This window comes from Eucyclogobius newberryi, unplaced genomic scaffold (genome assembly GCF_026437365.1).
Source record: "Eucyclogobius newberryi isolate DKJ021-1_F unplaced genomic scaffold, fEucNew1.0.hap1 SCAF_10, whole genome shotgun sequence".
NCBI classification, from domain to species: Eukaryota; Metazoa; Chordata; class Actinopteri; order Gobiiformes; family Gobiidae; genus Eucyclogobius; species Eucyclogobius newberryi.
Genome location: NW_027315724.1, coordinates 33,924,204 through 34,194,926, shown reverse-complemented (window position 1 = coordinate 34,194,926; position 270,723 = coordinate 33,924,204). Strand labels below are relative to the sequence as shown.

Sequence of the window (270,723 nt, the reverse complement as noted above, 5' to 3'; positions counted from 1 at the left end):
ACGACACACAACAGACAACAAGCCACTGACACCGACACACAACAGACAACAAGCCGCTGACACCGACACACAACAGACAACAAGCCACTGACACGACACACAACAGACAACAAGCCACTGACACCGACACACAACAGACAACAAGCCGCTGACACCGACACACAACAGACAACAAGCCGCTGACACGACACACAACAGACAACAAGCCGCTGACACGACACACAACAGACAACAAGCCGCTGACACCGACACACAACAGACAACAAGCCACTGACACGACACACAACAGACAACAAGCCGCTGACACCGACACACAACAGACAACAAGCCACTGACACCGACACACAACAGACAACAAGCCGCTGACACCGACACACAACAGACAACAAGCCACTGACACCGACACACAACAGACAACAAGCCACTGACACGACACACAGCAGACAACAAGCCACTGACACACAACTAGGTAGGTTAAGGTCCTATCTGGAAGACAGGAAGTACTTTGTTGAAATTGGTAACTGTGTCTCAGACCACATGCCCCTGACCTGTGGAGTGCCCTAAGGGTCAGTCCTGGGACCCCTTCTGTTCAACCTCTACGTGCTGCCGTTGGGTCAGTTGATACGCAGCGAAAATGTGTCCTATCACAATGATGCAGACGAGTCAGATCTACGTTTCACTGTCGCAGGTGAATATGGACCAGTGGATTCACTCTGTCACTGCATCCAACAGATCAGTTTGTGGATGCAAAACAACTTTCTCCAGCTGAACTCAGACAAGACTGAAATAATCGTTTTTGGCCCACAGAAACAAAGAGAAAGTGTCAGCGTCACCTCCAGAGTCTCGCTCTAAAACCTACAAACCAAGTTAGAAATCTGGGGGTAATAATGGACTCAGACTTGAACTTTAACAGCCACATCAAATCAATAACATCAGCAGCTTTTTACCATCTAAAAAACATTGCCAAAATCAAAAGTATGGTGTCTAAACTTGTGGATTTATCCATGCGTTTGTCTCCAGTAGATAAGACTACTGGTAGATTAGATTTTTGTGAATATCATACAAATTTGCTTTACTGACATTCATCCATCCATTTTCTACCGTTTGCTCCCTTTCGGGGGTCGCGGGTGACCTATCCCAGTGACTTCGGGCCTTAGGCGGGGTGCACCCTGGACAGTGGCCAACACATAGACATTACAGACAGTTCACGCTCACATTCATTCACTAGGGCCAATTTTAGAGTCACCAATTTTGCCTAACACATGCATGTCTTTGGACGGTGGGAGGAAGCCGGAGAACCCGGAGAGAACCCACGGTAACACGGGGAGACATGCAGACTCCACCCAGAGAGAGTTGTGATGTTGAACATCATGTGATGTTGGTCTGGTCCGGGAATCGAACCCACAATCTCCTTCTTGGGAGGCAAGAGCGCTAACCGCCTTTGCCACCGTGCACCCTGCTTTACTGACATTGCTTTGGAAAATTGCCCATCCAGAACTGATCCAGAATTAAACTAGGACCAGACAAGGACTGACCAAGTCCGAACCAAGACTAACCCAGAGTCAAAACAGGCCCAAAGCTGAATTAAACCAGGACTAAACCAGGACCAAAGCAGGTTTGAACAAATGCTTTTAAAAAATATTTGGAAGATGCTTCGATGGCCGGATTAAATCGCTTGGTGGGCCTGATTTAGCCCGCGGGCCTTACGTTGAATAGCTCTAGTTTAGTGTCTTCTCGAATGATAATGAAATAAAACATTCACAGCAGACCTCATCCCCTCTACAGGCTCCTCCCTCTTCTGGACCCTCCCTCTTCAGGCCCCTCCCTCTTCTGGACCCTCCCTCTTCAGGCCCCTCCCTCTTCAGGCCCCTCCCTCTACAGTGCGTCTGCCACTGATCTAATGTGCAGCAGCTATAACATAAAGGCGGGGCATGTTTCTGTCCGTCCACACTCGCATCCATCACACTGTGTAATGTTTTGTTATGTCCGCTCTGCATTAACTTTAAGCGTTCCCCTGGCAACGTACGAGGCCGCGTTTCCCACAGATTCCTTTACATACACATAATGTATACAATAATACATTCATTAAATACAACTTTTTGATACTAGTTATAGTCACGTGTCTCTGTTTTGAAGAATAAATGTATGTTTGTGTACAAGAGATAAAAAGTAAAGGTTGTTATGCACATTTATTGCTTTATGAATATTTTGTGGAACGGTTTGGGTTTTATGACCATGGAAAACCCTACATCGTTTTTAAAGTATCTCCTTTAGTTCATCAATGGTAACGTTTTTAGTAAATGTATTTAAACATTTATTTGGAAAGGAATGCATGAAATAATGTTTTGTTGTTGTTGTTGTTTTATGTTCCAAAATTTTCAAATTTAAAAAAATAATTAAATTAATACAAAATAATAACAATAATGACATAATAAATTAAGAATTAAAAGAAAATCTGGTATAGTGAACAACATAGATAGACCTTTTTTTTTGTAATAAACTACTATTGGTCTAAAACAGCTCAGTAACAGACATGTCCATTGACTTCCTGTTCAAAATGGCAGATCTGATAAGCTCCGCCTCTTCATAGTGATGAGCCCCGCCTCTTCGCTGTGACATTTTCATCGCAAAACAAGCAACGGATTACTGTCATTTACACATTTTCATGTTTGAAAAGTGGCTACGTGACGTTTTAGAACCCGACATGTATCACAGCTGAGGGCAGGGGATGTGGGCGGGGATAGGGGGTAGGTGAAAATAGGAATTTTCCCAGCACTTGAACCTCAGTTGCAGAAGGAATCACAATTAAACTCTGAGTAAACTAATGATGAGGAACTGCCTTTGGTTTAAAAGCTCATTAAAGTTGATTTTGTGCAATATGTTACACACCGTTAAAACCACTCCCTGGAAATAATACTACGCGGCTTGTACTACAACTGTTGCATCTTTAAATGTGAAAAAGTTGAATTGAATAACATTTGAAAAAATATTCTCATTTCCACAGCTGGACCTCGTCAAATCCGCACGTCCACAAACGTTCACGGGCCGTTTGCGTCGTACGAAGTGTTTCCACAGCTTCTCGTCGACTTAAACACTCAAAGCGTTGCGTATATAGTGTATATAGAGTGTATAGAGTGTATATAGTGTATAGAGTGTATATAGTGTATATAGTGTATATAGTGTATAGAGTGTATAGCGTGTATAGCGTGTATATAGTGTATATAGTGTATAGCGTGTATAGAGTGTATAGAGTGTATAGCGTGTATAGAGTGTATAGAGTGTATAGAGTGTATAGAGTGTATAGAGTGTATATAGTGTATAGCGTGTATAGAGTGTATAGAGTGTATAGAGTGTATAGAGTGTATAGAGTGTATAGAGTGTATAGAGTGTATAGCGTGTATATAGTGTATATAGTGTATAGCGTGTATAGAGTGTATATAGTGTATAGCGTGTATAGAGTGTATAGAGTGTATAGAGTGTATAGAGTGTATAGAGTGTATAGAGTGTATAGAGTGTATAGCGTGTATAGAGTGTATAGAGTGTATAGAGTGTATAGAGTGTATAGAGTGTATAGAGTGTATGGAGTGTATAGAGTGTATATAGAGTGTAAATAGTGTATATAGTGTATATAGAGTGTATAGAGTGTATAGAGTATATAGAGTGTATATAGTGTATATAGTGTATATAGTGTATAGAGTTTATAGAGTGTATAGTGTGTATAGAGTTTATAGAGTGTATAGAGTGTATATAGTGTATATAGTGTATAGAGTTTATAGAGTGTATAGAGTGTATATAGTGTATAGAGTGTATAGAGTTTATAGAGTGTATAGAGTGTATAGAGTGTATATAGTGTATAGAGTGTATAGAGTTTATAGAGTGTATAGAGTGTATAGAGTGTATATAGTGTATAGAGTTTATAGAGTGTATAGAGTGTATATAGTGTATAGAGTGTATAGAGTTTATAGAGTGTATAGAGTGTATAGAGTGTATAGAGTGTATAGAGTGTATATAGTGTATAGAGTTTATAGAGTGTATAGAGTGTATAGAGTGTATATAGTGTATAGTGTATAGCGTGTATAGAGTGTTTAGAATGTATAGAGTTTATAGTTATAGGCACAGACCTTGCAGCTGTGGCAGTAGTTTTCCCCGTTCATCCCCGGAGACAGGATGATCTCTCCGGTCGGGATGAGCTGAATCCTGAGCTCCATCATCATGTCGCCCTCGCTCCTCTGCTTCCTCTGCTTCTTCTGCTTCTTCTGCTTCTTCTTCTTCTTCTTCTTCTTCTTCTTCTTCTTCTTCTTCTTCTTCTTCTGCTTCTTCTGCTTCTTCTTCTGCTGCAGCTGCTGCTCCCGTTTGTCAGAAAATCCTCCCTTTAGTGGTTTTTGAAGCGGCTCCAAGTCCTAAAGTGAGAGAGCCGGTTCAGTCATTAGAAGAATCTCATTGAAATGTTCGATGTCATCTCTATAACAAAGGCCAAACTGTGGAGTGGGTTTAGTCCAGGTTTAGTACTAGTTAAAGCCTGGTTTAGCTCGGTCTTAGTCCTGGTTTAGCTCTGTCTTAGTCCTGGTTTAAGCCTGTTTTAGTTCAGGTTTTGTCATAGTTTGGCCGTATTAGAACATCTGTGTGTAAAACACTGCTGATTCTTGATTTCTGCTTTAGACTTGTTTTAGTCATCATTAGTTCTATTTTAGACCTGACTTAGTCTAATATCAGATCTACTTGGTTTAGTCCTGTATTAGTCATGTGTCATTCCTGACCTTGTTTAGTTCTCTCTTAGTCCTGTTAAAGTCTCAGCAGTGCTTGAAACGCCACGAATTAACTTACATGAAATATGAAAATTGAGACTAAAACAGCGACAACAATCAAATAACAAAGTGTGAACGCAACTTTAAACCTGGTTTATTTCTACTTCTAGTTTAGTTCTGATATTTCCATAGCTTGGACCTGGTTTAGTCCCAATGTAGACTTGGTTTAGTTCTGGTTTAGTCCCAGTGTAGACTTGGTTTAGTCCTGGTTTAGTCCCAGTGTAGACTTGGTTTAGTCCTGGTTTAGTCCCAGTGTAGACTTGGTTTAGTCCTGGTTTAGTCCCAGTGTAGACTTGGTTTAATCCTGGTTTAGTCCCAGATTTAGTCACAACAGGTTAGTCTCAATATCGATATGATGAATGTTTTTAGAGCAGATTTAACTGGTTTAATCTTATATTTGTCCTTTGATTTTTACCTTCTTTAGTTCTCTGTCCTTCTTTAGTTCATTCTTTAGTTCTCTGTCCTTCTTTAGTTCATGCTTTAGTTCTCTGTCCTTCTTTAGTTCATGCTTTAGTTCTCTGTCCTTCTTTAGTTCATGCTTTAGTTCATTCTTTAGTTCTCGATCTTAGAACTATTGGCTCTCCAGGAACTAACTTTGATGAAAAGTTTGGAAAACGTACGAAGCCTCTTACCTGAAGATGCAGAGGGGACGACGCGCCGGTCCCGCAGACGTGACTGGGCTCCCGCTGGTGTGTGGCTCTGGGACTGTCACCTGGAGCTGCCGGAGCTCCGGGGCCAGAGGATGTGAAATGGCACCGGGCGAGGAGGATGTGGAGCCGCAGATGTCACATGTAGAGGATATGTCTTTGTTCGGAGGGCGGGGCCAGAGCTTATGTGTTTTTAAATACTCCAGGAATGTTCCGGCCGGAGCCGCGTTATCTCGGGCCACGAAAGGTTTTCTTATCGTTTGGCTGTTTGGGAAACCGTTCTGGGACGTGCTCAGCCGTCTGTGCGATCGACGAATCAATCACAGCCTTCGTGTCGTCGTGACGTCAGGTTTAAGCACGAGTATCACCAATTCTGCTCAATGACAATAAACCTGTTCTTTAGTCCTGAACTGAGCCCGTTTTAGTCCTGACTTTGGTTTGATCCGGTTCCAGTCGTTTAGTCCTGATCTCATCCAGGTTTTATCCTCAGTTCTGACGCTTGCTTATGTCGTGGCATTGATTTAGTTTCTGTCGCTGAATATACCTCGCAAAAAACGTGTGTTCTTACTGTGAGCAGGCTTGCCTCTCCACAGATCTCACCTGTAACTTGGCCCTGACATCGACAGGTTCAAGTTCAGACTGTGGAATGTTTCAGGCAGCAACATTCAGCGTCTTATTTTTGCATCATTCTGGCCACACTTTGCCTCTGTTCTTCTGTCTGTCGTCGTCGTCGTCGTCGTCCTCCTCCTCCTCCTCGTCCTCCTCGTCCTCCTCGTCCTCCCCCTCCTCCTCCTCCTCCTCCTCCTCCTCGTCCTCCTCGTCCTCCCCCTCCTCCTCCTCCTCGTCGTCCTCCTCGTCGTCCTCCTCCTCCTCCTCGTCCTCCTCCTCCTCTTCCTCCTCCTCCTCGTCCTCCTCGTCGTCCTCCTCCTCCTCGTCGTCGTCCTCCTCCTCCTCCTCGTCCTCCTCCTCCTCGTCCTCCTCCTCCTCGTCCTCCTCCTCCTCGTCCTCCTCCTCCTCGTCCTCCTCGTCGTCCTCCTCCTCCTCCTCCTCGTCCTCCTCCTCCTCCTCGTCCTCCTCGTCCTCCTCCTCCTCGTCGTCCTCCTCGTCGTCCTCCTCCTCCTCGTCGTCCTCCTTGTCGTCCTCCTCCTCCTCGTCGTCGTCGTCGTCCTCCTCCTCGTCCACCTCGTCGTCGTCTTCCCCGTCGTCGTCGTCCTCCTCCTCCTCGTCCTCCTCCTCCTCGTCGTCCTCGTCCTCCTCGCCGTCGTCTTCCTCGTCGTCCTCCTCCTCCTCCTCGTTCTCCTCGTCCTCTTCCACCTCCTCGTCCTCCTCGTCCTCCTCCTCCTCCGGACGCTCCCGCTGTGTCCTCCTCCCGGACCTTTGTGGGACTGGCCCACACGGAGAGGCACTGGCACGACGCACTGCCCCAAAAACAACACAAACAAACAAACACGGGCCTTGTGCCGCGGCGGAGGCTCTTCCTGTCCCGGCGCTCGGACACACATCAGGGACACATCAGGGACACATCAGGGACACAAGGGACACATCAGGGACACATCAGGGACACAAGGGACACATGGGACACATCAGGGACACATCAGGGACACAAGGGACACAAAGGGACACAAGGGACACAAGGGACACATCAGGGACACATCAGGGACACAAGGGACACATCAGGGACACAAAGGGACACAAAGGGAAGACATATGGACCAGATCTGCCTTTGGTTTATTTATGTCCACGACTGACACTGAGAGCAGACTGTGGTGCTGCTTTTACTTCATATTTTTGATGTCATTGATTAATTTTCACATTGTTTAATCATAAGTAGTGGCTATAAACAGTTTATCGGGTTGAATGACCAGCTGTTTTTGGATGATCTGTCAAACTGATGCTCACAGTCACAGGACGCATGCGTTTTCACTCCAAATAAACAGATACATAAATAAGTTTAAGATAAGATAAGATAAGATATTCCTTTATTGTCCCACATGGGGAAATTTCATTGGTGCAACGCAGGTAGATACAGAAGAACATACATGAATAAATACAAAAAACATAAAAAATAAATAGAAAAACAAGACAGAACACCTTTTATTTTAGGTACAGTTACACAGTCGGACTTTAGATGACAATTTTATTTTATTTTTACAAAAAAGCAATAGCAATAACAGCAACATCACGCAATAATGTCACATTCATGTGCAATTATGTCATATTCATGTGCAATAATGTCATATTCATGTGCAATAATGTCATATTCATGTGCAATAATGTCATATTCATGTGCAATTATGTCATATTCATGTGCAATAATGTCATATTCATGTGCAATAATGTCATATTCATGTACAATAATGTCATATTCATGTGCAATAATGTCAAATTCATGTGCAATAATGTCATATTCATGTGCAACACTGTCATATTCATGTGTAATACTGTCATATTCATGTGCAATAATGTCATATTCATGTGCAATAATGTCATATTTATGTGCAATAATGTCATATTCATGTGCAATAATGTCATATTCATGTGCAATAATGTCATATTTATGTGCAATAATGTCAAATTCATGTGCAATAATGTCATATTCATGTGCAATAATGTCATATTCATGTGCAATAATGTCATATTCATGTGCAATAATGTCAAATTCATGTGCAATAATGTCATATTCATGTGCAATAATGTCATATTCATGTGCAATAATGTCACATTCATGTGCAATAATGTCATATTCATGTGCAATAATGTCACATTCATGTGCAATACTGTCATATTCATGTGCAATAATGTCATATTCATGTGCAATACTGTCATATTCATGTGCAATAATGTCATATTCATGTGCAATAATGTCAAATTCATGTGCAATAATGTCATATTCATGTGCAATAATGTCACATTCATGTGCAATAATGTCATATTCATGTGCAATACTGTCATATTCATGTGCAATAATGTCATATTCATGTGCAATACTGTCATATTCATGTGCAATAATGTCATATTCATGTGCAACACTGTCATATTCATGTGTAATACTGTCATATTCATGTGCAATAATGTCATATTCATGTGCAATAATGTCATATTCATGTGCAATAATGTCACATTCATGTGCAATAATGTCAAATTCATGTGCAATAATGTCATATTCATGTGCAATAATGTCAAATTCATGTGCAATACTGTCATATCCATGTGTAATACTGTCATATTCATGTGCAATAATGTCATATTCATGTGCAATAATGTCATATTCATGTGCAATACTGTCATATTCATGTGCAATAATGTCATATTCATGTGCAATAATGTCACATTCATGTGCAATACTGTCATATTCATGTGCAATACTGTCATATTCATGTGCATATAACTGCTGTAAATTAGTTTACTTTTGCCACTATTATTATTATTTTTGTCTTATGTTATTTTTATTTTACTTTTATTTTTCTCTCTCTAGAGTTTCGTTTATAAGAGTCTTATTAAGAGTGTTTTTTTAAAAGCTTCCTATAAGTGATCTGTTCTTTTACTTCTGTATCTACTTGCGTGCAACACCGAAATTTCCCCATTGTGTGGACAAATAAAGGTTATATTATCTTATCTCCATGGAGACAAGCAGGTGACAGAGCCTCCACCAGAAAAGTGACATAGTGCACTAGACATAGTACTTTAACTTCTCCCGCCTCATTTTCTGTTGCTGTAGATCACGGGGGTCAAACGGTGGGACACGTGTGTTCTTTAGGTTATGAAAGCATTTGCTGAAAAAAGTACCAATTTGAGACATTTGGGGCAATCGAGCAGGACGTCCGAGGACCACCACGAACTGACCAGTCCGAGGACCACCACAAACTGACCAGTCCTGACCAGTCCGAGGACCACCACGAACTGACCAGTCCGAGGACCACCACAAACCAGTCCGAGGACCACCACAAACTGACCAGTCCGAGGACCACCACAAACTGACCAGTCCGAGGACCACCACGAACTGACCACTGACCAGTCCGAGGACCACCACAAACTGACCAGTCCTGACCAGTCCGAGGACCACCACGAACTGACCAGTCCGAGGACCACCACAAACTGACCACTGACCAGTCCGAGGACCACCACAAACTGACCAGTCCGAGGACCACCACAAACTGACCAGTCCTGACCAGTCCGAGGACCACCACGAACTGACCAGTCCGAGGACCACCACAAACTGACCACTGACCAGTCCGAGGACCACCACAAACTGACCAGTCCGAGGACCACCACAAACTGACCAGTCCTGACCAGTCCGAGGACCACCACGAACTGACCAGTCCGAGGACCACCACGAACTGACCACTGACCAGTCCGAGGACCACCACAAACTGACCAGTCCTGACCAGTCCGAGGACCACCACGAACTGACCAGTCCGAGGACCACCACGAACTGACCACTGACCAGTCCGAGGACCACCACAAACTGACCCGTGGACCGCGTTCGATGTCGATTCTCTTCTCATATCTAATCCTCAGATGTTTGTCCCTCTTGGCTCGTCTCTGTCCATTGTATCGCCAGCGCAAGAGGTCAAAGGTCACGGGCTCGGTGATAAACACTCTCCATCACGTCCAGAGCTTCCTGAGCGTCCCGGACACGCCCCGAACACAACTCATTCTGTCACTCTGGCTCCGTCTCCGCGGTAACGTTTACGCCTGACTCAAAACCCAAGTAACTCCAGGGGATTTTCGTATGTTTTTCTCCCGATGGTATTTTCAAGAGCCCCAGACGTTCTCACGATCCACATGAACGTGTGATAAAGCAGAAGCGTGACTGATGACCTCCTCACACGCCGGGGCCCGGTTTATGTCACACATTTGTTGCAACATTAATTTGACTCAATCGTCTCAAATTAAGATGAAGCAGATGTGATTTTAATGTGCGAGTCGTCGAAATGAAGTGCGTTGGTTTGGACTGGAGAGTGTATTTTGCTGTTCAAACTGTGCCACGCCTTCTTCTCTGGTCGTTTCGCGTTCTGTAAGTCAAATATAACGTTTACGCAAGGGAGTTAAAGGACAGCGGTTGCCAGCAGAGGGCGCAAGAAAGCACGTTCAAACAATAGAGTCAGTTACAGTTAAGGCGGGTGGAATTGCCAAAAATAGAACTTAACTAGGAATACAGTTACTTCAAATTATTATTACTCAAGTAGGACAAGATGATTCTGAAAATGACTCGGGTAAAAGTAGAAATATTTGGGGAAACTACTGTCTTAGTTCATGTAATTGAAAGGACAAAATATATATAAAACAATGCACTAAATGATGATGGATGACACAAAAACATTGAAAAAAATCATCATATTTGAAGGAGCAAGAAACACAAATGTTCAAATCGTTTAATGTCGTCAACATATAAAGTTTCTGTCACTTACTCACAAACCTTAAGAGTAAGAGTACTGTCACTTCAAATACTAGTAGAAGTAAAAGTATGCTGCAAGAGAAGCACAGTTTCTTCAAACAGTTGCTCAAATGAAGTGCGACCTTCTTCTGTTTTTCTGCAATGCTCTGACATGATCTGAGCCAGACTCGTGAAGACTCATTTGAAGCAAAACTTAACCGCCTTATTTCATCACAAATGTTCTGAGAGGCAAACAAATCCAAATATAGACACGATTCCTCAAAGATGAACACATAAAAACACAACATTTGACGAGGAAACCGCACTATAACGACCTAAAACTCTCCAAACGGTCATAATTTGGCCTGATATGACTTTCTTTTCTTTTGTTTATTGGCTCGGGATAACAGTTTACTCACTGCCACATCGTCTTGTCTTATTGAAGGAGCGTGGCCGGCTGCGGAGGGGAAACCAGGGCGACACACACCCTTCGACCTCTGACCTTTGGCCCGAGGCATCAACAGGAAACTGCAGCTCTCCACGACCTCGGGCTCTAGCTGATCCGCACTCGCATCCAGTCCATATATATCGACAAGCGGCAGCGCGTGCGCGGAACCGACCGGTAACTGACGACCGCACCAGTGTTTTTGAGCTCGTCTGGCCTGGAGGGAGCCTTTTGTTTGGACTGAATGGCATTTCGTACATTTAAAGTGTAAACCTGAGTGAAGTCTGGCTCAGCGTTTTGTTTGGTTTGACTGTGAAGCAACTGTTTAATCCCGACCTCTGCGAACCGCCAAAGCGAGAGCGAAAACAGCCTTGTCATTCTCTCTGTTTCTGAAGCTTAAAGTTCCTATGACAGGTTTTTACGATTTTCAAATTTGGACTTAATGTGGTGTATTTGTACCTGTTATATACATATCAATCATAGTTTTACACCAATCGAGCAGGTATTTATGGAGAAAAGCAAATTTGAATGTATTGTATTGCCAAGATATTCTGGAACAATCCGCAGTCGTTCTCCTGAAACGAGTATTTTCCCGAGTATAAGTCGCACCAGCCAAAAAATGCATAATAGAGAAGAAAAAAACATATTTAAGTCACATTGGAGTATCAAATGCAGTTGCAAGTGTGAAAATAACAAATAATATCACATATAAGTCGCTCCGTAGTGTAAGTATATAGGTATAAATATAAGTATAAGTCGCACTCCGGCCAAAACTATGAAAAAAGGTGCGACTTCTAGTCTGGAAAATACAGTATTCTGGGTCAGTGTGGGGAGCGTGGAGTTAGTGAACGACATGGCAGCTGTGGAGTGTTCTAACCAGGATGAGACCTGAGTCATGGAGTGTGTGAGTGTGAGGTTATTGCAAAAAGAGAGGAAATCATTCACGTAAAGAGAGAATAGTAGAGGTCCTAAAGCGGATCCTTGGGGAAGCCCGGTGGACAGTGTGAGGTGGTTAAAAGCTCCTGACAGATGATCGATGTGCCCTTTAGCGTTCGAATGTAAAACAAAGCGTGAATGTGATGTAAATATTCCACCCTGTACATCTATAAGTTTCAATTCACAATCTAAAACAAAATATCGTTTGGATGATACAGCAGCGATATCATCCAGATATCTCTCATCTGCATTATGTCGACTCAACTTTCGGGAAACCTTCATCTGTGCTCTGAGTGTGTGGCATGTATCGGGATTAAAATAAGAAATCGTAAGAAAATCGCACACTGTATATTTTGCACACTTCTCCGGCTGTCAGGCAGGGGGCGGTGCGATGAAAGCCGCACGCTCTTCTCAGCCGGGACGTCCTGTAACCGGACTCCGGCGCAGCTTGGAGCGGCCCGGGCCCGAAGTCAATCTCACAAGTGCCGTCTCAAAATAACCGCGTCTATTTCCGTCCGCTGTCTCCGCACTCCAGGAGGAAGTGCATGATGTTTCGTTTGACGTTTGTTCCCCGCTCTTTCTGCGCCGCTCCGAGCCCGTGTCCCGTTTCCCCCGGAAGAGCTGGACGTCCATCAGGCTGAGCGAGACCCCACTGACCCCTGTGCGGCACACTGTGGAAAGCTTTGCACTGCCGTCTCTTTGTGCAATAATGAGCGGTTCTGATCGTGTAAGACAAGCTGCCGCCCTCTTGTGGTGTCGGAACAAACAGACACTTTTATATATTATTTTTAAAGGGTTTTAAAATGATCTGTAATAGACTGAAATATCGGAATCCATCCCCGGAGGAGTTGGAGGAAGTGTCTGGTTAGAGGAAAGTCTGGGAGTCCCTGCTCAGACTGCTGCCACCACGACCCGGCACCCGATAAAGATGGATGGATGGAGACTAAAATATATAACGTGAAGAGGAGGGAGGACATTCGGCAAATTGTCAGAGCTGGGAATATGTAGTGACAATGCAACATGCTGCCACTAGATGGAGTCACGAGCTATGAATTCAAATCTAAGCGGTCAACCCTGACCCGCTGGAGGATTAGCTTAAGGTGAATATTTTGGTCATGGTCTGAAACTAGAAGAACATGCAAACTCTGCATAGAAAGGCCAATGATGGGATCATTCTGGGGATTGAAACAGGGACCTTGTTGCGGTGAGGTGAGAGCTTACCACTGCACCACAGTGCGGTCAAAAACATCAAAGCAAAAGACAAACACATAAATATACTATGCTATACTACAACTAGACTAGTTTTCTTGTTTCTATTATTATTATGATTACTTTATATGTTGTATATTTATATTAAAAGTATTTTGCCAAATTATATGTTATGTATTATGTTTTTTTGACTGGAAACACTCACATTATGGGCCTTAGTAGCCTCTGTCGTGACTTTAAACTGGGGAAAATAAATGTCAAATTGACTTGGAAGTGGGCGGGACTGTTGAGCTCCATTGAAGCTGGGACCTTGTTGCTGTGAGGTGCGTGAGCTTATATCGTGCTGGAGGTGAACGACGTGCCAAACCCCACAATGATCACAATTCAAATGTCACCTCACGTCACAAAGCTCCATTCACACACGGCGTCCGACCCGGGAATTTACCTGCATTTTGCCAGAACTGGGTCACGTGTGAACAAAGCCAGATCTGATTTCCCTGCTTTTCCATCGGCCAATTCCCCGAGTCTGGACTGAGGGAATTGACCTGGATTATTTTAGTTTGTTTATGCGTGAAAAAAGCCAGCAAATTGCCAGAGTTAGAGTGTGAACGGAGCAAATCCGGCAATGTTCTGGGACTGAGGTTCACGTGGGGGTCAGTGAACTGCACACGCGACGCACTTTGGGACGTTGGGGTTTTTGTAAATGTGTTACAGAAATAAAGTTGACACATTTATCAGACTCTGGACCAGGTGGGACCACTTTTGTTTGTTTTGTTTGTTTAATGTCATGATGTCCTTTCTATACATGTTCCGTGCTATTTGTTTTGTTTTTATTCATATATTTACTTTTTCGTCTACCACTCTCCGGTGATGAAAATGATTACAAATATTAAAAATAAATAGATATGAATTAATAAGAAAAGAAACAAACAAAAAATATAAATAAATATGAATTGATAATAAAAGAAAATAAAAAAATAATGTGAAAAAATAATAATAAAATAAATGCAAGTTGACATTGACATCGCTGAGCTTTCCGCCATTTTGTAACCCGCAATTTTCCTGTGTCAACTTGTGATTGGTTATTTATGAAATTTCCCCATGTGGGACAATAAAGGATTATCTTATCTTTTCTTATTTCCAATCAAAAGTGTGGGTGGGTAAGTTTGATTATGAGTTTTTCTTCTTCTTTGGTGTTTTATGGCGGTTGGTATCAAAGTGTTACATTACCGCCACATACTGCAGTTGTACATCTCAGACTTTAGACTTCTGTAGTAGTAACAAATGTGTTTTACGCTACAAAAATAAAGACAAAAAGAGAGAGAAGGAGAGAGCATTATCACTTTTTCATTACTTGTCTTAACCGTGACAAATCGTCTTCCCCACTTTCTTCGTTGTCGATGATATTAAAGATGGTTCCGGGAATCACAACAGTGTTTCATGTGTTTTTGTGTTACTGGGGAAACGGCCTGCACAGACGCGCGTGAACAGGTTTCTCTACTTTCACCTGAGTCTAAATTTAGCCGCAGTTATTAATATCACCGGTGTACTGTAACGGTGGAGTGGGTTTGGTCCGGGGAACACGGGACGATCTCGCTCAGTGGTCGTGGTAACTGTGTCCGTGGCATTAACCAACCGGAATTGGAATCGCCGGCTCGAATGTGTCGTATAAATCGAGCGGTTTGCGAATGAATGAAACGAACGAACGAGCAGAGACTTGATCCGGGTTCAACTTTTCAGTCCCAGAGCGTCAGACCGGAGCAGAAACGCACTCGTCGTCCAAGAAACACGTCTTTACACGAAGCGACGCAACAGTTTATCACACTTAAAACGACATAAGTGGTTTCTGTTTGACCAAAACTGTGATGGATTCAGTCGACTGGATTAGCATTGGCATGTTAGTGGACTTAATATCAAACTTATTACAGACTAAATCTCAACGTAGACAGAACAAATGTCTTTTGCTAAACTAAAACTGGCATAAATCTACTTCAATTTCATTCAAATCATGCAGTGAACTTGTTGCAGATCAGTACAAGAAAAAAGTGCAAACTAAAACTGACATGAATGAGTTTTTACCCATGTATTTGGTCATTTATTGTATGTTAAATGAAAGATTAACACTTTATAATAATCACACTTATTCCTGCATTAGTGAAGCATGAATAAAGCCTTAAATCACAGTGAACTAAGAGTTTATCAAGCTCTAACTCTAATGTCTAACCTCAATCTTAGGCCGAAACTATTTGTTCGTTGTGAAGGTGAAGTTAATATAAAGGTTATTATAAAGTGGTAGAAATTAAAGTCTGAAAGCAAAAACGCGTCAAACAAAGAATGCTTTTGATCAGCTTAAATAATACATTAAATCTATTTCAAGTCAACATTTAATATTCATTTATATCATAGTTGTTTCGTATCATTGTTTGTACTTAAAAGAGACAATGAACTAAAGCTGTTTTCCAGTGAGATCATGTATTATAAGTTAAAGATGCACTATGTCACTTTTCTTAGCTGCTTGTCTCCATGGATACTGGTATTAATAAACACATCCATCTCCACGGAGCAAAAAAGGCACATTTAAGTGAATAAGTGAAAGAGAAGGTACATGTAATGCTCTACAGTGGAGCAATAACGCACCAGAAAAGCTCCACAGTGCATCTTTAACATCGCCTCTTACTTTCACATCATCATTCGGCCGCATATAATTTAGAGAATAAACATTGTACGTACAAAATATAAACTTTCCCTTTTGCCGCGCGACTTGAGAAACGCTCAACAGTCGGATAGCGCAGCCTAAACAGTCGCCATGGCCGCGTGCAGCTGCTATAAACGTCTATAAATAGCAGATATAAATGTATGATAAAGCTCCGGGCCGGTTCATTGCATGTGAAACATCTGCTGCAGCGGAACAGGCTCCTGCACGCCGCACCGTGTCCATCACCTTTAATAATGTGGTTTTAGAGCGTTATTAAAGAGGGTTTGTCCATTTAACTGCATTTAAAAACGTGTTTGCACTTCATTCCTTCTGCTGGGCATAAACTAACAAATTAATTATCAATATTGACAGCGTCTTGACGTCACGTGGCAAAGAAGATTACAGTTACACCTTTGTTTTCAGTGGTAAAGTTAAGGCACTGTATCATCTGTAACCTCCAGGTTGTTGCGATTGGGGGATAAAACCAGACACGGACCAGGATTATGTTAGTGTGATTAAATAACTCATCTAGATAATCATTTGTGTCACTAACACCTCTTAACATGGTAAAAGCCGGGACGATAGATCATCCAAATTCTAATCCCTCCTAAATATGAATGTAATCCTACAAAGGCTGCGCCAACTGGGTGTTGAGGGCTCTGCACTTGACTGGCTCACATCCTACCTCACCAACAGGCAAGAGTTCATTTCCCTCTCCGGTCACTCATCCACCCTCTCCCCAGTAACGCAGGGGTCCCCCAGGGCTCAGTCCTCGGCCCCCTCCTCTTCATCTGCTACATCTTGCCCCTTGGTCACATCCTCCGCCAACTCAACCTGGACTTTCACTGCTACGCTGACGACACCCAGATATACCTCACCACCAAATCCACCCAAAACCCTCCCCTCAGCCACATTGAAACCTGCATCTCTACAATAAAATCATGGCTCACTCTCAACTTCCTCAAACTGAACAGTGACAAAACAGAGCTCCTCCTCATTGGCACCAAATCCACTCTCAATAAAACTGGTCCCTTTTCACTCAGCATCGACACCTCGACCATCACCCCCTCTACCCTGGTACGCAATCTCGGTGTCATCATGGACCCCACCCTCTCCTTCACTCCCCATGTCAGCCACATTGTCAAGACCTCATACTTCCACCTCCGCCGCATCGCCAAAATCCGACACTGCCTCACCCTCCCCGCTGCTGAATCCCTCATCCATGCCTTCATCTCCTCCCGCCTCGACTACTGCAACTCACTCCTCACTGGCATCTCCTCCCATTCCCTCCACAGACTCCAAATGGTCCAAAACTCCGCTGCCCGCCTCCTCACCCACACCCGCCTCCTCACCCACACCCGGTCCCGTGATCACATCACTCCCGTTCTCCGCTCTCTCCACTGGCTCCCCATCAAGCAGCGCATAAACTTTAAAATACTCCTCCTCACCTTCAAAGCTCTTCACCACCTTGCCCCCCCCTACCTGTCTGACCTCCTCATCCCCCACCGCCCCTCCCGAGCTCTCCGATCCTCCTCCTCTCTCACCCTGACTGCACCAACATCCCGACTCAAAAGTTTTGGCGACAGAGCATTCTCCCGAACAGCACCCCGACTCTGGAACTCCCTCCCCCAACCTGTCCGCCACTCTCCCTCACTCACAACATTCAAATCCCGCCTAAAAACATACCTCTTCACCCAAGCCTATGACCTCCCCTACCCCTAGCCTCCTCTACCCCATTGCCTACTCTTCTACCCCCTGTTACATCCCCATCTTTTTCTCTCTACTTCTTCTGTCTTGTTCATTTTATCTGTATATTAATGTGTTCTGTACGTGTTGTCCCCCCGTCTGTAAAAACCCCCCCCCTTTTTTATATATGTTCAGCGTCTTTGGGTCACTGAAAAGCGCTATATAAATAAAAGTTATTATTATTAATGTTTTGGCTTTAATTTCATTTAATCATTCACTTTATATTGGAAACATTTATTGACATACAGCTAGTTGCTACATGCATTTAATTCTGTTTTAATGTGCATTTATTTGGCCTTTATAATTATCCTATTTGCTGCTAATTAGACATTTACCAGCATGTTCCTGTTCAAACTCTTTTCAAACTCTCTGTTCAAATTGTGCTCAGTAGTATGTTTAGCATGCTTAAACTTAAACACTACATTTATTGTACTAGCCCTTAACAACCGTATTAACAAAAACACTTAATGGAATAACAATTCATATAGAAATTAATAGGAAAGTGTTAGTAATGATCTAATAAAGCAGCTAAATAATAATGCAAAAATAAACACATTCAAAGCTAAAAACACAATCTTCTCCATTTCAAAATAAAACAAAAATGTTCTTGATGTGGTGTAAGTATTCCTACTATTCTATACTTATACAACCAAGAGTAAGAAGTGAAGACAAGCAGGCCGAGCGTAATGTTTAATTTAGATCGTTTAATGTTAATTCCATGCTGTGTTTCAGTAAGAATAATACAGATTCCCTGTCTGTGGCTCCAGTCAGATATCCAGTAGTACAAATCAGCTCCGAGTTACACATAATGAAGCAAAAAAAACAAAAACAACAGAAAGATCCTCCTCCCCAAATCGAGGAGGAAGAAGGGGCTGGAACGCGGGGCACAAGCAGCTGAAAATGTTTAGCGCTCGATCGTTTCAAACGGGCTTTTCGTACGTAGCACTGGACGACGGACGCGCTGCACGAGGCTTTCCGAACGTGGCCAAATATCCACCATGACGCTGTGTTTACTCGCCCGTTTCCATTCGTCACCGCCACGTGGAGACGACTACGCACTCGCAAACATTCTGGGGAAACGGACACGGAGCGAGATGCGACTTACTGTTCCACGTCGCGTTCGAACAGACGACGCAGACACGGTTTGGAAATGTATACGTTTTACCGCTTCAGAATCTCAACATGGTCCAACAGAACATTTAAAACGTGGCGAGTGGATATATTTAAGACGAGCAGAATGTGAAATTAGCTTGTAAAATGTGTTTGCACTCGAGCTAAATTATGATTTTAAGACTTTTCTAGCATTACGACGTTCCAAATCGCGTTTTTTTTTAACTTGAATTCTCCTTTTAAATTTGCCTCGCGGTTTGTTTGTCTTCCGTAGTTGCTCAGAGTTTGAAATGCCACGACAAAACCGCTTCACGACGTTGCCACGGCGCAAAACGTGGCCTGAAAACGAGGCCAGGAGGCGGACAGTGCTACACACGAGCGCCGCGGGAGGAACAAGATCGGAGCGTTTTTTTTTTCCTTTTCATTTTTTAAACTGGAGCGGACACTGACGGATCTGACAAAACCGGGGGCTGCGGGGGGTCGAGACTTCTCCCAAATGTTTCCTCTCCAAAGTAAAAACGTCCACCTCCTAAAAAAGATTCATCGTTACAGTATTTCAGCACAGTTACAGTCCAAAGACAACTACAAAACAACAGGTTCACTATAGTGTAAGAGTAAAGCGCGCCTTTGCCCCACGTGGATATCCCAAATTTTGCCAAAAAACTTCGGAGGAAAAAAAAAAAAAACTATGTTAAAACAAGAAGGGCACTCTTTTTTTCTCGTTTTTTCAAAATTGCGTCTCCCAAAAAAAAAACCAAAAAAAAAAAACAACGGCCCGTAAAAAGGTCAAATGATTTTGCGCTAAAAACAGAGGTAAAACAGCTCCGATACCTATCTCAGTAATAAAAGTTAATAATTTCTGTAATTACATTAAGAAATAAATTCTCAATACATCCAGCAACAGATAAAAATATTGAAAGAAAACGGAAAAATGAAACAAAAATACAACAGTGAAAACAAAGATAAGGTTTTTGCTTGAGAAGCGCGTGTCCGGGACGCGCCGCGCCGGACTCTCGTCTGAAGGATTATCTTTGCTCGCATTGTATTTCTGCTCTAGATTAAGTGGTGTTTTGCTGAACCGTGTAAGGGCTGAGATATAAAAATAAAAAAAGAAGAATAGAGGAGAAAGAGAGAGAGGAGAGGCCCTGGAGCAGCAGAGGGGACAGGAGTGTGGGCGGTGCAGGGCGGACCATCACTGGGCTTCATCCTCCACGTCTTGCAGTGGCTCTTTGTTTTGTTCTTCAGCTGCAAACGGGACAAACAAAAAGCACGTTAGTCTGGGTCAAACGCTGGTCCTGAGCCAGGTCCAGCCTTTGACCCCTGAACGCGGGTCAAACGCTGGTCCTGAGCCAGGTCCAGCGTTTGACCCCTGAGCGCGGGTCAAATGAAAAAGGCAGATTTTGTATTCTTTATCATATCATTTATCACCATATCCAACTTTATTTGCACAGCACGATTGGGAGACCAGAGTTTACAAAGTGCTGCAGATAATAACAAAATAAAATACATTTAAAAAAGTAAAATAAATAATTTAACTCTTAAAGTCAGTAAATAAAACCAATGGAACTAAGCCGTTAAAGAAAAAAAGAGAAAAGCAAAAGTTGGATGAACAAAATCACATAAAACAGTGCAATAAAAATAAATAAAACCCTTTACTGTATCCTAAATAAGCCTGTTTTTAAGCTGGTTTTGTCCATTTTAACATTTTATTTTGAAATTCTGACAAAGGCCAAAATAAAATAAAAATAATAATAATAATAATAATAAGTGTGTTTCCTGTAACATTGAAAAAAAAAAGAACAATCCAGGTCGGTAGGTTGGATTTTTTTCAAATATTTTAAACTCCTAGCAAAGGTTTTGCAAACAGTTTTCTTTACATTTCTTCACATTGAAGTGGCCTTATTGGTGCAGATATTGAACACAAATGTGAAATGTGTAACACGTGTATTTCTAACTAAACACATTTGTTCCGGTTTTGAATTCCCAGGATCTATTAAAGCCAAATAAAATATTTGCGGGTCAACATATCTGGAAGTATTTGTCCAGTAACAACAGACAAAGCTCTGATGTTACTCGCACTCGGTCTAGATATTTCACGTTTTACAATATTCTGAGGACAATTCTTTCGAACATAGAAATGACATAAGGTTACGTTTCACCTTTGTCTCAGTTTTTGGACTTTAGAAGTGTTTTAAAGCTTTTCTTGCCCTTGGTTTCTCTGTTGTCGTGCGTGAGCTGCTGTGTGCAAGTCATTTCCCTCGTGGATGAATCAAGTTTGTCAATATTGATCGTGTGGACTTTGTATTGCCCAAGCTGTGACCTTTTACTTTTTGGTAGAAGGTTTGACCTGTAGAATCCATGACTCAATGGAGATAAACACACATTTCCACTGTTTTTTATTGGAAAAGAGAGGTTTATGCTTTAGGCCGGGCTGCGTGATTAATCACCTTTATAATTGTGATTTTAACAATATGTCTAATCAATTACGCTAATAATAATCTTATTTTCACTCACATTTAAGTGCAGTTAAGTGTGAGTTTGGATGTTCTTCATGTCATGCATTTGCTTCAATCTGAACGTGTTTGAATGTGGACGATTGAGCCGGTCTTTGTGCGCGTTTACAGCCGGTTTAGACCTGGTTTAGTCCTGACGCAGACACTCTTTGGACCTGGTTTAGTTCCGGTTTAGTCTGGAGTTAAACTAAACGCACAGCTCATGTTTGTCATGTTTGTCAGTGACTCGGATGTGTGCAGAACACGTCCCGCACACGTCTGGTCGGCTTGTTTGGCATCACCTTTGACCCCGAGAGGAGCAGGTTTGGTGGGTTTTGTTTCGCGCTGACAGCAGAGAATCTTGGAACAACAGAATTGTTGCCGGGCAGAAGAAAAATTGGTTTCTACGGTTACACGAGGACATAACGACGGCAGGAGAGAGATAATTAATGGATTATTTCAGACTGATGAATAGTTAGGGCCGCTGCCAAGGCAATTAATACTTTCAAATTGAATATTACATTGTTTGAATGATGAAAAGTCCTCAAAATGTTGCACAAAACAGAACATTTAGGGTCGAGACATGGCCTACAATATTTAGTGCAATTTATTTAATGATATGAAAGAGAAAACAAAGCGATGACCATATAATAAATGTACAATGCTGAATAATTGAGAACATTATCGTATCCTTTTGAAGTTCTTGTGCTAAGTCTGTCCCAAGTCTTTCCGACAAAATGTTCAAAATCGGACCAGTTTATAGTAAATACATAACTGTGATTGATATTGTTATTTATATCTCGACTTAAAAACATTTAAACTCTCTTATAACATAATGATTGGCAGAAAACCCTCCAGTCGTTTCTAATAACGAGTTAGTTTAATCCTTGGATCTTATGTCTTAGTGACCGTCTTCACAGTCAACTGTCAGAACACGTGCGTCTGCAGCAGTAAACAGTGAGCACGTCGTGAGGGTGTTGTCCATAGCAACAGTGACAAGGTCCAACAGCGAAACACCAAGAGCCAGGCAAACGAGTGAGTGAGAGGCAAACGAGTGAGTGAGAGGCAAACGAGTGAGTGAGAGGCAAACGAGTGAGTGAGAGGCAAACGAGTGAGTGAGAGGCAAACGAGTGAGTGGCAACCATTCAATGTTAAACCACACAGATTAGTGAGTCAGAGAGGAAGGGAGCGGGAGAGAGGGGTAGGAGGGAGAGAGAGAGAGAAAGACTGAAGGGGAGGGGGATGAGAGATAGGGGAGAGAGAGAAGGGAGAGATAGAGAGAAGGGGGGAGAGAGAGAAGGGGAGGGAGAGAGAGAAGGGGGGAGGAGAGAGAGAAGGGGGGAGGAGAGAGAGAAGGGGGGAGGAGAGAGAGAAGGGGAGGGAGAGAGAGAAGGGGGGAGGAGAGAGAGAAGGGGAGGGAGAGAGAGAAGGGGGGAGGAGAGAGAGAAGGGGGGAGGAGAGAGAGAAGGGGGGAGGAGAGAGAGAAGGGGAGGCAGAGAGAGAAGGGGGGAGGAGAGAGAGAAGGGGAGGGAGAGAGAGAAGGGGGGAGGAGAGAGAGAAGGGGGGAGGAGAGAGAGAAGGGGGAGGAGAGAGAGAGAAGGGGGGAGGAGAGAGAGAAGGGGGGAGGAGAGAGAGAAGGGGAGGGAGAGAGAGAAGGGGGGAGGAGAGAGAGAAGGGGGGAGGAGAGAGAGAAGGGGGAGGAGAGAGAGAGAAGGGGGGAGGAGAGAGAGAAGGGGGGAGGAGAGAGAGAAGGGGGGAGGAGAGAGAGAAGGGGAGGGAGAGAGAGAAGGGGGGAGGAGAGAGAGAAGGGGGGAGGAGAGAGAGAAGGGGGGAGGAGAGAGAGAAGGGGGGAGGAGAGAGAGAAGGGGGGAGGAGAGAGAGAGAAGGGGGGAGGAGAGAGAGAAGGGGGGAGGAGAGAGAGAAGGGGAGGGAGAGAGAGAAGGGGGGAGGAGAGAGAGAAGGGGGGAGGAGAGAGAGAAGGGGGGAGGAGAGAGAGAAGGGGGGAGGAGAGAGAGAGAAGGGGGGAGGAGAGAGAGAAGGGGGGAGGAGAGAGAGAAGGGGAGGGAGAGAGAGAAGGGGGGAGGAGAGAGAGAAGGGGAGGGAGAGAGAGAAGGGGGGAGGAGAGAGAGAAGGGGGGAGGAGAGAGAGAAGGGGGAGGAGAGAGAGACAGAGCGTTCCACACGTCACACTGAGGCCTGGGACTTACAAAGTCCAGTTAACATGGGGGAAAATAGAGTCAGCAGTGATCCTTTAGGACTCTGGAGCAGAAAGGACAGAAATGAGCAGAGATGAGTCGATAATGGAGAGGAAAACCACAGGGCTGAGGCATCAGTCTGACCAATCACAGCGCACAAAGAGCCCGAGCTGAGGCATCAGTCTGACCAATCACAGCGCACAAAGAGCCCGAGCTGAGTCACTTTCACCAGGACAAACTACACCGTCACAGAAACAGTGAATCCAGGGGTTTCAGAGTGACAGAACGGTGAAAATACATCTTCTGAACGATCAAAAGTCCTCAAATATCACCCATTAACAAGAAGCTGAACCCTGCGTGAGGTGTTCACTAGTACTTCTGTGTTTGAGATCTAGGGCGGGGCGATGAGTCAACATCACATACTTAACATAAAACATGTGTTGATAATATTCTGTCGTTTGTGACGTCTCTGAAGAGAGGGACGAGATCCTAATCATTGTGAGAGCCACGCCCACCTTTAGTTGCTTCAAGTGAAGTGTGACAGGTTTGTAAAAAACAATTTTCTAATGTGAAAATGCTGAAAAATCTGTAAAAAATGTCAGGAAGTGACATCACACTAGGGACACTCATTCCAGTCAAAGTTTATGCAAAATTTACACAAAATAAATATTAAAATAGTTTTTGACGCTCTAAACATGAATTCAACTAAATAAAGTCGCTCTCATATATTTGTAGATGTCAAAAAATTAGAATAATTGCTGGGTAATTTAGCCAGGAAGTGAGACAAAAATACACCTAAAAAAAGTGCTATTCTGCGATAACATTTCTGAGCTAAAGTCATGATATATTTAGCCCGTCACTTGTACAGCTGCTTTGATCTCCATTAGAAGGTTTAGTGTTTAACTCCTTTGTTCTAAAATACTCAAATGTGTCGACATAAGCCCAGCTGTGGAAAGCAGAGGAAGCAGTGGTTAGTCTCGTAGTGTTCGATCTAAAACGACACTCCGGTGTAGAAATGTCAACGATGCAGTGAGTGGGCGGTTCGGGCGTATTACCAAGGGAAAAAGGGCAGAAACGGGGCACAAAAACACCACACACAGGACGGAGAGGTTGAGCGGGAGGCGGGGCTTACCCTCTCCCTGCATGTCTGAAGTCCATAGTGTCAGGTTGTCGCGTAACAACTGCATGATGAGCGTGGAGTCCTTGTAGCTTTCTTCACTCAGTGTGTCCAGTTCTGCGATGGCGTCGTCGAATGCCGCTTTGGCCAACCTGCGCAGACGCCAGCGGGAGTCAAATGGAGGCTTAACGTGTGCATCGGCGCGTTCGTCTGGAAGGAAACGCGCGGCAAACCCGACAGAAAACCGAATCGATTCAAACCGTATGATGCTTCGAGACTAAAACGAAGAGACGCTACACAGACGCATGATTAAAGCTGCGTGCTAACAAAGCTAGCGTGCCTTAGAGTCCGCCGTTTCCTGTCCGGGCTTGAGTGGCTTTAGGATTTTAAAAATGTGGACTACGCAGGGAGCAGTGCCGTGTTTATTTACTGCGGTAGCAATCGCTGGTCATCCATATAAACTGATACCAAGACAAGAATTAACATTAAAACTACAAATATGATCCTTTTTGAATGGTTTGTAACGCTTTTTGGGTTAATTTTAATGTCTTTGTTTTTGCTATCGAAAAAAAATTCAAAAAGAGACTGATAAATAACTATTGTATACAAAAGGGATGCACTGATAATGACATTCATCTTAATGCCATTCATAATAAGTTATAATTGCAAATCTAAGAGAGTGGATACGCTCAATAATAGAAGATTCCGACAGAAACAAGACATTTTAAGACAATTATACTTGAAATGTAATCACTAAATGTAGAAATAAATGCTTTTAAAGGCCTTTTACGCTATCAAATGTTACACCGTTTCCCCCTCAGCATCGTGGCACTGATCATCAAGCGCGCGGTCCCGTGACAACACCGGGGAGGGCGTCGCCGCGCACACTGGCCGGGGGGGGCGTGTCGCGTACCTGCAGGCGCGGTCGGGCGAGTTGAGGATCTCGTAGTAGAAGACGGAGAAGTTGAGCGCGAGGCCGAGGCGGATGGGGTGCGTGGAGGGCAGCTCCTTCATGGCCAGGTCCGAGGCGTCTTTGTACGCCACCAGGCTGCTCTCGGCCGCCTCCTTCCGCTCGTTGCCCGTGGCGAACTCCGCCAAGTACCTGAAGTAGTCGCCTTTCCTGCAACGGAATCGCACTCGTTACGGCGCGGGGTTTCGTCACAATCAAAACTGGGTAAATATGTCCAAGACGAGCTGTGTGCTTGGCCTGTCATATATATATATCCACTCATTGTTCAATAAATAACAGTTGGAACAATATTTTTGGGGGGCTAGAGATCCCAAGTAATGACAAGTGCCTTACGCGTTTAATTTGACCGTGTATTTGTTTCCGCTCATGTTTTTCAACAATATTGGGCATTTAGGAAGTCGTTTACGGGGATTCTGTGGCTTTTCCATATTATTGCAGGTTGCATTGTTTGATAGGAGGTCGCTGAATGTTAACGTGATAATTAAAAAGGTCAAAGAAATTACATCAGAGAAACTATCAGTGATCAGCCACAACAGCAGAACAAATACTGGATAGTATCGACAGTAGTGATGATCGTGTAAAAAATATGCATAAAATGAAGTAAAAGACAACATTGAACATGTAAACTTTGTCCTATGCGTAAGCGGCAGTGTAAACTCCAACATTACGCACAGTTTACACACATTATGACCGAATGAGGCTCACATTTTGCAGTAGAAGACCTTGGATTCTCCACGCTCAGCGGCTGGGAGTAAGTGGTTGTCCAGAGCAGCCAAAATGTCATTACAGATCTCTTTAAGCTCGTTTTCAACCTGTAATGAACAAAAAGAATCAACTCAAGTCCGTAAACTGTTAGATACACCGTGGGAAAACTATGTTGAGAAAACGTCATGAATGTTGGAACTGCAAGGTCACAATGAACGATAATAAACCGGCGCGATTATTACATGTGTCATAAAACAAAGATGCAATTTGAATCGGGGCAGTGCAATTCATCAAACTTTAAATCAAGATACAAACGTTTCTGAATCGTCAATGAACAGTTTGGGTCTTTTTAATCCCGAAGTTTGGACAGATTTTGTGTTAAATAATTAAAACGATTCTGGAAATATGACGCATCCATGTCACTTAGACTTTTAGGCCTTTTCAGTATATTTAATGCTCTTGGGTGAGTACAAAATCGACACCGTGAGCTCAACTACGTAAATCTGATCTCAAACTGCAATACTAAACAGTTGGGATAGGTAAATCATTTTTGAGAACGGCAGGGACGGACGGGGAGAGCGCGGCGTCGTTATTTGTGGCCTTTGAGGTGTTCGAGAACTGTCCCGAGTCTCACGAACGAGCGGAAACGACTCACGGGAGCTCTGAACATACAGTCGCTTCAACAAGGACTCAAGACGTCTTTTTTATTACAGGGTTCTCTCGATAACAAGCCGATACTGAAACATGTTCATTTATACCAGGGGTGTCGACTAAAGACATCATCCGCCCATTGATTAATCAACTAAAATGGGCGTGGCGCTGGTAAAAAGCTTCAGAATCTTGTAATAAACTGGCTCAACTGTCCAGTCATTCCCAAAACTCCACCCGACTCACTCCACGCCTTCTCCTTACTGCTGTGGCCCATATAAATCCTTACCATCCCAAAGAATTTGTCAACTCAGACGCCATCGACCGAGAGAGACCACAGCGCCGAAATGTGACCATTGTTCTAAAGTCTCTGCAAACATTTTGGTGTAAAACAGAGCCTCATCAGGATTCCCCGCCAAAACAAAAGGCGTAGGGTGCCAAAACCACTGATTTACTCCGCTGACCTTCAAGGGTCTTGTGAAAAACATTTGGACACAACTGATTTATGCTTTAATTAAACGTGAATCCAAAAGACGATACGCGCATACAATGATTTAGAAGGAGATCCGTCCAAAATGTGCCATAACAGGTCTAGAAATGTCTTTGTAGAGGCTCAAGTATCACACAAACTCAAATATTGCTTAATACCCTTTGATTGAAAAATAACACTGCACGTTTGTTTTATTTGAACACACGACACGCTCTATATTCAATACAACACATTTCTGAGCCACCTTGAGCTTTGGATCTACTCGTTTACCATTTGCCTGTACTCCTTGATCATCTTCATCTTGCCTTCCGCGGCCTTGATGTCCTCTCGCTGCTCGATGCTGCTGATTATCCTCCAGGACGCTCTCCGCGCCCCGATCACGTTCTTGTAGGCCACGGACAGCAGGTTCCTCTCCTCCACCGTGAGCTCCACCTTCATGCCCGCCACCTTCTTCATGGACTCCACCATCTCTGCGCACAACACACAGGGCACAACGCTCGCCGGTTAAACGCGCACAAAAATGTAAATCCTCCCCTGGATGGATTAGAAATATCATGTAATCTCAAACAGCCTTTCTGGTTGTATAACTACACATACAAGTGGAATGGAACCATATATTTTGGGGCTGAATACTTCTCGTGTGCTTTTTCTTTGCAATAGTGGGACATTTTTGTTCCGTTATGTAGTACAATGAGATTTAATCTGTAGAGGGTTGAATAAACAACATCTAAGGTTTATTATCCCTTCATAATTACTTATTCTTTATTTTCTTTAAGGCTATTGTACATTTAAAAATATTTATTGCATGGGATTTTCCACCTTTGGGATTATTGTGTCCGTGGCATAAAGCAGTTTCATAATAATTGTCTATTGAGATATTTTTCTATAACAAAAAATGTAAAATAACAATTTTAGAGCTGCCATGACCAATTCATTATTAAAACTAGACTTTTATAACTATAACATGGGAGAGTACAGACTAACACAGAGTATGTGCAGGGAAAAGATGCAATTGCATCATTAAATCAAAATGGCACCAGATCGATTGTAAAATGCAAAAAAAACAAAACCTTTTGCTTTTATCTTGTCAAACAAGCAATAGAAATAAATTTTCCAACTGGCTGAAAAACCTAAATAAAAAACTATAAAAATCACTTCCTGCGTTATAATGAAGAAATATCATGGGATTTACAACAACTACATGTAAATCAGAAATGAATTAATAATAATAAAAAACTTCCTTTCTCACTAATTGGTCCAAATCAAATTTCTTAAAATGTGGTAAACCAAGTGTTTATTGTCCTGCAAAGAGTGAATTCGCCTTGACACAGTAACCTAGGACAATCCTTTAAACGTGAAGACCTAATGAGCCTAATCAGACTAGTAACCAAGTCAGGAGAAGGCAATTGTACATATTAGATTGTTCAAGGAGGCTGAAATAAACTGAGACTAAACTTTGACTTCACCCAGAAGAACCACCTCTGAAGTAAACCAGAGCCAAAACAAGTCTGGACTAAACAGGGCTCAAACCAGGACAAGTGTGAACGCACCCTCATGGGGCCCTCAAATATCAAACATCAACATCATATTAGAAGGACTTTGGTGTAGAAATCAGACACTAACAGTTACAACGAAAAGGTAAAAACTATCACCAAATAAAGGCCAGGCCCCAACCTAGAGGCCAGGCCCCAACCTAGAGGCCAGGCCCCAACCTAGAGGCCAGGCCCCAACCTAGAGCCCAGACCCCAACCAAGAGGCCAGGCCCCAACCTAGAGCCCAGGCCCCAAGACCAAACCTAGAGCCTAGGCCCCAGGACTCAACCTAGAGCCCAGGACCCAACCTAGAGCCCAGGGCCCAGGACCCAACCTAGAGCCCAGGACCCAGGACCCAACCTAGAGCCCAGGCCCCAACCTAGAGCCCAGGCCACAGGACCCAACCTAGAGCCCAGGCCACAGGACCCAACCTAGAGCCCAGGCCCCAACCTAGAGCCCAGGACTGCATTCCTGTCAGGTTACTACTGAGCCACTAAAGCCGCAAATCACTCAGTAACTAAATAAACTCGGTACAAATCCCGTGAATGACTCATAGACCATTCACATTACGTTACTGGGCAACGTTTGAGCAGCGGCGACGGCTAAAAACAGCCTCTTCTCAAACCTGCGAATGGCACAACAGCCGCGGAGACGGGAGCGGACCACAGGAAGAGGCCAATCGATCCCGGGCCGAGAACATCCCACCGGACGACAGCTGACCGCCCCCGAAAGACTCACTTTTATCCCGGTGTGGCCCGTCGTGTTTGGGTTAGACGTGGGGTTTAGGGCACGTGACACAATGCGAATCTGTGACATGTTGACTATTGAAACAACTGTAAACGCATTTGAATAACTGTCAACTGAACTGTAGACTCTAAAACATGCAAAGAGACGCCTAGAACGAAGACAGCAACATTATTAGACCAAAAGTAAAAACAACCCTTTATTCTTTAATACTCTCCATGTAGAATCAGTCACTCCATATCAACCTTTATTTGGTTAAAAATTTACTTTTAGAAAAAATAATTTCTGAGGAGTTAATAGAGGGGCTTCAACCATTAATAGGGATTAATTCAATACTAAAATATTCATAATCATATTTGACAATCGTTATCTGCACTATACAGAATGGAAAAGACAGACATGATTAAATCAAAATGTTAAAAAAAAAGGCAACACACAAAAACACTTTATTCGTAACTAGTATCTCACTGGTGGTCTACAATCAGCATTTTAACCTGTATTTTGTTGATAATACATTTTAAAATCTCAATTTTCAACACATAATCGGACAAAAATTAGTCGACAACTAAATTAACCGTGAGCTGCAACTCTACACCAAATTGTCATGGTAAAAATAATGCTTTAGATCTTATTTAGATCATTAAAATCCTGGTTTAGATCTACAGCAGCCCTGGTTTAGACAGGATTTATTATAGATCCCGATCATACCATGTTTAGTCCCAACGTATCCGCTAAATCTACTTAATAACGACCATAATTTACTTTAATGTACCACTCCTAGTTTCCAATTACATGTTTAAAATCACGCATAAAAAAACTAATACTGAGCTGGTCCTCTTCGGCCTCTCCGGTGAGAACAGCCATGCCCACTGCTAACGCTAGCTTAGCACGAACCCGAAGCTAACGACGGCACCCTACCGACGATTAACCGTGAAATATTGACAACGACTATAACAATAACGCGTCAAAAAGCAGCGGGAGTGCGTCTCCAGAGGCGCGTGGACGTGTTTGTGCGACACAACCGAGCCAGTCCGTTAAAAATGGTGAGCCAGAAGCGCACACGGGGGGACCGGACTGACGGAAAGATCACGCTCCGACGATCCGCCATTTTGTGTTAGCACTCTCGCTAAACCCGACCGCCGTCCGCCGCTTTCTCTCAACGCTCCCTCGCCCCAGCCCCGACTCACACCCCGGGGACACGGTAAAGCATCTACGCCGCGACCGATCCTCAGTCACGTCAACGAGCACCGGGCCCGGGAGAAGCGCGGCGGCGGCTAACGGCGTCGCTCCCGGGGCCGTTAGCATGCGTGAGGTAACGGAGGAGGAGGAAAAAGAAAAAAAAAAGATCGCAGCGGTGAAACATGTCCCGCTTTGAACGCGCATCAAACGCACAAAAAGCACGGACTCTTACCGTCGTATCGCTCCGCCTGCTCCGCCAGCTTGGCCTGGAAAATGTAATCCTCCCGCTCCGTCATTGTCGTTGCGATGGGAAAGACGCAGAGGGCTATCTAGAGTGAGATGAAGTGTGAGCGGGGCGAGTGAGAGAGAGCTCCGTGGATCGCAGAGTGTGAGGTTCCGCCCCGCCACCGGCACAGCTCGGGAAAAGATGGCGGCCATCCGGGTCCCTCTGGCCCCGCCGGCTCCGGGCGGCGAGGGGGCAACGAGCCGGGGCGCGTGCCGACACGATCGTCCCCGCAATGACGCGCGGGCGATGGTGCGGGACGCGGCGGGACGCGGGTAATTGAAGATCGGAGATGATAAACGCGGCCATTCGTGGCGGTGGTCGGTTAAAGACGTGCCATGTGCGATCGATTAATCGACTAAAATGGGGCGTGGCGTGGCAATAGCTTTCGATTTGATATTTAAAACTACAACGTGACTAGAGGAGAACTATTAAACAGAATGCTCCAGCTAACTACGTCCATGCGTTCTCCTTCCTGCTGTTAAAGCCTAATAATCTTATAATAAAAGGCAGATACAAGGCCTGAAGCGTCCTCTACCTGGGGGTTGGGGCCCAAATGTGGCTCCAAGCTATTTTAAAGGGATGGCATTTTATGGTTATTGCTTCTATACAGTATTTTATAACCATTCCTGCTCTAAAACACCTTTATTGACCCATAAATAATCACGACTTTGGCTTCTCAGATGGAAGAAAGGCATTTGGGTCATCAACATATCAACAGGTGAACTATGTGGGAGAAAAAGGTTTGGAATCAGACGTCACTAGACAAGGACTAACATATTTTTTAATGCAAATCTAACTTTTCATACAATCCATGTGGTATGTAGACGAAGGACAAGGGCCTAAAGGGATGTGCAGGACAATCAAAAGAGGGACAGGTGGTCAGCCAGCCTGTTCACCATTTGATCCATTTATCAGCATTAAATGAAACAGAGATGACATATTCATGACTTATGAAAGCAACGTGGCGGCTAAACTGTTTTGTTCTGTCCAGAGCCATGCAGTATCAAGTACTTTCCCACTAATGGCATTCTTACAGAAGGCTTAACCCATCAACGCCAGGGTTTCACGTTTAAGCCGTATGAAAGGCATACATTTACCAGGTTCTGCTTTTTAACAGCCATTTGCATAAGCACATTTATATATTACAAATATTGCTACCAGCAGCTTCATTTCAGCAAAAACAATGCTCAGTTTTGGAGTCGATAACGTGACACCCAGTAAAATATTTAATAAATGCACACCAGTTATTTTACTTGGATTTACTTTATTTACTAGTATTTTAACACCTTACATGCTACAGGAAATAAAAAAAGTAATTCAAATGTCTTGAAAGAATATAGTGTTATAATAAAATGGCACATTTTGAATATCAACACAATTTTCCACTGACATTTTGCCACACCATTTCTCAATGAAGGATGACATCATGCAGGGCAATGAAATACTTCCTGGAGATTCTGTTCGCAACACGGTCACAAGTTTTTTTAAGCACTTGCAATGTGACACAGCTCGATTTAGACGTACAACAGTAGCAGTAAACCCAAATCTTTTATTATAAGTCTAAACAGTTTTTGAAGATAATACTTTGAAAAGACAAAGAACGTCGATTTCGTAGCTCATGATTTTTGTGAAAGCAGGAATTTACTCAAAAGCTGAAATTGTAAACACTTATCGTCTTAGTCAGTAAGTGCAGCATGATTAAATCTCTTTTTACAGACGCAGATAGCATTTGTGCACGGGATCACTTTGTCTATGACGCCATCTAGTGGCCGTAGATTGGGAACAGTCTTTTATGCGTTCAAAATTGATTTCTACTTCAAGGTCAAATTCAGCCCATTTTTGGAAATTTTAAAAACTACACAACATTTTGCACAAGGTGATGATTGTCAGGAGTAAACAAATAAAAGTAATCAAAAATGGTAAAACATAACGTTTGCCATCTTCTGGGGGTTTGTGACAGAACTAGCAGAAATAAAGACAATTTTGAAACGATCAGGACTTTAAATAAAAACAGGCAAAGGAAAAACAAATGCTGATACAAAAGGGGGAAAAAAAGATTAAAAAGGTTAAAACGTGGATAGCACAATATTCCCCACAGTCTTGAAGACACTTGAACCATGATGAAGCCACTAAGTTTTTCACAAATGTTAAGCACTATAATGAAAAGACAGCACTATCTAAAGCGGTGGTCAGGCTACATTCACTCTGTGCAACTTCACTCCATCAGGCGCAGAACTGTGGCCACAGCAAACCCTATTCTGCCACTTGATACATTTGCTACGCCTCTACATGGTTCATCCCGTGATGTGGTCATCAATTCTTTAGGGGTGGACCGTTGTGCGAGTGTTTTCCTCCACTTTACAATCGTTCCTTCTTCCTAGCGCACACGCAGCGGTAAAAACTGTACACGGTTTCTGCACCCCCCCAACGCCAACCGAAACGAAAACGCTACGAGGATAACGGAACCTTTTAGCATGTAATGATCATCAATACGTCGTTTCATAACAATATGTTCATTTTTTTCTTCTTACAAAAGACTATTTGGTGATCAGAAGTGACGGGCGGGGGCGGGAGGGTGTGCGGCGGGTAAGGCAGGTGTAGTCCGTCGATTTATTATTAGTGTTGCGTTTTCGCGACAGTTGGGAGACTTGTCCGCTCGATGCCGGTCGACTTTTCATCCGTTTTTAAAGTTTCGTGAAGGTCGAGGGTCAGAGCGCGACGGCGGAAAGCTCCATCGTCCGCTCCTCATCCGTTTGTGTCCGGAGACGCGAGCGTAAAAGATCACTTGGTGCTTCATGGGTGAGGATGCGTTCTTAGTCATTTGTAGTAGTACGATGCTGCATTCGTGTTCAATAAGGGAAACGTGCAACTTCAGAGTCCAATTTGACACTCTGACAATTTCGACGATAATAAAAACGGCTATTCTTTTTTACAGATTTTAATGTCATTTTTAACCCAAAATAATGATAAGTTTCGTTCTTAAAATGGTCTTAAAATAACAAGCCCTTTCTAAAACCGTCCAAGGTTAATTTGTGCCTTGTTTGTGATTTTTTTTCAGTATCCATCCTTGTTCAAATTGCTATCTAGTTATAATATCGATACTTTTGACAAAACCAAACGCATTTATAAAACAGAAGGCACCAAATAATGCAATTCTTGCTTAGGATTTCACACATTATCATTGGGAAACTAGTAAAATAAAGCTTCAAGGCCAATCTTTTAGGAAAATGGCTTAACAATAACAGAATGCCCTGGCGAAACGCTGTAATATCCAGTAATAATTTCCAGGAAAACTAATTACAAGGCTTATATTTGGCTTCTGTGCAGTTCTTAAAAAGACTCGTCTTCACGACCGCGAAATCCTCGTCCCAAGACCTCGGGAAAAGTCCGCCCTGCACGTTTATTATCGAACAAAAACGCAGCGTGTAGTGGTAGCGACGGGGGAAAAGGACACGGAACGTACTGCCACCTACAGGTCGGAAGGCGCGGCGGCGTCAAGTCTCTCCGGGATCAGGACCCGAAGACGCGGCGTCCGACGAACACGCATCCGGCAACGAGATATAGTTCCTCCGCGAGTTCTCCGTCGGGTGCGGCCGCATCGTCGCCGTGTGCATACAATGACGAGCGGTTCCAGACTCTGTCCGTGGGGGTCTTTGTAGTTCTCTGTGGTAGATGTTACTGTTAAAATGGAGGGGTGGGGGGGCGGTGTGGCGGAGGAGGGGGTTTTTTACGAGGAGGAGCAGGTCGAATACTAGTGTCCCGTTTGCGGACGCCCTCAGCTCAGCTCGTCGTCCGGGTTGTGCTGGTCCAGGAGTTTGACGTGCGTGAAGGGAAAGTGGCCGCGCTTGCCTTTGCACTCGCCCTCCCACTGGCCGTTCACGTTGATTTTGGTCACCTTCACCATGTCGCCGACCTGCGGGGGGGAAAGGGAGGGAGAGTTAGAGCGGCAATTAATATACAGGACTATGCCGTGGCTGTGGTCGAGGCGCAAGAAAAAGCTCCCAAATATATGAATGACTCAGATTTGACTGTGTATTTGTACTTTACAACACCGGATAGAAAGCTGCTAGTTTACTGTGTATTTCTCTGTAAAAAGTCAGATTGAACTCCCAAATAAGTAAAATATCTCACAACATGTCTTCTCCTTTCTGCTCTTCATGTGATACTTAAAAATCCCCAAGAAATAATTAGTTGACTAATAAAACGTTTGTCGACAAAGACAACATTGACCAATTAATCGACTTGATTAAAGCGCTACAGCCCTCGAATATGCCTTGCTAAAATGTTATATATATATATTTTGTCCATCCATCCATATTCTGCCGCTTTATCCGGGGCCGGGTCGCGGGGGCAGCAGTCTGAGCAGGGACTCCCAGACTTCCCTCTCCCCAGACACTTCCTCTAACTCCTCCGGGGGGATCCCGAGGCGTTGCCAGGCCAGCCGAGAGACATAGTCTCTCCAGCGTGTCCTGGGTCTTCCCGGGGCCTCTTCCCGGTGGGACATGCCTGAAACACCTCCCGAGGGAGGCGCCCAGGATGAATCCGGAACAGATGCCCGAGCCACCTCAGCTGGCTCCTCTCGACGTGGAGGAGCAGCGGCTCTACTCCGAGCTCCCCCCGTGTGGCCGAGCTCCTCACCTTATCTCTAAGGGAGCGCCCAGCCACACGGCAGAGGAAACTCATTTCGACCGCTTGTATCCGCGATCTTGTTCTTTCGGTCACTACCCAAAGCTCATGACCATAGGTGAGGTCAGAACGTAGACCGACCGGTAAATCGAGAGCTTTGCCTTTCGGCTCAGCTCCCTCTTCACCACAACGGTCCGATGCAGCGACTGCATCACTGCAGCCGCTGCACCGATCCGCCTGTCGATCTCACGCTCCATCCTTCCCTCACTCGTGAACAAGACCCCGAGATACTTGAACTCCTCCACTTGGGGCAAGGACTCCCCACACACCTGGAGAGGGCAAGCCACCTTTTTCCGGTCGAGAACCATGACCTCGGATTTGGAGGTGCTGATTCTCATCCCAGCCGCTTCACACTCGGCTGCAAACCGTCCCAGTGCATGTTGCAGGTCCGGGTTTGATGGAGCCATCAGGACAACATCGTCTGCAAACAGCAGAGATGGAATCCTGTGGTCCCCAAACCGGACACCCTCCGACCCCTGACTGCATTGTCATTAAATAAAAAATATTATCAGATGTAGTGGTCACGTTCCTAATTCAGCCGTCTTTTACTCCCGTTTTAGTGTCATTTGTTGGGCTGTAGGCGTCCGGTCGATTATTTCTATTGGCATTAGAAAGGATTTATAAAGGGCCACAGAAGAAAATAGTTTTATGAAGATTATTCTACCTTTTTTTACATAGGAATAAACCATTTACGGTTACTCTTCTGTACAAATAGTTTTGTTCGAGCTTGCCTCTTGTCCTTTGGGAGACATGGTTTGTCGAGCTTTTGAAGTGTCCTTTTTAGTCAATCAAAAACCCTTTTTTTTCTACAGTTGACAATACAACAAGTTACAACTGTCACAATTGTTTTTCTATGTATATTATTTTGAATTTACATGCTTTCCCCACATTGGGCTGGAGGAGGAAACTGATTACCATGGTAACGATCAGAAGCTTTGGCCATCCAACTGAAACGAGCCAAAACGTGTCTTACCATCTTTCAAATCAATCAATTTAGATAATTAAATAGATGATATTGACATTGACGTTTTGGAAATATAGAGCATCAGAATATCATGTGTATCGGCTATAATTAAACTAAATAAAACATCTTCAAACAATGGTATAAAAGGATATTTTAGCCCTTTTCTGATCAACTTTATGGTCCATTCATATTTAGTGCTGATACTTTACAAACAAAAACAGATTCAAATTCTTGTCAAAATTGCCAACTACTAATTACCCAGAAATACTACTTTATACCCCTGTTTTAAAGATGACTACATAAGTTTGTCACATGGTTTATCTTTATTAAATGATACTCAATAATCACATTTTGCATTTCTTTAGAAAAAAAAACATCCCGATAATATCAATAGTTCAATAGATTGCCCGATGTCGAGATCAATTAATTAATAGAAAGTAACCTGGAATTCAACCAGAACAGACACAGGAAACAGCCTTTTCTACAGTAAATAAGACCACACTAATAACAGATTTGTGTAAACAGTTTCATATCGGGATGTCAAGATTATTCCATTAATCGATAACTGATTATTCAGGTCACAATATAAGTAAGACCCAAAAAAATAAGACTCGTGGCAATTTCAGAAGCAAAATTAAGTATTTTTAGTCCCAATCTATTGTCCAAAAACAGACCTAAATGTAAATAACCTTTTTATCTGGTGTTTTAATTTAACTTAATTTGGTCTTTCAGAAAGTTCAATGCCGTAAAGCCGGTCACAAACTAGAGAAAAAGTAACATAATGTAAATGAAAAAATGTTAGGATTTCACTGCGTAGTCAGAATAATGGCAACAGTAAAGCGTGACATTGTGACATGATAGTCCCATACGGTCTCCCTCCTGTATGTCCCGCTGCACACAATCCAAAGTGCTTATCGTAATACAAAGGTGCAGATAATCCGACTTCTCCTTGAGCCATTGTGTGGACGCTAGATTAGTGTGCGGACGTGGAGAGAAAGGGAGTGGCCGGAGTGAACCAGAACAAACAGATCCAAAGTTCAGGTGCGCAGCCAAAGGACCGGCGGCGAGTGACAAAGGTGAAAACGCCTCGGGTCCGTGCAATAAAAGGAGTGTTTCGCATACATTTCTATTCAACCTTTTATACGCTCGTCGTTGTTGTCCGCTACCTCTAAACGCGCTTAAAAAGGACACTTTTTGACATCACGTACAAGGGTCAAATTACTGTCCAAGCTGACTGTGGAAACAGGGTGAATACTGTGGTTTTGTGTACATTTTGCTTGTGCACATTGCAGTTTTGGAGGCAAATGCATATACAAAATATGTAAAACAGAAATATTGTTAAGCCAAACATATCACTTTATTTTCCGGACTATAAGTCACACCTTTTTACATAGTTCATAGAGCTCTAGGCTGTCAGCGACGCAGAAGAAGAATCTGCACTTCCTCTTCCTCTGGAGTTTGTGGAGTTGTTTAGAAGTGACACAGAGGAAGAAGAATTCAATGGATTTTAGAGCTGGGTTTTGATTCAAATTTCAAGAATCGATTCGATTCCGATTTTTACGTTTCAAAATTGTTTTTTTCCGATTTTCTCAGATTCCATCCGATTTCGATTAGATCCGGGGGTTAATGTTATTAAAAATGAAAATATATTTCAACCGTTTCCTTCACTTCATGACTGTGTAGAGAAGCAACATATTCAAACTAGTATTATATCAATATTAAACAGCAAATCTTACAAGTATTGGTAGTTACTGATGGAAGACTGATGAAGAGGTTAAGGGTCAATCTACCTTCAAGAAAGATAATTCAGGACAATAAATGGAGGACATCATTTTTTTTTTTTTTTTATTTAAAAACAAAATAAAAATCGATCTTTGGACGTACGAATCGATAATCGGTCATTAATATGCGAATCGATTAAAAATCGGAAAATCGATTTTTTCAACCCAGCTCTAATGGATTTAGTGATTTGGGGTAAAACCTGATGCTTTGGTAAACTTGTTAGCATGTTCTCAGACACTTACCACAGTTCTGTCTGTGCCTCATGTAGCTGAAGGTGTTAGCATTAGCATACGTCATGTAGCTGAAGGTGTTAGGTGTTAGCGTTAGCATACGTCATGTAGCTGAAGGTGTTAGCGTTAGCATACGTCATGTAGCTGAAGGTGTTAGCGTTAGCATACGTCATGTAGCTGAAGGTGTTAGCGTTAGCATACGTCATGTAGCTGAAGGTGTTAGCGTTAGCATACGTCATGTAGCTGAAGGTGTTAGCGTTAGCATACCTCATGTAGCTGAAGGTGTTAGCGTTAGCATACCTCATGTAGCTGAAGGTGTTAGCGTTAGCATACCTCATGTAGCTGAAGGTGTTAGCGTTAGCATACCTCATGTAGCTGAAGGTGTTAGCGTTAGCATACGTCATGTAGCTGAAGGTGTTAGCGTTAGCATACCTCATGTAGCTGAAGGTGTTAGCGTTAGCATACGTCATGTAGCTGAAGGTGTTAGCGTTAGCATACGTCATGTAGCTGAAGGTGTTAGCGTTAGCATACGTCATGTAGCTGAAGGTGTTAGCGTTAGCATACCTCATGTAGCTGAAGGTGTTAGCGTTAGCATACCTCATGTAGCTGAAGGTGTTAGCGTTAGCATACCTCATGTAGCTGAAGGTGTTAGCGTTAGCATACGTACACCTATTCACCATGTTCTCTCATCTGTTATTTTTAAGTGCATTTCAAGATGAAATGTTTGCTCTTGGTCTTGGATTTTACCAGATACATTTCCCCAAATATGAGACTTATACTCCAGTGCGACTTGTATACGTTTTCTTCTTCTCTAATATACATTTTTTGGCTGGTGCGTCTTAAAGTCCGGAAAGTACGGCAGTCGACTTAAATTCTCAAATCGGTAAAGTCCGGGTGGAAAAATCACAGTGAAGAGAAACCTTTCTGACGAAGAAGATTTTATTACCCCTTTAAAGACATTTAAAAAACAGGATAATGCACATGAATCGTGATCAAATTTAACTTCGGATCCGACTCCAAGAAAATGTATGATGATATTTTAAGCATGATATAATTCTGTATAAAATAAATAGAATATCTTTAGATGTCTTTATGGGGCTTGAACTGGGTCATAATGTGTGGATTTAGAGTCCGAGGAACTCGATCGTCTCCTGTTCACCAGGGAGGACGTTACGTGGAGGCAATCCGGCCAAACTAAGTATTAAAATACAATCTGCATTATCTGTATTCTAAAGGGATGCTGCGTTTTTCATTACTTCTCTAAAACTGCTTTTGTTTGGGTCAAAATAAAGTGGATGCCAAAATATGACATGCAATATAAATGTGTAAATGTCAGGTTTTTTTTTTAAATTACAGACGATAACAAAATCAGAAATCATCAGAAATATGCTAAAACGTGACTTCAAAATGTCATTGTTGAGGGGAAAAGTATCAAACAAACACAAATGAACTGTAAAACTGACAATTAACAGTGCAGTGCAGCAATGTGTCTTTGTACTAGAGCTGTGCAATTAAGAACATTTGAGATTCAGTCATTTCACTGTCAGCGTCTCCTCTGACAGTGGTTTGGGGCGTCCAGAGACATTTCACCATTTTTATGTTGAATGGTAATTTTTAAAAAGTGTTTATATTCATGAAATGAATACCAAACGCTATTTTTATTAGTTTCTAGTAAGACGAAATGCAATAAAACTCACCATTGATCATTTTGGAGAATAAAATCATGACTTTTTTGGTCCCATTGCCCAGCCCTGCTTTAAACCCTGAAAGATTACACTGCAAGTTTATTTTAGTTAATTTTTGATCAATTTGCACTTTTTTTAAATTTATTTTTTTAGATTAATTATATACAGAGTGATTAGTCTAATTTAGCATATGGTTAAATATCACTCCCAACACCGTTTACAGCTCCTGGCAATACTAGAAAATCAAATAAGTGAGAATATTCTATAACGTTGCCTTATTGCAAATAGAAGCAACATGTTTGAGCAGATCTATGACACGTAAGATCTGATTTAGATAAAGTGAGGTTTGTTCCGAGAAGTGGCATAGATCATGCAGGTCGACTGTCACAGTTTGAAGCGCTGCACCACTCGCGGCACCAAGCAGCTTCAAACTAATCATGTTCCATATTCCACGGGCTAAACGTTCACTTGGAATTGCTTTTTTTTCCTGGCAGAGCGATGCTTCAGTGAGAGAATCTTTGCATTTTTAATCTTTTCTGCAAAATGCGTCGCCGCAAACTTTACATTGAATTTAAACAGTTGAATTTAAGGGCTTGATATGGAATGGAATGTATGGAAAGAGGTGAATAGAGAAAAATGCATGGAAAATGTAGACTGCAAAATTCAGTGACAAACATGTTTTTTTCAAGGGTAAAAATGCAGAATTATAACTTTGCCACGTTTGAAATTCAAAATATGATTAAACAAATTATCTACAATCACTCTTAAACAAGCAGATATTATCATTTATGAAGAGCAACATAAATTCATGTCACAGCACGAACTTTAGCTGATCAAATGACAATAATCTTTTACATCTTTGCGCAACTGACCTCAAAAGAAGATTATACAACTTAAAAGGAAACACTAAAAAGAATGACGGCTCATGAGTATTAAAATACAATCAAATCAATAAAATACAAACAAAAAAATACAAAAATCAATCATTACTTCCAAATAATCTTCCTCAACTACAATTACAAGTAATATGTGACAATGAATCTGTTACATTACATTTATCAGCTCTGAAACAACCGATGCGATCAATTAAAACAAATCAATTATTGAAGTAATTTTAAGTTATCAAATCATCACATGATCATTTTGTTTATTCTTTTGATTGATTGTTCAGAACGGCCCATAAAGACATTTTTTACCAGATGAAGCTGAATTTAAGCAGTTTGAGGACATCCTGCTGGAGCGTATTTACAGTTAAAGGAGTGAACATTAACTTGAGACATTTCCCGTGTCATTTTCATGTAAATATTGCTCAGGCCGAGTCAGCAACCACTGGGACAAAACGTATCTAATGTCACCAGTTTTTAAATTTGACTAATACGAATGTATGAGACCACCTTTATTTAGTTAATAGAGGGTCAAAAAAGTAGTTTCTTTGTGTAAATTATGTATAAACGTTGGATTTAATGAGTGTCCTTGGTGTGATGTCACTTCCTGTCATTTTCCACAGATTTTACACCTTTTCTCCACAAATGGCCACTCGATTGCTGTAAAACTATCATTTACATTTACAACAGGTATAAATACACCAAATAATGTCAAAATGATGAAAACCAGTCATATGCCCTTTAACGCTTCTCTAAATCCTTCTGTTTCTTAGCTACATTTTAGCAGTAAATCTTTATTAACAAATGCATGAAATCTCCACATCCCAGTTGGCTCGGAGCGGAACGCTGAGCTCGTCTGCAGCGAGAAGGGTCGCGACTCGGGCGTTATGTAACACGTACAGGTCGACAGGACAAGAGTGAGGCCCACACGCTCCAGCTGACTTTCTACGGGCAGGAGGAGACACTGAGCGGACACTGAGGAGACACGGAGCGGACACTGAGGAGACACGGAGCGGACACTGAGGAGACACGGAGCGCACACTGAGGAGACACGGAGCGGACACTGAGGAGACACGGAGCGGACACTGAGGAGACACGGAGCGCACACTGAGGAGACACGGAGCGGACACTGAGGAGACACGGAGCGGACACTGAGGAGACACGGAGCGGACACTGAGGAGACACGGAGCGCACACTGAGGAGACACGGAGCGGACACTGAGGAGACACGGAGCGGACACTGAGGAGACACGGAGCGGACACTGAGGAGACACGGAGCGCACACTGAGGAGACACGGAGCGGACACTGAGGAGACACGGAGCGGACACTGAGGAGACACGGAGCGGACACTGAGGAGACACGGAGCGCACACTGAGGAGACACGGAGCGCACACTGAGGAGACACGGAGCGGACACTGAGGAGACACGGAGCGGACACTGAGGAGACACGGAGCGGACACTGAGGAGACTGAGGAGACACGGAGCGGACACTGAGGAGACACGGAGCGGACACTGAGGAGACACGGAGCGGACACTGAGGAGACACGGAGCGGACACTGAGGAGACACGGAGCGGACACTGAGGAGACACGGAGCGGACACTGAGGAGACACGGAGCGGACACTGAGGAGACACGGAGCGGACACTGAGGAGACTGAGGAGACACGGAGCGGACACTGAGGAGACTGAGGAGCGGACACTGAAGAGACACGGAGCGGACACTGAGGAGACACGGAGCGGACACTGAGGAGACACGGAGCGGACACTGAGGAGACACGGAGCGGACACTGAGGAGACACGGAGCGGACACTGAGGAGACACGGAGCGGACACTGAGGAGACACGGAGCGGACACTGAGGAGACACGGAGCGGACACTGAGGAGACTGAGGAGACACGGAGCGGACACTGAGGAGACTGAGGAGCGGACACTGAAGAGACACGGAGCGGACACTGAGGAGACACGGAGCGGACACTGAGGAGACACGGAGCGCACACTGAGGAGACACGGAGCGGACACTGAGGAGACACGGAGCGGACACTGAGGAGACTGAGGAGACACGGAGCGGACACTGAGGAGACACGGAGCGCACACTGAGGAGACACGGAGCGGACACTGAGGAGACACGGAGCGGACACTGAGGAGACACGGAGCGGACACTGAGGAGACACGGAGCGGACACTGAGGAGACACGGAGCGGACACTGAGGAGACACGGAGCGGACACTGAGGAGACTGAGGAGACACGGAGCGGACACTGAGGAGACACGGAGCGGACACTGAGGAGACACGGAGCGGACACTGAGGAGACACGGAGCGGACACTGAGGAGACACGGAGCGGACACTGAGGAGACTGAGGAGACACGGAGCGGACACTGAGGAGACACGGAGCGGACACTGAGGAGACACGGAGCGGACACTGAGGAGACACGGAGCGGACACTGAGGAGACACGGAGCGGACACTGAGGAGACACGGAGCGGACACTGAGGAGACACTGAGGGGACACTGAGCGGACACGGAGGAGACACTGAGCGGACACTGAGCGGACACGGAGGAGACACTGAGCGGACACGGAGGAGACACAGAGGACACTGAGAGGACACGGAGAGGACACTGAGAGAACACACAGGACAGGGAGCGGACACTGAGGACACACAGAGGACACAGAGCGGACACTGAGGACACACAGAGGACACTGAGCGGACACTGAGCGGACACTGAGCGGACACTGAGAGGACACTGAGAGGACACTGAGAGGACACTGAGAGGACACTGAGGACACAGAGGACACAGAGGACACTGAGAGGACATTGAGGACACGGAGGAGACACAGAGGACACACAGAGGACACACAGAGGACAAGGAGCGGACACTGAGAGGACACACAGAGGACACGGAGCGGACACACAGAGGACACACAGAGGACACGGAGAGGACAAGGAGCGGACACTGAGAGGACACTGAGAGGACACACAGAGGACACGGAGCGGACACACAGAGGACACACAGAGGACACGGAGAGGACACTGAGCGGACACTGAGCGGACACTGAGCGGACACACAGAGGACACTGAGAGGACACAGAGGACACTGAGAGGACACAGAGGACACACAGAGGACATGGAGCGGACACTGAGCGGACACAGAGGACACACAGAGGACATGGAGCGGACACTGAGCGGACACTGAGCGGACACACAGAGGACACTGAGAGGACACAGAGGACACTGAGAGGACACAGAGGACACACAGAGGACATGGAGCGGACACTGAGCGGACACAGAGGACACACAGAGGACATGGAGCGGACACTGAGCGGACACAGAGCTTATAGGGAGCTTATGTAAGGGCTGGAGACGTGTCAGAAGGGCAAAAAAGCAATAAGACCCGAACACCAGTCAAATCTCCTGGTACGGCATTATTATTATAACATGAACGACGAGGCAGCAGAACAATATTTATCTCAATATTGCGCAGGGGCTTTTCGCTCCGACCTCCACCAATCGCATCCACGAGTATAAAAGGAGACATGCTTAAGTCGTTTAAAGTGCATATGACACATTTTTCTAATTGGGACTTGGGACAGTCCATGTGGTGATTATTTATCATAGTTTGTACAGCGATCGAGTGGCCGTTTGTATAGAATGTTTTCTCTTTTAAATAAAACGCTAAAGAGGAGGTAGAGCCGAGTTCCAAAACAGAATCTCTGTGATGTCATCAATAAGCGACAAAAAAAACAATTTACACTTAACTTTTACTGACCGTTTAAACAATCATTTAACAAAACAAAAGTGTCATCAGGTATTAATCTAATCTGATGTAGTTTAAATGGATTTTAATCCTTATTTACATTATGGTTGCTAGGTAACTGACAGGAATAACCTCTACTTATGTCCATCTGCTGCTCATGTCTAACCAGGAAGTAACATGATTAACTTCACCAAAAATGATTGACGCGTAGTAAAAATCTTAAGTATTGTGTTTCTGTAAAATATATACAGTCCAACCTGTCATGGGCTGAGCCAATCCACAGCAGAACGTGTCATTCTATCCTAAAGCTGCAATACAACTCTGTAGAACTAGAAGTCGTATAAAGCAACTGAACAGATTTGAGTTGGAGCAATAATCAAAATGCAAAAGCTGCTACTTTTTATTGAACAGAATTATAATTATTTTTTTAATAGAAAAATTCTAATACCTGGAGTTTTAATGTCTATAAACATACAAAATTGGGCGGCCAAACTAATAACAGTGCACTGGGAAAGTCAAGATATAACATTTTGGTGTCAAGATCAGTAAAATATTTTATTTGTCCAACATGACGTTTCCAAATGACAAAATTAAGTTAAGGCAACAAAAACTGCCAGATAAAAAATAACTACATTTGGGTTTATTTTGTTGGACTCCATCTTGATTTAGAAAGACTTAATTTTGTTTCTAAAATGGTCACGATTATTATTTATTCGTTCTCAGGAGTCTATAACTGACTGAATAATCATGATGATCAATTAACCCTATCATCACCGCCATTTTGAAGACAACTCCGCCGTTAGATGGTCATGAAAAACAACGCATAACATGAAAATGAAAAGAGTCGATACTTCAAGACAGAAGTTATGAGTCATGAGCCCCTCAAAGCTTTCAAGAGCACGGACTTTGTGTCTCATCCTAAAATATAACATCTGGAGAGTTGGAAATTAGGCTCTTAAAACCGTCTGCAAGTAACGTAAAGCTGACGTCTTATTAGCACAGCCACGCAACAATACGTAAACTAGCATTAGCTGGGTGCTAACGACCTGAAACAAACCGCTCAGCCTCAGTCTGGAGTGATCTCTGTAAGTCCACTGGTCCCTCATGACCACAGTCACACATTTCTGGACAAACAGGGTCTTTGGAGACGTTACAGAAGATCTTTTGAGACTTTTTGTTGGCACATCCCACAGTGACCATGCGACATTCGTCCTCCAGATGGCAGCAACGTCGTGAATAGCGCACTACTACGTTGAACTGCATGTTTTCATAAGTAGCAGATACTCTCTTATACGGATGAAGCCGCAGCACGACTGAAGTTGTCGGCGGATAAAGATCTGACACGGGCCGAGATAAAGCAGACGTTCATTACCAGCAGCAGCTCCGGAGCCTGTGCCACACACAATGGACTCGCCTCCGAGACCTGTGGCGGTCAGAATGAGCGATCGCAGGTAAACCCTACGGACCTGCGCGTTAGTCGTGTGTCGAGAGCGGCGCAGACCGGAGCGGAGCCGTTACTCGGACGACGGAAAGTCTCGCCGTCGCACTCGAACAAATACAAGAATTCCTTCCGGCGCCCGTCATCTTTCTTTTCACACAAAACTCACAATCAGGTCATACTGCCGATAGCTTATTGCTAGGAAAACATTGCATTTTTCCCCCCATACACAATTTTTTGAGATGTGTGTGTTTAATGTGTTAAAACATGCTTTTAAGCTTATTTGTTGGAGGTTTAATTATCAGATAAATGTGAAACGTCTGTGAAATAATCCTAAAAGTGGATAAATATACCTTTAGTTTAGATTGTTTTTCTAGCATTTTTGAGTCTAAATGATGTACTTGATATTAAAAAACAACGTTAGCAATATCATCTAAATCTAAATATTACCCACCTCCAAGTGTCTATATCAGTATCGGTGTCGGTCAGTATCAGTGTCAGTGTCGGTCAGTATCAGTGTCAGTCAGTATCAGTGTCAGTGTCGGTCACTAAACGTGTCAGTGTCGGTCACTAAACGTGTCAGTGTCGGTCAGTATACGTGTCAGTGTCGGTCAGTATACGTGTCAGTGTCGGTCAGTATACGTGTCAGTGTCTGTGTCGGTCAGTATCAGTGTCAGTGTCGGTCAGTATCAGTGTCAGTGTCGGTCACTAAACGTGTCAGTGTCGGTCAGTATACGTGTCAGTGTCGGTCAGTATACGTGTCAGTGTCGGTCAGTATACGTGTCAGTGTCTGTGTCGGTCAGTATACGTGTCAGTGTCGGTCAGTATCAGTGTCAGTGTCTGTGTCGGTCAGTATCAGTGTCAGTGTCGGTCAGTATCAGTGTCTGTGTCGGTCAGTATCCGTGTCGGTCAGTGTCAGTGTCGGTCAGTATCAGTGTCAGTGTCGGTCAGTATCCGTGTCGGTCAGTGTCAGTCAGTATCAGTGTCAGTCAGTATCAGTGTCAGTCAGTGTCAGTCAGTATCAGTGTCAGTCAGTATCAGTGTCTGTGTCGGTCAGTATCAGTGTCAGTGTCGGTCAGTATCAGTGTCAGTGTCGGTCAGTATCCGTGTCAGTATCCGTGTCGGTCAGTATCAGTGTCTGTCAGTGTCTGTGTCGGTCAGTATCAGTGTCTGTGTCGGTAAGTATCAGTGTCTGTGTCGGTCAGTAAACGTGTCAGTGTCGGTCAGTAAACGTGTCAGTGTCGGTCAGTAAACGTGTCAGTGTCGGTCAGTATACGTGTCAGTGTCGGTCAGTATACGTGTCAGTGTCGGTCAGTATACGTGTCAGTGTCTGTGTCGGTCAGTATCAGTGTCAGTGTCGGTCAGTATCCGTGTCTGTGTCGGTCAGTATCAGTGTCTGTGTCGGTCAGTATCCGTGTCGGTCAGTATACGTGTCAGTGTCGGTCAGTATCAGTGTCAGTCAGTATCCGTGTCTGTGTCGGTCAGTATAAGTGTCTGTGTCGGTCAGTATCCGTGTCGGTCAGTATCAGTGTCAGTGTCGGTCAGTATCCGTGTCGGTCAGTATCAGTGTCAGTCAGTATCAGTGTCAGTCAGTATCAGTGTCAGTCAGTATCAGTGTCAGTCAGTATCAGTGTCAGTCAGTATCAGTGTCTGTGTCGGTCAGTATCAGTGTCGGTCAGTATCAGTGTCGGTCAGTATACGTGTCAGTATCCGTGTCGGTCAGTATCCGTGTCTGTCAGTGTCTGTGTCGGTCAGTGTCTGTGTCGGTCAGTGTCTGTGTCGGTCAGTGTCTGTGTCTGTGTCGGTCAGTAAACGTGTCAGTGTCGGTCAGTAAACGTGTCAGTGTCGGTCAGTAAACGTGTCAGTGTCGGTCAGTATACGTGTCAGTGTCGGTCAGTATACGTGTCAGTGTCGGTCAGTATACGTGTCAGTGTCGGTCAGTATCCGTGTCTGTGTCGGTCAGTATCAGTGTCTGTGTCGGTCAGTATCCGTGTCGGTCAGTATCAGTGTCAGTGTCGGTCAGTATCCGTGTCGGTCAGTGTCAGTGTCAGTCAGTATCAGTGTCAGTCAGTATCAGTGTCAGTCAGTGTCAGTCAGTATCAGTGTCAGTCAGTATCAGTGTCGGTCAGTATCAGTGTCAGTCAGTATCAGTGTCAGTCAGTATCAGTGTCAGTCAGTATCAGTGTCTGTGTCGGTCAGTATCAGTGTCAGTGTCGGTCAGTATCAGTGTCGGTCAGTATACGTGTCAGTATCCGTGTCGGTCAGTATCAGTGTCTGTCAGTGTCTGTGTCGGTCAGTATCAGTGTCTGTGTCGGTAAGTATCAGTGTCTGTGTCGGTCAGTAAACGTGTCAGTGTCGGTCAGTAAACGTGTCAGTGTCGGTCAGTAAACGTGTCAGTGTCGGTCAGTATACGTGTCAGTGTCGGTCAGTATACGTGTCAGTGTCTGTGTCGGTCAGTATCCGTGTCTGTGTCGGTCAGTATCAGTGTCTGTGTCGGTCAGTATCAGTGTCTGTGTCGGTCAGTATCCGTGTCGGTCAGTGTCAGTGTCGGTCAGTATCAGTGTCAGTGTCGGTCAGTATCCGTGTCGGTCAGTGTCAGTCAGTATCAGTGTCAGTCAGTATCAGTGTCAGTCAGTGTCAGTCAGTATCAGTGTCAGTCAGTATCAGTGTCAGTGTCGGTCAGTATCAGTGTCAGTGTCGGTCAGTATACGTGTCAGTATCCGTGTCGGTCAGTATCAGTGTCTGTCAGTGTCTGTGTCGGTCAGTATCAGTGTCTGTGTCGGTCAGTATCAGTGTCTGTCAGTAAACGTGTCAGTGTCGGTCAGTAAACGTGTCAGTGTCGGTCAGTATACGTGTCAGTGTCGGTCAGTATACGTGTCAGTGTCGGTCAGTATACGTGTCAGTGTCGGTCAGTATACGTGTCAGTATCCGTGTCGGTCAGTATCAGTGTCAGTCAGTGTCAGTGTCGGTCAGTATCCGTGTCGGTGTCGGTCAGTATACGTGTCAGTGTCGGTCAGTATACGTGTCAGTGTCGGTCAGTATACGTGTCAGTATCCGTGTCGGTCAGTATCAGTGTCAGTCAGTGTCAGTGTCGGTCAGTATCCGTGTCGGTGTCGGTCAGTATACGTGTCAGTGTCGGTCAGTATACGTGTCAGTGTCGGTCAGTATACGTGTCAGTATCCGTGTCGGTCAGTATCAGTGTCAGTCAGTGTCAGTGTCGGTCAGTATCCGTGTCGGTCAGTGTCAGTCTGGTCCGCTGTCCCGCACGCGCAGCACGACTCCCGGCTTCACAGAGACCAGAGGAAATGGTCCCGTTCCAAAACACAAACTATTTCCTTCCCCCATGGCCCCGCTGGCCCCGCTCTCCCCGCTGGCCCCGCTCTCCCCGCTGGCCCCGCTCTCCCCGCTGGCCCCGCTCTCCCCGCTGGCCCCGCTCTCCCCGCTGGCCCCGCTCTCCCCGCTGGCCCCGCTCTCCCCGCTGGCCCCGCTCTCCCCCATGGCCCCGCTCTCCCCCATGGCCCCGCTCTCCCCCATGGCCCCGCTCTCCCCCATGGCCCCGCTCTCCCCCATGGCCCCGCTCTCCCCCATGGCCCCGCTCTCCCCCATGGCCCCGCTCTTCCCCGCTCGCCCCCATGGCCCCGCTCGCCCCCATGGCCCCGCTCGCCCCCATGGCCCCGCTCGCCCCCATGGCCCCGCTCGCCCCCATGGCCCCGCTCGCCCCCATGGCCCCGCTCGCCCCCATGGCCCCGCTCGCCCCCATGGCCCCGCTCTGTGGGAGCCACTCTGACTTCCGGCCCGTTTAAAGGCCACTGGACCAGGGAGGAGCAGCTTATGGCACTGCTTATCTTCACAGACTTTAATCTTCCTGGAGAAAATTGAGTTTCTTGAAGTTTTGGCACTCGCCCCGTCACAATAATTGCTGCATCTACTTATCCTTCAATAAATGGTTGACGGAGCAATATATTTATCAACATTTACATTTCTTTGTTGTACAGTAAGATTTTAGCTGTAGAAAGTCGAATAACCAACGACTAAAGTGGTTCATCTGGTATTTATGTGGAGCAGCTCATGTTTTTAATCTTATTGTACATTTAGAAAAGGGTTTTACTGGGATTATCCTGCTTTAGGGTCAGTTCCACAAAGTAGATTCAATACTATCGTGATATTTTATGTAGAAATATATTGTACATCAAAATTTGACTAGAGGCGTTGCTTTAAAAAATATATAAACAGCTTTTACATATTCTTCCATATTCGTAAAGCTACTTCATCTATTTGAAGTAGCTTTACCGTCTTAAAAAAGCAATACATTGTGATTTTTTTTCTGGTTGTTGAAATGCAAATGAGGAAAAACAAAACACTTGTTACATTAAACTAGGGCTGCAACAGGTAATACTACTAATAGAGTATAGAAATAGTTGTCAATAGTCGGTAACTGGTCAATACACGACTCCAAAAAATGATGTGAGAGAAGTGTTTTTATTACTAAAAATGGCGGAAATGTGGAAATTGTGTGACAAAAACACTCTTCTGTTCAGGTTAAACCTCATTCACTGGCCTTTCACGTTCAAAACAACCAATCGCTTGATGATCATAATTTATCACTTGACTACGAAAATAATAGTTAGTTGCAGCCCAAGGTGAAAACAGCGTAATTTCTGCTAAAAACATCAATACAGTTTTACGTTTGCCGGCCCTGTGTCAGTAGAAGTGAACCACCTGAAACTAAAGCCTTTTCTGGCTGTTTGAGACGTCTGAAACTAAACCACATTCAGGCTGTTTGCGACGCCTGAAACTAAAGCATTTTTAGGCTATTTGAAACACCTGAAACTAAACCATCTTATGGCTGTTTGCCACGCCTGAAACTAAAGCATCTTTAGGCTATTTGCAACGCCTGAAACTAAACCATCTTCTGGCTGTTTGCCACGCCTGAAACAAAAGCATCTTTAGGCTATTTGCCACGCCTGAAACTAAAGCACCTTCAGGCTGTTTGCGACGCCTGAAACTAAAGCACCTTCAGGCTGTTTGCGACATAGTTTCAACCCGCTTCAACACCAGAGCAGAACGGCCTCATCTCGTACCTCCAGTGCCAGGGCGGTCTTGTCGTAGGCGTTGGGGACCCTCTTCTGGATGGCGCGGGCGTACACTGGACCGTTCTGGAGGTTCGGCAGCGGCGTGGGCTGGGCGTACTGACTGGGGTCCCCGAGTAGCGGCGGTCCGGGCTGCGCCACCGACCCGTCCGAGTTCCCCGTCATTCCGCCGCCGCCTCCCTGTGGCCCGCCCGCCGCCCCGCCCCCCATCATGGACGTTGGGGACGCCGGCCGGTACTTTTCCACGTACGGGACGGGGATCATGCCGGCCCGACCCTCCGAGTTCTGCGCATTCCACCACTGCTCCTCGGGCTTTTCCAGGACGCGCAGGATGTCGCCCTTTCGGAACGGCAGGTCCTCCTCGTCGTTCCCGGGAAAGTCAAAGAGCGCGCGGACGTACTCTTCCTCCAGGCGGGGCGGGGGGCCTCCAGGGCCGATGCTGATGAAAGAGGTGTGTTTGGATTTGTTGATGGGCTCTATCAAAGTAGTGGTGTCCAGGTAGTGGATTTTATAGAATTCTAGCAAAGCGGGCAGAGCTTCAAACTCCTGGTCTCCGATGCGAAAGCGAGGAAGGCCCAAACCTGAGGACGCAAAAGGAAAGAAATTAACAATGCATCAGTTCAGAAGCAGAGTTTCCATGAATACAGTGGTTCCCAAAGTGGGGGGAGGCAAGATGATTTAATAAGAATAATAAAAAGTTGAAAAAAAAATACATATATTATAATAAAGAATGAAATAATAATCATCATCATCCATTTTTTTTAATATAGCACTTTAAGACATTTCACAAAATAGTAATACAAAAACAACACTAAGCAACACTTAAAAACTGTAAATCATTATGTAATTATAATATGAATGATGACAATGTATTACAATGTCTACTTTTAAATGATTTTCTAGATGGTGTGCATTGGTGACATCGGGTCAGATAACATAATAAACTACTAGAATATAAACACCTATTTGTAAAAAGATTTACAACTTGAAATTATTAGAAGTCCATTTAATTTTACTGTGGGGGCCCCAAGTTGGTTGTGTGATTATATTAAGGGTCCTGGCATTAATAAGGAGGGACTATGATGACCGCCACATTTTCAAAACAAGCTGAAATATAAAATTACATCACAAATCGTTCACAAAGTCAATTATAAGCCGCTTTTATAACAAAAACAGCGGCATTATTAATACAAAATGTAAAGAAAAAAGAACAATTTCTGAATTTCATCAATAATAGTATTCAAATATTCTCCATCTAGACGCCTACAGCATATTTCCATCTTTATTTGGTTAAAAATGTAAGAAGAAATCTCAATTACAATTAAAGCCGCAAGCGGCATCCAACGGCCCTCGCGGGCCGCCGGCCTTCCGACTCTGCTCTCTGCATTTTACAGAGATGGCGCTAACTTAATTGTCTAAGAACTAAGACAGTGACACATTGGACATGTACAATGCTGTGCTTAACCAGTGCAAATGAACACAAATGTCGGTCAAATGTGCAGCTCCAGCGCACAGAGACCGTGACACTTGGAATATAAATATGGATAACTTTTGATGCTCCGCTTGTGTAGATTATTTTCCCAAAATATGAGCTTGATCGAGCTATTGCCCACAGAGGAGTTCATTAAAGTGTGAAGCATAAATGTGAACATTTCAAGGATTTGGCGTTTTTCCCATTTGTGACATATATTTGCGGCTCTACCGCACAGAGACCCTAGTACTTAAAATCAAAATATGGATAACTTTTGATGCCCCACTTGTGTAGATGATTCTCCCCAAATATGAACTTGATCGGGTATTCACCCTAGGAGGAGTTTGTTAAAGTGTGAAGTGTAAAAATGTGGTCATTTTAGAGATTTTGCGGTTTCCCCATAGTGATAACATGGGATGTTTCTGTCATCGCTACGGCTACGCTTTACCAAATATGACTTTGGCTCCCATACTTTTTATTTGGGGATGGCAAATGAGAATTGTGTGCAAAATGTCATGTCATTTGGAAAAACTCTTGTTTATAGGCCACTCTGAAGGCCAAATAGTCCAAATTCTGCGAAAAGTTTGCGGCTCAGCTGCACAGAGACCGTAAATGTTATCGATAAAATTTGAATAACTTTTGATGCCCCACTTGTATAGAGGAGGTACACTGATTTTGAGATCGGTGGGCCAAACGCACTAGGAGGAGTTCGTTAAAGTGTGAAGCGTAAATGTGAACATTTCAAAGATTTGGCGTTTTCCCATTTGTGACAGTATATTTGCAGCTCCACGGCACAGAGACCGTACCACTTAAAATCAAAATATGACTAACTTTTGATGCCCCGTTTGTGTATATGATTTTCCCCAAATATGAGCTTGATCGGGCAATTGCCCTAGGAGGAATTTGTTAAAGTGTGAAGCGTAAAAATGTGGTCATTTTAGAGATTTCGCTGTTTTCCCATTTCTGACATATATTTGCGGGTCCGCCACACAAAGACTGTAGTACTTAGAATCAAAATATGGATACGTTTTGATGCCCCGCTTGTGTAGATGATTTTCCCCAAATATGAACTTGATCGGACAATCGCCCTAGGAGGAGTTCGTTAAAGTGTGAAGCGTAAAAATGTGGTGATTTGAGCGATTCTACGATTTTCCCATAAGGATAACATGGGATGTTTCTGTCATCGCTACGGTTACGCCGTACAAAATATGACTTTGGCTCTCATACTTTTATGATCAGGATGGCAAATTAGAATTTTGTTCAAAATATCATGTCATTTGGAAAAACTCTATTGTTTATAGGCCACTCTGAAAGCCAAATAGTCAGAATTCTGGGAAACGTTTGCGGCTCCGTCGCACAGAGACCGTAAAAGTTATCCTTAAAATTTGGATAACTTTAGATGCCCCACTTGTCTAGAGGACGTACACCGATTTTGAAGTCGGTGGGCAAAACGCACTAGGAGGAGTTCGTTAAAGTGTGAAACATAAAAATGTGGATATTTGAGACATTTTGCGGTTTTCCCATAGGGATAACATGGGAGGTTTCTGTCATCGCTACGACTATGCCGTAAAAATTAAGGCATTTGTCTGATAAGCTTTTTTGATCGGGACGGCAAAATAGAATTTTGGGTAAAGTTTAGAACATTTTGGTAAAACAAATTTTTGACCTTCAATGTTAATTTAAAGGTCACTCTGTAGGGGGCGCTATCGCGCCCATTTCAATTTTGTCATCCTAAACTGGTCCAAACTAGAAAGTTTAACAACTGATTCAAATTTGGTCCTAATCGGACTGGTTTTGATCAAATGGGAGCAATTTTTAGATCTGCAATATCCCAAAATAAGTTGTCCAACTTTGCGGCTGCGCCGCACACAGACCGTAAAAGGTATCTCAAAAAATTTGATAACTTTAGATGCCCCACTTGTCCAGAGGACGTACGCCGATTTTGAAGTCGGTGGGCAAAACGCCCTAGGAGGAGTTCGTCAAAGTTTCACGTGAACAAAATGGCTAACACAGCGTGTTTTCATTTTCAAAGGAAGATGGCGGCCATAGGGTAAGTCTGGGGGCGTGGCCACAATAATATTTTTTTTTTGTCCTCACGAGAGGAATGCGTGTCCCGAATTTCGTAGCTTTACGCCAAAGTTGACCTTGGGGCGTCTCCCATAGGCGCAATGTATCTTGACTTTTGTCGGTGGCGCTGTCGCGCCATTTAAAAAAAAAAAAAAAAAATGGCCCAGAAAAAAATCAAATTTTTCGCCGATTCTGAATTTTGGGCAAAGTTTGGTGAGTTTTTGAGCATGTTCAGGGGGTCAAATTAGAGCTCAAAAAGCAGAAGAACAAGAAAAATAATAAAAATAATAATATTTTTAGCAAAAACAATATAGCCGTTTCCACTATAACAACAAATTATACATCGTTTGAAAGCTCTAAGCCTTCCCCATGCCGCCATGGGGTGGAATCATCATTACGAGCGCTTACGCGCTCGTCACTCCCTATTCCGTCGGGATGCCCCGCCCACTCCCCATAGACTTCCATTGATTTGAGCAGATACAAGCATGGCCCATGCCTGCGGCATAGATTCTCGCGTACGGGACGATGCCAGGAGGGTTTTTGGAGGAATGCAGCGCTTCGCGCTGCTGTTGTCAACAATTAGTGAATGGACTACGCCCATTCACTAATTGTTGACTATTTCTGTCATAGCAGGAGTAAGTATGCATGATCCATGCCTTCGGCATGGGCTAGTTCACTGTACTTGCCAGAGGCGCCCGCATGTTTGGTCAGACAGTTGCAACGCTGCCTTCGGCAGCGTTGCGGGAGCAATAGGCCCTCCGCCCTGCTGGGGCTCGGGCCTAATTACGACAACCTCAACATTTTGACTAATTAAAAACAAAAAAACAGCAACTTGTCTACTACAAAAGTAATCATTAGTTGTGGCGTTAATAATGTCATAAAAGCAAATGTAGGGTTAAAAGAAGTGGCAGTAAATCAAATCTTTACTCCTACAAATGGTAATAAAACATTCAAATAAGTGCTGCCTGTGCCACAACAGTTCAAGCAGAAGATTTATCCCCAAAAAAAGTTTGAAACCAAAACCCCGGTAGTTTCCTTTATGACACATAAAGTCATTATTTTTTTTCCACAAGTCAATGTTTGATAAATGAGAAAGAAGGAAGTGCATCCGTAAAACAAATATTGCTGGCGTCGCGGGGTTTCTCAAACAGATGTGGGCGCAGGAGATTTGCTCAAATTTAAATCCCACCCGTGCACTTTAGAGAGACAAGAGCGATATAAACTAAATAAAAATGGTTTGTGCCAGCTTAAACCGGCTTAAAACCAAAGGGCAAGTGGAAGATTGAGAATACTTTGGATTTTTGCTTCTAAAATCATCACATTTCCTATAATTGAACTACAAAAATGACTATTTAGTTTGAAAATTGCTACTTTTCGACATATTGAATTTAAAAACAACTAAAAATGTCCCGATTATAATTTTTTGGAGTCTTTCCGAATATATTGCGAGCTACATAATCACAATTATTGATTAACCGGATAATCTCGACATCATAAGACTGATTTTCTGTGACACATTTTCAACAGGAAGTTCTTAACCTTTGTCTCAATAAACTAAACTAAACAGTCAATGTGGTGCAAAAGAAAACGTAGTCAAATGTGAAGCATAATAAATAAATAAAATTCAATTACAATCTTTGAACTTTGGGATTTGTTGATTGACTTTGCGGTTTCCAGGTATTATAAGAACTCTCTTAAGATTGTTCTAAATGTGGTTGAATGTTTAAAATTGAAATAATCTTCTACAGAACATGTTCAAAATCAGAGCCAGTGAAGTGAACATTTATAAAAGTAAAATAATAAAACAGACATTTTGTTACGTTGTAAAGATTAATAACTCAAATGATGTAGAATTTAACAACACTTCTGTCCAATTAGATATAATGGTTCTAACCACAAACTAAGCACTAAACTGAATTCATACTGTAGCACACTTGATTTCTCACACATTTTCATTATAAAGAATAAATTCATCTCACTAAACGTTCCAAAACTTAACTAGAAAAGAACATGTTTAACAAATAAAGTTTTGTTTGTCAAATGAAACGTTCTAACTAAATCCTCCTTAATTTGAAAAGTAGAAAATCCTCATCTTTCAACAATTACACTTCTGTTGAATGAATGAAATGTCTTTTACACAAGTCAAACTATAAACTAATTAGCCACTTAAAGCAGACGCTGCAGGTGAATAGGAACAAATCAGAGTGAAACTTCTGCCGCTTACTCGCACATAAAGTGACAAAACAAACTACTATTACATGTTTTTCATCACGTCACGTTTTCATGCCAAAATAAGGCATTTTATGTGTAAAAACTGGACATTTAAATCAGAAAAAAATGACAGATCCAAGTTTAAATTGCTTCAAAAATGTCAAAATTTTGCCAGATCTTTAAGACTTGAAACTTTAATAAATCAGCCAGATCAACAAATACTTCTGTACATTCCATGTCCAGCACAAGAATACACAGTTTAGTCTTGATTTATCTGTGGATTCGAGTGGATTCAATGAAAGAAAACAAACACGTGGGAGCAGATCGCACAATAACGTTGCTTCTACGCAAAAACAAAACGACTTTACTCTAAAACAAAACAAAACCCTGAACTAACCCTCCACGTGTGAAGCGAACGAAGTGTTGCACAAGCGGCAGAGTAACGTGCAGAGTAACGTGCAGAGTAACGTGCACAGACGCAGCTCGACCAGACGCGTTCACGCTGCAACATCTGAAGCGAAACGCATCATTTTTACCTCCACAAACCCCCCCTGGAACGTGCACGGCTCTCCCACCTCCTGCTCCCCGTGGCCTGCTCCCCGTGGCCTGCTCCGCGCTCCACACACCGGGGGCAGCGGGACGGTTACACCGCTTCTACTGCGCATCGCGTTTGGTGCAAGTCATGCAGGATCGCGCGCCCCGCTCCCCGGCCCTGGCTGCTCCTGCCGCCGCTGCACGGACCCCGGACCCCCCCCCCCAAACACACACACACACACACACACCCGCGACGTGCATCCTCACCGGAGCCGGACTGTCGGTTGTTGCTGATGCTGTTTATGATGTAATGCGACACTTTGGAGTTCTCGGACACGGACAGCACGTAGTCCCCGGGGCTGGTGATCGAGTCCCGGACGAGGAACACGCCGTGCCGCTGACCCTGGAGCAGCGACACCGCCTCCTGCCTGCTCAGGCGACCCCAGAACCAGCTCCCGCGGTCCTCCGCGTCGAAATTGCCCGCCATGATCGCCGCTGCGCACGCCGAGGCTGCACCGGGGCCTTTCCCTCCCGTTATCCACGAGCTAGAGCCTCCAACTCATGCACAAACTTTAGCGCCCGGGAGCACGTTCAGGAGGCGGGCGGCATCCGCGGCTCTCGCTCTCGCCGCGCGGATCCCGAATCTGGGCGAAACGTGGGCAACGCGCGCGGCAATTGGAGCGGATCGGGCTCCACTTTGTGCGCGGGGGGAAGCGGGTCTGGCGCGCTTCGGACGCGTGGAGCAGGGAGAAAATCCAGCTACAAACCAGCGGCCGATGACAACTAACTTCAAAAACTGAAATGGCGGATACGGGAAAACAAAAAAAAATAGATCCCATTCGCCGGAAGTGACGTAGCAGGATTTGGCCCACAGAGATCCTATATGTAGAAGAGATCCCGCCTCGTTGTAGCTAGTCGGTGCTTTAGCGAGGATGTGGAGCTATATAAAGTGCTTTTTTTTAAAATCAGAATGTCAAGAGGCAACATAATGCAGACCATAATACATTTTCATACATACATTCAATACAAAAACAAACTATTGTGAGAAAACATTTCGAGAAATATACACACAATCGCATATTGAACCAGGCTCTGATCTTTTAAATTATGTACACAAAAAAAACTAGATTTTTCATATTTTGTGATATTCTGCGGTTAATCCCGGTCTCTGAAATCCCAATATGTTCAATTCCACTGTTGCATCCAGTTTCCTCTAGTGTAACATGTTGTATGTATGTATTTATTTATTTTATATTGCTTAATCTGTTAAAATCTGCACAAACACTGGCAAATTAAGGGAAGATAAGGGGAAATAATGAAAACTTTTTGTAAGGTCTTTTCGCGACGTTTCATCCTCAGAGAGTCGAAAGTCCTGACGCCATTGGTTCAGAGGCGGACACGTGACTTATCCTAACGGTTGTGTGGCCGTTACTTCTTCCACCTGGAAAAGTTGTGTTCGAAATCTCCCCCAAACAAGATCTCTAGTGTCTTTCCCAAAAGCGCAAATAAACATGCAAATAATATAACTTTAAAAAGTTAGAAATGGAAATAAATAATACAAAAAATACTAGAGAGAGTAACATATAGGCATACGTACACTGTAATAAAATAAATATAACAAATAATAATGAAAATAATAATAATAATAAATATCCGACGAAAAAATTCGTATTTTAAAAGTCGGCCTCAATAAGTCGGTTGAAAAGGCTATGAATAATTACGTTATAAATTAATTGTATATATAAATGTACTAGGTATTCAAACTTTGGCCACTAGATGTCAGCAAAGGACCTCTGGAGTCTTATTAAAAGCAGCTCTGGGTTATTTGAGAAAGAAAAAGCCTATTTTGTTTTATATATTCTATGATCTGTAATTAGAAGCTGGTTCTACTTAAAACATCCCATAACATTGTTGATTTCTATACCTTCTGGTTCCTGCATCAGTGAATCACCCATGAATAAAATGAAATATACAAAATAAATGTATGTGTTTACGTGTATACTTCCACTGCACACAGTTTTTAGTGTACTGGTGATGTAATAATCCAACAGTCTGTACTGTGCAGAGAAAAGCTGTGAGCCACACATTGATCTTCTACAATAATAGTCAAATGGCCACACAAGGAGATCAGATGAGCTTTCCATGTCCGACTCAGATCCTTCTATGGTTAAATGTCTGTGTGCTGCTGTCAGAAAAGAATGAACAGCCTGAACCTGAAGGAATGTTTTCATAATGTTGCCGCCGCAGCTGTGGCTTTGTCCACTGGTCCTCAATCTTTTTCCGTCACGACAACAATCGTTTGCTTTCACGGCCCTGAAACACAAAGGAACACCCTACACACAAACTGTTGGAAGTTTCCGGACAATGACTAAAATGCATAGGCTGTTTCATTTTGTAGGTCAACATGGAACATATTTTAAAGTGGACTGAGCACATCTTTTCAGGTCAACAAAAGAACTGCAGCATTTTGTCCCTCTGAGGACTGAATATTAGGGATGGGCGATGTGTCTATTATTGGCATCTGTGATATCGGATGTCAAGATTTAGTGTTCAGTCGTTAATTGATCATTTGGGTCACAATATAATCGTATAACATAAGAATCGAGACGCAATTTAAGACGCAAAATCAAGTCTTGTTTACTTCAATCTACAGTCCACCTCATGTAAACAATTTTTTTACCTGTCTATTTTTGTAATATTAACTTTATTGTGTTTTTCATTCAACTGGTCTCAAACTTGAGGAATAGTAGCGTGTTAGACTTTTAAAAATTCCACAGTTCTCAGTAATCGTGAATGATTGTTAAAAGAGAACTTAGTAACATTTTACCTTATTAAACGTCTTTTTAAGTCCCTGTGATGGTTTAAAATGTATTTTTGGGGCATTTGCAAACCATCGACCCGAAGACAACTCTCCTGAGAAACCTTTGCTCTTTTTTGTTATAATTTAGCAGCGTTAAATGTTTTTGAGAGATTATACTGTCTTATTTTAATAAAGAAAGAAAGAAAAATGGGGGGGAAAGCTTTTGCGTCCGTTCTCTGACAGTGTATTTTCACGAGAAAGCTGCAGGGGGAGCTCTAGCGTCAAAGTTACTACATTGCATTGTTTTTTTCCTCCTCACATTAATCGTAACACAAAAACAAATATTGAATACCTGCACTGACTGGAATAAACATATATACAATCCATATCAGAATAGATTATATTTTAAATCCATAAAATCTGCAAAGTTTTTGGAAATATCTGCATCATTGTAATTTACTTCCAGAAAAAAGCAAAGACACCGTCATTTGTGTTCATAATATACTTTATTGGTCGGTTTTATGCCATAACAACATTGTACATAATTTGTTGCCATACATACAAACCATTCATTAAAAGGGTCTTTACTTAGGCCTATATAGGTGAATCGGGCACAAAAATCAAATTAAAAAACTGTATGGAGACCAGTGAACTTCTGATTCAGATCGTGTTGAAAAATTTAGACGTTAAAAGCGATTTAACTCACAAATATGAATTGCATTTCAGCTCTCAGTGTTGTTTAACCTCAGATTGCCTATTAAAGCATCGACTCACACGTAGCCTACATTTTGCTTTGAATAATATGAACAAGTAGGAGATCAGTTGCCTTCTTTTATAAGCTATTTAGTCCAAATCAATAGTGCATTTCCACATTGCGTCATAATGTTTTGCTGTTATTTGTGATCTGAAAACTCTCCTGAGGAAACTGGTGTGACATTGTGACGTAAAAAATCCAACACAAAACCCCACAAAACCGGCGAACGGCACATTCAAACACGCCATTTAAAGCCGCAATTTGTCAGTTTCGCCGCTGTCAAAACCTGTTTGCAGATTAAAGACGCAACTCTGCTCGAAAAAACTGAAAAAATGCTCCCTTTCATCACCCATCAACACGGCTTATTTCAAAATATTACACAAAGAGAGGGTCCGCACACGACGAAGCACAGCAAATATTTCAAAAACATCTCAGTACATAAACGGTGTGAGAAATAAACACAATAAATAAAACACTCAAGGCAACACGTGCAACGAAAACCTATAATATCATAAAAATACAATAGTCTTTACATGATTTAAAGTGTTATCGGGGAATCGTGACACTGGGTCGTCGGCTTATAAGAGGAATCCTTAAAGGGAAGTTATTTCTTTGTAGTTAGCTGCATGTGCAAAGCGAAAGTATTCACGAGAAGTAATTAACATTGCTCAGTGCACTGTGTTGTTTTTAGGTTCATACGGAGCAAACAAGGGCGCGGGCTGTTGTGTGATTAAGCACATTTAAGGGGGTTTTGCGCAGAATAAATGGCTTTTAAAAACAGAGCATCAACGACAACAGCAGCAGCGTTACACAGTCAGTTCATAAACTATTATAAACAGGTTTTCTCAGCTGGTTAAAGGTGCGCCGTGTAACGTGCCACCTGCTCGGAGATGTTTTTTGCTTTGCTCGGGCTCGTCCGCGACAAGCAGGTGAAGTCACGGGTCAGCTCTGTGAAGAGGAGACCCCCGCTCACAGTGAGAATGCACGTTTTCGTCCGTGTATCTTTGACCACTGAAGCGATGGATACGATCAACTTCGAGTCAACTTTCCATTCCGAGCAGTAGCGTCTAAACACGGACAAGCAGGTGGCGGACTCACCCACCGGAAGAGTGGGTGAGCACCTTTAAAGGACACGCATTATGCACTATTTGCACTATTGTTGGCCTTTAAAATTGCTTCAGCATCTCACGTTTTAGAACTTTAAATACTGTATGTATTGAAAACCGAATATTATTTATATCAGGATTGGCTCCATCTATTGGCAGCAGAGGGAATTACCGTGAGGAAATAAAAAAGCTAGCTTGCCTCCACATGCACTCAGACGGAGGAGAGATGAATGAATCAAGCATGCTCGAAGCTAAATACATCTCCAGGTATGTTTCGTGGTAAAACGACGTCATAACATGGTCAAAAGCACAACAAGTAAATTTTACGTAATATGTGTCCTTTAGAGACGCGTATTTGCCATATATTGTTGTCGTGTCCCTGGGCAAGACACGGCACATGTTGACGTATGATCGTGTGAGCGAGTTATTGGTGAATGTGAACCACCAGTTGGGAAACACTGTCACGTACCAGCAGTTTTATTAAAGTTTTTGTTTGTTAGACAAGCTTAAAACCATCTATTCTAAAGCGCAGAGAGTGGAAGGAGCCGTTATTTCATGTCAATTGCAGGCTACATTAAGGATATTAGTAATTCAAACTCCACTCACACTAAAAGCACTGGTGGCAGCAAAAGTGCCATTATATTTATTGGCTTGAACTCGTATGAATCACAGAGGAAATGCCTGCCTACTTCCTGTCAGCTGACTTGCTCTCAGCCAATCAAGTGTCACTTCCACAAGTAAAATATAGAGATTGGAATAACGTCGTCGCACAGAATTTTCAATCAGCCTAATGTTAAAACCAACGATTTTCGAAGACTTGACTAAATTGACTCAGCGTCTTTGGGTCACTGAAAAGCGCTATATAAATAAAAGTTATTATTATTATTATTATTATTATTAAATGTATTTGCCAGAAGTGATCCAGCAGTTTTTCCACAGCTCTTTTGTTTTTGCATTTTTTCGTACCATTTTGCACATTCTTGCTATGACGTTTGACCCAGAGCTATATAACCTCCTCCGTTCTGCCACCCTGAGCATCTTCCACGACATCCTCCATATAATCGCTCATTAAATTAATGTGGATTTTGCGAGGATGTACAACGCTAAAGATCTTCCAAATATGTCTAGATCTCTTTCCATCTAATATATATAAAACATATATATAGTTTAATTATCTGCGTATAAAAACTGTACAGCTCAAAATACAATCGAATCATTAAAGGTTCGTGAGCAATGCCGAGGTTGGACGTGAAATGCAACGCCTCAAGCGGAAACGCACCAAGTATTTCGCCTCACAGTCCAACATTTGCGCTTCGGTTTGTACGATGCCTTTGAAGGGTTAATAGGAAACAAAACAAAGACGGATCTCAACACCTTTGGATCGGTTTGTACTGTATAATCGCGTAGCCTTCATCGCCGTTTCATGCATTTCTAGTCTGAAGCTGAGTGTTTCCGAATGGCACGGATCCATTGCAGCTGAAGCACTTTAAAGCGCGTCATCAGCAGCGTACCCAGAGCTCATCCAAATGCTCAATATCTTCACTTCCTCTAGCCAATATCTTCACTTCCTCTCACCAGTTTTCCAGCATGCACCAGGGCTTTCTTTATTGATTCGCCTGGACGTGATTTCCCAGTGCAGCCGTTTTGCATTCGCGGAGGACCAGGTTTTTTTTCGTAGCTGCAGTAAATCTGTTTACGAGAAGACTTCCACGTGCAGCCCGAGCAGGACACGTGCGTTTGTTTCCTGTGAGACAACTGCGAATTGTCCTGGCAACTGGGAACGGCCGTTGTGTATCCACAGCAAAGATGTGCTCTACATGTCAGACTACTGGGCATGACGCGTTCTGTTGCCATCAAGCGTTGCCATTTTGAAATATGAATTGAATCAAACTGTTCTAAGGCTATAGGTAGAAGTTAAAGGTGAACTACGCAGCTTTTCTGGCGGAGGGGTCTGAATGTTCTACAGCAGTGGTTTCCCCCATTTTACCCGTGGAGTCGTTGGCGACCCTAACACCCTTCTTCTACCCGAGAAGCTACTGTCTTATAGGGAAAAAAACGTATGTGAAGATGTAAAGAATATAAAACATCTTTCCTTAAAATCCACATTCTAGTTTGGGCCTCTTTTCTAAGAACCCGTGGGGACCTCGTCAGAATCTTTGGTCTTGACCCCAGGTTGGGAATGACTGTTCTAAAATAGGGCGTTAAAGTTATCTCTAAAAATCAATTGCAAGCATGAATTCTGCTGTGAGCTCCTTGACTCATCACAGCTCTGACCTGTTACTTGGTCTTGTGGTGTCATAGCCTTGTCTCCATGTACATAGACACATTTAATGTGACAATATGGAACATTCTAGGCAAAGCAAGAGGCGGACCCTCTACCAAAACAGTTACATAGTGCACCTTTAAAGTAGACTTGTATTAAGTATATTTGTTTGACCATTCTTTGTCCAGTGTTGCTACTCGGACCACCTGCAGCAGCAGTGAGCGGTCCATTACAACTGATGAGCAGATTTTAAGCGTGTTAAAGTGAGATCTCGACACTATAAATGATCTGATTCAACATTTAGAGATTTGACTGATATTTAATATGAAAACACTACACAATCACTGCAGACATATTGCCTCCTGCCCTCCTGTCTAGAATATGGCTGCGTTTACACTTCCACACAACAAGACCAGGACTAAACTGGAACTAAAACGGACTAAACCAGGTCTAGACCGGGACTAGGAAAAGACAGAAAAACCAGGTCGAACATCACAATTAAACTAGGCGAATGTGAACAAATAAGATGGTTACTTCTACTGAGATAGTGAGGTAATTTCAACCGACTTAGCTTCTTGTCCCCTACACCGCGTATGCACCATCTTGTCCCCGTCCAGTCTCGTTGTCGTGACGAGGACAGGGCACTGGCAGCTATCAATCCCTCCCGTCCATTCTCCAGCTCCTCCTCTTCCCTCTCGCTTCCTCACCCTCATCCCTCTTTCTCTCCGGGCTCACTTCTCTACCATTATCCACGGGCGTGTTACTCTTTAAAAATAACCCAGCATGGTGACCCAGTAGCACACGGCAACGGCGGCGCGAGCGTGACCTGGATTACAAAGCGAAAAACACACGCTAAATATTTAATGCTATCGACTGCACTTTGCCTCATAAGGTTATCGATCCTCTGTACACAAATATACCTTGTTCCTCTCAGGCCTGTTTAACGCAAAGGCCGTTTTCACATGTACATCTGCTTATTTCTTATGTATCCGCTCATTTACATGGACGCTTTGGCTTGATTTTGTCTCTGAATCCATCTGGCGATTGACTTGTATGCATGTGGGAGGGTTTGTGTTTGGCAATGCGGTTAAAAGCACTGATTCTCCGTCACCAGCGCGTGTTGCAGGCACATTAACACAGTGGCAAGAACCTGGATTAAATTAGCATCGCCCCTGCTGTGTGTGGTTTAAAGGGACCATAGGTAGCGACATGACGGTGGTTATCATCACATTTGGGAATTACTCAACGTTGAGTAATGTTTTGATGCAATTGTACCTTTCTGAGGAGGTTCCAGACACAAAAGCTTTCACAATGTTACATCATTTTGTGATTTTGTGCATGTTTTGGCCTTCAATTTACATTCATTTTAAATTATAAATCAGATGAAGAATGAATTCTTCTTGAGTTGTAGTTTCCCCCAAATCCTTTTATGGTCTTAATTACAGTATTTTCCAGGACCCTTTTCATCGTTTTTTTTTAACTCCAGAGCGACTTATGTGATATTATTCCTTATTTTCACACTTGCAACAAGAGGGCGCTCTAGGCTCTGCACTTCCTCTACCTCTGGAGTTTGTGGAGTTGTTTAGAAGTGACACAGAGGAAGAAGAATTCTATGGATTTAGTGATTTGGGGTAAAACTGATGCTTTGCTAAACTTGTTAGCATGTTCTTTATGCTATAGTTATCTGAATAACTGTTCATATGTTACGTTAACATACCAGACATTTACCACAGTTCTGTCTGTGCCTCATGTAGCTGAAGGTGTTAGCGTTAGCATACGTCATGTAGCTGAAGGTGTTAGCGTTAGCATACATACACCTATTCACCATGTTCTCTCATCTGTTAATATTTTAAATTGCATTTCAAGATGAAATGTCTGTTCTTGGTCTTGGATTTTATCAAATACATTTTCCCAAAAAAAGCGACATATAAATGTTTTTTTCTTCTCTGTTATGCATTTTTTGGCTGGTGCGATACAGTAATAAGTAATTTCATGATCCACTACTTTGCACTTTGACCTGAGTAATTTATTTAGCAGTACGGTAGCTATTTTTGAACAAAACAGCACACTTAAGTACACTTTTTTTGTTACCCACCCCTAGTGATCTTGAAACAGTCTTACATTTCTGCCATAGTCACAAACGAAGTGACGATGTACAGTCACCTGTTTTTCAGAAAATAGATTCACGACCCGATTAAAAAACAATAAAAACCTCTTCTCTAATTGGAGCTGCAGCGGCTTCTCTGTCGGATTCCTTTTTGTTTTGTTTGTGGACCACTGCAGACAGAGAACAATAGCTGCAGTTTTGTCCAGCTTACCAACTCTATCAAATCCTTACACTCGCCTGATTTTTCCTACTTCAAACATTTCAATTTCCAGGACCAAATGTTTACTTCCTCCTTACTTTTTCCTGGCGGCGGTAAATATATTTGTGTGTTTTTAAGGCTGATATGCTAAAATCCCTTGTTGCTACCGTCTATTTCCGAATTGGCTTTACAAACTACATATAGTCCCTTTAATCCTTTGTAACGCAGTAATTCCGTGTTATTTCTCTCGAACGGCAGTTGTGATTGGCAGATGTCCGCTTTTCCCCTCGATCGCCCGCGAGGGACTGTCCGGCGGCTTGTTTTGTTGGAGCCTTTTTAGGACATTTTCCCGGGACAGGATGCGAACCTGAGCCAAACCGAACGCCCGCAAATCCTCAGGTCAAATGCTCCGACTGGTCCGTAGTGTCGTCCAAGTCCTCCATCTCCACTTTCATGGGCTCCGCTGCTCCGATCGAGTGCTGCGACTGGCTGGAGCAAGACATGTGGGACGAGCGGCTGTGCGTATCGTCCTCGTCGTCCATCTCCGCCTTCTTGGCCTTGTCGTCTCTCCTGGGACTCCCCTGAGCTTGCCTCCTCCTCGGGCGCGCCAGTTTCCTGTGCTCCTCGACGGTCCACATGCTGTCCTCGTCCTCGTCCCTGCCTTGCGTCTCCCGGTCGAAGTCCAGCAGCTCCTCCATCATCTCCTCGATCTCCGTCTCGCCGTCCATTTCGGCGTCCACCTCGGATCGCAACTCGCCCATGCTCTCGGTGCGGTCGGCCTCGTCCTCCTCGCCCAGGCCGCGCAGTCGCTCCGGCGGGTCGCTGGCCTGGCTCTCCCCGAACTCCAGGATGGTGGGCAGGTTGCCTTGTTTGGGGCAGCGCTTCCTGAGGCTCACCAAAAACGATTGAGGCAGCGAGAAGATGTCCACGTTGTTGCCCAAGTCGATCCACGTCACGCTCGGGAAGCTGCTCGGGTCCTGGGGGGGAACGGAGCAACACGCGTTAGTTACAAACGTTACCAAAACATAATCTTTACCTAGATACTAATTTACACAGAGTGGCCCACATAATGTTGGATCAAGTATCAAAAAGGTGCAAAAAGAATTATAAGATATACTATATACTACTATCTACTATTAATGAAAATAAACACTGAAATATGCTACAATCTAAGACAGAACAACATATTCTGTACCGCACACATCCTGAATTACCTTGAGTGCGTCGGTGAGTTCCTTGAGAATGGTCCGCGTGAGCCTGTTCCCGTTCAGGGTCAGAGTCTCCAGTCGGGGCAGAGCGGCGAGCGTGGGCAGGAGCAGCAGGAAGGCCTCGTCCGTGAGCTCCGCGAAGCCCAGCTCCAGACTCACCACAGACGGGGCGTGGCGCTGGAGGTGAGCACACAGGCGCTCCATGTCCCGCGCCGCGAGGGGGATCCCAGACAGGTCCAACGTGCCACTGGAGGGAGGCGAGGACAAGACGGCCTTCAGGCTGGCGACAAGGGAGAGAGAGAGGGGGCAGACATAAGGCACAGTTATGCAGATTATCAGAAATGTGCTAAAATGTGCCTGTAAATGTCTTGGTTGAGGTCCAAGTATTGCACAAAAATTAATGAATGGACAGTCAAATTAACAATCTAATAAATTGGGAGCTTTTTATTATTATTTAAATGATATTTTGGAATGAAATCACCTGAAAAAGTAACAATATTAAGGTGAAATGTGCTAAAAGGTGCCTGTATTGCACAAAAATGAATGAATGGACAGTCAAATTAACAACAACAATAAAGAAATATCACTGCTATTTTAAATTTATTTTTAATCTAATAAATTAGGAGCTTTTTATTTTTTTATTATACTGGGGAATGAAACCACTAATCTTGAACACCTTGAAGTGCCTTAAATTCATAAAATGGCACAAGATTATCCGATGTCATCTCTGTTTTGTTTCATAAATATGGAGCAACGTTTCTTTTCTCCCAGTTCTGCGTTGATACGACATAACCGTAAAATAAACATATCCTGATATTGCAATCGACAAACACCTGATCTGGCAAACACGTTCAATAATCAGGCAAAAAGAATATAATTCACAGGGTGTTGGTTCCGTATCCATCTCCTGTAATGATTTCAAAGTTGTTATTAAGATGATACACTTTTTGTATGTAAAAGCTTCTTATGTCATGTTTATGTTATGTTATACTTGTTGTCCCGCGCTCTACACTCACACAGTTGTATTGAGCGTGACATTTAAATTGATAATTGACCAAATAAATAGCAAACAATTGAACAGCAGAGGAACCCGAGTGCCACCTGAAGGGGCTCGCGTACTAATGCGCTTTGAAAATACTGCAGTTTCTAGATTCAAAATAACAAAGTCGAAGGAAATCGTGATAATCTGAATATTAGTTCGGACCTCTTCGCAAACACAGCTACTTCCTGAAACCTTTTGGGTAAGTCACACGTTGTTGAATCATATAACAAAATGGCTTTATTGTCTAGTGAGGCAGAAATGTAGCAAAAACGTAAAAACAGCACCACTTGGAAAAAAAGCCCAAAAAACAGCACGTACATAATAAAAAATGATAATTTCTGTGGTTCATGTGTTTCAACTCATGTAGAATGTCCTCAGCACAGGGAGAAGATTCAACATCAGCAATAGACAAAGTCACGTTCGGATATTCAGGCTCAACATCTCCGTCGTCGGCCTCTGTTTTCCCTTTGCCCCTAAAATCCAATAAAGTAGCAAAGCTTGAATCCAAGTCAATGCTGAACAAGACCCTGCTGCTCCTGATCATTAAGAAGCTCAGAAACACTTCCCCAGCAGAGGTGGGCAATCAATAAGTACTGCAGAAACACACACAAACGCACACAAACGCACACAAACACACACACAGTTACTACTCGCTAACTTGTTATGAGGTGGTTACTTCTTGTGGGGATGCAATACACATTTAGTAAAGCTAGTCAATTTAGCCCTAATTACAAATCCATCCTGATATATTCTAATGCATTACACCAACTAGACACCGTAAAAAAAAAAACAATATAAATTAAAGTTCAGCAGCAGGATGTAGGCTAACGCTCCACATTATCCACCATCTTTTCTTACCATTTTGTCCATATCGTCTGACTCGTTCCCTTTAGATCACACTCTGTCTCTGTAGCAATGTATTATTCTGATTGACAAAATGTTCAAGTGTATGAATAACCAGGAGGGGAAATGGAGAGCAGTGCCGCAATTCTAGATCAGACGTGAAGAGTATCCATGTTTTATTTGAGTTTTTAAATAGAGCAAAGGATGAATGAAAATGACTCAAACATGCACTCACTCACTCTAAATACAACTTCCCGAGAGGTAAATGAGAAGAGAAAACCATTATAAAAGCTATCAAACGTCCATTTGCATGTGTCCGTGAAGCATAATCAGCCAAAAACTGTATTTATTGCACTGAAAATGTAACATCCTGACGCAGACCTGAGCCATTTGAGGTTGTACTTTGCATGTGCATATTTACTGGTGCAATAGACTGTCGTTACTACGCGGTACGTCCTGGGGAGGTGTGCGTGGATGTGACGAAGAGGCTGTGACGACGCTGTAATACTCCACAGTACGTCGTGACACTCGAAGAACTCACAGAGGCAAAGAGGGGAAAGCAACTGTTCAGTCAGCACTCGAAATCCAATTACCCAAGCCAATAAGGGCACGTGTCAAGGGTCTGGTCCTGAGGTCGAAAGTGTTCATGGTCGGCAACATTTCTATAAACGGAAATTGAAATTAAACGTTTGCAAATGACTGAGCAATGCCCTCCTTGCTTGTTATTTATTTGTGCTCAGAGAAAGACCTTCAATCATGTGACCGTTTTAATCGCACGTGGATAGATACGTGATATACAATACAAATTATGTCAAATATGGGTCAAAACTGGGTCGAAACTGCGCACGTGTGAAGCTTTCCGTTACAGGCAACAATTCAAAGACGTACAAAAAGATATAATGCGTTTTATTTTTAGCGTCGTCAATCGCTACGGCAACGGCCCTAACGGTTCGTCGTCATGCGGAGCCATATGAACACAACCTGCTGCTATTTTCGTGCAGCTGTAACTCTGTATTCTGTTATGACTCACGCGGTCGCCTCAGGACAAACTGCTCCTCTGTTTGGGCAAGACGTACCGGACCGACGCACCGAAACAACCCCATTAACGTGACTCCGACCACCGCCGCGCGTCTCCTTTTCCGCTAACGGCGTCCCGCGGATCTTAACCGATGCCCGATGATTGCAAGTGTGCTCATGGTCATTAGGTTTTCCCCTTGTTGCATCCATGGAAACTCAAACCGTCCCCGATGTCAAATGTACTCGTGTGTCTCGCGATTTTGGGCACGATTCGCAAACAACATGAGTTTTAAGAATGACTTGTGATGACAACTGGATGAGACAAAAACAAAACCTCTGCTGTTGTTTTAATGTCTTGTTTTATTTGAAGGATTCTTTGGGCTCGTAGGGTTTATTAGACAGGACTGGTACAGTGTGAAACGGAGACGGAGATTGGGGAAGGACACTGCAGTAAACTGTAGAGAGCCGGAGACAAACTCAAACACATGTGCTATCCACTCTGCCACCGAGCAGCACACACTTCTACTGCAAGAGCGAACAGTAACTATTGGATGTTTTGTACAAAATAAGAGTTCCAACGGCCCAAATGTGTTGAGACACAGTCGACATGGAAGGGAACGTCCACTAACAGCAGGTTCAAATTCCTCCAAAAGGAAAGAAAGCGTTCATTTGAATGCACTGTTCAACTAATAAAAGAGCAAATGCAGATTTTAGTTGATGTACGCAAAGACATGGAAGAGGCCCAACTCTGGCTGATGAGTCCACACTTTGAGTAACCAACAAATGCCATTTACAAGGCTATACATTTTCTTTTTTTTTTTACTCTTTGAGCATGTTAAATATGAGCCCTGAAATCTGTTTACCTTTCTGGCTTGAGCCTTTGAGGCCCAACAAACCTCTGTTAAGACTCAGTTTTGACTCGACTTGTAGTAATATAGTTCAAAACCCTGGTGTAGACTTGGTTTGGTCCAGTGTTAGTCCTCTTTTAGTCAAGTCTGGGTGTCGTCCCGGGTTTAGTCCCAGTTTAGTCCCAATGCAAGTGTTTCCCATTTAATGACTCCCACTCCAGACCACGGCCCCCACAAACACGCTTTGCCGACTCCATCCCGTGCAACAATCCACCAACAAACATGCGTGTAATGATGTTATGCCTATTCATTTTCTCGAGGTACAAGATAAAATGTCAGATCTCTTTCAGGATTGGCCCGGCGACGGTGAAAGCCCAGTAGGGTTGTCAAGTCGCTCGCTCATAAGCGCAGCAGGGACGAGACCAAAATTAATTCCTCTAAACAAAGAAAACGGTTTAAGGCAAACAGCAGCTAATGAGCCGCGAAACCACATGCCTCTAAAGTGGTGCCGGAGTGAGTCAGACCCTTGAGGATCGAGCAGCGCATCATTATATCTGTAGCTCTGAGTCTTGGCCCCCCTCGGAACGCAACGTCTTCAATTTTATCTCTCCAGTTCAGGCTCGAAATGCAAGCAATTCAGAACCAACATCATCTTTTGGTAAACACATCAACAAGGTCACATTTCCCCATCTATTTGGCACATTAACACACACGAATAACATAGAATCGTAGATCAAGAAATGTAATGAGGACAGAATGAGCTGCGATCGAGCGACCTCTAATCACTAAGTCACCGTTTCACAATATTTAAAGGTGCATTATGTAACTTCTCCACCTCAGCCTGATTCCTTGTGCTACCGTTGCCCTTATGTCTTTGTCATTGCTTTGTCTGTCTCATCTATCTTGCATTTCTGAAATTACAGATACTTTTGTTGCTCATTAACATGTATCGCCACTCGCCTCTCCACGGATCTGACCTGGCATAATGGCGTCACCTGCTTGCTAGCTAACTACGCTTCTGATGGACTTAACAAAGCACCAACGAAGATTTTTTTGCTTTATTAAGGCGTGTTCAGGTGTAGCTATTACAAAGTGGCGACAATATTACGGGCAAATTCACAACATCGCCAAGGAGACAAGCGGGTGGCTGAAAAGTTACACAGTGCGCCTTTAAAATTGGCTTACAGTCAGTTTTTGGGCAAGGCAAGGACTGCTCCATGAATCGCTGTTATTAGTCATCTGCTAAGTCTGAATGATACTAACGGAAATGCTCCATCACCACATCGCACGTGTCTTTTCCATTTTGTTTCCATTGTCTTCGTATATTCGTATAGATTATTGGAAGAGAAAGTGCTTGATCACTTAACACGCGAGACGCCCTTAACCCTCCATCTCTCCAGCTGCATACCCACTGAGCTAAAAAGCCTCCGATTCCCAGCATCCTTCACACAGACCGTTACCAGAGCCTACGCGTCCAGCTCCTCAAAAGTCTTTCCCAGGCTGTAGCTCGTTTCTAATCCCTGGAGAGTCACAAGCTCTTTCGAAGCAATAAACAACAGACGAGCGAGCGATGGAGGGGGGGTATTGTTAAAATGCTGATTTGTGTTGTAATATATCAAGGTTAAGCGTGATTGCGGAGCGTTTGGGTTTTACGCATGATCAATCCATGTAAAGCGATCGAGACACATCGCTTCACGTTGATGGAAGCGTCGCAGCGGAACGAGGGGGAGAAATCAAACTTCGGTTAGATCCAGCTGATGGAAAAGCACAGACATCGCCCCCCCCTGTCCACAAATGCGGGAGTACGACGTGACTTTAGAGTCTGAAAGCCAGCAATGTATGGCCCGGGGAGAGGAGAGAGAAAGAGCTCGTGACAGGCCTGGCTTCGGCCCAGAGTCCCACGCTGGAGGGACAGGAGGTCACCGAGCCTCTCTTCCCCCCGACGGGACACAGCGCTGGGACCGACAGAGGCTTCTAAGGCTTCAAATTTCACTTACATATCACCGTCATGTTGCTCGCTCTCCTACAGCGCATTTATTGTGCTCACACTCACCGCAGAGAAGCCCCGGGTGAATTAAATTAAGATAGTAGTTGGTTGGTTCGGTTGATAAATACCGTATTTTCCAGAGTATAAGTCGCACCAGCCAAAAAATGCATAATAGAGATGGAAAAAACATGTATAAGTCGCACTGGAGTGTAAGTTGCATTTTTGGGGGAAATTTATTTGATAAAATCCAAGACCAAGAACAGACATTTAATCTTGAAATGCAATTTACAATAATAACAGATGAGAGAACATGGTGAATAGGTGTATGTATGCTAACGCTAACACCTTCAGCTACATGACGTATGCTAACGCTAACACCTTCAGCTACATGAGGCACAGACAGAACTGTGGTAAGTGTCTGGTATGTTAACGTAACATATGAACAGTTATTCAGATAACTATAGTATAAAGAACATGCTAACAAGTTTAGCAAAGCATCAGTTTTACCCCAAATCACTAAATCCATTGAATTCTTCTTCCTCTGTGTCACTTCTAAACAACTCCACAAACTCCAGAGGAAGAGGAAGTGCAGATTCTTCTTCTGCGTCGCTTAGAGCCTAGAGCGCCCTCTTGTGGTTGTCAGTGTGAAAATGACAAATAATATCACATATAAGTCGCTCTGGAGTATAAGTCGCACCCCAGCCAAAACTATAAAAAAAAAGTTGCAATTTAAAATCCGAAAATACGGCAGTAGAAACATTTTTCTTGACATTTGTTTGGAAATATTTGTAGAAAAAGTAGCAATGGACATTTACCATGCTTTTCGACGACTCCAGTCTCGCTTCAAAAGTCTAATAACACCTCAGCGTCGTTTATCTGACGCACTCAATTGTGACATTCGTATCAAAGCATATAGAGGAATTAGAAATGTCGCGATAAGTGAGTCCGGCATGATCGTAGGTCCAAGAAGCCGATCCGAGCCGAGAATGTCTTGCTCGTACAATGCGCTTTCCATTTGGAGTGCAAACGCGTCTCTGTGTAAGAATAAATAGCCTCTGAACGTGGATGATTAAGACACCTCTGATTTGCACAAGTGAATCTGCATGTTGATGAACCTCTAATTATCACGGCTGCGGTCGGTGATGTCACGCTGCGAGGCTGACAACTGAATACAGAGAAGCTTTTTCAATGGAAGGTTTACTTGAAAATGGCAAAATAAGCAGTGAAATCTACACTAGAGGCTTCAGAGGCCTCGGACACTGGCACTGGTCCAGTCTGTCAATGTCTGTCCTGGGCTAAAACCAAACATCTTTATTGAGGCGAAAACGCTGATCCAATTGAGCGACAAAAACCTTCTATATCGGCATGTTTAAGAATAGATTTTTGAGTTGCAACACATTCTTTTGATTGAAAATATACCACAGCACAGCACCTAAAACATAGAAATACCGGTAATGTAAATAACCAATTCTGTTTGATTTGACTTATAATATTACTCCAAACTATGACAAAAATGAGGAAATGGACAAAGAAAAATTCTATTATTAAAAAATGATTGATTCACACACTAAAAATATATATACAAATGTGTCACATTCTTCAGATTATTGTCTGAATGCGTGGTCGGCGCAGGTGGAAAAAGTCTCGACAATTCCTCAAACTTGGCAATGTTTAGCTTTTTTTTGCTTCGGTACAGAAATATGTTCAGCCCGCTCCAAAAACGATGAATCATTTGATTAAATCCATGCGTGAAGCCGATCTGGGGCATTTTTTCAAGGCGCACCAGTGTTCCCTTCGATACTGGTGGAAATTTATGACATAAATCAAACTGTACTCTTATGACGTTATCTAACATACATACTTCCCTTCACTGTTAAACATACTTAAAACACCCTTGTCGCCACTGGAGCGACAAGAGCTATGTGTCCTGCCCAACAACGCACTGATAACATGCATTTTCCATAACGAACTTTCTGTAAACATCTGGTGAACGCGGCTGGAAGAAAAACATCTTCAAACCAAACGCAGAAAACGTTCAGTCTGCCACTCACAGTGACTACATTTTATTCAGAGGAAATGAGACGTATCAGTACACTTCACATTTCACCAGTCACTGTTCAGGCTGTGGAGGCATCGGGGAAAGTGCAGACCTCAGGCGAGACACTGGCCCCATCTCGCAATCACAAATCAACCAAAGTTGCAAGGATTTTCTATAAAGCAGCACTGCATAACTTGGAGGTATGAAGTATGGCTGGCCTGGGAACGCCTCAGTCTCCCCCCGGGGTAGCTGGAGGAAGTGTCTGGGGTGAGGGGAGTCTGGGAGTCCCTGCTTAGACTGCTGCCCCCGTGACCCGGCCCCGGATAAGCGGAGGAAGATGGATGGATGGACTTGTAAAGATTATCCATGGAGATATACGTTTAATGGCATTGTACAGCCAAGGGAGCAACATTTCCATAGAAACAAGCAGGAGTCAGTCCGTTTTTCTATGTTTGTCAGTGCAATAAACACTTACAAGATGCTTTTTCCACTAGAAAGTTGCAATGGGAATTTAAAATAGATTATGTTTAATTAAAAGTGCATTATGTTGGGCTGGATATTCCCAATAGTCGATACAGAGTCGTATTAACATTTACTCGATGTATGTTTTTTTATTATGTAGAATAACGAAATGCTTTGGAATTTAATGTTCACAATGGCCTTAATATCAGAACATCAAGAAATTCAGTTCAAAAGACTTAATGCAGATGGTAAAGTGTAAAACTGCAATGTATAATGAATGTATGTTGTTTAAAAGTATCACATCTCATCACGTTTCCATATTTCAACACTTTTTCATCGCCACCCGCTCGTCTCCATGGAGATAAACCCTGAAGTCTACTGTTTTTTTCTGCCGCACTTGTCTCTTCCTCTGGATCCTTTATCGCTCAGCAAGCAGCAGCTCGATTCCGCGCGGCGCCCGAATCTCTTCAAATGTGAGAAAACGCCTCCCCTTGCGCCCCGCCCCCTGCGCCTCAGAGGTGCAGCCACGTGTTACCGTCTCACTGATCTATGCGCCGATACTTCTGCTCCCGAACGCCGCCGTCTCGTCGCCGGCAGAACAACAACATCGGCGGCGAAGTTTCAGGCCAAGTGTCAAGTCCGTTGTGTGTGTGTGTTTTTCATACGAGGGATATTCCGGATATTCCTTTTCAAAACAGTATGTAACGTTTGTTTGACCTGTTAATAAGTCTAATATTTAGACCACTGGATTTACTATTTAATTATTAACTTTAAGGTGCTCTAAGTGTCTTTTTTTTTTGGAAGGTCCGCCATCTGCTTTTATTGTTGTGTATGTTACTGTTTTGGCTAGAAATATCCACAGCAACATATTCAATTTATCTAAGCCCACGCAGGAAGTTGGCCTAGAAAGTCCAGAGTTCAGATGGGCGTGATTGACAAGTGTGATTGACAAGCCAATCAGATACAAGCAATCAAAACAAACATGGCCGCTTGAGGAGGAAAACGAAGTCACACGGAACTGAAAAATACAGCCAATTTCTGCAGAATCATTGAGCAAAGCACAAACTCTGGTCATCAGAGGTTAAAGAAGTTTGATTTTGTTCTAAATGATGGTGCCTGACGAGCTCCTTTGTCACTTAAGCGTCACGGCAATGAACGAATCCGATTGCACCTTTAAATCCACTTTGTCATTTGTGTTTATTGAATATGGAAAATAAAACCGTATGTGTCAAAAGTACCGTATTTTCCGGACTCGGCAATAAATCGCATTTTTGGGGATTTAAAAAAACAATAAAAAAATCCAAGATCAAGAACAGACATTTGATCTATAAAATAATAACAGATTAGAGAACATCACTAAATCCATTGAATTCTTCTTCCTCTGTGTCACTTCTAAACAACTCCACGAGGAAGAGGAAGTGCAGATTCTTCTTCTGCGTCGCTTAGAGCCTAGAGCGCCCTCTTGTGGTTGTCAGGGTGAAAATAACTAATAATATCACATATAAGTCGCTCCGGAGTATAAATCGCTAAAGTTGCAGTCGGCTAAACTATAAAAAAAGACTTATAGTCCGGAAACTACGGTACGCTCCAAAAGTATCCATCCGTTGTTTCCACTGCTGAAGTTTCATGTCCCGGATGCATAGTTTTAAAGCCAAGTGGGATGTAAGTGTTGGAAGACGTTGCAGCGCTTATTCTGAGATGTTCCTGCTTTCAATTTCAAACATATTCCGTATATTTTTATTAAAAGCTAAGGCGGGAGCATGCTGCGTCTGGCTGTGGAGCATTATGTTTGCTTTGATGATGACGGCCAGGACTTATTCCCGAGGCAGTCTCCACTTAATGATGCGAAGACGAGGAACAATAAATGCAGTTTTTTAATGTGGCTGGCATCTTTCCACTACCCGCACTACAGACTTGCCTTTGGGGAGCGTTTAAAAGACGAGTGATGCTGCCAAGGAGACCGTGAATCCAAAACAAAAAAAAAGTATCAAAAATGCACTAAACTGAAGAAAATTAAAGGGGAAAACAAAGCATAATTAATAACAAGTTTACAAAGCACACAGTGTTGACAAAGCATTCAAAAAAGACAGCTTAATATAAGATAAGATAAGATAATCCTGTATTGTCCCACATGGGGAAATTTGATTGTTGCAACGCAGGTAGATACAGAGGTAGATACAGAAGAAAAGAACAGATCACTTATAGGAAGTCTGAAAAACACTCTCAGTAGAAGATCTCTTATAAAATCTTAGGATGTCCGCCGGGATAACGTGACGATCTCCGGGTAAGACGACGGTTTCATGAGTTCCTCCTTTGTGTAAACGCGGTACGGCGGCGGCGGCCGGGGGGGCTCGGAGCCGAGGCACATTGCGACGACACAACGAAAACACTCAATAATCCAGCCGAACAAAGTCAGAACAAGTTGAATTAAAGCGATTCCAGTGCGTGTCCCGATCGTTCATGAAGTTCCTCTTTTATATAAACCGCGACATACTGTACGTCAGCGGCGGCCGGAGGGCGCGGGGGGGCCGGGGGCTAGCTCGGAGCTAGCGCACATCACGACAACACGACGAAAACACTCAATAATCCAGCCGAACAAAGTCAAAACAAGTTGAATTAAAGCGATTCCAGTGTGTGTCCCGATCGTAAAAGTAAAGCAGAAAAAATATTTACAAAATACAGAAGATAAAGCACAATAAAAAAGTGTGGAAAAAGAGCGGCGCGTTTACACCGGGCTGCCAGCTGGACCGGCGCCTTTGTGACGTATAATATAGGCGTTACTTTTAAATGACATATGTGAATGTGAGAAATGTTAATATAAGAATATGTTGTTCCACCTTTGTCTGAACAATATATATGACAAAAAAACACTGATTTAAGTCAATGTTTCTTCCGTAGTTTATTGTTAGTAGATGCAGATTAAAGAGTATCTTGAAGGGAGACACATTCAGCGCTTAACCACATATGTTATAATTGTATATTTGTATATATTTAGTGATTCATGCATGTTTCTTCTGCAATCAAGACAGCATTGCTCCGAAAGTTCCTGTTTCCCCCTTCCCCCCACTGCTCTGCTCTTACATCACACTTCACTGAAACGCAGAGACACTTATGTCATTCAGAAGTGTCGTGAAGCCGTTTTGGCACAATCAGAAGTCAGTTCATTCTGGATTTTAGATCAATGTTGTGATTGGAATGTAGAGAATATAAATGAATGATCCAGTGGTAGCAGACTTCATATATGTTCTGTCCTTTAGAGCTCTACAAACATGGTCGTATGTAGCTCTTGTGCTTGGGGCCTATTTTTACAAAAACACGGGAAAAAATGACTCCCATTAAACCTGAACAATTGTCTGAAGCCTTTGTGAAGCTGATACTCTGTAGTTTAGGACTCTGATGTCTGTTTTACTCTAATTATAAGTAGAAACAAGCTCTGCACAGAGAAAATCAGATTTTGAATTGTGCCAAGATTTTCTTTGTTAAATGTACGAATGCGTAAAGCTGGTTTCTGGAGGCACCGGCCGATTGACACTACAGTGAGCTTTTGTATAAGATAAGATAAGATATGCCTTTATTTGTCCACACATGGGGAAATTTGTGCGGGTTTTTGACTATTTTCTTTTAAAAACTGACGGTAATTTCACTAAAAAGCAAAAATGTCCAGTCAGAATCCATTTAAAAATCCTAATAATTTTGTATCTTATTTTAGGCACGGGTAAATTGTTTTATTTGTGTGTTTGGAGAACAGACTGACACTGGTGGAATAAATAAATAAAAAGTCCAAGCATAAGGGGTTGAATTGTTTCATTAGTTTAAAAGTTCATACTCCAATAATCTCTTATAAAGAATGAGACTATGAAGAAATACAAGTTTGAGAAGATTAAATCAACATTTTTCTTCTTATTTTAAACCTAAAGTGAACAGGAACCATGTATTGTTCGCCCAAACACAGCCTTATGAAGTCTCTCAAAGCCTCAACAGTAAAAATAATGCTTTACCACAACAACTATCGACCACGTGACGTCAGAACATGCCCCACTATAGTAAATCCTCTGTCCAAATGCACACGTCTGTTCGGTGTTTGCCGGGGTCAGTGCTCCTTTGGGAATAAACATGAGCTACAGGGACACTGGGGCTGTTGTGGGGACGTCTTATTTGATTTAAAATGTATTCCATGCTCTGTCAGCGCATTGAGACGCACTGCGCTGCTGTGTGCCGTCCTATAGCACCCAAAAGGTTACATTTGAATTCCTTTACAACGGCGCTTCTGTCAACGCAAAGGCCGATTCGTGTCCCATCTGTGTTTCCTGTTCTTTTGTACACGTGGGAGAGAGAATAATCAAAGTTGTCTGTATCCTTTTCACGCATCGACGGCAACTGTGTCGTTAACTGAATCCATAAATCTTTACTTTGGTCTTCTTTCCTCCCGTTTCCTGCCGTTTTGACCTCAGCATCCTTCGATCTATATACGGTACCGACTATCCACCAGCAGCAGGCGCAATGTTCAATAAATGTCTTGCTGTTGTAGCCGATATCTGTGTCAATGTTTCAAATCAATGGCGAGTCCCACAGCATGTTACACAAATGAACTTTTACCGTCAGAGGGTGTAAATGTACAGTTATTGCTTTCGCTTCGTTGGAAACATCCCCCGATGGCCCGTCCCTGACCCTTTCACACTCCAGTACGAGACTAAACCAGGTCCTGGCAAAGATAAATGAGGCTGAAGTCAAGACACAACCAAAACTAAGACAAAAGCAGCATGAAAATGGGTCTTCTTAGCCATTAAAACAATAACTAAACAACAAACAAATTAACAAGGCAATGCAAATTGTTCTTGACACCAAAGTTCCACTCAATTTTGGAATAATGTACTGGGGCCTCAAACCCCTGCCATGGACACAGTGGATGGATACTTTTGGAACATACTGCTGACCGCTGGGAAGAAGCTGGCGCTCACGAAAAATGGATGACTCGAACCGCTCCCAAACGATTAAGGACTTTTTTTCTGATGCCACTCTGTGTTTTCAAGCTTGTTCTTTGTGTTTTGTTGTGTTTTTTCTGTTGTTGCTCTTTTTTGTTGCCCTATGTTCTAATAAAAAATAAAACAGCAAATAATAAAACTATAACTATATAATAAACAAACAATCCGATTTTGAACCAGAATTGGTTTGAATTTACGTCACATTTAATCCCAACCAGAGCAGAACAAGGGAAAACAAGCGGTGATATAAATAATTATGAGCAATCAAGTATCTGTAATTTACTTAAGTATTATTATTTTTTTACAGGATACTTTTACTACATTTGAGAGATGGCAGCTGTACTTTCTACTCCTACTGCATGTTTGAACCAGATACAAACAATACAATAATAATAATAATAATAATAACTTTTATTTATATAGCGCTTTTCAGTGACCCAAAGACGCTGAACATAATAAAAAAGGGGGGGGGGGTATTTACAGACAGGGGGGGACAACACGTACAGAACACATTAATATACAGATAAAATGAACAAGACAGAAGAAGTAGAGAGAAAAAGATGGGGATGTAACAGGGGGTAGAAGTGTAGGCAATGGGGTAGAGGAGGCTAGGGGTAGGGGAGGTCATAGGCTTGGGTGAAGAGGTATGTTTTTAGGCGGGATTTGAATGTTGTGAGTGAGGGAGAGTGGCGGACAGGTTGGGGGAGGGAGTTCCAGAGTCGGGGTGCTGTTCGGGAGAATTCTCTGTCGCCAAAACTTTTGAGTCGGGATGTTGGTGCAGTCAGGGTGAGAGAGGAGGAGGATCGGAGAGCTCGGGAGGGGCGGTGGGGGATGAGGAGGTCAGACAGGTAGGGGGGGGCAAGGTGGTGAAGAGCTTTGAAGGTGAGGAGGAGTATTTTAAAGTTTATGCGCTGCTTGATGGGGAGCCAGTGGAGAGAGCGGAGAACGGGAGTGATGTGATCACGGGACCGGGTGTGGGTGAGGAGGCGGGTGAGGAGGCGGGCAGCGGCGTTTTGGACCATTTGGAGTCTGTGGAGGGAATGGGAGGAGATGCCAGTGAGGAGGGAGTTGCAGTAGTCGAGGCGGGAGGAGATGAAGGCATGGATGAGGGATTCAGCAGCGGGGAGGGTGAGGCAGTGTCGGATTTTGGCGATGCGGCGGAGGTGGAAGTATGAGGTCTTGACAATGTGGCTGACATGGGGAGTGAAGGAGAGGGTGGGGTCCATGATGACACCGAGATTGCGTACCAGGGTAGAGGGGGTGATGGTCGAGGTGTCGATGCTGAGTGAGAAGGGACCAGTTTTATTGAGAGTGGATTTGGTGCCAATGAGGAGGAGCTCTGTTTTGTCACTGTTCAGTTTGAGGAAGTTGAGAGTGATATAATATACATAATAATACATTAACAATAATACATTCATGATACAATCATAATAATACACATAATACTACTACTACGATAAACTAGATGAATACTTTTCATAGGTTTGAGGGGTGTTTTTCAGCAGGTTCATGGTCACAGCTTTGAACAAACAAAAATATAAACATAAAATTCACCGGAAACTTCTAGAACATGTATTTGAATTGCCAGTGTTGACCAAAGATAAGCATAATTCCTAATCAATTTTAATAATCACATTTAACACTTTACTGATCTCAAAATCTGTGTGAATTAATTCTACTCCTCATTTTTAAACGGGTTCTTTTCTTGTATGTGCTACTTTCACTGATTCTTCCATCGCACCCGTAAACCATCACATCCTTTACAACCGTGTGTTATTGCGTAGTAAAAGACGACACATTGAACGATTATGGGGAAACCTGAACGCACAAAAACATATCTGGGTTTTCTTTTTGCCGACAGAGGATTGATTTGACGCTCTGCTCTGAAAAGGTCTGACACTTCCGTTCTCTCGACTCAGAGATAAAGGAGTCGGTCCAAAGACGACGACAAAGAAGGCGACGTTTCAGCACCGCGGGCACAAAATGACACTCGCGATGGCGGAAAGTGTGAAGCCAAATACTAAAAAGCAGAGCACTTTTTGACATTTTGTAATTGCTTTATTGATTTTCTTTTTCTAGTCATACATCTAAATGTGAAAGAGCTGTGAAATGAATCAAGATTTAATCAAAATAAGATACGATCATTACTTATCGTCAATGATCCGCTTGAGGTTTTTTAAGTTTTCCATTTTTTCAACAAGAACAATTTAAAACAAGATGAATTATTACAAGGGAAAATATAATACATGTATTTTTGCCGTTTTCCAGAGCTAATATTTGATCTGGGTTGTTTGAGACTTAAAACAATTAAATAAAACACTAAAACTGTTTAGTCAATTTGAACTAGATTAATGAATATCCTCAAATATTAGTTTTATTGGACAAGGTATAACATCATCATTTAAGAGTACATTTGGTGCTACTTATAATAACTACACCTTGAGTTGACTTAACAAAGCATGATTGAGACTAGAGTGTTAATTGTGTAGTTAATAATCCTGAATCATTCTTAATAAACTGTTTGATTCATGCTGAACTAAGGCAGGAATAAGTGTAGGCAATACTGAATCAACCATGTGCAGTACTTGTAAATAAGACTGTTCTATTTTGTTTTTTATACGGTTTACTTACCTGCTGATAGTATTACCTAGTCTTGTGCTAGGAATTTTCACTTTATCTTATTTTTATTTTATTCTATTATCATTATTTTATTATTATTATCTGATTTTTATCTTTATTCTGTATTTTTATTCTGTATTTTTATTTTATTTTATTCCCCCCTCCATTCCCTATTAAGATAGGAGAGGAGTTTTGTTAATAAGAGTTTTTTTGGTTTGAGTGTGTTTTTGAAACTTCCTATAATCTGTCCTTTCCTCCTGTTCTACTGCAGTGTAACAACGAAATTTCCCCTTGTGTGGATATTAAAGGTTTATCTTATCTTGTCTTATCTTTTGTGAATTAATGTTAGAGCACAATACGCCTGCGGCTAAACGGCTGACACCGCTCACATACTTCAGACGTGTCCGCTCACTCAGCTGACCACAGACCCACACGGTCACTGCAGCGGGCGCACGAGGCGGCCGCTGTGTGCTCCACTGTGTTTGAGGGTTTCCTGTGGGCGAGTCTCCTCATCCTTTCAACTAAGACTATGTTAGTTTGGCCTTGAATTGCTCCCTATTGCGTTCATTCAGCTACAAGTGTCTTTAAATTGGCTGAAAATAGCCTGAAGAACATTCTCGCATTCTCAGGATCGCCTCAATGGAGAGAGTCAATGTCGGGAAGAATGGAGTTAAGATAAGATAATCCTTTAATGTCCACACATGGGGAAACTTCATTGTTGCAACACAGTAGATACAGAAGGAAAGGACAGATTATAGGAAGTTTCAAATTGTGAATGTCATGCATTTTTTGTTTTTGTGGCATTCAGTACCAGTCCAAGTTCTAACTGATTTTATTGCTATTTGTCTGCTATAATATAAGGCAATTTACAGTAAAAGTATTCAGGATACAGTACTCTGATTGGACCATGTAACTATGTATTCTATAACTCAACCTGCTGCTGTCAGACTCTACAACAAACACTGCTAACCCTGAACATGTGCAATATTGAATTAACCATGTGCAATACCGTCATATTCATGTGCAATTGCTGTCATACTCACAAGCAAATAAGGCCATATTCATGTGCATATAACTGACGTAAATAAGAGTGTTTTATGTTGTGTTTTTATTATTATTTACACTCTTAATAGAAGAACTCTTGAACAAAACAAAAAAACTCTTATTAACAAAACTCCTTTCCTATCTTAATAGGGAATGGAGGGGGAAAAAATAAAATAGATAAATGAAATAAAAAGATAAAGATAAAAATAAGATAATAAAATAAAGTAAAGTAAAAATAGCTAGCATAAGACTAAATACTACTAATAGTAAGTAAGTAAACAAAATAAAACTCTTATTTACATCAGTTGTATGCACATGAATATGGCCTTAATTGCTTGTGAGTATGACAGTAATTGCACATGAATATGACGGTATTGCACATGGTTTAATCAGTATTGCACATTAATATGACGGTATTGCACATGGTTTAATCAGTATTGCACATGAATATGTTAGTATTGCACATGGTTAAATCAGTATTGCACATTAATATGACAGTATTGCACATGGTTTAATCAGTATTGCACATCAATATGACAGTATTGCACATGGTTAATTCAGTATTGCACATTAATATGACAGTATTGCACATGGTTAATTCAGTATTGCACATGAATATGACAGTATTGCACATGGTTAAATCAGTATTGCACATTAATATGACAGTATTGCACATGGTTAATTCAGTATTGCACATTAATATGACAGTATTGCACATGGTTAATTCAGTATTGCACATGAATATGACAGTATTGCACATGGTTAAATCAGTATTGCGCATTAATATGACGGTATTGCACATGGTTTAATCAGTATTGCACATTAATATGACGGTATTGCACATGGTTTAATCAGTATTGCACATGAATATGTTAGTATTGCACATGGTTAAATCAGTATTGCACATTAATATGACAGTATTGCACATGGTTTAATCAGTATTGCACATGAATATGACAGTATTGCACATGGTTAATTCAGTATTGCACATTAATATGACAGTATTGCACATGGTTAATTCAGTATTGCACATGAATATGACGGTATTGCACATGGTTAAATCAGTATTGTAAGTAAGTAAGTAAGTAAGTAAATTTTATTTATATAGCACCTTTCACAGACAGAGGTCACAAAGTGCTTCACAAAACACAGAATAAAACAATAAAAACACAAAAAACTTACAGTGAACAATACAACAATATACAGTAAAATCAGTCTGTAAAACAAGTGCACTTAAAAGGCTTGACTAAATAAAAAGGTTTTAAGCTGACCCTTAAAAGCAGTAACTGAGTCCAGTGGCCGTAGGGAGAACATGAATATGACGGTATTGCACATGGTTAAATCAGTATTGCACATGTTCAAGGCTAGCAGTGTTTGTTGTAGAGTCTGACAGCAGCAGGTTGAGTTATAGAATACTTACGGGTACTTCACATGTATTTTGTGTCGTACTCTGTTACATGGTCCAATCAGAGTACTGTATCCTGAATACTTTTTCTGTAAATTGCCTTATATTATAGCAGACAAATAGCAATACAATCAATTAGAACTTGGACTGGTACTGAATGCCACAAAAACAAAAAAAAGCATCACAATCGCTAATGCCTCGATCCCTCATCACTGGCTCCTTTGCTCCCTTTTGATTGGCCCTCTCTTCCTTCACGTCGCTTCACTCATTGGCACGTTTAGAAGTTGTTACGCGATCTGCTTCCCTCGTTCTTACATTCAAACGTTAACAGAGTGCCAGCTATAGCCTTCGACCACTTCCTTTCGTTGGTTCCCAGAGTCCGGACTGAGATGGGGAAGAACGTCTTTAAGTCTTTTCAGTTCCGCGCCCAAAACGACGGGCATCAGCTGCAAAATGAGCTGTGTTCAAGAGCTTCTACAAATGTACATTTTCTTTTTTCTGTCCATGAATTAATGTAAATGTGAATTAATTTAAAATGCATGATCCCTGTAAATTGCAACCTCATTCTAGAAAAAAATATGACATCATTTTTAAACCTGGTTAATTAAATAATGGTCAAATAAAGACAAAAACTGAGGATTCTGTGCATTATTATGGTATACATACATTATACATTTGTTAGTCACTGATTTGAGAAGGAAAATCCATGCAGTTTGAACTGTTTTCTGAATAAAATGAAAGCGTAATAGGTGCACAACATTTGTATCCTGAATATGTATATTTGGTACACGTCTTTAGTTACTTGAAACTAAACTGAAGATAGATTTACTAGTTTAAACCGTGGAACAAGCAATAACATCTTTACGGAGACGAGTAACCTCCAGGGCAATGTATTGAAATGGCTCACGTCCTGGTTTCTTTATGTCAACACTGATCCATTTAGTTATGCATATTATAGAAGCAGCTTCTGTTTCCAATGAATAAACACAACTCAATCGGTTCAGCTGTCTTTATACCAGCATTTACTTATTTATATTTTTGAACGGCCTTTAGTTTGATTTATTTAAATTTAAAGATTCAAACTACCGTATTTTCTGGACTTTAAGTTGCACCTTTTTAAGGCCCCGTTTTGGCTGATTTATACTCCAGTGCGACTTATATATGTTTTTTCTTCTCTGTTATGTATTTTTTGGCTGGTGCCACTTATTCTCATCAGTTCATTATTTAGTGAATGAACCTTTAGATTCTTTAAAGGGCCTGTTCCTGGGACATAATCTACAGGACAGAAAAACGAGAACAAACCTTGGCCGACCAAAGACACGCTCTGCCAATCGATAAGTATGAAGTATGAAGTATCTCTATGCATCTGGTAAGACGGCTTACTTCATGTTTTCCCCTTTTGTTGCCGTACAACAAAAACCACGGCACACAGCCCAAATAATGTGAGCATTTTACAGAGCATTTTGCCGGTTGCATTTTGTCCAATTGAGCGTGCGATTCCCCAATTTGAGTCATCACAACCACATCTATTACACCACACGACCTTTAGCTTAATATGAGCTTTACGAAAACACAACATAACTGATAATAACAAAATTGGCGCAGAGAAACGTCGACAACTGATTTGAGTGTCATTTATTTGTGTCTATTTATTAATGGTTGATTTTTACATATAGAAAAGTTAATCAAATAAATGACACCTGTTTTAAAGGGAGTAGAAAGAAGTCAAACGTGGAACGAACCTGACGACGGGTTTAATAATAATAATGTAATAAAGGTTATACTTGTCACAATCTTGTCGTATTAATCGACACGTAACGACACAAAGTACAGCAGGGTTGATTTGTCGCATTCTCCACACGTTTTGTTTTCGTTTCAATTGAAAAATGAATGAAATGTCTTGAATTCTATTTAACTGAAATCACAGGCAAACTCCGGCTACAACTGACAGATGTGGTGAATCATTTCTGGCCATCCTCCACCAAGTGACTCACATCGGGGAACGACGGTTTCGCATCGCTGCAATTATTAATCATCGGGAAAGCAAGCGCGCCAGACAATCCAGACGGGCGTTTCAGAGCGTCAGACAGAGTCAGCGAAGACACGTCCCCGTCTTGTGGTTCGAAATCCGGCAATGGCGCTTTCCATTTCACCTCTGGCCACGAGACTAAAGAGCAGGGGTCCCCGAAACCAACAGGGCCGCGCGCGCCGTCCAAACGCCAAGGACAGACGCCATCAATTTAGACGCTGGTATTTTTAGCCCGGAGATGACCCATGGCTGGTGTTCCCTGCCGCTGAGGCAAGGGCAAAGCCAATAAGTCTGTTGTCGTGAGTGGACGGGAGACGGAGGGGGAGAGAGACAACAGAGCGAGTGAGAGTGAGGGGTCTCCATGGAGAGGAGAGCGCGAGGGCCGCTCACGACCTCATCGTTTCAGTGCCAAACGAAAGGAAACACAAGATGGTTAGAGAGTCCAAGTACTAATACTACGATACTGCAATTTGCTGTTTTACCGCTACTGATACTATAAAGCATGACGGCATAAAGCATGACAAACTCACTCATTATGTATCTAGTCACGCGGCTGATGACGCGCAAAGACACTAACTATTTTTCGAAGGCGCTTTTCGAAACAACAGTACAAAGAGCTGGACCGTGCGACACAAATATGTGGTTAATACTGCATTCAGCTTTCACTCAGACATAATACTGCTGCTTTGCTTTGGCATAACTGCTCCTTGTTAGCTGTTAGATTAAACTCCGGTACTTGAGGTCCCTGAGGTCCCTGAGGTTCTTGAGGTTCTTGCACCTTGAGCTGTAAGAACAAGTACAAAGCTTTTGGTCTTTTAATCTGAAGTTCTTCTGCTGAACGACTCTATGCCCCGCCCCTCAAAAGTCTGGCGGTAATGCAACACTCGGATGCCAACCGCCATAGGGCAACAACAACAACAACAACAACCTTGCTCAACACCCGGTCTGGAGAGACGGGAGATGGCGGAGGAGAGTGGATCGGGGATGGAAGACGTTCTGGACGGCGTGGAGGAGCAGCCTTTTCTGCCTGCACGTGCCCGGAAACGTAAAAAGTCCCTTAGCTCGTCCGAGGGTTCTGGGAATGAGCAGCAGGATGAGGCTGAAGCTATTGATGTCCGGGGTGAGAGCAGAGACTGTAAGGTGATCATAAAGCTTAGCCTAACTGTAGCTGTGGGAGTGATCAAGAGTGCGAGTGTCCGTAGAGATGGCTCGCTGCTGGTCGTGTGCAAGGACGCGGCTCAGCAACGGAAGGCGATTGGAACTAAACGTCTGGGTGGAAAGGACATTCTTGTGTCTAATGCTGAAAGAAACACGGTCAGAGGAGTTATCGTAGGTGTCCCTACGGCGACGTCTGTGGATGAAGTTAAGGAGAATTTGACGGGAGTTACGGTGGTGGACGCTAGGCGTTTGAAGGTGACCCGGTTTGGGGTAAGATGTGACAGCTTGTCGGTAATGGTAACACTTGAAGGGAGGTGCCTGCCTAGTAAGGTGTTCATTGGGTACATGTGCTATAGCGTCAGGCCATATGTTCCGCCGCCCCTGCGTTGCTTTAAGTGCCAGCGCTTTGGGCATATTGCAGCGGTCTGTAGAGGGAGGCAAAGGTGTGGTAAATGTGCAGGAGATCATGAGTATGGGAAGTGTGACGTGGGTGCAAAACTGAAGTGCTGTAACTGTGGGGAAGAACATAGCTCTGCCTACGGGGGATGCAGGTTTAGCAAAAGAGCTGCTGAGGTGCAGAAAATAAAGGTCTCTCAAGGTATATCCTATGCAGATGCAGTCAAGAAAGTTTCAAGTGACGAGTTTAGAGTAAATACAGAGAGAGGAGCCAGCGCTGCTCCCAGCCAGGGTGAAATGAGAGGCCAGCGTGGCTCCCAAGAAGTGTGAAGGTTTCAAGAGTGGAGGTCCCAAGTGTGCAGGTTCCAGAATTATTGAGAATACCCTGGTTGTGGATAGAGAGGATTTTGTACTCTTTATGGTGGATGTTGTAAACTGTGCTGCTCAGACTCAAAGCAGAACTGAAAGGATCAGGATCATTGCTAAAGCTGCAGGGAGATTCCTTGGAACAAAGGAGCTTGATTGGGCAGATATAGAAAACAGGCTAAAGGCGCTAAATGGGAGTCGGAGTGATGGGGGTCTGCTTGTGGGGAGTCAGAGTGATCAGAGTGACGAGATGGGGGTGGTCTCCTGTCCTCGCCCAGTCTCGTAGAAGCACGGCTACCAAGCGGCGACATCAATGGACATATTAAAGCCTATAGAATGAAGCCTAAAGAATAAAGCTGTACGGTGAAAGCACCGAACGTCAAAGAAGGAGAGGAAGATGAAGAAGAGTCTCCCTGGAATAAAGCCGGTTGGTCTCTGAAACGGCTCAGCACCCGGTCTGGAGAGACGGGAGATGGCGGAGGAGAGTGGATCGGGGATGGAGGACGTTCTGGACGGCGTGGAGGAGCAGCCTTTTCTGCCTGCACGTGCCCGGAAACGTGGAGGGTCCCTTGGCTCGTCCGAGGGTTCTGGGAATGAGCAGCAGGATGAGGCTGAAGCTATTGATGTCCGGGGTGAGAGCGGAGACTGTGGGGTGATCATAAAGCTTGCACAGGATGGTGCATCCTTTAAGGAGTGGAATTCAGTGGCATTGTCGGGGAGCCTGGCTGTAGCTGTGGGAGTGATCAAGAGTGCGAGTGTCCTTGGAGATGGCTCGCTGCTGGTCGTGTGCAAGGACGCGGCTCAGCAACGGAAGGCGATTGGAACTGAACGTCTGGGTGGAAGGGACATTCTTGTGTCTGGTGCTGAAAGAAGCACGGTCGGGGGAGTTATCGTGGGTGTCCCTACGGCGACGTCTGTGGATGAAGTTAAGGAGAATTTGACGGGGGTTGCGGTGGTGGACGCTGGGCGTTTGAAGGTGACCCGGTTTGGGGTACGATGTGACAGCTTGTCGGTAATGGTGGCACTTGAAGGGAGGTGCCTGCCTAGTGGGGTGTTCATTGGGTGCATGTGCTATAGCGTCGGGCCATATGTTCCGCCGCCCCTGCGTTGCTTTGGGTGCCAGCGCTTTGGGCATATTGCAGCGGTCTGTAGAGGGAGGCAAGGGTGTGGTAAATGTGCAGGAGATCATGAGTATGGGAAGTGTGACGTGGGTGCAAAACTGAAGTGCTGTAACTGTGGGGAAGAACATAGCTCTGCCTACGGGGGATGCAGGTTTAGCAAAAGAGCTGCTGAGGTGCAGAAAATAAAGGTCTCTCAAGGTATATCCTATGCAGATGCAGTCAAGAAAGTTTCAAGTAACGAGTTTAGAGTAAATACAGAGAGAGGAGCCAGCGCTGCTCCCAGCCAGGGCGAAATGAGAGAGGCCAGCGTGGCTCCCAAGAAGTGTGAAGGTTTCAAGAGTGGAGGTCCCAAGTGTGCAGGTTCCAGAATTAATGAGAATACCCTGGTTGTGGATAGAGAGGATTTTGTACTCTTTATGGTGGATGTTGTAAACTGTGCTGCTCAGACTCAAAGCAGAACTGAAAGGATCAGGATCATTGCTAAAGCTGCAGGGAGATTCCTTGGAACAAAGGAGCTTGATTGGGCAGATATAGAAAACAGGCTAAAGGCGCTAAATGGGAGTCGGAGTGATGGGGGTCTGCTTGTGGGGAGTCAGAGTGATCAGAGTGACGAGATGGGGGTGGGGGTGGTCTCCTGTCCTCGCCCAGTCTCGTAGACGCACGGCTACCAAGCGGCGACATCAGTGGACATATTAAAGCCTATAGAATGAAGCCTAAAGAATAAAGCTGTATGGTGGAAGCACCGAACGTCAAAGAAGGAGAGGAAGATGAAGAAGAGTCTCCCTGGAATAAAGCCGGTTGGTCTCTGAAACAACAACAACTATTTTAGTCACAAAGACATATCATGACCTCATGGGCTCTGTAACACCAAAGCAATGGAAGGAGTACTTTTACGGACTACGACAGAGTCTGAGGACTACGACAAAGTCTGAGGAATAAAGTCTGGCGGTAATGCAACACTTGGATGCCAACCGCCATAAAACAACAACAACAACAACAACAACAACAACAACAACAACAACAACAACTATTCTAGTCACAAAGACATATCATGACCTCATGGGCTTTGTAACACCAAAGCAATGGAAGGAGTACTTTTACGGACTACGGACTACGACAGAGTCTGAGGACTACGACAAAGTCTGAGGAATAGAGTCTGAGGACTACGACAAAGTCTGAGGAATAAAGTCTGGCGGTAATGCAACAATTGGATGCCAACCGCCATAAAACAACAACAACAACAACAACAACAACAACAATAAAGTCTGGCGGTAATGCAACACTTGGATGCCAACCGCCATAAAACAACAACAACAACAACAACAACTATTCTAGTCACAAAAACACATCATGACCTCATGGGCTTTGTGACGCCAAAGCAATGGGAGGAGTACTTTTACGGCCATAAAAAACAACAACGACAACAGTTTGGATATTACGGCAACATAGAGGAACGCCTCGGTCCGTATGACGGGGAAGAAGAAGAGGAAGCGTGACCTGGTCGGTGACGATATGAACAGCGGGGAGGACTCCCCTGGAGCCACTGATCCTGTGCAGCGTAGGGCGTCTTCTTGCTCGTCTATGGAGGGCTCTCTCAGTGAGGAGCAGGGCGGGGGGGTTGCAGATGTCGGGGATGTGAGTTCAGAGTGTAAGGTGTTCATAAAGCTCGCGCAGGGTAATGCGTCCTTTAAGGGGTGGGATCCGATGGCGTTGACAAGGAGCCTGACTGTAGCTGTGGGAGTGGTCAAGCATGCGAGTGTCCTTAGGGATGGCTCGCTGCTGGTCGTGTGCAAGGACGTGGCTCAGCAAAGGAAGGCGATTGAAGCTAAGTGTCTGGGGGGAAGGACATTCTTGTGTCTGATGCTGTAAGAGGCACGGTCAGGGGAGTTATAGTAGGCGTCCCTACGACGACATCTGTGGATGACATAAAGGAGAATTTGACTGGAGCTAAGGTGGTGGATGCTAGGCGGTTGAAGATGACCCGGGATGGGGTAAGGTGTGACAGCCTGTCGATAATGATTAGATTTGAAGGTGGGATCCTGCCTCGTGTGGTGTGCGTTGGGTACATGCGCTATGGCGTACGCCCATATGTTCTGCCGCCCCTGCGTTGCTTCAAGTGCCAGCGCTTTGGGCATATTGCAGCGGTCTGTAGAGGGAAGCAGAAGTGTGGTAAATGTGCAGGAGACCACGAGTATGGGAAGTGTGACGACGGAGCAAAACTCAAGTGCTGTAACTGTGGGGGAGAGCATAGCTCTGCCTACGGGGGATGCGTGTTCAGCAAGAGGGCTGCTGAGGTGCAAAAAGTTAGAGCCTCTCAAGGCATATCCTACGCGGATGCGGTCAAGAAGGTGTCTGGTAGTCAGGTGACGGTGGATGCAGTGGGGGCTGCCAGTGCTGCTGGTGTCCTAGGCGACAGGGGAGGGGGCAGCGTTGCCCGCGGCCAGGGGGAGGTCCCCACTGGGATGCCTGTGAGTGTGGCTTCCACGGGCAGAGGCCCTGTGGGTGCGGAGGATGTACTGGTTGTGAAGAGGAAAGATTTCTTCCTCTTTATAGTGGAAGTGATTAACTGTACTGGGCAAACCAAGAAGAGATCCGAAAAGACTAAGATCATCGCTAAGGCTGCAAGGAAGTACTTTGGAGCTGGGGGCCCCGAGTGGACGGAGATAGAGGATGCGCTGCGGGAGGGCGCCCTGCCCCATTCTGGCAGTGGGAGTGGGGGGGCTCCCGATGCGCCGTCAGGTTCCGGGGGCTCATAATGGCGGTGGTTGTCTTGCAATGGAATGCGCGTAGTCTTCGTGCTAATGGCCAGGAATTTAAGCATTTTGTCTCTACCTTGTTGAACAAGCCTCACGTTATGTGCGTGCAGGAGACTTGGTTACGACCTAGGTGGGGTTTTGGGATACAAGGGTATGTGTGTGTTAGGAATGATAGGGAGCAGGGTAGAGGCGGAGGTGTGGTTGTGTTTGTCCGAGATGACCTAAATTACGTTGTTGTCAGTGTGTGTAAAGCGCCGGAGGCCCTGGCGGTGAGGGTCTGGCTGGGTGGTGAAGCTGTTACTGTGGTTAACCTTTATAATCCGTGTGGTGAGTTAACGTTAGAGTCCTTACATAGTATCGGTAAGGATGTTCGGGGAAAGGCCGTGTGGTGTGGGGATTTTAATGCGCATATCGCTTTGTGGGGCGGTAGTGGTACCGATAGGTATGGGCAGGTGGTAGAGGGTTTTATCAATCAAAGGGAGTTGGTTTGTCTGAATGATGGGGGTGGGACCCGCTATGATATGGGGACCGGTGCGGAAAGTGCAATGGAGGTGGGGGGTGTTGGAGACTGAGCCGAGGATGAGGAGCAAGAGGATGTTCTAACGCGCTTGGACTTCATGGGCCTAGAAACGCCAAAGTGATGGAAGAAGGACTTCTAAAGGATAAAACGACAAAGACGTCCCATGACCTCATGGGCTTTGTAAAACAACAAAGACGTCCCATGATCTCATGGGCTTTGTACTTCCAAAGCACCGAACGTCAAAGAGGGCGAGGAAGGTGAAGAAGAGTCTCCCTGGAATAAAGCCGGTTGGTCTCTGACACAACAACTATTCTAGTCACAAAAACACATCATGACCTCATGGGCTTTGTAACGCCAAAGCAATGGGAGGAGTACTTTTACGGACTACGACAGAGTCTGAGGACTACGAAACGTCTGAGGAATAAAGTCTGGCGGTAATGCAACACTCGGATGCCAACCGCCATAAAACAACAACAACAACAACAACAACAACAACTACGACAAAGTCTGAGGACTACGACAAAGTCTGAGGAATAAAGTCTGGCGGTAATGCAACACTTGGATGCCAACCGCCATAAAACAACAACAACAACAACAACAACAACATGAACGCAAAGAGCTGTTGCTATGGAGAACTGTCATACGTCCATCCATCCGTGGACAAACTAAATCATGTTCTTACAGCTACAGGTGCTTATCATGAAATATGAATCAGCCATAACAATGAGTTCTTTTGTTTCGATTTACTTCCAGTTCATCGCTTTCTTCTTCTTTGGTCGTCGGGGGGGTTTGCGTCATCCATTGCGTCATCCATTTCGTCATCCATTTCTTTGTCATGACCTTTTGTTACCGCCGCCACAAGCACAATCCAAAGGTATCCATCCACTGTGTCCACGGCAGGAGATTTCAGGCCCAAGTACATAGATCCAAAATGGAGTGGAATGTGAAAAACCGTCTGCAGAGCGTCCTTAACTTCAGTCCAAAACTTCTGAACAACAGGATATTCCCAGAAGATCGTGATTTGACGTGGTTTGCCTCCTTATTGTCACCAACAGTTTGTACCTCCCTGTGAATAATGGGCACTTTGACAAAAGTCTCTCAGGGTCCGGTTCAAATGTATCTACGGAAACAACACAACACTTTTATTTACGGAAACAACACTTATCTACGGAAACAACACTTTTATCTATGGAAATAACACTTTCATCTACAGAAACAACACTTTCATCTACGGAAACAACACTTTCATCTACGGAAACAACACTTTTATCTACGGAAACAACACTTTTATCTACAAAAACAACACTTTCATCTACAAAAACAACACTTTCATCTACAAAAACAACACTTTTATCTACGGAAACAACACTTTCATCTACGGAAACAACACTTTAATCTGCAGAAACAACACTTTTATCTACAGAAACAACACTTTTATCTACGGAAACAACACTTATCTACGGAAACAACACTTTTATCTACGGAAACAACACTTTTATCTACGGAAACAACACTTTTATCTACAGAAACAACACTTTGATCTACGGAAACAACACTTTTATTTACGGAAACAACACTTTTATCTGCAGAAACAACACTTTTATCTACAGAAACAACACTTTTATTTACGGAAACAACACTTTTATCTGCAGAAACAACACTTTTATCTACGGAAACAACACTTTTATCTACAGAAACAACACTTTTATCTACGGAAACAACACTTTTATCTACAAAAACAACACTTTCATCTACAAAAACAACACTTTTATCTATGGAAACAACACTTTCATCTACGGAAACAACACTTTTATCTACGGAAACAACACTTTTATCTACAAAAACAACACTTTCATCTACAAAAACAACACTTTTATCTACGGAAACAACACTTTCATCTACGGAAACAACACTTTAATCTGCAGAAACAACATTTTTATCTACAGAGCCAAAACACTTTTATCTACGGAAACAACACTTTTATCTACGGAAACAACACTTTCATCTACGGAAACAACACTTTTATCTACGGAAACAACACTTTTATCTACGGAAACAACAATTTCATCTACAGAAACAACACTTTTAACTACAAAAACAACACTTATCTACAGAAACAACAATTTCATCTACGGAAACAACACTTTTATCTACAGAAACAACACTTTTATCTACAGAAACAACACTTTTATCTACGGAAACAACACTTTCATCTACGGAAACAACACTTTTATCTTCAGAAACAACACTTTTATCTACAGAAACAACACTTTTATCTACAGAAACAACACTTTTATCTACAGAAACAACACTTTCATCTACAGAAACAACACTTTTATCTACAGAAACAACACTTTTATCTGCAGAAACAACACTTTTATCTACAGAAACAACACATTTATCTACAGAAACAACACATTTATCTACAGAAACAACACATTTATCTGCAGAAACAACACTTTTATCTACAGAAACAACACTTTTATCTTCAGAAACAACGCTTTTATCTACAGAAACAACACTTTTATCTACAGAAACAACACTTTTATCTACGGAAACAATACTTTCATCTTCAGAAACAACACTTTTATCTACGGAAACACTTTCATCTACAGAAACAACACTTTTATCTACAGAAACAACACTTTTATCTTCAGAAACAACACTTTCATCTACAGAAACAACACTTTTATCTACAGAAACAACACTTTTATCTACGGAAACAACACTTTCATCTACAAAAACAACACTTTTATCCACGGAAACAAAAGTAAACGTAACATAAAGCAATGCAAGCGAACAATTTAACCTTTCTCAGACACGCTAAACGCCAACCTCCGTCCGTACGTTCATTTCTCGCGACACGACATTAACTTGCCGCTTGGCACATCCCGTTCATCTGCAAATACGTCTGTAAGTTGTGAGTGATCGGTGTGGCCAAAGACATTTCATTTCACCTGGAAGTGGAGGACGCGCCGGCGCTTTGAGACAGGAGATTGAATTGCTCCGTGGCGGTATCTATTTCAGTTTGCATAATGAACAGACGCTCTTTAACCTGTCTGCCCTTTACATAATAACTACACATCACACAAACAGCAAATATCATACTTTACGCGTCAATAACCCGTTTTTAATTGAAGGTATAGCGGCAAAGTAATAAAACTGTGGTTCAATAAGGTCTGAAATTCGAGTTGATACAAAGAGGAAAGAGGTTGTGAATGAATAAACGCTAATTGGTCTTAAAGCTGCAGAGCCATGTCCGTGATCGTGTCATTAAATAATAATGAAAGCAGTGTTCAAACGCAATATTGTACAGTTAAAAGTGTAACCTTGAGTCCAATGACACTCTGGAAAGGCTCGTAAATATTCAACTGTAAATTTGTCTACACATTAAGCCTATTTTTATTCTTATTTTGTATCTTATAGCTTATTGTTATTTTTATCCCATTGTATATTTAAATTGTTTCCCTTTTGACTTATTCATTGTTCATTGTTTTATGTCAGACAAGTTCCTATGTTTGTGAATTTTGCTCATTGACAATGGCAATAAACCTTTTCTGATTCTAATGTTTTATTGATTTATTTGTATTCTTTCAAATATTTTTTATCCCAAAGGCTTTATTATACAGAATACAGAGTGAAATGGGGATGAGACTGGGGAAGGGCATGCAGCAAAATGTCTGAGCCAGATTCAAACTCATGACATGGAGCGAACTGCTTAATTCACCCGGTCAAAAAGATGTTTGGACGACGGACAAATGGAAGCCACGAGCCGGCGGTGGTGCAACAGCCTGAACCACTGCACGGCTGCTGAAGCAGGCGGTGTTTACTCTGCAGTGAAGCAGCTTCAGATCTCACTGTGACAGAGACAGAACTCTCTGTTAGATCTGCAGCAGAAACCAAGAACTGATGGCGGAATCCAAAGCCTGGACTCGCTGCGCAAAATGTGAAATCGAATCCTGATTTCATTCTCGTGACAGGCTGTTATTCTGGTCAAATCACTGTATCGGGATTCACACATTTCTTATGAATGTAAAGACACTTTTCACACCAAAGCTCCTAATGAACCTGGAGAGTGGCTGAGTGGTGACGTCATTTCCGGTGAGTGTGTCGCGTTTTCAGAGCTGTTCGTTCTTAGAGCCTTTTACCGATTAATCCACGAATTATACACACTATTTACGCATCATATACACGAAAGTGAACGTTTGATTTCTCCGCAAACAATCCGGAGCCTCAAGCCGCTCGCTTTTCAGTATTTCGTGGATTAAAAAGCCCTCCTCACTCTCTAGCTCCAGCCTGAACTAGCCTAGCGTAGCCTAGCCGCTAGCGTCATGGCTGGATCTACCTTTACCTGTTTGAGCTGTCATATGTCGAGTCAGAACCCTGGCTCCTTCTCTGATGATAGGTGCGTGAAGTGCAGTGTAGTGGTAGTTTTGGAGGCCAGGGTTACGGAGTTAGAGGCGCGGATCCGCTGTTTAGAGGAGCTTAAGTCCAGTTATAGTTCGGTTTTAGCGCGAGGGCTACCGGACCGCGCTGCAGGGCGTAGCATTAGCATTAGCAGTAGCAGTAAGGCCGAGCTCAGCCCCTCAGCGTCTCCCGTGCAGCCGGGACTAGACCAGGAACAGAATAGGGACCATTTTGTGACAGTTCGGAGGGGACAAGGCGCTAAACGCCGAACCTCAGAGCGCCGTGAGCTTCACGTCTATAATAGGTTTTCTCCCCTCAGCGATCACACGCCCGCTGAACACACGAGAGAAACTCTTGTAATCGGGAGTTCTATTGTTAGAGACGTGAAGCTGCCAGCTGCTAGCGTTAGGTGTTACCCGGGGGCCAGAATGGGTGACATCGAAGGAAACCTTAGGATCTTAAAGCGGAGCAGGACCCGTTTCCGGCGAGTCGTGATTCACGCAGGCGGTAACGACGCCCGGCGGAGACAATCAGAGGTGCTCAAAGTTCAAGTAGCCGCGGTGTGTGACCTAGCGAAGTCGATGTCAGACACTGTAATATTTTCTGGTCCCCTGCCCAATCGGATCAATGCTGAATTGTACAGCCGTCTCTCAGCATTCAACAACTGGTTATCCAGATGGTGCCCTCAAAACAACGTTGTCTTTATTGATAACTGGAGTGCGTTTTGGGGAAAGCCCGGGCTCATACGCAGGGATGGCATCCATCCGACTTCGGAGGGTACATCCCTATTAGTTCGGAATTTGACCGATAGTCTTAGTCGTGTTAAGTGACCATCTAGGGATGAGCCCCAGGTGCAGAGCAGCAGTTCAAGACGCTCCTCTGTCGCTGAACTCTCGCCCGTTCTGTTACATGTGAAGTGTTCAGATTCAAGACAGATAGAGACTGTGTGTGTCCCTCGTGTCCCTCGTGCCCCTCGTACAAATAATGCCAAAAAGTCACATCTCAGAAAAAATATTTCAGGCGTCAGACCAATTAACTTAAGGAAAATAACAATCACAAATGACACAAATACACAAATGAATAAACACGTAAAATGTGGACTGCTAAACATTAGAGCAATTTCCTCCAAATCGCTCTTAGTTAATGAATTAATTAGTGACTATAACATAGATCTTCTAGCTCTAACTGAAACGTGGCTTCAACAAGACGACTACGTCAGACTAAATGAGTCCACCCCACCCACCCATGTTAACTTTCAGACTGCCAGGAGCACAGGCCGAGGTGGTGGTGTGGCAGTGATCTCACACTCAAGCCTACTCATGAGCCCTAAAACTAACAATACATTTCACTCATTTGAAAGCCTTATGCTGTCGATCACATGTCCAAATATGAAAAACCAAAAAGGAGTTTTGTTCATAGTTATCTACCGACCCCCTGGTCCCTACTCAGAGTTTTTAACAGAGTTTTCTGACTTTATATCAAACTTAGTGTTAGCCTGGGATAAAATAGTTATAGTTGGAGACTTTAATATCCACGTGAACATGAGTGATGACGCTCTCAGTAATGCCTTCAGCGCCTTGTTAGACAGCATTGGTTTCACTCAGAATGTAAATAAACCGACTCACACTCACAAGAACACTCTGGATCTTGTCCTAACGTATGGAACAGAGATTAGTGTCCTCATTGTCCTCCCTCAAAACCCTATATTGTCAGATCATTTCCTAATTACCTTTCAGTTTATTCTTAAAGATCATCCAGTCCCACAAAATAAAGTTATAATGAAAAGGACAATATCTGAAAAATCTATCTCAAAATTCAAAGAAATAATAGAGCCAATATTCAGTGACATGTCATGTGATCATGTCATGTGATCCTGCTGAGAACAGCTTTAGTCCCAGTTTAAGTGATCAATGTGTCGACTTGACCACGAATTCTCTGAAGTCTGCTCTTGACGTTGTCGCGCCGTTAAAACAGAAGGTCATTAGGCCAAAGCGCGCCTCCCCATGGTACAACCAAGAACTGCGTTCACATAAACAAAGAGTTAGAAAGTTAGAGGGATTATTTCGTCGCTCTCACACCGAAGAATCCCTAAAAGCATGGAAAAGTTGCCTGCTGTCCTATAAGCAGGCTCTGCGTAAGGCCCAAACCAGATATTATTCAAATCTAATAGAAGTCAACAAAAGTAACACTAAATTCCTTTTCAGCACTGTAGCTAGGCTAACAAACTGTCACAGTGCAGTAGAGCCCTCAATCCCAGCTACACTTAGCTCTGATGATTTCCTCCTATTTTTTAATAATAAAATAAAAACAATCAGAGATAAATTAGATGAAATTACCCCCGCTATTAGCCCTGAACTAGCCCAAGCTAACGTCCCATATAAATCCACCTGTAAACTTAGAAAGGTTCACAGCTGTTGATCAAGCAGAGATAACTTCAGCCATTATGTCCTCTAAAAGCTCAACTTGTGTCCTAGACCCCATTCCAAGCTCCTCAAAGACATTCTCCCCCTAATTATAGACCCTATTCTTAATATAATAAATACTTCACTCCAAAGTGGCTATGTTCCACAGTCCTTCAAACATGCAGTCATTAAACCTCTTCTGAAAAAGCCTAATCTAGATCCCGACCTATTGGTAAACTACAGACCTATTTCAAATCTTCCCTTCGTCTCTAAAATCCTTGAAAAAGTTGTAGTAAAACAGCTTTGTCGCCACCTGCAGGACAATAACTTATTTGAAGTTTTCCAGTCAGGGTTCAGAGCCCACCACAGCACTGAAACTGCACTAGTTAAAGTCACAAATGATTTGTTATTAGCCGCTGACGATGGACTGGTCTCAATCCTGGTTCTGTTGGACCTGAGCGCAGCGTTTGACACCATTGACCACAACATTCTACTGCAGAGGTTAGAATGTGATGTAGGTGTTGGAGGAACAGCCCTCAGCTGGTTTAAATCCTATCTATCTGATAGGTTCCAATTTGTTAATGTAAACCAGAACTCCTCACCTTGCTCTAAAGTAATTTACGGTGTGCCACAGGGTTCGGTACTCGGTCCAATTCTGTTTACTCTTTATATGCTGCCATTAGGCAACATTATCAGAAAGCATGACATTAACTTCCACTGCTATGCAGACGACACTCAGCTGTATTTATCAATGAAACCTGATCAGAGCGATCAAGTAGACAGACTTAGTACTTGTGTGAAGGAGATAAAAACCTGGATGACACTAAACTACCTGCTTCTTAACCCTGAAAAAAACGAGGTCATTGTGCTTGGCCCTAAGCATCTACGAGACGCTCTATCTGAGCAGATAGTCACACTGGACAATGTCAGTGTAGCCTCCAGTTCTACTGTAAGAAACCTTGGAGTCTTATTTGACCAGGAGCTCTCATTTAAAGCTCATATAAATCAAGCTTGTAAAACAGCCTATTTCCATTTGCGCAACAAGAGCCAAAATCAGAAGAATCCTGCCTAAAAGTGATGCCGAAAAACTTATCCATGCATTTGTAACGACTAGATTAGACTACTGTAACTCCCTGCTTGCAGCGTGTCCTAAAAGCTCCATAAAAAGCTTTCAACTGGTTCAAAATGCAGCAGCAAGATTACTAACAGGAACTAAAAGAAGAGAGCACATTACACCGGTGCTGGAGTCTCTTCACTGGCTCCCCGTCGAGTCTAGAATCAAATTCAAAATTCTACTCTTGACCTACAAAGCCATAAATGACATGGCCCCATCCTACCTCAAAGATGCTATAGAACCATATCATCCAAACAGAGCTCTTCGCTCTCAGAATGCCGGCCTTCTGGTGGTGCCAAGAGTCTCTAAAAGTACAGTAGGAGGTAGAGCGTTTAGCTACCAAGCCCCTGTGTTATGGAATCAGCTCCCGACCCATGTTAAATACGCTGACACAGTCTCTTCATTTAAGTCCAGGCTTAAAACGTTCCTCTTCGAAATCGCTTATGGTCAGACTAGTTAGGAACAGAAACATAAACCCACAGCTTTAGCTACGCTGCCCTAGGAGTAACTATGCTGGGGGAAGTATGACAGCTTGAGCACTATCCTCTTCTTCTTCTGACTACTTATGCTATCAAACAATATTTATTTTTTGATTCCACTTGCAAACTGTTCACCGCCTTCTTTTCTTTCTCTCACTCCTGAGGACCTGTGGACCCAGATGCCCCTCCCCTGATGAAGTGGTCCCTGCCCTGTGTGGACGGTCCCTCATCTGCCTGAAGAGTGGGTCCAGTTCGCCTCAGTCGGTCCCTCATCTGCCTGAGGAGTGCGTCCAGCTCGCCCCCGATGGTCCCTCATCTGCCTGAAGAGTGGGTCCAGCTCCAGTCTCCCTCGTGTCCGTCTGTGAGAGTCGGATCTCTCCTTCACTGGAACTCCTCCAGGTTTCTACGCTTTTTTCCCAAAGAGGTTTTTTTTGTAGTTTTTCCTGGCCGAGAAGGAGAGTCTAAGGACAGAGGACCCTGGGACATCGTCCCTCGCCACCACAGACATTGTCTGACTCCATCGCCACCACAGACATTGTTGATTCATTTCTCCCTGTGGCCCTCAGAGGCAACTGTTGTTGTGATTTTGGGCCTTACAAAAATAAATTGATTTGATTTGATTTGATTTGATTTGAATGAAGAGTCTGACAAACGACTTTTCAACTGTAATGAAGTGTGTATATCACCCATGGACACATATAACTGTTGAAGGATGAATACACATATTCATTCTGGTTATCACTATTATTTCTTACATTAACAGTACAATACAAAAAGCCAAAATGTTTATAAGATGTTTCACAACAAAGGTTTTGTTATCAAAGTTCTACCACTACAAGATGGTGCTGAAGTCTTGACTTTGCTGTAAACTACACTAAAAAGGCTGTTGTAACGTTCACACTCTCACTTTGTGTCACTACTTTTAGATCACTTCAAGACTATACAAAAAGTGCTCTTCTTTTCCCTCTTTTCCCTCTTTTCCCTGTACGCGTCAAATAAAGATCTCAATCTCTTTCCCTCCTTTGCTCTGCTGTGCCATCCATTCAGTGAAAAGTACAGCTCATAACGGCACAATTACACATACCATCAATGAGAACTGTCAGCCACTTTAAATCACGACCGGCTTGAACAAAAGTGCCACTTCTTCCTGACGTTGAGAAACCAAAGAGCGTTGGACGGACTTTTGACAGTGATTTAGCAGCAAATGTGCCAGTCTGGTGCATAATGTCGTGCACGATCCATCATGGCAGCCTTTTTAAAGCATTGTGATTGTGTTTTGGACTTCTTGTACCCGGCAATCAAGTGCAGAGAAAGAGAAACGAGGAGCGGCTGTTCAAACTGAGAGATGTCTGGGGAAATCTCCATCTAAAATAACATAGATTTCGTTTCATCCCCATGAGAATTATAGGGTTTTATCTGCGTTTTGGGTCGTTTTGAGATATTTAGGTTGATAGTTTGCAGCGCAATAGAACGAGGGAGCATTTCTGACCCATCTAAACCTTAACAATTGCAGCAAACCACACAAACCTTTTGAGAAAGTGCACAGTATTCAAGCACAAGACTATAAGGGGGCGGTTTGTATTATGCAGAGTGAGAAACGTTAGATCAGATCATTATTTAGATGAGTTTTGTTGTAGTTTGATTGTCGTAAAGACTCTAAAACACACACGAAAAGACCTTTTGTAACATGATTAAATCCAAATGTCAAAAAAAGAATACAGCAGTTTCTGATTTTTGATTAAAAGCACTTTATTCATGAATATTCGCTCTCTTGAAGCCGTCAGTCACAATATTTCACCCGTTATTTGGTTAAAAGTATGTTGAAAATGTCCTTCTAATTAGACTTTTCTTTCCTTATTTAAAGGCGCACGCTGTCACTTTTCTGTCCCATTAATCCGACCTGTCTCCATGGAAAAGACAAGCAGATCTGGTCTCACGAGGCTGAGTTACAGATCAGGTTTGTGGAGAGGCGGCGGCGCTCACATTGATAAAGCAGGGATTTTCTGAGCAGTAGATACAAGTGCGAGATAGATGTGTGTACTGCCATACTGTGTAACATCCCAGGCTGTGGGGGAACAAGTAGTCAATTCTGTTACTTAAGTAAAAGTACAGATACAGTAGCAAAAAGTAAAAGTACTCCCTTAATTAAATGCATTAAGAGTAAAATGTAATTCAGACATATTTTGAGAACTGTTAAATGTCAAATTGTAATTTTGTCTCTACATTTCAATCCTTTTGTACGATTAAACACAGATACTTAGAATTGTACTTAATTGCAGTGTTTTTACTTTTGTATATTTGTTTCCACGACTGATCCCAAGAAAAGCAATCACAAAGCGTCTCCTCCTCCTGAAAAGTTACACAGTGCATCTTTAGCGTTCTCTGCCAAAACTCGATTTGAACCGATTTATTTCCTTACAACCACAACAAAATAAGTGTATTACTGTATAAAAACGGGCATTTAATCATCAAGTAAGTACAAAAACGCTTTAAAAGTTCAAATATTATGAGAAAATCCAGGCTAAAAACGACCAGTAAAGTCGAATCACACAAACTTATAACCACCGACCGAACCGACACGACACATTTCTGATGTTTCAGTATTGATACGCTCCTAGTTTAGGTTTCAGGTAGTACTTTGGCCTCGGACTGTGTGTAGTATCTCAAACCGCTGACACAAAACAGAAGCAGAGGAGGAGTCAAAGTTCCTCCAACGCCGTCAGTTTTCTACCATCTGCTCTCACCAGGGGGCGATGTGCAGCACGCCCGGTGAGGACAATAAGACAGAAATATCTTTGTGTAACGTGTCCTCCAAATGTTTTGCAAACAAGACGTTCCGTAGACAAAGCTTTGGAAATGTATCAAAAGAAAGAATCTATTCCCTACACGAAAGGAACAATCAATAATCAATGTCTGGAGAGCGCGACTAGTCCGTTAAATATGCTGGATAAAGGATTGATCAAACAGAAAAAGTACCAAATTAGACTGGTTAATAGTTTGTCAAGCCAAAGATAGAGGGACAAATTAAACCATGAAATTAGAATAAAACCAGACTAAAACAGCGAATTAACTCTGGAATTAGAATGTAATCTGAAGAGAATTTTGACTAAATGTGAATTAATTTGCCGTTTTCCACAGACCTTAACCTGCTGCTTAAAGGTGGTATGGACGATTTTTTTCAGCAAATTTTTTATCATATTTCCTCGTGGCGTGGATAAATCATTTGTCCTGCCACGTATCAATCATAAAACGCACCTATCGCTCACCTGCAGCAGCGTCAGGCTCGTCCCCACGTTTCCGCGTGCCTAAGCGCATGGATCTATCATAATATAGTTCCCTCAGTGTACGGGGCAAAATGAAGACGGAGAAAGACAGTTCGAGCTGACGCAGAAGTGGACAGAAATCTACGGGAGATGAGAGATGCGATGAGATCTGTTGCGCTAATAAACAAACGCACGTGTGTGTTGTATCGGTCCGCACGGGGGAGTGGCATGTGCACTTCCGCCTGCGTTCTCAAATCGCCGAAAAATCGTCCATACCGCCTTTAAGACATTTGCATTCAGTATTGTCAAATTCAACTTCACTTCAACATTTTATTTGACTTAATTTGCTTGAAAAATACCTTCAGGCTTATTTCCTGTCTTCTATCTCTGAAAAGTCTTTGTCCAGAGAGGTAATTGGGTCAGTTGTTACTTTTCACGACACATTCAACAACAAAACCAGTCAATAAATATGCCTCTTGCTGCATTGATAGATCTCGTAACTGGCCACAACGTCTTTGCATTCCTGTTATTCTTATGTTTTTGTATCTCTTAAAGCCTCGGCCTTGAGCAGCCGGCCTCTCACACTCTAATGGACCGCGCAGAAACCCACACCAGGCTTATTTGAACCCTGAAGCGCAATGCAAATGAGCTTGTTAGCACCCGGCTGGAGGCGTGAAAAATGTTGCGTCTTCATCTCAGTGCGGCGGGTGCTGAGCGGGTTTGGACAGGGTGAAAAATGTGGATTAAATGGAAGGAGACTGAGGGTGGATCGGACGGAGACAGAGCCCTGAGGAAGAGCAAGAGGATTCATGGGCGATATAGATATAGAAATAATGAAGGCTGCACAATGTGGCGTTATTAAGTGTGATGTCACTTCCGGGTCCAAGCGGAGCAACAAAACACCTGAGTTTGTTTTGTTTTTGCCACTTTGCTCCGTTTCTGTGGGATTAGAATACATAAAGTGAAGGTGAGTTGTTGTTTTGTCTGCAGTAACAAAGGCCTGGACAGAGAAGTGTTGTAGATATAAGTGCTATTGTATGAATAATGTTTCACTGTCGCAGGTGAATATGGACCAGTGGATTCACTCTGTCACTGCATCCAACAGATCAGTTTGTGGATGCAAAACGACTTTCTCCAGCTGAACTCAGACAAGACTGAAATCATCGTTTTTGTCCCACAGAAACAAAGAGAAAGTGTCAGCGTCACCTCCAGAGTCTCGCTCTAAAACCTACAAACCAAGTTAGAAATCTGTGGGTAATAATGGACTCAGACTTGAACTTTAACAGCCACATCAAATCAATAACATCAGCAGCTTTTTACCATCTAGAAAAAACAAAACATTGCCAAAATCAAAAACATAGTGTCTAAACCAGACTTGGAGAGACTTATCCATGCGTTTGTCTCCAGTAGATTAGACTGTAACGGCCGCTCACTGGTCTCTCCAAACCAGCTGTAAAACAGCTGCAGTTCATCCAGAACGCTGCTGCTCGGGTCCTGACCAGAACCAGGAAGTACCATCACATTAGTCCTGACTAGAACCAGGAAGTACCATCACATTAGTCCTGACTAGAACCAGGAAGTACCATCACATTAGTCCTGACTAGAACCAGGAAGTACCATCACATTAGTCCTGACTAGAACCAGGAAGTACCATCACATTAGTCCTGACTAGAACCAGGAAGTACCATCACATTAGTCCTGTTCTCAGGTCTCTGCACTGCCCCCTGTGGCTCAGAGAAGAGACTTTAAAGCAGCTCTGCTTGTGTACAAGTCTCTCCATGGCCTAGCACCAAAGTACATCTCAGACATGTTAGTGCCATATGAACCATCTCCGTCCGGCCTCCTGCTAGTGCCCAGAGTTGGGACTAAACATGGACCGGCCTCCTGCTGGTGCCAGAGTCAGGACTAAACATGGACCGACCTCCTGCTGGTGCCAGAGTCAGGACTAAACATGGACCGGCCTCCTGCTGGTGCCAGAGTCAGGACTAAACATGGACCGGCCTCCTGCTGGTGCCAGAGTCAGGACTAAACATGGACCGGCCTCCTGCTGGTGCCAGAGTCAGGACTAAACATGGAGCGGCCTCCTGCTGGTGCCAGAGTCAGGACTAAACATGGACCGGCCTCCTGCTGGTGCCAGAGTCAGGACTAAACATGGACCGGCCTCCTGCTGGTGCCAGAGTCAGGACTAAACATGGACCGGCCTCCTGCTGGTGCCAGAGTCAGGACTAAACATGGACCGACCCCCTCTAGAAAGGCTCCATTGTGCGCCTCTGAACAGTGTGATCTTTACCAGGCTTGTGGCTTCCTCTTGAGCAGCCCTTGCCTCCTCCACTGAGAGTGCGGGCTCAGGTGGTACGTGAGCTGACGACACACCTTCTCCATGGCTCCCAGAGAGTCGCCCTCCTGAAAACACACCAACAACACCAGTGAGACAAGTCTGACTGTGACCTGCGGCGCTGATGGAGGGTCCCCGTCTAGAGATCGACTACACAAAGCGACGATAACTTATATTTATCACAGGTACAATACCATCAAATGAAGACTAAATTGAAAACCACAAAAACCTGCTATGGCTCCCTGACTTCACCTTTTGGGAGTTTTTTAGGTTTATCATTTATAATATTAGAGTTAAACAATCATTATTATTATGCCTTGGAGATTTTTAAGATAATATTTAACCAGTTTCAACTCAAATATTCATTCTTTTTTGGCCCGTAGGCTTTATCAGACGGGACAGGGGGACGGAAGAGGGAAGGACATTCAGGAGATCTATCAAGACAACCACTAACCCTTGTCTTGATAAGTCATATTTACAAATGAAAAGTTATTTATGTTTATGTGATCTAGTATTGATATCGACTGTCTTGCTCGCGGCTCAAGCTGTCAACAGTGACTTCTGTAGTGGATCGCTCAGGAAAGAGAAGTCAAGCACAAAATTCCACCCAGAGAACTTTCTTTATGCGATAAAGCAAGTCTATATGTGGAAATATGACGGTTAAGAATGACTAATAGCACACCTACATAAAGGACACATTCAGGTCTCCCACTGCTTCACTGTCGTTCGAGCTGACGAACAGAGGTCAGTTTGGGGTTAAACACAATCTGAAGGAACAGGAAATACAAACGGCGGAGTACACTTGCGATTGAGGCAGCGGCGTTTACATGGAGCTGATTTCTGTCTTCGCTCGCAGCTCGTGGACTCGCGCTCAAGTGTTTTTATTTAAAAGATTAAAGCGGGTTCTGTGTAACTGCGTGCGCTGCTTTTGGAGGGAATATCCAAGCGACAGTACGATCCACAAGTGCTGAATAATAACAACTTGTCATATTAATCCCGTGGTTTAAATCGCCTACGACCTCCACTTTTGGGCGTTTTTTAAGTTTGATTAATTTATAATGTTATTACCTATAGCAAAAACTCCTCTAAAGTACACATTATATACATGAAATCCCCGTTATTTTGTTAAAATAATGTGCAAAAGTGCCAGAAAAGATGTATTTCTTGCGTTTGAATGAAATGTTGGAATGGATTTCTGTGCGAATGTGACGTGTGAGCAATATTTGACTCTACTTCCTGCAAGGCTAATCATAAACATCGTCTTAAACGTTTCAAAACTATAACTTATATTTAAAACAGGGGCAATCCCATCAAATTAAGTCCAAAAACCTGCTGCGTGCACTTTAACGCAAAGATTTGAGACGTTTATAATTACAAAATCCAGTGTTGAATTCACTCGGCGGCGTTTGCTGCCCTGGGGCGACTGGACAGAGACGTGGCTTCTATTCTACTGAAACAGCCTCTCCGACCGACACAATCACTCACACACGAGATGAGGTGTCGTATCCAAGGAGACGCAGACAGTTGGATTACTCTTTTATCTGCTGTAGAGGGAAACGGAAGAGGTTTACTCCAAATATGTCGCGTTATTTTAGCGTTTTTTAAAAAGCAGATTTCTCATTCGCGTAAAGTAAAAAAATAAAATACTCATGAAAATAATGTTGGGATTTGATCGCAGAGGCTTGAAAAGTGTGATCTTCCTTAGATTAGATTTGCATTTCATGTTTTTAGAGAAGGATTCTTTTCAAAGACTCTTCCAGAAGCGCCAACATTTGATATAAACTAATACAATATATTTTAGAAAACAACGTTTGTGGGTGTATTTTGTTGTTTGCAGAGAAAATCATGTCGCTAATAGATGCAAAAGAAATAATGGAGCGTGCTAATTGTGTCCATTTAAACAAGTTTTACATTACATTTTCATTTGACAAACGCTGCCAATCAAAAAGATTTGCCTGATATGCAACGAGTCATTTGCAAATGAACATGGCACTTCCCTGTTTTGGCAAATGTTTTCTGTAACGACCAGTAAATAAAATACAGATACATGTGCAAAAAGTAAAAGTAAAAATATCACACATAAGACCTGTTTGAAAATCGAATTTAAGAATGAAAGTATCTTGAGAACTGTTTTACGTGTTTAATGTTGTGATTTTGGTAAGAATTGTGCAGATATTTGGCCCACAAAGGTCTTTTTTAAATACATTTCTAAGTTGTTGTAGTAGATTGAATGTGTTTTAATTAAATGTTTGTTGTCATGCAGAACTCAAAACCTTTAGGCAGAATGTCACCATCAACATCCTAAAACATAACTCTAAAGCACCGTCTACTTTTCACTCCAGTCCAGTTCAAAAATGTAGTGAAGTGAAAGTAAAAAGAATGTAAAAACTACTTAAAGGCACAGTAAGTATGTTTCTGGAGTTGCAAAGTCACCTGCATAATTCCATGGAAACCACACTTCATGCAGATGGATACGTTTTATTTGTGCAATACTTTTGACTGTAGAATACTGTAGATAAAGAAACAACTTTTCTATGGAAACAAGCAGTACAGTACTTTTACTTTTGCACTGGTACAGTCACCGTTGTGTGTTAATACGTACTTCAAATTTTCAGACCAGTGGAGCAAACAATTACTCCTGACACCTTCTGTTAATGTTTGATTAAAATAAATAAAATAAAATAAATAAATAAATAAAATAAATAAAATAAATAAAATAAATAAAATAAATAAAATAAATAAAATAAATAAAATAAATAAAATAAATAAAATAAATAAAATAAATAAAATAAATTGAACTAAATACAATAAATACAATAAATACAATAAATTAAATGAAATTAAATCAAATCAAATTAAATTGAATTGAATTGAATTGAATTGAATTAAATTAAATCAAATTCACAAAACATTATATGAGAAGATGCATTTTATTTGTGGAACACTTTTGACTGTGGAACATTAGAGATGAAGAAGCAACTTTTCCATTGAAACAAGCAGTACATTACTTTTACTTTTGCACTGGTACAATCACCGTTCGACATGAAATCCGTTGTTGCTCGGAAACTCGCGTCTCCCTTGAGAACAAGCAAACGAAGACAAGTGTGTTAATAAATACTGCAGACTTTCAGACCAGTGGAGCACACAATTACTCCCGACACCTTCTATTAACGTCAGCGGCTGATATGACAAACAAGCGGCGGCCGTGGGGACTCCAGGGTTTCACGGTGCACGGGCTGACTGTAATCACGGCTCGCTCTGAACCCCGCTCGCTCGAGTCTAATTCCGTCCTTTCGAAGCGACACAGATGCGTTTGTGAACTGCGACCCGGGCCCACCGAGCCCACCGGGCCCACCGAGCCCACCGAGCCCCACCCGCGCGGTTTAGTCCGTGATGCGCTGATTGGCTTCCGCTGATATGGAAATCGCCGGCCTGTGGCACCGCGTGACGTCAAACTCGGGCAAATCGCAGCTGGAGGTTGAACCGACCCTAGTCATTTCATTTAATTGTTTTTGGGTTCATTTTACCACGTGGAGACAAATGAGCAGGCAGTAGCTACAGATATGACTATCCACGATCAGAGGAGAGGACGGGAAACTCCAAATAGAAGTATATAGGAAACCTACACACATGGACCAGTATCTGCTCTTTGGCTCCAACCACCCACTACAGCACAAGCTGGGGGTGATCAGAACCTTACAACACAGAGCTCAAGGTGTGCCCACCAGCTCAGAGGGCAAGAAGAAAGAGGAAAAACATGTCCGAAATGCCCTCTCAGCCTGTGGTTACCCCGCTTGGGCTCTCAACAGAGTGAAGAGAACCAAGAAGCAGGACAAAAGGGAAACTGAACAGAGAAGGAAGGGTGTCTCTATCCCTTATGTCTCTGGCCTGTCGGAAAAATTGCAGAGAATTTTTAGACAACACGAAGTCCCTGTTTATTTTAAACCAGGAAACACTTTAAGACAAAAACTGGTTCACCCAAAGGACAAGTTGCCGACTCAAAAACAGAGCAATGTAGTTTATTCGATCCAATGCAGTGAAGAAAGTTGTAAAGAACGTTACATAGGTGAGACGAAACAGCCTCTACACAAGAGGCTCTATCAGCACAGAAGAAATACTAGTTCAGGACCTCAGAGCGCCGTGCATCTCCATCTTGAAGCCTCTAATCACTCGTTTGAAGACGGTGAGGTGAAGGTTTTAAGCAGGGAGAAAAGATGGTTTGAAAGAGGAGTCAAGGAAGCTATTTTTGTTAAAAAAGAAACACCTTCTTTAAACAGAAATGGAGGGCTTAGGTTTCATCTTCCTGTTATTTATAATGGGATTCTGAACCCCTGGAAAGGTAAAGGACATTCAGATGCTAATCAGGTACTCAGGGTGGTCGAGCCAGGGTCTCACAAAGACAAAGAGGTTTCTAATAGCCCATTAAGATTCTGAATAGGCTAGCTCGGTAGATACAAGGGGGGAGTTTCTGTTGAAACAAACAACTCTTTCTACTTCAGGAAGGCTCCTCCCAATGGGCGGGTCTTACCACAGAACAGTATTAATATCGGAGTTCTCGATCTAAATTCTTTTATTGACAATGACTCTTGGATGAGAGTCGAAACGTCTATTTTTTCAAACTGAGTCCAGATGACTACAACTGAAGCTTTTTCTAATATGACTATGAGCTACAAGGCGGGAGATGTGTGGAAAAAACAGAGAATATTACAGTTGTTTTGGAGATTTGCGTCTATAGTTAAAACACAAAGAGACAGGAACATTGAGCGTAATCGCCGAAACAAGCATACTATGTCATATTTCTGCAACTTTTACTGTTCATTTGATGGTTTATTCACATTTTGTGCAATATTTGAGCCTAAAAACCAAAGTATTTCAGACACGTTTTAGCACTTTCCTGATCCACAGTTGAAATATCGTTAAAATATCGTTATCGAGAGAAGCACATAAACATTCTTAATAGGTAGAATTTAAAATAGATGGCTAAGATGTCTCCACACTAAAAATATGTTGAGCGATAAATGTATAGCAAATGTGTTAAATGCATGGTATGTATGACACGCTGTTGCCTACGCTTCTTGCATAATTATCAACATATTAAAGTAATTAAACTGTTCAAAAATGACTGCTAAAGATGAAATAGAGGTAATGAGGGACAATTTTCTGCAGAAGGAGCAACTGTGTGAGAAATATGTGGAAAATCTATATTGCGTTTTATCTTTAGTTGTGCTGTGATGAGCAGTAAGACATTGAATATTTAGCAATGAACAAAACAAGGTACATTTACTTCAGAATAATGTGTCAGAATTGATTTAGAAAAAAATATATTTCTGGCAATAACTAATAGTTGTAATGCTGTAGTAAATTTAACAAAATAACTTCTCACTCTTGGGAAATAAAAACATGATATGAGAAGAATTTTTGTCACATTTATTTCTTGGAATTCACAAGTTCGTTAAAAAAGACAAAGTCATATTCCTCAACTAAGTACAAAAAAGTGGTCCAAGAAAATACTCAAGTGTGAGTAAAAAAGTACTTGGGGAAAGTACTACTCAAGTAAGAGTAAGTGTCTGGACGTAACATGTGATTTATGTGTAATAAAAGCTTATGTATAATAAAAGCTTATGTATAATAAAAGCTTATGTATAATAAAAGCTTATGTATAATAAAAGCTTGTAGATTTACGTTTACTCAAGAAAAGTACTTTTACAATGTCAAACACAAAATACTCCAAGTATGCTACATGTAAAGTACAATTTCTTCAGAACATTACTCAAGTAAATGTAACTTAAATGTAACTGAGCACTGCGCACGTCTGGGAGTGACAATACTGGACAATAACCAGTATTTGAAGAAAAACAACAATTATATTACAGCTTAATTTGTACATTTTTAAGGATTTTTTGGGCTTTATTGAACAGGACATTATCGTGTGAAGTGGGGAGACGGGCAAATTGTTGAAGCTGGGAATATTTTGTAACATTTTTGCACACATATAAAAGTAGATAAAACTAGATAAAAAGGGGTAAAAAGGAAGATGCTAACAACCCAAAAGGGCTCCACCTATGAGTAAAAACACACGTTTGTTTACTGAGATTCAATGAAATACCAAAGACCTCCTTAAACCTTTCTTGAATTACTTCTTGATATGCTGTCAGGGGCCACAGTTTACAGCCTCTAAATCGCAGCCAAAAAAGTAAAATATGACATGTTCAGGGAAGATTTTTCTACCTAAACTAATCATACAGCCGGCATAAATATACACAAGGCTGAGCAAAATAATATGTCTGTTTGCCGTAACCCGACCGACCCGCTATGAAACTAGCCGACTGAAAAATAAATATCAGGATTTAGCTGAAAAAACGTCAAAATCTTTTATTTTTCAATTATTTCGCCGATTCACCGACCGGTCTGTCCTGAACCACCGTGTCAAATATTTTTATCACGCTTGTTAACTTGACTTTCATCTCAAAGAACTGATAACGCACCGAGTAACACATGTGCGTCATCATTTTCAGTCCTCCACATGCGTCTGTTACAAAACAGAACGCGCATAAAAGTCGTCATTTTGCCTTAAACAAGTTGGTTTATCCTTATCGGCGCCAGTGACATGTCCAGAGTAATGCCAGGCTCTGTCAGGGTGTGAAATTTGACTTACGCAAATTCATTCGGCATGGCGGCGCCGTGTCCCCCGCATGTTCCCCCCGCTCGCCTTAGCTACTAAAATAAAGGATAGCGGCGTATAAAAGGTCGATTGAAATATCTTAAAATTGTGAGATTTAGTCTCCCGATCGGGTTGAGAGAGACGTTTTCCTTAATTGACTGTTGAAGCCTGACCCCTGGTGGTCACTCCGACTCAAAAAATGACAAAATTTTGAATCTTTTTTTTTGCCTTCAAAGTGAAAAAAATAAGAATTTGCCTACCGACCGAGCCAGATGAAAAATGTTGACTCGGGTTACAGCAAACAGACAATTTATTTGGGGTAGCCTAATCGATAAATACATTAGCAGAAGATGTCAGTGGCTTACGTACGAGTGCTTTCCCACATCATATTTCACATTTGAGCCTAAATTGTGCCGTTTCTCCAACACAAACTAGCACTAGCACACGGCAGTACTCGACTTTACCCGTGGCTGATCTACGACTCCATGTCCTAATCGCGATCGCCGATATGGTGAATGTCTCTCTCATCGTTGCAAAACACGATCGAGTTCACCGCTCCATCCGCGCTCTGCTGCCCCCGGTGGCACTCGTGTCATTAAAATGCGACAGACGGGCTTTTCGCCCGTCAATATTCAAGCTTTTACCAAACGGCGTCACAACCCGGGAGAAGAGGGCACATGACAGGAGACGCAATTTACAAGCAGACGGCACGTGAAAGTGGGAAAAGAATAAAGCCGCGGGGCAAAACTGACACGAAGCATGTTGTCTGCTGCCAAAAGGGTTTTCTGAAGTGAAGGTGGTAATCGTTTCCGTAGTGACGTGACGGAGATGTTCTTGTAAATGTGCTGTTTGTGACAATGTTTCGACCTGGTTTGTCGTGTTGTTTATTGGCAGTGGCACAGTGGGTTAAGTGTTCTGCACAGTTTATTTCAATCCAATTCAAACAGCAATTTGAAACAGCTCGATTTTCAAATTATGAAGACTGCTTCTTTTTTTTTTTAATATTTAATGGAATGTCCTCTGCCTTTTAGACCTTGCAGAGGACACTCTATTGTCTAAATAATTGCAGACTTTGATAGTTTGTTTGGATTGCAGTATTTTGAGCTGCCTGAGTCTTCTCTAGAATGTTAACAGAGTTGTTTGTACTGTGTTCTCTAAGCAAAATACTACTTTTTACAAATCCAGTGACAGGGGTGACAGTGGCGCCGTTGGTCGGTGGATCGACTCCCGCTCCCAGCAGTGTTTGCATGCACTTGGTGTAAAGCGCTTTTGGAGACTTTAGACTCTGTATAAACGACCTACTATTGCAGTTAAGATGTGTACCACTAGAAATAGCATTTACCCTTGAACTAGTAGATCTCCTACATTTCAAATCCGGGCATGATAGTATTAATCATTAGGGAGTGTCTACAGAGGAACTGCCATGTTATTTTGTGCCGCGGCTCCTGAAACTGCTGGGCCATTTGACCTCGCCGGGGTTAGGGTCAGGGTTAAGATTAGGGTTAGGATCAGGATCAGGGTTAGGGTTAGGGTTAGGGTTAGGGTTAAGGTTAGGGTTAGGATCAAGGTTAGGGTTAGGGTTAGCCATGAGGCTATAGGGTTAGGGTTTGGGTCAGGGTTAGGGTTAGGGTTAAGGTTAGGGTTAGGGTTAGGATCAGGGTTAGGGTTAGGGTTAGCCATGAGGCTATAGGGTTAGGGTTTGGGTCAGGGTTAGGGTTAGGGTTAGGGTTAGGGTTAAGGTTAGGGTTAGGGTTAGGATCAGGGTTAGGGTTAGGGTTAGCCATGAGGCTATAGGGTTAGGGTTAGGGTTAACCATGAGGCTATAGGGTTAGGGTTAGGGTTAGCTATGAGGCTATAGGGTTAGGGTTTGGGTCAGGGTTAGGGTTAAGGTTAGGGTTAGGATCAGGGTTAGGGTTAGGGTTAGCCATGAGGCTATAGGGTTAGGGTTTGGGTCAGGGTTAGGGTTAGGGTTAAGGTTAGGGTTAGGGTTAGGATCAGGGTTAGGGTTAGCCATGAGGCTATAGGGTTAGGGTTTGGGTCAGGGTTAGGGTTAGGGTTAAGGTTAGGGTTAGGGTTAGGATCAGGGTTAGGGTTAGCCATGAGGCTATAGGGTTAGGGTTAGGGTTAACCATGAGGCTATAGGGTTAGGGTTAGGGTTAGCTATGAGGCTATAGGGTTAGGGTTAGCCATGAGGCTATATGGCAGTGCCACGGCCTAATCATTATTCCAGTCTAACAATGTTCTTGTTGTGAGCTCATGCTGGTACATGAGTATGCCCGGGGGGGGGGGGGCGCAGAATTAATATCTTTTAATTTTCAAATCCATTCCCGTGTTTGTGCTACCTCATCTCCAGCAGCTCATAGAAGCCTCTTGGCCAGGACAATGTTGCAAAAGACATTTTAAATCTCAATGAGTTTTTGCAAAAGAGTAATTGTAGTAATAGTAGCCACTGTTTCTGTTCCACTATTTGAGCAAGATACCAACTTTAACTATATATTTGCTTTGTGATTGCATTTAACATGAACTGTCCTGTCAAAAGTGTCTTCCCAAGGACACACAGCATGCAAGTCCCTAAACTGTTTCTATTTCTGAACTAATACTTGCATTTGTGACTTACTATGTCCGTTTTCCAGATGGATGAACTGAATCCATGTGGGAAAGAGAAAAATCAATCAATGCAACTTTAACATGATTCTATGCAGCTTTACTCATCCATATCCTAGTAACCCCAGCTGTTTCCATACAGACAATTCATGAGGAAAATAAAACACAACTATGTCCTTGCTGAAAATATGTGCTTAGAAATTCGCTCTCGCTCTATTTTTCTCCCCAGTGATATTTCTTTCAGTCGTCGGCCTTGAATCGTGTTATTTGTGTCCACAGTTGTGCAGTAGTGTACATGAGGTTGGATCTCAGTCGATCAATCAGAGGAATATAATTGTGTGGAGCCAGCAGGTCTGTGGAAGACGCCATCAACCTGGCACTCCACTTCATCCTGCAGCATCTGGACTCCGTGGGAACCAATGCCAGGATCCTGTTTGTGGACTTCAGCTCTGCATTCAGCACCATCCTCCTGCTCTGCTCCAGGACAAGCTCTCCCAGCTCATCGTGCCTGACTCCACCTGCAGGGGGAGCACTGACTCCCCCACGGATCGGAGGCAGTGTGTGCGGCTGGGAAAGAATGTCTTTGGCACAGGAGCTCCACAGGGCTGTGTACTTTCTCCCCAGCTCTTCTCCCTGTACACAAACTGCTGCATCTCGAGCAAAGACTCCGTAAAACTGATCAAGTTTGCGGAGGACACCACCCTCATCGGGCTCATCTCGGACGGGGATGAGTCTGTCTACGGGAGGGAGGTGGACCGGCTGGTGTCCTGGTGCAGGACTTTAAGTGGGAGTGATGAAGCATTTCCAAAAGCCTCAAAAATGTATGAACGCGTCATAATAACATGATACGAGTGTAAAATCAATGGTTATTTGGCATTATAGTTCATGTCGGTGTAATCCCTCATTCGTCCAGGCGTGTTCCATAGTAGAAAAAGCTTCAGTTGTAGTCATCTGGACTCAGTTTGAAAAAATAGACGTTTCGACTCTCATCCAAGAGTCATTGTCAATAAAAGAATTTAGATCGAGAACTCCGATATTAATACTGTTCTGTGGTAAGACCCACCCATTGGGCGGAGCCTTCCTGAAGTAGAAAGAGTTGTTTGTTTCAACAGAAACTCCCCCCTTGTATCTACCGAGCTAGCCTATTCAGAATATTAATGGGCTATTAGAAACCTCTTTGTCTTTGTGAGACCCTGGCTCAATCACCCTGAGTACCTGATTAGCATCCGAATGTCCTTGTCCTGGTCCTCTACCTTTCCAGGGGTTCAGTAACCCATTATAAATAACAGGAAGATTAAACCTTAGACCTCCATTTCTGTTTAAAGAAGGTCTTTCTTTTTTAACAAAAATAGCTTCCTTGACTCCTCTTTCAAACCATCTTTTCTCCCTGCTTAAAACCTTCACCTCACCGTCTTCAAACGAGTGATTAGAGGCTTCAAGATGGAGATGCACGGCGCTCTGTGGTCCTGAACTTGTATTTCTTCTGTGCTGATAAAGCCTCTTGTGTAGAGGCTGTTTTGTCTCACCTATGTACCGTTCTTTACAGCTTTCTTCACTGCATTGGATTGAATAAACTACATTGCTCTGTTTTTGAGTCGGCAACTTGTCCTTAGGGTGAACCAGTTTTTGTCTTAAAGTGTTTCCTGGTTTAAAATAAACAGGGACTTCGTGTTGTCTAAAAATTCTCTGCAGTTTTTCCGACAGGCCAGACACATAAGGGATAGAAACACCCTTCCTTCTCTGTTCAGTTTCCCTTTTGTCCTGCTTTTTGGTTCTCTTCTCTCTGTTGAGGGCCCAAGCGGGGTAACCACAGGCTGAGAGGGCATTACGGACATGTTTTTCCTCTTTCTTCTTGCCCTCTGAGCTAGTGGGCACACCTTGAGCTCTGTGTTGTAAGGTTCTGATCACACCCAGCTTGTGCTGTAGTGGGTGGTTGGAATCAAAGAGCAGATACTGGTCTGTGTGTGTAGGTTTCCTATATACTTCTATTTGGAGTTTCCCGTCCTCTCCTCTGATCGTGGAACACATGTAAACTGTTGGACATCTGTCTGAACACCACTTACTTTCAATTCCGGGGACAATTTTACAGACAGATTCATGGCTGTGCCATGGGCTCGCCCGTCTCTCCCATAGTGGCCAACCTGTACATGGAGCACTTTGAGAAGAAGGCACTGGCCTCTTTCTCAGGCATAGCCCCAAAACTGTGGCTCCGCTATGTCGATGATACTTTTGTAACAATCAAGGAACAAGAGCTGGAAACCTTCTCTGATCACATCAATGCTGTGGACCCACATATCAGGTTTACAAGAGAAGACGCTAAGGAGAATCGCTTGGCCTTTCTTGATTGTTCCACGATCAGAGGAGAGGACGGGAAACTCCAAATAGAAGTATATAGGAAACCTACACACACAGACCAGTATCTGCTCTTTGGTTCCAACCACCCACTACAGCACAAGCTGGGTGTGATCAGAACCTTACAACACAGAGCTCAAGGTGTGCCCACCAGCTCAGAGGGCAAGAAGAAAGAGGAAAAACATGTCCGAAATGCCCTCTCAGCCTGTGGTTCCCCCGCTTGGGCCCTCAACAGAGAGAAGAGAACCAAAAAGCAGGACAAAAGGGAAACTGAACAGAGAAGGAAGGGTGTTTCTATCCCTTATGTCTCTGGCCTGTCGGAAAAACTGCAGAGAATTTTTAGACAACACGAAGTCCCTGTTTATTTTAAACCAGGAAACACTTTAAGACAAAAACTGGTTCACCCTAAGGACAAGTTGCCGACTCAAAAACAGAGCAATGTAGTTTATTCGATCCAATGCAGTGAAGAAAGTTGTAAAGAACGGTACATAGGTGAGACTAAACAGCCTCTACACAAGAGGCTTTATCAGCACAGAAGAAATACAAGTTCAGGACCTCAGAGCGCCGTGCATCTCCATCTTGAAGCCTCTAATCACTCGTTTGAAGACGGTGAGGTGAAGGTTTTAAGCAGGAGAAAAGATGGTTTGAAAGAGGAGTCAAGGAAGCTATTTTTGTTAAAAAAGAAAGACCTTCTTTAAACAGAAATGGAGGGCTTAGGTTTAATCTTCCTGTTATTTATAATGGGTTACTGAACCCCTGGAAAGGTAAAGGACATTCAGATGCTAATCAGGTACTCAGGGTGGTTGAGCCAGGGTCTCACAAAGACAAAGAGGATTCTAATAGCCCATTAAGATTCTGAATAGGCTAGCTCGGTAGATACAAGGGGGGAGTTTCTGTTGAAACAAACAACTCTTTCTACTTCAGGAAGGCTCCTCCCAATGGGCGGGTCTTACCACAGAACAGTATTAATATCGGAGTTCTCGATCTAAATTCTTTTATTGACAATGACTCTTGGATGAGAGTCGAAACGTCTATTTTTTCAAACTGAGTCCAGATGACTACAACTGAAGCTTTTTCTACCATTATAGTTCATGCTAAAACTTTAGAAAAAAGGCCTCTATGGTTATTATTTTGTTTATTAATGTGTATTTTACTTTTAAATTTACTACCTATCTAACAGAGAACATGCAATGCTGTAAAAGCAAGTCTTGATATATATATATATATATTACAGTTTGAAAACTTTTGTAAGATGCCACTTGGGGCCACAACAAGGGAAAAGTTATAGACTGTGTGAGGAGGACATGGACAGAGCAGGTGCGGCGGGTGAACTCACGGTCACAATACAAATTGTAGCAGAGGAACAGGGTCATTGAGTTCACATCGTGGGGCTGCAGCCGGGGTGGTGAGGTCAGTTACAGAGGTGGAACTTAACAAGGGGAAAACCAGAATAACAATGAAGCTACCATTGGGATGACCTACCAGTACATGTGCCCATATGGAAGGAGTTGAAGGTCATCTTACGCGTGTCGGGAACCAATATTCATGAACCAAGGGGGGATATAATGCTGTATAACTGTCGGAGCAGCGGCTTCTCCTGCAGAAACTGTCCGGGTCTTATTGTGTTCTGTCGTCTTGTGTGGCTCATCAATAAAGACTCTATTTTGCCTTAAAACTTCTCAAGTCTGGAGTTCAGTTATTCTCCACAAGAGTTTGATTCAATAGGAGCCCACCATCTGCTCCCTCATTAAGAAGGCCCAGCAGAGGATGTACTTCCTGCAGCAGCTGAGGAAAGCCAACCTGACAGTGCAGATGATGGTGCAGTTCTACACGGCCATCATTGAGTCCATCCTCACCTCCTCCATCACCTCCTCCATCCCCATGTGGTACGCTGGAGCCACAGCCAGGGACAAACAGAGACTACAGCGCATTGTGCCTCTGCTGAGAAGGTGATCGGCTGCAGACTTCCATCTCTGCAGGACCTGTACGTCTCCAGGGCTCTGGGACGAGCAGGTCGGATCACAGCCGACCCTTCTCACCCTGGACATGGACTATTTGAGCCACTCCCCTCAGGCAGGAGGCCACTCCCCTCAGGCAGGAGGCCACTCCCCAACCGGATCAGAACCTCTCACCACAAGAACAGTTTCTTTCTCTGCCGTTGGACTCATGAACATTAAACACCTGCCACTTCAACAATTATTCAACCAATACTATTCATTCACTGTTCACTTTCTGCACTATTTCCGACCATCTGTAAATGTTTGTGAAAATATCTGCGCACATACCGACTAGACCAAGATTATTTAAAATCATTTTTCACCTTATTTTATTTGTAAATACTTAATTTGTGCAATTTATGCAATTCATGCATGCCATATAAGTTCCTACGTTTGCGAAATGTGTTCAGTGACACTGGCAATAAACCTTTTCTGATCTGCTTCTGAATGGAGCGGTCGATAAGAGCAGCAGAAGAAGCAGAGTGTGACTTCACCCAGGCCCAACACTCCCTCGCTCCTATTTCAGCTCCACTTTGAGATTTATACGCTGCGATTTTACAAAATGTCCAGTGATTTTGAGCTGTGAAAAAATGTTTGAGGTGAAATATTTACTGCTTTATTTGTGAGAAAATCCGTTCTATTGTGGCTGGTGCAACCTGTCAAGATCTGTTTTGGTCAGAAGTACTAGAAACCCACATAATATCTCACAAAAATGGCTGGAAATGTCAGAAACAATTTTACCAAATTTAAATAACATTTTCCTCTAGATTTCAATTCAGACATGAGAGGAGAATGCTCATTATTTTGACAACAGCACAGGAGACAAAGCTGATAAAGTATAATGGGTTGGCTAGTCACATACTAGAGGAATTGATGTTGAGAATAAAAGAACATTAAAGACTTCACTGTTTATTGGACATGTGTCAATAGCTGTTATAATCATAAAATGGTGATGTTTCTTTGCATAGATTTCTGTGACAAAACAGGGAGGAAACTGATGTCATTTTGTTTGTAAACCCACATTCATTCTTTGGATGCCTTTCTCCCAGCATTTTTCACACTTGGAGCGGACAAATAAAGACTTGTTTGTTTGCCACCAGTTCTATCTACAGTTTCCATATTGTTCAAACCGTTTTTCAAATCCAGCCCAGCCTCTATACGTTTCCGTCACACTTTCAGTCTCACTTGTTTTATTGCTTCTTGTTAAATTATTGACACGGGCTCTCGTTTGTAGATCTCCACGTCTCTGGAGAGGATCCTCTGACCTCTCCTCACTCTCTCCTTATACTTTATCTCTTTCCCGCCCTCACACACCGACCTCCGGCGATCGCTGATAGAGTGAGTCTATGTCGTCCAAACACAACCATTACTTTGCTCCAATTTGTCAGAGTAGAGGCCTTTAAGCTCCCGTAAATGACTCCTAAGCGTTTCCTCCGTTCGCCAGATGAATTGGTGCGATAATTAAATCTAATTTTTCTTGTGTCAGAGATTAGAGCCATTGGGCACGGCCAAAACAACAGAGAGACAATAGAATGGATGAACTTAAAGTATGCAAAGAATCCCGTCAACTCAAGTAAAAGACAATGAATATATATAATTAATGGGGATAGCAATGAGTACTATTAATACTACTATTACAGAGTTATTACAATAAAATTGGGTCCTGACTAGAACCAGGAAGTACCATCACATTAGTCCTGACTAGAACCAGGAAGTACCATCACATTAGTCCTGTTCTCAGGTCTCTGCACTGCCCCCTGTGGCTCAGAGAAGAGACTTTAAAGCAGCTCTGCTTGTGTACAAGTCTCTCCATGGCCTAGCACCAAAGTACATCTCGGACATGTTAGTGCCATATGAACCATCTCAGACTCTGAGGACCTCAGGGACCGGCCTCCTGCTGGTGCCAGAGTCAGGACGTAACATGGGCCGGCCTCCTGCTGGTGCCAGAGTCAGGACGTAACATGGGCCGGCCTCCTGCAGGTGCCAGAGTCAGGACTAAACATGGACCGGCCTCCTGCTGGTGCCAGAGTCAGGACTAAACATGGGCCGGCCTCCTGCTGGTGCCAGAGTCAGGACTAAACATGGACCGGCCTCCTGCTGGTGCCAGAGTCAGGACGTAACATGGGCCGGCCTCCTGCTGGTGCCAGAGTCAGGACTAAACATGGACCGGCCTCCTGCTGGTGCCAGAGTCAGGACTAAACATGGACTGGCCTCCTGCTGGTGCCAGAGTCAGGACTAAACATGGACCGGCCTCCTGCTGGTGCCAGAGTCAGGACTAAACATGGACCGGCCTCCTGCTGGTGCCAGAGTCAGGACTAAACATGGACCGGCCTCCTGCTGGTGCCAGAGTCAGGACTAAACATGGACCGGCCTCCTGCTGGTGCCAGAGTCAGGACTAAACATGGACCGGCCTCCTGCTGGTGCCAGAGTCAGGTGTGTTATGTTTTATGCAGCTAAATTCTAGAATAGTCTTCCTGAAGATGCGAGACAGGCCTCTACTTTCAGACTGGGCACATTTATATGTAAAAATCACATAACAAGAATAATCACAAAACTCAACAATTAGATCAAATTTTTGGAGTGTGTTCACATGTGAACAATCAAACAAACAATCAAACAAACAAACATGAAGTCTCGATCTCAATGGGTTCTTACCTCTTTAAATAAAGGTTAATAAATAAATAAACTTCTATGTGGTCATAAATATTGGGCTATCTTATTATACAGTAGGGCTGGGTATCATGGCCAATTTCATAAATCGATTCGATTTCGATTCATAACGTCCTGAATCGATTAATCACGATTCGATTCGATTCAATTCAATTCAATTCAATTTTATTCAATCTGCTCTTAAATAATGAAAATGGCTCAATTGTGTTACAAAATACAAATGTACTTTATTTTTTCACCATAAACAGGTTTTGAGTGCAAACTTGTAAATTGGACAGTTTAAACTTCAGCTGTAACAAAACTGTCTCAAGTCTCAAAAGTACAATTTTGAAATATAAAGTAGTTTTTAGAGCTGTTTGTGAGGCTCAGTTCAGTGTGACCTGCATCAGCTGCTGCATCTTTACTGCACCAACCATTATTTGCAGCGTTGTCCGTCACGACTGCTGGCTCTTTGCTGGTCAGACTCCTGTGTGGGCCCCCACTCCTGTGTGGCCCCCGTCAACATATTAGCTATATTATTAGCGGTGTGGCTCGTCAGGTCACTGTCAGGTACGACTGCGTTGACCGTGATGTCCAGGTGTCACGTGTTATGCCGACTCTCTCTGCAGATTCGGCATTGTCGTTCGGCATTGTCGTTCTTAGCAGTTCTTTAAGTATCTTTCTGTGCGCACAGGGAAGAAATGTTTAGTCGCTGATGATTCAGACAAGTTTGCAGCCGAGACCCCCTCCTCGTGTTTATCAGACTTCCTTCCATCTGCGGAGCATCTTGACACTGCCCTCCATGAAAGACGAGCGCCTTGTTAGACAAGTGAGGGTAAAAAACATGCCCAAAAAGCCCATTTTAATCCAAGGAACACATTCAACACAGAGCAACACAATCTGGAGGCTTGGTCCAAATTAAAGTAATCAGAGACCAGATCATGAGCCAAGATCTTGTCCAGGAGCAAGAGAAGGACTAATCACATTTTCTAACGGTTGATGAGGGAAAACTGAAATAGAGTGTACGGCTGAAACTAGTTAACGCTCGCTACTGCTGGACATTGGTCAACCAATTTGAACCAGTCTCACTCTCCTCCCTCACAGACTTAGTTACACAAATGAGAGCTACAAACTGTCCTTTGGACACTTTCCCCACACAGTTGCTTAAAGGTTGAATGGACGATTTTTTTGGCCCAAATCTGAGTCTTATTTCCTCGTGGCGTGGACGACCGATTAGTCCTGCCACGTATCAATCATAAAACGCACCTACCGCTCTCCTGCAGCCGCGTGTGGCTCGTCCCACGTTTCTATCATAATATAGTTCCCTCAGTGTACGGGACAAAATGAAGACGGAGAAAGACAGTTCGAGCTGACTCATAAGAAGACGGAAATCTACGGGAGACGAGAGATGCGATGCGATCCGTCGCGCTGATAAACAAACGCACGTGTGTGTTGTATCAGTCGCACGGGGGAGTGGCATGTGCACGGGGGAGTGGCATGTGCACGGGAGTGGCATGTGCACGGGGGAGTGGCATGTGTACGGGAGTGGCATGTGCACGGGGGAGTGGCATGTGCACGGGGGAGTGGCATGTGCACGGGGGAGTGGCATGTGCACGGGGGAGTGGCATGTGCACGGTGGCATGTGCACGGGGGAGTGGCATGAGCACGGGGGAGTGGCATGTGCACGGGGGTGTGGCATGTGCACGGGGGTGTGGCATGTGCACGGGGGAGTGGCATGTGCACGGGGGTGTGGCATGTGCACGGGGGTGTGGCATGTGCACGGGGGAGTGGCATGTGCACGGGGGAGTGGCATGTGCACGGGGGTGTGGCATGTGCACGGGGGTGTGGCATGTGCACGGGGGTGTGGCATGTGCACGGGGGAGTGGCATGTGCACGGGGGAGTGGCATGTGCACGGGGGAGTGGCATGTGCACGGGGGTGTGGCATGTGCACGGGGGTGTGGCATGTGCACGGGGGAGTGGCATGTGCACGGGGGAGTGGCATGTGCACGGGGGAGTGGCAATCCGCCGGAGTTCTCAAATCACAGAAAAATCGTCCATTGTGCCTTTAAGGAAGTGTTCACCACAGTAGGTCCCTCACTTATGGTTTTATTAACACTTGTCTCAGCTCAGGATGTGTCCCTGATCCTCTGAAACATGCTGTAGTGAGAGCCCTTCACTCGATACTAATGTCACGTCAAATTTTAGACCTGTTTCTAAAGTGTTTCTAAACTATTTTACAAAAATTCCAGTCCGGGTTCAACTTGTCTTCCATGATGAAACTGACCGTACAGAATCTCAGGGTTGTTTTTGATAAACATTTTAAAATGGAAAAACAAATTGACAGTGTGGTTAGAATAAGTTTTTATCAATTACGTCTTTTAGCTAAAGTAAAGACTTTTTTAAATCGCACCGACCTTGAAAAGGCTTTTATCAGCTCAAGAATAGACAATTGCAACGCACTTTACGTCGGAGTCTCCCAGTCGCCCTCAGCCGCCTTCAGCTCGTACAGAACGCTTTCTAACCAACACACGCCACAGCAACACATCACCCCACTTCTTTTTGCTCTCCATTGGCTTCCTGTTTCTTTTAGAATTGATTTAAAAAAAATATATATATATTAGAGCTTTAAAAACAATAAATTGAAGCTGTAAATGGCCTGGCACCTGCTTATCCGGCCGATCTTCTGTCTGCTCGTAACCCCAGCAGGGCTCTAAGATGAAAGAGAGCCAGACTCAAACACTGGGGGGAGTGAACTTTCTCTGTCGCTGGTCCCAGACTCTGGAACAAACATCATCACAGAGTTTAACCTTTTTAAATCCAGGCTAAAAACATATTTATTCAGACTGACTTTTAACACTTTATTTTGTACAGTTTGTTTTCTATTTATAGTTTGATGTTTTGTATTGCCTTAATTTTATTGTGAAGCACTTTGGTCACTTTGAGTGTTGTAAAGGGCTCTATAAATAAAGGTTGATTGATTGATTGATTCATTGCAAATAATCCGTCCAGCTTTGACTTGTAAACTCACACTGGAACACTTTCACGTCCTTGAATTCCTTCTTGGAAACTCAAGCGACGTTTCAGAACCACGAGTTTATCCGAGTTAGACCATCCAACATGGCTGCTCCCTGCGTTTGAATAAAGTTCAACACCCGGCAGGTGAAATATGGATAGTTCTTGGTTTATTTTACCTTTAGTTTCTCCCTACTGTCTGTGAACCTGCTCCTGTGCTGCCGTTGAGCCTCTGCAGTTTTAAATGATCTGTATGCTAATGTTGCTAACGTAAGCTAACGTCAGCTAATGTCAGCTAACTTCAACAAAAGCAACCATTCACGCTCAGGCAATGCTTTATGAACTGTTGATGTAATAACACTGTCCAGGTTGACACAATAATTATATCGGATCCGTATTTTGCCTGGTCGGAGCACTTTCCTGGTTTTAATGACTTGTTTTGAGTCGTTTCTCCAAGGTGCACGTTCTGACCTCCGAGGACAAATGGAACATAAAGGCCGCATAAACAGACTTAAAAACCATGACGTGCTGAGAGAAGACGGAGAAGGACATGAAAATGTAATGATATATCAACCAAAAAACAATTTTGTCTGTAAATATGTCTCTCGAGCTGCATCATCTGAACTGCATCTGGGCCAAAATGTGTAAAAATCTGATATTTATGGGCATTTTGCATTTAAACAACAAGACAAAAGAATAATCATTGAACTAATCAATTAGGAAAATACTTTTATTTTGGGAAGGGCACATGGAAGGAGTCAGTGTCAATTTAGGCTGTTCCTTGCATTATTGGAGCCTAAATCGCTTTGAGTTCTACAACTTCATTTCTAATTCAACTCGTGCTACAGTGTTTTGTTTTTTTTGCGTTATTCCCTCGGCAGATTTCCTCATTTATTCTATGCTGCCAAGTTTTGTTAATAAGCTTTATGGCACGTCCACAGCACAAAGCATAGCGCACAAAGCCGGCTCCGCACTAGACCCACAGGCGGCTGTACATAATAGAATACAAAAAGGCACTCACGATGCATCCAATTATACCACAAGCATTCAGACTCTCTGCCGTGTATATTCAAAGTATTGTCTAGCCATTATTATGGGCTCTGCTGAACTGAAGCGCCATGTGTCAGAGTCTACCCCCAAGGCCACCACCTGGACCTCTGCTAGTTCAAATGCAAGTGCATGTTTTGACTCGCAGCTAATAAGAAGGTCATTTATGCAGAAAAGGGGTTTATTGCTGTCGTTTAAGCTTCTCCACGCATTCAATTATTATAATAAAACGTTTGCTAATTGATTGAAGGTGCACTATGTGACTTTCCTAATAGATTTGTGGGTGTGAGATTACATCGAAAAGACAATAAAGTTGATCACATCCATGAAGATAATGTTTGGATTGAAATGTTCCACTGTATGACATTAAAAAATATATATTATATCCCCGGGACTGTGTCCCCAGGACTGTGTCCCCGAGACTGTGTCCCCGGGACTGTGTCCCCGGGACTATTGTGATAGTCTGCATCACCTGGCGTATAGATCAGCTCTGATGCATGCGTCCTCTTTAGACTCATATGTAACTGGATTAAACTCGATCCAGGAACCACTGCTTGTATTGAATGACTCATGGTAAAGGTTCAATCGCACACTGTCTCATGCATTTGATCTGATTCGGACCTGATGCACTTTTAATCCGTCTGAGGAGGCCAGTCTCCAGCTCGGATCTATGTTTTGTGGATCGACGTTGATGGATGTCTCTCAGTGTTATCGACCAGCATGGCATCATTTGAGGCTTCACAGTGAAGATAAATCACTAAACATACAAGTGTCCAGGCTTAGTCAGATGCCATTGCTCAGGAATAAATGCTCTGTTCAGACATCCAGACAGAAAAGTGTTTTCATTTTATCACAATACTATTTCCAACTAAATCGTAATAATAAGAAAAAGCCTTGATATGAATTTCAATGTCCCAATGAAACATTCTCTTTTGTACTTGATTTAATATTATCATGTGGTCGTCTACTCGATCAAAAGCCTTTTAAAGCTGTTCAAATTTATACATAAAAGATCATTTAGGCATGCCAGTGAAAGCATATGAACACATATTATTGTTATTAATCATTCCTTTCACCTGAAAATATCTTCACAGTGATGGAGGCTCAGGAGAGCTTTCAGCTTAAGGGATGAATGAGGAGCAGATTAGTGAAGAGCTGCAGAAAAACACCATGAAATGTGGGGAAATCAGAAATACAGCTCTCTGCAAACAGACCCATAACTAAAATATATAATATAATACGGAGAAACACCTAGAGATCATCACTAAGAACACACAGTGACGGGAAAAACGGATTTGACCAGAGACAGCGGGAAAAAACGTCTAAAATGTTAAAGACTCTGACATTGTGCACCTCAAAAGGATGTTCAGAATCAAACTCGTCCACGTGCAAAGTGTGACAATGTCGACAAAACGAGAAGAATCTGTTTTTGACCCAAAAATTACAGCGTATCATGAAGTTTGCTAAAAAAATATACAGAGGCTGCTAATCATATGAATCAAAGTTAGTACGTGTTGCTTATTGTATGTTGCTTTTGTTGAGTTCTCATATTTGAAATGTTAATTATAAGTGTTGAGCTCCACTATTTTCACAAATGTGTCATTTTGTTTTCTCCTTAAATGTAAAATAAAATAAAATAAAAAAATCTGATGAAAGTACAAATGGAAACTGAAAAAAATGGATATCGTAGTATTTATTTTAATATCATTTACTTGCTCAATCCAATGGTGTGTCCAAATGTTATGATATTTTCCAAAATTCAATATGACAGAATTTAACATACGTCTGCTGTGCTCACACACTTATAAAAGGCTCTAAACACTTTAATTAGCCCTAAAACAACCGGGGCACCAAACCTGCTCACTAACATAGAAGTACAATTCATACAGTTCCCTGAAACTCAAATTACTAACGAGAAAAGTGAAGTTTATCATATTAAATCATCTAATCATAGCCCTTTTAATTCACGTGTCCATGACGGCTGCTTCCTCTCTGCATTATTCATGTGGTGTCAGCCTCTCGCACAAACACAAGGGCACAACGACTTTGGGGTCAGACGATACGAGGGAAAAGAAACTGTGGCAGCGCTTACTTTCGCATTACATTTGACTCAAAGCGTGTTCCTGTAAACGAGCTGGAAAAAGAGCCGTCTGCTCCGCTCGGCTGTTTTCTGATGATGGACGAGAGCATTTTTAAGCCGTTCTAAAGCCGTGCACAGGAATACACAAATACACATGTGAATACTAACGATGTGAATACTAACGATGTGAATACTAACGATGTGCCAAGGGGTCTGTGAAAGCTCCGAACAAGTTTACAAGATTAACAACTCCAGATGCCGAAGAAAATGTACCCGAGAGCATAATAACAATACAAATAATGCATAATATGTAACATTTAACAATTATTCATGACCAAACATTAACAAAAGACTTAATTTTCTCTCATTCCATCCTATATTACTATTTATGTGACTTCAGCTTTATGAAAACTTACTAAATTATTTAAGTTATAATAATGAGCCGCATAAAAAAAAGTACTTGAATTATACATTCCATTTAAATGATGTATTTATGGTGTATTTATTATATTGTTACATGAAGTAAGCCTATTTTTATTTCATTCATTTTTCAAATTCTATCTTTTTTATCCTATAGCAGATTTAAATTGTCTTTCTTTTTGACTTATATAGGTCGTTTTATCATTGTTCATTGTTTTAGCCCCGAATCACCAAATCAAGTTCCTATGTGAGTGAATTCTGTTCATTAGCAATGGCATTAACCTTTTCTGACTCTGAATAAACACAATTATTGACTAAACATGTTTTTCACTTGCATCCATCTAAGACTGTAAACACTTGTGCCGTTTGATTGACACGAGCTTGAATCATACTGTCTGTTCAGCCCGACAGGATGCGGTGACATTTGAAAGGCCTTTTGAGTGGCAGAGTGTGAAAGCGCCGTACCGTTTTGGGGCAGTGAACGTAGCGGGCCAAGCTGATGATCAGGTCGTGTGTGATGGGGTCCACCAGGTTCCTGAAGCTGGCGTATCGGTACAAAACATCGTCCAGAGAAGTCGACTCCATCCCCAGGTCCTGCGCAGAAACACACGATAAAGGTCGATGTGTACCCATATCGCAGTGACTTTGGGCCGTAGGCGGGGCACGCTCTGGGCAGGGGCCAGCTCGTGACGCAGGGTCAACGCAGGGACGTAGACACAGGCAAACATTCACCCAGAGAGCTCATGTGATAAGATAAGATGATCCTTTATTGCCCACACATGGGGAAATTTTATTGTTGCAACACAGTAGATACAGAAGGAAAGGACAGATTATAGGAAGTAAAAAACTCTTATTAACAAAACTCCTTTCCTATCTTAATAGGGAATGGAGGGGGGAAATAAAATAAAATAGATAAATGAAATAAAAAGATAAAGATAACAATTAAAATAAGATAATAATAAAATAATAATAATAAAAAAATAAAGTAAAAATAGCTAGCATAAGACTAAATAATACTAATAGTAAGTAAGTAAACAAAATAAAACACTCTTATTTACGTCAGTTGCATGCACATGAATATGGCCTTAATTGCTTCTGAGTACGACATGAATATGACGATATTGCACATGGTTAATTCAGTATTGCACATGAATATGACGATATTGCACATGGTTAATTCAGTATTGCACATGGATATGACAGTATTGCACATGGTTAATTCAGTAATGCACATGAATATGACGATATTGCACATGGTTAATTCAGTATTGCACATGAATATGACGGTATTGCACATGGTTAATTCAGTATTGCACATGGATATGCCGATATTGCACATGGTTAATTCAGTATTGCACATGACTATGACGATATTGCACATGGTTAATTCAGTATTACAAATGAATATGACGATATTGCACATGGTTAATTCAGTATTGCACGTGTTCGGGGCTAGCAGTGTTTGTTAGACTGGTACAATTCTGGTGATGCTGGTCTATTGTCTATATATATATATATATAAGCATAATCCATCGCTGCTGGAATGCCTCAAGCTTTGTGTTTTCAAGCTCTCAATGACTCATCTTATGTAGCCTCTGGTTGATCCATTCAAGTGCACGGAACATTTGGTGCGGAACAGCTCTCATTTATCAATTCTAACAGATGATAATACACAGTTATCAAAAACAATATTGCTTTAATATCGTAAAATGTCGTTGTGATTGGCTGTAACTCCTCTGAGAGTCCCTCGTCTTCCAGAACAATTTCCAGGTCATAGTTGTATTACAGAGCTCACCTGCTGCGCTATAAGGTTATAAGTTATAGGTTATATCCATTACCTGGAATTGCATTCGTGTAATATCAATTTGGCTTAAGCCAGGTTATACTGTCTGGAGAAAACCGCCTCTGCTCCGGACGAACGCTTCTTTATCTGTCGCCCTTCGAGAAAACTGCTGTTGTGATTTCAGGCGTTATTAAAAAAAAAGGAATTAAATTGAAAATATACTCCAGAGGTCATCAACAATTTGTCACCATCTGGGTCAAATTTAATACAAATCTCACAGGGCTTTTTATAATCAAAAAGCAAATACAAAGTTATGTGTTGTCTTGTTTTAAGATTGAATATAAAATGCATTCTTATAATACACTGAGGAGGATATGAAACGTTTCTTATTGTTGCACAACATTTAACTCTTTTCACACCAAATGTTTTTTTTATAGTCAACTAATTCATGTTTTGTCAAAAATATCAAACAATCAATGAGCAACACTCAAAGTGACCAAAGTGGTTCACAATAAAAATCCAGGCAATATAAAAGCAAAAAACGATGTAAAAACAAACAAATAAATGTGTTTTGGAGTGTTGGATTTAAGAAGTTTAAAGTCTGTGATGGAGCATGTCGGGGGACAGTTTGTTCCAGAGTCTGGGCCCAGAGACGGCTCGATCCCCCAGTGTTTGAGCTCCGGGGACTTTAGAGCCCAGCTTGGGTTTGGAGCAGACAGAAGCTCGGCCAGATAAGGAGGTGCCAGGCCATTTAGAGCTTTTAAAACCAAAAGTCAAATGTTTAAATCGACTCTAAAAGTAACAGGAAGCCAATGAAGTGCAAAAGGAACCGGGGTGATGTGTTGACGTCTGGGTGTGTTGTTAGAAAAGCGCCGCAGCGTTCTGTACGAGCTGAAAGGCGGCTGAGGGCGACTGGGAGACATAAAGTGCAATGGACTACAAGCGATCCAAATTTGACAGAACAGAATCAACAAATACAATTTACTGTAATTTTCCCTAACCACCTAAAATATGTCGATCATTCGGGCTGAAAAACAAAATATATGGTTAAAAAAGTGTTGTTAAAATGGCCGCAGGAGACGACAAATGCCACTGTTCTGGAGACAGACCTGGACGAGCTCACAAAGAAGCACTTCAAGAAGCCGATCAATGCTACAGTTAAAGTCGAAGGACAAACATGCCTGGCCCAAGCTAAAAAAGAAGCACTTAAACCTCTTGAATACACCTTAACACGCTGATAAATGCTGCAAGTCTCAGGAAAAACATGCCTGGCCCGAGCTCAGGAGCAGTCAAGGCCACGGACTCCCCTGGCACCACGACAGCTCACGGTTTGTGGACTTCAGCCAATTGGATTAAGACCAATCCATTAATCTCATACGGCCGCGTCCTGCAGAGTCCTCCAGGAAGCGACGTAGCAAGAGAGCATCAGGTACAGCTGCGAATCACAAAGGGTTGAATAGAGAAGAAGGTTGTATTGACAATCTCTGGTTTAGAAATGAGCAGGAGGTCAGGGTTCTATGGAGGGATTCGCTGCTTAACCGTCAGATTGCACGTTTGTTGACCTGGTTTTGGTTCAGAACTAGTCGGCACACATAAAGGACATTTTTTAGTTGTTTTTTTCTTCCTTTTGTTGCTTCAGAAAGACGTGATTGTTGCTTCAGTTGTTGAAAAGAGTTTGGCATTTGAAGATTGCGTTCAAAACAGTCAAATCTCCCATAGAGTTACAGCATATTCAAGGGTTTCAACGTCATGTTTATAGGTATTTGACGACTTTTTCTTACTCAAAAGTATATATTTTAGTCTGAAATGTTGATTGAAACAAGTATAGAGTCGGTATAGAGTGAGAGGACAGTTTAATTAACCTTTTCACTTGTGCCGTTTGGCTGTTTACGAGCTCTTCTTAATCATTTCGAAAGCTTTTTCCAGTGCCACGCCGATTCTAACGTTTTGTGTAATAAGCGTACGTATGGATATGTATTTTAGTCAGGGCAAGAATAGCTTCAGTCAACTACAACCTTACTCAAGATTACACAGTGAACCATTAAAACAAGGTGTAAACTATGGTCCAAAGCAGAGCGAGACTTCTCAATGCGAATGAACAAGCAGCAAAACATTATTAAACAGAGCAAAAAGCAAACGCAATGCAGAAGTTTAGTTTTAAAAATAGATTCTAGCCAATAATATAAGAGTACAAATAGCAGTAAAGATGATAATGTTCCAAAGAAGGAAGAATGTAACACATAATGTAACAATTAACCCAGTGGATGACCCAGTTCTTTGGTCTAATATCTCTGTCCATGTACACTTAATGGAAATGGCTCTCATTGTAGTTTAGTTTATTTATGCTTTATATAACCTCCATAGAGCAGAAGACTGCGGCTATTTGGAGGTATTTTATCCGTCTAGAAATATCTAAATCAATGACTTTCTCTGAATTATAATCGTTATTGCTCGTTATTGCTGATTAGATGTTAAAGAAGCAATCATAAATCACCTTTTCTCTAAAACCCGTAACAAGGTAAAAAATGTAGGAGTAATTATGGACTCAGACATGAATTTCAACCGCTACATCAATTCAATAACATCAGTAGCTTTCCTCCATCTAGTCCATCCATATAGTCCTTGTTTAGTCCTGCTTTAGTCCTGGTTTAGTCCTGGTTTAGTCCAGGTTTAGTCCAGGTTTAGTCCAGGTTTAGTCCTGGTATAGTCCTGGTATAGTCCCGGTTTAGTCCCGGTGATGATGTAATGTGTGACTTCTACATCCGGTTGTGAGTCTGGATTTAACAAATGATTGTAATCGATTCTGTTCTCGACTAATTAATTCCTCTGAGTTATAGTATTCCTCCTGTTGCGAAAGGTCACCCGTTTCCCCCGTTGCCATGGTTTTACCGGGTATATTAATACAGCACATTCATGTTTGCACAGCTTTAATATTCCATGAATGAGCAGTGTTTAATTTCATGATTTCACACCTCCATCTCGCACATGCCACAGCTTCACGCTTCAGCATCTGGTTCTTCCACGTCGCTTCAAACACTTGGTGCTGCGCAATTAAAACTATTTTAATCAAGATCCAGATGCAGATATTTCTCATTTTTTATGATAATCTTTCAACTTTTTTTTTTCACAGCCAATCTGTCAGTAAAAGTACACGGTTTGGAGCAGAGTTTAGACTTTTGAGGAGGTGATTTGACTGTTTCCTTGTGTTAAATGGCATTGATTAAAAGTCTTTAGTGTGTATGTAAAATAAATGAATACTGAAAGGCATTTTTATCTGTTTTAATAAGACGACGAAAAAAAGTCAAATCGAAAATGGAGAAAAAAAAGCATGGCAATTGTTTTGATCATGTGTAAAACCTATATAATATAAATAATCTGCTGAAGGAGAAGAAGAGAGCCTTCAGGTCAGGGAACAAGGAGGGGCTGAGGACTGTGCAGAAGGAGCTGAGGAGGAAGATCAGGCAGGCTGAGGCCGGCTACAAGAGGAGGATGGAGGAGCAGCTGCAGAAAAAGAACATTCAGGGAGTGTGGAGGAGCCTGAAAACCATCTCGGGCATCAAAATCCCCCCTGCCCAGACAGAGGGGGAGTGATTTAAATGCTCACTTCTTGAGGTTTGATCGGTCACCCGCTGCATGCTCCCTCTTCCACAGCTGGACAATGCCCTGCATCTGTTCCTCTTCGCTTATCTGCCCCGGACCATCAGCTCCCCACTTCGCCTGGACTCACCCATCCCCCCAGCACACGGTCCCCCTGCCAACCACTGACTGTCACAGCAGCACAGGTGAGGAGTGAGCTGAAGGGGATTAAAGTGAGGAAGGCAGCAGGACCTGACGGCATCAGCCCCAGGCTCCTTAAGTCCTGCGCAGATGAACTGTGTGGAGTTATGGAGCATGTCTTCAACATGAGCCTGAAGCTGAGGGTGGTACCACAGGTCTGGAAGACCTCCTGTCTGGTACCTGTGCCTAAGACACCGCGCCCCAAAGACCTCAACAGCTTCAGGCCAGTGGCTCTCACGTCCCACCTGATGAAGACACTGGAGCGGCTAGTCCTGGACCACCTCCGCTCCACCGTGAGCTCAGCCATGGACCCGCTGCAGTTTGCATATTGGCCTGGCATCGGAGTGGAGGACGCCGTCATCTCCCTGCTGCACCGCTCTCTCTCTCACCTGGAAAAGCCTGCAGCTCTGTGAGGATTCTGTTCTTCGATCTTTCCAGCGCCTTCAACACCATCCAGCCGCTGCTCCTGAGGGACAAGCTGGAGACGGCTGGTGTGGAGTATGACCTGGCAGAGCGGATCCTGGACTACCTCACAGACCGACCCCAGTTTGTGAGAGCCCGGAACTGTGTGTCTGACACTCGGACCTGCAGTGTGGGGGCGCCCCAGAGCACTGTCCTCACGCCCTTTCTCTTCACCCTTTACACTGCAGACTTCAGACACGACACGGACAGCTGTGTCCTGCAGAAGTTCTCTGACGACTCTGCCATCATCGGACTCATCACGGACGACGATGACGCGGAGTACAGGGGACTGGCGCAGGACTTTGTGTACTGGTGTCAGCGGAACCACCTCCACATCAACGCGGGGAAGACCAAGGAGATGGTGGTGGATTTCCGCAGACGCCACCCCACTGCCCCCTCACCAGTGAACATCCAGGGACGGGACATTGAGAGAGTGGACTCATACAAGTACCTGGGTGTTCATCTGAACCACAAACTGGACTGGACTCATAACACAGACGCACTGTACAGGAAGAGCCAGAGTCGGCTCTACCTCCTGAGGAGACTCAGGTCTTTTGGAGTGACAGGGCCACTCCTGAAGACCTTCTACGACTCTGTGGTGGCATCAGCTCCTGTAGGTGTGGCCTGCTGGAGCAGCAGCATCACAGAGAGGGAGAGGAGGAAGCTGGACAGAAGTCCAGCTCCGTCCTGGGCTGTGCTCTGGACTCGGTGCACGAGGTGGGGGATAGGAGAGTCCTGGCTAGATTCACATCTATGCTGGACCATGAGTGTCGCCCCCTGCAGGACACTCTCTCTGCTCTGGAGAGCAGCTTCAGTGAGAGACTGATCCACCCTCGCTGTGTGAAGGAAAGGTTCCGTAGGTCTTTCCTTCCTGCTGCTGTCAGACTTTATAACAAAAACTGTTAGTACTGAACACTCGCAATACTGACCTAACCTAATACTGATGTGCAATTCTGTCATATGTGCAATTACTGTGAAACTCATGTGCAACCTATGTGCTGTCGTGACACATATTCATGTGCAATTACTGTCGCGATCACATGCAATGGTATTTATTTATTTATTTATTTGTCTATGGGAGTTTTTATTTATTTATAGGAGATCTTCTACTGAAAGTGTTTTTCAGACTTCCTATAAGTGATCTGTTCTTCTGTATCTACCTCTGTATCTACCTGCGTTGCACCAATGAAATTTCCCCATGTGGGACAATAAAGGAATATCTTATTCACCATGTGCTCTCTGTTATTATTTTAAATTGCATTTCAGGATGAAATGTCTGTTCTTGGTCTTGTTTTTTATTAAATAAAATGCAACTTATATTCCAGTGCAACTTATATATGTTTTTTTCTTCTCTATTATGCCTTTTTTGGCTGGTGTGACCTATACTCCGGTGCAAATTATAGTCCGAAAAATACTGTTAAATAATTGTTTTGTGCTTCAAAATGTATTTCGCTGTATAAATAAATAAAATGCAATGAAAAAATTAAAACAAAAAGCGTTGTTTTTAAATGATTGTGGCATCGGCGAGCCTCCTCCTTCGCACTGAAATTCAAGTTTGAAGATTGAGTATGCAACTCGCTGTTAAATCACCCTTACCCTTTTCTGTTGAATGCACAGATTAATAACCATTTGACAACTAAAAACGACCTCCAGTCGCATCCCTAACTGAGAGCAATGGACCCTTACAATCAGCTTTTGTGATTATTCAACCGTATAATTCCATTTTAGGACAAAAATACAGGACGACACGATGTAAAACGGAACACTGCACATCCACAGACCCTTTAGATTAAACCCAAGCTACATCTCGTGTGTTGGTAAAATGAAGCAGAGAGACGGGGAAGCAGACAGACAGGTATGACTCACCGAGGGCTCGGCGTGGCCCTTTGTCTGCGGCGGGAGCGGCGATAACGACGCTTTCAATGAACCTCTTTAATCAGCCGCCGTGATACAGACATACTCAGATGTGTGGTCGATTAATCTGACCGGCAGTGCTATTATTTGTCAACTAATTATGATTTTAATGGGATTATGAACGGGTTTGTATGGACCACGGCGGGAAGGTGAAGGCATGAATGGACTTAGACAAATATGCAATTGACTTTTCAGGTTTTGTTAGCCGTTATGGGTAGATTTTTTAAAATACATTGTACTTTTATTGTACTGTTTGATAGTGTTTTGCTTACTTTGCCCACTGCGAGTGGCAAAAGCTTTAACATTAAATGAATTGAATCTTCAGATATGATTTTGTTTGTCTAACTTTACCAGAAATTGGATTTAGTTCATCAGTCAGTGTTTTGTATCTTACAGTTAAATCAGCGTCAAATTATAATTTCCGACCCGAAACTTGCTTTTTCCCGAGTGATTTCTTGGAGCACGACTTTGATGATAATGAATGTTGCGTGAGTGTGAAAAGCAGAGCCAAAAATTGTACTTAGCTTCTGCTTCTCCTTTAGATGTTTTCTCTGCTCAATGCCAATGATCTGACCCTTCTCAAACACACTGACATCTGTTCCATGACCACGGGATTCGTCTTCCCACACGGTTGTTGCAGAAATGAGTTGGGTTTATCCAGTAGGAGGCTCGTACCTACTGTATTTGCTTAGTTGTATCCAGGTGGCGACTTTAGGTTTTTATTACTCAAGTAGAAGTACACAGTAATGGTCCAACAAATACTCAAGTAAGAGTAAAACAGTATTTGGAGGAACTACAACTCGAGTAAGAGTTATTGAAAGAGTAATTGGAAGGACAAAACCTTAATAAACGCATAAAATCCATGTTCTTTTAAAAAGGCTAGACCACATAAACCGTACTGTTATACTGACAAATTAAATACTACACAGGTAGGAGTAAAAGTACACAGTCCGAAAAGTACAATTGGCACCAAACTGACGTACAAATGAAGAGCATAACTTGCAATATAATTTGATTTGTTAAATTCTCTGGACAAATGAAACTGCTTTAATGCCTGAGATATCTAGAATGACACAAAAACAATGAGCAAAGAACGTTTATTTTATCATTTCAAGTAAAAAAAACCAAAGCTTTCAAAATACAAAATAGCACTAAAGAAAGAGGTGGTCTCAGAGTGGAATATACATGACCAGAGGAAATGAAAATGCATGATCCTTTCCCTCGGAACACACAAACCGCACACGGATATAAACAGCGTGTCCTCTCTGCTCATTATCAAGTGCCCACGCTAATTAGACCCGGCCCACATAAAAGAGCCGCTCCGGAAGCCGAGTCCAGCGGAAGATCTGAGGCGAGTCCAGGTCGTGTTTGTGTTTAGTCCTGGTTTACTCCTGGTTTAGTCCTGGTTTAGTCCTGGTTTAGTCCTGGTTTAGTCCTGACGCAGAATCCGGTTCAAGCACACAGCCGGTCGAATCCTGGAGGAGTTTGTGTCTAGTCCAGGTCCGGCTTAGGTCGAGCCCAAGTCCAGTCCAGGTCCAGTCCAGGTCCAGTCCAAGTCCAGGTCCAGCCCAGGTCCAGCCCAAGTCCAGTCCAGGTCCAGCCCAGGTCCAGCCCAAGTCCAGGTCCACTCCAGGTCCAGTCCAGGTCCAGCCCAGGTCCAGCTCAGGTCCAAGTCCAGGTCCAGTCCAGGTCCAGTCCAGTCCAGGTCCACTCCAGGTCCAGTCCAGGTCCAGCCCAAGTCCAGTCCAGGTCCAGCCCAGGTCCAGCTCAGGTCCAAGTCCAGGTCCAGTCCAGATCCAGTCCAGGTCCAGTCCAGGTCCAGGTCCAGCCCAGGTCCAGTCCAGGTCCAGCCCAGGTCCAGTCCAGGTCCAGCTCAGGTCCAAGTCCAGCACAGGTCCAATGCATTATATATAGAGTCCTGGAACTGATTAAGTCCAGGTCTAGTCCAGGTCTAGTCCAGGTCTAGTCCAGGTCTAGTCCAGGTCTAGTCCAGGTCTAGTCCAGGTCTAGTCCAGGTCTAGTCCAGGTCTAGTTGAGAGGAAATGGTAGCGGTCTCAGAGGATTCAACATTGACCTTTAATAAAGATCATGTGTCTGTGATTCTGGGCTTTTATCATGGATTTCAATTAAAGCATCAGTGAAAATGCACCAGGCCTAAAGCTTAAGCGCCGCTCGCCTCATTTCAAAACACATGTGAAGAAATAATGAAAACAGCTCACTACACTCGGTGAAATACATTTATCTTCTATTTAAATTCATGTTATATTCCCACAATAGTCAGTTCAGTAGTTGGTACTCAGACTGGCAAAAAGTTAATTGCAAAGAAAGCAATTAACAAATCAAGTGTTATTTTGTGTATAAAAAGCTAGTGCATGTTCGGAAAAGCATTGATTTATTTTATTAGTTCATATGTTCTTTTCTATTTAAAAGGTTTTGGAGCGTAAACCGTGTACCTGGTTGTTATTATCATGTTGTGCTCTTTGGCCAACTGTTAAAGATTTAAGACTTAAAGTGGTTTATAAATGAAGTTAGTGTGGTAAGTATGTTTAACGCTATGTCAAAGTGCCCATTCACACAGAGATACAAACTGTTGGAAAAATGGTGTCAATAAGGAGGCAAACCACTATCACGTCTTCTGGGAATGTCAGAAGTTTTGGCCTGAACTTAAGGACGCTCTGCAGACGGGTTTTGTCATTGCCGTTCCACTCCATTTTGGATCTATGTACTCGGGCCTGAAATCTCCTGCCGTGGTCACAGTGGATGGATACTTTTGGAATGTGCTTTTGGACTCGTCTGGACTTTTATCTTACATTGAATTTGCCGTGAAATTTGTATCTGTTGAGGTTTGTTTGATGTCTACTTTTTTTTTGCTCTCTGGTCGTGCTGTGTTCTGTTATGTTCTTTGACCTATGTTTATTCTTCTTTACAAATGAGAATATATATATATGTACATATATATATATATATATATATATATATATATATATAAAGTATGGTATGCACCTCTAAACTGTGCTGTGTTACAACGATAAGATAAGATAACCTTTATTTGTCCAGAACACAGAATAGGTACAGAAGTATAATAAATCTCTTATAAAAAACCTCTTATACTCTTAATAAAAAATAACACTCTTATTTACAGCTGTTCCATGGACAGAAAATATTGCACCAGGATGATTGGCCTTATCTTACAGTATTGCACATGATTATGACAGTATTGCACATGATTGTGACAGTATTGCACATGATTATGACAGTATTGCACATGATTGTGACAGTATTGCACATGAGTGTGACAGTATTGCACATGAGTGTGACAGTATTGCACATGAGTGTGACAGTATTGCACATGAGTGTGAAGCACGATTCTGACACATTTTCAGGGCTAACAGATCAGCGCTAACGTTATTGACATTATTTACATTACCCTGTTCATCTGCATGTTTTAAGTGCTTTTCCCCAACACCACAAACACTCCCGGACGCGGGAGTAGAACCGCCAACCCGGGTGAACATCTTCACCGACTGAGCCACACATTTATTAACAATTTAGCGCGAGACAGCACTTTGTGGCGATAGCAACCAGAATAGCATGTGCTTCAGGTCTATAACGTGCAGACACTCCACTCGATGGTGTCTCATCGGGAGCCCCGCTCTCTTTACCGTAATGGGCTTCATGGATTTAGAAAATAAGAAAAAAGGTTAAACGCAGAGAGCGGCGCCGTATGAAAAGAGTCTGATTGGGCTCGTGATTGAGCCGATCGCAGGCACAGGATTGATGCTGCAGCCGGCTCCGACTCACGAGCGGTGGAAGCGTCGTTACACTAGAGGGATATGCAGACGTACGGGTTCATTTGTACTTTCATTATTGCAGTAGTAAAGGACAAGCTGGAGTAGCGACACGTATTGTTGACCACGGCAGATGAAAAATTGTCCGTGTTTCACTTTTTCCTCTGCTTAAATGAAATTATAGTACAGTAGAAAAGGGTAGGGTGGTCAAAAGTATCAAAAGTCAGATACTAATTGATACTAAAACTAGCATAAAGTAGTATAAATATTTTTAAAAGTCACGTACACAGGACAAAATCTGACATTTTGTGGAAAGTTTTAAAATGTTCTTGAGCTTTATCAGAACTAGTGTAAAACCGCGACGCTTAATAGAGAAATTTCTACTATTTTGTGCTGAAAATGTCAGTATTTTGTCTAAAAAAAGAGCATTTTGAGAGAATTTGAAGAGTATAGAAAATCGTGCATATTCTTAAGTATTGAAATCAAGTATCGTGACAACACAAATGTGAGGAGCGCGAGTTAGTTTAGCGTAAGAGGAGGATCGTTAGATTAGAGAGTTAGTTCGAGTTTTATCCAGCGGGCCCTCGAACATTTTATTCATTTATTCCTTTTAGTCCCCCTTCTGATAAAAGGAAAAGATCCAGCTGCTCGGCATGTTGAGCTCAAAAAGAAAGATGTAACGCTCACATGAACCATTCTGGGATGAATCAAAGTCAGGGAAGAATACATAAATTACCATAAAATTCAAACAATGTAATAATCCTTTTTTATGGACTTTGGTTGGACTTTTTAAAACTTTATTACAAGTGCCTGAGTCTTATGTTTAGAGGAATTAGCTTCAGTTTGTAAAGAGGAATTGTCAAACCACAACAAAGACCCAAACTAGTGTCACTGAGACCGTCCTCAAAACACAGTCTTTACTCACTCAGAATGTAATTGTCCTGTTTCCAGCTCGTTTCCACTTCTATGGCAAAACCAGAGTCTCAGCTTCACAAAGAGTCCCTCCTTTTATCCAGGAGCAGCTTCAGCTTGAGAACTAAACCTGAACTAGAAGAGAACTAAACCTGAACTAGAAGAGAACTAAACCTGGACTAGAAGAGAACTAAACCTGGACTAGAACAGAACTAAACCTGGACTAGAACAGAACTAAACCTGGACTAGAACAGAACTAAACCTGGACTAGAAGAGAACTAAACCTGAACTAGAACAGAACTAAACCTGGACTAGAAGAGAACTAAACCTGGACTAGAAGAGAACTAAACCTGAACTAGAAGAGAACTAAACCTGGACTAGAAGAGAACTAAACCTGGACTAGAACAGAACTAAACCTGAACTAGAACAGAACTAAACCTGGACTAGAACAGAACTAAACCTGGACTAGAACAGAACTAAACCTGGACTAGAAGAGAACTAAAACTGGGCTAGAAGAGAACTAAACCTGGACTAGAACAGAACTAAACCTGGACTAGAAGAGAACTAAACCTGGACTAGAACAGAACTAAACCTGGACTAGAACAGAACTAATCCTGGACTAGAACAGAACTAAACCTGGACTAGAACAGAACTAAACCTGGACTAGAAGAGAACTAAACCTGGACTAGAACAGAACTAAACCTGGACTAGAACAGAACTAAACCTGGACTAGAACAGAACTAAACCTGGACTAGAACAGAACTAAACCTGGACTAGAACAGAACCAAACCTGGACTAGAACAGAACTAAACCTGGACTAGAAGAGAACTAAACCTGGACTAGAACAGAACCAAAACTGGACTAGAAAAGAACTAAACCTGGACTAGAAGAGAACTAAACCTGGACTAGAAGAGAACTAAACCTGGACTAGAACAGAACTAAACCTGGACTAGAAGAGAACTAAACCTGGACTAGAACAGAACTAAACCTGGACTAGAACAGAACTAAACCTGGACTAGAACAGAACTAAACCTGGACTAGAACAGAACTAAACCTGGACTAGAAGAAAACTAAACCTGGACTAGAAGAGAACTAAACCTGGACTAGAAGAGAACTAAACCTGGACTAGAACAGAACTAAACCTGGACTAGAACAGAACTAAACCTGGACTAGAACAGAACTAAACCTGGACTAGAAGAGAACTAAACCTGAACTAGAAGAGAACTAAACCTGAACTAGAAGAGAACTAAACCTGGACTAGAAGAGAACTAAACCTGGACTAGAACAGAACTAAACCTGGACTAGAACAGAACTAAACCTGGACTAGAACAGAACTAAACCTGGACTAGAAGAGAACTAAACCTGAACTAGAACAGAACTAAACCTGGACTAGAAGAGAACTAAACCTGGACTAGAAGAGAACTAAACCTGAACTAGAAGAGAACTAAACCTGGACTAGAAGAGAACTAAACCTGGACTAGAACAGAACTAAACCTGAACTAGAACAGAACTAAACCTGGACTAGAACAGAACTAAACCTGGACTAGAACAGAACTAAACCTGGACTAGAAGAGAACTAAAACTGGGCTAGAAGAGAACTAAACCTGGACTAGAACAGAACTAAACCTGGACTAGAAGAGAACTAAACCTGGACTAGAACAGAACTAAACCTGGACTAGAACAGAACTAAACCTGGACTAGAACAGAACTAAACCTGGACTAGAACAGAACTAAACCTGGACTAGAAGAGAACTAAACCTGGACTAGAACAGAACTAAACCTGGACTAGAACAGAACTAAACCTGGACTAGAACAGAACTAAACCTGGACTAGAACAGAACTAAACCTGGACTAGAACAGAACCAAACCTGGACTAGAACAGAACTAAACCTGGACTAGAAGAGAACTAAACCTGGACTAGAACAGAACCAAAACTGGACTAGAAAAGAACTAAACCTGGACTAGAAGAGAACTAAACCTGGACTAGAAGAGAACTAAACCTGGACTAGAACAGAACTAAACCTGGACTAGAAGAGAACTAAACCTGGACTAGAACAGAACTAAACCTGGACTAGAACAGAACTAAACCTGGACTAGAACAGAACTAAACCTGGACTAGAACAGAACTAAACCTGGACTAGAAGAAAACTAAACCTGGACTAGAAGAGAACTAAACCTGGACTAGAAGAGAACTAAACCTGGACTAGAACAGAACTAAACCTGGACTAGAACAGAACTAAACCTGGACTAGAACAGAACTAAACCTGGACTAGAAGAGAACTAAACCTGGACTAGAAGAGAACTAAACCTGGACTAGAACAGAACTAAACCTGGACTAGAACAGAACTAAACCTGGACTAGAAGAGAACTAAACCTGAACTAGAACAGAACTAAACCTGGACTAGAAGAGAACTAAACCTGGACTAGAACAGAACTAAACCTGGACTAGAAGAGAACTAAACCTGAACTAGAACAGAACTAAACCTGAACTAGAAGAGAACTAAACCTGGACTAGAACAGAACTAAACCTGGACTAGAACAGAACTAAACCTGGACTAGAAGAGAACTAAACCTGGACTAGAACAGAACTAAACCTGGACTAGAAGAGAACTAAACCTGGACTAGAACAGAACTAAACCTGGACTAGAACAGAACTAAACCTGGACTAGAAGAGAACTAAACCTGGACTAGAAGAGAACTAAACCTGGACTAGAAGAGAACTAAACCTGGACTAGAACAGAACTAAACCTGGACTAGAAGAGAACTAAACCTGGACTAGAACAGAACTAAACCTGGACTAGAACAGAACTAAACCTGGACTAGAACAGAACTAAACCTGGACTAGAACAGAACTAAACCTGGACTAGAAGATAACTAAACCTGGACTAGAAGAGAACTAAACCTGGACTAGAAGAGAACTAAACCTGGACTAGAAGAGAACTAAACCTGGACTAGAACAGAACTAAACCTGGACTAGAACAGAACTAAACCTGGACTAGAACAGAACTAAACCTGGACTAGAAGAGAACTAAACCTGAACTAGAACAGAACTAAACCTGGACTAGAAGAGAACTAAACCTGGACTAGAACAGAACTAAACCTGGACTAGAAGAGAACTAAACCTGAACTAGAACAGAACTAAACCTGAACTAGAAGAGAACTAAACCTGGACTAGAACAGAACTAAACCTGGACTAGAACAGAACTAAACCTGGACTAGAAGAGAACTAAACCTGGACTAGAACAGAACTAAACCTGGACTAGAAGAGAACTAAACCTGGACTAGAACAGAACTAAACCTGGACTAGAACAGAACTAAACCTGGACTAGAAGAGAACTAAACCTGGACTAGAAGAGAACTAAACCTGGACTAGAAGAGAACTAAACCTGGACTAGAACAGAACTAAACCTGGACTAGAAGAGAACTAAACCTGGACTAGAACAGAACTAAACCTGGACTAGAACAGAACTAAACCTGGACTAGAACAGAACTAAACCTGGACTAGAACAGAACTAAACCTGGACTAGAAGATAACTAAACCTGGACTAGAACAGAACTAAACCTGGACTAGAAGAGAACTAAACCTGGACTAGAAGAGAACTAAACCTGGACTAGAAGAGAACTAAACCTGGACTAGAACAGAACTAAACCTGGACTAGAAGATAACTAAACCTGGACTAGAACAGAACTAAACCTGGACTAGAAGAGAACTAAACCTGGACTAGAAGAGAACTAAACCTGGACTAGAAGAGAACTAAACCTGGACTAGAAGAGGACTAGAAGAGAACTAAACCTGGACTAGAAGAGAACTAAACCTGGACTAGAACAGAACTAAACCTGGACTAGAACAGAACTAAACCTGGACTAGAAGAGAACTAAACCTGGACTAGAAGAGGACTAGAAGAGAACTAAACCTGGACTAGAAGAGAACTAAACCTGGACTAGAACAGAACTAAACCTGGACTAGAACAGAACTAAACCTGGACTAGAAGAGAACTAAACCTGAACTAGAACAGAACTAAACCTGGACTAGAAGAGAACTAAACCTGGACTAGAACAGAACTAAACCTGGACTGGAACAGAACTAAACCTGGACTAGAACAGAACTAAACCTGGACTAGAAGAGAACTAAACCTGGACTAGAACAGAACTAAACCTGGACTAGAACAGAACTAAACCTGAACTAGAACAGAACTAAACCTGGACTAGAACAGAACTAAACCTGGACTAGAACAGAACTAAACCTGGACTAGAAGAGAACTAAACCTGGACTAGAAGAGAACTAAACCTGGACTAGAACAGAACTAAACCTGGACTAGAACAGAACTAAACCTGGACTAGAACAGAACTAAACCTGGACTAGAACAGAACTAAACCTGGACTAGAAGAGAACTAAACCTGGACTAGAACAGAACTAAACCTGGACTAGAACAGAACTAAACCTGAACTAGAACAGAACTAAACCTGGACTAGAACAGAACTAAACCTGGACTAGAACAGAACTAAACCTGGACTAGAAGAGAACTAAACCTGGACTAGAAGAGAACTAAACCTGGACTAGAACAGAACTAAACCTGGACTAGAAGAGAACTAAACCTGGACTAGAACAGAACTAAACCTGGACTAGAAGAGAACTAAACCTGGACTAGAACAGAACTAAACCTGGACTAGAACAGAACTAAACCTGGACTAGAACAGAACTAAACCTGGACTAGAACAGAACTAACGAGCGAATGGATCGAGTGTAATTGGACGACATAATTCATATTTGGACGTCCGTCTTTGTGACAGAAAAACCAAATTGAACATAATTGTGCCGAGTTAACAGCCTCTAACTTCAGTCACTTATTTCACTGACACATCTAATTACTACATTCTGTCTTTTGGTGGAAACAGCTTTTTCCTCCTGCGTCGACGTGTTTCCAAACGGGTGATTGACACGAGCTGTTAAGGTACAGATCCATTGATGATAACAAAGCGATGTAATCCCTCGACCTCGACCCACTTTCATCTAAAAGCCACAAAACACTCACGAGAGGCAATTGTTAAAAAAGACAATCAGATTAGGCCTTTTAGAGTTAATATTATTGTGAGTCACTTCATGATTTGATGATTATTAACTATTGCCACCACAAAAAACAGAAAACAACAGTGGAATTCTACTTTTATTCATATTGTCACAGCTAAAGTACCGTATTTTCCTCACTATAAGGCGCACTTAAAAGCCTTCAACGTCCTCAAAAACCGTCCGTGCGCTTAATAATCCGGTGCGTTTGACATATGGATTATTTCTGGTCGTGTTTACTGACCTTGAAGTGATTTTGTGTGGTACACGGTGAATAAAGAAGACACAAGAGACTCAGATGAACGTCTAGAAGCATGTTTAAGGTACTCCGGAAGTCCCAGAAGTCCCAACAACATGCATGCAAAGCATTCTGGGAACAGTAGTCTACCGCTACACACGGCGTTCGCATAATCCATAATAGACCATTTATTGATGGTGCGCTTTATAATCCCGTGCGCCTTTTCGTGCACAAAATACGGTAATGGTAATTCAACAGTCGGCCACATAAAAGAGCACTTTACATTTAGGTTTACTTTTTGGGAGCTTAAAAGCAAATGAGGTACTTTTGCTTCCAATTATACTGTTTTTTGCTCTCGTGCATATTGTGACCTGTTTAATCACGATTATTATTTAGCTTAGGACCTTTTTGTCCTGAAACGCCAGACTATAATGAGCCATAATTCAAGCTCATTTACTACAGTGTTTTGTCCTAAAAAAAAGGAAAATGCACAATTCAACTTCTTATTAATTGTAGCTAAAAATGTGACAGTTGACAGACAATTAATTACTTTTTGTTTTTTTTAATCTACACAATAAAAATGCTGGTACTTTGTGGTCATTTACTTACACATTTACATACATACTACATACATTACACGGACAATGGACTTTTCTAAGGCAACGACAGCATCAACAGGAGAAACGAATGAACATCAAATGCATCGGTGTATGTTTAATTCAACAGCATTGCTCATTTCTTTTTTTACAATACAGCTTTGTCTTGTCAAATAATGATATAATGCAAATGATGTGTCTCTCTCTCCTCTGTAATTGCCTCCATCTGATTCCCGCCATTTTCTGTCCACTCTGTCCCAGAACAATCGCACGGTCATGAAGACGTGCAGCTAATGTATAATTCATAACACAAACATGCAGTATAATGTCTACTCTTTTGTTTCTTCGTGTTCTGAGAGAGTCGTCCAGTAACTACCTGAAGGATGGGAAAGATTCAAGGTTAATTTGACCTTTTCAAACTTTTCTACCGACGACAAACGAAGACAAACAACAGGAAAACAATTGTTCATGTGAAACTTCTTCTGTATTTTTACTTTTACAAATGAAAGGATAAAAATGCAGAACACATTTTTCATTATGGAACGTTTTCCGGTAAAAATAAGGCATTTTAAGTGTAAAAAAATCGCCAAAACTGTAAATTTAAACATGGAAATGTGGGAACTTGACAGCGCCAGGTTTAAATGATTCGCCTCGTGTTAGATAGAATAGTACATATGAGGTACAAGGCTGTGTCCAGGTTGTGTAGACATTTATTTTTTACTTACTTTAAAATGAAAAATCAAGTTTAGAAATGAAATGAGAAAATCCTTCTGTGAATTCCATCAAAAGTACAAATAAGTTTGCTGCTGGGACACAGACAGTATTCACAGGCTGCATGAATAACAAATATAAAGTTTATTCTAAGGTTGATTGGATTTGTACATTTTTTAGACACTTGGTGAGATTTATGCAAAACAATTGGCAAATAGGAGAGTTTAACGTTACACAGTGTAGCTTTAAAACAACCAGCACTGAAAGTGTCTCTAAAGAAAAAGTCTGTGGCATCAGAGACAGTGATGGGACTTTGAAAATGTATTTAGTTCATTTAAATAAATAAAAAAGAACATGTATTTAATTACAGAATGCAGCGTATTGTATTCTGAATATACTTTCACACCGTGTTGCGTTATTTCGTAGAGTAAAAACACAACACAAGATTAAAACAGACTAGAGCTGGGTTGAAAAAAATCGATTTTCAGATTTTTAATCGATTCGCATATTAATGACCGATTATCGATTCGTACGTCCAAAGATCGATTTTTTTTTTTTTTATTAAAAAAAAATATGCTCAACGTTTACATTTTATACTTCCAGTTTCAGTACTGGCAGTGTGTGAGCAGTTTTAAAATAAAAATGCTTTTGGTAGCAACTGCTTTTGGGTGAATTATTTTCAAGCATAATAATAATGCACTGGTTAGTGTCCCAGTAGAATCCACTGTTGCAGATGTCGTCACCTCAATGATGTCCTCCATTTATTGTCCTGAATTATCTTTCTTGAAGGTAGATTGACCCTTAACCTCTTCATCAGTCTTCCATCAGTAACTACCAATACTTGTAAGATTTGCTGTTTAATATTGATATAATACTAGTTTGAATATGTTGCTTCTCTACACAGTCATGAAGTGAAGGAAACGGTTCAAATACATTTTTCATTTTTAATAACATTAACCCCCGGATCGAATCGAAATCAGATCGAATCGGAAATCAGATCGAAATCGGAGCGAATCGGAAATCAGATCGAAATCGGAGCGAATCGGATTGAATCTGAGAAAATCGGAAAAAAAATATTTTGAAAGGTAAAAATCGGAATCGAATCGAATCTTGAAATTTGAATCGAAACCCAGCTCTAAAACAGACACATACTCGCACTTTAACAACTGCGTTTTCCATTTTCTCACTGATTCCGCGACGTTTGAAGCTTAAATCGTCTCCTCAAACACTGATGTATTCCTCTTTTTTACAGTGACTGTACCGGAATACAGCTACTCTAAATACGTAAGCAAACATATTCCGTTACTTCCCAACTCTGGTGCTCAGAGCCAAGTAACAGAACTCTTCATTGATTCGTTTGAAGGCGGCGGAACAGGTTTTTTTGGTCTCTAATCCTAAACGCAGCAGTGAGAAATCCTCCGGAGGTCAGACAAGCATGACCTGCGGCACAGTGTCATCCAATCAGAGCTAAGCCGAGCAAACGCACACACGGGAGGATTGTAACTTTAGGTGACATGGAAAAAGAAGAGGATTACAGTGAAAAGGTGACGCTCTTTCATGTTCTAAAATCATTCCCTATTTTGTCACAATCTTGTCCACGAAATAAAATGGCCTTTTATCCCATTATGTCATCTGAATATATTCGTGTTCCTCTTCCAGTACTGTACGCTGGAAGGAGATGCTAGGAAATTGCCATCGCTGCTTATATAACGGTGTATTTTCTTCCTTTAATCTCAACTATTAACACTTTGAAGCTACATCTTTCCCGTAGCGAAAGGCCTTGAATGCGTGGTAATCCTCAGCACCGCCGCACAGAGGTGTCCTTCAGGCAGAAACTGGTTTTCTATTTATTCTAGGATTAAAAATGCAGACTGTACAGTATGATAAGCGTGACGAAAGAAAGCAGCCTGGGGAACTCTCCAGAGCCATAACACAATGAACAGAGATGTGTGTTTGTGTGTGTGCGGAGCTGCTGACTCACAGGACGAGCTCCGGCGTCAGTGTGTACAGAGCATGGATGTATGGTACAGAGGGATTATTCTATATCAGGCATGTCCAAACTAGGGCCCGGGGGCCAAATGCGGCCCTCAGACCAATTTTTGTTGGCCCTCCAGCTTCCTGCTATGTTGGCCCAAACAACAAAAACTAGTACTTTTTGCTGTGACAGTGAGAAAATTCAGGCATATTGATGTTATACCAACCTAATATTAATGTTCCAGGTCTAATTAAAGGCGTGGAGACTCATTGCAATTACGTAAAATGCAGAATTTCGAATGATTCACTTTGTCATTCCACAAATTCGACATTGTCAAGTTGTTTGTGGCCCTCTGCCCCGTTTAAGTTTCAAAATGCGGCCCTTGGTGAAAAAAGTTTGGACACCCCTGTTCTATATGAAGGAAAGTGGTTTCTGCTTTCACCGGGAGTACATCCAGTATACGTGCTAATACTGGTACTACTGCGCTACGTGCTACGTGTTCAAAGTAGTTGTTTTTGAGCTACATTTTCAAATCCCAGGGTGCAGAACCACTTTGAAACGCTTCTGTTCCACAGTTTATGGAGTGAAACTATGGAACAAATTTAAAAAACAAACACAAGCATTTTATTATTTGCAAGATACAGAGAAGAGGAACAAAAGAGCCACTAAGAAGAAGAAGAAGTCTTTAATCATCTTTATTAGGCCCGAGCCCCAGCAGGGCGGAGGGCCTATTGCTCCTGCAATGCTGCCTAAGGCACCGTTGCAACTGTCTGACCAAACATGCGGGCTGCGCCCGCATGTTTGGTACCCCATCGCCCCTGGCAAGTACAGTGAACTAGCCCATGCCGAAGGCATGGATCATGCATACTTACTCCTGCTATGACAGAAATAGTCATAGCAGGAGCGCAAAGCTCCAAAAACCCTCCTGGCACCGTCCTGAACGCGAGAGTCCATGCCGCAGGCATGGGCCATGCTTGTATCTGCTCAAATCAATGGAAGTCTATGGGGAGTGGGCGGGGCATCCCGACGGAATAGGGAGTGACGAGCGCGTAAGCGCTCGTAATGATGATTCCTCCCCATGGCGGCATCGGGAAGGCTTAGAGCTTTCAAACGATGTATAATTTGTTGTTATAGTGGAAACGGCTATATTGTTTTTGCTAAAAATATTATTATTTTTATTATTCTTCTTTCTTCTGCTCTTTGAGCTCTAATTTGACCCCCTGAACATGCTCAAAAACTCACCAAACTTTGCCCAAAATTCAGAATCGGCGAAAAATTTGATTTTTTCTGGGCCATTTTCTTTTTCCTTCTCTGTTCAGGAAGGGTGTCTCTATCCCTTATGTGTCTGGCCTCTCGGAAAAACTGCAGAGAATTTTTAGACAACACGAAGTCCCTGTTTATTTTAAACCAGGAAACACTTTAAGACAAAAACTGGTCCACCCTAAGGACAAGTTGCCGACTCAAAAACAGAGCAATGTAGTTTATTCGATCCAATGCAGTGAAGAAAGTTGTAAAGAACGTTACATAGGTGAGACGAAACAGCCTCTACACAAGAGGCTCTATCAGCACAGAAGAAATACAAGTTCAGGACCACAGAGTGCCGTGCATCTCCACCTTGAAGCCTCTAATCACTCGTTTGAAGACGGTGATGTGAAGGTTTTAAGCAGGGAGAAAAGATGGTTTGAAAGAGGAGTCAAGGAAGCTATTTTTGTTAAAAAAGAAAGACCTTCTTTAAACAGAAATGGAGGGCTTAGGTTTAATCTTCCTGTTATTTATAATGGGTTACTGAACCCCTGGAAAGGTAGAGGACATTCAGATGCTAATCAGGTACTCAGGGTGGTTGAGCCAGGGTCTCACAAAGACAAAGAGGTTTCTAATAGCCCATTAAGATTCTGAATAGGCTAGCTCGGTAGATACAAGGGGGGAGTTTCTGTTGAAACAAACAACTCTTTCTACTTCAGGAAGGCTCCTCCCAATGGGCGGGTCTTACCACAGAACAGTATTAATATCGGAGTTCTCGACCTAAATTCTGTTATTGACAATGACTCTTGGATGAGAGTCGAAACGTCTATTTTTTCAAACTGAGTCCAGATGACTACAACTGAAGCTTTTTCTACTATGGAACACGCCTGGACGAATGAGGGATTACACCGACATATTTCCAAATCCTTGAAATGTTCACATTTACGCTTCACACTTCAACAAACTCCTAGTGCGTTTGGCCCACCGATCTCAAAATCGGTGTACGTCCTCTAGACAAGTGGGGCATCTAAAGTTATTCAAATTTTATGGATAACATTTACGGTCTCTGTGCAGCTGAGCCGCAAACTTTTCGCAGAATTTGGACTATTTGGCCTTCAGAGTGGCCTATAAACAAGAGTTTTTCCAAATTACATGACATTTTGCACACAATTCTCATTTGCCATCCCCAAATTAAAAGTATGGGAGCCAAAGTCATATTTGGTAAAGCGTAGCCGTAGCGATGACAGAAACATCCCATGTTATCCCTATGGGGAAACCGTAAAATCTCTAAAATGACCACATTTTTACACTTCACACTTTAACAAACTCCTCCTAGGGCGATCACCCGATCAAGTTCATATTTGGGGAAAATAATCTACACAAGCGGAGCATCAAAAGTTATCCATATTTTTATTCCAAGTGTCACGGTCTCTGTGCGCTGGAGCTGCACATTTGACCGACATTTGTGTTCATCAATGTGTCGCTGTCTTAGTTCTTAGACAATTGCGTTAGCGCCATCTCTGTAAAATGCAGAGAGCAGAGTCGGAAGGCCGGCGGCCCGCGAGGGCCGTTGGATGCCGCTTGCGGCTTTAATATTATTATTGTATTTTCTACAGTTCTCTTTGAATTGTCTGACAAAAAATAATATTAATCGAGGCATTTACTGTACTATTCTCCACACTATTGATAATGGGATTCACTCCTGGTTTAATGGGCTTATTCAATAATCAATAATTAAATAAATAAATACATTATTATACCTGATGAATTGTGTGACGCAGATGTATGTTGGGCGTATTTACTTGAGGCAAGATTCAAAATGTTGCTCCCTTTCCAACAAATGGAATGTGTATAATGTATTTTAAAACATTTTGTATGTTCAAAATAAATATTATCAAATTAAAAGTATATACACTATTACGTAGAAGTAAAAAATATATAACATTGAATAATAACATTGAACATTGAGTCAAGTGGAGCCAGTCCAAAGTCTGAGGAAAATTAATTACTATTATTATTACTGTCATTATTACGTCATTATTATTATTATAATCACCATTATTATCATTATTAGGCCCGAGCGCCACAAGCTGGCGAGAGGCCTATTAATCTCGTAAGGCCGTGCGAAGCACAGCTGCAAAAGTGCGCACGTAGTGCGCACGAAATCGAGCGCGAAGCGCTCGCCCACTTCAAAACACTCACTAACGCACTCCTTCACTCACGCACGCCCCGTGCATACTAATTAGTAGTAGGAAAATGGAACTTTACCGTTGTAAACGGGCGAAGCCCGTGCAAAAGTACGCACTAAACGAGCACTTTAAATTGGGATGACGACCCCATATAAAGCACTCATTTGCGCTAAGTAGCTCACGAATACGTTCCCCATCTCTTGCATGTTCCGTGCATATAAGCATGTAACGCAAAAATTGAACATTATTACTGTATAGAGGGCCAAAAACACAAAGTGGGCGGAGCCCACTCAAAATTAACGAAAGTACCCGTCAGTGACCAGGGACCCACACCATGAGGTAGGAAAGCGCGAGCGCTTTCCGAAAATGTATAGTTCATGATATTTGAAAAATGGGAAACATTGTTTTCGCATCGGAATATTATTCTTTCTGTCTTCTTCTTCTTCTTCTTCTTCTCGGGACCAACCCCCCTATTTTTCACCCAGTGAACATTGACGAAAAGTCACAAAAATTAGCACACCTCTAAAAATCGTGCCTCTCTACATTCTGGCTATTTCCTTTTTCTAAAATTAAAAAAATTGGCGCGTCAGCGCCCCCAAATGTACCAAAAATGCATTGAGAGATGGGAAATGACCCCAAAAAAATCTGATCGTAGAATCATGAAATTTGGCGTAGAGGTAGATGGTGACAAGAGAAGTAAAAAATATTATTACGGCAACGCCGTCCGCCCAACCAAATGTCGGCCATATTGCTTCAAAAATGGCTAAACATGACTTCGGAGTTTTTCCAAACGTCGTACTTTTACGAACTCCTCCCAGGGCGGTGGCCCTAAAAAGCTGAAATTTGGTGAAAATGCTACTGAGGAGTGGGACATGAAAAGTTATCCAAATTACATTGATACCTCTCACGGTCTCTGTGCGGCGAAGCCGCAAACTGTAGCAAGAATTTCAGAAATCTCCCAAATTTAACATTTCTGCCGTTTGCGCAGATAAAGTCCGAATTGCGTCAAATTAGAATCAGTTGTTAAACTCTTTGCCCTAAACCTACTTGAAGTGAAATAAATTAATTTGGAGCCACAGCGCCCCCTACAGATTTTATATGGAGGTTAAATATTTAGTTTTGCGAAATTATATGAAATTTGACACACAACTCAATTTTGGCCCCATCAAAAAAGTCAATGAGAGCCATGTCATAATTGTTATGCTTTGCCGTAACGATGACCGAAACCTTCCATGTTATTCCAATGGGGAAATCGCCAGAACATGTTTACACTTTAGACTTTCACGAATTCCTCTTACACTCCCGCACATTTTGCCAAGAATTCAAAATAAAATTGCATTTTGATGGTAAAACAAAGGGGAGAAGATGTGACAGCGTCACAGATTCAGCAGTAGATGTAATAAAAGGACAATTGGACCCTCCTCTTGCGGCGTGGCGGTGGCGTGGCGAGGGCCGATCATTGCCGCTTGCGGCTATATTTATTATTATCATTATTAGTATTAGTATTATTAGCTCCACTGACGCACATTGGAGTTGTCAGTATTTCTTTACATAAATATGACTAAATTTGAACTTTCTTGAATATATTTAGTTATTAGGACAAGAAAAAATAATAATAACAATATTACACTGTCTAAAAATTATATTCTATTGTATTAAAAGGACCGTTTTAAGTATCATTGTATCAAAATCGAGTTTATTATTGTAACAACACTACCACATTTTCGACTATTATTCACAAATATATTATATAAAATCATACATTTGCAAGGAACGTCTTACAAAAGATTTCTATAACAAATAATTTCATTCCAGAAAACACGTTACCCTTTGTGGCTAGGTGTTTTTTATTTTTATTTTTATTTAGTTAATTTGATAGTATTTCTGTTTCTGTAATGTCTTTGTGATTTGAATGCATTTGTCCTGCCGTGTGAAGCACTTTGAACAGCCTTGAGTATGAAATGTGCTCCACAAATAAACTCATTTCATTCCAGTTCTTTGTTGACGACACTATATTAAGCGTCCATGTGAAGTAAAACTACACTGAACAGAAGCAGCACCTTTTCCCCGGCGAGCCCTGTCGATCCTTTAAATATCCACACATTCAGCTTGTGGCATTTCCCTCATTGTCCTGCTTCTCTCTCGCTCTTTCTCTTTCCCTTCTTTCCATTTACCGCCGGCAGCTGCAGCCGGGGCCGAGCCAAACTCCCAATGTCCCGGACGAGCCACAGAGCCAAACCCCCAATGCCCCGGACGAGCCACAGAGCCAAACCCCCAATGTCCCGGACGAGCCACAGAGCCAAACCCCCAATGCCCCGGACGACCCACAGAGCCAAACCCCCGATGTCCCGGACGAGCCACAGAGCCAAACCCCCAATGTCCCGGACGAGCCACAGAGCCAAACCCCCAATGCCCCGGACGAGCCACAGAGCCAAACCCCCAATGCCCCGGACGAGCCACAGAGCCAAACCCCCAATGTCCCGGACGAGCCACAGAGCCAAACCCCCGATGTCCCGGACGACCCACAGAGCCAAACCCCCAATGCCCCGGACGAGCCACAGAGCCAAACCCCCAATGCCCCGGACGAGCCACAGAGCCAAACCCTCAATATCCCGGACGAGCCAGAGAGCCAAACCCCCAATGCCCCGGACGAGCCACAGAGCCAAACCCTCAATATCCCGGACGAGCCAGAGAGCCAAACCCCCAATGCCCCGGACGAGCCACAGAGCCAAACCCCCAATATCCCGGACGAGCCAGAGAGCCAAACCCCCAATGCCCCGGACGAGCCACAGAGCCAAACCCCCAATGCCCAGGGCGAGCCACAGTCCACAGTCCCAAGAGTCAATGCAACAGTTTAAAGAGCGATGGCGCCGCGATTTTGGAGGAAATACAAAAAGAGAGTGCACAGGTTTAAAAAGTGTGATTGTGTTCAGCGTGCGCCGTGTGAATAACTCCAGCAGCATTCACGTTTGAGAAGAGACAGATAAATGACACTCAGAACATCTTTGTAGAAGTCTAAATAAGAGTTACGACAAGATGTTCCAATAAAAAGATATGACATGAGGAAATCATAAAAACTGAGTGTCTGTATCACACCCTTAGAATGTATATTGTTCTGAACAAAAGGTACTGAATAAGACACCTTCAGTTTTTATTAAATGTATTTATTTTGCTTTGCGGAGTGGACAGATAAGTACACACAATCTACACATACATTTCTACTATATTACTACAACTATTACTTCTGCTGCAGCTATTTCAACACATTTTCAGGCAAATATAAAAAGTCTAATTGTTCAAATTAAAAATGCCTATTACAACTAATACTGTTTCTACTATTACCACTCGTCGATATACGTTATACTATAGCACATGTTTAAGGTACACTTTATTGTCACACTACCTACATTCCCCGGTACCTATGTTCCCCGGTACCTATGTTCCCCGGTACCTAGGTTCCCCGGTACCTATGTTCCCCGGTGCCTATGTTCCCCGGTACCTATGTTCCCCGGTACCTATGTTCCCCGGTACCTATGTTCCCCGGTACCTAGGTTCCCCGGTACCTATGTTCCCCGGTGCCTATGTTCCCCGGTACCTATGTTCCCCGGTACCTAGGTTCCCCGGTACCTAGGTTCCCCGGTACCTATGTTCCCCGGTGCCTATGTTCCCCGGGACCTATGTTCCCCGGGACCTATGTTCCCCGGTACCTATGTTCCCCGGTACCTATGTTCCCCGGGACCTATGTTCCCCGGTGCCTAGGTTCCCTGGGACCTATATTCCCCAGTACCTATGTTCCCCAGTACCTATGTTCCCCAGTACCTATGTTCCCCAGTACCTATGTTCCCTAGTACCTATGTTCCCCAGTACCTATGTTCCCCAGTACCTATGTTCCCCAGTACCTATGTTCCCCGGGACCTATGTTCCCCGGGACCTATGTTCCCCAGTACCTATGTTCCCCAGTACCTACACTAGACCGCACAGGAGTTTATGGAAACACAACTACTTATACAGAAGAGTAGGTGTATTTGAATGAGATGTTAGAGATGTACAAGTCAGATTCAATTCACGCTTCACTCCAAACACTTCTGTAACTCACTCCATGTTTCCTTCTTGCTGTTGTCCCAGTTCAATCTAAATTAAATAATTTAGCAAAATGACCCCATTCATCGACCAAAGGATTACAGCCTTCATAGAAACAATGCCATACAGAAGGTGAGCAAATACTCGACTCCTTTAAAAGCCAGTGTTGCCTGCGATGGATTTGGCACTTTCTGAACACACGTCGTGAAGAAGACGTGATTGATCCGTTTGCATTGGCGTCTCAAAGTGGCCTTGACGTGAGCAGAGGAAACGTGAGACATTTCAGACCTGTTTACTGCAATAATTATAACCTTGACAGTCATAAAGACTTGAGTTAATAATGAAATAGTCAATGATCATCTTTTAATGGTTCAGTATGAGAAGACTTCACGATTAATGTTTGATGATTTTTTAATTTGTCTTAATATATCCACTGAGTAAACTCATTCTCAATCAGAATAAAAGTGAATCGGACACTGAGATCAATCAAAATGAGGGAGATTCCAAAGCAGAAGAAGAAGAAGAAGAAGAAGAAGAAGAAGAAGAAGAAGAAGAGCAGCGCAAGAAGAAGAAGAAGAAGAAGAGCGCAAGAAGAAGAAGAAGAGCGCAAGAAGAAGAAGAAGAAGAAGAGCACAAGAAGAAGAAGAAGAAGAAGAAGAAGAAGAAGAAGAAGAAGAAGAAGAAGAGCACAAGAAGAAGAAGAAGAGCACAAGAAGAAGAAGATGAAGAAGAAGAAGAAGAAGAGCACAAGAAGAAGAAGAGCGCAAGAAGAAGAAGAAGAAGAAGAAGAGCACAAGAAGAAGATGAAGAAGAAGAAGAAGAAGAAGAGCGCAAGAAGAAAAAGAAGAAGAAGAGCGCAAGAAGAAGAAGAAGAGCGCAAGAAGAAGAAGAGCGCAAGAAGAAGAAGAAGAGCGCAAGAAGAAGAGCACAAGAAGAAGAAGAAGAAGAAGAGCACAAGAAGAAGAAGAGCACAAGAAGAAGAAGAAGAAGAAGAAGAAGAAGAAGAAGGGCACAAGAAGAAGAAGGAGTAGAAGAAGGAGAAGAAGAAGAAGAAGAGCGCAAGAAGAAGAAGAAGAAGAAGAAGAGCGCAAGAAGAAGAAGAGCAGCACAAGAAGAAGAAGAAGAAGAAGAAGAAGAAGAGCACAAGAAGAAGAGGAGCCCAAGAAGAAGAAGAAGAAGAAGAAGAAGAAGAAGAAGGGCACAAGAAGAAGAAGGAGTAGAAGAAGGAGAAGAAGAAGAAGAAGAAGCAAACAGCATCTTCATAAGTCGTAAGACAGAAGTCACTCCAAAAACTTAGTAACTGTGCTTTCTTCTTTCTGCATTTGTGCATTCCAATGTACACAATCCTGCTAAAAATAAGAATCAGTCGCCCACTCACTAAGACACTGAGGCGCCAACAACCGATTAATCGACTAAACCGACAACGAGCCTGTAGATCACATTCGATGTCTTGCGCACCGAGTCATCTAACGGTTTTTCCATATGCAACAGACGAGGGCTGAACGAAACGCTTCGCACGCAGAACGTCCCCAAACCCCTTCAGCACGGTCACTTCCACCGTGTTCCGCCCCTGACGAGGTCCGAAACCGCTTCAGCACGGTCACTTCCACCGTGTTCCACCTGACGGGGTCCGAAACCCCTTCAGCACGGTCACTTCCACCGTGTTCCACCTGACGGGGTCCGAAACCGCTTCAGCACGGTCACTTCCACCGTGTTCCGCCTCTGACAAGGTCCGAAACCCCTTCAGCACGGTCACTTCCACCGTGTTCCACCTGACGGGGTCCGAAACCCCTTCAGCACGGTCACTTCCACCGTGTTCCGCTCCTGATGAGGTTCGAAACCCCTTCAGCACGGTCACTTCCACCGTGTTCCGCTCCTGACAAGGTCCGAAACCCCTTCAGCACGGTCGCTTCCACCGTGTTCCGCTCCTGACAAGGTCCGAAACCCCTTCAGCACGGTCACTTCCACCGTGTTCCACCTGACGGGGTCCGAAACCCCTTCAGCACGGTCACTTCCACCGTGTTCCGCTCCTGACAAGGTCCGAAACCCCTTTAGCACGGTCACTTCCACCGTGTTCCGCTCCTGATGAGGTTCGAAACCCCTTCAGCACGGTCACTTCCACCGTGTTCCGCTCCTGACAAGGTCCGAAACCCCTTCAGCACGGTCGCTTCCACCGTGTTCCGCTCCTGACAAGGTCCGAAACCCCTTCAGCACGGTCACTTCCACCGTGTTCCGCCTCTGACGAGGTCCGAAACCCCTTCAGCACGGTCACTTCCACCGTGTTCCGCTCCTGACAAGGTCCGAAACCCCTTCAGCACGGTCACTTCCACCGTGTTCCGCCTCTGACGAGGTCCGAAACCCCTTCAGCACGGTCACTTCCACCGTGTTCCGCCTCTGACGAGGTCCGAAACCCCTTCAGCACGGTCACTTCCACCGTGTTCCGCCTCTGACGAGGTCCGAAACCCCTTCAGCACGGTCACTTCCACCGTGTTCCGCCTCTGACGAGGTCCGAAACCCCTTCAGCACGGTCACTTCCACCGTGTTCCGCCTCTGACGAGGTCCGAAACCCCTTCAGCACGGTCACTTCCACCGTGTTCCGCCTCTGACGAGGTCCGAAACCCCTTCAGCACGGTCACTTCCACCGTGTTCCGCTCCTGACAAGGTCCGAAACCCCTTCAGCACGGTCGCTTCCACCGTGTTCCGCCTCTGACGAGGTCCGAAACCCCTTCAGCACGGTCACTTCCACCGTGTTCCGCACCTGACGAGGTCGCGGGCAGAACATTACGCTTTTCCGGGACATAATCGGCGGCCGTGGCTGGACACTAAGAACGACGCAGGGCCAATTTCCAACGCAATCACGGAACATACACCGCGTTATAAATGAAAGCCACGGTATTTTCAGCGTGTCTGCGTCGAGAGCTGATAGTGACAAACGAGGTAGTGAAGTATGGATATAATGTATGTGATGTACGTGGATCTAAGGGAGGCAAATGTACAATACCCTTTTCCCGTTTCCCAGTACTTTGGTCTTCTATTATCCTGTCTGTTCCCTCAGCATCCTTCTACCCACAAACGCACTTTCCCTCCTCTGTTCACGTCCAAACCGTCTTGATCTGCTCTCGATCTGGATTCAAACGCCGTCGCTCTGGTTTTACCACGTCTAAACCTTTAGTCGAACGTCCACCTCGAGCGTTTTACTGTCAGCACATCTCTGAGTCACCGCTAAACCCCGAAAACGAGAGGCTTCACAGTTTTACAGTGAACTTGAGCAGTAAACAATGGTAAATATCTGGGCCTTAAAATAATGTATTAATGCTGTCAATATGTTTAGCTCAAAGATAGCAGCAGCAGCAAGGGGAGAAAGCAGAACAAAGACTGCGATTTGGCTCGATTTACTGTAAATGTGCATTTGCAACTGGTCAAGAGTCCAGAACCTCCTGTTTCCATGGATATGTTAGAGCTTTGCCTATCGCCACAGTCCAAATGACAGGTTAGTCCTTGTCGGTGGGATATATATACACAACAACATGTATAATATCGCAATCGTTGTCTTAGAGGTGTGCAAAATTAAAATAAATTGAAACTTGAACTTCGACCAAGACATTTACCGAGACATTTTAGCACATTCCCGACGCACTGTGAAAATATCGTCCGAATTAAGTTGTAATAACCGTTGCGAACACGATGATAAACTCGCAGTATTGAGTAATCGACCTTGTATGATGTAATGAAACCGTGGTAAAGAGCGCACCGAGCAGCCGGGCCATTACCTGTCGCAGCGTCTTGAGCATCTCCGTGGCCTCGTCATGTTTTCCCTGCTTGGCCAAGAGCATCATCTCCTGGATCATCCCGATGCGCCGCTGGTACGGAGGCGGCGGGCTCCCAGTTCGGTTCAGCCGGTCGCCCGACTTTAGCATCAGCGAGGCCAGAATGTCGCTCCCGCGCTCCTTGGTGGGGGTCCTTTTCCAGCTGTGTTGAGGACTGGGCCCCGCTGAATCTTGTCCTTTGGTCTGCTTGGCCCCCATAGCGCCCTCTTACTGTGAGCTGTGATAACGAGAGGCCCCGACGCAGCGAGCGGCGTCTATAAATGTTTCAGGTGCTTTGGTCATGACAAAGTCGGCGGGCGGCAAATCATCACACCAGCTTTTGGGAAATGTCTGGTTTCAAACACCACAGTCCGAGTCTCTTACAGCAAAAGGACATGACAGTGGAGGGTGGGAAGGGTCCACAGCGAGGGTCTCCTGGAAAAGAGCAAAGCCAGACAAAAGATTCAGATGGTTAAAGTATCTACAACTAGTCACGAAATCCGAATCCCTCGTGATTATGGCCTCAAGGTAAAAGAATTGTAGCTATTTTCCCTTTCAAAGTGCCTTTCCGGGACTTCAAAGCATAAAAGTGCTAAAATGGTGCAAAGGATCATGGTCAATGACAATTAACAATCGATATCTCAATATTTTGGTTATTGGTGCAGCCTTGACCACAGCTGATTCACATTTCAAAATATGTATTGTCATTTTTTCCCCCTTCTTCCAGACGTTATATTGAAAAAAATGCACAAAGTTTAATTTCGATCATGTCTGAATTTCAGTTCTTTATTGTGACTTTTCCGTTCATACGTTCCAGTGACCTTGACTGGCCAGCTAAAACGACAAGCTTTCACCACAAAAAGACGTGTAGCATCAAAACAAACATGGCGGAGTACGAGGGACGGGGGAAAAACATGGAAAATGGAAGGAAAAAAACACAACAGCAGCAGCAGCGGACTGAAAGACGTCTCAATCTCATACAGAGGATGTCAGTCTGGAACGTGAAATGCCCCGTGATCTGTGAAGAGAGCACCAGGCTTATAAAACACGTCCATATGTCTTTGCTTTTGCTTCAGTCGAGATAAGAGAGGTGAGAAAGGCCCTACAGTCTGCAGAGTAGACGCGACGAGTGATGTTTACGCCGGTATCCATGGCGAGGTGCACTTGTGTGTCCGGCGACGAACTGGAGGAACATTTTGCTGTGATAGTTTAGGCTTTAATCGACTGCCGTTTAAAGTGCGGCGCTTTGTTGCCCAAACGGGCGGCGGGTTGCTATCACAACTAATTACACCCACTCAAAACAATATGATGAGCTCTGATGAGCGGCTTTATCCAGTAACAAGCAGGGTGATGGTTCTCTGTTCCAAATGAAGACAAAACCAGGACTAGACTGGGCTTAAACCAGGACTAGACTGGGCTTAAACCAGGACTAGACTGGGCTTAAACCAGGACTAGACTGGGCTTAAACCTGGACTAGACTGGGCTTAAACCAGGACTAGACTGGGCTTAAACCAGGACTAGACTGGGCTTAAACCTGGACTAGACTGGGCTTAAACCAGGACTAGACTGGGCTTAAACCAGGACTAGACTGGGCTTAAACCAGGACTAGACTGGGCTTAAACCAGGACTAGACTGGGCATAAACCAGGACTAGACTGGGCATAAACCAGGACTAGACTGGGCTTAAACCTGGACTAGACTGGGCTTAAACCAGGACTAGACTGGGCTTAAACCAGGACTAGACTGGGCATAAACCAGGACTAGACTGGGCTTAAACCAGGACTAGACTGGGCTTAAACCAGGACTAGACTGGGCATAAACCAGGACTAGACTGGGCTTAAACCAGGACTAGACTGGGCTTAAACCAGGACTAGACTGGGCATAAACCAGGACTAGACTGGGCATAAACCAGGACTAGACTGGTCTTAAACCAGTACAAGAGTGAACGCAGCCCAAGTGTGGACTGGGAGGTTCTTTAGCTTGTTTCCTTAAAGTGCCTATGACAGGTTTTTATAATTTTCTAATTTTGACTTTATTTGTTGTATTTGTACCTGTTGTACATATAGATTATGATTTTACACCAATCAAGCAAGTATTTGTGGAGAAAAGTTGAAACATTTTGAGAAAATTACAGGAAGTGACATCACATTAGGTACATACATTCCAGACAACGTTTATGCCTAAATTACACATAATAAAACTACTGTTTTGACATTCTAAACATGATTCTCCACAATAAAGTTGCTCTCATTTATTTCAATTTGTCAAATAAAAACAATTGTCACGTTAGATAAGTTTTTTGTTTGCTTTATCTGCTGGGTAATTTCTTAGTGTGATGTCATCAGTTTCAAGCGATTCTGGAATATTTATTTTTTATAATTTTTAGCTAAATTTGAAATATACAAAACTTAACCGCATTTTGGTTCAATAAGTCGCTCGACCGTCAGAGGCACTTTAAGGTTTACCATTACGTGTTCTGGGACCGCTCCGTCTCTCAAAAATACGTATGTAATAATAATAATTGTAATTATAATAATAATTATCATAATAATTTAAATAAAAATAATAATTTCTAAAATTACTATAATAATAATAAATAAAATACATTTTTAAAAAGGGCTAGGCAGGATCATTGAGAACTCAGCATAAGTAAAACATAAGATTAGCAGGGAAGCAGTTTGGTAGCGTCAACTTTGTGTCGTTTGTATGTTACCTCTTCTATGTGTTCACTTGTGTTATGTGTGAATAAACTGAATAAAAAAGTAAAAAACTGCTATGCCAAATGTCAAGAAAAGTTTGAGCTAAATACAGGGCCGTGGGCAAAGATGAGGGGCAGCACTTCATCCTAAAATGAGGCTCACAAAGCAACTCCAACACACAAGAGTCAATCCAAACACAAAAGTTGATTTTTACATAACACGTCTCTAAGAAACTGAGGAATACTCAATACAGATTCTGATCATTCTGCCATTTTCAAGCACAAACAACAGCACTCTCCATTTGTTACCACGTGGTCCTCTGACAAAGCTCAAGATCGTTCTAAAACTGTTCAGGAAAGGTCAAATATTTAGTTATTTTCCATCGACACACGCGCCAATGAGTATTAAGTATCGATTGCAACCCGATTTCCAATACTTTTGACAACCCAAGTACCTTTAATAAAAGTCTCTTGAATAGAAGTTTGAGATGAGGTCAACAAAAAACAAACATCCCATAACCTTCTATCTGAATTACACACTTTACAATCCCTTCACCCGTGATTTACATAGTTTAATGGCAATAACTCCTCACCTTATGTCCTCATCTGGCCCCGGACGCTGCACACAACTCTCCTCATCTTCTTTGTTTACTCGGTGATGGGGCAGGTGCTCTGTGTGGGCGGAGCTACGGCGCGCACGAGCGCAGGTGCCGAGCGTGTCCCGTTCCGAACTGCGCCTCCGACACCGAAGTGCGCCACGACCACCACGAAGCGGGACGCGCCGACTCTCCCCGCGGCTCCTGTCGCTCAAGTGGGGGACAGGTCCGTGGACGGCGCCCGCGGCAGCATGGCCCCCGCGGCGGAGACCGGGGACGTTGTCCTCGGCCCAAAATGGCCCTCCTATCCCGCAGCGGCCGCCCTATCCCGCAGCGGCCGCCCTATCCCGCAGCGGCCGCCCTCCTATCCCGCGCGCAACTTCTGAATCTTCGCGTCCCCTCAAATCAGCCGCCTCTCCGCGTTCATCCGCAGCGTAATCCGCGCGCGTGGAAAGCGACGTGTTGTTGAGGACGCGGTGTGGGTTTGCGGCAGGGCATGGCAATGTTTACGTCTCCAGTGTAGAGGGAAAGCAGCTGCTGCTGCTGCTGCTGCTGCTGCTGCTGCTGCTGCTGCTGCTGCTGCTGCTGCTGCTGCTGCTGCTGCTGCTGCTGCTGCTGCTGCTGCTGCTGCTGCTGCTGCTGCTGCTGCTGCTGCTGCTGCTGCTGCTGCTGCTGCTGCTGCTGCTTCATGCAAAAGGCATCATCAGGTCGTGTGAATCCAGAGATCAGGACGTTCCTCCACGGCGCGTCATCGCGTTTCAGGCGCGTAAAACGTGCCAAAAAACAGGTCCGAGAGCAGATGCGCGGCGGCGGCGGCGGCGGAGGAGAGAGTGTCCTGGAGACTGGAGCTGCTGAGATGAGACTGAAGCTGCTGCTGATGCTGTGTGAATGAGAGAGAGGGAGAGAGAGGGAGGGAGGGAGAGAGAGGAAGAGAGGGAGGGAGGGAGAGAGAGGAAGAGAGGGAGCGAGAGAGGGAGGAGCAGGCAAGAGGGAGGAAAGCAACTTTACACAGAGAACATGTACTTGAGTATTAAAGGAGCTTGAGCATAATAATGCTGTGGTGGAAGAAGTATTATCACAGTATTATGCAACTTTTTAGCCACAAATTAAACTAAAAAAGGGTTTAAAATCACTTTTTGAAAAAAAAAAAAACATTTTGGATGGTTTGACAGCACTAAAATGTATTTCAAAGTGTTCTGTGAGTAAATTTGCATCTTCACATCTCCTCCTCTTTGTTTCCATGGAAATGTTTCTTTAGCTTTAATATTCCACAGTATTTGCCATTTGCATGGAGAATGTTCAGAAGTGTGGTTTTTATTCTTCATTTCCATGGAACTTCCAGAAAGTTACAAACACAAGCATAAAAATGTTAATAAAATGATGGCACTAAAAAGTATTGAAGTACCTGTTTGAAAATGCACTTTAAGAGTAAAAATATAAGAAAAGTCATCGGGATTAAAAAATTGCTGATTTTTTTGTTGAACTGAATCGATTTAAAAAAAATTCTAGCTGTTTTTGTTTGTATATTTTTGTTTGCTGTTTGTTTGTGACCAAAAAAATACTTTGTCCTTTTTAGTACAGATCCTGCTCTCAAACGTAGGGTTAGGGTTAAAGTTAAAAAGTACGTAAAAATGTTAACTATAAATACCCAAAAATTCCACGGAGTAGAAGTGGCTTAGGGTTGGCACCAGCAGGAGGTTTATTCATGTTTCAGAATCAGAATCAGAAAAGGTTTATTGTCAATGTCAATGAACAGAATTCACAAACATAGAAAGTTGCTTTGGTGATTCAGTGCAACATAAAACAATGAACAATGATAAGACAATATAAGTCAAAAAGAAACAACAAATTAAAATATGCTTAATATGTACACAAATGTACAGTTGAATTGACATATGTAGAGCAGGAAGTGCAGTGAGTGGTTAAAGTGACAGAAACTGTTCTTGTGACGGGAGGTTCTGGTCCTGATGGACCGTAGCCTCCTGCCTGAGGGGAGTGGCCTCCTGCCTGAGGGGAGTGGCCTCCTGCCTGAGGGGAGTGGCTCAAATAGTCCATGTCCAGGGTGAGAAGGGTCGGCTGTGATTCGACCTGCACGTCCCAGAGCCCTGGAGACGTACAGGTCCTGCAGAGATGGAAGTCTGCAGCCGATCACCTTCTCAGCAGAGGCACAATGCGCTGTAGTCTCTGTTTGTCCCTGGCTGTGGCTCCAGCGTACCACATGGGGATGGAGGAGGTGATGGAGGAGGTGAGGATGGACTCAATGATGGCCGTGTAGAACTGCACCATCATCTGCACTGTCAGGTTGGCTTTCCTCAGCTGCTGCAGGAAGTACATCCTCTGCTGGGCCTTCTTAATGAGGGAGCAGATGGTGAGCTCCCACTTGAGGTCCTGGGTGATGGGTCCTGACTCTGGCACCAGCAGGAGGCCGGTCCATGTCATGGGACATAATAATGATCGTGACAGGGCTACTACCTGCTCGGTGTCATGGCAATTGAAGAGTTTAATGCCATTCTATGGAACAGTCCAAAGCAATAACATCTCCATGGAGACAAGCATCCACTTGCAAACATTTAGTGCACCTTTAATGTGAAGTTAATTCTTCCAATTATGATTTAATTAAACTGCAGTAGAGTAAACCCATTAAAGCTGAGCATGTCTCAGGACTTGATGTCGTCAAATTGAGGCGTCTTAGTTTATTTCGTTATAAAATATGAACTCACCTTTTGAACGCTGCATAAAAATGATCACATTTAACAGGAAAATTTGATAAATCAAGACTTTTCTTGATTTAAATAACTTCATGCAGTATATTTGAATAGATCTGTAGTACATTTTCTGTCACGCGCTACCACTATGTTCTTAAAGTTAGTGTATAATGACATCTGGTGGTGGCTACTTGTATTACACACACTTGATTCTTAGGTTGACTGGACCTAAATTCATGAATTGTGAAAAAAATGCAGAAAAATATACAATATTCAAAAGGAGTATTTTTTTTTATTTGCCTTTAATTACATCTCTATTTACAGTATTCATGCTTATCAAAATTGAAATCCCTCTTTTCTTTTAACAAAAACCCAATTTGGACTCTGCAACTTTTTGGGGGAGAAATCACATAGTCAGCCAAGCACTAGAGGATCAAATATAGTTATAATATCCCAAAATTAATTTAAACAACATATAACATTTCCTTCCAGGATGGATTTCAAACGAGGCAAAACTGAGAAGAGTCATGGCGCCACAGCAGTAAAAAGATGATTAAAATATCACTTTATTTTGAAATGAACCAGTCTGGAGTCGACTGTGAACCCAAGTACTGATCCGCCCGATTGAAGATCATTGAATCACAGTCTGATGCTGCCAAAAGAGAGAACAAGGAAATCGCAAAGTACTAGAGTGTAAAGTCACAAGACGAGCCATAAAATAACATTTAAAAGAGTAATATGGCACAGAATGAGACACTGTAGACATTTTAATATTCTTGCGGGAATTATCAGTGTATTATCAGAGTCATTTTTGTATGTGGGAGGCCTCTTACTCTTACAGGAAGGGACTATAATAAAATTCTCGTTGTGATAGTGTGAAGTTTGATTGAAATATTGGAGAAATACTTGTTTTTGTATCGCTAAACAGAAGCCAGGAAGCAAAGGGTGGAAAAAGGGGCCGGAAAATCCCCAGAAATGTTGCATGTGAATTTATAGAAAGTTGGAAATGTTGACAAATTGTGCGTTTGCCGTCGTTATTTTGCACGTCGTCACTGACCGTCGACAGCATTAGTGCCCGCTCACACCAAACTGTGAAGACTAGAAGACTAAACTAAAAGGACAGCATTCCCGGGAGAGTTTTCTGAACGTTTTCTGATGCGTTTGAACCCGGTCGGGTCTCGGTGACTTCAGTCCTGACATCTCGATCCTCTTTCGTGACCGTCGGGACTGAGAACGTGGATACTGAAGTGCATTTGCATAAATCCGGGTCGGGCTTCTCTGAAAACTCCCTGTTCAGAGACAAACCTTCAGCAGAGTCCTGAGAATTCCCATGAGAATTCCCAAAACGTCGCTGCACACACACTCGCCTCGGTGTTCAGACCCCCCTGTCCAGTATTTTAAAGCCAACGGGAAAACCAAATTCTAACTGCCAATGACAAGACTGATTAGATGTTCCCAGGAAAAGCAGAGGGCACACTTTGCAGCACTTTACGTCCACTGTGATTCAACGAGTCTCCAAAAGTTCATTTTCCTCGCCAATTACTCTGATCCAACACTGTAGTAATTACAAATTGTGACGATAGGGCAAAGAAATACGGGACAGTCATTGTTTCATCCAAACAAAGAAGACCATAACGTAAGGACGTCAGCGTGGGGTTATTTTGGTGACAATAAAGGCAGTTAACTCAACGGGAAATCGTTATCGCTAAATGAGCTACCCAAAACAAATCACAGCAAAAGCTGAATATTGTCACTTTTCACTACAGTTTTTGCCAGATTTGACATTTTGGTGTAGTGTGTAATGCTGTACAGCCTTAACACAGTCCATTTCCCCAGGTTGAAGGCAGAGGGGCATTTTAAAGTGCAAAGAGAAGCCAAGGATCCAGACTTCAGCCTCATCTCTGCAGTTAAAACGTGTATCCTGCAGGGGGCGCTTTGTCGTCTTTGTTGCTCTCCAAAGAGAAGGGAGGAATGCGCACGTCGAAGTGGGAGCCGTCAGTCCTTTCGATGCGGAACGTCCCCCTGGTGGCACAAAGGACACATCGTGACGCATCGCTCGAGGAGAACACGTCAAAACTGGGCCTGAGACTAAACCTGGACCAGATTGGGACTAAACAAGGACTAGAACAGCACCAAACAAGTCTTTACCAGGACTAAGGGTGCTTCACACTTGCAAACACCGCACTGAAAATTGGGACTAAACAAGGACTAAACCTAGCCAAGGCCGGGACTATAACGGGACTATAACGGGACTAAAGGGTGAGTCACACTTGCACAAACACCACATTCAAATTGGGACTAAACTAGGACTAAACATGGACAAGGCCGGGACTAAGCCGGGATTAAAAGGAGACTAAAAGGGGACTAAGGGTGCTTCACACTTACAAAACACCACATTCAAATAGGGACTAAACCGGGACAAAAGCATGGACAAGGCCAGGACTAAACCAGGCCTAAAACTGGACCAAATCAAGTCTACATTTAAATTAAACTGGGCTCAAACTGGGAACGAGTGTGAACGCGGTCAAAGTCAAAACGTAAAATAAATGGGAATAACTGATTGCTTATTAACAGCTATTGTGTTCCCCGCACTTACCACATGTGACCACTGGGGGCCTGCAAAGACACGTGACTGCTGTACTGAAAGGCCGGCTGCTCTTTGGACAACACCGGCTCCTGTAGGAACAGAGAGAGCGGCAACGATCAAGAAATTCAATCTAAACCGACTCGATCACTTTGAGTCCTGATAGACGTAATATAATAATATAACAAAGTAAAGACCTTTTTGTTAATGGCATTATTACTAGAGGTGGGTCACGCAGACACATTTATAGTCGAGTGTAATGCTACTTGAAAAATAGAAGTACAAAGTAGTATTCCAAGTGAGTAAATACATCTGGAGAAAGTACAAAAGTACGAGTAATTATCTGATCTGTTCTGATATTTTTCACTTAATTGTAAAGGACACAACTTATAATAACGCACACAATTTGGTAGAAAGGCCTGACCACAAAAAACAACAAAACATTAAATAAAAATCACATTTGAAGCAAGAAACACAAATTGTTTACTATAGTCGACTTGTAGATTGCGCTCACAGTGGGAAAAGAAAAGCAACCAAAACATTTATATTTGCTCAATATTGTTCCAGTAGAAGTACGACTAAATAAATGACTGTATACCGAGTAAATATAACAGCCCCGCCCACCTCTGATGACTACAATTTAAATATGATTGACAAAAAGGCGTCATTGGTTGGTCTCCGTCCTCACCCGTCCCACGACTCCTCTCCCCCTCACGGTCTCCAGCGTCCCGGACAGGCTGAAGATCCTCCAGTGCCTCTCGCGCAGCTGGACCACCTCGCTCCCCATGTTCTCCAGACGGATGCAGTACCGCCACTAAACACACGGAGGCAGCGCTTTAACGGCGTGTCGGAAACCGAAGCCAGAGTTATGAAGCTGATGCAGTGTGTCGCCGTTGTTTTTTCAGTTCAGTTTCATGTTTATAGACTCCGTTTGACTCAAATACAATCACAAACTTTAAATATTTAATTCACGCTCATTGGTCTCCTCCCGGTCGACGCAGATGAAGCTCAGTGAACGGCTGCTCTCGAAGTTTGTAGACGTGTCGTGCTCGATGTTAATTGGTTTTAACTAAGGCTAGTCAAAATAATATGTCTGTTTGCCGTAACCCGACCGACCCGCTATGAAACTAGCAGACCGAAAAAAAAATATCAGCATTTTGTTGAAAAATCGTCAAAATCTTTTATTTTTCAATTATTTCGCTGACTCACCGACCGGTCTGTCCTGAACCACTGTGTCGAATATTTTTATCACGCTTGTTAAACTTGTCTTTCATCCCTAAGGACTGATAACGCACCGCATCTTCATTTTCAGTCCTCCACATGCTTCTGTTACAAAACAGAGCGCGCGTAGGAGTCGTCACATAGCTTTTTAACAAGTTGGTTTGCCTCAGTCTGCGCCACTGAGGTCTCTATAGGACATGTGTTTTTCTGTCAGGATATGAAATTTGACTTACACAAATGCATTCTGGGATTGAAACACACCCAGCAGCGTCATCACAACAAACATGGCGGCGCCCGTGTCCCCCGCATGTTCCCCCCGCTCGCCTTAGCTACCAAAATAAAGGATAGCGGCGTACAAAAGGTCGATTGAAATATCTTTAAATCGTGAGATTTAGTCTCCTGATCGGGTTGATAGAGACGTTTTCCGTCATTGACTGTTGAAGCCTGACCCCTGGTGGTCACTCCGACTCAAAAAATGACAAAATTTTGATCTTTTTTTGGCCTTCAAAGTAAAAAAAATAAGAATTTGCCTACCGACCGAGCCAGATGAAAAATACAGCAAACAGCCAATTTATTTGGGGTAGCCTAATTGGTAAAAATGTGATGAGACGCTAGAGCTAGCGGCTAGATAGCTTTAGGTGATTTGATCATTGTAGCCTCTTTACAACACTCACGTGACTAATCGAGCAGATGTGTTGGGGACATGTGTGCGCTTGAACTTGAGCGTAATTCCAGCCATGCAAACGAAATGATTAGTTACATTTAAATAATAACGGTAAATGCACAGCCGTCTCACTTCAGCCTCCGCTCCTCTAAACCTGCCATGATTGGCCAGCGCTCGAAAAATATGCAGATTACCATTTAAAAAGTGTATTTGATCAGGTTTTGCACAAAAGATTGATCTAAAATTATACTGAAAACATGTTAAAAAAGTATTCAGAGTACTTTTTCTTTTACGCAAGTGCAGATTTGGCAGCTGGACTTGTAATTTGGTATTTTTTTTTGTCATTTAACATCTTGGATGCGTTACTTTTTTGTTACTAATGAAAACCACCTTTTATTTATAAAGCACCTTTTATTATAATTGTGGTAGTTTTTTGGCTGGTGCGACATATACTCCGGTACATGCTATATATGTGACAAAAAATTCTTTACTCACCCAATAAACATGAGAGTTTTGCGCCTCCTAAAAGCAGATAAACAGAACAGTCACGAGTCTAAACCGGTTGCTTTGACGTGAGGGACAGTTGTGAGGTAACCGACCCGCATGCCCATGTAGAAGGGGATGACCGTGACCCGGATGCTCTCAGTCGTCTCCCGGTGCACGTCAGACAGCTCCAGCCAGGGGTGGTTCTTCTCCTGCCAGGCCTTCAGGGTGTCTCTGGGTATGAACGGCGGCGCTGAGGGCCAACCGCAGCAGCAACGTGAGTCGAAACGTTACAAGTGCAACAGCAGAATGACTAGTGACAGTTTAAAAGTCAAGTAACGCTCAGTCAGGATTTTTGGACTTTGTTTGGTGTGTTTCGAGTAGTAAAACTGCTAAAATAGTTGAGTCTAAAGTGTATAAAAATGTAAATTGAAGGCGCTGTACCTGATTTTTAAAGTATTATAATAAAAAAAATATCTTAAAAACAGACTTTTCAGGAGTCCACATGTCTCAATCACCTTCCCAGCATTTTAAATATTCACCACAATAAGTTTAAAAGCGCTTTTCACAACTTTATGAGCAAGTTTGCAAACGGCGCACTCGGCAGATGCAAAGGAAGGTGTCTAATTTTCACCAGAATAAATGTTTTTACGTTGTATCTGCTCTGGGGCAGAACAGATTTTACTTTATTACATGCTAGAAATCAGGTAGAGGCTCCTTAAAATAAATGTTTCTACAGTAATACTATGGCAACTAACAGTACAACCATTAAAGGACAGATATTATGCAGATTTGTTTGGTTATTGGCCTTTAAACATGCTCTTGAGTACCTTTACTTTAAAAAATAAAACCACCAGCATATCTGATCTTTGGCTCCATCTACTGGCTGCAGAGGGCATTACACGTTCTCTAACGCAGCAGCTTGCCGACTTCCCGGTTTAATTGCGCAGTAGCAACGATTGAGATTGAATTTATGGACTTTAAAAACATCAAAAAAGATTCTCTGAGCCACGTCGCATATCGATAAAATTAGAATGTTTTTTGAGAGTGTTTTCTAAGGCCTTTCAGCACGTGTCATCGAACTAGCGTGAATTAAGCCAAATACTACTCCAGGCATGTTTTTGATGAGGGACCAATGTTAGAACAAAAGGTGGTCAATTTTGCATAATATGTGTCCTTTAATGCTATTTTGAAAGTTATTTATATATGATCCTTATTCAGTCAAGTAGATCCATGGAGGAGGCTTACTTTTGGATGGGTTGTAGACCAGGAAGCGCTCGAAAAGCTCATGTTGAATGGGGATCTGCTCTGTGGAGTGATAGGGGAGGATGTCTTCATGGCTCACATAGTCCAGGCCTGAGGAAAATGAGTAAAAGCATTAATCATATGTAAAGCCGACAGAAAAGACTTGTCTTTTTTATTGAATGCACTGCAGGAGTCATTTGTTATTAACTAAAATGAATTTAAAGGGCTAATTTAGACTTTACTTGGTGTATTTAAACCTGCTGTACGTATGAGCTATAGTTTTACACCAATTGAGCAGGTATCTGTGGGGGAAATGACAGGAAGTGACATCACACTCATTTCATCCAAAGTTGATGTATAAAGATATACATAAACTTAGCAGCTTTACACTAAATAAACTTCTTTTTTGACTCTCTAAACATTTATTCTACAAAATAAAACTGCAGTCATACATTTTTATTTGTCAAATAAAATGTGACAGATGAGTTTTGGCCCAGTATTTGCATTTCTAAATATATTCATCTTAACTGCATTTAGTAGAGTCGTCCGACTTGTAGGGGGCACTTTAAGTAAAGTAGTGGCAATAGATGGCTTTGGATTTTTTTGTTCAAAGTGGAGTTAGTTTAAAGTCTCTGAGGACACTTCATCATTCATGTAAATCGGAGAACGACAAAATGTTTTCCGAACAAATGAAACGGGGCAAAACGTGCGCAGACGACGGAGCTCGGACCTGGGATGGCGTACAGGGCTCTGCTGTCGTCGTGGTTCGCCAAAAATGTGACCGCTTCTGTCTGGGACCGCTGGGACTAAAAGGGAGAAAAACAAAAAATCAAATGTCAACAAGACGAACACAGGACGCCGAGTGGGACGGCGTTTATCGTGAAGCCACCTCGCGTTTGTCTCGTTGAAAAAAAGACAGATCGCTACAGGACGTCTACACAAAAAGGAACATTTTGGCACGTTCTAGAGAAGTTCACATACTAAGAATCAAACCATTACTGCAATATACTGAGAAAAACAAGAGACAAACTGCAAATGATAGTTTTGGAAAGCGCACGAGTGGGACGTACTATGTGGGGGCAGTCTCTGGTGTCGATCAGGACTTGGTAGTAGGTGTGAGTTTTGCCCTTCACCTCCTTCGAGCCGTGAGATCCGGGCGGCTCTGGTTTACTGAGGAAAACACAGAGCAACACGTAATGCTAAAGAATCTAAACAGTTTACAGTGATCCCTCGTTTATCGCGGGGGTTACGTTCCAAAAGAACCCGCGGGAGTCGAAATCCGCGAAGTAGAAACCTTTATTTTTTTACAGTTATTATACAACGAAATACTCCATAAAACATTGAAAGTAGGGATGCGTACCGCTATGACGGACGGGATCTGGACTTGTAAAAAGGTTTCGGTTCTGGTCCAAAAAAACCGAAACCCCGGTGATTCGGTTCTGGACTCCTAAAAAATCTACCACTCACATTCTATAGCCTTTACGTTCTAGAATCTAAACCATCTTAAACCTTCCACAGATCGCGAAATTCGCGCTAGAAAAGACGTAAACACTGACATCAATGGCCCGGAGCCATCAGCGACGCACGCGTCTTCCCCGCGGCAGAAGTTGAAGCCGGCGCAATGAGTTTAAAGACGCGAGAGACCGAACATTCGGGAAGATCGCTGGCTTAATTGAATCGTTTGAAGCCGCCGCGTGCGTCGCCGCTTGTGCCGCTCCGTGAGTTAGTTTGACGCTTGTTAAAGGAGCGGGTTGTGCTTTCGTTTGAGTGTAAATATTGTAACTTCTCGCTCAGGTCAGTAATGCTGGTTTAGTGGTCACAAGTTGTCACTTTATTTCTTGAACAGAGTTGGTTAATGTTGGCCGTAACCATGGTGATGGAACAGGAACATCAAAAACTACCTCGTCTCCTGAGGCCGCTCTTAGCTTCACCCCAGAGACCGCACACAAGCACTAGAGACGAGGGTCGCTACAATATGAATAAAATAACTGTATTATGTTGTGATGTAGCATTTATTTCAGTGGGTTAATGTGAAATATACATATTTATACGTCTAAGTAAATACTAAGTCAAAGTAATATGGTTTAATTGCTGGATTACTTAGTTGGAGCTTATATTTTGTAATAGTATTTGTATTCTACAGTTGTTAAATATGGTCTGGTGTTTAATGCTGTTAATATGATGTATTGTGTGTAGTGTAAAATATTTTCATATTATATTTTTGATACTGCTAAGTTGATTGATTTATAGTGGTTCTAGTTAACTGTTATGCTAGTTTTTGAAGGTTTTTACCTGACTTTGATGCCAATGGATCTGCAAAATTAAAGAGTGGAAATGTATCTAAAGCATTAAACTTCAAGTGTGGGAACAGCCCAGTCAAACCAGTAACACACTTGACAAACATAGTATCAGGTGAAACAGCTGCCCCAATACCAATACTCAACTTGCTCTTGTTCGGAAGTTGTTCCTCAAGTAAAACACATGAATGTGTGTTAGCTAGCTAGCAGCTTATGATTTGTAAGTTGTAACATCTGTTAAAAACAGTGAATAAACCAGATAAATTGAGTTTATTTCACTCTGCAGTTAAGCCTTGTGTTTGATAGTCGTCCTTGTTCATGTGTCTTCAACTTAAAAGGTGGTATGGACGATTTTTTTCAGCAAATTCTTTATCATATTTCCTCGTCGCGTGGATAAATCATTTGTCCTGCCACGTACCAATCATAAAACGCATCTACCGCTCACCTGCAGCCGTGTCAGGCTCGTGCCCACGTTTCCGCGTGCCTAAGCGCATGGATCTATCATAATATAGTTCCCTCAGTGTACGGGGCAAAATGAAGACGGAGAAAGACAGTTCGAGCTGACGCAGAAGTGGACAGAAATCTACGGGAGATGAGAGATGCGATGAGATCTGTTGCGCTAATAAACAAACGCACGTGTGTGTTGTATCGGTCCGCACGGGGGAGTGGCATGTGCACTTCCGCCTGCGTTCTCAAATCGCCGAAAAATCGTCCATACCGCCTTTAATTTAGCGAAGTAGCTTGTGTTATGCTGTTATATAACATTATGCAAAAATGGCATGAGTTCAGCCGGACTCATTAGGTCCGGACCTGAACCTGAACCTCTGGATTCGAATCCGGACTTGAACCTGAACGTGGGTTTAGGTATGCATCCCTAATTGAAAGCAAGGAACAAAACCTTTTTACAGGCCCAAGCATTTGTATACAATAAATACTACAAATAAAAGTACTGTATAAACGTTTGTACTGTACTCTCACCGCTCTCTCCGACCTCACACGCGCGCCGCTCTCACCGGCGTGTCCCGCCGCTCACACGCGCGCCGCTCTCACCGGCGTGTCCCGCCGCTCACATGCGCGCCGCCCCCACCGGCGTGTCCCGCAGCTCACACGCGCGCCGCCCCCACCGGCGTGTCCCGCAGCTCACACGCGCGCCGCTCTCACCGGCGTGTCCCGCAGCTCACACGCGCGCCGCCCTCACCGGCGTGTCCCGCCGCTCACACGCGCGCCGCCCTCACCGGCGTGTCCCGCCGCTCACACGCGCGCCGCCCCCACCGGCGTGTCCCGCAGCTCACACGCGCGCCGCTCTCACCGGCGTGTCCCGCAGCTCACACGCGCGCCGCTCTCACCGGCGTGTCCCGCAGCTCACACGCGCGCCGCTCTCACCGGCGTGTCCCGCAGCTCACACGCGCGCCGCTCTCACCGGCGTGTCCCGCAGCTCACACGCGCGCCGCTCTCACCGGCGTGTCCCGCAGCTCACACGCGCGCCGCTCTCACCGGCGTGCCCCGCAGCTCACACGCGCACTCTCACCGGCGTGTCCCGCAGCTCACACGCGCGCCGCTCTCACCGGCGTGCCCCGCAACTCACACGCGCCGCTCTCACCGGCGTGTCCCGCAGCTCACACGCGCGCCGCTCTCACCGGCGTGTCCCGCAGCTCACACGCGCGCCGCTCTCACCGGCGTGCCCCGCAACTCACACGCGCGCCGCTCTCACCGGCGTGCCCCGCAGCTCACACGCGCACTCTCACCGGCGTGTCCCGCAGCTCACACGCGCGCCGCTCTCACCGGCGTGCCCCGCAACTCACACGCGCGCCGCTCTCACCGGCGTGCCCCGCAGCTCACACGCGCACTCTCACCGGCGTGTCCCGCAACTCACACGCGCGCCGCTCTCACCGGCGTGCCCCGCAGCTCACACGCGCACTCTCACCGGCGTGCCCCGCAACTCACACGCGCGCCGCTCTCACCGGCGTGTCCCACAGCTCACACGCGCGCCGCTCTCACCGGCGTGTCCCGCAGCTCACACGCGCACTCTCACCGGCCTCGCAAACTTCAATTTGGCAAGCGGTTTTACGTACGTGTACATTTTAATCCATAACGTTATTGACACACAGGTAGAGAAGACGCGGAGAGACTGTTTAGCCAATCAGAATGCAGAACACAATGCATGATGAAAATCCGCGAAGCAGCGAGTCCGCGAAAAGTGAACCGCGTTATAGCGAGGGTTTACTGTAATTCTAAACTCTAATTAAGTATTGTGTCGAGAATTAAGTATTGTGCTGAGATATTTCGTGTACTCTTGTTTTTCAAGTGAATATGGGATGAAGAAAGTGGTTTGCAAAAACAATTAACAAAAGGACTCTTAACTACACACGGCGCGTCGAGCGTCATCTATAAATAACTAAAGAGACGGAATTTCCACACGAGACAAGATTCAGATCAGTGTTTTTAGGTCTTTGTTGAACTGTTTTTTATTAACTACAGCTTCTCCTTGAACCAGCACTGTGATAGTTAAATATATATTTTCGGGCTGTGTCCGTCGCCCCTTGCTGTCTCTGCGCGGAAAACCAGCCTTGCAACGTTTGCCGACATTGACACAAAGACAACTCTCCTGAGAAACCCTCGCCCTATTTTTATGTTCGGAGACATTAAATGTTTTTGCATGTGATTATACTGTCTAATTGTATTTTCACAAGGTCCTGCAGGGGGAGCCTTTTTTGGCCAAATGTAAACAGGCGGTGGTCAGTAGCAGTGCAGTCACTTTATCTCGCAAGATCTTGGGGAGCAAGACATCTAGTCAAAACCCAAATAAATGTACATATTCTAAGTAAAAAAAAAAAGAATAATAATGTGCATAAATTCCCTAAAATATATTTTATTATCTTAGCTTGTATGTGCCATGTGTGTCGTGCTTTCAACTTTTTAACTCAACACCACAGAGGTTTAACTGTGCCCAGCTCTAATTAAAGGAAAAAGAGGATTTTTCGCTGAGTTGAGAACTCAAGCGACTGTTAATCCCTTTTTTTTTTTTAAATGTGCATGCGCACACTCACCCCCCACCCTCCTGTTGTTTCCGAGAGGGCGCCTTCCATCAAACCTCGGGCAGAAGCACACAACAGCCTCGCTGCCACACGTGCGTTTGTTTATTAGCGCGACTGATCACATCGCATCTCTCGTCTCCCCAGATTTCCGTCTCTTCTGAGCTCGAACACTGTCGTCATTTTGTACTGCACACAGAACATGCGAAACACATACTGGCATATCAACCACGCATGCGCAGCCAGGGAAACGTGCTGCTATCCTGGGAACGTAGCACGCAGAGAATGACTGACATGTGGGAGAACTACTCGACTGTCCACGCCACAAAGGAAATAAGACTCTGATTGCGCACTAAAGATCCTCTATTATTCCTTTAAATCATCGAGTCAAGTTTGGCCCCAGGGCTCCGTCTTGGCCAGGGTTCAACCCTGGTCCTTAAATAAAAAACACTTTGCCGTTACTGCCATTCACCTGTCGGACATGGGAGGAGTGACGTCCCGGTCGTAGAGTCTGGCGTGCCACGGGAACAGGACGATGCCTCTGTATCCGAACACGCTGTGCAGGAAGAGCTGAGGAAAAACATGGACAACTGGGGTGAATAATAAGATTACAGGTGTTGACAGTTTAGCAGTCTGTGAGGCAGATTGGATTATGGGAAACAAACAAGATGTCTGAAACGTGCCACCGAAAATAATGTCAAAATATATGCACTGCAGTCTGTACGTGTTCAGGGGAGTTATTTTATTATTTTTGCAGATTGTTTTGTTTTAGTTTAAATTACCTTTTTAATACAGAATGCAAAAAAATTAAGAAATTGGAGATTTTTTCTCAAGTTTCCCTGATCAAAGAGAATATATTTTTCTGAACATTTCTGATTTAACAAAATCGAGCGAGAATGAACAGCAGAATGAACCGTACCTGTCCAGTTTCATATTTCCCGTGTTGTTTCACAGCTTCAAACACTCCGACGGTCTCCAGAATCTTCCCTTCGGGCCTGTTCCCGAAACAAACCAAACCACTATTACAAACGGCACATTTCATAATTGTCATTAATACGCAACACAAGCCTTCAACTGAACTCAAACACTTCAAATATTACTGTCGTCTTTTTTTCCCCTTCGTAAATTTAAAAATAAAAACACAAAACAAGGAACAAGACCAACATTTTGTTTCGTATTTTATATTTATCCATTCATATCTCTCTTTATATCCATTTATCTATTTTTTTTATATTTATTTGTTTTAAATACTAGAGCTGGGTTGAAATAAATCGATTTTCCGATTTTTAAATCGATTTGCATATTAATGACAGATTATCGATTCGTACGTCCAAAGATATATATTTTTTTTTTATAAATTAAAATTATTTTCTACATTTCCCTCAGTGAACTTCAATCTACCTTCAAGAAAGATCATCCAGGACTCCTGGATGATCTTTCTTGAAGGTAGATTGACCCTTAACCTTTTCATCAGTCTTCCATCAGTAACTACCAATACTTGTCAGATTTGCTGTTTAATATTGATATAATACTAGTTTTAATATGTTGCTTCTCTACACAGTCATTAAGTGAAGGAAACGGTTCAAATACATTTATTTTTAATAACATTAGCCCCCGGATCGAATCGAAATTGGATCGAATCTTAATCGGAGCGAATCGGATGGGATCTGAGAAATCGAAAAAAATCAATTTTGAAACGTAAAAATCGGAATCGAATCTTGAAATTTGAATCAAAACCCAGCTCTATTAAATACATACTTAAACAATATATAATAATAATACAAAGGCACAGTAAGACAAAACAACATACTACACACAAGTCCCATTTAGTGTCTAACAAATATGACCATTTTCAAATTAAGTCATTTCATCCGTTGCCATGTGTGGTTGTCTTTTTGAATTTCAAACTTCTTTCAAATGCTCTTGGGCAATCATTTATTTAAAATCATGACTAATCAACTCTCCAATCTATTTAAAATCATTGGAGTAATAAAAAAAAAAGACAGAAATACAAGTTTGACGTGTCGACCGGTCAAAAACATTACTACTAAACTGTTAGTTGCAGCTCTACTGTGAAGTCGATCTAATTTGAAAAAAAGTAACCATAAAACTCGATCGCACCATTGTTGAAAAACTCCTTCCACAGACGTTGATCCCGTTGTGGCTCGTTTCCCAGTTTGATGACGTTGGTAAAGGGCGATCGGAGCGTGAAAACAACACGGCGATGAGCGCGCAGCGGCTTTTCCCCTCTCAAACCCAATCAAAACTTTGACAAGATTTGAAACGACTCCTCGACGCGCCGACAAATAAAAAATTGCTCAAATCTCTTGCGTCGCGCCAAACTGGAAACTACCCAACGACAGCTGGTCACTTGACTGGAACAACACGCGTACTTTCGGCGCAAAGCTAATCTCCAGAGATGAAAAACCCCGGGATTAACGAGTACGAGATATGGCCCCGGGGGATTTAATAATACACTATAAGATGTCCAGTCTATTTTCATATCACGGCACGGCAATAAGCAGCAGATAACCTGAATTCATTACGAAAACAGGGCTTAAAAGTCAATCCCGTCACGGCGAGATATGAGCCCCCAGGAGAATACGAAAAACGGTGTTCAAAAATGTCAAAGGGAAGCAAAGAAGCAGAAATGACACGCGTAAAAGGCTGTAATGGATAAGTCTGTTTTCAAGAGACAAGTCCAGCGCTTCTAGAGCTGCGAGAGGCTGAGCGTGTGCAATTGGCAGCGTTTAGAACGACCAAAATACAATCATTCCCCTCCGTTCAGAATGTTGTGCCACTCACCTGGAGCGCAGAGTTTTCTAATCTACACGGGCTTCTGAACAAAAAAAAAACATGACTTAAAAAATGGGTGAATGAGGTTCAAAAGTGGCGCGTTAAGAGCACTCCTGCGTTACCAATGATCAACATTATTGTCTAACCTTTATCACTTTGCGTTGTTGAACACAGTAACATCATTAAAATATCAAATAAAACAAGTACATGCATTTGACTGAGCTTTATTTGTCTTTTATGTTGACGGATTACTACAATAAAATGCCTCTAACCATGGATAACATCGCTTAAGCAAAATGTGTGGTTTGGCAGCTCTTTCCTACAACAAAACTACTGAACTGTATTGCTTGACTAAATTAAATTGATCGAAAATTGCAATGTATACATATGACACCCAGCCCTGAAGCCCGTTCTTCAAATAAGCAAGATCATTGATTTTTAAAAGTAATAATAGATGCATCCGTTCAGTACAAATGGCCAAATGAACGTCTCTGTGTGAATCTAAAAGTCCAAATGTTATCTCTACAGTGTGTGCAGAAGTCAGTTGTTTGTGTTCCTGTCTCTGAGGTGCTAAGGATAGCTCTGTAAGCTCTAAACACGTGACAGAAGTGCTCGGTCATGGTCTGACGAGTCCACTGACGCTGCAGGAAATGTAAATACAGCCAAGAAAAAAAACATTTCTTACCCTACCAAATACTGACTCCGACTACATTCACCAGCAGTATCTTTGGTATTCAGTCGTCATGGTCACAGTGACACAAGAAAAATGCCGCTCGGGTTTAGAGATAAATGTTGATGCGCTGTTTTTCGTAAGCTTCTGTTTAAGCGGCTGCATTAGCGCTCTGTAAGTGCACCTCCTCATCAGCAGAGGCCTCACGGCCCTCGGGGTCACGACACAGGTCACGACACGCCAATGACTTTGCTAAATGTTTGATTTCATTGTCGGTTCGGAGCCCGGCGTTCCAAACCGCACACGTCCGGATACATTTGGCGCAAACGCTGACATTGCTATAGTAACCATATTTGGGGATGAACCTCATTTTTTAGAGGTCGGGGTGAGAGTGTTCCATTGTAGAAAAAGATTCAGTTGTAGTCACCTGGACTCTGTTTTTTGGATTTGATCAAATATACTCTTGGAATATAAACGGTTTCCTGCATAATTACCTCCTCAAAGTGTGCGAAAAATTATTTAAACCATTAATAAACATTAGAAAACAGCAGCGCTAAGCAAGATACAGAGACTTAAGAAAACAATGAGCGAAATCACTTTTGTTTCCCTTTCTAAAAATAAATTGTGAATAGTCAAACTCAATACATTTACATTTAAACTGACAAACAACAACAACAACAACAACAACACAATCATTCAACAGTGGGGTTTGAAAAAAAACTACCCGATACCAATTAATACTAAAAATAGCATAGAAACAAGTATCAAAACTGAAACAGAATAGATTAAATACATAAATATAAACCGCAAAAGTTAATTTAGACTGGTCTTGATCTATCAATTAATAAGACCACACAGTTAATTATCTTATGTTGAAGATTACACAACGTCGAAATAATAGTTTTAATAACATTGCGATATAAAGAATTGAGTGTTTGTTTTCCTTATCATTAATGACGAGATTGACATTTTACATCGTGACATTAGCAAACAGTAAACACACTAGAGATACTGAAGGCCTCTCTCGAGCTCTTAAGAAATCAATGTTGGACTTTTCATTCGAGTTTGACCACTAAACTCCTTTCCCAACATATTCAAGTGTCGTAACCAGAAGCTACAACACAGTTTCCCTCGTTTTATGTCCTCGCCGAGCCCAAAGCGGCAACAGTAAACACAGCAACTCCAACCACGGTGAACTTTCACACACATTTACTGCAGCTGCGTCAAACGTGAATATTTCTCAAAAATGTGTGCACAATTTACACTATGAAATCAGTCAATCATGCACTATTGAGCTGCTATATGTGGGTTAATTAACAAATACATGCGTTTTTCTGAGTCATTTCTATTCCAGTTGGACACAGAGGGTAAATAAATCAATACGGGCGGCGTCTATATTTGGAATCAGAATGGAAGGGCATCTGGCATAAAAGTTTGGCCAAATAAATGTGCAAAACACGGACATTACGTTTATATGTTAGTTGAAAGCTGCGTAACAGTTTTTCAGTGTTTTGCACAGGTTTAATCCAGACTATGGTGACGGATATGACTCAAAATATCGATACTGCAGAGTGTTGTGACGTACTTCTTACAAAAATAGGTGCATTGTGATACTTTTAAAACAGTGTTAATTTATTTAGGTAATTGCGTTCTGATATTTCAGTCATTGTATGCATTAAATCCCAGTGCATTTAGTTATTCAACTTAATAAAAACATCACTTTATTAAACTTTTAAGACTTTTTTTTTTGGATCGTGGCATAATTTGATAGAATACAATGTTTGGAGTAGCCAAATTTTGGCTTTTCTACCGATTCAAGATCAAATAAAGCTACTTCTAGGCCTATATATTTATGATAACACAACAAGCGTACAGTAAAATGTCAATGTATTCCTCAGTTTGATTAAAACTATGGGACAAAACAACACTTGAACACTGGGCTTTGTTTTGATAAGTTCTGTCAGGACAAAGTAGGATTTGCTGCAACAACCAATGTCTAAATCAATAAATGCAAATCCTGGAAAATACGTTTTAAGTTACAAACACTGGCATTAAGAAGTGAAAGTTATTATGGCGTAATCGTGAGTTGAGCAGTTTCATAACTTCATCACTTTCAGACAAGTCAGGCTTCGTCTTGCCCAACACACGCCGCCGCCGCTGCTGCTGCGTTTAGCCCCTGCGCAGAGGGCAAGTGACATTTACTCCCACAAACCTCACAAAACTGCCCCGCACTCACGCACTAAACACACCCCGCGTAAACACCGCAATCGCGCGCTCTTCTCGTTGTCGAAAGTGCGGATCGGTGGCGTTCGCGTGTCGTTTGAGCGCGTGTTTAGCCGCTAGCTCCGGGCACACGCAGAGGAGGGCACCGCTCTTACCGCGACGACATGAGCCTCCGCTGCTGGTGGAGCGTCCCGGGGCTCGCCGCCGCCGTCAGCCCGCAGGCCCGACACAGGAGCCGCGGTCTGAACACGTCCCGGGCCCCGCCATTCTCTGCCGCCGTCAGTAAGATGTGCGAGTGCTTTCTGTTGTATTTACTGAGGGTGCTCAGCAAGCCTCGGCGCAGGGCACAGGCCGCCATCTTTGAGACCCAAAGCACGTTCGGCGAGACGTGAGCGACGTAGGTCCATGCGTGATTACGTAGGTCCGTCCGTGCGTGATTACGTAGGTCCGTGCGTGATTACGTAGGTCCGTGCGTGAGACGGGCGCGCGCCGCACTGACCAGGGTGCGTTTACGGTCAACGAGCAGAGGGGGGATTTCCACGACTTTAGCTATGTTGATATTACACTAGATCCATGTATGTTACGCGCAAAATAAAAAAAAAACAATATAAACTACAATTTATAATTTGAAAGTTAAATCTTTTTTACTCGACAGTTCAAAATTTCAAATATGATTAACTATATTGTTACATGTAATTATCGGTAGTGGCGTGGCAAAATATCAATCGTGATTCAATACTTCAAACGGTATTAATGCCGTGGGCGTCTGTATTGAATTTTCGCAATGCTTATTTAGAGAAAGTATTGTGACAGCACTGATTGTGGGTTACATTAGTGCAAAGTTCTCCATTCGAAAAAAAAAAAGACTAGATATATTATAAAATTACGCTTTCTGGTTCTCATTGCGTTAAACAATAAGTTTAAAGACTTATTCAACTCCGTGGCATAAGATTGTCTATTTTTACACGGCGTTTATTTTCGATATTGTTCGAGAAATGTAAAATTTCCGACGCTTAATCTGGCACGCGCGCACCCCGTTGTCTACGTCACAGTCACGAGGTAAACAACATGGCCGCTCACACTGCGTTTGGGAAACAGCTGAAATAAATAGCATTTTAGATCAATTTCAAAAATACATCTGCGATTTTTTAAAAGTTACATTAAATTAAATTATTTTGTTTGTTTATCTGTGCGTTTAAGGCCGTTTTGATTGAATATAACCATGGCGTCGGCTTTCGTGGTCGGAGATAAATTCAGAAATAAAGTGTCAACATTATTAGAAAATCCCTCAGTGCCTCAAGATCTGAGAGAAGAGCTAGAGGAGATTTTGGAAAACGAATCGACGACAAAGCTGTCCTTCAAAACTGCTCGAAAACTGAAGAGGTTCCTACAAGACAATGGTGAGAACACTTGACATGTTTGCACTTCAGTGTAACATCCATGTTATAACGTTCTTGTCTATTATTTTAGGTCATCCATTTTATCTTCATCAGCTTCTTGAAGACAGCTCGTTGTACCTGCCTGAAGTTGTGAAGCCGCCAAGGGTTAGTTTCATTTAGGGTTTTACTCCTCAGCTGAACATGTGCAATACTGATGTAACCATGTGCAATACCATCATATTCATGTGCAATACTGAATCAACCATGTGCAATACCTGTAAATAAGACTGATCTATTTTGTTTTTTATATGGTTTACTTACCTGCTAATAGTATTACCTAGTCTTGTGCTAGCTATTTTTACTTTATTTTATTTTATTTCATTTTATTTTTATTTTATTCTATTATCGTTAATTTATTATTATCTGATTTTTATCTTTATTTTCTATTTTTATTATCTATTTTATTTTATTTTATTTCCCCCCCTCCATTCCCTATTAAGATAGGAGAGGAGTTTTTGTTGATAAGAGTTTTTTTGTTTGTGTTCATAAGAGTTATTAAGAGTGTGTTTTTAAACTTCCTATAATCTGTCCTTTCCTCCTGTTTCTACTGCGTTGTAACAACGAAATTTCCCCTTGTGTGGACATTAAAGGATTATCTTATCTTATCTTAAAAGTGTGGTTATAACAAACAGGAAGTTATTGTGCATCTGAAAGTTTTTTCTCTTTGTGTGGACAAGACTCATTAGAATGACTAGATACTCACTTCTAGTATTGGTTCTAAAAATATATGTATAATAATTTGACCTTTCTTGAACAGTTTTAGTCTAATATCTTTTGCTTTATTTAGAACTTGCATACAGTGTTTCAGAAAGAGTATGTTTATTTTGTGTTGAAAATGTCAGTCTATTTGGCATCTATTCAATCTTTGTGGTATCTTGGGATGTCACGAGAAGAACATCACGATTATTGTGCTTATTCATGATTTTTGGGCCAATGTCCAAACAGTCAAGTCAGTGACGTTCACGTTGTCCAATAGATCGCCTTTTCTCTAGTATGAGAGCAGCTTCATGAAATTAAACTTTCTGAATCATAAAGTAAAGTGAACGGGAAGGAAACAGATTAAAAAAAGCCCTTTACTCGGCGAAGATTGAACTGAAACGACTTACTTTTGCCTCTTGCAATTCTCATGATTACAATTTTTGGGTCTTACAATTTTTATTGTGAGCTGAACACGATTATTGATTCACTGAATAGTCTTGACATCCGTAGCGGTATCAATATCGAGAATATTTCTTTATTTGCCCAGGCTTGACCTTTCAAAATGGTGTTTCGACACAACCTCAGGACAATTTCCCTTCTCCAGTTTGTTTTGTGAAATGAGTGTTATCAAGTTAAATATGACTTGATTGATAATTGTTTTAATCAGGTCCCTTTATAATCACAAGTATAGGAGCTAAATAGAGTCATTTCAATTCAATAATTAAATATTAAAAAAACGAAACATCTTAATAATACACAATTACAGATGTTTATTTACCTTTATTTTATATTTTCATAGAACCCGGAGCTGGTCGCACGTTTGGAAAAAATCAAAGCCAAACTGGCAAACGAGGAGTACAACCGAATGACCAGAAACGTTAACGCTCAGGTACTATTTACTGTCTGTGTACTATTATCAGAATCTCCATCTCTCGTCAAAGTTGCCCCGACAACCGATATGTGTGTTTTGTGTCCACAGGAAAGAAGTCGCAACAGTGGACTGGCAGATTTCGGACGAGAAGGTGATCGCATAAAAATAACTTAGAACTGTAGAATTACCGATATTGAAGTAATGTGCACGTTTTAACCAGGTGTTGTTGTTGTTGTTGTTGTTGTTGTTGTTGTTGTGTGCAGTGCGCTCGGCGAAGGCAGCAGTAGTGACGGTCTTTAACTTCCTGGTGACGATTGCCGCTACTTTCGCCTGTTCGTACATGGGAAGCCAGTATCTCTTCGCTGAAACCACTTCGGTAATGGCAGTTTCGCAAACACGAAACGCTGAGATTAGTAAAGCAAGTTTTCTATAAAGTGGATTTATTACGATGATATGAGACATTTAAATCATATATTGTCGCTTCTACAAAAATAACTAATCGTAATGATGAATAAACAATACAATGAATTCTTCCTGACATGACTACCATGTTTTCTGGAGTATAAGTCGCACCAGCCAAAAAATACGGGTGAAATGTATTTGATAAAGTCCGAAACCAAGAACCGACATTTTATCTTGAAATGCAGTTTAAAATAATAACAGATGAGAGAACATGGTGAGTAGGTGTACGTATGCTAACGCTAACACCTTCAGCTACTTGACGTATGCTAACACTAACACCTTCAGCTACATGACGTATGCTAACGCTAACACCTTCAGCTACATGACGTATGCTAACACTAACACCTTCAGCTACATGACGTATGCTAACGCTAACACCTTCAGCTACATGACGTATGCTAACGCTAACACCTTCAGCTACATGAGGCACAGACAGAACTGTGGTAAGTGTCTGGTATGTTAACGTAACATATGAACAGTTCTTCAGATAACTATAGCATAAAGAACATGCTAACAAGTTTAGCAAAGCATCAGTTTTACCCCAAATCACTAAATCCACTGAATTCTTCTTCCTCTGTGTCAGTTCTAAACAACTCCACAAACTCCAGAGGAAGAGGAAGTGCAGATTCTTCTTCTGTGTCACTTAGAGCCTAGAGGGCCCTCTTGTGGTTGCCAGTGTGAAAATAACGAAAAATATCACATATAAGTCGCTCCTGAGTATAAGTCGCACCTCGGCCAAAACTATGGAAAAGGGTCCGATTTATAGTATGGAAAATACAGTTATAATTGATATATTTAATGCACTTTGTAATGATTATTTTTGATTTCAGAGAGTGATTGCAGCCGTCATTGCCGCCTCGGTCGTGGGTCTGGCTGAGCTGTACGTCTTGGTCCGGACGATGGAGGGAGAACTGGGAGAACCGTAAAGACTGTTTTCAACCTGTCAATGTTTTGTGAAAAATCTTACTGTAAAATATTCTTTTGTCGCTCTCTTTTCTTGACCCTATATTGTAATTGCGTGTGGTATTCAAGCCATTTGAGGTTAATATATTTATGCGTCATTGTATGAATGCGGTGAATAAAATCCTGTCTGAATTTAAACACTTTCATTTTATGTTCAGTTAGTTATGCATACGACAAAACCCAGAACTAAACCTGGATTATGTCGGGTTTAAACCACAATTTGTTTGAAATATATACTGTATTTGTACCTATTGCAGTGTTGTATTTAATGTTCCAAAAGCAAATTTCTTAAACGCTTCAACTGAAAAATCTCCATGAGACAAGAACATGGTATTTTTTTGCAATAAAAACACCTAAAATATAATAAAAGACGCATAACATCTCCACGCAGACAAACAGGGACCAGAAAAGTACACAATACACCTTTAAACTTTAAATAACCCAGTGAATATTGCACAGAAGGTTCATCGGGGTAACGTCTCCTCTACAATGTACTGATATATTTAGCTTCACTCCTGTTTTGCAGCTCAAACCTTCTATGTCGTCACACATTTAACAACACAACTCTCACATAAATATGTTTTCCAGTTAAAAATTGATATCAGATCCTTCGTGTGATATCAGGGGGAGGATTAAAATGTGTAACTACATCTGGAAAACAAAAGTATTTCTCAAAGAACCGAGATTTGACACCGGATTAAAGCTTCGTTGGAAGATTATTTTGAATGAGAGATTATTATGATATGCAGAGATCGCTGTCCACTGCCGCGATTCCGTAATATTTCAGAAGTTAAATCCGGCCGTAAGCTGATAGACCCCCGAGCTTTGATTTAATTTTATTTTTCTTCCTTCTGTCATATCTGTTACTTACAGTTCAGGGATATGAAAAATATATTTTGAATCAGAAAATAATTATTCCTGTCATGGTATCTTCTTACCAAAAGCTTTAATCCCGAGGTCAAAGCATTAAACACGATACAGCGGGGAACAAGAACGGCTTCAAAACAAATGTATTTTCTGTTCAATTTAATACAGAGCAATTCATGCAAAATAAAATGTCACAACAAATGTACATGTAGAAAATGTAAATGTAAAAATATTCCCCAGTAGCGTTCAAAGAGGACAAATAGAACACAGTTACCAAGAAAAACTATTCAAATTATAAGTTTACCTCGCTCCTTGCTGTGTAAATTTGCTAAAATATTTCCGTTTTTTTCACTGAAATTCAGGAATTTTTTATCGTATTTTTGCTTGTCCATTTTGAAGTAGACATTTTTGCTTTTGACCATCAACAAGTGTGACAAAAACATGTTTTATTATCTTAAATATCAGTGAGCGGTTTGCACAGAATTGGCAGCAAGAGAATATTTTGACAACAAAGCTGAAAATAAAAGCAGAAAAAGGCATGGATAAAGAGTTTTTTAACCATAACTGTGACTTGTGGTTGCATATTGGACAGAACTACACATGAAAAACGATAATGATTAGATGTCTTATTTTATCGTAGTTTATGTTCTTAATATTCTGGGTTTTATGTTGCATCATATTGCTAATTCTTTAGTTTAGTTCTTAGTTTGGGAATTTTGTAGCTATAAAACATATTCTGATTCTGTAAAAAATACCAAAACGTGTGCTGAAGCTTGACACTGATTTGAACAGGTATTGATATTGATATTGATGTAATATAAAAACCTGCAAAGCTTTGAAACATCTAAAATCTTTGCCCAACCTGAGACAAACAGCAGATTTTTGGTTGAAATTGATGTAAATCTTGACACATCTTTAAAAAGACTGTTTTATTTAATTCAATCTATCATCATTACATTATCAAAATCAATAATAAGCAGCGTTTTCATTAGAAACCTGTTTGAAATTGAGCAAAATCTACATTTCCACCGCTTTATGGTCAGAACGTTCAAAACTCTAGGAAGTTTGTGACGATTGCGGCGTTGTAAATCAAGTCTGAGATGTATCCCATGGAGGTCGGGGGTCCCATCTGCGCGTGGTGATGCCCTTGGTCCCAAAACATGGGCTGCGTCGGCACAACCTGGTCCACGCCGCCCACCGCCCCGTAAGACATCCCGCCGTGCACCAGGCTGTGGGGCTTCCTCAAACTCTGCTGTCTGTGCGAGGACGCAGAGTGGTGGCCCGGTCTCGGCACGGTCTGGGCGAACGACCCGGGTAAAAAGGCAGAAACCGGGGGTCCCGCGCTCTGCCTCGGCGGGTGCTCCTCGTCCCAGAAGCGGCAGTCGTTTTTGGCTGTGCTTTGCTGCTGCTGAAGGTGGTGGTGGTGGTGGTGGTAAGACGGAGGCGAGGACGTGGAGTTGTTGTGGACGTGGAGCCAGTCTGAGTAAAGCTGCGGGACGTCGTCGCCGCGGGTGAGGGTTTGGTCCGGTCTCAGAAAGTCGGACAGAGCCACGGTGGAGGAGAAGGCGGCCGGCCCGGGACAGTTCTCCAGCACAGGACCTCTGACATATTCCTGAAGGGACTTTGTGGACCTGTACAAGCGGCCGGTCTTGATACTCCGGGCTCTTCTGTTTTGAAACCAGACCTGGAGCAGAGCAGAAAGAAAAAAACACTACTATTTTAATTGTTACAGAAGAGGAACGTCCTTCTGGAACTTGATATGGATCAGAAAGTATGGAGGAAATCCTATAGTTTCAAATCAAAGTAGTTTTACTCTTTCATTGATTAACATTTTAGATCTAAATGGTTCTTATCGAGGGCAACATACACAAAGACACTGGATGGTGCCATTGAATCATTGAATATGAGGTTTTACAGAGCGACCACACCTTGGAACCAAAATACAAGGTCTGTCCTACACCATAACAATACAAATGATGTTATCACAGTAGTGAGAGAAGAGGAAACACGTTTAATATTCATGTAAATACCTCCTTTGCATTGCCAGTTTGCTCTATCCTTCTGGTCCTGTTGTTGTACATATTTAAATCACTCGTATTCTACACTTTTTTATTTTATCTTGCATGCCCTTATTTTATTTTTATTTATTTTAGCACAGTCTATACTTTTTCACTATTATTGTTATTATTATCATTATTTGTATTATTATTAATATATATTTTATTAATATTATCATTATTATTATTGTTCAGCGTTTATTTAGTAGAAATATCTTAAGTCTGATTTTTTTGGTGATGCATAAACACTGTATGTATCATGAAAATATCTTGTATTATCCATGTCCGCGCTGGCTCAGTACACAGGCTTCTTCAAAAGCAGCAGATTAAATATTGTAGTATTAAAAATGATGAGATTAAAAGGGCCTTTCCAGAAAAGTTAATGAACGTGGACTGGATTAGGACAGTACATGGAACAAATCTGTCTGGCTGAGCTGTGACACACACTACAGAAATGGAAATAAAACAGAATAATAACGTGTAATAACAGTGAGTCTGACCTGTATCTTGCTCTCGGGCAGGTGTGTGCGCTCGGCCAGCCTCTCCCTCAGCGTGATGTCGGGGTACGGCGTCACTGCGAAGGCCTGCTCCAGCTCGGACAGCTGCGCCCGGCTGAAGATGGTCCTCTTCCTCTTCCTCTGACCGTCCAGCAGCGGCACGGGCCCCGGGGAGGACGCCGCACGCGCCCCGTCCTCCACTGCCACGGGGGGACACAGCGACGGGGGAAGTCAGAACGTTAAAGAGAAGAAGACGTTCGTGTACTTCTGGATTACATCTTCAAAACTGATTTAAACGGAAAGACTTTTTGACTCTGGCTTAAGTAAAAAAAATGTATCGACTTTTTATGATCTTCAAAACAAAGTGGGTCGAATTTGGCTTGAATATAACGTATGTTTAGTATTTTCTTTTTCAAAAATAGTTCTTTATTTTTGTTTATATTTGCTCACGTTCTTGAGAAATTACTTTTTTTCTTCTCTCATTTAAAAGTAACCAAACTTTATTCCTTCTAGCTGAATATTACAATACAAACCTGTAAATGTAAATCTTAAACAAGGTCCAAATAAAAAATAAAAATGAACTTTTAAATGGAAAACAGGTGCAGATATATATATAAAAAGATATATAGATAAATATATATATTTATTTATATTTAATTACTTTTAATGGAAAACAAAGTCTATATGTTGTATTGTATTGAAATTATATTATTATTTTAACATTGATAACAAAGTGGGTCCAGATATTAAAGTAGTTAGGTAGTAAGTAGTTTATTTCAGTTTCTATTTGCCTGATCATTTTGTTTAGAACTTCATAACTAAACTTGAACTTCTTCTAACTGAACATCACTTTTCTCACAGTATAAACCGATAATTCTACTTCATCTTGTATTTGAACAGGGTTTTGTTAAAAGTACCTTTATCGGAGTCGTCTGTGCAGATCATCTTCAGGTCCAGCTGGTCATCGCTCGGGTTCAGTTTGAGTCCAGGGAAGTCTAAGTCCACGAACAGAGCCATCGTGGGTCCAACACGAGGGATGGCGAGGAGGAGGGTCCTGCTTTATACCCCCCATGCACCCACGGGACGCCCCACCCATCACGGGACGCCCCACCCACCCATCACAGGACGCCCCACCCATCACGGGACGCCCCACCCACCCACCCATCACGGGACGCCCCACCCATCAAGGGACGCCCCACCCACCCACCCATCACGGGACACCCCACCCACCCATCACAGGACGCCCCACCCATCACTGGACACCCCACTCATCCACCCATCACGGGACGCGCCACCCACCCACCCATCACGGGACGCCCCACCCATCACGGGACGCCCCACTCATCCACCCATCACGGGACGCCCCACCCATCACGGGACGCCCCACTCATCCACCCATCACGGGACACCCCACCCACCCATCACGGGATGCCCCACCCATCCACCCATCACGGGACGTCCCACCCATCGGCGCCCACTGCACTGACCCGCCCCAAACACCACTAATCCAGGTGTTGTTTACCTCATAATCTGCTATTTCTCTATTTTTTACATCTTCATACTGTATTTGTTTTGTTCGATTTTCTTAAGTACTTTTCCAATACAACATTATTTGTTTATTCAAAAGTACACAAAGCAAAAAGAGTGTAAAGAGAAGTACATCATGGAATATATCAATAGATGTAGTAGTGGTTCATTATTGCAGTTTTTTTAAATACAAGTTTCAGCTTTTCTTCTTGTGGCCATTGAGAACGTGTTGCTTTGCTCATAAGATCCACATTATGGTATTAAACGTATCTGTTGCCGTGGAGACAAAAGCAACCGGTTTGATCAAAAATGCGTGTTTTTGTTTTTCTGGCTTTGAAAATCCGCATCTGTGTTTAAATAAATGTGAGATTGATACGTTTAATGCGGTGGAACGTTTGGGGCGAAGCAGTGGAGAGAAGAAGGAAAAGTTCCGCATTGCACCTTTAAATTGTCATCGGTCTGACGTCGTGCATTTTCCTCACAAAAATACAAACGTTATAAAATGTGTCACATTTTTACAAGAAACAAGGATAATTCTCAATGAACGATTATGAGTGTTGATTGTCGTTTATCCCAGATGCCCTTCCCCAGCCCCTTTCAAACACTTAAGAAACTGTATTTTTCTTTTTTCTTTCTTATTTTTTATGAAACAAGAAATATAAACAAAAACAAAAAAAGAAAACAAGTGTAGCAAGTGCAAATCATTTATACCAATGAACGTGTCTAATTTCAAATGGACTGTAATAATACAAATAGTTCAGTCATGCTAAAAGTACTGTATACCACTAAAAGTACTGTATACCACTAAAAGTACTGTATACCACTAAAAGTACTGTATATCACTAAAAGTACTGTATACCACTAAAAGTACTGTATACCACTAAAAGTACTGTATACCACTAAAAGTACTGTATATCACTAAAAGTACTGTATACCACTAAAAGTACTGTATACCACTAGAAGTACTGTATATCACTAAAAGCACTGTATACCACTAAAAGTACTGTATACCACTAAAAGTACTGTATATCACTAAAAGCACTGTATACCACTAAAAGTACTGTATATCACTAAAAGTACTGTATACCACTAAAAGTACTGTATACCACTAAAAGTACTGTATATCACTAAAAGTACTGTATACCACTAAAAGTACTATATATCACTAAAAGTACTGTATACCACTAAAAGTACTGTATACCACTAAAAGTACTGTATATCACTAAAAGTACTGTATACCACTAAAAGTACTGTATACCACTAAAAGTACTGTATACCACTAAAAGTACTGTATATCACTAAAAGTACTGTATACCACTAAAAGTACTGTATACCACTAAAAGTACTGTACATCACTAAAAGTACTGTATACCACTAAAAGTACTATATATCACTAAAAGTACTGTATACCACTAAAAATACTGTATACCACTAAAAGTACTGTATACCACTAAAAGTACTGTACATCACTAAAAGTACTGTATACCACTAAAAGTACTGTACATCACTAAAAGTACTGTATACCACTAAAAGTACTGTATACCACTAAAAGTACTGTATACCACGTGTATACCACTAAAAGTACTGTATACCACTAAAAGTACTGTATACCACGTGTATACCACTAAAAGTACTGTATATTACAAATGAGTCTGAATCATTCCTTGCAAGAATGACACAGTTTTGACAACAATTATGAACAGTTCCAAAACACACGTATTTCTCTCTCTCCTCTCCCCCCCATTGCCTCCTCCCCTCTCTCCTCTTTCCTCTCCTCTCCCCCCTCTCCCTGCTCCCCTCTCTACTCTCTCCTTTCTCCTCCCCCCTCTCTACTCTCTCCTCTCTCTCCTCTCTCTCCTCTCTCTCTCTCCCCTCTCTCCTCTCCTCTCTCCTCTCCTCCCCCCCTCGCTCCTCTCTCTCCTCTCCTCTCTCCTCTCCTCTCTCTCCTCTCTCTCTCCTCTCTCCCCTCGGGAGGATCAGAGGTCAGAGGTTCAGCTCGGGGTTCAGTGGAAAGTGCCGTAAACACAAATATAATCACATAACAACAGCATATGGCTCATAATCCTGTTGTGAGAACGCACTGGTCAATAAAGGCATCATAAAGAATCAGAGGGGCCTCAAATATCAATGAGAATATTATCCTTTGTTTACTTTCTTCTCACACTTCTGACACACACATTTATTCATGCAGTGTCCGTGCTTTGTGCAAAAATCATATTGACCTAAACCTCAACTTCATGTACCAATAACTTAACTTTAAAACACGTCATTGAAGGAATTAACTGAGACTTTATTTAAGGTCCCCACAACGCAAAAGACCCTTATCACACACATTTCAGTCCCCACAATGTGATAAATACCCAGCCACAAGAGCAGAAGTTCTGTTTCTTTTCTATTAACTTTTTTGTCAGAGATGCATCGAACATTTACTCATTTATAATCAATTTAGTCACTTTTTGAAGACATTTTACGGTCCTGAACCACATGTTTACATGAGTAACATTTAGTTTGAAGTCTTAGACCTCACGTTGACAGTCTTAAAGGATTCAAACATTTGCGTTTCTTACACCTTCAGATATGTTTTGTCTTTGCATTTTTGGAAAGACCAGAATCTGTGCTTTATTTGAATATTGTCCGTACGATTACGTGAATTTGAAAAATAATTAATTATATTTTAAACACATTTTACATCCAAACTGCTACCCAGAACTTAAGCAGTAGTTTCTCTGTTGTTTTTTTTGATCAATTTCTGTGTTTTTCTTCTACTTTTCTTCTATTTTACAGTAACGTTTCCATTTATTGAGCCGCTTTACCTCTGTGTTTGATCCGTCCTTCAACCAGAGCTGTTCATTTAGAGAAACCTGGACGCGTCTACAGATCTTGAGCCAGGATCTCAGTCAGGATTAGGTTTAGCTCCTAAAAAAACGACCAGACAAAGGGAAACTCAAAAAGGTCCCACACAAAGTCTAGGAATTGAACACGATGCAAGAAAAGGCAAAAGTTACAATAAAACAATGCGGTTTAAACAGCATTTTTTTTATTTAAAAGCTCAAACACACACAATTTCTTATATTTTAAACTATATATATTTATTCTTTATAACAAACACAGCCTATCAGTGATGAAGAGGACTATTTATACAAAGTGATGATGAAAACAATGATAAAACAACAACCCGAAAGCGACAAACTGTAAATTCACTCACTGTAGACTCATACATGCAATACACGCAATACTCTTACTCTTTCACACACAAACCAGGCACACGTTCTCAGTCAGTAAGAATACACACATTTTATATAGGTTTAGCACTCTTTTGGACACTCAATGACACAAAAATAAAGTTATATTATAGAAGAATCCTGTGTAATGGGTTTAACTTGTGGCACTGAGTTATAGAGGGAGAATGAAGCGTCAAAAAACAATGTCTGGTGCTTCGTTCTGGTGATGGGAGTCAGAAAGATGCTCAGCAGATCGCAAACGACGGGCAGGCGGCGGTGGCGTGTAAACTGGGCGAGATACACGCATAAATAAAGCCACTATTTCATGTTATTCTTCGCAGCTAAACACAGAAACGTCCTTTTTGTACAGCGCGTGCAGGCGTAACCATTGCCACGAACCCCTTTTTTTCAATTCACTTCAGAAACACGCCAACATATTTCCAACAGAGCAAAGTCGAGTCCACAAAAGCCTCAGAAATATACATTTTTGCATACTTCAACAGTACAGTCTCACCAAGCCTGTAAGCGTACAGAGCCGCCAGCAGGAGGCAGTATTGTCTCTCACGCAGTGTTTCTTTCTGCTGTGGCAGGACAAATTTAGGTTTTTTGGGGGGCACAGGTTCACTCAAACTTGCGCAGGTGGTTGTAGAGCGACTGGACGTAGGTGAACACACACATGGGGTCAGGTTTGCGGCCCATTATCATCATGTCGTCCACTTCGATCAGACGGTCACAACTCGCTTTTGCCCTGACAGAAAAGAAAAACAGAACATTATATTACTATTTATTTTACAATGCAATCATAATAGTAGTGTATGACCATGAGAAAATGCCCCTCACATCTTTAGAATAAACAAAAAAGCTGGAAATATGACCTTTTTGGTTTCTTTGCTTTTTGTTTTATTCACTTTTTTACCTTTTATTTGAAATAGCAAACAGACAGAATGAGCAGAACAGCGCAACCGGAGAGTAAAATCAAAAAGCTCAAAGAATGACCCAAAAAATAAAAGGCACATATCTGTCCCATTTGTCCCAATGTCTGCTGAATTTGTCTATTTTTCAATTTTTTAAATGTCTAAAGTTTTTTCAGTCCAGTCTTCAATAGTCAGTCCATTTCACCTTTATAATTTCAATGTCTTCTCCCTTTTCTCTGTTACTTTAATTAATTTACACGATTCAGGCAATTAATCACAAAGAAACGATAAAATTATATATCATTTAATGTTTATTTATTTACTTTTGGTCCACCGCTGTAATGGATAAGACGACATAGTGCAAAATTGCTGTTATTAAGTGTGAAAAATGTCTTCTAAATCACGACATGTTTTGTTTTTTAGATTATTCTTGTAGCTAATTAGAAACTTGAATAGTCCCAGTGCTGGTCGAAGCCTTCTGTACATCCTGTTGTTCTTTAAACTGCATCTTGGAAATATCTATAGCCAAAAACATTGACTCGGTTCCAACAAACATGTTTTGAAGCTTAAGTCCGGGCTCTACATATGTAATAAACATATAGATTGATGCAGATATTGAGGCGCACGTGTGATCTCGTTAAGACGGCTCTAAACCGCCGCACAGAGGATTGACGCTACGGACCAAAGGGAATATTACTTTGAGTCGAATCAGCTTAATCCGCAGCAGTGTTATCACACGTTATGTTCTTACAGAAAGCATAAGTGTTAATCCCGGGGTAAAGGCTTATACACAAGCTCTGGCCCGTAGTTTATTCACTTATTTTCTCCTTTAAGGGTCACTAAAGGTCATTGGGGTCCGTGTTTGCAATTACAGGCCTTAAGTTGGTGTACTGCAGAGACAAAGGCTCAGTTTAACGTGCATATTTGACCTTTCGGAGCTGTCAGATTGAACTTGAATCCTCTTCACGAGAAGAAGAACAACGCTGATATAAGCGGCAGAGAAGGTTTCAAAGGTGGTCAACAACAAAGCAACAAAATCGAGACGAAATTGAGACAAAATCGAGACGAAAATTGAGACAAAAATTGAGACAATACTGAGAGGAAAGCGAGAGGAAATCGAAACAAAACCGAGGTGAAATCGAAACAAAATCAAGACGATATCGAGACGAAATCGAGACAAAATTGAGACGAAATCGAAGCAAAATCGAGACAAAGTCGAGACCAAAATCAAGACGAAAATCACGGCAAAATTGAGACGACATTGAGATGAAATTGAGAAGAAATTCTACTCAATTCTAAGGAAAGGACGGTAAATGAGTCATAACTAATGACATTCATTAGTTATGACTCATTTTTTACTCACTCTGCCGTCCCAAAAGCCAGTTCAAAGTTGTGTTTCCTGTTGGCGGGAGACAGGGCCGTGTAGTCGAACTCTGTCGGGAAGAAAGAGTGAACCAGAGCACAGAAGGCCAAGCCGTCGCTCCAACTGGACGAGAAGTTCTGGATGTCGATGTTCTACACAAACAGACAATAAAACAGAACCATATTTGAGCAAGAACTAAAGCAAAGTTAGACAAATGGTGAGACCGGCTGTCATTATAACTGTGTAAACATGTTCTTGCATTGTTAGTCAAAGGGTATTTTGTCCTGGTTCAAGCCCAGTTTAGTCCTGATTCGGTTTAGTCTTGTCCATGTCAGACGTGTTAAGATCGGGATGTTTGGACATATCATCTCCTCATAAGCTTTAAAAGTGCACGTTATTGTCCCCTTGAGAATGTTGCTCAGCAGGGTTGGACTTCAGTGGAGCAGCAGTGGTTTTATTACAGTCAAGCGCAAATGAGAACAGAATAAACTTTAACACGCATAACACGCAACTGGCCCATGTATGAATGTGTGTGAGGGATTGGTGGTGATCAAAGGGGCAGTTGTGATGAGTCCTACCGAGAATGAATCATTATTTATTTATGTATTTTATGTATTGTATGTATTGTATGTATTGTATGTATTGTATGTATTTTATGTATTTTATGTATTTTATTTTATTTATTTTATTTATTTTATTTATTTTATTTATTTTATTTATTTTATTTATTTTATTTATTTTATTTATTTATGTATTTTCTTTTAATCTTTTTTTTAAATCTTTTTATTTATGTATTTATTTAACTGTAATTCCCCAAATTAAATCAGTGCCAAAATTGCCTAAAATTTCAGAAGCTCCTGCTCGAGCACAAAAACGTTGCACACTTTGGTGGACAATAATAAATGCTTTTTATCTTTCATTTTTAAAGAAGTCTATTTTTAAGTTAAATATGAGCTCAATGTTTGTGAAACCACAGCATTTAACAGCAAATAAACCTGAGCAAACAGATCAGAAATCTCAACTTTCATGGCAGGCACACGATTTTAGGTGTTTTTTATCAAAAATAAACATTATGAAACTCTATTTAACTCAAATGCCGGTCAAACTAAGGCAACAACTGACTGATACTACACTTTTACTACAGTTTCTGGCTATTTAAATCATGAAAAGATTGTCAAGTCTGCGTTGCATGATTGACTGAAATTCGACGGATGGTTTACAATTAATAAGAAGCAAGAAGGCAAAAATGTAATTGTTTTAATCCTCAATAAAACCTTTAAAAATGTTACGTTTTGTACTCATACATGGATTGGGCTGTAAAACAGTGGGAGACTCATATTTTTCCCAACTGTTTTTGTATTTTTTCAAGCAAGATCTCACCGTATGCTTTACATTCATCAAAAATGTTTTATCATTCAATATTTTTAACCCTAAAAAGCCAACTTTTCAAGTCAGTTTCCCCAAAAATCACAAAATATGCAGTATTTTCTTCCAAACGCTTTATGCAAACTGGGAAATGTTTGGTTTCACTCCAAGAGCCTGCTGCAGAAACACTTTTATTCATGCCTCATTATGTTTTGAGCAATGGCCAATTTCATATAAAACTTACATCGTGGCACATTTTCATACCCTCGAAATATACTTGGCCATAAAAAACACAACAGATTTTTACGTGTTCAATCAAGATCTCACCTTATGACTCACATTTAAATTCTGTTTTCAACCCTTAAAAGACACTTTAATGTGGTTTCCATAAAGTCGTCGGGCCGGTTACTCCTCACGACAACGACAGACAAAACAGACGTGGTTTTGTCCTGCTTTCGGGGGCTTTCTTTGTGTCTGCAGGATTCTTTTAAAATAATGTCATTTTGGGCTATTTCTGCTTCAAATCAAACGGACATCTCGCTCTCCCTCTGAGTGCATTTCAGTGTGTGCGGCGAGCGTCTACTTAATAAAAGTCAAACCAAAACCACATGTAGCAGCCGGCAGAGCGAGCGCTGGAGGTTACAGAAGTTCAGTCCCTTCTTCAGTCAAACCAGTCCATTTTAACGGGTAAAACACAAGTCAACATGGCACAAGCGTTACGTAAGTATCTGAAGTCCTGGGTGGCAGGCGGATTCAAGCTCTGCCACGGGAGAGTCATTCTAACTTCAGACAATGAAAACAAGTAAGGAAGAGACTAAAAAGAGAATAAAAGTCTATCTTAAAAAATGTCAGATTAAATTGCTTGGATTTGATTTTTTTCCCCATGGATTGGACAAAAAATTGAAATAAATAAAAATTGTGAGGCCAAAATCGCACAATGTATGTATAATTATGTCAAAATCTCGCCCGATTCCATGTCTCGTCTTGTGGGAATCGTCTTTCCCCAGTATGTCTGTGATCTGCAGTTTTACAAAAGTCCACTTCAGTCAACTATGCACCGCAAATACTGATGGATAAGTTCTATCTTCATACATCTAGGCCAGGCACGTCCAAACTACGGCCCGGGGGCCAAATGCGGCCCTCACAACAATTTTTGTTGGCCCTCTGGCTTCCTGCTAAGTTGGTCCAAACCACAAAAAGTAGTACTTTTTACTGTAAAATTGGAAAAAGCATTTTGTTATACCAGCCTATTATTAATATTCCAAGTCTTATTTAAGCTGTGGAGGCATCAAAACTATGTCAAATGCAAGATTTCTAATTTGTTGAATTATTCAACAAATTGGTCATTGTTGGTTTGTCTGTGGCACTCTGCCCCGTTGTAGGTTTCAAAATGATGGATTGGTTGGACACCCCTGGTCTAAGCGGTCAATAGTACCTGGTATCCGATGGTCTTGGAGCGGCACCACTCCAGCAGCACCTGTTTGATGCTGCTGGCACTGGACACGCCAAAACTCTGAGAGCGCTTCAGTTTGGGCTTCGACTCCACGGCTTTGGGACTCCTGCAACGGAGAAGAGACAGAGGTTTTAACCCGAGCATAAACGAAAGAAAAACCACAATAGCTTCATAAAGTGGTGCCATTATTCAACACTAAAGAGTTGAAAGGACTTTGAGACATACGATGAATATACAGAGCGTGTAGAGCCAATCCCTGACAAATTATGAATAGGTTCAATATTGTTTTGGATTTTCTGTTTCGATATTTCTTCCCAAAACAGTGAATCCCACACAGAGTTGTATTGTCCACTGCCGCCCATCACGTCCCTCCAAAACATGAACGCAAACCTACTGAGACGGTTTGAATATGGTCAGAAGACGGTCCGATCACAACTGGTCCTGGTTTGGTCTCGTTCTAGTCTTGGTTTTGTCTTTTTTTTGCCTGATATGGAGATGTATAGAGATATAAACGCACGGGACCTAAAAGTCAGACAATCACTGCACAAAATGCTTGTATTTATGAGCTCAGATCAAGCATCGCCGAAGAAACGACCATTTCCAGCGTTTAAAGATTGAACGAACACATAGCTTGCCATGAAAAAAGAAGCCAATCCAGTATCAAAATTGTAAACCGATCCAGATTTAGTTCTGCGTTTAGTTCCGGTTAAACATCAAAATGTCACGTGTGAACGAGGTCAGAGCTGCCGAGACGCAGAGGACGATTTATGGATATTGAGAGCGGAATATGAGGTTTGTTGGTGCGAGAAAAGCAGTCGTGGAAGATAAACGCAGATGATTCACAGCAAAATATAAAGGAAACCAAAAGGAGAATATCAAAAGGTGAACGTTAGCGTACCTGTTGTGATTAGCTCCCGACTCCAGTTTCTCAAAGATGGCGCGTCGAGCCTGAGCGCCGATGTTTCTGGGCAGAGTTTGAGATCGGACCAGCTCCCGCCTCCGCTCCCCCCCCGGCCGCTCGCTGACCACATCGCCGTCCCTGTGAGAGGAGAACCCAACGTCAGGACCACGTACACGCTCTAATATTGGCACTAAACGTAGGTCTTTTGGTTACCTGTCCGGCAGTGGAAGTCCAGAGTATGTGACGCACTTGGCTGGAGCTGAGTAGGTATTTTCTGTCGGACACAGAGGACTTTAATTTGACTCGATTTGGTTATGTAAATATGCACGGATACAGGGAATAAAAATGTACAAGTAAAAGTATCAGAAATAATTCAAATCTACTGAGTAAAAGTATTGAAGTACGTGTTTTGACATTTTGATTTTAGAGTGAAACGTATTGTGATAACTATTAAAGCGTGAAATGTGATTTAAAAAAATCCAAATTTTTTAGTAAATTATTTTCTCGATTTCCTGTCACCTTTTTGCCCAAAGCTGGGGCTTGAACTCAAAATCTTTAGACAGAAAGTCATTGTCTAAAATTAGACAGAATGCACGTTTACTTTTCAGTCCTTTTTAAAAATGTAGAGGAGCAAATAGTACAGATACCAGCTCCAAGGCAGTGAAGTAAAAGTAAAAAAGTATCCTCTTTAAATTGTATTCAAGCAGCGTACGGATACTTAAAATGTAATGTTACTTTTACTTTACTCACCCTGAAGCCGAGGAGATCCCAGGGTCCGGACTGGAGCCGGAGTCCAGGTCTTCACTGAGGGGGCTACAGCAGACAAAAGCTTATATAGATATAACATGTTTACGTATACACTAAAAATACACATGGACTTAATTTAGTTTTGTCTAATGTGTCATTTGAAAATATTATTGCATTCAACTTTCACTTTTTCTGCATTTTATAAAGACACATAAGCAGAACTTTGACTGCATTAGTTGTATCGTGTGCTTTGTCCATAAAAAAGTGCCATACATAATTATTTACTTAATCCTATTAAATATTAAAGTGAAAATGATTTTTATCGTATTTTGCCTCATCAAAAGCAAATAAAAATGGCTTATAACGTAAATGATCTGAACATGAACAATACAGACTTTTAAAATAGTCAACTTTGTTCCTCTAAAGTCTGAATGTTGTTAGACTTTTCTATTTTCCCCATAAAATCTTACATTATATATAATTGTTGTTAAAAAATAATTAGCAGTTAGTGTATTGGTGCTTTCCTTGATGAGTAACATACTACTCCTTTACCATTCTAACTGTAGGAATCTGGGATTAATTAGTTTATTTCCAACTATTTCTGGCTATAATGTAGTTACAAATATTTAGGCTGATGCATAATTATTTTCTGACGCATTCCTTCTGGAGTAATGTTACAACTATTGTGTTTTGTGATGCTAATCTTTTCTCGTATCAGTCTCACCTGGAGACTCGACTCTTGCAGGCGAGTGCTGGCCGCTCGCTGATTGGCCGAGAGGAGGACTGTCCGACGCGGGGGACCGGGCGCCGCCGCTGGGGCTGATGGGAGATCCCTGAGCTCGGACCTCCGCCGTCTTTGTGGTGGCTGTGATCGGAAGGTGCGGCATCCGAGCTGCAGAGGGCGCTGTGTTCAGGGGCAGGTCAGCGGGCGGCGACAGCTTTCCGTTCACCGCCGCCGAATAATCTGGACGAACGAGACGAGCGAATCCCAAAAGATGTGAAATTACAGACAGTTTTTCAGTTTTGTTAAACAATAACAGTAAAATATAGTCCTAAACATGTCGTTCGTCATAGTCCTCCTACTTGGTCTATCAAAGTCTATCAAATTAGTCCATTTCCAAATTCTGAATGTAAATTATATAGGGCTGGGCAACGATTACATTTTTTAATCGCTATTAATCTCATTATTTCCCTGATTAATCACGATTAATCGCATTTTTACGTGCAAAATTCAAAATGAATTCAAAAGAAGTGTAAAGTGCTTCAGCATTTTTATTCAGTAGCAGTTAAATAAAATATGAAGTATTCAGTTGCCACAAAATCCTGAGCCACAATCATTAAAGATGAACAGGCCACTTCAGAGGTAACGTCAGAAACATTGTAATCTCATTAAACATTAGACGCTCCAAACACATTTTAGAAGCAGCAGAACCAGTCTAGTACCAAATGTCCCTAAACCAGAAAACACTTCAGTACAATTTGTACATTCTTAGAACTTGACACTAAAGCGCCATAACATTAGTTGTGCAAACAAACACTTAACCAGTTAAATACAAATAAATACATTGTGTACATTTGAACTTAAACAATGTTATCAAACACAAAACTAAAGCTTATTGCCACTGCCAGGGCGTTGAAAAGAACCAGAAAAGTTTTTAGATTCCTAAAACTGGGTGTTTTTTTACTCCTCTGCACTAAGCCAGTTGCTAAGGCACCAGATTATTCACATTTTCAGCTGATACGCGCGCGGGCCCTTCTCGCGGATCTCCCCAGCTTTGGCGCCCGTCGGGACCTGCACACGCGGGCCCCCGGCGGGACCCCCACGACTCGACTCCACTGAGCATGTGCAGGACGACTCGACTCCACTGAGCATGTGCAGGACGACTCGACTCCACTGAGCATGTGCAGGACGCCTCGACTCCACTGAGCATGTGCAGGACGACTCGACTCCACTGAGCATGTGCAGGACGCCTCGACTCCACTGAGCATGTGCAGGACGACTCGACTCCACTAAGCATGCGCAGGACGACTCGGACGCACGTCTGCACATGCTCTGTGTATTTTACGGACATGAATCCGGCGCGTCGAGAACACGCGTCCAGTGCGTTTGTCTTTCTAATGTGCACGCGCTTAAATTCTGCGTCAGGCGTGATTCGGCCGCAGCGGTTTGTACGAGGCTTTAGAACTGGTGCCAGGGACCAGGGGAATCCCACCTGCGTTAATGCTCGTTAAAATAATTGATTGCATTAAATAAGTGATGAGTTAACGCGATAATAACGCGTTAACTTGCCCAGCCCTAATATTATAACATCGGTCCAGTCCATGATCGTTGGTTCAGTTTGTGTCATCTTTTTCCCTGCTCCAAACTGTATCCATCCACCGTGTCCATGGCAGGAGTTTTGAGGCCCAGATACATAGTTCTGAGGCTAATACTATTTGCGACGCTTTGTTAATCTCAGTACAACGTTCAAGGACGACAGGAGAGTCCCAAAACACAGGTTAAGGGTTAAGGGTCGCCTGGCAACCAACACTTTCTCCGGCAGTTAGCATTTCCTTGTGAATAGTGAGCACTTTGGCTCGGTGTCCTCCATTGTGAAGTATAATGTACATGTTCCCATTCTTCATCGGTCAAAACAGAATAACCTTCTCTTTCTTTGTTACTTTTAATGTATTTAGTAGAATGGACGTCCAGATTATTAATGTATTTACTATATAGTTTAATTCCCCTTGAAAGTTCAATCAGAGACTCATAGCCAGCGTTGCTTTGTTTAATTTCTTGGTCGTAATAATGTGTAAATAGCAGCAAACGTCCTGTAAAAGTCCTGTTTCTCCATCAACACATCAAAGCTTTTCATTTGAATTTCTTTTACAATCTGGTTGTATCTTTGGTCATCCAGACATGAACCCTCAAGGACACTTCCAGTATTAAAGTTATATGCAGAAGATGCACGTTAAAAATGCTTGGACATCTACTTTTGCCAAGAATTTACATAAACAACTTTTTTGCCTTTACAGTCGGGATATTTTATTGTTTTTTCATGTTTCGTTATTTATTATATGTCCAAAATAAATATAATCAATAACTCAGTAAATAGGGCAGTAAATCATCAAAATGAACCTAAACGGAGCACATTCTAACGGAAATTTTAAAAAATACAGTATGCATCAGATATTGAAGCGGTTGTAACCTGTTGTATGGGCGTGTCCATTCTCCAAGCTCCCATTGGTCGAGGCCAGGTCCACATCAGTGGTTTCCTCTCGCTCATTACTCTGCAAAACACACAAGATATGATAACGTTAAATAATAAAATAAAGCCTTAACCCTAAAAGACACATGCATTATTTGTATGTTAGTGGCTTTTAACCAGTTCCTCTGTGGTTTTATATCCGTGAGCTGTTCATCTTAGAACTCCATCTACTGGCTGCAGAGGGAACTACCATGGGGCAATACACAAAAGCTAGCCTGCCCCCGACACGCCAATGTAAGCACGCGGTCGTAATGATCGCGATGTGACGGCGGAAATGCTCGGAACGAGTCTAGTGATGATTCAGGGACTTAAACCCTCGACCTTTGACATCACAAAACTGTAAAATTCAAAAGTGTGAATGAAGCAAGACACAACTCCAGGTATGTTAATAATATAATTTAAGACCAATGTGAGCAATGAATAAACGTTTGTAGTTTGTTTTGGTCCCTATTATTTACGCTCCAGTTTGTATTGTGACTGAAGCTTTGACTGTTAAATGTTTGGTTTGGCTTCATGGTTTTCTTTTTGTTTTTTCTTTTAGTTTTTTACTGTTTGATCGTTCTAGAAATCTCAGATGTGTCTTGAGTCACTGATTTGAACCCGTCTCCAACTCAAGAGTGTTTTTATATCTTCAGCCAAAACAAAGTGAGATCATTGTCGGCTTGCGTAACGCTCGACTGCAGATTTCTCGGAAGAGATTCTATGACGTGGTGTGAGAAGATCTTAGCGTCAATGCCTTTTCCAAATAGAAACTGAATGTCTTAATCTTGTGTCTCGGTTTATTAATCATCTCCAGCCTGTGCAACGACTCATCTCTTCTCCTTTGTTATACGTGAAAAGATACTAGTCATAACACTTTGCTTTGACATCCTTTTCTCTAAAAACATCGCTTTTTGAAATGAAGTTTAAGAATAAAACACATACGTCTGCATTACAAGATGTATAATCAATTGGTATTATCATTTAAAATAGTGATACAAATAAGATAATATGTCTTACCAGAACAAAACCAGGTCTAAAACAAGACTATCTCAGGTTTAAAATCTTTGCTGTACTAGTTATATACAAGGACAAAACTTTTTATTTTTAATAAACTGACTCAAAATTCAGTAAATACTTATATAATGTATAAATCCTGTCTGAAGCTGAGTTGTGTAATCCTCTGTTGTCTTTTGGTGATTTGTTTTGATTTAATTTATACCTATATTAGTCTATTTTATGGTTTTATTGTTTTCACTCTGTTGTTTTTATTCAGTTTTACTATTTTTCTTCTATTTTCCGGTTTATTTCACTATGTGCAGCACTTTGGAAACGGCTTTTGTTTGTAAAAATGTGCAATAGATACTTTTCCCCCCCATGCACTGTCCCGGACTGGAACCAGCAACGGTATCAGCTGAAGCACAACTTTGTACACCTTTAAACGTCAGCATGACGTCTCAAACCTGGAAAGAAGTGTTTTTTGTGAGGCTCGGGAGAGGGAGGGAGAGAACCTCGTAAACAGGGTTATTGAAACAAGCATAAATGAAGCTAAAAACAACTCCAGGTATGTTTTTGACGAGGAAACTATATGCTATAACACGATTAAAAGCTCAAAAAAGTAACTGTTTCAAGCTTCCTTTTATATGGAGTATGTTGAAATATGCGCTTTTTAACAACTTTTACTATAGAACAATTACTGCCACTTCCACAGGTACTTTTTGGCCTAGAAAGTACTTAATCCAGTGGCTTGTGAAAAATATTTGAGTAAAAGTATCCAGTTATTTCCACGTGTGGGAGCAGCTGGTTGCACTCGAGTCTTGGCCGTTCACGCGGGGGGGAAAGTCGTTTTTTTCACCGCACGTCGATGTACAAGACGCGGCACCTTGTTTACACAGCGTCGTAATATTTGGACTCGATGCAACTGCAGCTGCTCTGATTGTTGATGCTAATGAAAAACCACTTAATCCAGGGACGAAAGCACGAGAGCGATCGGAATGACTGTAAAGTGGTTTGTTTTGTTCGCTTTTTAGGCGCGCACAGAATCTTTAACCTCAAAAGGGGTCACACAAGGTCATCTGTTACTATTTACACTTTATTATGAGCTTCAAATCTGCAATACTTCTGTGGCGAGTATTCTTAACAGGTCCAGGTTCTTTCTTTGCATTTTTTGGACTCAAGGTTCCGCCCATCAACACAAAAGGTGACTACTACTACTACTACTACTACTACTACTACTACTACTACTACTACTACTACTACTACTACTACTACTACTACTACTACAATCACTACTACTACTACTACTACTACTACTACTACTACAATCACTACTACTACTACTACTACTACTACTACTACTACTACTACTACTACAATCACTACTACTACTACTACTACTACTACTACTACTACTACTACTACTACTACTACTACTACTACTACTACAATCACTACTACTACAACTACTACTACTACTACTACTACTACAATCACTACTACTACAACTACTACTACTACTACTACTACTACAATCACTACTACTACAACTACTACTACTACTACTACTACTACAATCACTACTACTACTACTACTACTACTACAATCACTACTACTAATACTACTACTACTACAATCACTACTACTACTACTACTACTACAATCACTACTGCTACTATTACTACTACTACGACTACAACTACTACAACTACAACAACTACAACCACTACTACAACTACAACAACAACAACAACAACTACAACTACTACAACTACTACAACAACTAATACAACTACAACAATTACAACAACTACTACAACTACAACAACAACAACTACAACAACTACAACAACAACAACAACTACAACAACAACAACAACAACAACAACTACAACAACTACAACAACTACTACTACTACTACAACCACTACTACTACAACCACTACTACAACAACTACTACAACAACAACAACTACTACAACTACAACTACTACTACTACTACTACTACTACTACTACAACTACTACAACTACTACAACCACTACTACAACTAAAACAACTACAACAACTACAACAACTACTACAACTACTACTACAACTACCACTACTACTACTACTACAACTACTACTACTACTACTACTAAAGCCATGCCATAAACGAGAGCCAAAAACTATTATTTGTTTGTTTCATTCCAATTGGTACTTTTCAAATTTCTCCTACAGGTTTGTGACTTTTTGATCAGTAAAATTCAGCGATTTAGCCCGCTCAGCCCATTCCATTTGTATGTAATCACTTTTATTTATTTGGTAAGGACACTGCCTTTAATGAACGTGTGTAAGTTACAGTAGAGTAAAAGATGCTCATTTTCATCTATTGTCCCTGGCCAGGTTAAGACAAATATACCAAACATGAAAAGATTTATTTTGTAGAATAGAAAAGGACAAATTAAAAGACAAATGAACAGCAGGCTGCACGTGGACTGTGCAATTAATCAAATTGAATTACCTAAAATTAAAATTATTGCTCTGATTAATTATAAAGCTTGTGGAATCGAAATGATTAATATTAACTCTTAAATTAGTTCAAAACGTACGTACATCAGGCATTTCCAAACTACGGCCCGGGGGCCAAATGCGGCCCGTGGTAAAAAAAGTTTGGACACACCTGACGTAGAAAAGTGGAAAAGTTGCTCACATATCGTTGGCTTACGGAGGACAGTCTATTTCTGTGAGATACATCAAACATTAATTTAATTTTCACAAATAATCGTTTGAGTAATCACGATTTAATTCATTATTTTAGTAATTGTATATGTTTTCCGTGATCGAGCATCCCTGCGTCTCACTGTTGATGACACAAAATCAGTCTTTGCTCCACTTTGAACCACTACAACGGTGCAAAAAAAGTATTTCGGATCGTGCCACTTTATTCCATGTTACGAAACAAATGGAAAATAGAGAATTGCATTATGGGAAACGGCCCTAGTGAGGTGGGAACAGCTGGTTATCTGATGGCGCTCTGGGCGGGGGGCTTCACAGAGTCCCGGGCTGGTGCGAGGGGAACGTGATAGTGGAGCAGGTCAGTGGTTCCTGTAAAGCGGTTACAATCTGAAGTCTCTGGCAGAACACGGAGACAGAGATACGCCGCGCTTCACACCACGTCTGAGAAGATTAACTCCTGAAGCATTCGCCGCAGCCGAGCCAACGCGGGCCGAGCCAACGCGGGCCGAGCCAACGCGGGCCGAGCCAACATGGGCCGAGCCAGTATTTGTTTGTTGTTCGGTTTGTTTGTGACGGAAAGAGCAAAGAAATAATGCGGTTCTTTTTGATCCAGCCCCATTTGCAACAAAACTTGGACTCATTTTTATCCAACTGGTGATAATTATACAGTATTTCGGCATCCAAACTGTGCTAGAATCTGTCAGTGGGGTTAAAGCACTGCACCAAAATGACTGAAATATAACATTAAACACAAAATTGCAGACAATTCACTCACTTTATAATCACTTACCCTTAAATAGCCTCAGTAAAGCATGAACAAAGAATGAAATCATAATGGAAAATCTTTTATTCAATGATTTAGGCTTGGTTTCTACTCAAATAAGAGGTGGTATTAATTAAATAGTTGCTAAACCTGAATCCGTCTTAATAAACCATTTGTTCATTATGAGTTAAGTCTTTGTTCATGCTTTATTAACTCATCACTGTACTCCAAGATTACACTGTTGCCGGTTTAATCAGCTCTTTTTTTGTTTTATTGCACCACAGAAGTAGTAAAGTTCCCATAGTCTTAAGCTTAATCAAACATTTTGCTAATTTTGTGATGCTTTGTAAAAACCCTTCCCCTAATTCCACATGTGTGATGACTTTGCGTAAGACTTTACAGTAAATCCCATATTTGAACTCAACGTTGACCCGGTTTAGCCTGTTCTTCTGTTATTCCACTCAGTTTCTCCACTTTTTTTGCTTATCATTCGTTACATAATTGTGCCTTGAGGTTTTTTTTCTTCAGATATCCGATCGCAGCCATATGCCTTGTTCATAATAATGAGCTCACTGTGTTCAACAAAGACTAATATTATCAGCCACAGTTCAAATATTTGTACAGAGATATGGACGACGATACAGGCCTAAGCAACCACCGGCATATTATGTGTAACAACGGTACTCTCAAATACACACGAATGGAAACGCCACTTACGCACACTTACGTACACATTACACAATATCATGCATTTTATTGACATGTGTTTTGCGTAGACATTATTATTATGGTTGTTTACATGAAGTAGTAACATCTCAATGTCTATGATTTTAAGAAAACGTATAGATTTTAAGACCGTATTATTATTTCAAATGCTTGTTTAAATTATATACTTTATTATTATTATTATTATTATTAGGCCAGAGCGCCACAAGCTGGCGAGAGGCCTATTGATGTGCAATTCTGTCATATGTGCAATTGCTGTTGGAATTCATGTGCAATTACTGTGAAATTCATGTGCAATTCATGTGCAATTACTGTCGGGATCACATGCAATGGTATTTATTTATTTATTTGTCTATGGGAGTTTTTGTTTATTTATAGGAGATCTTCTACTGAAAGTGTTTTTCAGACTTCCTATAAGTGATCTGTTCTTCTGGATCTATCTCTGTATCTACCTGCGTTGCACCAATGAAATTTCCCCATGTGGGACAATAAAGGAATATCTTATCTTATCTTACCTTAATCTCGTAAGGCCGTGCGAAGCACGGCTGCGAAAGTGCGCACGTAGTGCGCACGAAATCGAGCGCGAAGCGCTCGCCCACTTCCAAACACTCACTAACGCACTCCTCCACTCATGCACGCCCCGTGCATACTAATTAGTAGTAGGAAAATGGAACATTACCGTTGTAAACGGGCGAAGCCCGTGCAAAAGTGCGCACTAAACGAGCACTTTACATTGAGATGACGACCGCGAAGCGGTCGTCATCCCCATATAAAGCACTCATTTGCGCTAAGTAGCTCACGAATACGTTCCCCATCTCTTGCATGTTCCGTGCATATAAGCATGTAATGCGAAAATTGAACATTATTACTGTATAGAGGGCCAAAAACACAAAGTGGGCGGAGCCCACTCAAAATTAACGAAAGTACCCATCAGTGACCAGGGACCCACACCATGAGGTAGGAAAGCGCGAGCGCTTTCCGAAAATGTATAGTTTATGATATTTGGAAAATGGGAAACATTGTTTTCGCATCGGAATATTCTTCTTCTTCTTCTTCTTCTTCTTCTTCTTCTTCTTCTTCTTCTTCTTCTTCTTCTTCTTCTTCTTCTTCTTCTTCTTCTTCTTCTTCTTCTTCTTCTTCTTCTTCTTCTTCTTCTCGGGACCAACCCCCCTATTTTTCACCCAGTGAACATTGACGAAAAGTCACAAAAATTTGCACACCTCTAAAAATCGTGCCTCTCTACATTCTGGCTATTTCCTTTTTCTAAAATTAAAAAAATTGGCGCGTCAGCGCCCCCAAATGTACCAAAAATGCATTGAGAGATGGGAAATGACCCCAAAAAAATCTGATCGTAGAATCATGAAATTTGGCGCAGAGGTAGATGGTGACAAGAGAAGTAAAAAATATTATTACGGCAACGCCGTCCGCCCAACCAAATGTCGGCCATATTGCTTCAAAAATGGCTAAACATGATTTCGGAGTTTGTCCAAACGTCGTACTTTTACGAACTCCTCCCAGGGCGTTGGCCCTAAAAAGCTGAAATTTGGTGAAAATGCTACTGAGGAGTGGGACATCAAAAGTTATCCAAATTACATTGATACCTCTCACGGTCTCTGTGCGGCGAAGCTGCAAACTGTAGCAAGAATTTCAGAAATCTCCCAAATTTTACATTTCTGCCGTTTGCGCAGATAAAGTCCGAATTGCGTCAAATTAGAATCAGTTGTTAAACTCTTTGCCCTAAACCTACTTGAAGTGAAATAAATTAATTTGGAGCCACAGCGCCCCCTACAGATTTTATATGGAGGTTCAATTTTTAGTTTTGCGAAATTCTATGAAATTTGACACACAACTCAATTTTAGAATCCCCATCAAAAAAGTCAATGATACCCATGTCATAATTGTTATGGCGTTGCCGTAACGATGACCGAAACCTTCCATGTTATTCCAATGGGGAAATCGCCAGAACATGTTTACACTTTAGACTTTCACAAACTCCTCTTAGGGCGTCAGCCCTATTAACCTGAAATTTGGTGAGAGTCATCTTCAGGGGTGGACCATCAAAAGTGATCCACATTTTTATTCAAAGAGTCACGGTGTCTGTGCGGCAAAGCCGCACATTTTGCCAAGAATTCAAAATAAAATTGTTTTTTGATGGTAAAACAAAGGGGAGAAGATGTGACAGCGTCACAGATTCAGCAGTAGGCGTAATAAAAGGACAATTGGGGCGCGTTAGCGCCCCCTCCTCTTGCGGCGTGGCGGCGGCGTAGCGAGGGCCGATCATTGCCGCTTGCGGCTATATTTAGGCCCGAGCCCCAGCAGGGGGAGGGCCTATTGCTCCCGCAACGCTGCCGAAGGCAGCGTTGCAACTGTCTGACCAAACATGCGGGCGCAGCCCGCATGTTTGGTACCCCGTCGCCCCTGGCAAGTACAGTGAACTAGCCCATGCCGAAGGCATGGATCATGCATACTTACTCCTGCTATGACAGAAATAGTCAACAATTAGTGAATGGGCGTAGCCCATTCACTAATTGTTGACAACAGCAGCGCGAAGCGCTGCATTCCTCCAAAAACCCTCCTGGCATCGTCCCGTACGCGAGAATCCATGCCGCAGGCATGGGCCATGCTTGTATCTGCTCAAATCAATGGAAGTCTATGGGGAGTGGGCGGGGCATCCCGACGGAATAGGGAGTGACGAGCGCGTAAGCGCTCGTAATGATGATTCCACCCCATGGCGGCATCGGGAAGGCTTAGAGCTTTCAAACGATGTATCATTTGTTGTTATAGTAAAAACGGCTATATTGTTTTTGCTAAAAATATTATTATTATTATTATTATTATTATTTTTCTTGTTCTTCTTCAGCGCTTTGATCTCTAATTTGACCCCCTGAACATGCTCAAAAACTCACCAAACTTTGCCCAAAATTCAGAATCGGCGAAAAATTTTATTTTCTCTGGGCCATTTTTTTTTTCGTTAAAAAATGGCGCGACAGCGCCACCGACAAAAGTCAAAATACATTGCGCCTATGGGAGACGCCCCGAGGTCAACTTTGGCGTAAAGCTACGAAATTCGGGACACGCATTCCTCTCGTGAGGATAAACAAAAAAAATCATTGTGGCCACGCCCCCAAACTTACCCTATGGCCGCCATCTTCCTTTGAAAATGAAAACAAGCTGAGTTAGCCATTTTGTTTACGTCAAACTTTGACGAACTCCTCCTAGGGCGTTTTGCCCACCGACTTCAAAATCGGCGTACGTCCTCTGGACAAGTGGGGCATCTAAAGTTATTCAATTTTTTGAGATACCTTTTACGGTCTGTGTGCGGCGCAGCCGCAAAGTTGGACAACTTATTTTGGAATATTGCAGGTCTAAAAATTGCTCCCATTTGATCAAAACCAGTCCGATTAGGACCAAATTTGAATCAGTTGTTAAACTTTCTAGTTTGGACCAGTTTAGGCTGACAAAATTGAAATGGCAGTGATAGCGCCCCCTACAGAGTGACCTTTAAATTAACATTGAAGGTCAAAAATTAGTTTTACCAAAATTGTCTAAACTTTACCCAAAATTCTATTTTGCCGTCCCGATCACAAAAGCCAATCACAAAAATGCCTAAATTTTTACGCCGTAGTCGTAGCGATGACAGAAACCTCCCATGTTATCCCTATGGGAAAACCACAAAATCTCTCAAATTACCACATTTTTATGTTTTACACTTTAACGAAGTCCTCCTAGTGCGTTTTGCCCACCAACCTCAAAATCGGTGTACGTCCTCTAGACAAGTGGTGTATCTAAAGTTATCCAAATTTTAAGGATAACTTTTACGGTCTTTGTGCGACGGAGCCGCAAACGTTTCCCAGAATTCTGACTATTTGGCCTTCAGAGTGGCCTATAAACAATAGAGTTTTTCCAAATGACATGATATTTTGAACGAAATTCTAATTTGCCATCCTGATCATACAAGTATGAGAGCCAAAGTCATATTTTGTACGGCGTAACCGTAGCGTTGACAGAAACATCCCATGTTATCCTTATGGGAAAATCGTAGAATCGCTCAAATCACCACATTTTTACGCTTCACACTTTAATGAACTCCTCCTAGGGCGATTGCCCGATCAAGCTCATATTTGGGGAAAATCATCTACACAAACGGGGCATCAAAAGTTATCCATATTTTGATTTTAAGTGGTACGGTCTCTGTGCCGTGGAGCTGCAAATATACTGTCACAAATGGGAAAAACGCCAAATCCTTGAAATGTTCACATTTACGCTTCACACTTTAACAAACTCCTCCGTGGGCAATAGCTCGATCAAGCTTTACTTTGGGAAAAATTATCTACACAAGCGCGGCATCAAAAGTTATCCATATTTTTATTCCAAGTGCTACGGTCTCTGTGCGGCGGCGCAGCAAATTTGACTGACACTTGTGTTCATTTGCACTGGATTGGCCATGTCCAATGTGTCGCCGTCTGTCAAGTTCTTTTTTTATTCAACACACAATAAGGGCGCCATCTTTATCAAGTCGAAAGCGCAGAGTCGGAAGGCCGGCGGCCCGCGAGGGCCGTTGGATGCCGCTTGCGGCTTTAATTCTTCTTCTTCTTCTTCTTCTTCTTCTCGAGACCAACCCCCCTATTTTTCACCCAGTGAACATTGACGAAAAGTCACAAAAATTTGCACACCTCTAAAAATCGTGCCTCTCTACATTCTGGCTATTTCCCTTTTCTAAAATAAAAAAAATTGGCGCGTCAGCGCCCCCAAAAGCTACCAAAAATGCATTGAGAGATGGGAAATGACCCAAAAAAAATCTGATCGTAGAATCATGAAATTTGGCGCAGAGGTAGATGGTGACAAGAGAAGTAAAAAATATTATTACGGCAACGCCGTCCGCCCAACCAAATGTCGGCCATATTGCTTCAAAAATGGCTAAACATGATTTCGGAGTTTGTCCAAACGTCGTACTTTTACGAACTCCTCCCAGGGCGTTGGCCCTAAAAAGCTGAAATTTGGTGAAAATGCTACTGAGGAGTGGGACATCAAAAGTTATCCAAATTACATTGATACCTGTCACGGTCTCTGTGCGGCGAAGCCGCAAACTGTAGCAAGAATTTCAGAAATCTTCCATATTTAAAATTTCTGCCGTTTGCGCAGATAAAGTCCGAATTGCGTCAAATTAGAATCAGTTGTTAAACTCTTTGCCCTAAACCCACTTGAAGTGAAATAAATTCATTTGGCGCCACAGCGCCCCCTACAGATTTTATATGGAGGTTAAATGTTTAGTTTTGCGAAATTATATGAAATTTGACACACAACTCAATTTTAGCATCCCCATCAAAAAAGTCAATGAGAGCCATGTCATAATTGTTATGGCGTTGCCGTAACGATGACCGAAACCTTCCATGTTATTCCAATGGGGAAATCGCCAGAACATGTTTACACTTTATACTTTCACAAACTCCTCTTAGGGCGTTAGCCCTATTAACCTGAAATTTGGTGAGACTCATCTTCAGGGGTGGACCATCAAAAGTGATCCACATTTTTATTCAAAGAGTCACGGTGTCTGTGTGGCAAAGCCGCACATTGTGCCAAGAATTCAAAATAAAATTGCTTTTTGATGGTAAAACAAAGGGGAGAAGATGTGACAGCGTCACAGATTCAGCAGTAGGCGCAATAAAAGGACAATTGGGGCGCGTTAGTGCCCCCTCCTCTTGCGGCGTGGCGGCGGCGTGGCGAGGGCCGATCATTGCCGCTTGCGGCTATATTTATTATTATTATTATTATTATTATTATTATTATTATTATTATTATTATTATATATACTTTATTACTAAAATATAGAACAACAGAAAAGCATAATAATACAAAAATTAAAACACACCACTTTTTAAAAATACAAAAAGGCACAAAGAACGAGCAGGACCAGAGAGAACATAAGATAAGTAGAAGAATAAAAGTAGAAATATATTAGTTTTCATTTCGATGACTTAGCACTGTTTCACACACTTACTCCAACCACAACAGGACAGAATCCCATCAAAACTGGGACTAGATCAGGACTAAACCAAGTCCACATCAGGATAAAACGGGCTCAATTCAGGACCAAATAATGACTCGTCACAATGAAAGAATTGAAGAATTGAAAGAAAATGACATTGTTTTGCCTTAAATGTGTCACAGTGTGGCATTTGTACTGTAAATGGCCTCGCCTTTCCACAGCTCTGAGCTATAACTCGACCTGGTTAGTCAACGCGGAGCTCGGACAGTTTAACGCCATTCCGTGGAACGTTTCAGCCAAAGCAGCAACACAACGGAAACGAAAAGTTGTAGCATCGAGTGACTTTTAGCATTGTGTGTTTTTCTTTCATTTGCTCCGACATTGATCCATCTTTCTTCAACAGCAAATGTACTTTTCTGCTCTGTAAATAAACCCGGTGCATGAGTGCGCCGGGCCCACATCTCGAGCTGTTATCAGGGCTTAGCTGTTCTCGCGTGCGGATCAGGTCACGTTTGCTTTCGACGTTATCAGAGCCGCTCAGATAAACGGCCCAAAGTAGAACGGTCGTATCGCGTGCGCGGCGACGGATAAAGCTGTTGCGTGGCTGATGCATGAGAACGGGCCGTGGACTCGACTGCACGGCGATATCGACTGAACTGAATACGGCGCCTCGATAACGATATTCAGACCGTATCGCAGCAATCCGGCGGAAATGTGTGAAAACGTGACTTTCGACGCATTAGCAGAGGTTTAATTGTCAGTCGAACGTGAAATGTGAGGAAAATGAATCACGAAAGTGCAAAAACATCACCATAAACCTTTATTTTGACGTTTTTAACATAATTTTTTTCAATTTTTATACCTTTAATCAGCTCTTTTTGTAGCATTTTTACTGTTAACAATATACTCAACAGTCAAATTGTGCATATCGTCAACACAACAGTCACGATATTATCTAATCTTTGACATATTGCCCACCTCTGACCGTTACTACTCGTATCACTGCTGCTTCCAGACGACAGATGACCGCCACTAATTGAGTTTACATCTCTATTAATCTCAGGAAGATGGTAAAGAGAGTGCTTTTTAGACAGTAAGTGGCTGGTCCATTTCCAGGTCCGACTAATGCGTAGTATTGTTGTGCTCCGTGAATGTCCCTTTTCACCGACCCCCTATCCCCGCCCACAGCCACGCACTTATTCTGATTCCGAGTTGGACACAAATGCACAAAAAAGCTGCGTAGCAATTTCTCAAAAAACAAACAACCATGTATTTAGCGCCGCATTCTGTGAGTAGTGACATTTTGCTGAATGTCCTCCCTGCTCTCAGCCCCGGTCGTGTCTCATAAAGCCGACAGGCCAAAGAAGCAGTAAAAAACCCAAACAAACTGTAAAGAAAATGTTGTTTTATAAGTAATAAAACCGTTAAATAAGTCAGTGGACCTGTTTCTATTGTTAAGCTGTCGATATTGCACTTTATAGTGAACAAAACGTACAATAAATATCTATGTATGTGACAGTTCTTTAAATGTTTCTTTACTTCCAGAATTCAGATGACTAATACCGACCTTAACAAAGCGACTTCTACACATTTAATTTCAGAAAGTATCGACCGGAGCAACAGTTGTTATGTGAGCGCTGCTGGAGCGTCCGGCGTCGCACTGGCCCATTAAACAGACTTTGCGTGAATATTGGTTACCATAGCGGCCCACACTGTTTGCATAAAGCGTCCCGTCCCTCCTCTCTCTAAATATCCAAATGCGCAAACGCAAATAGCTCGTCGTCTCCGCAGAAAGGTCGCCGAGGCCGGGCTTTGTCGAGCTGTCAGAATCGCCCTCCATCACTAAAGAGTCACTAAAGTTGTGATGATGAAAATGTACTTTAGCATTACACACATAATACGCTTGGATGTTATGGTCGGATATTCAATACAGTTGCACGTCTCTGAGTACTTTCCAGCCATTTTGAACTTATTGAACAGTTGCACGTGAAATGATTTGTGTTCCTTGCATTACTCCATGAAATGTGATTTTATTTTTGTATTTATGATCTGTTGGTTTGTCCTCACACAATTTTATACTTGTTCTTTCATTTAGACTATGTTGAAATAATAAATGTTACAGATGTTACGTCCAGAGAGTTATCGTTTTTCTTGGGTTATGTCCACTACTTTGTATTTTTATTTGAGCGATTGAGTCGTTTTGAAATACTTCTCTTCTTTTTGGGTAAAATGTTTAGCTTCTCCTCTGATTTAAGGTGAATTAGTTTGTACATTGGATGCCACAAGTTTGGTGTAAAAAAAAAAAAAAAAAACTGAAACAAATGTAAATGTTTTAATGTGTTCTTGATAAAATAAATCCTTAATTCATAATTGACTATGGAAATTAGACTTTTTGGATAAATCTGGCATATTTACATGTCCTATTTAAATAAACAAATGAATAAAGTATACTTTTTAAAATTTACATTACAAAAAATAATATATCAATACAGTCACAATCTAACAAAGATAAAAAAAAATATATACCCCAGCCTCCACCTCATATTCACTCACAAAAACTCAATCAAAAACTCAAACAAAACTAAACAAAATTGATACATCAAAAGAAAAGAAAAAAAAAAAGGTCAAAAGGAAAAAGTAAATAAAAAACGAATAAACTTTTAATATGTGTCAATATTGGGACTGGAACAAAGACTTGTTAAGTTAAATTTATGGATAAAATGCTGTAACAAAAGAACAGGCCTGAGACAATATAAAAGTAATTGTTGACTTAAAATACCACAATTTATCAGCGGAAATAGCTCCAGTCGGAGAAAAGCTGCTCTGTAATTTCCATCAGGTTCTGCCCCGCGCGACACCTGTTCTTATCCAGCCACAAAACCTGCAATTTCTCTGCTAAAAACCTGTGCGCGAGAAACACTTTGTGCCAAAAATGGAAAAAAATATGCGGGTCCTTTGAACGGAGCAGATATAAAAGTGCAATTATGGGACGAACAGACACGATCTCACATGTGTTTGGACCGTAAATGCTGTGTTTAACGGAGACGGTGAATCCACGCTTTGGACACGCGGCGATAACAACCAGTTTAGCTAATGTCGTGTGGAAAGGTGCAAGTTGTGGGTCCGTTTTCACTTGTCGAAAAACACACTAAAGAAAAAATGTTTGCAGAAGTCTAGGAAGAACTAAAGGCGTAACTTTTTTTCAATAACAATATATTTAGTTCTTTAAAGTCGACATTCTATTGGATTGCAGTCTTTGTTATTTGATTATTGCGTCTACTAAAAGTTTCTAATTTTTCAATGTTCTATTTTTTTTTACTCCATTTGGTGTATTTGTACCTGTTGTACATATAAATTATAGTTTTACAATCGAGCAGTGTATTTGTGGAGAGAACGTTGACAAATCTGTAGTAAATAACAGGAAGTGACATCACACTCATTCCAGACAAAGTTTATGGATAAATTACACAAAAGAAGCAACTGTTTTAACATTCTAAACATAATTAAATGGATAATTTCCTAGTGTGATGTCATCAATTACAAACAGGAAGTGAAATGTTAAACCAAATAAAGAGCTATTCTGGGATAATATTTTTTGTAACTTTTAGAAAATATTTAAATATATAAAACTGCATTTTAGTTCAAATAATCGGTCAACCTGTCATAGGCCATTTAAGTTAGTTTAATGCCATACTGTTATAACTACAGTAAAGATAAATATGTTTACAATTTTGCTAGAAATTATACCAATTTTATCAAAGTAAAGCAATTTCTTTAGGTTTATCATTGTACTTCCTGTTTGTAATTGATGACATTACACTAAGAAATTACCCAGAAAACACTGGGCCAAAACTCATCTAATGTCACATTTATTTATTTGACAAATAATAATAAATGAGAGTGACTTTATTGTGTTGAATTAATGTTTAGAGAGTCAAAATAGTTGTTTCATTGGTGTAAATTACGCATAAAGTTTGGATGACCTGAGTGTCCCTAGTGTGTGATGTCATTTCCTGTCATTTTCTACACATTTGTCAACTTTTCTCCACAAATACCTGCTCGATTGGTGTAAAACTATCATTTATATGACAGGTAACACACAACAGGTACAAATACACATACAACAGGTACAAATACACACACAACAGGTACAAATACACACACAACAGGTACAAATACACACACAACAGGTACAAATACACACACAACAGGTACAAATACACACACAACAGGTACAAATACACACACAACAGGTACAAATACACACACAACAGGTACAAATACACACACAACAGGTACAAATACACACACAACAGGTACAAATACACACACAACAGGTGCAAATACACAAAGTCAAAATGTGAAAATTATAAAAACCTGTCACGCGCCCTTTAATTGAACCTTTTATTGCACGTATACTCATATTTCTTTCAGCTCTTAATCGCGTTGGAGCCGCGGTGACAGTGAATTTCAATAACTTTCTTATCTATTGCAACGACAGGTGCTCGAAACATTTAGTCACTTGATTTATTCAGTCAAAACGCCTCAAATAAGTTCAGGTGCTGCCGTGTCCTTGAGAACTGGGTCAAAAACCATAAGGAAGGATTCATTTTTCACCCTCCTCCAGTGAGAGTTATCTCCCACATGTGGCAACAATAGACCTCCCGTCCTCCCCCCGATTTGTCCTGCATCGTTAGGAGTTTAAGGGAGTTCATAACACAACACGAACTATAGCTCACCGTAAGACACGCAAATATTAGCCAGAGCTCCAGATTTGCGTTTATTTTTCTTCAGACAAAGTACTTTATTGCGCTCGTTTCATCGGGCGTTTGGCGGTTGTACTTTGAAGAGTCTCTACAACTTTGTTCTTGTATAAATAAACCTGGTTTGTCATTTAAAAACAGACTATAACCGCACCGCTGCACCGTCTGACATTTACGACTGCAACAAAGAAGATGCAGTGGTCGACAAGGCGACAGGAATATTTATTAATGTGCACTATCCCTGAATTTTTTTTATAAATACATGAATAAAATGAATAAAATGAATAAAATGAATAAAATGAATAAAATGAATAAATAAACAAATAAACAAATAAATAAAATAAATACATGAATAAAATGAATAAAATGAATAAAATGAATAAAATGAATAAATAAAATAAAATACATGAATAAAATGAATAAAATGAATAAAATGAATAAAATGAATAAAATGAATAAAATGAATAAAATGAATAAAATGAATAAAATGAATAAAATAAATAAAATAAAATAAATAAGACACTAATCAATGCTAAAACTAGCATTGAAACTAGATACTCATTTGAGCCAGCATTGATACTTTAAAAATAAAAATGATCAGGACAAAACGTGACTTTTCCTGAACACTTTCAGAATGCTCTTGAGTTTTATCAGAACTGGTTTGAAACCACAATGTTTAATAAATAAAGAACTACTATTTTGTGTTTAAAATTTCAGTCTATAAACTTCCTTATCCATGTACATTCTATATTATGTCGATAAATAATACAGAATATACAGTGATATATTCAAATACTATTCTCAGACAAATTCTCTTTCCATATTGAGAGTTTATGATAATTTGGGGGGAATAGAGGAATATTATAGGCCTTTTTCCAGCAGTCCTTGTTCCCCTGTTTGTGAAACTCAGAAGCAGATCACTCCACACACAGCAGCTGAAGCAGTAAATGCCTCCCTCTTCCTCTCGTGTCTCTCGTTCTCTATAATGGACACATCACCGAGCTAAATATCATGTTTGGACTTGGCCCGGAGGCTCGGCCCAAACACACAAACAGCGACACTGCGGTGACAGAGGCTTCAACACTTCAATATTAACACTTTCACTGACACACGGCGGAGGGGAAGCGGCAGGTAATCTGATTTTGGAAGCAGAAATGCATCTACTGTTGAAACATTTCACTTTATAATCAGGTTTATTGTAATAACATTGTGTAGGTGCTTTAGCAGTTTTTATTTTGGAGCTTTTACAGACACTGTGAGCTCTATACGTCGAGTCAAAAAGCACTTGAATAAAAATGTCAACTAAATCCAGTAATCTATATGTTTTTTTACTGGTTCCAACCTTGTGATTGGAATCAATTTGTCCCTTATTTGTGTAAAACGGACAGATTATTGGCTATTATGTATCAAAAGGTACTTGCTACAATACAAATATTAATCAGCTTTAATTTTACAGTCATCTTTCAGCAGATATTTATTACATTTCTACTTCTCTAGTGGTGGAAAAACAAAATGTTTCTTTGCATTTTTAAAGTTGTTAAAGATTTGACAAAAGAAGTGACAGAAGCTTTATATTGACTGAATATTAAATGTGTTTCTTTTGCTGCTCCTTCAGACACAATTTAACTTTCTCGAATATAATCTTTCAATTCTTCCAAACAGACAAAGCTGAAATGGGCTAAATTTAGCTTAAAGAGCAAAAACAGAGCTTCAGACTGATAAAAAATGTAAAAATGTTGACTTCTCACAGAATTGCACCGCTTTGTAGAACGTGTTCCGATTGTGAATAACTGTAACTTCCTCACGTGGACAGTGTTTGGCAGGTGAACTCGACAGCTCGTTCGGTAAATCGAGGAGGTCGACGTTTGCGGCGCTTGACCCGGACGTGTGATTGACAGGTAAATTGCCGGGACCCCGGAGAAGCTCTTCTGAGGGTCGGACTCCTGCGGTGGGAGACTTAATGTCTGCCAACTCAGCAGCAGCAGCGGCCGCCACCGAAAACCGAACCAATAACTCCAATACCCGAAGGCGTCTTCTCAAAACACAGCCTCCGAGTTCGGGATGTAATGAGATTTAAAAAGCGAACATTCCAGCGCAGGCGGAGAGGACTTTCCCAAACGTACGTATTCAAGCTGTACGTGAGAGCGATTGTGATCAATAAGCACGATCCGATTCGAGTTGTATCATTTAGGGCTGAAACGATTAATCGCAACTGGTTTTGTAATCAAATGATCGTTATTGGAGGGTGGAAAACAGACTCCAAAATATGTATATTTAGCGTTTTTGATGAAAAAGCTGTTTTATTTGACCAAGATGCCGTCAAGAGGGTTTATTTTAGTCTTTTCTAGGTCAAATATGTTTATTTAAAAATGTTCTCGGTCTAGATGATGAATCAAGGAATCACCGCAATTAATCAAAGATCAAAATAATCGTTAGTTACAGCGCGGGATGTCACAATATCACATTTTAGAGTTATGATTGTTGTGAGAAAAACATCACGACTTTTGAGACTGACCAAACAACAGTGAAATCTTTAATTTTCTTTCATTCCCGTTACGGTTTCTCAAGTTTGTGACCGGCTTTACGAAACTGAACTTTTTGACAAAATGAAGTTAAATATGACAAAAACAGTCAGCTAAAAAAAGTTCTTTATGTTTAGGTCTATTTCTTGGGCAATATATTGAACTAAAAATACATAAATTTTGCTTAAACATTTTTACAATTATCATTTTGTGGTCACATTGTGACCTGAATAATCACAATTATCGATTAACCCGATAATCTTGACATCCCTAGTTGTCTTAGTACAAATAATTAAGACAATAAATGAGACAAAGTTAAATTTGTCTTCTTGTTTTTTGTCGTTGTTGCTTTTTTCACTGAAAAAATATCCGAAGAAAGAAAAATTGTCCAAAAAATACAAACTTTTTACCAGAAGTAATGATCTTAAAGCACAATAACAGGCTGATGGCAAAACAATAACATCCTCTATAGTTCAGTATTCTTTTTCTTTTCTCTCATGAGGATACAAACATAAAACAAATCAGTTATTTTCTCTTTTCCTCAAAAAACGTATCTTTTTTGCATATTATCTGACACTTTATGCTCTCATAAAAGTAGATTTTTAATATTTCTCTAATGTGCGGTCCTTTAAAAACGCATGGATGTAAATGTTGTTGTCTTTTCCCCCTGACCCATTTCTGACCCTTCCAGAAAATGTTAATTCTATGATTAAACGCTCCTGGACGGTCACATACTTCTCTTTGAGCGGAGTGAGCGGGGGGGGGGGGGGGGGGGGGGGTCCCAGGGCCGGTCACTTATTAACAGGGAGGATGACGGGAACGCTGCCTTTTGTCTGGAAGTCATTAAGAGCCAGGGGGAGGGCAGGGAGTGGCCGCATACCTCTGTGAAACCCCCCAGCTTGACCAGCACGTTCCGGGGGAAGCTCTGAGCTCTGCCCCTTCAAGACCTGCTCCGGGGAAAGCACGGTTCAACTTTACAGAAGCGTGGAAAACATTCTATTTTAACATAAAAAAGGGACGTTTGCGTTTCATTACGTTTCTGAACAACTCCAGACCAGCATTAGTCACATTTACTTCATTAAAATTGTAATTATTGGAGTATTGTTTGAAAAGGCAGTTAATTGGACAGTTTTTTACGAATCAAGACGTTTCGACTTCCATCCGAAAGTCATTTTCAATCTAAAGTGCTGGTCTGAGATTGAAAATGACTCTCGCACGGAATAATTGATGAACTTTGACCTTTGACATTTTTTTTTCCAACGAATGATGGGTTACACCAACTGAATTCTTGGAGTAGTTTTTGGACTGCATACTTTTACTCCCACTTGAGTCATATTTAGTTTGAAGTCTTAATTGAGAAAAAAGTGTTGGTTACTCTTCCCACTGAGTCATTCTGTAATCGACAAAGTTTGATGTTGAACGTTTGTGTTTTTTTTCTCATTTTTGTTTGAAAGTCCCAGATTTTTGGGATTATTCAACGTTTTGTCCTTCAGATTACATTAACTTCAAATTATAAATCAGATTCTACTTCCAGTTATTATTACAGTTTCTCGAGTAATACTTTCCCCAAATACTTTCTTCCTCTTACTTGAGAAACTGGACCACTACTTTGTACTTCTACTAATGTTATTTTGCAGTGATGCTATTCTTATTTCAGTACATTTATTGTTGGCCATATCTGTTTTTAAACTACTTTTAAACTGAGCGTAGCCACAATTGTACTTAAGTAAGAGCGCTGTTACGCGAGTAGAAGTACAAAGTAGTCGTCCAAGTATTTACTCAAAGGATTTAAATGTAAGTCATGTAAAACGCAAAGACAGAACAAAAAGCGTAAATATTGCTTGAACAAAAGTATGAGGTTTGAATGTACACTCGGTCGCCTCCCCTGTTCATGTTTATCACGTACAACTTATGATTTACTACATTAAAAATACATTTCCCCCGGTGACCGCGCCCTCACCGTGACGTCTCGCCTCTGTTTTAAAGTTACGTTAACGGATGATGCGCGTTCAGTACGTCGCAGAGATAACCCCAGACCCTGCACTTCAAAGTCTACTTCAAATACAACAAAAAGTACTTACTCATCTTCAAGTGCTCGTGAATATCGGCCTTCAAACGGAGCGCCGTCGATGCGGTTTACGCGGAAAAACACCACAAGAGGAAAACGTCTCAGTAAAGTCTTATATAGAAGATTTCAGATAACGTTTCACTTTACTAATGTCGCCAGAGCTGCCGTGGGACTGAAAGGCAGAGGTGTGGCTGTCAAACTCTGCCAATGGACTCTTTGGGTCACTTACTGCGCTTTACAATACCAGCAAAGATCAAAAATAAGGTAGAAAAACAACAAGTCCAGTGAGTACGTTTTAGTCGCCTGAATCCGTCATAGTTTGAGTCGATCAGAAAAGATATGATTTGTTTTAAAAGTGATAAACTGTTGCATTGCGTCGTGTAAAGACGCGTTTCTCAGGACGATGAGTTTGTTTCCGCTCTGGTTTGATGCTCCGAGATCCGGATCAAGTCCCCACTCGTTAATTTCATTCATTTATGTTTCATTTTTACTATATTTGACAAAAATATGAGTATTTTAGTTGACAAAAAATATCTATGCATGTAATTTTAGTCATGGTTTTAGTCTCCATCATGACTTTTTAATTTGTATTTATTCAGTGCATTAAACTAAACTAAATCGCCACAAAGAGTTACAGGTCATATCTGTGGAGAGGCGAGGCAGCTCTCTGTAAGAATGTGTGTTTCTCAAGCTTATTGAGCAATAAAAACACATGCTATTACATAGATGCTAAATGTTTAATGTGATTCTGCGGAACATTCCTGGGAAAGAGTACAAGCTGGTGCACGGTGAACCTTTATAAGTAACTCAAACACATTTCAATTTTAATGTACTTTACTTTGACAATATTTGAACTAAAAGCTTTGTTTAGTTTGGCAAAAACAACTTCCCAAATGGTTAAATTGATTCACAAACGCTGCACTCTCTTGATCTCTTACAGCATATTATAATATTCCCGGGGATGTGCCTTTAAATGAAAAGAGAAGTGCTGTGTTGACATGGGTCGGACGCCTAATCCGTCCACAGTGAGTGAGTTTTCAAAGCTGGATCGCCCACACTGAGCCCTATTCAGATCAGAACTGTGCCGGTAATTGGAAAAACCAGCTCAAACTCGGAGAAAAGTGGGATTTGCAGGAGGAAGAGGAGTCATTGTTGAGCGGGTTTAACTTTTGAGTGCCGGGCTAATCTCGAGCTAATTCCTGCAGCGCTTGCGCCATTCGAGCAAAGACATCTGCCTCTGACAAACCTCAAAGCTCCTCTTTATGGAAATACACTCGCGCAGCTGCGGTTCACCCTTTGACAGAGTTTCGCTTTGCTTTTCCAAGTTGCTCCAAGGCAAGAAAAAAAAAAACTTAGAAAAAAAAGGAAGAAAAAATACCACAGATGAGTCCATTTCTCAAACGTGACGAATGGTGTCGTCATCTGGCTGCTCCGGCGCGTCTCAGACTCAGACGCTTAAATGCTTAGTCAGTGAAGTCAGGGAAGTGGGATCGGTTCGGTAACTGGTACGCAACGGTTATCGAAAACTTTATGAGAGATTGTTGCTAAAACAGTTTTTATTCATGTTCTGAAGTGAAATAAAGAGATGCTTTAAGTCACATGTTGACGGTGAAAAACAAAGGCAGTGTTTGTTTGGTTTAGGGACCACATGCTAATATCTAACTAGTAGTAAAATAAACAGTAAAAAAAACAGTGCAATAAAAACAAACAAACTCATTGAACTATGCAAATTAATATTCGCCCTTAAAACGCTGCTTTGTTCTCTATTTTATGCAAAATGAACCTATGTTTGGCTGTCAATTCACGATACGGACACAACCACTGATGATGATTCTGTTTAAAGTTTAAAAGAAGAAAATCTGATCTAAAATGGAAATTGAAGATGTTTTTACACAATAGCATAGCATTTGATCAGCAGTACAGATGTGAAAAGTCCAAATATTTAACTATCAAAAAGTAAATTGTAATAAAATAAAGTCCAGCTGCCTGTCAGTTTGTACGAGTTCTTCAATCTTTACGTCTGTTACTATTGGTTACCGTCACTGGCCTTTATTATGCCGCGTTCACCGGGTCCTTGGAAAAATGGAGAGATGGACAAAAATGTGTTTTTTTTATCTTATATCTGGTGTTTTACTGTCAGTTGTCCATACTTAAGAACAACATATTAATGCAAAAAGTCCTGACACTTCGACTTAATTAAGATGTAACGTTTTCTAACTTAACGACTCAATACATTTTCATATGGATGGATTAGACTGTGTTTTTCCGCCCGTTCAAACCATGCTCAAGTGCACGCCGTCGTCGCGTCTTCGGGCTGGACGCTTTGACTCTTTAAAATTTGGAAAGTAAAATCGGTGTCTTTCCCGCTACGGAAACGCGGAATAATCCACGATAAAACCCTGGCGACTGGGGTTCTGCCTCGTCGCTGTCCATCTGTCAGTAGCAGACGGCGTTTGACTTGGCGCCGCCTTTTCACACAGTTACGACTTCATGTTCTGCTGGGATAAATGTGCAGAGGCCTGTTTCCCAGATGCTTCTGTCGCTCCTCGTCCCGCACACACCTGCCCCGGAGACGCTCCCGGGAAACTCACCTGGAGCGCCAATCCAACGCATTCTGTGTCAAAGTGAACGAGTGCTTTTAGTTCTGGTGATGCGGCCTGTTTGGATCAGATATTACGGTCTGAAGAATGAAGTCTGAAGAAAAAAGTCTGAAGAGAAAAGTCGAAGACGTACAACTACAGTAGGTGGCGGTATTGTAATACTTGGATACCAACTGCCATTAAACAGAAGAAGAAGAAAGAAGAAGAAAGAAGAAGAAAGAAGAAGAAGAGGAAGAGGAAGAAGAAGAAGAAGAAGAGGAAGAAGAGGAAGAGGAAGAAGAGGAAGAGGAGGAAGAAGAAGAAGAGGAAGAGGAAGAAGAAGAAGGAAGAAAGAAAGAAAGAAAGAAGAAGAAATAATAAGAAAGAAGAAGAGGAAGAAGAAGAAGAAGAAGAAGAAGAAGAGGAAGAAGAAGAAGAAGAAGAAGAAGAAGAAGAAGAAGAAGAAGAAGAAGAAGAAGAAGAAGAAGAAGAAGAAGAAGAAGAAGAAGAAGAAGAAGAAACAGGCTTGTCACGATAATAGCTGTATCGACTTGGTGTTTATCGTGCGTTCATTTTCTTTACAGTGGGGAAACGCGACTATTATTTGTATTGTACTTTCATATTTAAGCTGTTGTCTTAAATCTCCAGCTGAGGTCGATATTTAGTTTATTTCGTTTTCTTCCAGTTCCAGTTTGTAGTAAAACAGGTTTGTCGTAAAGTCAGATTCTGCACATTTGGATTTGACATAATTACACAGGGACTTTTGAGTCGGTCTCCTAAAATGTACACCGTAGTTTTGGGGAAAATAATCGAAATCGTAAAAAATGATTAGTAGAACAGCCATCAATTTCTCTGGATCCATCGCTCGTGTTTAATTCTAATATTCACGGCTATTTAAGGTTAATTATTCAAGGGCATAAACTGTCCTTCAATATTATTACTATTTTCAGTAGCACTATGTCGCACATGGAACATTTTTTATTGTGACAGGCCCTTTTATCTAATCTTAATAAAGGAATATAGCCATTTGATGACACTGTGGCATGCGTTTACACATAACTGCATCATGTCCTATTCTATATCATTATATCAGTGCAATCGGACAGCGAGCAAAGTCAGATCCGCTGCGTGTGAGCGCGCTGCGTCTGTGGCAGGCACAGTATAATCCACGTGTGCAAACCGGCATAATTACTCTGGATGCATAACTCCGCAGTGTTGTGCCGAGCCGTTTGATGTGTGCATTTGGCTGGCAAATGAGGGGATCCACGCCGCAATAACACACAAACAATGAGGCTCTGTGCGGCTTCGACTAGATCGACACGGCAGCAGACAACCACCGACACGGCACGTACTTCATCAAGTCTGAGTTTTGCTTTAGAGTCAATGCAAACGTTTGAACTGGTGCCGTCTTTCCTACGGTTCACGTGATTCTATTTGGGCACAGGGTTTGCATCTGGAGCCACAGATGCCCTGGTGCGGCGGCGGCGGCGGCGGCGGCGGCCATACTGTACCAGCGGCGTGCACAATCGTAGACATGTGATTAGCAGACGCCACGTTCGATGCTGATGCTGTCAATCATGTCGCAGCTCGGCGAGGAAGAGTTTAGAAGTCACGCTGTGCAGAAGGTTTGAGGCAACGTAAAGGCTGCTGCTCTCGCCGGCTCTCGAGGAATCACAACGTCGATACAGATTTTTGGAAGGTCTTGAAGGCGTCTTGAAAAACCCGACACGTCTCAGACTGTGTGGCAAAACGCACCGGGACAGCCGGCCACAAACCGGACAACCAGCAACCGTTTGGGTCGCTTCGAACTTTAAACGATTGAATTCTGGAGAGTCACCTGCATTTTCCTCCATAGGCGTTAGCATTAGCTCGCAAAAATAGCAAGTTATGAATAATCAAGAAGTCAAAGCCTCGTTAAAAGTCCTTGTTGAGTTTGTAAAGCTTTTGCCGTTTTATATTCGATGATCATTAGTGTGTGAAACGGGCATCTGATCGAAAGGCTGACTCTTTTACACGTTACTGCTGAAGAGAGCTGCAAAATGACATGTAAAACTAAAAGTTCTCGATATATTTGAATATGTTCATGTGCAACAGCCATCCCAGAGCAGCCGTGTCTCGTTCAAACGTTTCGCTCAAGACCGAGAGCTGATCAAACCGCTAAAATTCTGATTCGTGGAAAAATGATTGTTTGAACGTCCGTATCATTTTTCACTTTTGACTTTATTTTTTCCAAACACCCGACAATCGCTTGCAAATGCAGTCAATCACGTTCCATAATGCGGCCCGGTTGCTGCCAAGAAAACCCAACAAACACTGGGTCGACGCAGGAAGATGAAGGCGTTAAAAATAGATCTGCCAAATCGTCATCGTCTGATTTCCGGGAAACAAACAGAAGACTTGTTTTGGAGTTTGCGATATTGAAGACGACTTCCATTTCTGACTTCGCTCGCTCGGTCGGGTCTGAAAGCCGCAGGGCCAACCTCGCCTCCCGGGAGCAGACTCGAGTTACTTAAACCCGTGGACGTTTTGGAAAAAGCGCGAGCGCGGCATGACATAACCGCCACGAGTCCACGAGGGCGACGTCTTCTTTTCCACTAGAGATCTTCAAACCCGGACGGCTGCATCGATGTTACGGGATCAAGTCGGGTTAAGCGGCATTTTGAATTTCCATAAAAGCAGGAGTCGTTTAAGGTCGCGCATGAATAAACTGTTGGGTTTCATTGGGGAATCAAAATATCACAAACTATCATTGACTGGTTTAATGATTGCTATGTTTAATAACTGTTACGTGGACGATACGGTGCGTTCAGACTTAAACCTGAAACAAAGACTAGAACAGAACCAAACCAAGCCCACATCTGGATAAAATGGACTCAATTTCTGACAAAAACCAGACCAAACGCACCATAAAACACAAGCCAAAAGACGTTTTATCACAAAGAAATGGCATAATCAAAGCAAAAGGGCAAAAACAGATTCAGCAATTTATTAATTTGGTCAATTATACACTTCACAACTAAATATTCTGTATTTCGAAGCCTTTAGTTGGAATATTTTTACCTTTTTTCTGGTTATGCATGTATTTCAAACAGATCAATGCACCGTAGGCCTCAAAAATACTAAAATAATCAGCAAATGCAGCACTTTGTATTTTGTGCACCGTGAACTGCATTTAATGACATTATGGAAGTGTTTCTGAGCCAGGCAAGTGCTCGTCCACACAAATGAATCATGGTTTTCAAGCAATCTCACTCAGATGTGTCGTATGTTGGGATGTCACAATATCAAACTTTATGATTATTGTGGGAAAAAACATCACAATTTAACTCAATTATTCACAATTACTGCGACCAAACAACTGTGAAATCTTTAGTTTTCTTTCGTTTCCACTGTCTCAAACAACAACACAACAAGTTCTTCACATTTAGATAGATTTTCTGGACAACATATTGAATTAAAAAGACAATATTTAGCTTTTAAAATTCTCACGCTGATTGTTTTTTAGATTTTTGGTGATATTTCTGCACTTTTACATCTGTCTGAACATCAACCTCAAATTACACACTTGATGACACATTTTTTGTTGAATTGACATAATCCCGTCTGAACATTGCCATCAGGACACTCAATTTTTGTCGATATCGCCCACCGCTAAAGGCCCATCTGTTTCAGGGTCAGACAGTGAACCGTCGCTTGGCTTTTTGACAGCACACGAGACCTCACCAGTCTTTCCCTGCCCGGCATTCCTGAAAGCCACATGTTGTTTGGAGTTAAACCAGTGGATAATGGTTCCCTCGGGGGGACGGCTCCAGTTACACGGGGCTGCACCACGTCATTTCACTGCCTGGTTAGGTCACAGCCCCCGCGGCCTTTCAATCATTATGATGCGGTGGAGAAACTCGTTATTATATCCATGCATCATAACTCAACTCTGTCGCAAAGCTGAAACCACAAATGAACAAACGGACGGAAGTCAGACCAGTGGTTTAATGGTGTAAACAGTTCTGTAGATGTTTGTTCTGAGAAGCCCTGGGATAGTATTTATAATTTACATATTGAAGTTTAGGTATAGATTAGTTAATACGTTTGTTTCTTTAGTATCATAATTTAGATTTGGTTTGGACCAAATTTACCACCACTAAAGCTTGTGGTGCAATTAATAGTATCCGAGGTAAGAAAAAATCCAAATAAATATCCCCAAAAATATTATTTATTAATACGTTAATTCACCAAACAAGAATTTGAAATGTATTTTGAAACAACATTAGTATGAAATTGTTATTATTATTATTATAAGTAGATCTTGGACCTGATTCAAATTTATTCTAATCTAGTGGTGTGCACTTCATCAGAAAACAACTGAGACTTTAATATATATAATCCATGAATTTGACATGAGTTTCCTTCTGTTTCCTCGTGCACTGTCGATAAATCCTCCAGCCGAGGTCTCGACTAAGACCAGCTCAAGATCTGGAGAGGGTTCATTGTGGCGCCCACTGCTCCAAACAGGTTCAACCCCAGAGGCATTGACGGATGGGTCAAATGCAGAGTTCAGATTTCACTACGTGGGACAATAAAGGCTGATCTAATCTTGTGTAAAGTAAGCACATTTTTCATGGTTCGAAATCAGGCCAAGACTCTTAAGTGTCAGTCATTTCAACGAGAACGAGAACTTCCAGGATTCGGCTTGAGTCGCTTAGAGAAGACCTGTCCATAATCAGTTCACTAAACGTGCTCGGACCCTCCGGGAAATCAGCTGCCCGAAGTGCCATTGTCCAGAGCGTTTGGAAAGTCAGTCAATCGGCGCCGACCATCTCAACGCCAGCCCTCGTTTCCGCCCGAGCTGAAGCTAGACGACATCACATGGTCTAATAATCTCTCACTGTTTCTTGTTCGGACTCAACAGCTGTGACGCTCGCCGGCGCGCGGGGGTCGAAGATCGGTAACCGCGCGACAAACAGAAACAGAACAAAATACTCACACTTTTGCTGTACAGGGCGAAGGTGGCCCGACTGGAGAAGCGCGTCGTGGATGGACTGCTGCTGGACAAGAGGCCCGTGACCATGGAGGACACCCTGGATCCCGCGGGGGGGCTACTCGAGGCGGGAGGGGGCGACCTGGCGCTGCCGTCCGACGCCTGGATGTGCGCTTGGCCTTTCCCGTAGAAGATCTCCTTCACCTCTTCGCGGTTCTCCTCGTGTATGCCGTTCAGCTTCGGGCTGTGGCTGCGACCGTTGATCTTGTTGAGTCTGAGATCCGGGCTTGGCTCCGTCGCCCGGCTCATGAGGAGCTCGACCTGCCGGGTCAGGACCTCCAGCTGGCCCTTGAGTTGCTGGTTCTCCTCCTGGAGTCGCGACACGGCTTCGCTCAAAGGCGTGCCGAGCTGCGACGTCTCCTCCAGGCGCCGCTCCACGCCGACCTTGAAGGCGCTCACGTCGACGTGGATCTCCCGGATGGCGTCGCGCAGGGTGCTCTCGTAGCGGGACAGGGCGGCGCACACGGTTTCGCCCTCTGGGGAGCAGGGGCGAGCGTGGCAGTAGTCGCCCACTTCCAGCAAGGTCTCCATCGCCGAAGAGGAGTTTGGGGACGATCCTCGGGGGGAAAGAGCAGACAAGGGCGCGAAGGGGGTCAGGAGGGAGGGACAGGACGTGGGCGATCGGGGCGGAGTCGGGCGGTAGTTTAATCGACGACGAATCTGAGGAATCTGAAAATGTAAGAAAAACGTATGATGTCGAAGGCAGCGATGAAAAGAAACAAAGTACTAAAGTAAAACTGCTGTGCTTCAGTCACATCTTTAGGTATCTGCATTTCAGAGCAGGTAACAGCACTTTCTGACCCACATTTTGTAACTGGACTGAGATGTAAAAGTACTTTTTCTTATGGTTTTGGACCTGCTGAAATGGCTGCAGGGTTATATCAGGACAATCAGGAGAATTTCTCATGGAGATCACAATTTGATGCTTTAATAGTGCTCAAAATATGTGTGAATACAGTAGTGAATATAGTAGATTTTTAAATGTGTACTTTTAACAGGATACTTTTACATTTACTTGAGTGTTTGTTTGCTCCTGTAACTGTACTTTTACTTACAACTAGAATACTTCTTCTACCACTGATTAAAGGTTATGTGGTCTGAGCTCTCACTGGTTTTAAGGTGAACCTGTGTTTCCAAGTCTTAACCTGCAGATGGAGGACTCAAGTGTCTCTCTTTCTCAGTTTATGTTCAGGTCATGTCTCATGTTCAGAACCTCCAGAATTCCAGTCTCATTGAGCTGCAGAGGCTGCACTAGCGCTGATTCATGAGAGGTCTAAACACTCTGGATTTCAGCTTTGAAACTGGCAACACAAATAAGACTCGTGAGAGGCTCGTTCTGCTCTCTGATTGGAATGTCTTGTGAACTAAAACATCAGATTATAACATGCCCATCATGTCCACAGTTTTTGTAATTAAAAATAAGTCAACATAAGAATCGTTATCAGTCGATGCTGTATTTGATTAGCACATGTTTTTCCTCTTATCTGGAGACACAAATATTAAATCAGACTCTACACATTCTCAATTGAAAGTACTTTTTAGGACAACAAACGTTTGAATAGACGAGTCATGTATTTGTCTTCAGCACTGCTTATTCCAGCATCATCCACACAATGAAACCAACAACATAGAAACTGGTGATCAAATTTATACCTAATTAAAAATGTGCAGAAACAATTTAAAAGCAGTTTAATGTGACTGTAGTTTTGAATCCAGATGAGCCGCTCGACATAATTAGGGGAGCTTAAGATTACAATCAGAGTCATGAAAGTGGTTTGACCTGTGCAAATTTAGAGTTTTTGTACAACTTTGTTCTTCTTGTGGCAAAGCAGCAATGGGCCTGAGGCGGTTTGTGGTCCTCAAAGGTTTCGCTTGAGGAAGATCTCTTATCAGGGTCGAAGGGGGCCGCGCCAGTAACATCAGTGTGAAATAACACAAACATATGAATTCATTTTCTTTGTAAAACCCAGGCCCACAGCAATAAATGATAGAACAAAAACACATTTCCAGCAGATTTGAGGAAACATTCAGTCAGAATTAGAACAAATAGACAAAGTATTAGTGTTTTTTCTGTCTATATATCGGAAAATCAAAACACAATATTGTCTTTTCACTGCTTAGAACAAAAATAATCTTCCAGCTTCCTGTTTAAAGGTGATATTTTGGGGACTTTTTTGCTTTCAAAGATATAATACCAAGTTTTTAATTGTTAATTGTTATAGCAAAAGTGTCAGACTTCCATCACTCTGAAACCCACGGACAGTTTAGAAACCTTTCCCCCTCAAATCTGCAAAAACTACCAGTGAAAGCCACACGTGCAACTCACTATGCCACTGAGAATACACACAAAAAGACCATCTAACTTGTCATTAAAGAGTCATGACTATAACAGACATTCTTGTAGTTTGAGAGGTAAACTGAGTCATTCAAAGTCGTCATAGTTGTCTCTCACCTCGGGTTTTCCGTGGAGCTTTTTAGATCCCGCTCAGCTGTTCCTCTTCCTCTGAGTCTTGTGTGTGCTTTGCCGGTGCTGGTTTGTTTAACTCTCAAGTCCTTGTCAGACTGAGGAAGGAGGAGATAAAGGAGGAGGAGACACGGCGACGGGGAGGAGCTTAGGAGGCGATAGCAAAGCAAAAAGAGGAGGGGCTTCAGAGTGCACTCAGAGTGGGTTTTTTTCTGTCATCGTCCGGCTACAGGACAATTGAACTTCCCCCGGCTGATGAACTGTAAACTAAAGCTAAAACCGTCACCTATTTAGCACCGAAAGCGCTTTATCTGCACTTTTCTCTTTTAAGTACATTTCACAACGATTATTTTACGTTCTGTTTTAAAGTGCCTCTGACGGTTTGTACCACTCATTGAACTAAAATGAAGTAAAGTATTTTCCGCACTATAAGGCGCACTTAAAAGCCTTTCATTTTCTCAAAAAAGGACAATCCAGTATATTTGTGCCTTATATGTGGATGATTTCTGAGTGGTACACATTTTGTTTTGCTTAATCCACCTTATATGTATGAAAAAACTATAAAAAATAGACCATTCATTGACAGTGCGCCTTATAGTGCAGAAAATACGGTAAGATAAATACTTTTTGAATTTTGTTTAAAAAAAAAAAAAAAATTGTTATCCCAGAATAGCACATTTTTCAGGTTTATAATTTCACTTCCTGTTTATAGTTGATGACATCACACTAAAAAATTGTCCAACGTTATCTCAAAAAATACCTACTCGATTGGTGTAAAACTATGATCTATGTTTACAATAGGTACAATTACAGCAAATAAAGTCAACATTTGAAAATCGTAAAAACCAGTCATACAAATATGTTTTCGTCAAGCTCTTTGAATTATTTTGTTTCAAATTGCGCTCTACAAATAAACATAAACAAATGCAAATTAAAGATGACAGCAACTGTGAATTGATATGCTTTCATCATTTTCACTGATACAAATACAACTTATGAGACAAAATATGAGACAAAATCTGACATGTGTTCTTTTTCAAATCCACATCGAGCAATCTAATTTTAATTCAGAATTTCAATTGAATAAAAGAAGAACTTCCACAGTCAGAAGCTCTAAACTTAATTGTGGCCTTAAACGCTCTATAAATGAGTCGCATTGACACAGGTAATGTAAGATAAAGGGAAAGAAATGCAGGGTTAGAGCGACGTGTATTATTTAAAGATAACTCTAGCAGTTTCAGGATGAATACTTTACAGGTACATAATACTGAATGACTGCATTAAATGTGTTTTGTAACGTATTCCATAACTTCTGAGACTTTCACACTGAGTTGCTTCACTCGAGATAAGATTAAAACATTTTAGTTTTGCGTCTATTCATAAGATAAGATGACATCAGAAACAATTTTGTCATTTTCTTTTTTTCTGACCACTTGAGTGCAGTTTGAAGTAAAATTTTGAAATCAAACAAAATATTTAGCCTCAGATTTTTTAAAAGTAACAGCATTGTGAACAGCACCGAACCTAAAAGTACTTAATGAAAAGACTTATACTATATTTAGACTTATATACTTTTACTCCAGAGCGACTTATATGTGATATTATTTGTTATTTTCACACTTGCATTTCATACTCCAGTGCGACTTAATATATAAGGTTTTTATGCATTTTTTGGCTGGTGCGACTTATACTCCGGAAAATACGGTAAGTATTTACGGTTCTTCATTCACTTCTCACTAAGTCTGAACCAGAAATGTGACTTTCCTGTTCCTGCCAACACTCAAAGTTATAATGACAAGTAAAAAAATGAGCTCAAGTGCAAATACTTTGGCAAAATGTACCTGCAGTATCATGCTCGGACTGGAATCCTTTACAGAAAGTGTTTAACCTCATTTTGACACCCTTCTGGAGACCTGGAAATGCAATCACTGTTTCCAGACCCTGAATATTGAGTTATGTTTTGTTTTCCTCTCTTTCTTATGACCAGGTCTGTCCAAACTATGGCCTGGGGGTCAAACGTGGCCCTTAAATAAGTTTAGTTGGCCCACAGCAAAGGTTATGTTACTACCAAAACCCCAATAACAGACATAGTACTAACGTTTTACGCTTTATTAACAGTACAAAGTATATTAAACGCACCCTGAACACAACACTACAATGACATAGTATTTCCAAACAAGCTGCGTTAAGCACATATTGTTGTACTTCATTACTTTAAGTGCATATGACAGGTATTTATCATTTTCAAATGTTGACTTTATTTGGTGCGTTTATACCTGTTGTACATATGGATTATAGTTTCACACCAAACGAGTAAGTATTTGTGGGGAAAATGTTAAACAATCTGTAGAAAATGACAGGAAGTGACATCACACCAAGGACACTCATTCCAGTCAAAGTTTATGCATAATGTACACAAAGAAACAACTTTTTGGACTCTCTAAACATTAATTCTACAAAATAAAATCATTCTCATGTATTTGTATTCGTCAAATAAAAAACATCAGATGGGTTTTGGCCCAGTGTTTGCTGGGTAATTTCCTAGTGTGATGTCATCGATTGCAAACAGGAAGTGACATTTATAATCTAAAAATGAGGTTCCAAAATAGACCTGTAGGGGGCACTTTAAAGGTCCACTATCTAAAAGCCACTGCTTTGTCATTACACGTATCCAAGAATACATTATAATTCATGCATGTTAACCCGTCACCTTTAATGCCACACTATGGAACATTTCAGTTATGGCAATGACACCCGCACAAAGACGAAAGGAGAAGAACGAGAAGAGTTACACCTTTATCATTTCACACAGTTCCCTCTGTCCGGCGTTCACCAGGACAAGGGAAGGTGACCATCCTACTCCGGACCATCCCACTCCGGACGGGACGGGACGGGGGGCGAGCAGGGGCAGCCACTCTCCCCCCTTTTCCTCCCCCCTTTTCCTCCCGGTAACTGGACCCCCGAACGGAGCAGACATTCTTGTGCAGATAACGCTCTCGCACATTCCTCCCGCCCCTTTTCTGCCGGACACTGCACCGCCCGACCCTTTCCCCCCTCAGCCTTTCTCTCCTCCTCGCTCTCTTTCCCTCCCTCCCCATTTCTCTCCCTCTCTCTGTTTCTCGACCCTTCCCTTCTCTTTTTTTCCCTCTCCCTTTCTCTCTCTCTCGGTTTCTGTCCATCCCCCTCTCTCTTACTCTCTCTTTTTCTCTCTCTTTCTCTCTCCCTCTGTTTCCTTCCCTCCCCTCTCTCTCTCTCTCTCTCTCTCTCTCTCTCTCTCTCTCTCTCTCCAACTCTCTCTCTCTGTTCATCTCCCTTTCTCTCTCTCTCCCTCCCCTCTCTCTCTTTCTCCCTTCTCTCTGTTTCCCTCTCTCTCTTTCTCCCCTCTCTCTCTTTCTCTCTCTCCCTCTCTCTTTCTCTCTCTCCCTCTCTCTATCCCTCTCTGTTTCTCTCACTCCCCCTCTCTTTCTCCCCTCTCTCTCTTTCTCTCGCTCCCTCTCTCTTTGTTTCTCTCCCTCCCCTCTTCCCCCCTCTCTCTCTCCCTCTCTGTTTCTCTCACTCCCCTCTCTCTCTTTCTCTCCTTCTCTATCTCTCTCTCTCTCTCTCTCTCTCTCTCCCCCTCTCCTTCTCTCTCCCCCTCTCTCTCTCTGTTTCTCTCACTCCCTCTCTCTTTCTCCCCTCTCTCTCTCCCTCTCTCCCTCTCTCTTTGTTTCTCTCCCTCCCCTCTTCCCCCCTCTCTCTCTCCCTCTCTGTTTCTCTCACTCCCTCTCTCTTTCTCCCCTCTCTTTCTCTCCCTCTCTCTTTGTTTCTCTCACTCCCCTCTCTCTCTCTCTCCCCCCTCTCCCCCTCTCTCTCCCTCTCTCAGGTTTATGACAGTCTGCTGGGGGCTGTACAAGACAGTAAAACTCTGAGGAGGTCAAAGGTGACAGGGCCTGGCTGTGTCGTCATGTAAACGCTTTAACAGAGTTGCAGTTTGGGTTTAAGACACGAGGAACACGTCCTTCTCCATTCTAACGACTTGTGTTAATCAGATAAAACTAAATGGTCAAATAACTTCTGCTCAAATTGATGTCGAGGTATTTTCTGGTAAAGATTTAAAATTTTTCACGGTTTTAATCACGAAAATAAGCACACTTATTTTTTTAACTTTGCGATATAAGATGTACAAAACAAAACATAATGATCCAAGAATTAGAACTTTACAGAAGTCAGAAGCACAATAGGTTTTCTTTACTGTAACATGTGTTTCTTCAAAGGATTCACACTGCACTGTGATTGGTTGAATCCGCCTGTCACTCACAGTTTTACTCCTCGTCATCTGGAATCAGTGTGAATTTATCTGAGGAGGTAAAATCTGTCAAAAAAGTGAAAAATCAATATAAAATAAAGTAATAAATAAATAGAATAAATAGAATAAATAGAATAAATAGAATAAATAGAATAAATAAAATAAATAAAATAAATAAATAAAATAAAACAAAATTAATAAAATTAATAAAATTAATAAAATTAATAAAATTAATAAAATTAATAAAATTAATAAAATTAATAAAATAAATAGTTATGATGATTGACATGATGAAGATTGAGACATATTTTACTCAATCCTGTACCTCACAAACATATTGTTGTATTGTTCATGCTTGCATTTTCCAGCTTTAGCACAACTCTCCAGATTGTCCTAAAGCGTAACATCTTACGCATTTGTGATGAGAAAGTGAGCTAATATATCTAATCCACCGACTTTCTTTTATCTGAAAAACAATCTTTAACATTTCCATGGGCTGAAAAGAGCTGTAAATGTTTCACGAGCAAGGACCACGACCCCAGCTATGAGGCAAAGTGTTTATTGACATTCGAGAAACATGAAAAACACAAATGGATGCAGTTTTGGGGGGTTCTGGCGATGAGGGCTGTAGACTCCCGCACCTCAATACCCCACATAAATTAGAAAAATAATTAGAAGAATGTGGGAGGGAGGGGCACAAAGTCACGAATGCTGATGTGTGTGACCTGGATGCTTAAAGGCGCAATGGACCATTTTTCTGTGATTTGAGAACGCAGGCGGAAGTGCGCATTCCACTCCCCCGTGCACATGCCACTCCCCCGTGCACATGCCACTCCCCCGTGTGGACTGATACAACACACACGTGCGTTTGTTTATCAGCGCGACGGATCACATCGCATCACTCGTCTCCCGTAGATTTCCGTCTCTTATGTGTCAACTCGAACTGTCTTTCTCCGTCCTAATTTTGTCCCGTACACTGAGGGAACTATATTATGATAGATCAATGCGCTTAGACACGCAGAACCGTCCTGCTCTCGGGGGAGGAGCCGCACGCGGCTGCAGGAGAGCGTTAGGTGCGTTTTATGATTGACACGTGGCAGGACTAATCAGCCGTCCACGCCACGAGGAAATAAGACTCAGATTTGGGCCCAAAAAATTGTCCATTCAACCTTTAATATAAAAAGCGTATCTTCATAAACTGAAAGTAGTTTTTCTGTTGTTGCTGCGATTATATTTATTGTAACGTGTGAAATACTCCAGTTTTAATGCTATCGTCATCATCAACTGCACTGCTCGTGTTTTGTATTTTGTATATTGATTGATTCATGAACGTGAGTCCCCGCAGATATTCGAGGCTCAGAAGTGCTCGGAAAATTGCAGTTTTCAGTGATGTCACAATCTCAAATTTTGTGAGAAATTGTGAGCAAAAAAACATCACATTTAAAGATTATTCATGATTATTGATGGTTGAAATCTTTCTTTAACGCGTTACTATTTCTCAAGTTTCCGAAAGACAAAATCAAGTTAAATGTGACAAAAACAGAAGGATAAATAAAGTTCTTTACGTTCAGGTCTACTTTTTGGACAATAGATTGAAATAAGAAGATTTAATTTAGCTTCTAGAACTGTCTCGATTATTATGTTTTGGTTGTCAATTCAGTTCAATTCAGTTGATTTTTGGAACGCCCAAAATCACAACAACAGTTGTCTCCAGGGGCGACACCTTAGACCCTCCTTCTCGACAAGGAAAAACTACAAAACCTCCTTGGGAAAAAGTATAAACCTGGAGGAGTTCCACAGTGAAGGAGAAATCTGAATCTCTCAGACGGACGTGAGATAAACAGTGGAGCTGGAGCCACTCAGGAGGAGAACCAGTTCATCAGAAGGAGAACCAGTTCATCAGAAGGAGAACCAGTTCATCAGAAGGAGAACCAGTTCATCAGAAGGAGAACCAGTTCATCAGAAGGAGAACCAGTTCATCAGAAGGAGAACCAGTTCATCAGAAGGAGAACCAATTCTTCAGGAGGAGAACCAGTTCTTCAGGAGGAGAACCAGTTCTTCAGGAGGAGAACCAGTTCTTCCAGGCAGATGAAGAACCGTCCATATGGAGTGGGTTCATAGGTCATCGATGTGCCTGTCCCACTCCCCCGGGGAGTGTTTGATAGCATAAGTAGTCAGAATCAGAGGAAAGTGCTCAAGCTGCCATACTTCCCCCAGCATAGTTGCCCCTAGGGCAGCGTAGCTGAAACTGTTGGTTTATATTTCTGTTCCTAACTGTCCTGACCATGAGCCATTTCAAAGAGGAAGGTTTTAAGCCTGGTCTTAAATGAAGGGACTGTGTCGGCCTCTTTAACATGGACAGGAGCTGATGCCATAACACAGGAGCTTGGGAGCTAAACGCTCTACCTCCTTCTGTACTTTTAGTGACTCTCGGGACCACCAGAAGGCCGGCATTTTGAGAGCGAAGAGTTCTGTTTGAATGATATGGCACTATAGCATCTTTGAGGTATGATGTCATTTATGGCTTTGTATTGTGACCTGAATAATCGCAATTATCGATTAACCTAATAATCTCTCCCCTACCCCCTGTCCACGCCCACCGCTCTGCACTTAGTCCGCAATTACTTAAAAAAAGTCTGACAAACGTGTAGGGATCAATCATGTAAATTAACGTTCTACACACGTCAGAGTCAGCGTCCACGAGCAGAGTCCGCGTCTGGAGCTCGTCACTGCTGTTGTTTTGAGAATGAGTGAACGTGTTTTCTTTCCCCCCGCACACAAGTGTCCCCCCGAGTGTCCGGCGATGAAGGGGGGGGGGGGCGCTCACCGCACCGTAACCAGGAAGTGTTGAGATGACGAGACGTTTCCAGACCACGCTTCAAGCTCAGGAGAAGAACGTGAGGTCATAACTGCGGGGCCAAAACAAGATTCAAGAGTCTAGTGGAGTTTTGAGCTGAAAACATCTCATTTCAGAGTTTGTTTTATTAAAATAACCTTTTATTTTGCTAGTTGTGGAATGTGCCTCAATGACTGACTTTGAATAACTACTAAATTTACTATTATATGTATTTATTATAAGATAGTCTCATTTGGCGTTTCTTGTGCTTGTTTCTTGTTAGATGTGTCTCAAAGTTTTAAAGGAGACTTTCTTTTATATCTTTAATTTTGAAAATCGACTTTTAAAAGCGTTAAGAGTTCTTTGACTTTCACTGCGTCACAACACGTCATTGTCGCGGTAAAAATACATGAAATTCGTTCAAACGTGTGTCGTGAACCATGGCCGACGGTTTTCAAGTCTTTAAAAAGAAAATCTTTCACTTTATTCTTAGTTTAGTCGGGACTTTAACAACATCAAAGGGTCGGTTGAGTGAAACAACAGGTTTAAATACTGTGCTACCAGGAGTAATAATATCATGTTCTTTTATTATCATACTGTATCTCAAAATGTGTCATTCCTCCAAACTCTCCTGGACAAAACACTGTTCATTTTTGCACAAACAAAACCCAAAATGACTCTTTTTTATGTCGCGTGGCAGCAGGAAGAAGCTAGAAACATTAAACAAAAGAAGCAGATTTCAAGATGTGAATGAACAATTTCTTTGCCTTTTCGTAGTATAATTACGTTTCCCTAGTGTATAATTACAACAATGTTATTGAGAAAATGCTAATTAAACTCAACTTAAACTGAAGTCTTGTTGCGGCTTGAGTTTTTAACAGATATTTTCCTTAATGACCAGGAGAGAAATATATATACATATCTTTTAAATCGACTAAAATTCAGCTCAAATTCATGTTGATGAGGCAAATCTCGACTGTACTTTGTTTGCACACACTCAATGCTACGTTCGGTCGATAAAACTGCTCGTGACGTGGATGAACGGCGATAAAAGACTTGTTTATAATTAAGTCTAGTTAATGATAGGTCGTTCCCAGAGGCCGAACCACAGCCCTCTGCGGTCCCTCCACTTCAGCCTGATTACACCGTTCCCCCCGTGTTCTGGGGACGGGTACGGGCCGGGCCCCTGTTCCTCACGTATCCACACTCACTGTTCCCACGCACAGATTGCAAACATTAAAATTGGTGTTTGAGGGAGCCTGCTTTTCAAATAAAGTATATTTTCGGGGGCCTGCGAAGCCAAAAGTAGCAAACCCTTTTGGGCAAACTCCAGAAACGCACACAACACGATCATAATTGTACAGTTTATGTTTTTCAGGAGCGCGGCACATGATACAAGCTTTAACTGGTACAAAGCATCCACTCAAACGTGAGCAGATGAACTAAAACTGAACATAAACATCTAAAGCCAAATGCGGCGCTCAGATCAATTGTTGTTGCTAAATTAGCCCAAACGACAAAAAAATAGTACTTTTTCCTGAAAAAATCTACTTTAATTACCTAAATAACACACATTTCGATGAGATACAGCCTTAATATTAATGTTCCAAGCCTCATTAAAGGTGTGGAGGCTCATCAAAACCACATCACATGCAACATTTCCATTGACTCACTTCATTGTCATATCATCTGTGGCCCTTCGTGCTGTATATGCTTCAAAATGCGGCCCTCAGTGAAAAACGTTTGAACACCTCGGATTTATTGATAACTTGGCCCCTGAACCGCTCCGTACATTTATAGAGACTTAACAGCAGCAGCCGAGTGACAAGAGGCTCCTCAAACCAAAACTGTCAAAATCCCACATCATTTGGACAATCCTCCTTCTCCTATAAGAGCTGTAAACTCTGGAGTTCCTTACCCGCTGGAATAAAGTGCATCGCTGAAGTAAAAATGTTCACTTCCAGACTTAAAGGCATAAAGGAGGATTTTTCACCTTTTCTGAGCCAGAATCTTATATCAACCACACATGTGCAGCCAGGCAAACGTGCTGCTCTCCTGGGGACGAGCACACCTGCAGGCTGCAGGTGTGCAGTAGGTGCGTCCTATGATTGACATGTGAGTGAACTAGTCGGCTCTTCCACGCCACGAGGAAATGAGACAAAGATTTGGCACCAAAAAATCCTTCATTATTCCTTTAAGTTCAGGTTGAAAGAACATCCAAACTGTGCCCACCTGTAAGTGTTCTGAACATGCATGAGTGATGAAGAATGAGCTGTGTACATTCACCACTGATTTATTTAGAAAAATGTGTTTTAATGTCTTTTATATCTGTACAAAGTGTAGAAAAGCCCAACAAGGGAGAGAAGTTTTAGCACTGGACATAAATTTTGTGTGCATCGCATTGGCTACGAGCTTTGTTTTGTAACTATGTATGAGGCATTGTCCTTGTGAAATAAATAAAATAAATAAAATAAATAAAATAAATAAAATAAATAAAATAAATAAAATAAATAAAATAAATAAAATAAATAAAATAAAATAAACCTCACCCTCACCTATGGTCATGAGCTTTGGGTAATGACCCCAAGATCGCGGATACAAGCGGTCGAAATGAGTTTCCTCTGCCGTGTGGCTGGGCGCTCCCTTAGAGATAAGGTGAGGAGCTCGGCCACGCGGGGAGAGCTCGGAGTAGAGCCGCTGCTCCTCCACGTCGAGAGGAGCCAGCTGAGGTGGTTCGGGCATCTGCTCCGGATTCATCCTGGGCATCCTGAGGTGTTTCAGGCATGTCCCACCGGGAAGAGGCCCCGGGGAAGACCCAGGACACGCTGGAGAGACTATGTCTCTCGGCTGGCCTGGGAACACCTCGGGATCCCCCCGGAGGAGTTAAAAGAAGTGTCTGGGGAGGAGGAAGTCTGGGAGTCCCTGCTCAGACTGCTGCCCCCGCGACCCGGCCCCGGATAAAGCGGCAGAAAATGGATGGATGGATGGAAAATAAAATAAATAAATAAAGGTAATTTTAAATATAGAAAAATAATTTCTCTGGACGGACGTGAACACGAGCGTGCGTTTTTTCAGAAAAAGCTCGCGTTGGTTGTAACACTCACACGACATTGAGCCAAACGTGATAAAAATCCCCTCAAAGCCGAGAAAATCCAGCGAGATTAGGACGTGCGCTGACACAGAAGCCGACACGGTCTGCTGCGAAGATGATGTGAGAGGAATCTGCAGAGGTATTATCAGTTACTACGGCAACAAGTGTAACAAACAGAGGTGAGTTCATATTCACACCAGCTGATAATAATCATTGCACAAAGTTGGTTTGTTTGTTATCGTGCAAGGCATAGACCATGATGCACCAGGAAATGTGTTTTATGTTTTTAAGTTTTAATTTGAGTCAAACCTATTCAGACAAAGATTTCATTGAACAATGCAGCGTTTTGTGTCCTGAAAGAAAGAAAGAAAGCAAAACAATTACAATTCTTTATTATTGGCTACGTTAAATAGCACTTATTTTTCTAAATGGTATGATTTAAATGTGTCTTTTTTATATTTACTGTATATGTTTTATTTTTTCCCCAGTTTTTGAATGTATAAAACAGAACACAAAAGAATAGGACAGAGAGCACAAAGGAGATGAAGGAAAACAAAAGAAGCTGCAAAACAGACTGTCCAAAATACAGCTGTTCCATCTCGTCTGACACTTGTCAAATGTGTCTTTGTCTGTTACTATGAAAACCCAGTCCTCCATCGTCCGCTCGGTTTGACACCGACATAAAGGATAAACTTTCACCAATAAATGCACTTTTTTAGGTTCAGTGTGTGTTTTGTTCACTTTTTATGCTTAGTTTGTGTTAAGTGCGTGTTTAGTGTGTGTTCAGTGCGTGTTTAGTGCGTGTTCAGTGCGTGTTCAGTGCGTGTTCAGTGCGTGTTCAGTGTGTGCTCAGTGTGTGTTCAGTGTGTGTTCAGTGTGTGTTCAGTGCGTGTTTAGTGCATGTTCAGTGCGTGTTCAGTGTGTGTTCAGTGTGTGTTCAGTGCGTGTTCAGTGCGTGTTCAGTGCGTGTTCAGTGTGTGTTCAGTGCGTGTTCAGTGCATGTTCAGTGCGTGTTCAGTGCGTGTTTAGTGTGTGCTCAGTGTGTGCTCACTGTGTGTTCAGTGTGTGTTCAGTGTGTGTTCAGTGTGTGTTCAGTGTGTGTTCAGTGTGTGCTCAGTGTGTGGTCACTGTGTGTTCAGTGTGTGTTCAGTGTGTGTTCAGTGTGTGTTCAGTGCGTGTTTAGTGCGTGTTCAGTGTGTGTTCAGTGTGTGTTCAGTGCGTGTTCAGTGCGTGTTCAGTGCGTGTTCAGTGCGTGTTCAGTGTGTGTTCAGTGTGTGCTCAGTGTGTGCTCACTGTGTGTTCAGTGTGTGTTCAGTGCGTGTTCAGTGCGTGTTCAGTGCGTGTTCAGTGCGTGTTCAGTGCGTGTTCAGTGCGTGTTCAGTGTGTGTTCAGTCCGTGTTCAGTGCGTGTTCAGTGCGTGTTCAGTGCGTGTTTAGTGCGTGCTCAGTGTGTGCTCACTGTGTGTTCAGTGTGTGTTCAGTGTGTGTTCAGTGTGTGTTCAGTGTGTGCTCACTGTGTGTTCAGTGTGTGTTCAGTGTGTGTTCAGTGCGTGTTTAGTGCGTGTTCAGTGCGTGTTCAGTGCGTGTTCAGTGCGTGTTCAATGCGTATTCAGTGCGTGTTCAGTGCGTGTTCAGTGCGTGTTCAGTGCGTGTTTAGTGTGTGTTCAGTGTGTGTTCAGTGTGTGTTCAGTGTGTGTTCAGTGCGTGTTCAGTGTGTGTTCAGTGCGTGTTCAGTGCGTGTTCAGTGCGTGTTCAGTGCGTGTTTAGTGCGTGCTCAGTGCGTGCTCACTGTGTGTTCAGTGTGTGTTCAGTGTGTGTTCAGTGTGTGTTCAGTGTGTGCTCACTGTGTGTTCAGTGTGTGTTCAGTGTGTGTTCAGTGCGTGTTTAGTGCGTGTTCAGTGCGTGTTCAGTGCGTGTTCAGTGTGTGTTCAGTGCGTGTTCAGTGCGTGTTCAGTGCGTGTTCAGTGCGTATTCAGTGCGTGTTCAGTGCGTGTTTAGTGCGTGTTCAGTGCGTGTTCAGTGCGTGTTTAGTGTGTGTTCAGTGTGTGTTCAGTGTGTGTTCAGTGTGTGTTGTGTGTGTTTTTAGTGTGTGTTCAGTGTGTGTTTAGTGTGTGTTCAGTGTGTGTTCAGTGCATGTTCAGTGTTTGTTCAGTGCGTGTTCAGTGCGTGTTCAGTGCGTGTTCAGTGCGTGTTCAGTGCGTGTTCAGTGTGTGTTTAGTGTGTGTTCAGTGTGTGTTCAGTGTGTGTTTAGTGTGTGTTCAGTGTGTGTTCAGTGTGTGTTTAGTGTGTGTTCAGTGTGTGCTCAGTGTGTGCTCACTGTGTTCAGTGTGTGTTCAGTGTGTGTTCAGTGCGTGTTCAGTGCGTGTTCAGTGCGTGTTCAGTGTGTGTTCAGTGTGTGTTTAGTGTGTGTTCAGTGTGTGTTCAGTGTGTGTTCAGTGCGTGTTCAGTGCGTGTTCAGCGCGTGTTCAGTGTGTGTTCAGTGCGTGTTCAGTGCGTGTTCAGTGCGTGTTCAGTGTGTGTTCAGTATGTGTTCAGTGCGTGTTCAGTGCGTGTTCAGTGTGTGTTCAGTATGTGTTCAGTGTGTGTTTAGTGTGTGTTCAGTGTGTGTTCAGTGTGTGTTCAGTGCGTGTTCAGTGCGTGTTCAGTGCGTGTTCAGTGTGTGTTCAGTATGTGTTCAGTGTGTGTTTAGTGTGTGTTCAGTGTGTGTTCTCTTCACTTGCGGCCCGGCTCCAGCTCTTGGCCTCTGGCGCTGCACGTTCAGCTCTGCTCGCCTTAGCGGACGTGCTCAGGCTTCAGCAGCACGTCCGCTAAGGCGAGCATCCCGTCCGAGTCATGACATCAGAGTTTCCATGGAGACGCCGGGGCCCAAACCATTACATCGCTCACACTTCTGGACGATGTAATGATCTGCACATGGGTTCAAGAGGGTGAGCAGCAGATATGAAAGGAAGGCTTTGTTTTCGCTCCTGATGAGGACAAAACAGCAAAATGCTCTTTGGAGGGAAACGCAGTGTTTTTAAAAAGGCTAAACCTGGTCCTAAACCTGGTCCTAAACCTGGTCCTAAACCTGGTCCTAAACCTGGGCCAAACCGGGTCCAAACCTGGTCTAAACCGGGTCAAAACTTGGTCTAAACCTGATCCAAACCGGTCTAAAATAGGACCTGCTCATTGCCACAGAAGTTCTAACTTGGATTGACAAAAACATGGACAAAGATGTTTACAAAATGGCATCTAATTTAGTTTAAAATAAACACAAAAAAACACACAAACGACTGAAAGCCTCGCCTGTCGTGTGAGTGAACGTGTGAGTGGACGTGCGAGTGGACGTGAGAGTGGACATGAGAGTGGACGTGAGAGTGGACGTGAGAGTGGACGTGAGAGTGGACGTGAGAGTGGACGTGAGAGTGGACGTGAGAGTGGACGTGCGAGTGATCGTGGGAGTGGACGTGCGAGTGGACGTGAGAGTGGACGTGCGAGTGATCGTGAGAGTGAACGTGAGAATGAACGTGCGAGTGAACGTGAGAGTGGACGTGCGAGTGAACGTGCGAGTGAACGTGCGAGTGAACGTGAGAATGAACGTGCGAGTGAACGTGAGAGTGGACGTGCGAGTGAACGTGAGAATGAACGTGCGAGTGAACGTGAGAGTGGACGTGCGAGTGAACGTGAGAGTGGACGTGAGAGTGAACGTGAGAGTGGACGTGAGAGTGAACGTGCGAGTGAACGTGAGAGTGAACGTGCGAGTGAACGTGCGAGTGAACGTGAGAGTGGACGTGCGAGTGATCGTGCGAGTGATCGTGCGAGTGGACGTGCGAGTGAACGTGCGAGTGAACGTGAGAATGAACGTGCGAGTGAACGTGAGAGTGGACGTGCGAGTGAACGTGAGAGTGAACGTGCGAGTGAACGTGAGAGTGGACGTGCGAGTGAACGTGAGAGTGGACGTGAGAGTGAACGTGAGAGTGGACGTGAGAGTGAACGTGCGAGTGAACGTGAGAGTGAACGTGCGAGTGAACGTGCGAGTGAACGTGAGAGTGATCGTGCGAGTGAACGTGCGAGTGAACGTGAGAATGAACGTGCGAGTGAACGTGAGAGTGGACGTGCGAGTGAACGTGAGAGTGGACGTGAGAGTGGACGTGAGAGTGGACGTGCGAGTGATCGTGCGAGTGATCGTGCGAGTGAACGTGCGAGTGAACGTGAGAATGAACGTGCGAGTGAACGTGAGAGTGGACGTGCGAGTGAACGTGAGAGTGGACGTGCGAGTGGACGTGCGAGTGATCGTGCGAGTGATCTTGCGAGTGAACGTGCGAGTGAACGTGAGAATGAACGTGCGAGTGAACGTGAGAGTGGACGTGCGAGTGAACGTGAGAGTGGACGTGAGAGTGGACGTGAGAGTGGACGTGAGAGTGGACGTGCGAGTGATCGTGCGAGTGGACGTGCGAGTGGACGTGAGAGTGGACGTGCGAGTGATCGTGAGAGTGGACGTGCGAGTGGACGTGAGAGTGGACGTGCGAGTGATCGTGAGAGTGGACGTGCGAGTGATCGTGAGAGTGGACGTGCGAGTGATCGTGAGAGTGATCGTGCGAGTGAACGTGCGAGTGAACGTGAGAATGAACGTGCGAGTGAACGTGAGAGTGGACGTGCGAGTGAACGTGAGAGTGGACGTGAGAGTGAACGTGAGAGTGGACGTGAGAGTGAACGTGCGAGTGAACGTGAGAGTGAACGTGCGAGTGAACGTGCGAGTGAACGTGAGAGTGGACGTGCGAGTGAACGTGAGAGTGGACGTGCGAGTGAACGTGTGAGTGAACGTGAGAGTGGACGTGCGAGTGATCGTGCGAGTGATCGTGCGAGTGAACGTGCGAGTGAACGTGAGAATGAACGTGCGAGTGAACGTGAGAGTGGACGTGCGAGTGAACGTGCAAGTGAACGTGAGAGTGAACGTGCGAGTGATCGTGCGAGTGATCGTGCGAGTGAACGTGCGAGTGAACGTGCGAGTGAACGTGCGATTGAACGTGAGAGTGAACGTGCGAGTGATCGTGCGAGTGGACGTGCGAGTGATCGTGCGAGTGAACGTGAGAGTGAACGTGCGAGTGATCGTGCGAGTGGACGTGCGAGTGATCGTGCGAGTGAACGTGAGAGTGAACGTGCGAGTGATCGTGCGAGTGAACGTGAGAGTGAACGTGCGAGTGAACGTGCGAGTGAACGTGAGAGTGAACGTGCGAGTGAACGTGAGAGTGAACGTGAGAGTGAACGTGCGAGTGATCGTGCGAGTGAACGTGCGAGTGATCGTGCGAGTGAACGTGAGAGTGAACGTGAGAGTGAACGTGAGAGTGCAGAGTGGCGGTGGGATGAGTCCAGGGCTTCTCAGATAGTGAAGGTTCTGGAAGTGGACCGGCCTCTAATGTCAACACAGAGTGGACACACAGAGAGGAGGAGGCGGCTGGGGTGAGGGAAGTTCAGCGCGATAAGGACTTTCTGTCGGTTCGGGCAGGAATACGGCCAAAAGGTCACGGAGTTCAGTCTTTGAGGTCAAAAGAACAAAAAAATGTGGATCGTGTCATAATTTCAGCAATATTCAAACGACTACAATAAACTACACGTTTTACATACTATAGGAAATATAAGTAATTTAATTTATTTGGTATTTGTTTTCGTCAAGTATGGAATGTCTGTAAAGTCCAGATTACAATTATCAAAATAATAGATTAATTTTACAGTCAATCCTTCAGAAATAGTTGATTCATCGTTGCAGCCCTTGGGACATAACGATAAAACAATAGTATTAATAAAAACAGCTGTAATAACATAAAGGAAAGATTCTGTGTTTAAAGTTGCTCCTTTAAAATGGGCCAAACTCAAGTGTTTCTTGTGGGAAAGTTGCATCGTTTTTTCCTCATCGAAGCAGCAAAGAAAGAGACGACGTCATTAAACAGCTCAACACATCCAGCTATTGTTCTCTCTCTCTCTCCTTCTCCACCTCAGCCTCTCTCCCCCTCCCTCTCTCAGCATCCCTCTCCCTCTCTCAGCCTCCCTCTCCCTCCCTCTCTCTCTCTCTCTCTCTCTCTCTCTCTCAGGCCCCCTCTCTCATCCTCTCTCTCCCTCCCTCTCAGCCTCCTCTCCCTCTCTAAGCCTTTCTCCCTCCCTCCCTCTCTCAGCCTCTCTCTCCCTCTCTCTCCCGCCCTCTCTCAGCCTCTCTCTCTCCCTCCCTCTCCATCCCTCTCTCTCTCTCAGCCTCTCTCTCCCTCCCTCTCTCTCTCTCCCTCTCTCAGCCTCTCTCAGCCTCCCTCTCTCTCCCTCCCTCTCTCAGCCTCCTCTCCCTCTCTAAGCCTTTCTCCCTCCCTCCCTCTCTCAGCCTCTCTCTCCCTCTCTCTCCCGCCCTCTCTCAGCCTCTCTCTCTCCCTCCCTCTCCATCCCTCTCTCTCTCTCAGCCTCTCTCTCCCTCCCTCTCTCTCTCTCCCTCTCTCAGCCTCTCTCAGCCTCCCTCTCTCTCCCTCCCTCTCTCAGCCTCCCTCTCCCTCTCTCAGCCTCCCTCTCCCTCTCTCAACCTCTCTCAGCCTGCCTCTCCCTCTCTTAGCCTCTCCCTCCCTCTCTCAGCCTCTCTCTCCCTCCCTCTCTCAGCCTCTCTCTCTCTCTCCCTCTCTCTCCATCCCTCTCTCAGCCTCCCTCTCCCTCTGTCTCCCTCTCTCTCTCTCCCTCCCTCCCTCTCTCTCCCTCCCTCTCTCAGCCTCCCTCTCCCTCTCTCAGCCTCCCTCTCCCTCTCTCAACCTCTCTCAGCCTGCCTCTCCCTCTCTTAGCCTCTCCCTCCCTCTCTCAGCCTCTCTCTCCCTCCCTCTCTCAGCCTCTCTCTCTCTCTCCCTCTCTCTCCATCCCTCTCTCAGCCTCCCTCTCCCTCTGTCTCCCTCTCTCTCTCTCCCTCCCTCCCTCTCTCTCCCTCCCTCTCTCAGCCTCCCTCTCCCTCTCTCAGCCTCCCTCTCCCTCTCTCAACCTCTCTCAGCCTGCCTCTCCCTCTCTTAGCCTCTCCCTCCCTCTCTCAGCCTCTCTCTCCCTCCCTCTCTCAGCCTCTCTCTCTCTCTCCCTCCCTCTCTCAGCCTCTCTCTCTCTCTCCCTCTCTCTCCATCCCTCTCTCAGCCTCTCTCTCTCTCCCTCTCTCTCCATCCCTCTCTCAGCCTCCCTCTCCCTCTGTCTCCCTCTCTCTCTCTCTCCCTCCCTCTCTCAGCCTCTCTCTCTCTCTCCCTCTCTTTCCCTCCATCTCTCAGCCTCCCTCTCCCTACCTCTCCCTCCCTCCCTCCCTCTCTCTCCGTCCCTCTCTAAGCCTCCCTCTCCCTCCCTCTCCCTCCCTCCCTCTCTCTCCCTCCCTCTCTCAGCCTCTCTCTCCCTCTCTTCCCCTCCCTCTCTCCATCTCTTTCCCTCTCTCAGCGAGAGAGAGAGGGAGAGAGGGAGCTCTCTCCCTCTCAGCCTCCCTCTCTCCAACTCTTTCCCTCTCTCCCTCTCAGCCTCCCTCTCTTTCCCTCTCTCAGCCTCCCTCTCTCCCTCTTTCTCTCTCCCCCCTCCCTCTCCCTCCCTCCCTCGCTCAGCCTCTCTCTCTCCCTCCCTCTCTCAGCCTCCATCTCTCCCTCTTTCTCTCTCCCCCCTCCCTCTCCCTCCCTCCCTCGCTCAGCCTCTCTCTCTCCCTCCCTCTCTCAGCCTCTTTCTCCCTCCCTCCCTCTTTCAGCCTCCCTCTCTCTCTCTCTCTCTCTTTCTCTCTCTCTCTCTCTCAAGCTCCCTCTCTCTCCCTCTCTCTCCCTCCCTCTCTCAGCCTCTCTCAGCCTCTCTCTCCCTCCCTCTCTCTCCCTCCCTCTCTCAGCCTCCCTCTCCCTCTCTCAGCCTCTCTCTCCCTCCCTCTGTCAGCCTCCCTCACTCCCTCGCTTTCCTTCTCTCAGCCTCCCTCTCCCTCTCTCAGCCTCTCTCTCCCTGTCTCTCCCTCCCTCTCTCTCCCTCCCTCTCTCAGCCTCCCTCTCCCTCTCTCAGCCTCCCTCTCTCCCTCGCTTTCCTTCTCTCAGCCTCCCTCTCCCTCTGTCTCCCTCTCTCTCTCTCCCTCCCTCTCTCTCTCTCCCTCCCTCTCTCAGCCTACCTCTCCCTCCCTCCCTCCCTCCCTCTCTTTCCCTACCTCTCTCAGCCTCCCTCTCCCTACCTCTCCCTCCCTCCCTCCCTCCCTCTCTCTCCGTCCCTCTCTCAGCCTCTCTCTCCCTCTCTTCCCCTCCCTCTCTCCATCTCTTTCCCTCTCTCCCTCTCAGCCTCCCTCTCTTTCCCTCTCTCAGCCTCCCTCTCTCCCTCTTTCTCTCTCCCCCCTCCCTCTCCCTCCCTCCCTCCCTCGCTCAGCCTCTCTCTCTCCCTCCCTCTCTCAGCCTCCCTCTCTCAGCCTCCCTCCCTCTCTCAGCCTCTTTCTCCCTCCCTCCCTCCCTCCCTCCCTCTTTCAGCCTCTCTCTCTCTCTCTCTCTCTCAGGCTCCTTCTCTCAGCCTCCCTCTCCCTCTCTCAGCCTCCCTCTCTCCCTCTTTCTCTCTCCCCCCTCCCTCTCCCTCCCTCCCTCGCTCAGCCTCTCTCTCTCCCTCCCTCTTTCAGCCTCCCTCTCTCTCTGTCTCTCTCTCTCTCTCTCTCTCTCTCAGGCTCCCTCTCTCAGCCTCTTTCTCCCTCCATCTCTCAGCCTCTCTCTCCCTCCCTCTCTCTCCCTCCTTCTCTCAGCCTCCCTCTCCCTCTCTCAGCCTCTCTCTCCCTCTCTCTCCCTCCCTCTCTCAGCCTCCCTCTCCCTCTCTCAGCCTCTCTCTCCCTCCCTCTCTCAGCCTCCCTCTCTCCCTCGCTTTCCTTCTCTCAGCCTCCCTCTCCCTCACTATTTTTCTCTCCCTCCCTCTCCCTCCCTCCCTCTCTCAGCCTCCCTCTCTCAGCCTCTCTCCCTCCCTCCCTCTCTCAGCCTCTCTCTCCCTCCCCCTCCCTCTTTCTCTCTCCCTCCCTCTCCCTCCCTCCCTCTCTCAGCCTCCCTCCCTCTCTCAGCCTCCCTCTCTCTCTCTCTCTCTCTCTCTCAGGCTCCCTCTCTCAGTCTCTTCCTCCCTCTCCCTCTCTCAGCCTCCCTCTCTCTCTCTCTCTCTCTCTCTCTCAGCCTCTCTCTCCCTCCCTCTCTCTCCCTCCCTCTCTCAGCCTCCCTCTCCCTCTCTCAGCCTCTCTCTCCCGCCCTCTCTCAGCCTCTCTCTCTCCCTCCCTCTCTCTCTCTCAGCCTCCCTCTCCCTCCCTCCCTCCCTCTCTCTCTCTCTCTCTCTCTCTCAGGCTCCCTCTCTCAGCCTCTCTCTCCCTCCCTCTCTCTCTCTCAGCCTCTCTCTCCCTCCCTCTCTCTCTCTCAGCCTCCCTCTCCCTCCCTCCCTCTCTCTCTCTCTCTCTCTCTCTCTCTCTCTCTCTCTCTCTCTCTCTCTCTCTCAGGCTCCTTCTCTCAACCTCTCTCTCCCTCCCTCTCTCAGCCTCTCCCTCTGTCTCCCTCTCTCTCTCTCCCTCCTTCTCTCAGCCTCCCTCCCTCTCTCAGCCTCTTTCTCCCTCCCTCCCTCCCTCTTTCAGCCTCCCTCTCTCTCTCTCTCTCTCTCTCTCTCTCAGGCTCCCTCTCTCAGCCTCTCTCTCCCTCCCTCTCTCCCCCTCCTTCTCTCAGCCTCCCTCTCTCAGCCTCTCTCTCCCTCTCTCTCCCTCCCTCTCTCAGCCTCTCTCTCCCTCCCTCTCTCTCCCTCCCTCTCTCAGCCTCCCTCTCCCTCTCTCAGCCTCCCTCTCTCCCTCGCTTTCCTTCTCCCAGCCTCCCTCCCCCTCCCTCTTTCTCTCTCCCTCCCTCCCTCCCTCTTCTCAGCCTCCCTCTCTCAGCCTCTCTCCCTCCCTCCCTCTCTCAGCCTCCCTCCCTCTCTCAGCCTCCTCTCTCTCTCTCTCTCTCAGGCTCCCTCTCTCAGCCTCTTCCTCCCTTTCTCTCTCTCAGCCTACCTCTCCTTCTCTCAGCCTCTCTCTCCCTCCCTCTCTCAGCCTCTCTCTCCCTCCCTCTCTCAGCCTCTCTCTCCCGCCCTCTCTCAGCCTCTCTCTCCCTCCCTCTCTCTCCCTCCCTCTCTCTCTCTCAGCCTCCCTCTCCCTCCCTCTCTCTCTCTCTCTCTCTCTCTCTCTCTCCTCTCTCTCTCTCTCTCTCTCTCTCTCTATCTCCCTCTCTCAGCCTCCTCTCCTCTCACAGCCTTTCTCCCTCCCTCCCTCCCTCTCTCAGCCTCTCTCTCCCTCTCTCTCCCGCCCTCTCTCAGCCTCTCTCTCTCTCTCTCTCCCTCCCTCTCTCTCTCTCAGCCTCTCTCTCTCTCTCCCTCCCTCTCTCTCTCTCAGCCTCTCTCTCCCTCCCTCTCTCAGCCTCCCTCTCCCCTCTCTCAGCCTCCCTCTCCCTCTCTCAGCCTCCCTCTCCCTCTCTCAGCCTCTCTCTCCCTCCCTCTCTCTCCCTCCCTCTCTCAGCCTCCCTCTCTCAGCCTCCCTCTCCCTCTCTCAGCCTCTCTCAGCCTCCCTCTCTCAGCCTCCCTCTCCCTCTCTCAGCCTCTCTCAGCCTCCCTCTCCCTCTCTCAGCCTCCCTCTCTTTCCCTCTCTCAGCCTCTTTCTCCCTCCCTCTTTCCATCTCTCAGCCTCCCTCTCTCCCTCGCTTTCCTTCTCTCAGCCTCCCTCTCCCTGCCTCTTTCTCTCTCCCTCCCTCTCCCTCCCTCCCTCTCTCAGCCTCTATCTCTCTCCTTCCCTCTCTCAGCCTCTCTCTCCCTCTCCCTCCCTCTTTCTCTCTCCCTCCATCTCTCAGCCTCTCTCTCCCTCTCTCAGCCTCCCTCTCTCAGCCTCTCCCTCCCTCTCTCAGCCTCCCTCTCCCTCTCTCAGCCTCTCTCTCCCTCTCTCTCCCGCCCTCTCTCAGCCTCTCTCTCTCCCTCCCTCTCCCTCCCTCGCCCTCTCTCAGCCTCCCTCCCTCTCCCTCCCTCTCCCTCCCTCTCCCTCCCTCCCTCTCTCTTCCTCCCTCTCTCTCGGTTTCTTTTGGCACTTCCCCTCCTCTATATGACGTGAGCCGCTCCCGGTCCAGGGCCCCTCGGCCAAACACGCACGCATTACAACAAAAACTCATGTAATCCCTTCATGTTGTGGTTTTACAGCCAGAGCTGAGCCTAACGAGGTATTTATGAACTGAGAATGAAGGCGGAGCCAGGGCTGTGCAGCATTAATCAAAGGAATGAGCTGCAACAAACAGAATGAACCGATAATTAGCCATAAAGGTTACTCTCGTTCCCGTATGCTGCAGGGCTGTGATTGGTCCTCCCGTCGCACTGATGCGAAACAACCATTGAACAAACGAGAGCTTATATTTGTGATTGCATCATTGTTTTCCGTACGTTGACCAGGTGGAGTAAAGGCTGAGGTCACAGTTTTGGTTTCGACCGGTCACTCGCTGCGTCCGTCCGCACTCACAAAACACGGAGCGGGAAAACAGTGACTCATTCAGGACCGGCCCCGGGACCCGAGCCGCTCTGCCATCTGCGTCCAGGTCCACGCCAAGCTTCAGACTCATATTGTGCCCCATATTTTGTTTTGTGGAAATAATTAACAGCTCAATGATCAGTAACAGACAAAAGCAAAGTGTCAAGGTCAGCACAAGGTCAGTGTCCAAATACACACACATGTTTGAAAGTGAAATTAAGTTAAGTAAAGGACATTTTGCGCGATTCGGGAGATTTTATGTCAATTTTGTGCACTTTTCAAGCACTATTAGAAAACATAATAAACATCATAATAATACATTTTATTTATATGTATAGCGCTTTTTAAGACGCTCAAAGACGCTTCACAGAACTGTAATAAAACAGTAAATTTAAAGAACATTAAGCCAAAAATTATGCAGGAAAAAAAACCCAGAAACAGTAAATAACTAAAACTGTGTAAATTGATTTAAAGATCGAAAGCAGTTCTAAACAGGTGGGTCTTGAGGAACATAAAATAAGGTGATTAACAGTTAATTGAGTTAATTGCTTCATCAAAGTAAAGCATTCGTAGCTATACACTAATTTATTATCAAATTAATTGACAGGTTTTTATGATTTTATAATTTTGACTTTACTTGGTGTATTTATACTTGTACATATACATTATAGTTGTGCACGAATCGAGCAAGTATTTGTGGAGAAAACGTTGAAAAATCTGTAGAAAATGACAGGAAGTGACATCACACCAGGAGGACATATTCCAATTAAAATGTATTTGTAATTTAGACAAAGAAACAACTTTTTTGACTCTGAAGTTGCTGACCTTAGATGAGTTTTTGCTCAGTGTTTGCTGGGTAATTTCCTAGTGTGATGTCATCAATTACAAACAGGAAGTGAAATTATAAGCCTAAACCATGTGCTATTCTGTGATAACATTTTTATAATTTTTTGCTAAATTCAGATCTATTCATCTTATCTGCATTTTAGTTCAATGAGTCGTCCGGCGTCTCATAGCAACTGTATTAATGACTTTTTAATAACTTTTTTACAACGCTTCTATCTGTTTCGTGTCCTCAAACACAAGGTACAAACGATCAGATCAAACACATATTTCACTGTTAACAATGGTAACGTTGATTTATTTCAATTTACAAAAACATTGGACATGACGCGGACAAACGACGTCCTAATTTTAACCAATCAGAAAGCAGAGTGAGCCTCACATGAGTTTTACTGCCGTTTCAACGCCACGATCCAGTTGAAACCCATCTCTGAATCCTTCCTGAACCCAGCACCTGAGGGAGAAACACCGGGATGTGTCGTTTACCTGCAGCTCCTCGCTCTGACCACACGGGCTCAGTTGTGATCGCAGTTTCCTCTTTTCAAACACGGTAAGAGCGTTTTAAGTCTGCTTACGGTTCCTTTAAAGCAGAGTTAGCCTGAGCACAGCTGGTACTTGCCCCATCCCCAGACTCACAGCGCAGCCCCCCGTTGTCCAGTAAATACCGATTGCCTCGGGCTGCTGGAATATTAAACGGACGAAGTGGCATTTCCTTGAACTCAAATTTATAGTTCCCAAAAGACAGAACCGCGCACCTGCTTCGCTCGACCAGCGCGCTCACCGCCGTTTTATGAGCTTAACTGCAACGTTTTGGGCACTTTTTTTTGCTAAATTAAGCCTGGTTTTAGCCAAAGATAACACACTTTTACACCGCACTACATCCGTGTCCATAGATTTAGTGAGATTTTAGCTGTAAGTGCGGGATAAACCCGTCCGTCTTCTTGGAAAAGGCATGAGTCCTGATTTATGATGCTACCAAAGAGGAACTAATGGGAAAAAGTGGACCAAGAGGGTTGTGTAACGAAGTGTGGTACAGTGCGGTTGTGTGGTCATCTGTCCTGGTTTATGGTCCACGTCCGAAGCTGTTAAGTTAAAGCTGGAGTGAGTTTACGTAAAGGCAAAACGTTCAGGAGTTTGTACTTTGAAACACATTTAATCGAGAAAGAATTGCATTTACAAAAGAAAAACACAAACTTTTTAAAATACACACCAGAAGAAATGTTGCCTTTTTGAATAAATTGTTTGAGTTGTAAAAACAGACATTTCAGTTTTTAAAATGATTAATAATGTAATATTTATTAGTTAAGGGGATGTGCTGAAGAAAGGGATAGAATACTAATTTTACTGAACTAAAACAGGTTTGACTTTTGAAAACTCACGTGAGTTGTGAGATTTCTTTTATTCATTTGATTTGATTTTCTTATGCATTTAATCTATTTTATTCTACTTTATATTGTTGTTACATATTTTATTCACCTAACTTTTATTTGACTTATTGCTCTGATTGATTGTATTTGTTTTTATTATATTCTTCCAACTCTTATTGTTAATAAAATGCACAAATAAAGTCGGACTGGATTCAATTACAAACCTTTGACATTCGACATCGACAAATGGCTCTTCTTCTTCTTCTTCTTCTTCTTCTTCTTCTTCTTCTTCTTCTTCTTCTTCTTCTTCTTCTTCTTCTTCTTCTTCTTCTTCTTCTTCTTCTTCTTCTTCTTCTTCTTCTTCTTCTTCTTCTTCTTCTTCTTCTTCTTCTTCTGTGTTTTATGGCGGTTGGTATCCAGGTGTCACATTACCGCTCACCGTCCGTTGGACTTTAATCTTTTTGCAATTGGACAAAATGAGTCGCCACAAAATTAGCATCTGAATAAGTTTTAATCAGGTTTTGGAAAGACTTTTGTGCAGCTCTTTATATTAGACATGTCATCGCTTCCTGCGATGACGCCGACACATCCCTCTGTTTATCGCTCCTCGGACCCTCTCTGAGACCCTCTCTGAGACCCTCTCTGAGACCCCTCTCTCCCTCTCTGAGACCCTCTTCGAGACCCTCTTTGAGACCCTCTTTGAGACCCTCTTTGAGACCCTCTCTGAGACCCTCTTCGAGACCCTCTTTGAGACCCTCTTTGAGACCCTCTCTGAGACCCTCTCTGAGACCCCTCTCTCCCTCTCTGAGACCCTCTCTGAGACCCTCTTTGAGACCCTCTTTGAGACCCTCTCTGAGACCCTCTCTGAGACCCCTCTCTCCCTCTCTGAGACCCTCTCTGAGACCCTCTCTGAGACCCTCTCTGAGACCCCTCTCTCCCTCTCTGAGACCCTCTCTGAGACCCTCTTTGAGACCCTCTTTGAGACCCTCTCTGAGACCCTCTTCGAGACCCTCTCTGAGACCCTCTTCGAGACCCTCTTTGAGACCCTCTTTGAGACCCTCTCTGAGACCCTCTCTGAGACCCCTCTCTCCCTCTCTGAGACCCTCTCTGAGACCCTCTTTGAGACCCTGAGACCCTCTCTGAGACCCTCTTCGAGACCCTCTCTGAGACCCTCTCTGAGACCCTCCTCGGACCCTCTCTGAGACCCTCTCTGAGACCCTCTTTGAGACCCTCTCTGAGACCCTCTCTGAGACCCCTCTCTCCCTCTCTGAGACCCTCTCTGAGACCCTCTTTGAGACCCTCTTTGAGACCCTGAGACCCTCTTCGAGACCCTCTCTGAGACCCTCTTTGAGACCCTGAGACCCTCTCTGAGACCCTCTTCGAGACCCTCTCTGAGACCCTCTCTGAGACCCTCCTCGGACCCTCTCTGAGACCCTCTCTGAGACCCTCTTTGAGACCCTCTCTGAGACCCTCTCTGAGACCCCTCTCTCCCTCTCTGAGACCCTCTCTGAGACCCTCTTTGAGACCCTCTTTGAGACCCTGAGACCCTCTTCGAGACCCTCTCTGAGACCCTCTTTGAGACCCTCTCTGAGACCCTCTCTGAGACCCTCTCTGAGACCCTCTTTGAGACCCTCTCTGAGACCCTCCTCGGACGGGACGGCAGCAGCAGGCACATGAGCTCATTCAGAAAGAGCTTTATCGTTCCCCAGAGACGGGCCGTGAATCAGCGAATCCCAGCGCTTGAGGAGTGGGAGAGCGACACGCCAATTTACAGTTGTTTTTGCAAAGTCTCGTTGAACCATTTAACAGGCCGACAGCTCGAGCTCGAGCTTCACTCCCTTCCACTGACTTACAGCTCATTACACGTGTCACGCTCGTCGGCCTGAAACACGGGTGGGCGAAGCGGACAAGAGGTAATAATGTCTTTCCCGATAACGATATGATGTCAGTCCAGCAGAAATGTATTAAAACGTGTCTTTAAACGTATTGGCTGAGGTTTAATTAACAGACAAATGTGCAAAGTCTGTCAAATGAATCACAAAAGTGCAGAAGTATAAAATAACTCTTTTGCAGCATTCTTTTTACAATAAATGATATACTCAAGCCTCTAAATGTTGATATATCTCGGAGATCTAGTTTAAAGTTGCACTATGTAACATTTACCACCGTAGAAATATTGCATTACAGCATTAAACATATTTACCTTTCATTTATTCAATGACAAGGGTTTTTATTGCAAAAATAATCATAGAAATAATAAGGAAAAAATATGCATTCTTTCTTTACTTAAATACCGTATTTTCTGGACTATAAGGCGCACTTAAAAGCCTTTAATTTTCTCAAAAAACTACAATATGGATTAATTAATATCTCGCAGCAATTGCCAATAGATCACGAAGAATCTCCATGTGCATACAGCGTTAATAAAGTCCATCTGACTGACTTATCTATCAAAAATAGTCCATTCACTGACAGTGCGCCTTATAAAAGGGAAAATACGGTACATAGATAATGCCATACTGCGGAATATTACAGGGAAATAGCATCTCAACAGAAAAGTTACATAGTGCACCTTTAACTTATATTTAGTTAAAAAAAAAAAGAGACAAAGAAATAAAAAGAACGACTTAAGAAAGAACAGCAGCATTACAAAGATGTGGACAAAGCGACCAAAGAAAAAGTACTCTCTAAATATGGAAAAAAGCTCAGTAAAAAGCATAAAAAAGTAAGACAGTTCATTCATTTCTCTCATGTAGCTCTGGATAAGTATCAGGTAAAAGAACACCAAAGAAATGAGATTGTGATTGTTCCGGTCACGACTGTTTATCCAGTTTGTTTCTTTGGTTCTGTTTGAGCGAGTTTAAAACAGACACACTGCATTTCCATTAACGCCACGACTCATTGAAATGATCGCTCGAACAGATGAGTTCATAAAAAACCGCCACGGACTTAAATTACGGCGCTTGAACGTGTCAGAAATAGAAAAAAAGCAAGTCAGAAAAGCATTTATTTCAAAAGCCAGCGCACGTGTCAAGACATAAAAGTGAGTTCTCCATAAATCGGTGAAACGCAAACAACTGTGTCAGAGCAAAGGAATTTACCTCTGCAGACGGCCTGGATACAAGGAGGACGGCCTGGATACAAGGAGGACGGCCTGGATACAAGGAGGACGGCCTGGATACAAGGAGGACGGCCTGGATACAAGGAGGCCTGGATACAAGGAGGACGGCCTGGATACAAGGAGGACGGCCTGGATACAAGGAGGCCTGGATACAAGGAGGACGGCCTGGATACAAGGAGGACGGCCTGGATACAAGGAGGCCTGGATACAAAGAGGACGGCCTGGATACAAGGAGGACGGCCTGGATACAAGGAGGCCTGGATACAAAGAGGACGGCCTGGATACAAGGAGGACGGCCTGGATACAAGGAGGACGGCCTGGATACAAGGAGGACGGCCTGGATACAAGGAGGACGGCCTGGATACAAGGAGGCCTGGATACAAGGAGGACGGCCTGGATACAAGGAGGACGGCCTGGATACAAGGAGGACGGCCTGGATACAAGGAGGACGGCCTGGATACAAGGAGGACGGCCTGGATACAAGGAGGACGGCCTGGATACAAGGAGGCCTGGATACAAGGAGGACGGCCTGGATACAAGGAGGACGGCCTGGATACAAGGAGGACGGCCTGGATACAAGGAGGACGGCCTGGATACAAGGAGGACGGCCTGGATACAAGGAGGACGGCCTGGATACAAGGAGGACTGGATACAAGGAGGACGGCCTGGATACAAGGAGGACGGCCTGGATACAAGGAGGACGGCCTGGATACAAGGAGGACGGCCTGGATACAAGGAGGACGGCCTGGATACAAGGAGGACGGCCTGGATACAAGGAGGACGGCCTGGATACAAGGAGGACGGCCTGGATACAAGGAGGACGGTCTGGATACAAGGAGGACGGCCTGGATACAAGGAGGACGGCCTGGATACAAGGAGGACGGCCTGGATACAAGGAGGCCTGGATACAAGGAGGACGGCCTGGATACAAGGAGGACGGCCTGGATACAAGGAGGCCTGGATACAAAGAGGACGGCCTGGATACAAGGAGGACGGCCTGGATACAAGGAGGCCTGGATACAAAGAGGACGGCCTGGATACAAGGAGGACGGCCTGGATACAAGGAGGCCTGGATACAAGGAGGACGGCCTGGATACAAGGAGGCCTGGATACAAGGAGGACGGCCTGGATACAAGGAGGACGGCCTGGATACAAGGAGGCCTGGATACAAGGAGGACGGCCTGGATACAAGGAGGACGGCCTGGATACAAGGAGGACGGCCTGGATACAAGGAGGACGGCCTGGATACAAGGAGGACGGCCTGGATACAAGGAGGCCTGGATACAAGGAGGACGGCCTGGATACAAGGAGGACGGCTTGGATACAAGGAGGCCTGGATACAAGGAGGACGGCCTGGATACAAGGAGGACGGCCTGGATACAAGGAGGACGGCCTGGATACAAGGAGGACGGCCTGGATACAAGGAGGCCTGGATACAAGGAGGACGGCCTGGATACAAGGAGGACGGCCTGGATACAAGGAGGACGGCCTGGATACAAGGAGGACGGCCTGGATACAAGGAGGCCTGGATACAAGGAGGACGGCCTGGATACAAGGAGGACGGCCTGGATACAAGGAGGACGGCCTGGATACAAGGAGGACGGCCTGGATACAAGGAGGACGGCCTGGATACAAGGAGGCCTGGATACAAGGAGGACGGCCTGGATACAAGGAGGACGGCCTGGATACAAGGAGGCCTGGATACAAGGAGGACGGCCTGGATACAAGGAGGACGGCCTGGATACAAGGAGGACGGCCTGGATACAAGGAGGCCTGGATACAAGGAGGACGGCCTGGATACAAACTGAGAGTCGCTGACGGTTTTACGGCAAAAATGCCCCTGATGATGCTTTTCCAGGGATGAAGCAGTATTTGGTGATCCAGGCCAGACTGCTTAACCAAGTCTTTGATTCTCTTTGACACCACTAATCTCTAAACTCAGGAAAATGGCGTCTCAAAATGATCTGGAACTCATAATTCATGCTTTTATCTCTTCACATTTGGGCTGTTTAGAACCTTTTTATTCAGTCAGGCCTTTTAGTCACATTTGCCTTTAAGGGACTGATTTGACTGTATTATTGTTGTATGTGTAATACTCACAGTAAGTTTTATGTTTATATTATTTTATTCTGTGTTTTTGTGAAGCACTCTGCGACTTTTGTCTGTGAACGGTGCTATACAAATAAAACTGACTTACTCACGATATATTTCCGATGTTAATCTTATGCAAATGTATGTTTTTGACACTGTTGCACGTGTGTTTCCCCGAGCTGATCTCATGCACCGTCTGATTTGGGAATGTAGAGTTTCCACGATGAATCAAGCCAGGATTTCAGCACAATAATATATAAAGTGCTGTGTATCCTTCCCTTCACGCAGCAGCCGGACCCTCAGCCTCCTCAGCCTTTAAATCTCCTCATTTTAACGATCTGGTCCGCACTGGAGCTTCACAGATGTTTCATGGATTGGTTATTACCCAAAAGTGCACAAATAAACCAAAACTCAACTCCGGATAAAGGAATATCAAGTTTAGTTTCATGATTGTTTTGAGAGGAAACGCCACAGTTTGAAGGTCAAATCCTCGTATGACCAACTTTATGAACTGGATGTTAAATTTTAAAGCTCGACTCTTTGTTGTTGTTGTAAATTAGTACGTTTTAAGTTTTCTACCTCAAAGCATTGTGTAAAAGCAGCACAGCGCGTTAACTCGGAAGTAACGGCCGAAAGCAGCGCTCTGATTGGCCGTGCTTGGTC

At 42.9% G+C, this 270,723-nt stretch overlaps 8 protein-coding genes across 11 annotated transcripts in view; 1 reads left to right on the top strand and 7 right to left on the bottom strand.

Moving 5' to 3' along the window:
* Positions 1 to 4,227, bottom strand: part of LOC140368631 (unconventional myosin-Ic-like) — a 119,131-nt gene extending 114,904 nt beyond the window's left edge. For both annotated transcript variants that reach the window (XM_072455614.1, XM_072455623.1), the window contains exon 1: positions 4,122 to 4,227. In XM_072455614.1, the coding sequence (XP_072311715.1) occupies positions 4,122 to 4,214 (93 nt within the window). In that variant the 5' untranslated portion in view covers positions 4,215 to 4,227. The remainder of the gene's footprint in view (positions 1 to 4,121) is intronic.
* Positions 4,228 to 18,544: 14,317 nt separating this feature from the next.
* On the bottom strand, positions 18,545 to 31,460 carry ywhae1 (tyrosine 3-monooxygenase/tryptophan 5-monooxygenase activation protein, epsilon polypeptide 1). 2 transcript variants are annotated; one of them, XM_072455572.1, is made up of 7 exons: positions 31,274 to 31,460; positions 27,857 to 28,056; positions 26,449 to 26,555; positions 25,687 to 25,893; positions 24,789 to 24,925; positions 23,669 to 23,720; positions 18,545 to 20,215 (listed from the first exon to the last, which is right to left on the bottom strand). In XM_072455572.1, the coding sequence occupies exons 1-6, from the start codon at positions 31,335 to 31,337 to the stop codon at positions 23,713 to 23,715; spliced, it is 723 nt and encodes a 240-aa protein (XP_072311673.1). In that variant the 5' UTR covers positions 31,338 to 31,460; the 3' UTR covers positions 18,545 to 20,215; positions 23,669 to 23,712. The 2 variants fall into 2 exon arrangements, with proteins under 2 accessions (XP_072311673.1, XP_072311664.1); XM_072455563.1 differs by lacking the exon at positions 23,669 to 23,720.
* Positions 31,461 to 32,571: 1,111 nt separating this feature from the next.
* On the bottom strand, positions 32,572 to 58,763 carry crk (v-crk avian sarcoma virus CT10 oncogene homolog). Its single transcript, XM_072455551.1, has 3 exons — positions 58,387 to 58,763; positions 51,828 to 52,417; positions 32,572 to 35,240 (listed from the first exon to the last, which is right to left on the bottom strand). Exons 1-3 carry the CDS (start codon positions 58,604 to 58,606, stop codon positions 35,103 to 35,105), a joined length of 948 nt encoding a protein of 315 aa, XP_072311652.1. The 5' UTR covers positions 58,607 to 58,763; the 3' UTR covers positions 32,572 to 35,102.
* Positions 58,764 to 67,188: 8,425 nt separating this feature from the next.
* Positions 67,189 to 167,998, bottom strand: lrrc75a (leucine rich repeat containing 75A). The gene is made up of 6 exons (XM_072455538.1): positions 167,841 to 167,998; positions 164,515 to 164,985; positions 132,478 to 132,606; positions 109,145 to 109,257; positions 68,563 to 68,836; positions 67,189 to 68,325 (listed from the first exon to the last, which is right to left on the bottom strand). The coding sequence occupies exons 2-6, from the start codon at positions 164,767 to 164,769 to the stop codon at positions 67,744 to 67,746; spliced, it is 1,353 nt and encodes a 450-aa protein (XP_072311639.1). The 5' UTR covers positions 164,770 to 164,985; positions 167,841 to 167,998; the 3' UTR covers positions 67,189 to 67,743.
* A 2,815-nt stretch (positions 167,999 to 170,813) lies between these two features.
* poldip2 (polymerase (DNA-directed), delta interacting protein 2) lies at positions 170,814 to 188,170 on the bottom strand. Its single transcript, XM_072455680.1, has 11 exons — positions 187,919 to 188,170; positions 182,994 to 183,069; positions 182,547 to 182,644; positions 177,816 to 177,915; positions 177,476 to 177,551; positions 176,749 to 176,856; positions 175,617 to 175,753; positions 175,513 to 175,539; positions 173,821 to 173,946; positions 173,145 to 173,224; positions 170,814 to 172,570 (listed from the first exon to the last, which is right to left on the bottom strand). The coding sequence occupies exons 1-11, from the start codon at positions 188,119 to 188,121 to the stop codon at positions 172,456 to 172,458; spliced, it is 1,146 nt and encodes a 381-aa protein (XP_072311781.1). The 5' UTR covers positions 188,122 to 188,170; the 3' UTR covers positions 170,814 to 172,455.
* A 645-nt stretch (positions 188,171 to 188,815) lies between these two features.
* vma12 (vacuolar ATPase assembly factor VMA12) lies at positions 188,816 to 192,286 on the top strand. Its single transcript, XM_072458868.1, has 6 exons — positions 188,816 to 189,163; positions 189,234 to 189,307; positions 190,701 to 190,790; positions 190,881 to 190,923; positions 191,036 to 191,148; positions 192,065 to 192,286. The coding sequence occupies exons 1-6, from the start codon at positions 188,986 to 188,988 to the stop codon at positions 192,158 to 192,160; spliced, it is 594 nt and encodes a 197-aa protein (XP_072314969.1). The 5' UTR covers positions 188,816 to 188,985; the 3' UTR covers positions 192,161 to 192,286.
* A 1,815-nt stretch (positions 192,287 to 194,101) lies between these two features.
* On the bottom strand, positions 194,102 to 196,635 carry LOC140372049 (homeobox protein SEBOX-like). The gene is made up of 3 exons (XM_072459314.1): positions 196,536 to 196,635; positions 195,622 to 195,845; positions 194,102 to 194,748 (listed from the first exon to the last, which is right to left on the bottom strand). The coding sequence occupies exons 1-3, from the start codon at positions 196,633 to 196,635 to the stop codon at positions 194,113 to 194,115; spliced, it is 960 nt and encodes a 319-aa protein (XP_072315415.1). The 3' UTR covers positions 194,102 to 194,112.
* A 3,551-nt stretch (positions 196,636 to 200,186) lies between these two features.
* On the bottom strand, positions 200,187 to 241,041 carry smtnl (smoothelin, like). Of its 2 annotated transcripts, XM_072455515.1 has the most exons (10): positions 240,949 to 241,041; positions 238,443 to 239,165; positions 210,298 to 210,379; positions 207,834 to 208,073; positions 207,113 to 207,175; positions 206,576 to 206,636; positions 206,360 to 206,500; positions 205,444 to 205,567; positions 202,644 to 202,795; positions 200,187 to 201,114 (listed from the first exon to the last, which is right to left on the bottom strand). In XM_072455515.1, exons 2-10 carry the CDS (start codon positions 239,025 to 239,027, stop codon positions 200,988 to 200,990), a joined length of 1,575 nt encoding a protein of 524 aa, XP_072311616.1. In that variant the 5' UTR covers positions 239,028 to 239,165; positions 240,949 to 241,041; the 3' UTR covers positions 200,187 to 200,987. The 2 variants fall into 2 exon arrangements, with proteins under 2 accessions (XP_072311616.1, XP_072311627.1); XM_072455526.1 differs by lacking the exon at positions 207,113 to 207,175.
* Between the last annotated feature and the right edge of the window lie 29,682 nt (positions 241,042 to 270,723).

Bases quoted from the DNA above. Each gene is read 5' to 3' on its own strand.
- poldip2 (XM_072455680.1), bottom strand. From the start codon at position 188,121: ATGGCGGCCTGTGCCCTGCGCCGAGGCTTGCTGAGCACCCTCAGTAAA. The intron at 177,552-177,815 runs GTACGTCCCACT...TCTCCCTTTTAG, and splicing joins CCAGAGACTGCCCCCACATA to TCCCAGCGGTCCCAGACAGA. The intron at 172,571-173,144 runs GTAAGTGCGGGG...TTGTGCCACCAG, and splicing joins GCCCCCAGTGGTCACATGTG to GGGGACGTTCCGCATCGAAA.
- crk (XM_072455551.1), bottom strand. From the start codon at position 58,606: ATGGCGGGCAATTTCGACGCGGAGGACCGCGGGAGCTGGTTCTGGGGT. The intron at 52,418-58,386 runs GTGAGGATGCAC...TTGCGTCCTCAG, and splicing joins CAACCGACAGTCCGGCTCCG to GTTTGGGCCTTCCTCGCTTT. The intron at 35,241-51,827 runs GTACGAGATGAG...TCCCCCCCGCAG, and splicing joins AGACCGCCCTGGCACTGGAG to GTCGGCGACATGGTGAAGGT.
- ywhae1 (XM_072455563.1), bottom strand. From the start codon at position 31,337: ATGACGGAGCGGGAGGATTACATTTTCCAGGCCAAGCTGGCGGAGCAG. The intron at 28,057-31,273 runs GTAAGAGTCCGT...TGTTGTGCGCAG, and splicing joins GCAGGCGGAGCGATACGACG to AGATGGTGGAGTCCATGAAG. The intron at 25,894-26,448 runs GTGAGCCTCATT...ATTCCGTTGCAG, and splicing joins AAGGTCTTCTACTGCAAAAT to GAAAGGCGACTACTTCAGGT.
- lrrc75a (XM_072455538.1), bottom strand. From the start codon at position 164,769: ATGGGGGCCAAGCAGACCAAAGGACAAGATTCAGCGGGGCCCAGTCCT. The intron at 132,607-164,514 runs GTAATGGCCCGG...GTTTCTGCGCAG, and splicing joins TGCTCAAGACGCTGCGACAG to GACCTGGGGATGGAGTCGAC. The intron at 68,326-68,562 runs GTAATTCAGGAT...GTTCCCCCCCAG, and splicing joins AACTCACCGACGCACTCAAG to GACCCGAGCAGCTTCCCGAG.
- LOC140372049 (XM_072459314.1), bottom strand. From the start codon at position 196,635: ATGGCTCTGTTCGTGGACTTAGACTTCCCTGGACTCAAACTGAACCCG. The intron at 195,846-196,535 runs GTACTTTTAACA...CGTTCTGACTTC, and splicing joins CACAGACGACTCCGATAAAG to CCCCGTCGCTGTGTCCCCCC. The intron at 194,749-195,621 runs GTCAGACTCACT...GCTCTGCTCCAG, and splicing joins TGCCCGAGAGCAAGATACAG to GTCTGGTTTCAAAACAGAAG.
- vma12 (XM_072458868.1), top strand. From the start codon at position 188,986: ATGGCGTCGGCTTTCGTGGTCGGAGATAAATTCAGAAATAAAGTGTCA. The intron at 189,164-189,233 runs GTGAGAACACTT...CTATTATTTTAG, and splicing joins GAGGTTCCTACAAGACAATG to GTCATCCATTTTATCTTCAT. The intron at 190,791-190,880 runs GTACTATTTACT...TTGTGTCCACAG, and splicing joins CCAGAAACGTTAACGCTCAG to GAAAGAAGTCGCAACAGTGG.
- smtnl (XM_072455515.1), bottom strand. From the start codon at position 239,027: ATGGAGACCTTGCTGGAAGTGGGCGACTACTGCCACGCTCGCCCCTGC. The intron at 208,074-210,297 runs GTTACAACCGCT...TCGTTCGTCCAG, and splicing joins TGGACACGCCCATACAACAG to ATTATTCGGCGGCGGTGAAC. The intron at 205,568-206,359 runs GTACGCTAACGT...TCTCCGTTGCAG, and splicing joins TCGGGAGCTAATCACAACAG to GAGTCCCAAAGCCGTGGAGT.